This window comes from Cupressus sempervirens, chromosome 5 (genome assembly GCF_028749045.1).
Source record: "Cupressus sempervirens isolate cs-2001-9-10 chromosome 5, ASM2874904v1, whole genome shotgun sequence".
Taxonomy (NCBI): Eukaryota; Viridiplantae; Streptophyta; class Pinopsida; order Cupressales; family Cupressaceae; genus Cupressus; species Cupressus sempervirens.
The window spans coordinates 811622409-811910766 of NC_143122.1; the positions used below are offsets into that span (position 1 = coordinate 811622409).

A 288358-nucleotide genomic window follows, 5' to 3' on the forward strand; every position below is an offset into this window, starting at 1 on the left:
TCTAATGGTTTTCCTACCTATATCTATCTATTTCATCTCCTTATCTCCACATTCACCTCATTTTCTATATGTATCTTTGTCTTTAAATGTATCTTCCTCTTTATCTCTATTCATGTGGTCCATCTCCCTCTTGATCTTCCCCTTGTATCTTGAGATATCTTTCAATTCTTATCTTTCCCTTCTCCCTATCACAAACATAATGTGAGCTTGCTCATAATGGAGATAATTATCCTTTTGGTTAGAGATTTCTTGTTCATTATTGGATCATTGTATGTACATAAAACCTATCACTTATCTATTGAGACCTTTGTTGCATAAACAAAAACATTTTCTAAATGGCCTTTCAATGGACCTCATGCACTACATAAATTTATGTAATAGAAAAACCAAAATATTTCCTAATTGACCTTTCAGATCTCTTCAATGTACTCATTACACACTAATGTGTTTTATCAAAATAAATAAGGAATCTAATAGAGGTAAATATATTCGACTAATAATGATACTATACTTTATGTTTCAAAAAAAATTAAATAAATAATGATACTTAGCTCTAGAGCCAATGTTGAGTTTACCAGTAGATGTTTCATTATCCCCAAAATAATGAAGCTCGTTAAATGACAACCTTGTGACTAAGGAAATTATTGTTTGATACTTTGGTTCACTTTTTTATTGTGAAACTAATCATTGTGCTTGTGGGTATAAATCTCACGTCAAATTATATATAATAGAACTATCTTACAAAATATATAACACTATTATTTAATTAATTATAATAATATGCTATCAAACTATAATTGTATATATGCTACTTTTTTAAGTCAATGGTTCCAATTTGAGAAGGGTGCAAACATAACTTAAGCCCGTTGGTAATAGAGCTTGATTATGCTCTCCAATTAGAAGTTTTGTTTTAGTCATTCTTATATCATTGCAAGTAGATACATGGTTGATTTACAAAAAATCAATACTTTAATTGCACAAAAAAACATCATTTTCTTTATCTTCATATTTCATTTCAACCGAGGTTCAAAAAAAAGTTAAACAATGTCATTCTCATTTGTGTCCATTGTGTAATGCCCTACCTAGAGATCCTTGGAACAAGAATTCAATACAAGCCAAGATATATTTTTTTAGCAAGTATGAATGCACATGACAACATCACACAGGGATCAAAAAGATCATAAAGGAAGAATTCACCAACAATCCTAGCAACCAATGGATTTCCAAACACCACAACCTAACTGACACAACCAAACTGAAGAATGAAAGCCAAAGACAACATCAGAACACAAAATCTCTAATTTTTTGAATCATGGAACCACAAGAAATCCTAAAGCATACTCAAAATTCCAAATTACATTCTCCAAGAAACAACAGAGAGGCCCCCTATTTTTTGCACTAGCGAATAACAATTCATAGTCTCGAATAAGGAAGTACCTCTTCTCATGAGAAAGTACACTGAGCCATACAAGGAAACACCATCTTGTGTGAGGACATGCTTGGCCCAGCAAACAAAACACCCAAAACTAGTGTGGTGTTTCACACGAGGATTCACCACAAGTCATGTGAGGAAACCTAGCACACCACACAAACATTTGCATTCTTGTGTGAGAAAGTACAATTTCATGTGAGGATACAAATCAGTAGGCTAGAAAACATAAAGTTAAAAAGCTAGAAAATAAATTTCCTCCACATTGAGGAGTATTAGATCTATGTAGATCGAGGAACAAATACTCGAGTGCGTAAACAAAAAAATTCCATGAAACAAGAAATAGGAACATCTATCCATCTAAACCATAGTAGTAAAAGAATGCACTAAAAGCAACATTGCAGTGTATAGAAGCAACATTGCAATGTACAAGAATAACAAAACTCATGTGCATTTCCTCCCAACCATAATAGCATCATGAGACCTCGAAGGTCCTAGCCAACCCCCACATTTAACATTCCAAACTACTGACTAGATCATCGGAGCTATCTTATGAGGATGTCACTACTAAAATGTACTACAACATAAGAATAAGGAAATCTAACATGCTAAAAGTAAAGCATTATAAAATCCAATAAATCCCCAACCACACCATCTATCATATGCTAACATCATATGAATAGGAAATCTAACATGCTAAACCAATAAGCAATAAATACACCAATGAAGCAATTCATGTCATCTAATCATATGCTAAACATCATAATATAGGAATGCATCAAATGAACAGTATCATCTAAACATGATATCTAAGCATTCCAATGAAAGCATAAATCACAAGAAAGCATTCTCTAGAACCCATAGTACCAAGTGAAAACATCCAACAATAGTCGCACTAGGACAATAGATTGTCTATGTACATTGGTCCCCAATAGTAGTGAAGGTAGCTACACTTCCCAACCATATGGAACCCATAGGCCCACTCCCATCATGCTGATGAAGATAATGATCCAACCACAAACACACATAAAGCAAATGTCCATAGCTAACACTCATTCTAGATAGTAATGATGATTGAAACCAAGATTAGAGGCAATGCATAAACTACAAGTCCTAGTCAGACACTCAATGGGCTACTATGTAGGGGTTGACATCATGAAGAGTCACTTGGCATCCAAAAGCCCAAGCTTAGGCCGTGAAGATTCAAATCCTCGATGGAAGGCTCTAGCACTCCACATTTTTTGTATCTTAAGTTTTATTACCACTCACACATTTTATTTAGGTATCACTTGATTAAAGCTCCCTCTGCCAACCTATGGCACCATGACCGTTAGGTTGCAAGATATAAGCCCCCTCCATATGCTACCCTACCCTACCCATGCTCATCCAACAATGAGTGCCCTTAGGCATGCATATTCCCAACCCAACCCCAATGATCATAACTTTTGGAAGTACCATGGAAGATTGAGCCTCGCAAGCCACCTAACAAATGCACATGCACAGAATCATGTGTGGTGCACCACCATCATGAAGATCATAACACAAGGACTAGATGAGAACACAAACAAAATATCATTCAACCAAAAACAATCTCGAGAGGACAGATTCTACACGAATCCTAAGAAATAATAAAACAATGCATCATAAAACTCACTCAACCGGCCTCAGTCTGGGAGTATGGATTCTACATGAATCCCAATGAAAAAATAAAACCAAACATCATGAACTCACTCAACTGGCCTCAATCTGAGAGGATGGATTCTACACTAATCCTAGTGTCCACAAAATAACAAGGGTCCAAAAGAAATAATAACACTAGGTATAAAATCACTCAACCGAATACAAAGTTGAGAGTGCGGATGTGGCATGCATCCCAATGCAAACATAAAAGTGCAACAATGGGCTGACTAACATCCTATGGATAATCCAAGTCCACGACCAACATCATGCCAAGAAAACCTAAGAAAATTGGATGACATGCAAACCAAGGTGAAAAACCTCAAAACTTAAGAACTTCAAAATTAAAACCCATTTGGTCTTAGGGAACACAAGCCACAAAAATCTAATAAAATATGGTTTTGGAGTCTGTATGCAAAAATGGCCAACATAACAATGCAAAACCCCAAACCCTCATCCTGAAAAATAGGGAAATGCTCATACCCGCCCAACCGGGTAGAGCTAGCATATAGAAATGGAGGGGAACACTATTTCTTAGCCTTCTAACAAACGGCTATCAAAAATAGAAGTAGAAAGAAAGCCAAAAAAATAAAACAAGAGAGCCCTACCTTGTAGCCAAAAGGGCAAAATGAGAATCTAAACCGTAAAATAAAAATCTCATAGAAGTAGTCGAAAATCATAGCAATCCAAGGTCTCCCCAAGTTGGATCCAACGAGATCAATCTCATGACAATCCCACGCCTGTAGCTCCCACAAAAAAAAAATAGTAAATCCTCATGAAGAGGATTTTAGGTTTTAGCCTTAAACTTTCTAATTCAAAAGTGAGAAGTGAGGACTTAAATTCCTTTTTTGATACTTATTCACTTTTCAAGTGAATAATCGATCATGGAAAATAACCAGTCAACCTAGTTAAACCTCAAATCAACCCTAACGAAAATAGGATATTCTTAGTAATAGGAATCCATCTATGGCAAAGCTGCCAAAAATTAAATTCAATAAAATTTTAAGCCTAAAAACCCAAAATCAACAAAATTTCCTCAACAAATTTCGTGACAATGTGAAACTCTAAATGTACAAACACGCTTACCATTCTCATCACATAATGTAGATAAGTCTATATTTATCAAATCACCAAAAGGTTTAATTAAACAATTAAATAAGACACATCGACCATCAAGGAATGACATTGGTAAAATATGAGTAGCTAAATCACTAACTCCATGTGTCACTACTAGAGATATAAATCCTATACTCTAAAACACACGATCAAGTGCAATTGCATATAATAACATAGTCGAAGCAATAAATGTATTAAATGCCTAATTCAACCATTTATTCAATTATACCAAAATAATCTATTTACATCAATCACGTTCACATATAGAATAATTAAGTAAGAATGAAGTATATAATCATGGCATTAAATCCATCTCATAACATAATCAAAGATATGTCCAAAAATCGAATAACCAGATATCATCATAAGGCATACTGCCATCTCAAAATGGCATCATCATGCAATTATGATCAACTAAATAACATAATAGTCTAACATCTATGATACTAAAATCAAAGTATAACATCTAACCCTCAGGTCATCTCAAACGTAAACATAACATGACTAACAAGTATCTCTCAAATCAAAATATAACAAGATAAATATTCGCAACACATAACCAAGGAATCCAACATGGACAATACATTTCTAATTATTTAAGCATGTAATGATGGTTGTTTAAACAACATGAAAAGGCACTTAAAACACATAAGTGAACATAGTCATAAACATGACTAACCACTGCTACAGGGACCTAGTCTAGTGTAGCGCAATAATAGTACGCAGTGGAATCTCTACACACATCTCAGGGTAATCATGAAACAACATCATGATACCACATCAATCCTGGTAACCACTAGCACAAACCTTAGTGAACCATGAATCACATCATAAACTCATAAATCGTCCATAAACATAATCAAAACAACTAATACAGTAACATAAATCTAATCACCTCAAGGGTGTAGACCACTCATGGTCCCAAACACGATTCCTTCTCAAGGAGAGATCAACAAGGTTGCATCCATCGGGATGACTTATAGAAGTAAAATGGGAGAGGCACTACACATTGGCATGCTAATAGGTGTTCTTGTCCAAGAATAAAAATTGAACTCGAAAGCTTTGTACTTGTTGGAACAACTACTTTTCTATCGAGCCCTATTTTTGTGCATACTCTAATAGGCTTTCCTCTCACCATTTCTGATGGGTTGTGTGGGGCTCACCCTACACTCTTTTTTGAGGTCATTGTCCACTCCACACCCTACTTCTGGTGATTCAAGAGCTATGGTTACTGTTGAAAGGGTTCCATAGACTTCTTTTGGTGGATGATTGTTTTCTTGCACTATCAAATCTACTACAAATATTCCTTCGAAGTAGAAATGTGGATCTCTTGCTTATGCCATGACATCCCCTATGGTGGTGTAAGATTTTTATGTGGTGGAGAATGTGGATTTATAATAACATTCTGGGTTGATCTATGATATGCATCCATATATGCATAGTTGAGTTTATGATCCTAAGTTTTTCCCTTGTGTAAAGCAAACTTTTCATGCTCTTTTTATTTCTTCTGAAGACCATGATTTGGTGGTGTTGAGCAAGTTGTGGAACTAAGAGAATCTTGGCCAAGCCCTAGACAATCTCCTTTAACCCTCTTACTGAATTGCTCAATGTGATTCCAAAGTGGGTTTGTCTCACAAATCTTCCCCTTCATTTTTGAATAAACTTCATGTTTTGAGGCCATTAAAAATTATGCTATTGTTTTTTGAAGATGGATGTGACTGTAGTAACAATGTACATCTCTACCTCACATTTTGATGGACATGGACATCTTTACATCCCTTTCAAAAAATGTGGTTCTCATAGTTGAAGATGGACTCTATCAAAAACATCATTTTCTTTATAGAAAGCTAAATTATGGAGAAAAAAAATAGACCATTGTTTTCCCCTTATCAACCTTAATATAATGGCATTCCATTTCTCTTCACTTTAAAATATAATATTATGTCAATCCATTTCTCTTTACTTGAAAACATAAAACATGTTTTTATACACCTATCTTATTTAGAGCATTATTTGACTAAAGTTTGTTCCTCACTTTATCTTGGAGATGGGGTCAAAATCAGTTGGTGCTACAGGTAAGGGTTCTTTTCTTTTCGGTGGGTGAATGTGCAGAGGGGTAAAGACAAAAGAGGACAAGTTTTGGCAGGCGAATGTGTAGAGGGCAGCTTTTGGTAGGTAAAGACAAAGGTTTCGACATCCAATAGACAATAGGGCAGAAAAGACAAGTTTCCAGGACCACATATAAGCACAAGAAAGGAGACAAATCGGGTCCATAGGGAGTAGCAGTAGGAGAACCAAAATTTTAATATTATTTTATCAAATATCGAGATTAGAGGTTAGACTCTACAAACTATCTTTGCTTTCTTTTCTTTCCCACTGTATTTGTTTATGAACAGATTGGAACCCAAAAACTATATTCATCTTTTCTCTCACAACAAAACAAGCATCACACATAAACACATAGTGAACACAAACACATAGAGATTATACACCTGGGTTAATGATGCAAAATATTGTGAGGTTAAGAATAGGATGCCCTACACTGAATACTTAGGATCAGGATAGGCAGCATTATGGGAACCTAATCCTGTATTTGAACACTATTAGGATAGCACAATGGTTGCCCTACAGTCCTCAAATGCAATCACAACCAAGGGCTCTTGCATATCGTCAATATATCTATCCTAAAAAGTAGCAGGAACATCATGACATAAACACCAAATTCATTTTTGTCAATGAAAAACAATACCTAGGGATACTTAAATGGAGACAGATCCAAAAGAAGAAAAGACAACTATAGAAGAAGAAACTTATCATGATTTTACCAAGGACAACTAAAAACTTCCTAATAACTAACATAAAGGATCAAGCAAAAGATGTTTCACCAATTCAAGAGGAATCTCAGGTGATAGGGATTCCTACAATAAAAGATGGAGCAAATAAAGGAACGTACTGCAAGAACCTTACAACCCCACCTCCTCTCCTTTACTTTGGTCTTCAAAAATATATGTAAATGACCTTATGGACATGAAAAGAAGGGTAGAAGACCTGGATGAAAAAGGAAAGCAGGAAAGAGAAAGGTTACAGGAGGTCACAATAACCAATTGGGAACTCAAAAGAGAAAATAAATGGTTAAAAAAGTAGGTCTTAAATCTTCAAGATGACATCGAGAGAGGGCAGCAAGAAATAATAACTATCAAACAGGCTTTGAATGAAGGAAAAGTGACAATAGAAAATAACTTGGATAAAATAAATAAATCAGATACCACCACAAAACTAGAGAAAGTTCAAGCAACATTAGTAGGCATGGTGCTAAGAGAAAATGAATTAAAAGAACAAATAAAGGAAGCAAACTCATGGGCACACATAGTCAAGGAACCATCCATGGAATAGAAGGAAGTCATTCAAAACAAGTGGGAGACAAATTAGAGAGGAGAAGGAAATACAAGAAAGGGTTGTAAACATCATTATCAAAGGCTTAAAAGATTATGGGGAATGTGAGAAAATAGAGATTTTGACACATGACTTCCTTAGGGACAAACTGAAGTGGACAGGTAAAATCCAGCAAGCAAACAGAATCGGGAGAAGTATGGAAATGAGGAAAAATAGACATGTGAGAGTTACTTTCGGCAACATAGAAGATAAGAGTGCAATCTTGATGAACAAGGGGTTACTCAAAGACACCCAAATATATTTAGACGAGGATTTAACCATCAACCAGCAAGAGGAAAGGAGGAAAGAATGGGAGAAAGGAAAATCAACAAGGGCTGTCGGCAAATGGGCTTGGATGAAAAATGGTAAAGCACAGATTGCCAACAAATCAACGAATCAAAAATAGGAACTTAGGGCCCCACAAGAGTATCTAAACATGGTAAGTTGGAATTGTAGAGGATATGCATTGAGAAGAGGACCAGGGTTGGGGCCCATAGTAGAGGGACAAGACATTATTTGTCTCATAGAAACACATGAACATGATGGATGTAGGATTTTGAATTTCAAAGGGTACAATAAAATCTTTGTGTGGAATGAAGAAACAAAGACAGGTAAAGGTCATGGGGGGATTACAATCTTGATAAAAGATACATGGAACAAAATCATAAAATTGGAGAAAGAGGATCCAAATAAACAATTTATATGGTTGAAGATTGAAGATGATGAAGAGATCGCATGGCTAGCAGCATGCTATTTTGCACCAAAAAGCTCTAAATTCTACAAAAAGAGACATCTAGACAACAAAGATCCATTTGCAGCTTTAAAGAAAGATGTGCTTTCCTTTAATCAAACTAGTAACACAATCCTTCTAGGAGATTTTAATGTTAGGATAGTGAGTAACCAGGCTATTTAGTTGGGCAATGATCTAACAGAGGACAGTAACCCCTTGTGGCTAAAAGAAGATAGTGACAATATCAACAAATGAACTTCATAGGATGAAAAAGGTGGTGTGTCTCACTTTGGGGCTGAACTCTTAGGACTATGCAGCCTACATGGGTTAGTTGTGTGTAATGGTATGGAGATGTGGCCTATATCAAAGAAATTTACTTGCAAAATGCATAATGGACAAAGTGTGGTAGACTATCTAATATGCTCGCAATCAACCATCACCAAAGTAGTTGATTTCAGAATTAAACAATGTCCCATAGAACTAAATTTAGACCATATGCCTCTTTGTATTAAATACAATATGCATGTCAAAAGATTGAAAAGTGATCAGGTTCTAGATGCAAGCACAAAAGGACATAAAGAGGGCAAGATTCTTATAAAAAATGATAATAAGATATTTTGCACCGCTCTTGAACAACAACTCCAAATACATCTTGACATCATGAATATCAAGGAAACAACGATAAGAAAAGTCATTGATAAGTAGGAGATGATTTCCACAGCTAGTCAAATTGTGATGTGAATATCAAGATTTAACTGTGTGATTTTTGAGTCAAACTCGATGACCCATGTTTCATGAGTAGACATGGGTCATCGAGTTTGACTCAAAAATCACACAGTTAAATCCTGATATTCACATCACAAGAAAACTCATGTCAGCAACAGTTCTCTAATCCTACTAATTAAGGAAGCATTAAAGGGTTGCAAGAGAACAAGGATAAAGAAGAGCATCTCGAACACCTTCCCGACTAAGCCATGGTATGATGAAGAATGCAAGGCTACAAAAAGGAAATGTAAAGGGAAAAAGGAAAACAAAACAATCATAAGAGAGTTCAAGCAGTTGATCAAATCCAAAAAAGAAAAGTATGTAATTAATTGAAGGAAGAAGCTAATAATGTTAGGAAAGCACAATCCTAAAGATTTTTGGAGGAAGCTACAAGAAGTTAGGAAACATGTTGAAAATAAAATTATGAATTCTCAATGGTTAGAGTATGCAAAGACTCTTTATGAGAGACCGGAGGACGAAGTTTCACTTCCCACAACCACCAATTCGGATGAACTTTTTTTAGATGAAGACATTACTCTAGGGATAAAGAGATTAGCAAGTGGAAAAGCTCAAGATATTGATGGGCTACAAGCTGAATTTCTAAAGTAGGGGACAGATCTACTGACTCTACACATCAAAATTTTATTTAACATGGTCACACAAGGCTTCTTTCCCACAGAGTGGACCACCAGTGTTGTTATTTCTCTCCATAAGAGTAGGGATGTCAACAACCCCTCCAACTACCACACCATCATGATAAACCCACTATAAAGAAAACTCTACGGGAGTATGGTAAAATAGAGAACTAGTGGATGGGCCGAAAAAGGAGGGAAAAGAGCTATGGGACAAGCGGGTTTCAGACCAAAACACTCCACCATTGATCACTACATTACCCTAAGGTTCCTCATAGAAAAAATGTGGGATACACAAGGGGACAAGGCTTTTTGCTGCTTTGTTGACTTTAGGAAGGCTTTCGAAACTATCCCTAGGGATAAGTTATGGAATAGGATGGAAGAATTAGAGGTCCCAACAGAATATAGAGTTATTGTTTATAAGCTTTATGAATAGGTTAAAGAAAAAATCAGAACCAAAGAGGGCATGTCAGAATGCTTTGGCAATGACATAGGGGTCAAACAGGGATGTTCGGTGTCACCTACATTGTTTGGCCTCTATATTGACAAGTTAGAAGAGTGGATAAATAAAACCAATGGAGAGGGAATTCAACTGGTTGATTATGTGATCAGATTGCTTTTATATGTCGATGACCTCATTCTCATTGCTAAAACAGCACAAGGGCTGAGATAACATTTGAAGAACTTAGAAACCTTTTGCATAGAGGTAGGGATGGAGGTCAACACTTCTAAGACCAAGATCATGGTCTTCTCCTTGAGGAAGAGAAAACAACAATGCATTTTCATATTTAATGACAAAACACTAGAAATTTTCAAAGAATACAAATACTTGGGGATAGATTTTCATTACCAGCTCAGTTGAAAAACATGCAGATCAAAAAGGATACAAGGGGGATGGAAGGCATCTTATCTTCTTCAAAATAGGTGTAGGACAATAGAGTTGTGGGACTGGAAGACTAAGAAAACCCTCTTTGGGTCATCGGTGATACCAGTTATTTTATATGGCAGCAAGGTATGGGAGAGCAGTGTATCAAATCATAAGTGGCGACAAATTGAAACGATTTAGAAACACTTCATTACAACTTATCTCAGAATCAAATCCACAATCCCATATGAGATTATTTTAGCAGAGGCGGGCATGTTCCCGATGGAGGCCTCGGTAATTGTTAGATTGTTGAGCTATCTAAAGAAGGTGAATAAAATGGATGAACACTGCTGGCCTAGTAGGGTGGTTGATGGAGAATTGACTCGTCGAAAGAAGACATGGAAGAAACAAAACGATAAATGGTTCAATAAGTGGAACATTGACTACCAAGAATGCTCGAAAAATAATTCTGAAATAAAAAAGTGGGTGTCAGGAAAATTCAGATCTGTCATGTGGGCAAATCGGTTACATAGAAAAAAAAAGTCTATTATGTCAAAGAATTTAACCCCATATGCGAACATGATGACAAAGAATATTTAGGAGCAAAGATTAAAGGAAAGGCAAGAATCCTAATCGCTCAATTGAGATCTGGTTCCCATCATTTAAGATGTGAAACTGGTAGATGGAAGGTCCCTAAGGAAGAATGGGAAGACAGAATTTGTAAATTTTGCAACAAGGGTGTTGTGGAAACAGAGTGGCACTATCTAAAGGATTGTATGGCATACGAAGATATTCGCAACCAACACAAAAAAACGTTAAAATTAAATAGCATAAAAGACCTTTTTGAAGGACTAAGACTCCTCAAGGGGGCCATTTTACTTATGCAGATTCACAACAAAAGAGACGGGCACATCAGACTGACTAGGAGTTCTATGTGGGTCCTTTAGGCTTATGGCCTCGTAGACATCATTAAAAATCTTTCATTCATTCATTCAAGAAACACGTCCTTGAATAAAATTTCATCATCTCCTTTCTATCTGTCCACGACATCCTCACAATTTGCCAACATTCTCAGCTTGCAATTCATCGATTTTTAGAAACTCTAAAATATTACAGTTTGCTTGCATCTTCAAATCAGAACTCATCGACAGAAACCCTCACATTTGTGTGTTTTTTTTAAATGGAAGTAGGAACACCATTATTTCCTGATCTAGGTAAGCACTACAATGGAAAAACATGTTGGTAACTCAATTTCCTACCCTTTCACTGCGACGCCTACAACGGCATCTTCTGCGCGGAGCACAATAGCTTTGCGCAGCACAGCTGCCCTAATTCAAAGATGCACGACCATGTCGTGGTAATCTGCCTTGCTTGTAAAATTTTGGTGGAGAAAGCATTTAAAGAGGATGATTCCATGGCACTGCGAAGACACAGCTGCGGTCTGGCTAAAATGAAGAAGGCAGCGGCCTGCCCTGTCAAACGCTGCAAAGAAATAATGTCGTTCCAGAACACATTTTTGTGTAAATCGTGCAGACAGAAGACTTGTATGAAGCACCATTTTCCTTCTACTCACGCCTATCGCAGAGGCGGATTGCTTGCGAGAATGAGGAGTTACTGCAGAGCTGATGCGCCATCCAAGGCTGCGAAGGCCTCTCCCATTGCTGTTCGTTGATGTTAAAATAATTATTTGCTAAAGTTATTTTATGAATAGTAAATTGTTTTGTTGTACTATTATTTTTCTCTCCTCTTTTCATTCTAATAATGGAATACAATCAAATCCATAAATAATTTTTTAAACTCGTATTCGCTGAATTGCAAGGGGACACCCTACCAGATGTCCTCATTATTTTAATATTTTTTCAGTTTTACAATTGCAAGCTGTATTTGGCGGGATTCGAACTCGGCTTGTATCATTTACTAACCAGATCCCTTGATTAGTATTATTGTTTTAGTAGCAGGCAAGATTCAAACTAGTCCTTTTATTGCTTCCAACTCGTGGTTTCAGAATGAAAATGTCTTCCGCTTAAATTCAAATGTTTGTTTAAATGTCGATTATTATCTTTAATGTTTATCTTTAATGAACTTCGACCATTGACCATTTTTATCAAGTACCTCAATAATAAAATGTCAACCAAATAAAACTGTTTTTAAATTAAGTTGAATAAATATAATAAGAAATATGTTTTAATTGATTCCATGAAAAGTTGCTAGAAATAGATTTGAAATTTTCATTATTAATTGGTGATTACTACTTAGTAAACTCTACAAATTTTAAATGAATGGGCCATACATGATTAAAAGTCATCAATGTTTGCCTTATGTGTTCTGGACTTCTTATTATTTCTATTTAAAGCTCTATTGAAGGTTGTAAAGGCTTCCATTGAATGGCTTGGTATTTAAGTTGTGCGCTTATGTTAGTTGTCTACTTTTGTGTCCATTATGTGGCTTGTGACTTGGGTTGCCAACTTGCCCACATCACAAATTTAAAGGTTACGTTTTGCTCGCTCGAAAGTTAAATGAGCTAATTTTTTTATGCTCTTTATATACAAGAAATATTTTAAGATCATGATTTTTTTGGTTTGTTATTAAAAGTGTTTGGAAATTCAGCAAGTTATAAAATTTTGTTTTAGGATGTTGAAATAATTTTGGAAATAGTCTTTTTATAAATTATCAATTTATTTTGTTTCTTTAATTTCTTTTATCAATGGTATTGATGAAAGTGTTTGTGATTCATTTCTTAAAATTTTAGAAATGTGTTCATTGTTATTAAATTTCATCAATAAAACTACAAAGAATTTTTTTGTAATTCAAACTTGGCAATAAAAGTAGAGAAAATTTTTAAGATCTATAGTTGTTTCTTTCCTAAGCTACTTGATAAAATCAGGGATAAATATGTTATTTTTCATAATTTATTTCATTAAAATAGAATTATTGGTGGAATGATGAGATATGTTTTCAAGATACACTCTTTTTTTTTTTCCAATTTTAAGCCTTGTAAAGGTTTTATTTTTTAGCGTACACACATCTTATGGTGGATCAACTAAACCAAGAATAGTATTTCTAATCATCTATTGGGATTTTTCATTGTTAACTGTTGTTGGTACTTTTGGAGTACTTTTTGTTGGTTTTGTTTGATACGTTCTTTGTTAGTACCTTTCATTTAGGTGTTATTAATCCCTCTTGTCCATTTTGTGATTAATTGAAGAATACTAAGCATTTTTTTTTTTCAGTCTAGATATCAAGAAGCTTAGATTTGGAATCACAATCTCTTTAGGTCCTTTAAACATGTTCATTTTGCTTGGTCTATGATTTTCCTTGAAGATTGGTTTATATCTTACTAAGTACACTTGTACTTGGTATGCTTGTGAATTTCTCTTTAATATTTGGAAACACCAAATATTGTTGACCCTAAAGGTTATTGTATAGACTTAATCATTTGTTAGGTAGGGTTGGTCAGTCATCACTATGACTGACCCACTATACAGCTCAAGCTATAACATGCAAAAGTAAATAAGTTATGTGTGTGTTGAGGAAGATATAGTTGTCGAGTATACATAAGCACCGCCAAGAAATCTAGTTGTTACCGAATAGTATGGTCATAAGGCACAAGATTGAAGATCTAATGCAAAATATATTTGGACACCTAAAGGTCAAGGCAATGCAACTAGGCAAGGCAATACTATAAATTTAGATTACAATAATTGGGCAATTGTTAGTTATGTGGAAAGTATGGACATATTGTAGCAAATTGTGCAAGAATACACCTCAGAGGAGGATTAACAAATGGGAGAAACCTTGGTCCAGTGTGTATTAATTGTCAGAAGGTCGGTAACCTAAGAAAAGACTATATGAATTGAGCACTGACATCCAATAGTGAAGAGAATAATGGAAAGGAAAAAGTTAATGTTGAAGAAGTGAGAAGCTAGATGAATCAAACCTATAAGAAGAAATCTCATGGAGGCAACAATACAAATGATGAAGTTGTGATGACCCAATCTAATGGATTCAGTGATTCCCCCATCACAAAATAAATAAAGAGGTATGTATGGAACTGCATTTTGAATTGTTGAATCATACATTTGTTCCTAAGATTGAATGCATGAAAGTCCAAATTTGCATATGATTAGATGTATAAGGGTAGATTTGAAGTTGGAACTGAGCAATTTGTCTGGGTGTCGAGTTGCTAAGGTAGTGATAATTGAGCGCCAATATTGAAGGATGAAAAGTTTTAAGCAGTTGAGTGAAATTGTCAATACAGACTGAGTTGTGGTACTAGCCAAGTTGAAGGGGTGTGAAGTGTTATTACTGAGCTTTATAGTATTGGCCAAGATGATTGTTATACAAAATTGTATTTTTGAACTATACAGTGAATTTTACTATTCATTTTGAGCACCTTGCATTAGAGTTTTCAAGAGTTGGTAGAGTTTGAGTGATTCCTTAGCATAGTGGAGCAAATTTGTGAAGATCTAAATGTGTTGTTATTGAGAGTGATTTGGAGTAGTTGTGTTGATACTAAGTGAAGAAGAGTTACAAGATCAAACCCTAATCATGAAATAGTCCTTTCAGACAGTGGTCGTTTAGTCCATGGTCCATTGGATGTTCGGTGCAAGGCCAAAAATTGGAATGCACTGCCACCCACGTTCTTGTCCTTTTCTTTAGGGCCTCTCCCTCAGTGTGGTCAGTACTCAATACTTTCAGGCAAGCGGAAAATCTTACACCTGTTAACCAATTGCATTCACTAGGGCCTCGTTCCCCTTCCCTTTTATGCTCACTTGTGCATGAATTGCCAAAGGTTTTAAGAGTAAACTAAGCATCTTAGCCATTGGCGGGAATTTTGCCCGCATCCAATCCCTAGTTCTTGTTCACCCTGACCCTTCTTTTTTATTGTGGGTGCCTTGTACGATCATGTTGGGTGAGTAACAGCCACTTTGTCACATTACTTATGGGCTAACGTATTACACTTTGGCCAAGTATCCTACAAAAAGACTCCCAAAAGCCAAAGTGATTAAAGGAATGGGCACATCATGACATCATAAGATGTCTCACCCGAATGGATTAGTTGGTGCTAAAAATGTAAGAAAAAGAAAATGAAAAGAGTAGTGAGAAGTGGAAAAGACAGAGACACTTCCCAACCAGAAAGAAAAGTTCCCACTGATGGTATATTTGGTGTAAGCGAGCTCTAAGATCACATCTTTGGAAATCCAATGAGAAAAGGAAATCCAATTGGGGATGGGCTGCCTGTGAGCATCATGGCATAGGTCAAGGGTAATAAGGAAGCAAGCCCCCCATCTTGTGCATATCTTGCTCATCCAACATGGCATGAATCATCAAACCTACACTCAAGGATGGTAATGCCTTGGAAAATGCATGATTCATTAAGTGAAAGATGCTAACTGAATAGTTGGGAATGCTGCATGCAAAGATCATATACCTTAATTGACTACGGGTTGAATAAGCTACGACCCTCTTCAGATCATTCTGAGTTTGGATATTGTAGAGAAAGGTGAAGAATAAAAGGTTAGTAATGTGCAATTAATTTGAAATGAAGTTGTTAGTCCAATGAATTTTAAGGCATATCAAGAGATTGTAATGAAAGGTGAGTTATCAAGTGCCCTATCTTTGATCCCACCGAGGGTAATTATGATCCATGGTGTGAGATTTGTTATACATGTAATATTGGTGAAGTTGGTAATTTTTAGTTAAGGAATGCTTATGAGAGGTTGCGCATCGATGAGAAATTAAAGGAAGAGCCTAGGTATATTGCCAAGGCAAAACTTACATGTGCCCTAGATTTTCAAAGGGTTTTCAAAATAGAATGGATAAAGATCATTATGAGTTTAGTAAATGAGATAAAATTATGGCTAGAAGGTGGACCAACTGAGATCAGTAAATAGATCATTCACTTATTTATCGAGTACCCTGTTACAGATAAAGTGAAGGCAATAAAAAGTGAAGACAATTTATTGCTAGAGAAAAGTTGGGATAGAAGCAAACACATTAGCAGTATGGAACAAGCGTGGAATGACTATTTCAACCATCAAAGATGAAAATATAGAATTTGTAGTAAAGGTTATTGCTTGCAAGGTTTATTAGTAAATTTGACCAGATAGCATCCCTTGTATGGTTGTTGATGTTACATGGAAGATTGTGAAGACAAGTGATTCTCTGAGTTCCACAACTAGTTCAACACCAAATCAGAAAAGCGAAGAACACAATGTGTACATTTGGTTCACTATTAGTTTGTATATCCTTTTATGTGAAAAATTACTTTCCTACCAAAGGTAGTATCACATGGAGAAAGAAGAAGTCAGCAGAACAATTGATTAATGAGATTATTAGTCAATTAGGAGACAACTTTGAGATAGTAATGGATGGTTACTTTGAGGAATTCAAACAGAAGATGAAGAACAGGTTAAGGATACCTAAATCACTGGTTCATAAATGTTATAAGAACATTTATTTTTTAGTGGATACAAATAGGACCCATATTTAGGCACTCATCCTTAGAATTGCATGGCTAAAGTCATCGAGATATGAGATTAATATTAATGAAGCCATAACATCTATTACAACATTGCTACATGAGCTTACTGAAAAGGGCATCGAGCCATTCGGCACAAATGAGATTGCTAAAGTAAAAATTATGGTGGAGACAAAATTTCCTAAGTTACAATGAAAAAGAAAAGGGATGATAGAGAATTAGGAGACAGTTTTGGAAGAATGTGTCGAGTAAGAGGTACCACTACAAATCATAGAAGGTAAAGGTAAATATTTGTCAAGTGATGATGAAGATGAAGAAGAAGGTAATGCAGAAGAGGAAGTTGTGGGAAAATGAAAAGAGATAGTTCTAGCCGAGGCATGGAGTAGAAAATGGATGAAGAAAGATGATAAGTAGTAGCCATAGAAGAAGGAAGTGGTTAATGTTACATAACAAACTACAAGGCAAGAGTTCAACTAAGAGAAAGAATACTCCAAATGAAGTTGAGATGAGAAAACCTATGAAGAACCTGAGGAGAAGGCTCATAATTTTAAAGGATGATGATGATGAAGAAAGAACTAAATCAGAGAACACAAGTCAGTTTAGGGTTGTTGTGCACAAGAAACCCCATAATATTGATGAGGTATGTGAAATCATTAAGGGGAGTGCAGGATTATCAAGATTTCATTTTATAAAGTTTGACAAATTCAGTAAGGTTGATAAGAATAAATTAAAAGAAACATAAATAAACAAGATGGAAAACTTTAAATATACTCCATTAGAGTTAGGAAATATGATATACCTAATAAGATATATGGAAGAATAGATGAAAAATGAAAGTTTATATTAATGATTGAAAGGAAAATAATGGAAGGCACACTTTCTCAAGTGATGCCAGAATTATATAAGAAACTATTTTTTAAAGCCATGAAGGACTACAATGATAGATTTTTTCCTAAGAACAGAGCTTTCCTAATTTTGAAGAGCAATGTAAAAAATGTTGTAGAGGAAATAAAAGTAATATGAAAGAAGATATTTGTTTTAATGCCTAATGATGAAATAAAGATGAGGAAGAAAAAGATAAGTAGAAACAAATTGAATTGGACAAAAAATAAGATGTGTGTGTGTGTGTGTGTGTGTGTACACTTGTGGATACAAGTCACAATATGGTAAAATAGAGTAAAGGGAAAATAGAAATAGTGGTGATAGATGATGAACTTGAAATGAGCCCAGACATAAATATGTTGAATGAGGAGAATGTAACAGCTAAGCCATAGAAATAGAGTTAGAAACATGTGTAGAATGAGTCAGTACAAATGCCAGCTCATGAAGCATTGATGGACCCAAATCATATGATAGTGCAAGTAAGAGATTACCCAAAGACAAGTGCATAATAGTCCATACAATAGGTAGAATCTACACCTATTACCTCTACTATTATTGTTGTTACAGTTAGTCTAGATCAAGAACAAGGTGAAGGAAACGATGGTCATGCCAAGCAACAGAGTGTTTTGTCCAATGAAGAAGAAAATACACAAGTGTCTGAACAAAAAAATGATTCCATATAGGGAAATATTGATGTACATAATGAAGGTGAGAAGGAAGAAAAGAGCCTAAGTGATAAAGTAGACTAGTATACTACCAATGAGAAACCAAGTGCCTTAGGGCCTCAGATTTGGGGAATTATGGAGGTTGGACAACCAAGTTCCATTGGTGAACTCCAAAATGATGGTGACAAGAAGAAGTAGAATGAGTTTGTACAAAAAATTGTTGGTAAAGAAGATAATGACATTGTTGATACTAAGGAGGCTAGCTCATTAAGCATGAGTCAATACAAATGCCAGCTCATGAAGCATTGATGGACTCAAATCCTATGATAGTGCAAGTAATAGATTACCCAAAGACTAGCAAGAAAAAATATGTAGCATACTTAGGTCGAGGAAACTAGAGTATAAACTCAAAGACCAAGTCTAGAGGTCTCAATACAAGAACATTAAACTGTGTCAAGCTCTAGTAAACCAGACTCCAAGGGAAAGAGAATGAAGAGCAAGGTGAAGCATTTACCTTAAGGCATAATAGGTAAACTTGTTACTGTAGATGAAGAGATTGTGATTCCTATTGTGGATCCAACAAATTTAAGCATTGAGAAAATGAGGGAACTTAGTGACTTGCTAGATAAAAGGTCCAAGAAAGAACATATGAGAAAATCTCATCAACATAGGTGAGTACTACATGACATCAAAGATATATTTCTTGATACATTTGTTGTTCATAACCTAGATGAAAATTTTTGCATCATTGATCAGTTGGTGAAGATTGTTGAGCAAGTTAATAACCTTGATAGTAATACTCAAGAAAAACTCATATAATGGTCAGAGAGGAATTCTGAGAACAAGGTGATGGAGAAATTTGCAATAGAAATTGTAGTTAAATAGGTTGAACTTTCTAATCTTGTATTTTTTTTTTTTGAAAATATAGTTTAGAATGTAAATATATTGTTTATGAAGTTGTGTCATGTCCCATCATTTCCAAAAGACATAAGGGGAAAAATGGATAAGATTGATGTCGATTTACAATAGACTATAAGATTGATGCTAATTTACAATAGAGTGGGAACATACTGACCTTAGATGCAAGTCCAAGTTCAGTACATTTTTCAAAGTTAAGATTTTTGCAACGAAAATAGTTTAAGTTGATACAAGAATAAAGTAGAATAGGGGAAGAGATCACAATAACAAAAGATTTGTTGACACCTCATTTGGAGGTAATGCAAAGACATTTGAAGACTGCCAAGGATCTAATTCAAAGTAATCAATATTTTTCTATTGTAGATAATATGCTTAATTTAGCTATTAGATTAGAGATTCAACACCAAGTTCTTGAGACACTTAAGAACAATTGGGATAATACAATGTCTATTATTGTGAAATGGCACCACCCATTTTTGGCTAAGTTTGGTATAGTCCTTGGTCCCCAGCTTAATGTTACTATGCGATAATCATGAAAAAAAAAAGAGGAAAATATTGTACAAAGAAACACAAGGGAGATTTTTTATATATATATATCGAGAAATGAAGCAATGTATATAGTGACCAAGCTAAGGTATGGAGCACTCCCAAAGGAGGAGATATAGTTTTGAGGAGTTTTTTTTATGTATGCATCTTTAACAATGATAAGCTTTTTCCTAGTGATGCCAAAGGAGGAGAGTGTTGACCCTAAAGGTTATTTTCTATTAATGCAAAACACTTAGACATTTACTAGGTAGGGTTGGTTAGTCATCACTACAATCGAGCCACCATAGAGGCCAAGCTACAAAGTTCAAAAGTAAATAAGTGTAATATGTGTCAAGGAAGATATATTTTCTGAGTGTATATAAGCATCACCGAGAAATCTAGTTGTTGTCGAGAAGCTTAGATGGAAACGCACAAGTCGAGTTATCCATAAGGAAAGAATAGTGAATGTTGAGTGATCTAGTAGATGAGCAAAGCAGGGATATAGAGTATATGTTAAGTGAAGTTCATGCTAAGGGAAAACATGAAGAACAAGCTAAGATGAGCGTTAGGAACCATATATGCCAACTTATACAATTTTTTTATTTGAAATTTAAATGGCACAAACTCAAATGTAAGCCATTTTTGTCAAGCTAGAAATATGTTTCTATGTTCGAAGAGAGAATCAAGGAGGTAATTATGCCTCTGATTGTTGATCATTAATCCCTATGTTGTATGATCAACAAAAATAGGAATGACTAAGTGGAAAAATGGATAAATCCTAATCATTGATCAAGATTTAGAAGTTTCTTAGATGGTTATAAAAGAAGGGTTTAAGATATGATTTCATATTGTTAAAGTTTTTTGCAAGAGGATTGTGCAGTTGAAGGTGAATTAAAGGTTGAAGGACTAAGGCGACCAAGCAGTGCAAAGATGAGATATTTCATATTAGTCACATTGAGGCGATTACATATTGGAAAGAGAAGACATATAATCAAGAATCTGAAGGATCATGGTATTTGTTACATTCTAACCAACGTATCAGGTGAATCTCTTAATAGAGTTGTCTAATGGGTCTATTGTAAATCTCCTAAAAAAGTGCTCACTTTATTTTGATATATAAAACCTTTAATCAAGGTAAACTTAATGGTATTGTAATGTTTTAATAGAGCATACCCCTCACATGATAGATCATTGGAAGTGATCAAAATTGTAGTCCTTATAGGCACACTTTATTGCTACAGTAGTGAAGATCTTGTGGGTGTCATCCCCACCACAGTTTTACCTTCTTATTGGAGGGTTTTTGCATTACCACATATTGTGTTATGTGTGTTATTCATGTTATTAGATGCTATATTTGATATTAGATGTTATTATGTGATGATAAATGGTCAAGGTTAACAGCGAGATGTGTGGTGAATATGTTTTATGTTTGCAGTGGTAAATGTTCTAAAGATTTTGATTCACAGCCCCCCCCCCCCCCCCCACCCCCCACTCAGCATATTACTTTCCCAATAGATTTCCAACAATTGGTATCAGATTATAGTTCTCTAAGCAATAATTCTAACCACTTGAGAGTCAAAGATATTGTATATGGAAGCCTACAAACTAGGAAAGGTGATTGAGGATCAAAATCTTGATTTGCAGCTTGCATATGAGCAAGTTAAGGCTACAAAGGAGGAACTGAAAAATACTTGAAAAGAAGGAAAGAGATGGTAATCCAATAAAATGACACTCAATACAAGGAAGAAAGAATTGAGGACATATGTGATGAAGGTAGATCTAGTGAAATAGAAAAGAAGTTTTATTAAGTATTTGGGAATAATTGATTCAACCTCCTCTCAATTATTTAGTCTATTTAACATGTGTATTTCATCTTGACCTCATAATTAATTTCTCTTTAGAATCATAATTTCTTACTACCTTTCTAACTTCATAGTTAAATTTCATCCATTTATGGTGGGAAGAGGGTGATTAAGGTGTCATCTTCCTTTATATTTTCCCTTAAATCTAAAATAGGGACCCATCTTGTGGATTTTTCAAAAAATGTTATTTTATGTCAACCACATTTGAGTTTTAAGCTTTGAAATGTTGTGAGAGGTATAAAATAAACCTATCTCTATTTATTTTGATATACCATGATCAATATTTCAAGAGCTCTCCTATAATTTTGCGTCAAAGCATGTCTTTTATGATTTGCTTTTGGGTTTTTATGATGTCAAATCTATTTCATTGAAACTTTTGATTATGTCCAAATAATCATTGCATCATCATGGTATAAGGTAATTTATGATTCAAGAGTATATTGTGTTGTTGTCAATTATATTTCCACCATGTTGAACTAGAAATTCAATAATTTAATGATACATGGGAATGTTATCAAGATTTGGGTAATCTAGTGAATCTGGAAAGAAGGCATGGTTCCTTAGTACTCACCTAAACTATATATTTTTTGGGAGAAAGAGTAAGAAGAAAACTTGAAAAATGAAAGATATTATTAAAGGTCATGCATAAAAATAATTTCTCAAGACTAGTGTTAAGGTGATGAAGGGTTTTCTCCTTAATAATGCAACAAAAAATTGAAACATAGAACAACACAAATTGAGAGAACAAAAATGGGCTTCTTATTATTGCTACAAATGCATAATTACAAAATTACAATGTGAAAACCCATATGGGTGTCTTCCTTACAACAGTATGCTAGACAGAGTTGTGACTATCACCTAGAACTTCCCTAGATAACCTACAGGACTTCCTTATATAGGCACTTTTAACCACCTGAGAAGTTTCTAAACACTAAGCCCTAACCCTTGAGGTTGACCAACCCCATATTATATTATTCCATTACACTTTATTACATATGATTGACTCAAGACAATTTACAAATTATAGTTTTGGATGAGTCCACTTATGTAGACCATAACTCAAAAATTGTTGACCCGATGGGCTATTATAACTCCATTATGGAATCCTTGGCTAGTGATCTACAACCAAAATTCTTATCAAAAATTTGTAATGACCACACCAATACACTCAATTGGTAGCTTGATATGTCTAAGATGAATGTCCACATATGGTATTAGAACAATCTAAGCACATAATACCAACTTACTAAAATTAGCAAGCTCCCTCAAATAGCAACTTTATACAGGAATGTCCCTTATTAAAAACACAAAAATTGGAAAACTAGAAATAGAAATATTTTTGGGTGATGCAAGATTTCCCTTACACCCAAGATGCTCCAGCATCAGACACCTAAGGTAATGTGAGAAGTGATTATGTCATGTCCTACGTAGTTAGAGGAAAACCAAGATGGTCAACCTCCTCCCATGCTAGCCATGATGAATCCTCCACTGGCCTCCCTTTTCATTTGACCAGATACTCCTCATATGTTATGTTCCTTGTACTTCTTCCCACGCAATTGTCCAATATCTCCTCAATCTCTTATGTAGCAAAAGTAGATGTTAGAATACTCTATTGTTCTTCTTCAACTTTATCTCCATCACCTCCCTCATAATATTCTATCAAATCTAAAATGTTAAAAACTAGTGAAATATTTAGTTCAACAAGAAACTCTACTTCATAATCATTTCTTGAATCATGTTTTTCACTATCTTACATGGTCCAAACTTTTTTATTTTTAGCTAATTATATGTACCCATTGGAAATATCTCATTTCTCAAATGAATCATGACTTTATCACCAATCTAAAATTCCTTATACCTCCTTTTCACATATGCCTTAGCCTTCTACTATGTATTCATCTTTGTAATGTGCTTCATCACCTCCTCATGGATGTTCTTCAAATATTCAACAAAATGTTATGCTTTAGAATTACTTGTTTCTCCTTTATACAACTGTCTCAATCCATAAATATTTCTAGGACTTCTCCCATATACAATAGGGAATGGTGATTTACCAATACTCCTATTTATAGAATTATTGTATGCAAATTCTTCTTGTGGTAAAATTAGATTCCAACATTTTGGCTTATCTCTAACCAGACATCTCATCTAACTCCCTAAACTGTAGTTCACAAATTTTGTCTCTCCATCAATCTGTGGATGATGGAATGAACTAAACTTCAAATCTTTTTGCAATTTCTTCCACAATGTACGCTAAAAATACCCAAAAAAACTTGGTATCTCAATCATAAACTATACTCTTTAGCAGACCATGTAGTCTCACCACTTCTCTTAAAAAACTCTGCTACATGAACAAGAACACTTCTCTTCTTGTAGGGAATGAAATATCTCAATTTTGAAAAAAAATCAACCACCACAAATATCAAATCATGCCCTCATTTTGTCCTTGGTAAACCAAGAACAAAATCCATGCTAACATCTCCTCATGGTTTCTCAGGTACAGGTAATGGCTGACATTGGAATTCAGACTGTCAAGAGTGGATTACAACCTGCACATGATGAAGGTCATGGTGTACATCCTTATACTAGAGGTATTCATTTGATATACATTTTTTAATGTAATTATTAATACAACTAAACATTTTAAATTTTAATTAGTGTAGTTATTAATGTAACCTTTACTATTTCTACTTTGGAGCATGCAGAGCATGATGAATGGATTGAGGATAACCAGGCTAGGAAACTACATGAGGAACGTGATGTGCCCCCACTAGGTAAAGATGAACAATATTATTGTATTAAATGAATTTTATTGCAAATAGTGTATTGATTAATGTAAACTTATGTGTTTCAGATTCACAGTATTTAGATGGTGTTCATCTTATTAAGGATGAGGTTACACAAGATGATCAAGAAGTTGTTGTGGGCCCATCAGGTAAAGAGTACCCCTATAATGTTCTTTTAATAAATAAAATACTTGGAACAATAATTTAAAAACTAATCAATTTAACCCATTTCTTTGTTATTGTGGCAAACCCCTCTTTACCTAGGCCTTCTCCACATTGTATTACTAGGAACACATTAAGAACAAGAGCAGGGAAACAAAAATAAAGAGGAGAAAGATGATGAAGAATGTGATATGCCCATTCTTCTTTTCATTAATTCAAAAAAATACCCAAAAAAGAAGTGATCTATATTAACTTAATTTTATTTGTTAATGAATGAATGTTATGTGTTAATGATTGGTATGCAATAATGAATGAATGATGTATGATCACAGGGGGAATTTAGAGTGATGTTAGTGTTGGGAGGTGTAAATGAGCTTCCACCTTCATGTGATTGGCCCTATTAAATGGAGGATATTAAATTATTCTTGAAGTAAAGAGAAGTTGAATAAGGTAACACACTTATTTTTCTCATGTGTGGTCAACATATTATGTTTTTAAATTACATGCTTTATGTTTTTTCAAATAATATAGTCTCTCTCATTTTTTTGCCATACTTATTCTATTTTGTAAAGCCATAATGTTGAAATTCTCATTTTAAACTCCATTGTTATTTTCTCATCCATATAAATAAGACTCTTTCAATTGGTTTGAACAAAATTACCTCTATTCTTAGTAATATAACTCTAGCTATTCACTAGTTTTAATACTACAAGGTGTGTGGGAATCGCAATGGAAACTTTACAAGGTATGCATATATATTTTTATGGAGGTATTAGTTTTCTTTTTATGCGAAAGGCTTTATCTCTATTTGCTTGTTTTGTTTGTCTTTGTATTTTTTTGGGAAGTCACAACTTGAATAATTTTATTCTTATTTAGTAGAACAGTAAATACCATAAAAGATTTCTTAGCATTTACATTTTTCATCTATAGCTCACACTATGAGCAACATTTTCTTTCTTCTTATTTATCTTGGGACACTCATCTGAAATTCTACCTCTTTATTGTTTCACAACTTCATGGACTAGTTCAAAATCAAAGTTAAAGTTAAATAGCTATATTCCTACTTATTATAATTAGATTTTGTTTCCTCTTTTTATAATCCATGTTCCTTAATCATAACATAATCAAATCATTAAAGTAAGTATTAAAGAAAACATTAAATCATAGATTAAAGCAATGAAAATTATCTTACAAATATAGATTAACATTTGACAAATGAGTCTTATAGTACTTATTATTTAAAATATACATGTGCTCCGTTGAGAGCTCCATAGAAAACTCCTATGGACACATTTTTTTGGTTATCATTGACATGTGAGTGGCAAGGTCTTCCCTCATCTTCAACTCTAGCAACCTAACTAATAAAAATTCTATAAATAGATACTTCCATTTTCCTAGCAACTTTGGTAAACAATCCTAGAGCAAAAAAGGCAACACAGCCATGATATCATACATAAGTCTTATCATGTCCCATTCTAATTTTATGCCTCATTCCTAGTGTGCACTTACTAAAATATTTCCAATTTTGAGGTGTTCTATATTCTTTGAATCAATTTTGGTCATGCTCTCTATCAGTCTGGCATCAAACATCTCTTTCTTCTCCAAAGCTTTAAAAGTACTAGACTAGAATACCCAATACTTCTCAACCATTTTCATCAATTTTTGACATCTATTTTCAATAATTATCATTTCCAAGTCATCCGAATCCCCACCTTTATTCTTTAATTTCTCCTCCAATTTTTCTACTTTTAATTTTCAAAAACTGACATCCTACATCACAACCAATACTCTTTTCTCTGCATCACAATCAAATATCTAGAAATCATAACTAGTGAAACATCCATCTCTTAATCTTAAGGCTTCCTCCTTCCATGCCTCCTTTTCCTATTCACTCTTTTGTAACAATGTCTTATAACTAATCATTTCCTTAAATAAATCATCCACTTCAGATTAATTTAACATTGTGGCATTTACATTCACTTGAGTTGACTCTTGTGCATTTGTTCTACTAACTTGGTGAATGATCAGTTTTCTAAATGCTTCATCAATATCTACAAGCAAGGGTCTCTTTAAAAAATCTCTCTAGTAAGGATCATATCTTGATCTAGTGACAATACTATGCAAATCTTCTAATATGAATTTAGGGTAAACTTAAAGAAAACCACCTCTAGAAAAAGATATAAAATATTGGTAAATATTTCATTATTTTGAAAAAAAAAAGTTCTATTGGAAAATCTCTCAATTTATAATTTTAAATATTATTTATATTGGGATTATTTTAGAATCATAATGTTTGTGTAGAAAATATTGGCAAATCTCAATAATAATAGGAAGTTCATTAATCACCATGGAATATTACAAATCAAAATTGAACATTTTTTACCTCATAAAATATTATGAGGATCATTACATTATATTTTAAATCAATAGTGAAAACTAAATATTGGTGATATATCCCTAAAGTAACTAATAATTATGGTAATTATTGGTGAATAAGTTTTTATTTGTCCAATAATATACAATATTTAGTGAATCAAATCTAATCATATATTGAATATTGTGGCAAATCTTTGAGTTTAAATTTTTTAATAAAATAAATTATTGAGCAATTTTAAATATTTTAGAACTAAATTTTATAAAAATGTGGTGATTCAAGTTGTATTAAATCCTAAATTATTAGCCAAATTACTAGCCAAAAAGTTCTAAAATTAGCCAATTTACAAATATTAGCCACTAAAAAATACCTTGAGTTTGATCCCTAGACTAAGGCGCGCTCTCCTTACAAAATTATCAAAAATCAAGGAAAATTGCATATATAATCCTTGATATAAGATAACTTTGGCCTCTTTAACTACTTGTTTGCCCCTCTCTAGAGTAATCTCCTAAAGTTCATTTTGTACTTGCTCCTCTAACCTTTTCTCAAAAACTTTAGCCTCTAAGTTCTTTGAAAACTCCCTTAATTGGCTTCCCCTACACTGGTATAAGAAACAATTGAACTCTTTAGAAGAAATAAATTCATTATCCAATATGATCTCCTCATGCTCAATTTTCTTTACATTCCATGACTTTGCATAAAGAGGCCCCAAATCATTTTCTTTAGTATTGGATGAAGAATTCTCAACTTCTACAGTTGGTTGGGATTCTTCTCTAACACTTGGTAGTGGCTCCTTGAATACTCGCAAGGGAACATTATCCTCAATTTCTCCATTATACTCAAGAAACTTCATGGCCCTAGCTAGTGGATCTATGATACCTTGTATAACCTACATATCAATTTTAACCCCACTCAACTTCCTTCAAAAGGCTTTCTCTACATCCTCATATACTCATTTCCTAATAATAGCTCAATTCATTTCCAAATTTTTAATTAAATCATCAATTAGCAATGACCTATGACCAAATGAATGGAGATTTTGAGATTCCCTATCCCTAGTTATGTGCCCCTGAGGATCAAAGTTTTTCGTGTTTCCCCATGACATAAGTCATATATGTTGAGCTTTTCATTGATCAAATCATAGCATTCCATACTTTTTGCAAAGAATTCACCCAATGACAATGTACCTAGAAAAAATAATTGCTTATTGTTGAAGTTAAGTATTGTACATTTAAAATTGTCATCTACCTCACAATCCCAGATGCACAATTCAATCAAGCACTATGATTGGGAGCTCATTAAGGAAACCCTCAAAACAATAGACCCTAATCCTTGTAAAATCCTCAAAGGAATACCAGTCACCCCAATTATGGTCTACATGAATTTTCTCCATGAGATTCTTAGGCCTAAGAAACCTTTTTATCTCTAGTGATAGTGTGTGATTGCATTCTCCTCTTAGAAGTTTCATTAATGACTTGATAAAGTGTTCTTTAAAACAAAAGTAGTGAGAAAAAATGGACCTTCTGATTATTTGAAACTCATTACCCTAGGCATTGTTTTCTTATCCAAAAAATAAAAATATATGAATCAAAAAAGGGTAATTCTTAAAGTTTAATTTGGATTAGTTATTTTGTAGCTTCTCTAATTTTTTGTTTATTTTGTCTACAATATATGTAGCAAAATCAAAATACCCTAGGTCCTTACATTGCATATCAGTTGCAATCACCATTAAGGATATGTTCGTTTAAGGAAAGTTTTATATTCCAACTACCTAACTTGTGGTCAAGTATGTATACTATAGTATGGATGAAACAACTTCACGTCAAAAGGAAGGTGGTCATTTCTTCTAAAGATTACTCTTGTATTTTCCTCCTTAGGGTGATGAAGAGGCAACACCCAACTCGTGTACAATCTCTCAAGGCTCATGTACTCCTGCATTATTTTTGGTATGCTCAAACTAGCTTGATAACCTAGTTCTAGTTAGATGACCTTTTCAATTCAAATTTTTGTAATGAAGTCAAAGGTTCACCCCAAGATACCTACATAGTTTTGGTTGTTGGGTCATATCTCCTTCTAATCATGTATAAAAATTCTATATTAAAAAAAACATTTGGAACAACCAATCTCCCTATATTGGTCTCATGGATCGCATACCAAGCTTCTTCCTAGCCTTCTATAATATTGAAACATGAATAATTCATAGCCCTTATGTATTGTTCATACATCTCCTACTCCCTCACACCTATCTTCAACCCCTTCCTCTCCTTGCTTTAATTTCTTTAACTATTGAGTAGACAACAAAAAATGGTCTAGTAGATCCTATTTTAGATGCCTCTCTTCTTCCTTATGCCTCTTGTCCTCTAGGCTTATCAGTTGGGACATATTTTTGGTTATTTCCCTAGGTTTCTTTGAAGATGGCAGTTCCATACCTTTTCTTCAAAATCAAATTTCACTCTGCAACTATAGGAAAATCTATGTAGTTGACATTTGAGATTAATTTTGATGAATTCAAATCATTTGAAATCATAGAGTAATCTCATACAACTTTCTTCAAATCAATGTCTATTATTCCATCACATTTGTCTTTAGTTAATGCCTTAATTTATCAAGAGAAGGTTTCAAATTATATCATTCATCTTTCATGAAAAAATAGTTATTTGTGACAAAATGAAAGGGTTAAGTTCATGGTTAGGTGTGTAATCATGGGTATGTAAGCTACTAAAATATTAAGTTGTGATCATTTGATTGTCTTACATTAATTAATAAAAATGAAACCCTTACATGATGCATTTAATTCTCTTCAAATAATTATAATTATGCATATAATTCAAGCTAGATAAGTAAATTTGAGTTGTAGGCATGCAATTGGCTCATTTGGCACATTTTTGACATTCAACAATGTTTAAAATGTTATGGTTTAGTCATACCACAAGGTCACAATTTAATTAGTTCTAAGAATTTTTAACTTGTAAACCTATGGTCTAAGCCACATGCAAGGTCGTATTGGTTAGAAATCCTAACTGTTAGAGGTTGCAAGCATGCAAAAGGGTTAATTTTACAATTAGGTGCATAATCATGGGTATGTAAGCTACATAAAATAGTAAGTTTTGATCATACGGTTAGCTTGAGTTAGAAATTTATCCTATTCAAAATAGTTTTTTATAGATTTTATCAATTTAAAAGGCTATAACAAAATGGGTCCCACTACCTTGTCTCTATTTTTCTTCTTGGTAATAGTTTTTAAATAAAATTTATTAATAACAATGCATCACCTCATATTCATTTTCTTGGGGAACAATTTTTTCAATTAACATTCAAAAAAAGAATATCCGACGACACAAAAATTATTGCACCATGCATTTACAACCAACCATAACAAACTGAATTAAGAAACCTATTTTTTATTATAATGAAATAGGAAACTACATTGCATCACCTCATATTCATTATCTTGAGGATCATTTTAAAAACTTTTTTTGGTCAATAAAAGGCAAATGCCCATTTTTATTAATATCAAATTTATTTGCATTTTTTCTCCATTCAAAGTGCGAGCATTGAGGGAAAAAGTAGGGAAAAAAACCCCCGATGTAGTCCAGGACCAAAGTCCTGATTTAGATATACAACTCTCCATTAAGGGACTTGAAGAAGTCATGCCTTCGTGTACATCTCATAATAGACCTTAATACACAGAATGAAAGGGGCTTATCCTCTATTAAAATACATAACCAACCCATTTATACAAATTGAAGAAGCATATCTTATTTTTCAAAGCATGATTGACCTTTTTAAACAAATTATAATCCAAAAGAGAAGCTCTTATCCCTTCTGCATATCGAAGTGGAAGCCTATGAAGCTAATTCTAAATAGGAATGAAGGATGCCCTTAGGAGAATAAACTAAAATCTAACAAAGCATCAGTAATAATGCTTCATAAAACACATAATAGAACTTGAATAGAAAGAGGTTCAAAAAATCCAAGAATCATTAATTTAGAGAAGAAAAGGCCTTTTGCCCCAAAATAGCTAAAACTAGCATATTGATTCTGAGATCTAACAATTACGAAAAAAGAGTTAAGTCAACATACTTAAGTTAACTAGATTTTACTTGCCTGCTCATATTATGAAAATTAAAGATAGTAAACAAAGTACGATCGATGTTTAAAATAAATCTTCCCAAGATAACACATGTGGAGCCTTCCACATTCAGAAGACTAAAGTATAAATAAGGTACTTAAGTACCCATCATAAATGTAAATAAAACCAATAGTCCCAAAATGCTACAAAAAACCATATGTCTAATAACATTTACTATCTAGCTTCAATGGAATCAAAGAGAAAGAACATAAACATTTATTCCTTGTGTGATTCCCTAAAATCTTCCCTTCAAGCCATACATGCCTTGTCAACTCAAATTCTTAGAACTACTAATGGAATATGGAAAATGTAGGATATGATTTGACATGAATAATATGTAAGATGACAAGTAGTCATTAGCATGACTAACCAATAAAATTGTATCAAGAGAACTCAAGAAGTGAAGTGTTGTCAATGATTGGCAACAGGTTAACAAGAGGATTAAAGTGTTACAAGTACAACCACTGGTAGAGTAACATATTGGTCTTGACAAAGGAAAAGAAGATGAGAATTATCTGACAAGCGAACCAAGCTAAAAGTCTACTAGTCATAGCCTAGTCACCATTGATGTGATAAAACCAAAACAAGGTCTAAAAGCAATGTGAAATTCATGCATACAAAAGCAATGAATGCAAAAAAAGTATAGAATAATTTAGCTCCATAAGTAGTCTTACAGATGGATAGATAGGCTTATATGAATGGGTACCTATTGTAGACACCTAAAAATCCTTTAGAAAATAAAGTATTTTTATTTTCTAAAAAAGTCCCTGATGACATCATCATTTATTAATTAATTATTTATTTAATTAATTTATTTATTTTTATGCCATTAAATCCCTTTATCTTAATTTAAAATATTTAATTAAGGAATCCCTCCCAAAAATGTTTAAATCTTATTTAAACATTATTTTCTTATTTATTAATTATTTAATTAATAAATTGACCAAAAATCCCAAAATAAATAATTAATTAATTTTTTGCCCAAAACTTGGCCGATTTCCTTAAGACCACTAACCTCTTCCAAAATCTTCTAATCCTTCTTTAATTTCGATTAAAGACTAATCCCATCATTTCCTTACCCTAATCCCAACTCAAAATATTTAATTAAGATTAAATATTAATCCTCATGTTTATTAAAAATGTTTTAATAAATATCTTCTCAACCCAAACCCTTGAAATAAATAAACTTTATTTATTTCCTAAAACCTTATTTATCCTCATCCTAGGAAGTTCTAGACTCTTCTAGAAAGTCTTCATCCTCATCCTAAACCATCTCTAATCCTACCCTTAATCATTTGCACAATCTTAAACAAGCTTAAGACTTTGCTAAGCCAAGCCCAAGTCTTCTCTCAAAATATTTCAACCACCAAGCCATAAATGCTCCCACAAAGCCATAAATGACTCTTACAAGCCCATTTATTTCTCTTACAAGCCATTATGAAGGTCTTTATGAGCTTTGAGCCTCCTTTGTTGACCCCTCAACCCCTCTTTCTCTAACCAATGACCTTGTGACATGTGTCACTCTCTGATTGGTTGTAAGGAAGCACAATCCATGTGCTCTCCTCTCATGCAATCTAAGCCTTCCATGAGCTTTTCCCCATCCTTGCATCTTAGCCCTCAATCCCTCAAGCCTCTTGCCTATAAATTGGATCCTTCCTTTTTGCAAAATCATCACAATCCATTAGCTAAAGTTACCATGCCATTTTGAGAACAAACTCCATAGCTTTTTACATACATCCACATCCAAATCCCAACATCCATTGAAGCAAATTTGAGCATACATACCAAATCCAATCAATTAGACAAATCCATCAACAAGGGAGAAAATTTCATTAGGAGAGTCCATTAATGGCTCACATTCCCATTTGAAAAGCTCACCTTTGTCTATCTTGAAGTTTATGAATTTTTTTTAGTTTGTAGAAGCTTTATTTAAATTTAGTTTCTATTAACATACTAACGTTGCTCGTAAACATTCTGGCACGCCCGGTGGGACCCCACTATGGGTCATTCATTCATCCATTTCAATCCATTTTTTGTTCTTACAAACTAACGATCTAACGTTTGTTGTTGTTTAAGTGGGTTGTAAGGTGTTTTTCTTATTTTTGCAGGTTGAAGGATGCATTTGGGAAGAAAACATATCCTCAAATATCAAAAAAACACCAAAAAAAAAATTTTGAAACAAAATCTGTGCCCATCAGTTTTGTTTACGGGCAGTGTCATCTCCGCAGTTTAGCGTCTCCGCCTTGTTAACTATCATCTTCACCTGATTAATTGTCATCTCCTTAGTTTAGCATCTCTGCCTGGTTAACTTTCGTCTCCGCCTGGTTAACTGTCGTCTTCGCTTGATTAATTGTTGTCTCTGCAGTTTAGCGTCTTCGCCTAGTTAACTGTCATTTCCGCAGTTTAGCATCTCCGCCTGGTTAACTATCATCTTTGCCTAGTTATTTTTGCCTCTCTGCACCATCATCATTTCTATTTTAGCATCTTTGTGGCTTAGTAATCCCTGCATTTTTTATTTTTATTTTTAAAAAAGTATAAATCAAATTTTGACTTTTGGTGGTTATATAGGATAGGGGTAATTCTGATCATTTTTATGCTCATGAAAATTTTAAAAAAAGTTTTAAAAAATTTTCCTATGGTTAAGCTTTGCTTTTGGGGATTTTTGAGTGACTAATCAAATTGATGTTTTGTAGGATTGTAGGTTGGAGCATCTTACAAACCTAATCATGTTTTTTGCAAGTTTTTCTTAGAATGAACTTGCATGTTTAAACACATTTCTCATTGAATGAATGTCGCTTAAATCAATCTTGAATGCCATGGATTAAGATCAAGTTTTTCTTGGAATGCATGCTTAAAACAACAAACACAATCTTGAATGCAAAGAATCAATTAATCATTACAATATCTCACACTTCAATTTTTGGGCATAAAAGGAACCTAAATCCACATTTTTGTAATTTTCTAAGTTAGAAAAACAAACAAAAAACACTTGAGTTGGTTTGTTGGACTCACCTTTTTTAATCACCCATCATTCAACCCTTTGGATGCAATCTTAGCACCATATTCAGGGGGATGGGTCTACCTAAAAAGGTGTTAAGTGTTCCACAAATCTGACCCCACTCACTTGTTCTTTGAGAGTTTTCCTAAATATAAAACTTCTTAAATGCATGATAGTTGAAGTCAACTCGATCAAACACTTCATTTTGGGACTGTAAAATTGAACAACTCAGTTGACGTGGAGGGCCTCCAGGGGCGCGCTTGACAATCGTATTTTACACATCTTTATTTTGGGCTTAAAACAAATTCACCCTCAATCTTGAATGCCTTAAAAAAAATCAATCGATACTTGACATGGAGGGCCTCCGGGCGCGTGGGTTTATTTTCTTGTTGACCCTAACTCTTCTTCTTGCTTGCATTCTTCGATCGATTTTACTTTTGTTGATGCTTCAAAATTGGAATAAACATTTTATCTTAAACATGAGTGCTTGCAAAGTCTAGATCAGCACACATAAGAATCAATTGGTAAAAGAACAAACGTGTTTTTTACCCCAAGGTCATCCAAATATTCTCTCCCCTTGTCGTCTTTTGAGACCATATTGGGTGCATAAGACTAGGATCCAAAACCTTGTTTTATAGTTTTAGGGGGCCTGCTTGGGGATTTCATCACCCCTTGGGATGACCTCAACTCCAGCATTCCGATAGAGTATAAAGATCGGGAGGTGAATCCAAAGACACCTCTCTTGGGATCAAGATTTTGTCACGTGAGCTAAGCCTCAAGGAACTTTATACCTTTGAGAAGTGAAAGAGGAGAAGTGGGTTACCGCTTCTCTTGACTTTGTGACATTGTTTTGGTTTCATCTACGGATTTGGGCCTCACGTACCTTGGGTATATCGAGGACTCCCTCGCTAAACCAATTGTCAGCCTTGTAGACAACCATCTAGGATGTTAATATTTTTTAAGTGACCGCTCGAAACATTTGTAAAACATACACACTCCACTGCGCAGTTACTATCTTCTGAGAATCAAAAACTTCTATTTGGTTGTTCCTATCTATTGCTTGATCTTTTACTTGTTGAATGAATGTTTGCCAAACTTGGTCAATTCTAGCTTAGGGCACACTTAGTGTAGTCACTGCCTGTTTCAAAAGTTGAACACGTTGAAGCAAAACAACCAAGATCTCTCAAAGCCAAGCAGATTCAAGAATTTATGTCAAAACAACCCAAACCCATACAAAAGTTTCACAAAGCCAAACTCAAGCCATCTCAAGCATACCAAAAAAATTTAGCCAAGAGAAAGGAAGTAACACCAAGCCCTCGAATTGCCAAACTCCACAAAGTAGAAGACAAAACTGTCGACAAAACCTATCAAGATGCCTGGTTAGATCACACTATCAGATTTAGCAAGCATCCAGGAGTTAACCCTGCTTATATCTTACCAACTAGGCATGATTTCTATAATTATGCCCCCTTGTTTCTCCACATCTTCTTGTATAAGTTTCACTTTAGAGTCATCTTTGTAGGAAAGCTAGCCATTCTAGGTTATCCCTTTAAGCATTTTAGCTCATCCATCTCATTTAGTTCTTTTCTTTAGAACCAAACCATCTAGTCAGCAATCAAAAAATTCACATCCAAGCCTTCAAAATTGTTGTCAACTTGCCAAAATTTTGCCATTCCTACCATCTTGCAAATCCACCAGTCTCACTGAGGTTATCCCTCTGATAGAGCTTTGTCTAGGGTAATCTAGCCTTGTCACTTGTCATCCCTCATCACCTTGAGCTAAAGGTTGGGATCCACAAGTGGTCAATCTCGTGTTTTTCCTAAAGGATCATCAATCTATCCTTAAGTTGACACAATCACCACCAAGCTTGCACATAGGAAAGTAGACCTTTCATGCTTTGGCAACATATCTTTGAAGTTAGAATCCCCAACCCAATCCTCCTTAGGTTTGTCATATAGCTTTGCCTCAACCTAGGAAATCATTTTCATAGAAAAGCCTTCCCCCTTTGCATCCATCAACATTGTTGCATCTCATCCCTAGGAACATTTTCATGCCACCCGTCACTCGCTTAGCCAAGAAGAAGAAGGAAAAAATGGAGCCCTATCATTTGGATCAAACAGCATCGCTCCCCTTGAGCACTCAACCATCCTTCAGCCTAGAGAAAGCTATACCATCACCTACTGACATTGAAGCTTTCATGAACCAACCAGGAAATGTAGTATTGGTGAACGCCATTATAGACAAGAACAAAAAAACAATCATGGCTAACTTTCAAAGGGACAATATAGGAGCCTTCGACTTTGGAAGGCCTCCTCCCTTATCAGATCCATCTCACCCATTGTTTGGGCAACTACCACTCCCAATCGGCTCTTATGATTCAAATTATCCTCAATATGTGCCAAAAGAAGAGCCTCAAACCAATCCTTTTGATCCAATAGACCCAAACATACCATCTTCCACCCAAGTTGAAATCTCCATTCCGCAAGCCAATCTAGCCACCACCACTCCATCCTTGGTTCATACCTCGCCACTCCAAACTATCTTTTCACAAAACACCTCACCATTAACTCCCTTCACTATTGTTGTTGCTGCTCTCCAACCCAGCCTTCCAAATCCACCCATCTCCCAAATCAGTGCTAGCATCTTTGGCCAACCTCAGCAATATACAACAGGGATGCCACCCATGGGGCCAAGTAATCAACCTTTCATCTCCCCTAGCTTATTCACCATAGCCCAAAGCACAATTCCATCATTTTCATTAGGTCCTTGGAGCTCAATGCCATCCGCCACAAATCCACAAGCTACTACCCTCAGTCCATCAAGCTATCAAACCCCATCAATTCCATTTCCAAACTTTCAAATCCCACCACCTCCACCACCAACTAATTCATTACCTCCTATTACCAATTACTTTTCAATGCGACTTTTAGGAGGTAATCCACCACCCCCGCCAACCACCAATTATTTGCAAATACCATCCCAAATGGGGGTGCAACCCACCTACATTGGTCAAACTCCTCAAATCCAAAATCAAGTTCCACAAGCTCCCCAATCCTTCCACCAAGCTTCATAACCATCTTACACTTTACCTCCACGAAGCAATCCATTTATCCAATAGCCAGCCTACATCCCTCAATCCCAATCCTAAATCCCATACCAACAACAAACCTTGTAGCACATGCAGCAATATATGCCATCTCAACCTCAGCACACTATCATCCATCATACAGCTACCCAAGCAATGTACAGTCCCTGTCAAAAAATCCCTCACAACCATCCATATTCAGTAGCCCCATCTAGCACATACCTACCTCAGGGCACTCCTACATTGGGGGCACCCCAGCCATCACCCATCAATTCAGAATGGGAAGAAATGAAGATAGCTCTGAAAGCCATCCAAGAAGGGAATGATCTAAAGACATTCAAGTTTGAGACTGTGTGTCCTTATCCATTTGATAGAGCCATTACTATGACTCCATTCCCCAAGCATTTTAAGAAACCCAAGTTTGACAAATTTAGATGAAAAGGAGATCCAGTCACCCACATCAAAGAATTCGATATGCACTGCCAAGAAGTGGCATACAGTGACGTCTTCCTCTTGCGCCTCTTTCCCAAAAGCTTGGTCGGACCAACTCTTGAATGGTTTTATAGAATCCCATATGGCACAATTAAAAACTTTTTTGAATTGTCTGAGGCATTTGTAGCCCAATATGCCCATCTTGTTGAAACAGAGCTATCAGTAGTTGATCTTGTCCACACTAAGCAAAAAGGTGGAGAAAGCCTTGCCGAATACCTGCAAAGATGGCAAACCCTTACCACCCGCATATCCTATACCTTACCAGAGCACCATTTAGTGAAAATGTTTATTGATAATGCCCATCCCAGCTTGGCTCACCACATGACCATGAACTGTTTGCAGACCTATAAGGATATCAAAGAGAAAGGAATGATCCTTGAGCAAGGACTCACTAAAGATGGTGTGGTCAAGATTTACAAGGAGGCCAACCAAAATCAATCACATTCAAATGACAAGTCTAGGTATTGGAACAAAAACAAGCACATTGCAACAGATGGGGTTATGAATACAAGACATGTGAATATTGTTGGTCCTTCCCAAAATCAGTCCAACCCACCGTATCAACCAAACAATCAACAAGCTATCAACTACCAACAACAGAATCACCAAAGCTATCAAAGCCACAATCTAGGACCCAACTTTCAAGGGTCTAGCAATCAAGCTAATGCCATCAATGTAGCTGCAGGACCAAAGCCTAAGTTCCAACCTACACCTAGAAACTATACACCCCTTGGTGAGCCATTGGATGTCATTTTTGAGAAATTGACTAAGGAAAACCTCATCAAATTTCCTCCTACCCAGCAAATTGACCTAGGCCAATCCAAAGCTGCATGGTACAAAGACAATGAGTACTACAAATTTTATAGGGTAAAAGGTCACACCACCCTCAGATGCATGAAACTGAAAGATTATGTGCAGGATCTCATTGATTGGAAAGAAATCACCGTTGGTGCCCAAACCTCTCCCAATGTAGGTTTATAGATCTATCAAAATTCTTTTCCTCCTCACAACAACCAAAATCCTGGAAAAAAACCTATCCAAACCAATAACAACAACACCAACACCCACCAGCCAAACCAACAGCATGAGAAGAACAATGACCACACTTCATCCTATGTAGACTATGGTAGCCTCATCGGTTGTATATCTGAAAAAGAGCCTTCTATCAATGTTATCAATATCCAAGGCCCAAACAATGAGTGTGCAATCACCACTAAAAGAGCGTGATTGAACATCATAGCCCCATCAGTCTCATCAGCACTATCAACCCCAGCAGTATCATCAGCTTCGTCCAAAAGCCAATACAATATCTTGGAACACCTTGGAAACATGCCAGCCCAAATCTCCATTTTAGACCTTCTCCGCACTAGTCCTCTGTATAAAGACATCCTTGACAGTGCTCTCATAGAATCCTGTGTCCCTTCGGATATTAATGTGACTGATTTTTGTAATCTTTTTGGACACCTTTAATCCTCATGTGTCGTATCATTCAAACCCACTGACATACCCATGGTCGAGCTAGATCACACCCTTTTGCTTCGCATAGCCATCATAGTATCAAACTTTGTTGTAAAAAGAGTAATGATAGATAATGGATCAGCCTTGAATATTTGCACCCTAAAATTCATAAAACAAGCTAGGTAGACTGAGGCAGATATCATCAGTGAGGTTATCACCATCAGAGCTTATGACAACTTGGAGCACACCACAGAGGGGACAATTTTGCTACCCATCAAGGTTGGGCCGGTCATTCAAGAGACAATTTACCATGTTGTTGATCTAAACCTACCATTTAACCTCCTCCTTGGACGCCCATGGATCCATGCCATGAAGGTTGTTCCATCCACATATCATCAGTGCCTCAAATTTTTGCATCAGGGCACTAAAGTGACCATCCATGTCGATCCAAAACCCTTTTCTTATTTCAATACGGTTGAAGCCTCATATACAAACCATTGCCTTGGCATTGAAATTGGCCAATCCATCGCCAGTTCATCCAACACCTGTAATGACCCAGAAACCATCCTCACCTCCACCCTATCTACCATGAAGATCAACAATAAAGGTTGTGGAGAATATAGCCTGTCTGATGCATTTGCAGTTGGTGCATTGCCACTTGATCCACACACCCATGGACAACCCACATATCATAAAGCCATGGAGACTCCACCTCCTTGATACACACAGCTTGGCCCAACAACATTTGTATCCCCGAGAATCCCTCTTCATGATGAGATCACTCCAGATATCAATAATTGGTTACATAAGGATGCACCTCCAAGAGATCAAGCACACCTTGATCACTTCAGCCAGAAGTATCCCCAAGAACATAAGCTCATCATTGAAAAATGGAACTATCAAGGTGGTGGTCTAGGACTAGAGGAAAGAGGCATGCAATGCCCCATCAAAGCACACAAACGGGAAAAGAAGTTAGGTCTGGGCTTTGGCATACCCACAACTGGGGGCACCAATACGGATGGTCATGCTTTTTTTAACATCCACCGTAACCTTGTAGAAATCGAAGACATTTCGGAGGAAGTTGAAAAGAGAGCCTACGATGATATCCCAGACCAAATCTTCCTGGGAGACTCCGTTCTCCAAGAACTATCCATCCATTTCATTGACCTGCCACTCGCTCACCCTGAACTCATAGATTGGGACCAACCAAGCATCATACACATTGATAAGTTCACATCAGAGGAAGTGCTTCTAAGATTCATAGGAGCCAAAACTCCTCGTAAGCAAACAAAGCCAGATTCTACCTATATCTATAAGCTAGATCCCAAGGGGTATTTTGGAGAAAATCCCCAACCTAGTTCCAATACACCCAAAACTGGAACTAAGGTGAATCCGAGACTAGCTAAGGCAGCAAAGAGAGCCCCTCAGCAAGAAAATCCAAAGTCACAAGCAGAACATGAGGATTTAGCATTGCCTCCTCAAGATAATCGACCAAACATATCTTCTATTCTAATTGAGGATACTAGAGAGGTCAACATTGGTTCTTCAGAGATCCCCAGACTTGTTCTCATTGTTGCATCCCTATTGCAAGACCAAGCTAACCTCCTCTTTGAGGTCTTAAGAGAGAACATTGGCTGATTTGCATGGTCATATAAAGACATGCCAGGACTTGATCCAAAGCTTGTAGTTCATCATCTTGTAGTTGATCCAAAGATCAAGCCCGTTAGACAAAAGCTTAGAAAAATGCACCCCAAGGTGGCATTACTGGTCAAAGCTAAGTTAGAAAGAATGTTAGCTACTAAGGTTATCCGACCTATCGACTACTCAGAGTGGATCTCCAACATGGTCCCCGTCACTAAGCCTTCTGGTGACATTAGAATCTGCACTGATTTTAGAGATCTTAACAAAGCTTGTCCAAAAGATGATTTTCCCTTGCCCAACATAGATATGATTACAGATCTTATAGCTGGACATGAAATTTTTTCCCTCATGGATGGATTTTCTGGGTATAATCAAATCAAGATTACAGCAGAAGATCAGAATAAGACAACATTCACTACCCCTTGGGGAACCTTTTGCTACAACATGATGCCTTTTGGCCTAAATAATGCTGGGGCTACCTATCAAAGAGCTATGACAGCCATTTTCCATGATCTTATCCATAGCATTTTGGAGGATTATGTGGATGATATCTTGGTCAAATCTCATACCTGCATGGATCATCTTGCTGACCTGGAGAAAGTCTTTGATAGGTTAGCTAAATATCATCTCATGTTGAATCCCAAGAAGTGTGTCTTTGGGGTCACATCTAGCAAACTTCTAGGCTTTATAGTTTCTAAACGAGGTATAGAGATTGACCCCAAGAAGGTCAAGGCTATCTTAGACATGCCTCCTCCCCAAACACTGTGACAGCTTTGCACTCTTCATGGAAAGCTTCAATCCGTCTAGCGCTTCATCTCCTAGCTTGCAAATAAGTGTATGCCATTTGTACATTTACTGAAGAAGGATGAAAACTTCAAGTGGGATCCTTTATGTCAATTCAGCTTCAATCATCTCAAGCAGTATCTCGCCAATCCCCCTATCTTGGTTCCACCAGTTCCTAGTCATCCCTTAATCTTTTACATATCAGCAACGCCTACTGCTCTAGGGGCACTCCTAGCATAGCATGATGACTACGACAGAGAAAGAGCCATCTACTATCTCAGTAGAACCCTTGTTGGTTATGAACTCAATTACACTCATATGAAAAAAGCTTGTTTGGCAGTTGTTCTCTCAACTCAAAAGCTTTGCCACTACATGCTAAGTCATACCATCCAGCTAGTATCCAAAATTGATCCTCTCAAGTATATGCTCTCTAGAATAGCACTTACAAGCCATTTGGCCAAATGGGTTATGCTCCTTAGTGAATTTGACATCCAATATGTGGATAGAAAGGAAATCAAAGGCCAAGCCATAGTAGATCATTTAGCTAATGCACTTTTAGTAGATGCATATCCTTTAATCACAAAAATTTTGGATGAGCATATCTGTCTAATTGAAGAACAACCCCCATGGAAACTTTATTTTGATGGCTCATACACATCTCATGGATCAGGGGCAGGAATATTGTTGGTCACACCTCAAGGAGATTACATTCCAAAAGCCTTCAAGCTACAATTCCCTAGCACCAACAATATAGCTGAATATGAGGCTCTCATAGCAGGATTAAAGATAGCCACAGAATGGAACATCACTGAGTTACAAATCTTTGGCGATTCTTAGCTCACCATCAAGCAAGTCCTAAATGAATATCAAACCAAAGACAAAAAGTTATTACCCTACAAAGAGCTAGTTGATCAGCTAACCCAACATTTTACAAAGCTTCAGTTTACACAAGTGCCTCGAATGCAGAACAAAGCAGCGAATGCTATGGTTACTATCGGCTCGCTCTTGGAAATTCTCCAAGAGGCTACGCAGTATGAGTTTTTAGTCGAGCAGCTCCTCACACCTGCCTATGCAAATGATGACTCAAACCGTGTTTGCATCTTGGTTGGTCCCCAATCCCCTTGGTACCATGAGATTCATGATTACCTTAAAGATGGTATCATCTCCCCTCACCTCACACGTACCCAATGCAAGAACCTTATCCAAAAGTCATCCCGCTATGTTATCATAGCCAATACCCTATATCATCGAGGTTATCACGATACTCTCTCTCGATGTTTAGATGAAAATGAGGCCGCAATGGCATTAAAAGAAGTACACTCTAAACTTTGCGGTGCCCACACGAGTGGTATTGTCCTTGCACAAAAAATCCTTAGAGTAGGCTACTATTGGCCTACCATTAAAGAAGACTCCTATGAGTTTGTCAGAAAATGTATCCCATGCCAGTAGCATGCCAATCTTGTGCATGCTCCAGCACAAGATCTATAGCCTATTGCACCACCTTGGCCTTTTGCTTGTTGGGGCCATGATCTAGTTGGAACTATCACACCTCTCTCATCTGATGGACATAAATGGATAATAACAGCTACAGACTATTTCACTAAGTGGGTGGAAGCAGTCCCCCTAGTCTCAGCTATAGAAGTTCAGGTCTCCAAGTTCATCTTGTACCACATTGTTTGTCGCTTCGGCATCCCATCCACCATCTTCACCGACTATGGCGGTAACTTTGAAAATCTCAATATGGAAGAATTATGCACTTCCGTCTACATCCATCACTGCTTTTCTAGCCCATATTTCCCACAAGGTAACGACCAAGCAGAGGCAACTAACAAAACCCTCCTCAAAATCCTAAAGAAAGTTGTCAATGATTCTAACCGCGATTGGAACCTACAAATAAATCCAACCCTATGGACCTATCGAACCTCCTTCTGTACATCCACAGGCACAACTCCATACTCCCTAGTCTATGGTGCCAAAGCGGTACTACCCATAGAGGTTGAACTTCCCTCCTTGCACATATCTTTGCGAGGGCAAATATCAGATGAAGAATACAAAGTAACTCGGCTCACCCAACTAGATCTCCTAGACAAGAAGCAACAACATGCCTATGATCACCTTACAGTCTATCAATCTCATCTCAAAAAGAACTTCAATAGGAAGGTGCTTCCCCGAAAATTTTAGCCAGGCGACATGGTCCTCAAAGAAAATATGAAAGTCCAAGCCGATCGAGAAAAGAAAGGCAAGTTTGAACCTACATGGCTTGGTCCTTATGTTGTCACTCCCTCCTTTGGCTCCGGAGCCTATTAGCTATCTACACCAGAAGGAGAACTCTTGAATGATCCTACTAACATCATTCATCTCAAGAAGTTCTATGCTTGAAGATCCTTGGTATACCCAGCTTTTTAAAAATACAAAAAAATAGTAAAGAGAAATAAGCGTCCAATGGTGAAAACTTGGCAATTCAAGTTCCTTGGATAGATACTTTGGTGAAAAACTGGTAATTTAGGCGCCTTGTGTACTAAGACTAATCCATTATTTATCACTATCCTATCCCTCATCCATCCACTCACCATCCCATAAAACACCTGCTTGTTCCCTTGGTGTTCCAACCAAATATCCAACATCTAATAAAGCTTGTAAATACCTCTTGTACTGCTTGTAAATCTTATACCTTAGCTTGTAAATCTTGTACCAAAGCTTGTATCATACCTTGTAAATCTTGTACCATACCTTGTACATCCAAATCTTGTCCAAAACTTGTACCATATTCCAGCTTGTATTATATGCCAAAGCTTATATCCTAGTCTGTATCCTATCACATGCACACAAAGAATCCCATTTTCCTTAAGCTTTTCACAAAACCCTCAAATTATCCAACTATCCATCCAATACACTCTCAAACATTTCCATCTCACAAAACCAAAACATGAAAAACCTTGTACATTTGTAACATATCTTGGTCTGTCAGCTTGTACATCCTCTTTAGCTTAGTACCATTGTATCTATCCAGCTTTCGTGTCAGTTCATCCTTGATCAGCATCTTGCACACATCGCACAACCCTTGGTTAGCTATTCCAATGCATCCTTTAGCTAGATCTCATGTCACCAAAGTGTTATCCTTCTTAGTTTAGCTTGCCAAGTGCATCAATAATCCAAATCCATCAGCTTAGGTGCTCTTCAATAGATCCTTGCAGGATATAACTTTCCTCATGTCTGATCTTGGTCCGTTAGTACCTCATCCTGCCCATCTCATTGGCAAATGGTTCTCTTTTAGATTTTCACTTTTTTTTGATTTGGAATCTTCCCTTTTGGGTCTTGAAGTATCTTTTCCAAGCAATCTCCTTGTTCCCTCCTCACGGTTGCCATGATCTTCCATATCATAGTATGTTGCGAATGAGGCAATCTGAGCATAAGGTATTGATTAGGTCTTTTGTTTGTTTTTCTTTTCTTTTTGTGGGTTACCCAGTGTCAGTTCCACACTGTTTCCTTGGGGTTTCATGTGTGCTACTGGGGCAATCCTTGCGTGTTTGTTTTGAGTCAGTCCGTCAGTCCTTTGGACAGTTGGTGAAAAGGCCTTGATGTTCTTGGTACCCTTAGCAATTAACCAACAGTCCTATAGCAAATCTAGTGATCAACTACATGGTGGTACTTCTCTTTGAAGTATCCCCCTACTCAAAAAATTTCAATGGATTCCCTTCATCTCCATTATTCCCCATCCATATCCAGCATTTGTCTCTCCTACCCCAGCTTGTGCAACCGTATCTCTCAGAATCAATCATCACTCTTAGCTTTAGGGATCCACAATCCTAGTCTTAGGGATCCACCTATCAAATCAATCCACCAAGCCTCATCTTTCAAGATCCACAATCCTAGTCCTAGGGATCTCCGACACCCATCTTCCATCAATCTGACTCTTTGAAATCCTGTTGCCTTAGCTTTATCTCATCCCATCATCCCTTCCCTTATCTTGGATTCCTTTTTATGGCGCTCTGCTCCTTCATCCTCCATCTCCCCTGAAGTCTTAAAGTTTATTTACTCTTGTGCCTCTGATTCTCCTTTTATCATTCTCCCGTAGTGAGAGTTTGAGCTAATTCAACCCCTTCTCTTTGCCAATCTGAGTCTCCTTGCTCATCCTGGATTCTTGTATTTTCCAAGAAACCATCAAGCCTTGTTTTCTCTCCCCACCACCTTCTTGAGGGGGCATCGTGCAGTCCATTCTCTCTCTTCTATCCGAGACTGGGGCAACTGTGTTGCTCCATAAAGTCATCTCCATGTCGTTTATATCTAAACTTCTTTGAAATAGTGTTGTTTCAACACTATGTCAAAGAGGGGCAAAATGTAGACACCTAAAAATCTTTTAGAAAATAAAGTATTTTTATTTTCTAAAAAAGTCCCTGATGACATCATCATTTATTAATTAATTAATTATTTAATTTATTTATTTATTTTTATGCCATTAAATCCCTTTATCTTAATTAAAAATATTTAATTAAGGAATCCCTCCCAAAAATGTTTAAATCTTATTTAAACATTATTTCCTTATTTATTAATTATTTATTTAATTAATAAATTGACCAAAAATTCCAAAATAATTAATTAATTAATTTTTTTCCCAAAACTTGGCCAAATTCCTTAAGACCACTAAACTCTTCCAAAATCTTCTAATCCTTCTTTAATTTCGATTAAAGGCTAATCCCATCATTTCCTTACCCTAATCCCAACTCAAAATATTTAATTAAGATTAAATATTAATCCTCATGTTTATTAAAAATGTTTTAATAAATATCTCCTCAAACCCAAACCCTTGAAATAAATAAACTTTATTTATTTCCTAGAACCTTATTTATCGTCATCCTAGGAAGTTCTAGACTCTTCTAGAAAGTCTTCATCCTCATCCTAAGCCTATCTCTAATCCCCCATTTAGCCTAATCCAGCCCATCCACCCATACTAACCAAGCTTAGCTACTAACTCACCCACCCTCATAAATGCCATCCACTTGCTCATCTCTAACATCCCTAATCTAATCCTAAACCATCTCTAATCCTACCCTTAATCATTTGCACAATCCTAAACAAGCTTAAGACTTTCCTAAGCCAAGCCAAAGTCTTCCCTCAAAATATCCCAACCACCAAGCCATAAATGCTCCCACAAAGCCATAAATGACTCTTACAAGCCCATTTATTGCTCTTACAAGCCATTATGAGGGTCTTTATGAGCTTTGAGCCTCCTTTATTGACCCCTCAACCCCTCTTGCTCTAACCAATGATCCTATGACATGTGTCACTCCCTGATTGGTTGTAAGGAAGCACAATCCATGTGCTCTCCTCTCATGCAATCTAAGCCCTCCGTGAGCACAATTCCTATTTGCATATCAACTAGCCATAGAGTTGAAGCCAATGCTGCCCTTTACACCATGAGACTGGCTATAGAAACTGGAAACAGGTACCTTTGGATGGAAGGTGATTCCCTAAACATTATAAATATGCTCAATGACAAAACCCCAAGTACATGGACTATAGAGGATAGTATAATGGAAATTAAAGCTCTAATGGCTAATTTTGAAAAAGTCACCTTTTCCCATTCTTACCGGGAAGGTAACACTATTCCCAATTGGCTTGCCAGCAGGGCTGTGTAAGGGGATAGTACGCTAAGGTGGCACAATGACCTCAGAAAAAATGAGGATTTAAAATCGCTCATTAAGTATGATGGTACATATGCGACGGAGGAAAAGATCCTCCAAGATAAGTAATTTAATGATAATTGAAAGAGGGTCTACAAAGGGTGTGTTACAATCCCTAGGATGTACTTCATTATTATTATTATATGGACGTGGCACAAAGGAAGATTAATGAAAACCTTGTTAACTCTTGTGAGTATTATGGCTTGCTTCATTTTGTCTCTTTTTCTAGGATTAGCTACTCTGTTCATTCTCAGAGACACACATTGTTTGAAATGAGGGGAGAGCCGAGGAAACAAGAGAAAATTGCAAAAATTAGAAGGACAAAGCTATTTTCTGGAAAATTCTTGAGAAACAAAATGTGACTCCTTACCTGGAGTGATTGCATGGTTTCAAACTGCACATTGCTAATGCTTTCTTTAAGAATTGGTTCGAGGATAGGGTAACTTTGCATGGCATCATGGTTCATCTCATAGAGGACTTCATTGCTGAAGTGACTGGTCCCCCAAAGGATGGACTGAAATACAACAAGGAAGTGACCATCTCTAATGCCACCTTCAAAAAGTTTCTAAAAACTAAGGAGGAAGAGCAAAAGTTGGAGAAGAATAGGGATTTTTACGAGCTTAACAAGATAAAGGTAATATGGCGGGATGTGTTGTCTTTGTGAATATTTTATTTTAGATGGAAGATCCAAAAGAGTTTACAAGTTCCATTTTGTTTTTCTGAACCATTTTCAATGTAAAGATAGGATTTCTTTTCCTTTCTACCTGAGGTTTTCATTATTACAAAGCCTCTAGGCCCATAGGAAGAAAGACTCTCGCCCTATCCTTCATGAAAGCCTCATTCTCTTAATTAAGAATTATTGCAAGACAAAGGCAATTATTATTTCCCCTATTTCAGAGAAGAAAAGGGGGTCGACGAGTGAATCCCAGTCTAGAAAGAGCAAAGGGGATGAAGGATAGAGTGTGAAGAAGAAATTAGTGATTAAGGATACTCCCCAAAAAAATGTTGAGGATATTACTGATTCCTCTAATAAAGATAAAGATAAAAATATGGAGACAAAGGAAGACACAGAGATGAGGGATATTAGTTCTAATTTAGAGGGTTATCTTAGCGGTAAAAATGAGACCGGGAAGAATGATGTGGAGAAAAGTCTGGATAAAAATGAAGGATTGGATAACATTGGTAATGAAGAAAACCAGGGTGGAGAAACCCAGAGATTTGGAGAGGAAAATTTGGAGGAGGAGATGGGAAGGGAGAAAGATTTAGGAAAAGAGGAAGAGAAGGGCGTGAAGATCCCTAGGGAGAAGGAGGAGGATGATCCAAGTTTGGGGATTTTGCTCTCCTTCCTTAATACTGCAGAGATTAAAGTTGACTCCTCTTTCCATGGAGATTCTTGGACTTACAATGAGATTATGAAACAAAACAAAAAAAATTGGGTAAAGTGTAGAAGAATCAAGAGAATGACTGGGCCAAAAATTGTGTTGTTGGAAACCCAAGTGGGAAATATACTTGAAAAACTGAAGGAATATGAACAAGGTCTTCAGCAAATGATTAAGGAAAGTGGCAATAATATGGAACATATAACTTCTAGTTTGTGTGCAGTTGTGGCAAGTTTGGGGAAGAAGACTAATGAGGATATTATGTCTCCTGGAGGACCAAGTAAAAGGACCAGATTGAGCTCGCGGAAGAAGGCTACTAAAGTTACCATTGGTACTGGCTTTTCCCCTACTGATACCACTCTTAATATAGCTAAAGTGGGGAAGGATGTTGCAAAGATGATCAAGGAGCTGTAGCAGTGGTCTGGTTTTTTTTGTTTTTGGTTTTAGTTTTCTATTTAATAGATTTGTAAAACTTGTAGGTTCCAGGTCCTTGTAAAACTTGGTTGCATTTTCTAGTTACATTCTATGGTTTTAGGTCCCTATAAAACCTGATTTTGTGTCTATTTTTTGGTCTTAGGATCTTGTTTCCTAGTTATGCTATGTTTGAACATCATTTTTACTATTGTTAGGGGTTTTGAGTCCCTTCGAAACCTATTTTTACCTTAATCTAAAACTTAACTCTATTCACCACTTAATCCATCTTGTATCTGTTAAAGAAAAAGGTTAATTTCATTAAATTAATTAAATTACCTTTTCTCCCTTCTTACGATTTCATTTTATGCACCTTTTGCATTCTCTATTTAATAATTAATTAGTAATTATTAAATACCTTTTACCTTTGAGGTTACCCTTTGCAACTTTTTAGGTTACTTTTCAAGTTTTGATCTCATTTTATAAGGATTGATCTTTTGTAATACTTTACATCTTTTCTTTACCTGAGAATACAATTTGCATATTTTCAGAGCAAACCCTTACCTCCTCTTTTCTTTTTCTTCTCTATGATAGGTTTTCTACATGCAACTATTCGAGGGCTTTGTGGATTTGTTTTGCATATTTGCTCAAATCCTTCATGGTATTAGAGCCAGATCTGTTGTAGCTTGTTCAGTATTTGGAGAAAAAGGAGAACAAGGGTTTGATAGATCAAATCTAGAGTTTTTTCAGATATTTCTTGAGAAAACATGGGGGTTACTGATTTTTTAAGTAGCTTGAGGCCAAATAGACCTCATGGATGGATTCAAAAGGCATCAAAACCAGTGTTTCCATATAAAGTTCATCTATTTTGGACAACATTGATCCAAGAGGCAAAAAAATTGCCCAACAAGGTCGTACGACCTTTACACGCACTCTGAGGCATGTTTTTCATCAAAAATCATAATTTTTTTAAGTGGTTTTTTAACCACTTAGTAGCTCTACCATAACAGCTCCTATCCTCCACCTCACCACCACCACTTTGAGTGGTGGGTTTTTTTAAAAAAATTTACTTTTAAAAAATATATATTTTTCTTGCTCATACGGGGGCCTTGTCATTTTTTTGTCGTATTTTGAGCATACTGGGGTCTTTTTTCGATCCAAAAAAGTTGCTGAAAAGATGGTTCCAAGATGGAGATGATGGATTAAGATTTTTTTGATTTTGATCTAGTTTGGTTTCCTGTTTGGGCAGTCAAAGCCTAATGTTCTATTTTTCACTCTAGAGAGCATATCTTGAGCATCCCAACTCCATTTTTTGAAAATGTTATATTTTTGAAATGTCGGTTCAGTACTCTTTTTAGAGATGCTAGTTTTTCTTCTAGATTCTACTTCATGCTCTTTCTATCATGTTTTTTCTTTATTGTACTATGGTGGATATCTTTGGTGTTTTAGGTTTGGGGATCATTTTTGTAGCATGGGATTTCTTTTTTTAGGTTGTACTATCTATTGTAATAGCTCTTTGCCCTTTCTAATCATTTTTGATATCATTTGTAAGCATGTTTATGCAAACACACTAAGATAAAGTACCACTCCTTGCATTTTCGGGATCTGTCTCATCATTGTGACTTATTGTACTCGCACTACATTATAAAGTCCCATGGGGGGATAATTTTTTGCCTTTTACTACCCTCTTCCTTTGTCAAGTGAGTATCCCTTGCATGAAATTAGCCTCATTATGTGTCAATGACACATGCCTTTATAGGTTTTTGTACCTCTTCCTCACTCTAGATGTTCTTGGTTCTTTTTGTTTTGTAGGAGTTATTGGCCCACTTTCTCAGTTGCCTATCACCTCACCCCTCTCTGCATTAGGGGGGGTTCTTTTTTTGTTTCTCATGCTTCCTTGGTTTGATTGATCAAATCTTTAGGCTTTGGTGTTTCATGTCATATTTATCTTTGAGTTTAGTTGTTTGCCTTTGTTTTCCTCCTAATTCGATGCAAATTATAGTCTTCTCTACCTGGTTAGGTTCTATTTCAGAGGAGGTTATATAGATCAAAAGTATCTTTTTGATAAAGTTTGTGACTTCTTCATGCTTCACTAATGTTTCTTCATGATCATTCTTTGTTCCTATTTTCTGGAACATTCCTTTAAAAAAGGTCAAAAAGGGTTTGGCACATCCAAAGAGAAGAGAAAAGAGCCAAGGGAACAACTAGAAGAGATCTCAAAACATAAGAAGAAAAAGAAGACGAAGATAATAGGACAATTTGTAAAACAACCTAAAGAGGAAGCAACACATGACAGTGAAGAGAGTCCACAACTAGACACCAAAGGTGTTGGAATGCTTTAGAATAACTAAGAGGAGGGCTAAATCAGTTATCCAAGGTCTAGATGTATAAATAAAAAAATTCAAAGCTTAGTGAACCCATAAAACATTATTCATCATGCATGCATCCATAAGATTATGCAATCACCTTAAAACTTTGTAAGTTACTATCAAATCAACTTGTAGAAATGTAAACATGAAACACAACAAAACCCAATTTGAAAAAAACCACCAATAACATTCTACTATTTTTCACTCTTTTGAAGCGATGCCCTATGAAAGGCCAACCCCGTTAAAGGTTACAATACACACTGTTAAATGTGACCCTATTAAAGGATTTTTAATCACCCTATTAAAAGTGAGCCTTGTTAGAGGACTTTAGACGATTCACTTGGAATCTCACTTGGTTAAAGGATTTACAAATGACTGTTAGGTCAAACTTAATCCAAAGGATTTACCCTAGATTGATACAATTGTTAGAGAGTAACAGTAAGGCTCGATCTAATACAAGTTACAACTTCATTTTCAAATTATAGATCACTATTTAGTCCTCCATTCTTCTTGGTCTTCATACATTGTATCTCTAAGAGCTTTTTCACCCTTCAAGCATTCATACTCTTAAGCCTTTTCCTTAACATGCCATTTTAGACTCTTCTCTTAGGTCACTTGATGAAGCAAAACTCTTGACTCCTTGTCTTCCTTAGGTTCTCACACATGACAACCTCACTTCATGACCAGCCATTCCCATAAATAGGAAATTAAGATCTTTTGTTGCTCATTCTCCATCATCCAATTTAGGGTTAGGATGGATTAGGTAGGATATAATGTATCTATCCCACATTCCATATCTCTTCTAGAAACTTCTCCTAGAATCCTCTTTGAATTCACCTAAAAATGGTTCATCTTGAATTTTGTGCCACCAGCTCATTAACCTTATCTTCCACCTGGCTCACAAAATCCAAGAAAACAAACTTGTCAGCTCATATCCATCGAATTCATGATCTTTCAAATAATGTAGCAGCTCAACATTATCTGGCTTCTAATGCTAGACATATATTGCATTGCTCGACATCCACTGTGAAATTACTCGACATGAACTAAAGTTTACTAGTGCTCAACGTCAACTAAACTTTACTCGGCATCCCCTATTCTACTTGGCATACACTAGAATGAACGTTTACTCAGCTCCAACTAATTTTTTGCTCGACTTGCATTGTCTTTGATCAAAACCTACTATCCACTCAGTCAAGCTTGGTAGACAAACTTTGTGTAACTTGTTCTTCTAAACTTTCTTAGTGTAACTAGCCTTTGTAACTTTAAGTAGATTATCAATTCATTATGTCATTATTATCTTAACTGATTCTTGTACTTCTTTACATAATCATAACTCAACCTTTCCTCTAGGTGCTATTGTTACATCTATTGATCAAATCCTCTTCATCAATCAAATAAGTGATAGTACTTGAATCATATAAGAATTTATCTTATCAGCAAATAGTAGGTTTGACATCAGCCACAAAACAATGATTGAAACAAATAATCTCCTTCAACAATCTTCTTATTTCAATCTAGTCACCACAATCTCCCTCAACAATAATCTTTTTAAATCTAAACTCAACAAAAAGGTGAGTCTTCACCTAAGCCTAAATTAGAAGAGGAAACATCCAACAAAAATAAACCTTCTAGTACCAAGCCACCAATTGTGAAAACATACAAGAGAAATATAATAGAGAAAAGCAAGAAGATACCTCCCACCCAGTCAGATGAAGAAGAATCTAAAGAAGATTGACACAAAAAGTCTCAAATTGAGAAAAGAAGGTAAGAAGTTTACCCTTAGAAACAATTTTGATGATATTTAAAATAATGGATATTATAATACTTTGAAAAGTATATTTACAAAATTTAATAAAAGAAAAATAAGAACAAGCTTGTGAAAGTTATACTTGTAATCTTAAGAATGTTCAACAGAACACCGAAAAAAATTAAAACATAGGTTTTGAGTGAATTATTTGAAATAATTAAGGAAATATGGTCAAAGGGAAATACTTGAATGGAAGAATATTCTAGATGATTCTCTAGCCAAGTTTAGACCTTACCTAAGCATAGAGAATGTCGAAGAGCTAGTGGAATCATGTAGACAAAATGCTAACATGCCAAACAATGTAGCTCATATAACTATAGGTATAAAGAAGGATGTCTTTGCAAAATCGAAGAAGTTTTGTTCATAACCATATGAATAGGAGAAAACCAGCTTAGAAAAGAATCAAGACCAAGGCCACGAGGCAAAGGACATGCCAAGATAAAAGGAACCACCCAAAACTACAGGACCAAGGAGTGTTAAGAAGAAGACAATAGAACAACCTATTGCACTGACTAAGAAAATGACTCATATGATTCAAGACCTAAATCAAGAACCCAAGGAGAGAGGAGAGTCTCAACCAGAAGAGGCCTCCACAACACCACCCAAAGAAGAATGACAATAAAAGATCACACATTGACAAGTGAGATACACCCAAGCGTCATCAATGTGACAATGATGGACTCTGGTCCAAAAGATATTGAAGAAGAAGGTCACAGTGCAATTAGTCACACTAAGGAAACCATATAAGGAGAGAAGGAAGGAGGAACCAAGGGAAAAGAGACAAATGATGGAATGGGTGATACACAGATGCCTGCAATGGAAATGTCTGTAGTTAATAGAAGAGAAGCAAATCAAGGGAAAGAATAGGCAAAAGACATTGAGCAAACACAAAGGTAAGAGGAATTTCAATCAACTCAATGGGAGAAGACTCCAAAAAATCCCTGGCCATCATTGACGCTACCTAAATGAAAAATGAGTGTCAAGAAACTAGAAAAGGGTAAAGACATGAGAAAAGAGATTTGGAAGAATCTGAAAGCAAGGAAAAGAGTAGAGGGAGACAAGAATCCCCATAATAAGTAGAGTCATCCATATTAAAGGATGAAGGTGAACTCTATGATGTTGATGCTAGGAAGCTACAAAAATGAAAGAACTCTATAAGAGAGTAGAAGAAATGGGTAAGCATGTCTGTCAACTGAACTCAAAAGAATTGAATAAATATGGACAACTGACATAAAGATATAAACTGATGAAACTAATTAGCAAGAGGTATGACCGAGCTAGTACACTAGTATATGCCTGTGACATACTTAAAGGACTTACATAAGGAACATCCTACAAGGAGGAGGATGATCTTATTAGTGAAATCAAATATATAGTAAGCATTTACATGAAAAAGAAGGGAAGATTCCAATAATCATGGAACAACAAGCTCCAATACAACACCTTGAAGAGGAGAAGAAGCTCATCACAAAGAAGAAAGAGGAGCAAATGACACTCGACGATGAGTTTTTTGATGCATTGAAAGAAATAACCCCAATAATCTAGAAACCTATTACATCACAAACCTTAAAAGGTGATTTGGAGAAAAAAGAAAACAAAAGCTTAGCAGGAACATGATGAAGCCACCTAGGCTTTTGATCCATTCTCTAGATAAGCCTTCGAGCATATTTTAAAAAACTTGGATATAATGTATCTGGTACATCAACTATGAGTGGAGGAAGAGAAGAGAGTTATCTAACTTATGAAGCTTCAATGTCTATTATCCCAATGATAGGGGTCATCAACAAATATCTTAAGGAAGCAAATGCTCATATAGACATTCCACTGGAAGAGACAAAATGACTTTAGAAGCAATTGGAAAATATTAAAAGTGGATTATTGGCACTAAAAACACATTAAAGAGTCATGGGAGAATCTACTAAACACAACCATAGCATGATACAAGGACATATTTAACAAGTTGTAAGCCCAACACAAGAAGGAGAAGACTAACATGGTCATCTCAACTATAGGTAACCCTGTAATACCCATTTTCATTGATGGAAAAAGGTGGAGAAGATACAAAATAAAAGGGAGAGAAAAAGGAGAAAGGTGGATAAGATAGAAGAAGGAGAAAAGAAGAGAAGATACAAACAATAAGGGGAGAAGAGTAAGACACCCAAGGGGGAGAAGATACAAAAAGGAGGAGTAGAATAATACATACAAAAGAGAGAACATAAAAAGAAGCCTATAGAAAGGAAGAGTAGAATCAAATAAAGTCTAAGGCCATAGACATGTATAAAAGAGGTAGATTAGCATAAACACATGAAGTAATGTACGTCTTATTAACCATTTATCAAGCTTCATCAAAAAGGGTTTTTTTTCCATCAATGCCAAAGAGGGATATTGTTAGTGAATAGAAAGAAATATGATGTGTAGGGGAGAATATGATATTAGGGGGAATATAGGATCTATCCTTAACCCAAATTCCCAAAAGGAATGATCCAAATTAATTAACCACAGGTGATCAATGCACAAAGGAACCAAACAATGGAGAATATGAAGAAAGGATAAAATCCTATAATTTATTATAGAAAGTAAACACTTGAAACATTGAATGGATGAAAGACATATACTAACCTAAAAGTAGGGAAAATCTAAAAAATGTTTATTTCTGATGTTTGTGCACAATTTTGGTGAATTTTGCAACTTGCTCCAGACTAGAAATGTCAAGACAAAAAAAACTAATAAATTTTTTTTCCTTCCAAGGGTAGGTCGATCTTCACCCAGATAGCGGGGTACAATCTTACCCTAGGGCACAATTGTACCCCAAAAATTCAACCTTGACATGCACAACTCCAATAAAAATTATGTTTGTGGATCTCGCAAGTTCAATGAAAAGGGTATCCAAATATACACTTTAATTTGTTGTCCTGTATGTGTACCTACAAGAAAAGTGGTTTTTTTGTTTGGATTGGGGGTTTGCCTTGGTCAAACCCTAGTTTGGAATGACCTTGAAATGTAATTGAAATTGCAATATTTATAATCAAAGTAAATGGAACTATTCACCTTGCTTATATTGAAATCCTTGTGGAGGATTTGAATCCTTGAATCCACAAGTACAAGTGCTCCAAATGAATGTAGGAATGAATATAGGATGTCTTGAATCAATGACATTATATCTTCAACACCAATCTTGAATAGATCTTTGCATAGGAAGAGGATTGGATGAATATGGATGGAGATATCTTCAACAAGAGGGCTCCATAGAGATTGAATCCTTCAATGGCTAATAATGGATCTCCTTGATAAATTGGATGCTTGAATGCTTGAATTCTTGAACACTTAATGGATAGTAAATATTCACTTCATGGAAAACTCATTCATCCTATATCTCTTGTGGTTGTTCTTAGGTTAGAGAAAATGAGAGGAGGAGGCTTCCTTCTATAGAGATCTAGGGCACAAACTTCTAGAGAAGGCCAAAATTGGAGAATTAAATCCCAATTAACCTTAACCCCTAGAAATGGACCTAGATTAAATGCAATTTAAGAGTTTACCATTTTAAAACCCAAAAAAGTTGACCTCGAAGCGGGAAAATGAAACTTTTTAAAGCTCGATATTTGGAAACCTGTAGAAATTGAAAATTGGACCTAGGGTTAAGGACAAGGTCAACCCTGCTCTAGGTCAGGGTCAAGGTCATCCTTGACCTAAGTCAGGGTTGAGGTCAACCATGACCCTTCAAGTCATCCTTGACCTAGAAATTCAAATTCCTCAGTTTCACAGAGAAAATTGTTTGAAAGACACTAGAAACAGGGAGAGAGAAGTAGATCAAGGGGAAACAACTACATCCATGCAAAGACCTATTCAAGGCACTTGACATGACCCCAAACTACTTACTCAGAGGGATAAATGCTCTTAACATGGAAGTGCTTCCATTTTAAGATGATACATTAAGCCCCCACTTTAGCAAGAGTATGGACTCAATGCAAACTCTTGGTAAAGTAGATCATAATGAAAAGATAATCTTATTAAAATCAAAGGGATAAAGAGATCCTTAAGCCCCCAGAGACTTAAGTCTTCATCAACTCCAAGACCATAATAAGAGAGACATCAATAGAAAAAGAGAAAAAAAGTGTGATTATCTTGCCCAATGAGACCTTATGTCCCATTGTAAACCACAAAAGGAAACAATGCAACGGAAAAAGATGGAACTGAACCACCTAGTGAATGTGGATACTCACTAGTCAACCCATCAAGGATTCACCCTCAAGAATATTCTATTCCATAAGATTAAAACCAAAAAGCAAAACAAATACAGTCTTAAGGACACCTTTGACCTTAAGGGATCAAAAATTTTGAAACTGGAGGGATCAAGAGATCCTAGTATATAAATCCATGCTTTAAGGATTAGTCACTAATCCAAAAGGGGAGAAAAGGTATCTAGAAAAATAATGTGTATTGAAAAGTGTGTGTTTGCAATAATTGAGAAAAGTGTATGCCCCCATGTTAAAGTCATTGCCAACACTTTAACAGGGGCAATGACTTTAACAAAAAAAAAACAACTCCACTGATTACATTTCCAAAGAAAGTAGAACTATAATCACAAAGGAGGAAAGATCACACAAGAGATACTAAGAAGAATCTTTTTGGACCATGACCTGGAGACCAAAAAGAATCAATGCTACCAAGTCATGAATCCAAGTAGATTACACAAGGAAACATGTGTGAACTATAGCACAAGTACAACATAACATAAAACAACATATGGGAGAATAGAGATACATATAGAGGAATAGTACAATAGGTTTGATTCCTTTATCACCTTGCACCAATAGAGCAACAAGGATTGTATAAAATAATATAACAACAAAACACATTACGAGAGAAATGCAATACAACAAACAAACACACAAAACGCTACCATGCAATAGCCAATCAAGCGCATTGCCTACTCTCCCCATCTCATTTTATATCATTTAGGGAAGGTGGGAACTTGCAAGAGGAGCTATATCCAACATAGTAGCAATGATAGTTAGTTCTGAACAAGGATCCTCTTGAGAATCATAATGTTCGATCCTAGGTGTAAGTGTCAATTGTGAGGAAAGCATATTAGGTAAATCAATATCAATGTCAATAGTTTCATATTCATCAGTATCATCAAGAGTATCTTCTTTATCTAAATTAATCAAAATAGGATCTAAGATACGAATGGAATCATCAAAATCATGTAGATCAACATCATTATTAGCAACAACTTCTTCTAATGCATCATGCATAGTTGTACCCAAAGAAGGTAAAGGTTTTTGAGGAACAAAATTATGAGCTTTAGCTTGAGCATGACACTTCTTACAAAATTTGTTAGTAGATCGATTACGATTTGTCTTGTTTGAAATGTGTTGAGAACTAGGAGGATAAATTACTAGATCCTTCATAGGTTCTATAGGAGGATTAATAGGATTATCAATAGACTAACAAACAATAGGAGGAGCTTGATTAACACATGTAGAAGCCATAGATAAAGGAGGTATGGATGGTGTAGGGAAAAGACCACGATTAAGATCCATAGGAGGTAAACATAACCTGAGATTATTACGATGCTTATAAGCTTGATATGAACAAAAAAGATGATCAAGTCAAGAAGGACATGAATTAGGTAATGAAGGCCAAAAGAAGTCAAGGGTAGCACAATCTCTAGGCCTAGAAGTGTGATATAAAATATGATTAATTGTCTTCACTTCTTCATCATGAACAAATTTAATACATTTATGGATAGGTGAAGCAACAACATGTATGGTGTTTAACCACAACAAACCAATTTTAACTTGAAACTGATCAGAAGTAGGAATAACAACAAAGGTAGTGTTCACAATTTTTCCACAAAGTTCAACCAATAAATTAATAGAAAAAATTTATGGATAAATAAAACCATTAGAAGTTTGAATCCACACATAAGATGTATCATAAAAATTGTATTGCAATCTTTTCATAAAATGATTTTCTTTAGTAATAACATTGACTAAGGATGTAGGATCAACAAGAAAACCACAAGCAGGTATCTAAGAAACCCTAGCAACAATATAAAGGGGACCATTAGGAACTTTAATAATCTCAGGATCATCGAAGGTAATCAAAAGTTCCTGAGGTCTTTTATTCTTAAGTTGTTGTCAAGATTTAGGTTGAGGCTTCAAATTAGACTTAAATTTTAGTTGAGATTGAGATGAAAATTTAGATTGAAGATGAGGTTGAAGCTAAGGTGGAGATACAAATTGAACAACATGATCCACTTGATTAACAATGTGATTAAGATCATCAATCTTTGAATCATACACAATATCCATAGAAGATGGTTGAACAATGGTATTAGTATCATGTGTAGGCAAAGGATTCATATAGATTTGAATATTTTGATTAGGAGGAGAAACATATTTTTTCCCACTACCATCAAAATTATAAAAAGATAAAGCATTAGAGTCAATTAAATCCTGAAACTTATTTTTTAAAGAACAACATTTCTCAGTATCATGACCATTCTAACAATGATATTGACAAAAAGCCTTAGGATCAAAAGATTTAGATGCAATCATAGTAGGTAAAAGAGGTCAAATAGGAGGTAAAGTAATCATATTAGTACTTAAAAACCTATTCATAATAGAATGTAAAGATTCAGAAAGAGGAATAAACATACGATTTAATCGAAAAATAGTGGATTTAGAAGTAGCATTGTGAGATACAACAACTTGATCAACAACTGCATTTGCTTGTTCGTTTATTTTGACATAGATGTTGAATGTTTAAAATTTATTTGTATTAGGAGTAGCATCACTTTTAGCAATGAGAATAGGAGCCATTGGAGCATTTCTCTCAAATTGACTCGCTTCTAATTGATAATGACAAAGCACTGCACAAAGTTGTTGAAAAGAGGTCAATTCAGTAAGCATAATCTTATCTCTAATGTCCTTTTGCAAATTTGAAATAAACATATGTTGAATATCAATATTAGGAACATGATAGGAAACTTGAGCATGTAAATGCTTAAATCTACCAATAAATTCAGTCAATTTTTGCTTAGAACTTTGTTTATAATGCATCAAATCAGTAAAAGATACTTGCAAGCCAATGTTGTTTTGAAATTGTTGAATAAAAGTATTGGCAAGTTGTGGAAAGGAATTAATAGAATAAGGAGGCAAGGAACAAAACCATTGTAAGGCCTTGTCATGAAAAGTTATTGCAAATAACTTAGCTAAAATCCTATGGTCATGAGCATAATCACTACAAAGGATTTGAAATGTTTTAGCTTGATGAAAAGGGTCTCTCTTACCATTGTAATTCTCAAGACAAGGCATATCGGCTTGTTGAGGAATGGGAGTATGAATGATATCTCAAGACAAATGACTTCCCATGTCACACAGTAGGAATACTAAACTTGTTTTGAGTCAAGGTAGAAAATTGTTGTTGTAAAGATGACACAGTTTGAGCCAAATTGATAATTGTTTAGTCATTAGAGGAAATAGGAGGAATAGCAACATTAGAAACACTAGGTAAAGTGTATGAAGCTACAAGAATGGAAGACACAACTAGAGAAACACTAGGAACTATAGTTGGCAAAGGATTAGAATAAGTAAAAGGAACATTATGATAAGATGGTTGTGATGTAAGAAGGGACATAGGAGGAACACTAATAGGAGTAGAGGGAACCGTCACAGTCACCAAAGAAGGATTATAGGTAGAAATACTAGGTAAAGGAACAAAAGAAGGTTCTACACTAGTGACAGGAGGAATTAACCCTAAATCTTGAGCTTATTGAGCTAAAGGTTTATCATTTGAATGCACAAGGTGAGTAATACCACGCAAGAGGTTAACACCTTGATCGCTATCACGAAGAACTTTCTTAAGAGCCTCTATAGCTTGAATAGAATCTTGATTATGGTTTTCTTGAATAAGCCAATACCCATTTTATCAAGTTCAGTTGAAATTTTTTGGATTTTCTCAGGAGGAACTCTTAAAGCATCATCCTCATCATGAGATGAGTGAGAAGAGTTTTGCTCCACAATAGGATCGAAATCACGATTAATCGAATTATCATCTGGAATCCTAAGGAAAGGAGAGGAAGACTCAGGATCAAAGGTACCCATAAGTCAACGACTTTGTCTCGCCTGAAGATTAGAAGTAGGACTAGAAGTAATAAAACTAATAAACCAATGCAATGCAAATGAACTAAACTAAGAAAACATGAAACATGAATATTTTTGTATTTTGAAAAAGATTTTGCAATTTTTTTTGTATTTTTGAAATATAAATGCAAAAAATCTAACTAGCATGCAATATTTAACATAAAAGACAAATCTAACACCAACAAGATAATATAAAAGGAAATCTAACACCACAAAACACAACAGGGCATCTAATTCCACAAAAGAAAAGAGGGTAAGCATGTCGGGTTCACCAAAATAAATAGAAAGAAATATGATGTGTAGGGGAGATCTATCCTTAACCCAAATTCCCAAAAGGAATTATCCAAATTGATTAACCACAAGGAAGTGATCAATGCACAAATGAACCAAACAATGGAGAATATGAAGAAAGGAGGAAATCCTATAATTTATTATAGAAAATAAATACTTGAAACCTTGAATGAATGAAAGAAAACTACTAACCTCAAAGTAGGGAAAATCTAGAAATGTTGATTTCTAATGTCTGTGCATAGTTTCAAGAAATTCTTCAACCTGCTTTGGACTAGAAATGTCAAGACAGAGAAAACCCAAAAAACTTTTGTCCTTCTGAGGGCAGGTCAACCTTGACCTAGATAGCGAGGCACAATCTTACCCCGAGGCACAATCTTACCTCGAGGCACAATTATACCTCAAAAATTTGACCTTGACCTGCATAGCTCTGACAAAAGTTATGTTCGCGAATCCCTCAAGTTTAGTGAAAAGGGTATCCAAATATGCACTTTAATTCATTGTCTTGTACATGTACTTGCAAGAAAAATAGTTTTTTGTTTGGATGGGGGGTATTCCTTGGTCAAAACCTAGTTTGGAATCAACCTTGAAATGTAATTGAAATTGTAATATGTATAAACAAAGTAAATGGAACTATTCACCTTACTTATATTGAAATCCTTGTGGAGGATTTGAATCCTTGAATCCACAAGTACGAATTCTCCAAATGAATGTAGGATGTCTTAAATCAATGAAATTTTCTTCAACGCCAATCTTGATTGGATCTTTGCATAGGAAGAGGCTTGAACAAATATGGATGGAGAAATCTTCAACAAGAGGGATCCATAGAGATTGAATCCTTCAATGGATAACAATGGATCTCCTTGATGAATTGGATGCTTGAATACTTTGAATGCTTGAATTCTTGAACACTTGATGGATAGTAAATCTTCACTTTATAGAAAAACCTCTTGTTTGATATCTCTTGTAGGTGTTCTTAGGTTAGAGAAAATGAGAGGAGGAGGCTTCCTTATATAGAGATCTAGGGCACAAACTTCTAGAGAAAGTCGACATTGGAGAATTAAATTCCAGTTAACCTTAACCCCTAGAAATGGACCTAGAATAAATGCAATTTAAGAGTTTACCATTTTGAAACTTGAAACAACCAACTCATAAGTAGGAAAATGAAACTTTCTAAAGCCCAATATCCTGAAACCTCCAGAAATTGAAAATTGGACCTAGGGTTAGGAACAAGGTTGACCTTGCCCTAGGTTAGGGTTGATGTCATCCTTGACCTAGGTCAAGGTCAAGGTTGACCTTGACCCTTCATGTCATCCTTGACCTATAAAGTCAAAGTCCTTAGTTTCACAAAGAAAGTTATTAGAAAGAGTCTGGAAACAGGGATAAAGAAGCAAAATAGAGAGGAAACAACCAGATCAATGCAAAGACATATTCAAGGCACTTGACATGACCCTAGACCACTTACTCAAAGGGCTAAACGCTCTTAACATGGAAGTGCTTCCATTTTAAGATGATACAATTAGATCTCAAGTAGTCTTGACATGATTGATTGGAAAAATGGTGTCAAGAGAACTCAAGCAATGAAGTGTTGTAATTGATTAGGAACTGATTAACAACAAGACTGAAGTGTTGCAAGTGTGACTACCCATAGATTGGAATACCAATTTTGACAAAGGAAAAGAAGATCATAAGCCTATGACATTCAAATAAATGTAAAAGTATAATGGTCACAACCTAGTCACCATTGATGTGATAAAACCAAAATAAGGTCTATAAGTGTTGTGACATACACGTAAAGAGAAGCAACAAATGCTAAAAAAATTACACAAGGACTTAGGTCTATAAGTAGACTTACAGATGGAAAGACATACCTACATGAATAAGCACCTATACTTGGTATTTTGTGACTATGATCATTATGTATCTCAAATTATGAATGTGATAATTTTAGGGTTTTCTACCCATGGAATGAATGAGGGATATAAGTTCACTTAGACTTCATTTTGAAGTTGGTGTAGTGTGGTTATTTTTGTAGCTATAATTAAAAAGAGATATGTGGAAAGTAGACCATAATAAAGGAACAATGTACTAATAGTAGACCGATGCTCAAGGAGTAAAAGGTGATAGTGAACAGAGAGCATTCACTGGATTAAGCCAAAAAAGAGGAAGAAGATCAAAGAATCTTTGTGGAGCATCTCAGAGGATCTACAATACAAGTTGTGCCACATCTTTGGAGCTAATATTTAGTTCACTTTCTTACCATTATAACTATTATAAGCCTTTGATAGGGAAGACTTGTAATAAGTCTTTGAAATTGTTTAGCTAGGTATCTCTCAGAAAGTGATCAAAATCCTAGACAAGGTAGCCTTAGTATGCGTAATCCTAATAGGTTATGTTCATTCCTAATAGGATGAGTTCTTGGGAGAAATAAATGTATGACTTTAATAGGACACCCTTTTACTTGCAAGGAAAGGCTAGCAGGTACATTAATTCCATCGTAGTTTTCACGCTCACATTGGCGGTGTCCATGTAAAAATACCCATGTCATTGACATATGCATCCTTGTGTAATCTTGTATGGTTTTACTACATTGCTTTTATCATTTCCTTGATTGCAAAAGAGTTAGCAATAAGGTGTGCATTTAAACTAGTTGCATTGACCAACATACTTTATAATATTAAACGTACTGATTCATCCCCCTTCTTAGTATTGGGTGGGACTAACATATCCCTACTACCAATATTTAACACAATATTAGTAAATTAATTTCTTAATAGACAACCTAACTTAACACCCACAACAATAAATTAACCTTGCCATATTGTAGGGCAAAAAATAGTACTCTTAGAAATAATTAGGCAAGTAAAAAGATTTAAGAATTATACTTATAGTCTAACCAAATAATATAAGTATAATTTATTATAGAAAAAGTTGTGATTTTTCAAAATTCTAAAATTTTATAACTATTTAAAGATGAGAGATCTTCCAACTCAAGCTAATTATCACACTGTTTCCAAAGAGGGGCCCTAAACTCCCTCTTCCCTAATAACATCCTTAAGATCACCAATGGCCACATGAAGTGACCATTCATGCAAAATACCCTCCTCTTTAATGTAGGACTCCAACCAATCATCCTCAATAGGGTCCAAAATAGAAAAGAAGAACACGAGGAAGCATAGATTTCTCTTATAAACATCCCTATCTTCCCAAAAAAACCTGCTAGGTCCTTCAAGAAAATGGTTGGATAGATGGGAATGGGCTTCCCCTAGCTATATAAGACACCATAATTACTAGCCAAAGGGATAGTAAGATCATCCCTTATATTGACCATAATTGTGTCAAAATCCCATAAAAAATTCTTCCTCAAACAATTTCCTACATAAACTAGTTATAAGATTTTTGTCTTCATAAGATAAGATAAGATAAGATAATTTTATTAATGTCCAACAAAAGACCACAACATGGGTCTATGGGACTGGAAACTTACACCAAGAAGAAAGCAGACAAACAGAGCACCAAACGGTGTCTAAAAAAGAACAAGTACAATAAAAGAAAAAGAAAGCAGGAGACATCATGGAAAAGAATAGGTATCTATCCTCACAGTGAAAAGTCCAACAACGATTGATCTGTGCGGCTACCATAGGCCGTATGATGAAGCTGAGTGCTATGAGAGGAGTGTCGTTGGTGAGGAGATCCCCTGCAGGATCACATAGATCTAGAATGGCTCGTGTTAGGGATCCAAGCTCAAAGAAAGAAAGAAAGAGAGAAAAAGGAGAAGAGAAAGAAAGAAGAAAGGAAAAGATGCTACCACCTAGGAAATGTCAGTAGTCTTTTAGGACCTATACCTAGGAAATATTATTAGAAATGGTGATAAAAATTTCTACTACATCAATATTCATCCATAACCTATTACCACAATTATTATATAGAATGCCAAGACAAAAAATTATTTCCCTCCATATAACCTTGTTCCTAGCAAGGACAAATTGTCAAATCATGTTCATGGTAATGGGGGTGTTGAAAGCCATAAGCTTGTAAGGGCAACTTAACTTAATATGAGTGTCCATGGCCAAAAACATGCCTACTACAACATCACCTCTCTTTAAACAAGGAGTCCATACCAACTTCAAGAAACCAAACTTAATAAAATGCATTAAATGAATCATAAAGGTAAAATGACAGTTTCACAAATCAATGAAATGCCATGTGTGAGAGGGAAAGATATTGACAAAAATATTAATGTTAAAAACTCAAGTTGGAGATATAAAATATTAATTAATAAGTAGTGGGATAATTATTGGGATTAGAAAAGGGATAGAGAAAGGAGAAATTATAAACAATGTTGGATTATGGAGGGCAAGGATGAAGTTCTAGACAATAGTTTTGTTAATACCGCCAGCCCCTTCATTGGCTAATTTACCAACAAGGCTATTATCTTCCCTAAAACTATGATTAATAACTAATTCCTTAAAGGATTTAGATGTCTCTAGGGCCTTAAAGAGTAGAGTTCCTAATTTCCAATTTGGCATACACTATTTCCTAAGGATATTAATAATGATGGCATAATCCCCTTATATTTCCAACTTTTCTATTTTTAAATTCGAGGAAAGTCATAATCCTTCTAGGAGGGCTCAGAACTCAACATCATTATTAGAAGCTATACCAACCAATTTAGGACATTTTTCTATAATGTATCCTTTATAATCTCTAATATATATCCAATACCCACTATTCATAGGTTTCCTCTGGAAGCCCCATCCAAATTTAGCTTCAACCTACAAATGGGGGGACGTTTCCAAATATACTCTAATCTTTTATTTTTTCTATTTTTTCTTACCACCCATAAGTGGGGTGGAACCTTTAACCCTGGCCATCTATTATATGTCTTACCATCCCATGGGATCATTGGATAGGAGACTCCATTTCTTTTGATTAGCTTGTTATTTTTAATAATCAAAGTTTCCATCTATAGGGTGAGTTGATCATGATTCATGCTCAGGTTTTTTTAAAGATTATTCTATTCCCTTCCTTCCATATTTCCCATAATATAATGGAAGGGGTAAGCCTTTAAAATACTATTAGACTTCAGTCTAGGCCATGACTAAAAAAAGATTTCTAATAGAATAGGGGCAAGCAGATTTCAAGCCCATCTTTTGAAAGAACCAATTCCATCAAGCATTCGCATAGCTATAATTAAGGATGATATGGCTTGGTTCTTCTTTTTAATTCTCATGAAGAGGGCATCAACTAGGACCTCCATAGCCCATCCTTTTAAATTTATTGTTAAAATTTTATTTTGGAGAGCTAACCATGGAAAGGCTCCTAGCTTAGGATTTCTACAAGTTTCTATCAATCAACTTACCAATAAGATCCCATTCAACATTGGATTTCTACAAGTTGCAACACTATAAGTAAATGTACATTTTCCAATAAATTGCATTTTTAGGTCCTTAGTGCAATGAAATTTACATTATTTTAGAATTCAAATAAAGAAAAAGCTTTCTATTATATGACCAGGAATGTAAAAATATAGGTTTTTAGGTGTTGGTGACTATTAAGATGACATTTATGATTTGGAGACTTGGTAATTCTTTATCTTTAAAATGTACATTCTCCATTGATCATAATATTGTTGGTCAATTCTTCTAGGTCACTACAAGGAAATAAGTTGACACAAAGGATCCCAAAAGTCCTTGGTCTAATGTAAGATCTCACTAATTTGTAAGTATTGCATTTAACCTTTATCGATTAGAGAAATTTATTTAATTTAATAACCACAAATAACAAAATTATTATAGATATCCATTGTAGATTGCCTGTGCTTCATATTAATGTACATGGTAACTGACTGACTTGAAAGATGCCTTTAAAATTTGAGAAGCTTTGAAGCCTTACTTATTTGTAAGTTCTAACCTATATTAAAAATATAAGAGTCCTTCTATGAACAATAGTTGTGTGTCTATAACTTAAACATGGCCTAGTCAAATTTAGCATGGCAATCATATGGTTTTAGTAAGAATCTAACCTCAAACAACACAAAGGGAGTAATTCCAATAGAGATGGGACATATCGTTAATCTGGATATGTTGTGAGTTGAAAAACATTATGAGATATGAGAGAATACTTCCTAAGGCTAGTTTATAGTTTTAGATGGCAAGTGAGTAAATTATGAGATAATGAAGCCTGCTCTACAATCTACCTACCTAGAGACCTACTCTCATAGAATCATAGAAACCCCAGGCTAGAGAGACTCAGGGGGGAATCAATTGCAGTCCTAAGCGGAGAATGAACATGAGCCTACCCGGGCGGATATGAGAGAATGCTATAAGAGAATGAATGTTAACTAAGTATTAAAGAGATAGATATCCCTATTCGTTCCTCACGAGAATTTCTTTAGCACATCTGCATGCAGGCTCACCCCCCTACAAGTATTTTCTATATGTAATAGACTACCTATTGCAACAATCCAAGGTATGAAATCATTTGTTTGGAACCCTAAAACCCTAGTTTAATAATGTTTATCTATAGGAAGGGAGGTTTTGAGATCAAGGGACCAAAAAAATTGCTTGCAGTATTTTGTTATTAATGTAACCACAAAAACTAGTAATACTTGTGTAACTCATCAATACTAAAAATAAACTTATTTAATACAACATTCACTTAAACATTTGAAAATAGAGGGAGATTCAATGTCAAGAATATTGAGATTCTAAGAAAAGGTATGAGCGTGATCTAACAAGTATCATATCATGTGTGAAAATGAACTAAATCTTTATGTTTTGAAGATTCAATTTATTTTCACACACAATATGATACTTGTCAGATCCAAGTCATACCTCTTCTTAGAATCTCAAGATTCCAGACATAAAGTCTCCCTCTTTGTTCAAATGTGTAAGTGAATACTATATTAAATACCTATATTTTCATTCTTGATGAGTTGCAAAAGTGTGACTAGTTTTTGCAAGATTCCAAGTAATTGTTTTGGTTCCTAAAACCTCCAATAGATATTTTGTCAAAAATTTTATGAAACTAAAAGAAACTTTTGACACCAGAATCATAATCTTGATAAAATCTGTCATTGGTAACATGTGCCTTTTGTTGAAGACAATTTTGTATGTCACCGGTATTGCGATGAAACATCTCAATCTATATGTCTATGAGAATGTTGTCTATTTGATGCCAAATTTATTGCGTTAAATGAATGTTTGTCATAAATCTAATGTTAGAATGTTAGACATGCGATCTAAAAGTGGGCAAGAGAAGTAATGAATTTTGTTGGACATACAATGCCTAGTTTTCATCATTGTTCTTGACAAAAAATTACCGACGAAAGATAGTTCGTGAGTTTTGTCATTTTGGTGATGGATTGACATCATAAAAACAATAAATGTTTGTCAAAAAATGGACTCAAATGTACTAGTGATACTTGGCATGTGTTTTTCTTTTCCATATGCTCACTTATGATCTTGAAATAGCTTTTTGAACATGATACTAGTGGTTGCAACATTTTCAATTGAAGTATCTTTGACTAGTTGATTTGGAGTTTTATTTTTAGTACTAATCCCCTTTTTTTGTATTTTGCATTTTATTGTTAGTTGAATTTTATCTTTTTGTTTTTTTTTCTTGTACATGGATCTAAGTTGAGATCCTCATTTGGGGGCTTGTGTCCTTGAACTTAATGATCTCTCTCTCTCTCTCTCTCTCTCTCTCTCTCTCTCTCTCTCTCTCTCTCTCTCTCTCTCTCTCTCTCTCTCTCTCTCTCTCTCTCTCTCTCTCCCATACACACATTTCCTTTATTGTGAGCATGAGGTTGTCTCATACTCTTGCTAAAGTGAAGGCTAAATGTATCATCATAAATTGTAAGTGATGTAGGAGCATCATGGGAGGAATGCTCGATAGTTGCATTGGAGAGTACTTGGAGTATCACTTGGTCAAAGAAGAGGTGCTCAATGATCCTAGAGGTGCTCGATCATTGAAGGCACTCAAGGTGATGCTTGGTTGTAGTGTTGATTGAGTAGCTCGGTCAATGAAGGAACTTAGTCACCAAAGGAGCAGAACTCAACATATACTAGGGAACTCGGCTTATATTGCATGGTTTGATTGTTGTGTTGATCGAGTAGCTCAGTAAATGAAGGGGTACAATTATGCTTGATGGAGTTTCTGATACTCATAAATGGTTTTCTGATACTCGGTCATGTCTTGGTTTTGGCTTTGTTAGAGTTGTCTGTGTTTGGTTTCTAGTGTGAGCAGACCGTGTCATTTAATTTGGATCTATTTAATTCTTGTTGTAAGCAGACTCATGGCTTAAATGTACATTTAATGTAAGGGTGTATTTAATTTGTAATCATATTAGGTCAACTTGTAGCTTAGTTGGGTATAAGTAGGGGGTATTGTAGAGTCTTGAGTCATTTTATTTAGTGTGGGATCCAATGTGGAGAAGATGGAGTAGTTGAGTGAACGAAGTTCTCCTAAGTGTGTGGACAAAGCACCGAATGTGAGGAAGTTTACACTTGGATCTTGGGTATAGTTTGAGAAGGGCTAGTAGTCAAGGCTTGGGAAACAAGGATATTACTTGGTGGGCTTGTGAGAACAAGCTTAGATCTTCCTTGGAGGTTTCTACCAGAGTGTGGATCTAGACTAACTATGTTTTGGGTTGGATCTTGTAGAACTACTTTTTTAATTGCTATTGTATTTTCCCAAAACCTGAAAGGCCTTACAACCGGGCACATTGCATGTAAACAGTTATTTTATGAATCAAGTGTTGTGAATTGGTATAAGATCTTGCATTGTTGTTTTGTTTCCACTATGTGGTTATTTGCTAGGGCTAGGACATCTTCTTAGGGGATTCTCTTGCCTTGCACTGCATCATATGGTATCAAAGAACAATTGTTCTTAACCATAAAGATAGAGTGTCGAGGTTGAGGCAATTTGCACAAGGACCTTGGGTTGAGAGAAGTTGATATGAGAAGATCTTGATCTGGTTAATATTGTGGTGGAATATTCTTTCTAGAGTCCTAGATATATTTGTTGTGAGGTGGCAGATCATGGTTTTGACTTACAATTGTAGAGGACTTGCAGATGGATTGATGGATGCAAAGATGGAAGGTTGATCTTGTTGGGACATGATTGTAGAGGGTTTGTGTAATGTGTATTGTAGAACCATGTTCTTGGACTTGTTATTTGTTCCTAGCTATTCGTGCAAGGTGGTGGGTTGCAATCTGACTTGCAACAATTTAGGTTTGTCACAAGGTGCGTGGGGAAGATTTGTTGTAGAGGGTTTAGGAAGATCTTGGAAGATGTCTCTAAGAAGATTAGACCACAGGATGATTGAGAATCTCCATGATGTGGTGGAGAAGAGGCTTTTAGAGATGTCATCTTAGTTGGAAGCTAGATTAACTGATCGAGTTAAGGAAGGAATGGTTGAGTTTTGTAGATGTTTATGGAGCTAGAGTATACAGATCCAGAAGAGAGTTGTCTGGCCAGTTAGGAGACTTGTCTGAGAAAGAAGATGGCATGGCAAGGTCAAGTTGGAAGTTGGTTTTGTTGATCAGTTTGAAGAGTCTAATGCAGAACCTACCTGGCAACTTAAGGTTGTTGCTAAGGATATTTCTAACCTTGTTGATGTTGGGTTGGAGATTGGTTTTCATGATCTGTTGGTTGTGTCTGACATGAAAATTGTAGAGCATCTTGTTCTGAGCAATGAGATCACTGGTGTTGTCACTTTGGCATATGTTAATGGAGATCTGCATATTGCTGCTGATGTAGAGTTTGATGTTACTAGTGTGGATTTGGTTTTGGATCTACATGGTACTGCAAATCTGTATGTTCTTGATTTGTTGATGGTTGACATGGATGAGGCTTTACCTATGAAGCATTATGTTTAGTTTATTCTTGGAAGTGAACATGTTGATTGAGTTGTTGAGATTTAGGAGATTCAAGTGTTTGATAGAATGATGTAGATGTGGGTGATTTATAGATTGGTTTTCCTATCCCTAATGGAGTGGAAACCTTTGATGAAGATGAAGATGGTTGCAAAACTTTCTTTCAGCATCAAAGTGTGGGACACACTTTTCTATAAACTTAGGGAGTCTGATGCAAGAGCATCATGGGTTTGCTTGGTGACTACTTTGGAGGTCTTGGAGGAATGCTCTGTAGTTGCTTTGGAGAATACTTGGAGTGTCATTGGGTCAAAGAAGAGGTGCTTGGTCATCAAAGGCACTCAACATGCATTGGGAGCTCAGTGATGCTTTGTTGTTGTTTTGACTGAGTAGCTTAGTCAATGAAGGGACTCAATCACCAAAGGAGTATAACTCGACATATACTAGGGAGCTCGATTATATTGCATGGTTTGGTTGCTATGTTGACCGAGTAGCTTGGTCAATGAAGGGGCTCAGTTATGCTTGGTGGAGTTGCTAATACTCGAAAGTGGTTTTTTGATACTTGACCATGTCTTGGTTCTAATTTTGCCTGAGTTGTCTGTGTTTGGTTTCTAGCGTGAGCCGACCTTTGCATTTAATTTGGATGTATTTAATTTCTATTGTAAGCTAACTTGTAGCTTAAATGTACATTTAACATAAGGGCATATTTAATTTGTAGTCATACTAGACTTGTGACTTTGTTGGGTATAAATAGGGGGTCTTGTGGAGTCTTGAAGCATTTTATTCAGTGTGGGATCTAGCATGGAGAAGACGAAGTAGCTAAGTGAGCGAAGTTCTCCTAAGTGTGTGGACAGAGTGTCGAATGTGAGGCAGTTTACACCTGTATCTTGGGTAAATTTTGAGAAGGGCTAGTAGTTGAGGCTTGAGAAACAAGGAGATTGCTTGGTGGGCTTGCAAGAACAAGTTTAGATCTTCCTTGGAGGTTTCTACTAGAGTGTGGATCTAGACTAGCTAGGTTTTGGGTTGGATCTTGAGGGATCTTGCAAAACTATTCTTGTAATTGCTATTGTATTTGGCCAAAACCCGGAAGGCCTTACAATGAGGCACATAGCACGTAAACAATTATTTTATGAATCAAGTGTTGTGAATTGGTATCAGATCTTGCACTGTTGTGTTGTTTCCGCTGTGTGGTTATTTGCTGGGGGCTAGGACATCTCCTTTAAGGATTCTTTTGCCTTTTATTGTGTTAGTAAGCATCTAACACATTTGCACAATATCATGATTATTTAGTACCCACCTTTTTGTATTTTTTAGCAAGACTGCATATGACACTTAATTAACACCTAAATTCAAAAACACTTCCTCTATCATTTCAATCTTGTTTAGAATCAAGATAAGCCCTTATTTCTAAGTATGCTTGTCTATTTTTTCTTTAATTGTATAATTTATTTCATCACCTAGGCCTTATTGTACCATTTGTAGCCTTCACGTTTCGTCTCCATCTCATAATCAACATCCCCTAATCATCCAAGACTTATGCTTTCGATTTGATATCTAATTGGGTGAAACATAATGCCTAGGGTATTATATTTTTGGGAATATAAAGCCTTGGGTATTTGCATTCAATCGTGTCTCCTTGGATAATATAGTTGAGCTCAAAGTGGAGGAGCTATTATCCAATTTCAACAATTAAAATTTAACCACTCATATTTTGCTAGTGAGTTCCTTCCCCTTCAAAATGATATTTGGTTGGCTTAAATTGGATTTTCTCTAGAGGTTAAGTAGCAATTTTGAGTATCTACAAGGTTTGGTGCTCTTGGTTTTATTGATTCAACAAGTTCTCTTCATGGAGGTTGAGTATTTATCTAGTGAGTATTTAGCAACGTTTAGAGAAGTGTACACTTTTTGGCTAGAAGCCAATTGATGACAATCCAATAGTGGGTGATAAATGGGGTATATCGATAAAACCCCCACCTATTGAAACTACTTTACCAACTTAAATTTTGGTGTTACTTTATTTGAACTTGATCTTGAAATTTATTAATATTTAGACTTGGTGATGTGAGAGTGTTTTTCTACTACTTGCTATTTTTATGAATGATATTGGTTATCTATTTATATAAATAAAAGTTAAAATAAGATTTATACATAAAAAAATTAAATAACTTTGAGATGAGAGAGCTTGATGTTCACATTTAAGACTTATGTTTGATAGTTGTAATTTTTTTCTCTCTCTAAATACAGTTAAAATTGAAAAAATCTTAAAAAATTGTAGAAAATTATAATTAGAGTTACACATATTGATTATGTGGAATGACGAAATATATATATAACACCACAAACATTTTCCTCTAAAAAATCTTATTTATTATAGTAATAAAAATTAGATTGTAGAAACATTCCATTTTAATAATAATAAATGTGCACATAACTTTTTTTTATTAAATTATACAAAATAGTAATTAAAACCATATTTGATTTGTTGAGGAAAAAATATCTCCATGTACTTTGCATATATTTTTTATTTTAATAGACAAGGTTAGTTGTCAAATATAATTTATGCTACCATAACAATAGCCTGTAAGAGTTATTAGATGTACACACGAGTTTCTTAATAACTACTAAACAGAGCCGTGCATGCACCTCACAATGCGTGTTTACCGTTTCAGGAGAAATACGTCAAGGATTGATCAGTTCACTATTTACCATTGGTAGCAAACGTTGACTGGTTGTCTTGTTTGAAGACGTCAACAATTGTTAGAGGAGACATTTCTATTTTGGGTCCTAGATTTCTGCTTGGAGTACAATCCAAGAAGGACCCGCTGGTCTTCTGAGGCCTCTTCATTTGTTAAAAACTGACATCCTCAATGAATTCGCAACACACTCATCGTCTTCTCTGATTGATACTGTGGAAATTTGTATAATATTTGGATGTAGGGGTCTCTGGCGAAGCCCACTTGAAGGATTTATCTCGGTCACTTTTAACAATGGGTTGTTGCATGAGCAAGAGGAGCGCTGCAAATTCTAGGAGTGCTGCAAGATGGCGCTCCACTGGCATTGTGGGTCTCAGGGATTCTAATTTGAAGGTAGCCACAATCTTAGTTGCATTCTCAATCCAATTTAATACTAATGATTATTATGATTCAGCCTCATTTGCCGAGATACCGTTCTGTGTTTCAATGATAGAATATATCTTGCAAAATTTTATGACGTCATATTAGCACGACCTAGTGCATCCCGCTCCATTGACTTCCGTGTCTGCATGTTGTTGTTATATTAATTTGGTGCTTCAATGGTCGTATGCCTGCATTTTGTAGAATAATTATGTGGTAGCTCTACCTATATTCGGAATCCTGTCATAATAAACAGAACATGGTTATTGTCTATCCTAATATACCGAAAATCAGTTCGGAGCCTCAGTATAGATTGACTCTTTGTTGCCAATTTACTTTAATTAACCCTCGAGACCGGCCTGTAGTGTTGCGGCCGTTGAGGAAACTTTTTGTTTTTCTTGTAACCAGATGGATTCTTTAGTAATAGAAGAATGAGTACCATGAAAAGTGGGAATCATTTCCTTGAATTGATTATAAATTTTGAAATTGTAAGGCTCTGGTCTCTAATCCATAACCCATGCAGTAGATATGGACTAGTTGCTCTTTATCATGTTTGGTGCCTGTGATGTTGTTTTCTGAGTTTTCTCCATCTGTAGTTTATGATCATTTTTTGCAATATTTACTTTTGGTTTTTTTTCCAACACCTAGCATGCTTTATAATATTACTTCGATTTCTGGAATGTCATGTACAGACATGTCTTAATTTTAATTTGCTTCCACATTTATTGAAATATAGTAGTATCCACGCGCGCAATATCTTACTTAGTTGATGCCAGAAAGGGTCAATGCACAGTGGACACGGGAAGAAAAATGAGGGGAAGCTTCTTCTAGCTTTGCATGTTTACACTGGGGATAGATTCAGTCAACACTGCGTAACACATTTCCCCCCAATACTGGTTTGATAAAATTCCTTTGCTTGACTGACATTCACCTGAGCAGGGTAGAGGGTTTCATTCAGTAGAAATCAAATTCTAGTTTCCATTTTAACTATATGTCTGACTATTATAAATGCAGATGATTTTGTGAGCTAGTTTGGAGTTCTTTGCCATATCTTTAACACAAGCTCAACACTAGAAGTACTAAATAAACTATCATTGAAAAAATTCCAAAGGAAAAGGTTTAAGGGTTAACCAATGTTTGTTTGTAGGAATGGAACATCTAAATCTATCAGTTAGTCATTAAAAAGGTTACAATTCCCTAATCTATTTTCTAAATGTTACTGTACAATCACAGGTAGAAGTGTTTTCAAACCAAGAGCTTGGGCTACCATATGCATAAGTGAAATGATAGGTCATTTAAAATGCAGAGCTATACTTATCTATATTCTCAAGATATGGAGAAGTTTGACACGATTCCGGAACAGACGATACTTAGCATATTACCTTGTAATAAAGTTTTAAAATTGACCAGAAAGAATTCTGCTGATATGCAACTGTCAGAATTATGGTACTTTTTAACAATTCTCCCGTCAAATTCATTTTTTATTACAAACTAAAATGCCAAGATCAACTGTTGAACTATAAGAAAAGAAAAAAACAACTCAACAAATTGAAATAAACTCATACTGAAACAAATGTTAAACAGTATTTTAGAAGGGAGAAAATTATTTTATGGACGAAAACCATGTGTATAATGAAGATGGAAGCCTGAAATAATATTCTATAATGCTTACACTCTTTTCACTGCATAAATTTATTGGAGTTTTTAAGATTGAGAATGTAACTCCAAGCCTCTATATTTACCATCTAGCTATAATGTGCACCTATTTGTCTTATTCCTCATGACAAGAGGTGTGCATACATACGTCTAAAAGAGAGTTCTAATATTCCTTGCAACAAATATAGAGACACCTAAGAAATGAGTTACGCTTCCAAGGAATCCTATTAACTAAAAGAGAAAGAGGTGTAGGATAAATTGAAGATAATCCTAATTACCTTACTAAGGATAAAAACCTACTAAATGTAGGATAAATTTATAATTTTATACACAGAAGAACAAAAGGTTATGATTCTTCCAGAAAATCAAAATAAATATATTCTATAGCTAGAGTGTCTACTAACTAGGACTCCAACGAACAAGGAATGATAAATATTAACACATTTAATCATAAATGAAGATTACTGATCAACTGCATCACTGTATTCCGATTTAAAGCAAATGTTCTGATTATTAGTACCAGGGACGGAATATTTTCATAAGTTGGTTCTGTCCTGGTCTCTTTCAGGATAGTGCCACATATTACAGTCCTTTTAACCTACCCAAAGAGGTGTTTGGAATATGTATTAAAACATAATATGGGATGTTACTGTACGTGTCACATTGCTCTTCCATATATTCTCCATGTTTTGAGTTTGTCAGAAACATGATCTTTGGAACATGCCAGCTTTTAGTTGACAAAGAAGAGAAATAAGTTAACTATATCAAGGTAAATAATAAATGGAGCTGGAACCTGCAGCTTGTTTGGTAACTCAAACTTTGATACTGTCATTGCAAGGTATAAATCTTATCAGCATATTAGAAAAGCACCTAATGATTATTAGGGACAGACTAATCCAACTCTGAACAGGAAATGCAGCCTATCTTTACTTTAGCAGCAAAGTTGAGGGAAATTATACGTTTAAATAACTGTGTTATATTTCTTTTCTATTGTTTTATTTTTTCTTTTCAAATAATGTCATGTTTTTCATGTACATTTTCATTTTTTTTTTTTTTTTGCTTTTAGTATGTCATGTTTCTCCATCTTGATATTTTTGCATCCCTTAGTGCTGCAAGTTTCAATATGTCACTGCGTTTCCTAGTCAGGGCTAGCATAAGTAAAAATTATCCCAATCCTAACAAACAGAATGCTGTTATGTATGTATTTAAAAACAAATGGTCATATAATAATATAACCATTGATGTTTATGCACTTCTATTTATTTTTATGGTGATATTTTGAGTGTTTTGGTTACAGCACTTTCCCTCCGAGGTTTTGCAACTTGAAAGATCTGTGCGCACTCTGGATATGACCCATAACAAGCTCGGTAATTTTATTACTTTTGGTCTTTAAGCTACTTTAAGTTACCATGTTAAATAAATACATTTGAATGGATGCTTAAGGAAAAACGCTGATTGCGAAAATATTCATCTTGTCTACTTAGGTTGTCTACGTATGATTTACCAAGTGATCTCATCCCATATGACAAAGTAGGATGGAACTTTCTACTAATAATCCTTTTCTTGTATATTCAGGCAAAGAAATAACTAAACTAACTGGAGTATGGACATGTTAATTGTTAGTGGCGAGGGAAAATTCCATTGCGTTTGTGGTGACATATTGTATCTTTTTTTTTGGGAAGACATTGTAGTCTATCTTAAATTCATAGCTGCTAATGCAACATGTTTCTTTCCTAGACCATAACTGGTACAAGGAGGAAATAAATAACTAGGGCCAAGGGCACACCTAGCTATACCAACCACCTTGCAGAGTAAACACAATGGAAGCAAACAACAAAGAACAACACCAAGGAGAAAAAACAAAATACTTTATTGATTCATCAAGTAATCAACATACATGCCCAACTGTAAGGCCTTCTGGGTTATGGCCAGATACAAAATACATTTAGGATCCATGATTCAGCTTCAAATTTGCATTTCCAGACACATATGCATTCCCCTTTTGAAACCCTCTAAGTTCTACTCCCACTTCTACTTCTAACCTAAGTCTAAACACCCTATTTATACCTGCCAAAACGGCTTACAGAAGATTCTAGAACATTATATAATAGATGGTCAACACTCATCTCTAAACAAGATCCTATCATTAAATTCACAATCGAAATTAAATATGCAAGTTGACTCCCACGGAGAACCAAAACACAGACAACTTGGTTAAAGAAGGCACCGAGCATCAGCAAATAATAGGCTCACTTGGCACATGAAGGAACACTCGGCCAATACTGGATAACTCGACACACACTGGATAGCTCGGCACACACTGGATAACTTGGTAGCAACTGGAACTCGACAGTAACTGGAAATTGGAACTCGATAGCAACTGGAACTCAACAGAAAGAACAAAAAGTGCAAGATTACAAGGCAACCCAGGATGCTTCTGCATCAATAACAATAAACATTCTTTGGATCCCTCATAACAATGTTGTAATAACTTTGCAAATTACTAAGTTAATTCCACAAGAACATTAGCCGTTTCAGGGTTTTGGAATTATTTTTATATTTAAAGGAAAAAAAGGAAAGATCCTTCTATAGTCCACGACACCTGCCATTTGTTTTTGGGTCTACATATAGTGACAATGATATGGGACTACCACGCAGTACTTCCTGGAGGCACTTAACTGAGCTACAAACAAGGCGTACGCACCCTACCCCCTTGTTGGATTTGACCTTGTGGCCTTTCTTTCAAGAGCACAAGTTCACCACTAACAAGTTAAGAAAAAAATTGTTGAAACCTATGAATTACTATGTGTTTCAATTGTTTCTCTTCATGTTTGGCAAAGCTCACAAAAATTGTATCAACTTGCTTGTAATCATATTAATTTTTGAGGAGTTTTAACAATCTACCTAACATACTTTTTGCAATATAAAGATGAATATGCAATATCTTCAACACTTTCTGATCACCCAAATCTCAGACTGGGCAAGTTGAGAACATAGGGTGCTTTTATCCACACAGCTATTCTAAATGAATACAATTACAAATGATATGGTAGCAAGCCGGCCATAATACACAGATGACGGAGTCAGCCTAATCAACACCTCATTAGCAGCTTACATAAAATGACATGCAGGCAGCTGAGCTGGCCTTTCAACACCTCTTTGGCAAACTGCACGAATGCATTGCAAGCTGCTAGCAGAATGTTTTAAGTTTGACTCAGACCAAAATGTTTGGTAATGCCATCTTGTACAATGCCAAAAGAGGATGAATGCAATGTTAGCGATTGGCAGTAAACTGCCCAATCCTACAAAATGAAATTATTACAAAAGAGCCCTTACCTATGCTACCATCCGGGGGTTACAAGGCTAACTTAAAATGCATTGCAAATGACAAGTGATCAAGTAAACAACTTCAACAAACTGACATAAAGTTTTAATTATACAATCAAACAGCTGCAATATCTAGAACAAAGCCAATAAACATTGATAAAAATTATAATCATGTACCCAACTAAAGAATATCTTATATGGGTGTTTTAAGGTGCTGATACAGGTCTTGAAACACCCAGATACTGCTGTTACACTTTCAAAACATGTTTGATGCACACTGGGAACACGTTGCAAGCTCCTTTCTATGCTGATACAACACCTTAAAATGAAGGAAACACCCCCTAAACTGAAATAACATTGTTAATGCTTTTCAAACTGCTACTGAACACCACACATTGAAATACATTTTATATCAGACTAATAGACATCTTCAGACATATAGGTCAGAAACAGAAACCAGAGCTGCTGGTGCAATAGGTAATGAAGCTGTGCAGACACCCAAAAAGCTCTAATAAGCTACAAAGTTCAGCACCTACGTTGGATGCCTCATAAACCCCCAAAAACATAATAAAATGGGTACCACTTAACTTTAACCATTCATACTCCCCTTCTAGGCTTGTATGGCCAGCAACTAAGTGGTACAACACATTAATAATAGCGCCAAAATTTGTATGAATAATTATAACAAAAGATAAACCTCTTCAAAAGGATCCAATGGTGTACTAACCAGTGCCATGGTCCGTTAATAGGAGTACAGCCTAGCTTGGAAGCCATAACCGGCAATGGAGAAAACGGTACAACCTTCCCAACTCCATGGAACCTCTGAGAATCACAGTCAAACAGCAATGTAAAATTTACCAATCTCAAAACATATCAAAAGGCAAATAATATTCTTTAACAACAAATCTATTCAGCTGTAGCACAATGACAACTTTGAGATGAATTCACCAAATATAGCTAGGTGGGTTTTCGTCATCAAGAAATAAGAAAACTCAAATCTCCTCTTAGAAAATAGTTAATATGAAAAATGAAACCCTTTTCTCGCCACAATTCCTTCCTTTCATAACTTTTTGTGGTGAATAAAATATTAATTGCTCTTTTTGGCTCCATATTCACTTTACTTTTTAAAAATATTTTAAAGTGTGCAAAAAGGTTACAGTTTTCCTTTTTTGTACAACTTAAAGTCAATTTAAAAAAAATAAAATGAGGTATTTATATAAAATCATTAAAAAGTTAACTTTTGGAAACTTGTATAACTATTTACATGTGAGAAGGGGACATTATAGATGTTTACTAACTCCTCGAGAGTTGAAATTAATGATTTTCTGGAATTTAATGTAACATAAAAAACAACTTTCTTGTCCAAATGAAAAGAGATACAGTTAAATCAGTTACTCTACTCTTTTACATGAAGGGAACTACAAGATAACTATATTCTACATTTCCAAATAATTAGAAACAACCATTTAACTACTAGATTCACATGACATTCAGTTTTTAACTACCATTTCACATGCAATACCATATCCAATTTCTTTACTTTAGGAAATATTCAAAAACATGAAAACATCGTAATTATCAAATGAAATGTGGAAATGAAAAAGGTTACCAGAGCATAAGCGATTGATGACACTAAGTCGTGCAAGCCTTGGCATCTGGAAGAGAGGAGAAGCATTGCCATGGGTTTAACCTCCCAACCACAAACCCTTAGTATCCCTACATAATCTCTATTGAGAAAGACTCTCCCTATGTTTGGAGTTGGCTTGGGACACCCTTATCCAGCCATTGAGCATCCTGGTGTTAGAGTGTTGGCTAGTTAGCTGACGAGGTTGTGGACACTTTCCAATCAGCCTATCTCACAACTGCCATCACTTTGACCTCAGGTGATCATAGTGGCAATCATGCCATTTACTACCTTGGCCAAGGATTTCGGATGGGCAACTTAGATGCTCGATCACCCACCGCTCAACTTGACAATTAGAAATATACAAAGATTTCCATAAGCTTATTTAGTTACTATTTCTTTTAATTTAATTAGTAATTACTGATTTTATATTGTTCTATCTTTGCAGGACTATCCCCATACTTTCTCAATCCTCATTTCGACCATATTGGTCCTCTTTACTTGGGAGATTCATAATATGATTTCTAATTCATGAATACTTATACATTTGCCATCTTTCATGCCAGTTCTGGCATATGGCATCATAAGTGGATTGTGCTTTCATTCTGATTGATATTTAATCATATGGAGCAATATCCTATCTCAGTGATATATTAATTATATCCCTATATGGGTCAGCACTCAAGACAAACATATGTAATTTGAATTCAAAGTTTATCATAGGCAGAGCATATCGGAAAAACAATAGAATGCTTCAAACAACTATTACATTTGACTTTGGACTTTTATTTAAATAAAAGGCCGGCTCTAAGTAGCATACGACAAGTTCAGAGTTCAACATAAGCATGATGAATTGGAAATAAACATAGAGTATGACCCGATTTAGTTGACATGGTTTGAGATATATAAATTTAGCATACGCCTGGGCTTCCAAGCTTCTAGTGGCATTCTAAGTGTAACCTTGATTTAATCCACAAGCTTCAACATAGACCGAACACAACTGCCGAATACAATCACCCTCTTGCTCAAGTTCGAGGACAAACAAAGTAGCTAAACAAGGAAGAAACTATGATACAAAAAATGTAGAGAGGAAAATGTGAACACCTAAGCGGTAGAGCAGAGACTATATAATGTAATAAGGAGAGCGACCAAGATAGCCAAAGATCACCCGCGACATGCTAAGTTACGCTGAGATTGAGGTGGCAAGGAAACGTTGCACAATCTTCTAATACATATTTTAATAAGAAAAACAAAAAAGAAATACTATAGACCGATGTCATAAAGGTTATGAAATATATGGGTGGCTGCCCAAAGAAATTAAATAAATGAGAAGAATCATAGCCAAGGTTCAAAAATAAAAGAACAAGGGCGACAACAACATTATCAAATAAGCCTTGGTATAATAATGTCGTATCTTTTATATCCAAGCTTGTAGGAGTAACTTTAATATGTAGGTATGTACGCACACACACATATATGTATATGGCAATAATTGGCATTACACACACACACATATATGTATATGGCAATAATTGGCATACATACATGTGTGTGTGTGTGTGTATGCATGTACAGATTTTATACCCACACAAGTATGAGTATAGACACGATATTATTATACTAAGACATGATTGCTTAACAAAGTACACTGAGATTCATCTATATAATGAAGGTAATATTTCTTATTTGAGTTTTTTATAATGTTTTAATTTAATTGGTTAGCTCATAGTCATGTTTGTACTTCTTGCTTGTACTTCCGGGTGGTTAGATTACATACCTAATGGTTAACAATGGATTTGGATATCCCCTTCCTAACTCCCATTTTGGCAACACTCCTCCCCTTCATTGTGCTTCTGCAAAAAATGGAAATGACTCTGGTAATAATATATTCCCATAATTTTGAAATAGTAATAAAATATCATGTAATCATTTTCAATTTCTAAGATATTCATTTTTCAATTCTCATCATAATGGCCAACTAACATGTCACACGAAGCAACAACTAATAACCAAATTTCCATTTCACAAGAATCAAAGTATCTCAATAGCATTATCGATAGATCAATTCCACATGAACAATGATTTTCAACAAATTTACCTATCATCTAACTTCACATGAATTTTCCAACGACTAGAAGTTTTTTTTAATGTAGCAAAATTTGGGATGTAACATTTAACATTGAGATTTGACAAGGTATCTTGGATGCAAATGAAAGGGTTGAAGATAGAAGTATTATATGATTAATAATATTGAGGTATATTTATTCCTATTGAAGGAATGTGTGGGTTCCAATCATGTCACCTGGTAATCCTTTGTATTGTTGTTATAAATGCTGACACACTATATAGTAAGTGCCCCTACCAAAGTTGCTTTGATCTCATCATTAGTATTGAAGGATGCATAGCTTGGAATGTAATGCCTCACTAAGGAACCCTCTGAACATAGGGTAATATGTGCACTATGTACTTGTTTTAAAAGCCTTAATATAAACATCTTTAGACAAGTGCATCAACATAAAAATCATTACATAAGTAGGAATGAAGTAAACGAACAACTACCAAATGGTTGTGCACAAGCGATAATCTCAGACAGTTCCGAGTGCTCCATAATAACTCGAGTACACACTCGGGACAAAATGCTCACGTTTGTGAGATCATCTAATAAGAACTCAGACAATGTCTAACGAGCCATAAGTGGCTAAGCTGACAATAATTCATGACTACCCATAGAGGAGACTAAACAATCCTCAAAATCTGTCTAAATAGAGATTCATTTTAAACTTCAAAAGGGAAGTGTTATAGAGATGCTAAGTCACAAGGTTTGAATTCGAATTCAAGTTTGGCTTCAAACGAAATTCACCAAGGACAAATATTCGAGATTTTTTTTGGATTTAATTTGCTTCATATAAATATAGATAATATATCCAATAGGTTATTCGAATATTTAACATTGCCAAATAGATTTGAAATCATTATAAACATTATTATTAAAAATTAAAGATCAATTCAATTTGTGAAAAATAATTTTATAAACATATATTATGTATGTCGATTGTTTATAAAATTTTATTTAATAAAAAAAAATTATAATGACATTTTTCTCATCTAACAATACGCACTAATCAAATATAACATTTTTAATGTTTAAGATCAATGTTTTTTCTTGGTTATCTCGTTTGATTGGAGCTTTCAACCAGTGAAGCCACATTTTTGAGGGACCTCATCCGCACATACGATCGGCATTACTATCCATTTTTGCCACCTATTTACAATCTCATACTACAGTTGAGGCCTTAACACTTTTTAATATTAGTCTTATCTTATAGTTACATGTTTCCTTTTACCTCCCTACACAATGACCACCTACCTGTTAATGGCATCCCCTTATCTCTTCAAAGTTGATGGTAGTATCCCTTATATCTCCCATGCTTTACGTCACCCACAATGGAATCCCTTATATCCCTTTGTTGGTGATAGCCCCCATATATATGATTCCCATCGGGTCCCACCTTATATATCCCAGCTGTTTTGTGACAAATATAAGCATTTGTCTGCATGCATCATGAAAAATTCTTCCATGCTAGGATCAACACATGTGAACAACCTTGAACTTTGTGAACCTTTTCCTCTGTCAATGCACTAAGCCTCCACTATGTTCACATTAGTTGCCCGGGGAATCAATCTTGAGATGTCCCTCTCAACAGGAGGATTGCAACACCATTACGCTACAAGCTCATGCCTAGTTTATAGATAATTTTTTATACAATTTTATCTATTTTTAAAACTTTATAACTTTTATAATAAATATTTACAAACGATAAGTTTGTAAAATATATCGAATTAAAAAAAACCTCGAAAACCAAAATAAAAACAAATCGAAAGCCATTGCAAAGGACTGGTCATGGCAACACACTTGGAGATAAAGTGCCCCTTCAGTCCACCCGCAAAACATAAAGTCTACCTTTGAGTTGACTACTTAGATAGAACAAACAAACACAAACTAGCTGAGTAAAAATTCAGATTTGAAATCGCCAAATCAACCTTTAGTTTTGAAATGGTCACATTAGCCTTCGGATTTTTCCGTCACTCAAAATTGGATTAATTTTTTCCTCACATAAAAAATGGTCGGGAAATCCTAAAATAATAGTTTTCCAATGTTTAATTTAATGGAAAAATCACTGCTTTTTAGTAGGAATTTTGGCAAACTTTATCATTTTACAAATTGAAATTTGGCCAAATCCAAATTTCATGGTTGATATTCGCCAAATGCTATAACATAGATTAAGCATACACATTCATTGCCTTATAACCATTAAGAAACCAATTAGAACCAACCTAAAAGTAGACTAGGAATACAAAGCAACTAAAGGAAACTACAAGGAATGAATAATGCAAGAAGTTGGGTGAAAATGCCAAAGGTAGCCAAAGACACTAGTACATGCAGACAATGATCTACAGTGCAAAATTTACTTCTTGCAATGTCTTAGTCCAATGACTTGGAGGTGCTGAATTGTTGGATCTTGACACCAAAGTGCATAACTGCTAGTTCGTGATACACAAATTCTGATTGAAGTGGTGAGAAGTCCAAGATGGAGAAGTCTCAAACCAAAGAGGTGGAGAGGCTACTTTGTAGGATGGAAACACCAATAAGCGCAAAAGATTGAGTGTAGATGCAAACGTCGATATCACAAGATTCTCCAAAACAGTTAGAAAATCTAAAGTAAATTCGTATGTCGACTCTTATGTATGGCTACAAAGCATGTAGCTCCACAATGGGGAGTACTGGATACAAATGATTGAGGCCATAATTACTTGATATTAGCATAATAAGCATAAAAGCATTATCATCTAGACATGATATCCAATGTAATATAAAGACCAAAATAAGGCATAAGGATAGAGAAGAGCGTATCATGCTCAGTAAGGTGGACTCTGAATCCAGTCTTCCACCTTTACACTTATACCCAACAATGGCATGTCATGCCACCTAATTTTGTGGTACCCTCAGACCTATCCCACCATGCTTGCAAAGATAGTCACAAAACCCAAGCACACATAATTCACATACAAGGAGTAGGCTCACACATGCCATACATGTGCAACAATTAGGGGATGGGAAAACAATCATAATGCAATCATTTAGACAACAAATACTAAGATGCAAGATCACCATGGTCATTGCTCAAACCTAGGCAAGGTATGGTGGCAAGACTCAAGGATTGAGTGTTATTGCATGACATATGGTGGCCTACACGGCTTCGAGTAGTCTTCTCATCAAGGAGGCTTTCCAATCTCGACTCAATCTCACGTAGATGACCACAATTATGCCAACTCAAAATCCATAGATGGCCATGGCTATGCCGACTCAACGTCACCCAGACGATTACGATTGTACCGACTCAATGCCGCTCTGTATAAGGAAATTTGCAAGAAAATAATAACCGTTTCCACATAACACATAATAGATCTGAAATAAACACGGAATTAAAATCCACATGCAAGAGAATAGACAACATACCCACAAAATTGTGACACAAGATATACCTTGAGAAACCCTCATTGAGGGAAAAACCCAGCCTCCAAAAGCATCCATCACCATGTATCATTCAACAAAAATACCATTGCAATACAACCATGGAAGCCTTCAAAGCCATAGCCACAACCGAGCAATCCATGTGAACAAGAATGAATCCACACATCCCATGCCATGCTTCCAACCTTCACAAATGCTCCGTTGGCTAACCTGTCAAGCCTTGTCTCGCTCGACTCTTTCCTTTTTGCCTTTCTCACTCATCAACAACTACCTTTGTGGTTGCATATATGGTAGCAAGTCCCACCAAACCACCAAGTGGTATTATATAAACCATGTGCTAAAACCATGCGCTACCTAACCCACTGACCCCACATTTAATATTGGCCATTTAATTCTTTTCCCCAATATTAAATAATTACATAAAATATTATCACAATGTTACAATACAACTCATCAAGTATATCTCATGGGAATCTTTATATGTTGCACGTCCATCTAGGTGCAACATTACATAATAAAATAAAATAATACAATCTAACAATATTATGCAATGTGTGCAACATCCATTATCTCAACAATCTCTCACTTGTTATATATATTGCATAGGGTCAATCTGTAGCCACATAAATGAACAAGGGAACAATCCCTCCCAACACATCCACCATCATGGATCAAAGTACACCAAGTGCTCCATCTTGGCACCCACAACAAAATCAAAGTCTCCAACATCTCAAACATGAATGATCTCGCCTCCTATTATGCCACTGCCACTGGACATACATAAAAGCCATTCAAAGAGAAAGCCACCCAACCTGTCGCATTAGAAGATCATAAAATCTTGTATCAACTGAAATGCCAAGCACAAAAACCTGATCCAAAGGTAATCACATGTATCTGTAGTTGTCAAAATATCCATAGCTGAAATAACACCCAAAGCAAGTGCCAAACCCATCCAACTATCCATACCTCCAAAGGTATATACCAAGTGAATCTCACATCATCAACATATCCAATCTATAACCTGTAATCACAAGCCTCAAGAGCAATACCTGCCACATATATACCAAGAAGCTCCCACTGCAAAAGATAATGTTAAATCTATAACCAATCCACTCACAAAAGAAATCCACAACACATACCAATAACTTGCAAGAACAACTCTCATAACAGGTCTCCAACACTCTCCCAAGTTCTCCACAACCAACAGAGGAAAGAGATAAAGGAATAACCATGTCATCTCTCACATGATACATGAGCACAAACCAGTGATCACAATCTCCAACCAATCTCAAATCCAATGTAAGCGAAACCGAACATTCAGGAGGATAACCAAGACCAAAGAGAAATCATGCAAATCATAACCTGTATCATGTCCTCCTACACACACCTCTAGATGTAAACTGTGCAAGTATGATCTCCTCCATAAAACCCCAACCAAGAAGCCTCAACAACACCCGAACCATACCATATAACTAATCATGGATGTAAGCCTCTCACAAGAAGATCAAACTCGTAAACCTTTCCTAAACCAAGGAATATGCCCAATATAAAACCATCTCCCAAACTCAACCAGCATAACAACATATGCAAATGGAGATAATCAATGTTAAACCATCTCTCAAATAAACACTCTAGAACTAACTCATGTACCATAACTCAAGATCCATATCCATGAACGACAAGCATAAACATAATGTATCTAAGAGAAAAAATAATGGGTTATACCTCTCAAGTAGCAAACTGCCGAGTAGACCAAGAGTGGGGAATGAGAATGCTCATCAAGATATTCAAGTCCCCAACCAAGACTCATCTAAGAACAATCTCCTCTTAAGTCCATATCAGGTGACTGCCCCTCGAACTTCCTGCTGAAACCATGAACCATCCCAACAAACACTTCTCTAATCCAAAAGAAATCAACATCACCACCATCTCTAAGTATCCATGAGCACCTTTAACCAATCAATTTATGCCAACTCCAAATGCAACATAGCAATATCATGAAATATCTAGCTTATGATCAGTGTACTCGATACTAAGAAACTAAACTAAGATCAATGTCAAAGTTCCAACTATGGCCTCAGAAACATAAACATGACAACATGATCTAACCATCTCAACCAAAGAGATAACATGCTCCATATGAACATATTATAACATGTCAAAACTCTAAATGCATATCAAGAGTATACCATGACATAATAATAAAACCATCTTCACACCAAGGACAACATGCCAAATGAAAAGCATAAACCACACCTTTACCAAGAACCATGTAAGTCTTCAAGATGCAACCATCTCCATACACCATGAAGAAAAAACCATCTCCACATACCATGAAGAACCATCTCCACACACCATGAAGATAACCAAGAACCCCATGAGTTCTCAAGATCTAACCATCTTCACACACCATGAAGGTAAGTGCACCATGCAAATGTTAAAGATGCTTCTACAGCAATAAGATCTAAGACAAACCTCCAACATTTGCAAACACTCAATAAATATATCAATGCCAAAAACTCCCATTCAACCGTGGTAGCAAGTCACCTATGACATCATAAAATCCATCTCCTACATGAAGATCCTTCAAGTCTACACTCACACAACCAAAGTGTCAATACCAAGTGAAACCAAGATCTCCAAAACCAAGAAGATACAAACCAAACTACTGTTACAAGCTCCCACTAAACCATGTATCCAAGTTATCAATGACATCATGATGAAAAATCCATCCTCTAACCATGAGAATCAACCAAGGCATTAAACCATCAAATAACTCAAAGTGCACATCATGAGCTCCTCAAAAGAAAATCAAATAAACATGATCCTCAACCAAGAAGATATACCACCATAACCAAATCAGGAATCCAAACCAATGAACATCAAGGATGTACCTGTATATCCAATCATGTCATGCCAAAATTCATGACACCATGATCACATCCATGATCCGAGCAACTGACTCACAATGTGTCCAACCTGTCAGCATAAAATAGTTAACCATAATCCTCCACCATGACTGTACTTGGTAACATCTCATCCCTTCTACATGAAGAAAAAATCAGCAAATCATGTGACTTAGGACATAGACAACCCAAATCCAAGCCACCAATCTGAATATGCATCAATAATGAAAGAGCAATGGACAAAGACAACCCATATCCAAGCCATAAATGCAACCTGTGAGTATACACTGCTTATAACACTGCACAACTTGTAGATCCAACAAGTCATGATACATATCCAAGCCAAATACTGATAACCATATCATCATGAGACCAATCTGAAATATGAACTGAGTATTCAATGACATCAAATTTTAAATTTCCAAAATATACAATGTCATAAACTCACAATGAACTGTTCAGATCAATATATCACCAAATAAATCATGTCAAACCTGCACCAAATCTGAGCCAATGTGTAGAGCTCTCCAAGAGCTTTCTATTGACTACTCGAAGTCCAAAATCCGACTCCGTATGCCTAAGTTATGCTCTAATCTATGCTCAAAATAAACACCATCTGACTTTAGGGCTCTTAGAACATGACAAAATTTCAAAATCACAAAATCAAACCTACACTAAGTTGTAATACTCTGAATTAGCTTTCCGACGCCTGTAAGAAGTCTGAAATCCGATATCCTAAGAGAAAGTTATGGCCGTTTTACTAAGATATTTTTTTTACTATTTCCCCTGCGATTTTTTATTTTTTTGGCGACGAAAATTCCGATGGGATTAAATTTGACAGCCATCACGGGTTGAAACTAAAAAACTCTTTTCATTTCCTCTGAGCATGGCCAAACTAGGACATATTATATATCAAAATTTATGGAAATGTCGACCCAGATCCAATGGTGAGGTCTTTTTTAACCCAGGAGGTCATTTCTGCCAGCTCCCCCTAAAACCCTCATTTAAATGAAACATCCAAAAAATCCTTTTGACCAAAAATTTTATATGCCCAAAATCTACTAACATCCCATCATAACAGCAAAGCCAAAACCCTCAGATCTACAATAAACCACTCATATATCTTGTCCTTTATTTTATTCTTTCATGCATTTCTATGGATTCAATCTAGGGTTACAATAATAAAACCATATCTCTGATACCACTTCTAAAGAAACTTGCAAGAAAATAATAATTGTTTCCACATAACCCATAATAGAGCTGAAATAAACACGAAATTAAAATCCACATGCAAGAGAATAGACAACATACCCACAAAATTGTGACACAAGATATACTTTGGGAAACCCTCATTGAGGGAAAAACCCAGCCTCCAAAAGCATCCATCACCATGTATTATTCAAGAAAAATACCGTTGCAATACAACTATGAAAGCCTTCAAAGCCATAGTTACAACTGAGCAATCCATGTGAACAAGCATGAATCCACACATCCCATGCCATGCTTCCAACCTTCACAAATGCTCCCTTGGCTAACCTGTTACGCCTTGTCTCACTCGACTTTTTCCTTTTTGCCTTTCTCACTCATCAACAACTATCCTTGTGGCTGCATATATGGTAGCAAGTCCCACAAAACCACCAAGTGATATTATATAAACCATGTGCTACCTAACCCACTGACCCTACATTTAATATTAGGCATTTAATTCTTTTCCCCAATAATAAATAATTACATAAAATATTATCACAATGTTACAGTACAACTCATCAAGTATATCCCATGAAAATCTTTACATGTTGCACGTCCATCTAGGTGCAACATTACATCATAAAATAAAATAATACAATATAAGAATGTTATGCAATGTGTGTAACACCCATTATCTCAACACTTGGATGACCACGATAATAATGTTAGTCATATTATTATATTTTACCTCATTTTTAAATTTAAAATATTAGTTTTTATTAAGAACTCTACTAAGGGTTACCTTGGAAACTCCTTTGTGTCATAGCCTACCTTAGAGAACCACTCCATTCCACTACTCTACACCAACCAGCCATCTCGTTACAACAATGAGGAACTACGTAACGCCCAAGCTACAAAAATACAATGAAATAAAAGACTCCATGCTATAAAACAAGGAGATAAGGTAAGTTCGATTGGTCTCAAACCAAGAGCAAAGGTCACTTAGACCCTGCCATAGGCATAGGCTCACTGAGCTTGAGGATTCGGTCTCAATACCATACATTCGCACAACCAAATGGTTTCAACATAACATAGGACGAAACAATGAACAATGCAAGTGCAAGGACAACAACCACAATGCCATGAAGAAATCAAGGTAATTTGCTTCACTTGAGAATTGAGGAGCACTAACATTCACAAAATCACAATTGTACACTTGAAATACAAAATGAGCCATAAAATAGAATTAGTCACATATGAATGGAAGCATGCTCATGTGGCTCAAATACCAAGGAGACAATGTCAATTCCTCTAAAACATAACATCTTATACTTAATCCATTACTTCACAACAAAAAATCATAGTGAAATCCCAAAATTCCATCTTGACAAAACACAATACCAACCACAATCTAGTACAACACCAAAACTGCCATTGAAGGCCATGGAAAAAGCCAAAACTTAAATTTGGAAAAATAGAAAATTTGAAGAGACCCGTTAGCTCTAAATGTGCTCAACACCACAAAAATACTAAATTCCTAATTTTATCTGTTCATGAAAATTTGAGCAGCATAACATTTAAAATGGATTTAAACTCACAGAAGCCCAACTAGGCATACAATTATTTTTAAACATGGGGAAATATTAATTCTCAGTCCACAAACTAATTGCAACAAACATGAAGCCAAGAAATGAAGGAATAAGAGGGTATGAGAGTTCTTACTCACCAACGATGAAATCTATTACGATAATAGATAGCTTCTATTATTATTTAATGGTTGTCTATTTGTAATCTATTGTAAATATTATAATGTTTCTAATATTTAGTTAGTTGTTAGTTAACTATTAGCTAGAATAGGATGTTTCTATTCTTTATAATTGTTTCCTAAGGAAACATCATTTAATCATTTGTATAGATTGATCTATTGATTTTGTTAATATCAAGCAAATATTTTACCAATTACTTTGTAATGAGATATTAGAGAAAATACTTTGTATTTTTTTTGAAAAATGTTATAATTTCTTGTTCGAAATTACAAGAGTAATATGTTTTGAAATAATTTTTTTGTGAAATCTGCTTCGAGCTAGGGTTTGTCTGCTACTCAAGGTCATTATTCTCCAATTGTTGTTAGTATCCCTACGATTTTTTGTTGCTCAGGTTTGAAAAATAATGCCGTTTTCTCGAGTCATTTTTTCTCTGGTCGGGACTATTGGGCGACATTTTTGGGTGCCATTCCTTTTGCAAATTATGTGACCCTTCATGTGGTTCATCTTTTGCAACTCCCATAGCATTTTTCCTACTCAAATTGTTGTTTTTGGAGCTCGTATAACCCATGTTTTGCAGCTCCCAAATTGCTATTTCTATACGCACGCCATTTCTTCCTTTTTGAAGCCACAAATCGCCATTGTTGGAGGCGTCAAAGTTTTTCAAACCTTCTACTGTTGGCTAACGCCTCTAACCCAACCCAATACTTATGTTTTTTTGCAAATCCGCCATGATTTTGGAGGTTTTTTGAAGCTAGGTCCATTTTTGTTGGAAACCCTAAGTTTTTGTACCAGATCCAGTTTTCTTTAAGAGATTCTTGGTGGGTTTTCCGAGAACTCAATTGGGTTGTCGTCCATTTCTCTGGGTCCCTTGATTTTTGTGCCTTAAATTTCGAGCCAATGGATCCAAAATCTTACAACATAATCCTTCTAGGTTTTTTTGTTCTCTCTTTTGGTTACCCCTTCATTTTTTCTAGGTCTTTTGATTTTTTGCTTTGAAGTACATGCCTTGATAGATTTTCATGTTTTCACTGAAAAACGTGCCATGACATCTCTAACAAATATTCTTCTCGAGGGAAATTCAAAATTTAGTGCTTGATATTATGGCACATGGAAGCAACGGATGTTAACAATCTTTGAATAGTGGAATACTGATTAGAATAATCGAGAGGCGGTGATGCAAAGGCTTGCTCTGATCCTTATTCTGATCTTATTGAGAGGTGGTGATGCTTCTTAAATTATTCGTAGCTGATGATCAACTCCCTCAGTTTCCATCCGAGACAACTGTCGAGATATGGGAGCATCTCAAGAAACTACAGGAGACTTCAAACAAAAGTAGGGCCTGCTTTATTAATAACTCTTTGTTTTCTATTGTGATGGATGAGCGAAAACCACTTTAGGGACACCTGAATAAGATTCAAGGTATTGTGATTAGTTGCTTGCCATTGGATGCAAGATGGAGGAAGAGGATATTGTGGTAATAACCCTCAAAAGTTTGCCCAAGTTATGTGAGCACTTTATCGAGACTCTCAACATCATTTGTATTGGTGTTGATTTGAAGTTCATAGATCTTTGCACATTTGTACTTTAACAAGATCGGTGGAAACAACAGTTCGGTAGGAGTTTCAGCTCCATCTACACAAAGCAAGCCTTTGCTGCTAAATCCTTTCAAAAAGATAAGGGCAAGTCTTATTTACAACAGTCTTCTCAGCAAAAATCCTCTAAGAAGGCTCCAAGAAAAAGAGCATTCAATGCAAGTACTGCCACAAGTATGGTCACATAAAGGTTGAATGTTGGAAACATTTAGCTCCGGAAGCTAAGCAATTTGGTTCCCAACCCAAAGCGAACAATGCAGAGCACATTAAGCAAACCAAATCTACCTTGTATGCCTTCATGGCTAAAAGACTTACAAATCATGTGAAGTCATCTGCCTGGTACATTGATTCAGGTACCTCTTGTCATTTCACCAATCGTAGAGACTAGTTTATTGACTACGAGCCTTTTTAAAATTTAGTAATTTTTGGTGGAGGGGAAGAATACACTATTGTCAGCAAGCACAACATTTAGATTCGGTCTGTTGGGATGAATCTCATTTCCCTTGATATGTACTATGTTCTAGGAATGGAACTCAATCTACTCTTAGTAAGTTAGATGCTGCAACACTCTGCACAGTTAGATGTCACCTTCAATTCACATCAGTGCACCATTACTAATAGGGCGACTTAGTCCGTTGTTGCAGTTCGTCTTGAGGATCATGGTCTTTTCAAACTTACTGATTTTGATGATTCTTGAGACTTAGCTATGACTGCTTAGCAGTCTTCTGTCATCTCACTTTGGTATCAACAGTATGAGCACATAAATGTGCATTATCTCTTAGCTTGCTTGGGAAGGCTTGTCCTTGGTTTGCCAGACATTCAAACTTAGTTTGGAGTTCGTGATGCATGTTAGGTTGGGAAGCAACATCACACACCTTTTCCTGTTGGCAATTCATGACAGGCTTCTCAGGCACTTCAGCTTGTTCACATCGATATTTGCAGCTCTATGTCTACTCCTTCTATTTTTGGGTCTAGGTATTTTTTGTTGTTTGTTGATGATTTTAGTAGAAGGATGTGGGTATATTTTCTTAAAAAGAAATCATATATGTTTACTATATTTCAGAAGTTTAAACCTTTAGTTGAAAAAGAGTTTGGGAAATCTATTATTGCTCTTAGGACAGAGAATGGGGGGGGAGAATTGATGCAGTATAAGGCAGGGGATGTCCTAGTCCCCAACAAATAACCACACAGCGGAATATAAACAATAACACAAAGATTTAGATCTGAAACAATGCCAATTTTCATAACAGAATCATTAGAGTTACATCCAACATGCTTGATTGTAAGGCCTTTCGGGTTATGGCCAGATACAAAGCAATTACAATAACAATTTTGCAAGACCTCACAAAAATCAACTCTTTAGCTAGCCCAGATCCACAATCTGGTAGAAACCCCAAGAAGAATCTAAACTTGTGCTCGCAAGCCACCAAACCATCTTCTTGTTTCCCAAGCCACACTTAGCTACTTGCTCTGCTAAACTCTGCTCTTCTTAGCTACTCCATGCTGAACTCATGCTGAATGAATGATTCTAGACACCACAAGACCCTCTATTGATACTAAACCAAGCCACGAGTTCGCTTAGCAAGCTACATTAAATAAACCCTCAAGCCACAAGTCGGCTTGGCAACAAACATTAAATAACTAAATAGCTAGGACAAGCCCCAAGTTTACAATGCATAACTAACTCATAAGACCAATTAAGAATACACGCTCTTAGATATAGATCCATGTGCCATCCAACAATCCAAATCCAAGAGCGCATAAGCCAATTCCCATGGCTCAAGCTCATGGAAACAATCTCTAAAGTTTGTCTAGGAAATCAGGAACACACTACTAGTAGCCACCGAAATGGCTTTATCTCCAACATGATTACTCCAAAATTTATGCAGACTTAGGACAAGGTTTCCAAATGTGTCTCAAACACATCCCCAATTGCGCAAACCATAAGTCAAAAAATCTGAGCCTGATGCCCCTACATACAAGATTGCTAACTACCCTAGGATGCTTCTACATAAAAAATTTTGTTCTATTGAATTCTTTAGCTTTTGTGATATTCATGGCATGAAGTGCCAATTAACAATGCACCACAACAAAATAGTCTAGTGGAATGTTGGAACAGAACAATCACCAAGATGGCTAGATCCATGCTTGAGCATCAACATGTTTTGAAGAAGTTTTGGGCAAAAGCAGTTAACATTGTAGTCTATCTTTTGAACCGATCACCCACAATGATGGTCAAATGTAAGACTTCGGAAGAGGCTTGGTCAACTCACAAATCCAAAATCAGTCACTTGAAGGTTTTTGGCTCTCTTGCCTATGTTTGGATCCTTGTGCACCAAGTTGGATGCCAAGAGTCAGAAATTCATGCTTGCTAGATACAGTAGTCTTCACAAAGCCTACTGCTTGATCAACATTGAGACATCTCATCTCCTGTACAGTCCTGATATAGTCTTTGATCAACAACGATGACTATTTGTGCCCGTTTCTCCTTTTCCTGATTTAGTAGATCAGCCTATGAAGGCTCATGATTTGGGAGTTTGGCTTCCATTAGGTCCACCTGATGGGAGGGCTTCAACAGCTCCAATTCTACTAGTGATTCTTGTATAGACATGTCATGCAATCAGAACACCAAAGCTTGCTGAAGAATCACACTTGGGTCCTTTCTAATCTTCCACTAGAGAATAAACCCATTGGCTGCAAATGGGTTTACAAAATAAAATACAAGTCTGATGGTACTTTGGATAAGCATGAAGTTCGTTTAGTTGCAAAGGGCTTTTCTTAGTGTTAGGGCATTGAGGAGACCTTTGGTCCTGCAACAAAGATGAGCACTATTAGATTAGTCCTAGCCATGGCAACTTAGTTTGGCTGGAAGGTCCATCTGATGGACATTAAGAGTGCTTTCGTGAATGGTGACCTACAAGAAGTCTATATGACATAGCCTCCAGATTCAAGCTTGTTGGTAAAGAACATCAGGTTCTCAAGTTAGTAAAAGCTCTCTATGGTTTGAAGTAGGCCCCTAGGGCATGGTACATGAAAATTGATAAGTACCTCAATGATCAAGGCTTCCAGAGGAGTTATTGAGACTCAAATTTGTACACCAAGACTACTGACAGTGATATCAATCTTTTGGTCATTTATGTGAATGATTTGATCGTCACTAGCAGTTTGACATCTTTGATTCAGGGAATCAACTAGAGTTTACGTCATTCTTTTTGATATGACTGATCTTGGGCTCATGCATTATTGCCTAGGTGTTGAGGTTTGGCAATAGTCTTTCGTTATATTCCTTTCTCAGTCCAAATATGCCAAGGCTTTGCTTGCATCTACGCCCATGGAGAAAGGTCTAAAGTTATCAGCCAAGTCTGATTCTCCTCCAAGTGATAATACTACATACACGCAACTAGTAGGCAACCTCATCTACCTCTCTGCTACTAGACCTGATATCAGCTTTGTAGTCAACTACATCTCACGTGTTATGACAGCTTCTAAAGCCGATCATTGAATGGAAGCAAAGCATGTGCTTCGTTATGTAAAGGGCACTATAGACTTCTTTATTCTTAGAGTTCTACTCCTAGACTCAATGGGTTCATAGATTTAGATTGGGCAGGTTATGTTGACGATAAAAAGTCAACTTTTGGATATGTGTTCAGTTTGGGATGTGGCGCCATCACATGGACCAGTAAGAAGTAATGAACAATTTTTTTTCTCCTTCACAGAGGCTGAATATATAGGGGCATTTAAGGCAGGTTGTGAAGTTGTTTGGCTTTATTGGATGCTTGGGGCTATGCAGATGTCACCAGTAGGACCGACCACTTTGTTGATAAGAAATGCATTATCAAATTAGCACAGAATTCAATCTTTCATGAATGAACCAAGTATGTGGATATTCTCTGTCACTACATACGACAACTGGTTGAAGATGAGACAATTGACTTGCAGTACGTTCTTACAACGGATTAGACTGTAGACATTCTCACCAGCGTCTTGGTCCTGATAAGTTTATCAAATTTAGAAGACAACTTGGTGTCATGGATAGATTAACATTAAGGGAGGGTATTACGATAATAGATAGCTTCTATTATTATTTAATGGCTATCTATATGTTATCTATTGTAAGTATTTGAATGTTTCTAATATTTAGTTGTTTGTTAACTATTAGCTAGAATAGAACATTTCTATTCTTTACGATCATTTCCTAAGGAAACATTGTGTAATCATTTATAAATATTGATCTATTGATCACTGTTAAATAACAAGCAAATATTTTACCAATTACTTTGTAATAAAAACTACCAATATGAACAAAATATAATTGAAAACTCCACGAAATCAATTGAAACACTTGGCAAAGTGAAGCAATTCTGATGCAGTTCTAATGAGCTGCTACTTACAAAAATATGATGAAGGAATTGCTCCCAACAAGCAAAAGATTAACTATGCCCAAGGAGGGTTTTAACAAATTTGAATTCTAAAATGTAGAAGTGTGGAAAAATGATTTCTATTTCTACATACAATGTTACTCTTTGCCCCAAAAGTGGAAAAGGCTAAAGAAAAGTCACTTAACTAATCATTAAAATCCGAAATGAAATAATCCAAACTCTCATGAATTAAGTTAAATCAATTCAATTTAATTGGAATGCCATTATGACAAAATTGTTGAAGAATATAAATGACCAGAAACAATTAAAATCATCCAATAAACTATAATTCATCGTGGCAACTGCAAAATCTCTACATGCACAAATACATGTCTATCACATTGATGCAGAAAGGTTTGGGCCTTTACCTAAATGGTAACAAAAGGTGCAATATAATTTTTTTTTGTATACATCATCTATACATGGGCAATATTGGCTAAAATCATGAATGACCAATGTAACTATCGTTTTGGCTATTTCTAGGGATAAGTCACGCTCAAACTTGTGGAACTAGGTGGAGTTGATGTTTGGTACCTGCTCACTAAAATTTGCACACATCATATTACAATAATAGATAAGTGGTCTATTATTAGTTAATGGTTATCTTGTAACTATCTTAAGCTTTAGTTTGTTTTCATTTTTTGTTTTCTCTACAATAGAATGTTTCTATTCTTTATGATCATTTCTTAAGGAAACATCGTCTCATTCTTTTGTATAAATTGACCTTTTGGTCTCTGTTAATAACAAACAAGTATTTACCAATTACCTCATAATATGGTATCAGAGCATGTACTTATAATTTTTTTGAAAAAATTATAATTTCTATTGAAATTATTAGAAAGTTTTTTCGAAATTACTTCTGGTTTTTAACAAACAACCCGGCTAGGGGTTTTGTTCGTACACATGGCTAGGGTTTCAGTTTTGGCATCCATTTTTTTGAAAAACGCGGATTTGCTGCTCTCGCATTTTGTTGAAGAAAATACTCGTGATTGTTTGGAGAAAACTCACAAGTTGCTGCTATCTAAACCCATGATTTGCTGAGAAAACTTCAGAGATCGCCTTTTTTTTTTCTGAACGTTTTTTTTATAGATGGATTTGTGAATGCTGATTCCATGTTTCATGGCTGAATTCGTCAACAATAGTTTACAAATTTGACGGAATTTGTGAAGCTGAAAAACGCTTGAAACAAAATTGGTTTTTTCTGCCACAAAACTAGTTTGCTGAAGGGTCGTTTTTGTCTATCCAACCCTCTCGACAATCTTTGCCAGCATTTCGGGTGTCCATTTATCCAATTTCGCCATTTTTTTTGTAAATTTGACCTTCCAAGCCGTCGACTAGGGTTTTGCCCAAAACCCTAATTTTTGAGGTCAAATTTTTTTGATTGTAGATTCTTGGTGGGTTTTTCGAGAGCTCAATTGGGTTGTCGTCCTTTTTTCTGGGTGCCTTGTTTTTCGTACCTCAATTTTTGAGCCAGTGGATCCAAAAAATGACAACATATTCCTTCTGGGTTTTTCGAGCTCTCTTTTGGGTCTTCCGTATTTTTGCCTCGAAGAATGTGCCTTCACAGATTTTCATAGTTTTTCATTGAAAAACGTGCCATGGCATCTCTGACAAATATTTTGCTTGAACATAATTCCAAATTCAATGGCCGCAATTATGGAACCTGGAAGCAGCGCATCATCGCAATTTTTGAATATCAAAACAATGATCAACTTGTGATGGGTGTTACGAAGCATCCGACTTCTCTGGGTCTTGATCAAGATACATGGGATCTAAATAATCGAGAGGTAGTGATGCTTCTCAAATTATCTATAGTTGATGATTAGCTTTCTTAGATTCCATCCGGCAAGATACTACCGAAATCTGGACACATCTGAAAGGTCTTCATGAGACTTCTAACAAGAGCAGAGCCTTCTTTCTGAAAAAACACTGTTTTCTATTGTCATGGACGAGCGCAAAGCTCCAGGCACACCTGAATGGGATTCAGGAAATCTGTGATTAACTACTTGCCATCGGTCGCAAGATGGAGGAAGAGGATATTGTGGTAATCACTCTTCAGAGTTTACCAAAATCCTATGAGCATTTTATTGAGACTCTCAACATCACATCTACTGGTGTTGATCTGAAGTTCATTGATCTCTGCACCCTACTACTTCAGCAAGATTGGTGGAAGCAACAGTTCAGTAGTAGCTCTAGTTCTACCTCCATAGAGCAAGCCTTTGCTGCGAAATCCTTTTAGAAGGATAAGGGCAAGTTTCAGCTGTTAAGAATGTTCGCTTGTGTAAAATTGAATCTATAATTTTTATGACTATCCTCAAATAAATTTTGCATAACTGATTACTGTAATTGTATATACATATATATACATATAATATTATATATATATATATATATATATATGTCTCATTATTACTATTATCATATATATATATATATATATATAATATTATATATACATATATATATACTCAAGATTAGATTAAGCATTTATATAATGTAATGTAATCAGTTTATACTACTGATAGCACATGATTATTTTATACTGCTAATAGCACAAGTTTATTATATTCTGCCGATAGCATATAATGCACACGTAGACCTTATTATCATATACTGCCGATAGCAAATATTACTCACGTAATGATTGGCAGATTATATTACGTGGTGCATGCTTACCACCATGAGTGGAAGTTTTAACAAGGAATATTAACTAATGTTGCCTTTGGTTACAAACCATTGTAACCCGATTCATGACCGTTGGGTTATATTGGTACGTGACCTTTCGCCACGTCCTCTCACTTATACGCCCTTACATATATATTATGATCTGCAGTGTGTAGTAGATTAATGACAGTGGAAATTGTACTCTCACATTGCAGATCATAATACATACAAATAAGAAATATTCTGTTTCAATAGATTATTTAAATTATCAATAAACTTCCAGAAATAAGAATTATAGTATCAATGTAATTTAACGTTTGCATTATCAAGACTTATAAAATTGAGATTTACACGAATCAAGATCACAGCTTAATAAAACTTTACATCAGCAACCATCTCAGTAGAAGTCTTCTGCTCTAGCATCTGATGGTTCCAGAAAGAAGAACATTCAATACAACTACTGCCTCAAGTTTGGTCACATGAAGGTTGAATGTCGGAAATGCTTAGCTGCCCAGTCTAAGCAATTAGGTTCGCAGTCCAAAGCGAATAGTGTAGAGCACACTGAGTAGGCTGAATCTGCCTTTTACGCCTTCATGGCTAAAAGACTTGTAGATCATGTGAAGTCATCTGCCTGGTATATTGATTCAGGTACCTCTCGTCATTTCACTCACCGTAGGGATTGGTTTACTGACTACCAGCCTTATTCAGTCTCGGTTATTTTTGGCGGCAGAGAAGAGTACATGGTTGTTGATAAAGGCAACATTCAGATTCAGTCTGTTGGGAGGAATTTCGTATTCCTTGATGTGTACTACGTTCCAGCGATGGAACTAAATCTACTTTCAGTTAGTTAGCTGCTACGACATTCTTCACACTTGGTAGTTACCTTCATTTCACATCAGTGCACCATCACTGATCAGGCGACTAAGTCTACTATTGCAGTAGGTCTTGAGGATCATGGTATTTTCAAACTTACTAATTCTGGTGATTCTCAGGACTTAGCTATGGCTGCTCGGTGATCTTCTGTCAGCACACTTTGGCACCAACGATATGGGCACTTAAATGTGCATTATCTCTCACAGCTTGCTCGGGATGAGCTTGTTCTTGGTTTGCCAGAGATTCAGACTCAACACTTTGGAATTTGTGACGTATGCCAGGCTAGGAAGCAACATCGCACACCTTTTGCCAGTGGCTATTCTTGGCGAGCTTCTCAAGTACTTCAGCTTGTTCATGCCGATATTTGCGGCCCTATGGCCACTCCTTTTGTTCTTGGGTCCAGTTATTTTCTATTGTTTGTAGATGATTTCAATAGAAAAATGTGGGTGTATTTCTTTAAAAATAAATTAGATGCATTTACTGTATTTCAGAAGTTTAAACCCTTAATTGAAAAAGAGTGGGAAATCTATTATTACTCTTAGATCAGACAATGGGGGGGAATTTTGTTCTAATGTTTTCTCCAGCTTCTTGGATACACATGGCATTAAACGCCAGTTAACCACACCCCATATGCCACAACAGAACAGTGCAGTTGAACATCAGAATAAGACAATCACTGAGATGGCTCGTTCCATGCTTGAACATAGACATGTTCTGAAGCAGTTTTGGGCAGAAGCAGTTAACACTGTAGTTTATCTGTTGAACCGGTCACCCACAGTGGCGGTCAAAGGTAAAACTCCGGAAGAGGCCTAGTCAGTTTGCAAGCCCAGAATTAGTCACCTGAAGGTTTTTGGCTCTCTTGCTTTTGTTTGGATCCCTGATGCTTCATGCACCTAGTTGGATGCCAAGAGTCAAAAACTGATGCTTGCTGGATATAGCAGTGTTCACAAAGCCTATTGCCCGATTGATGTTGAGACATCTCGTCTCATATACAACCATGATGTAGTGTTTGATGAGCAACAAGGACCATTCATGCCTGTTTCTCCTGTTCCTGATCCAGCAGACCAGCCTATGCAGGCTCATGTTTTGGGAGTTCGGCTTCCATTGGGTCCACCTGATGGGAGGGCTCCAGTAGCTCCTGCAGCTCCAGTTATTCCAGTGATACCTGTATGGACTCCTCTGGCTTCTCCTACAGGATCACCTCGCTTTCTAGATGCTTCACCTGAGTTTGATCCAGCTTCTTCTGATGAGGATCCTGCTGATCAAGCATCTCCTAGTACTACTGTTGGTCATTCTCCTATCTGGCCTAAGTGGTGGGCTAAGACACTTGCTGATCTTCGTGATGATGAGCTCATTGATGGGAGAACTGCTCGGAAAAAGAGCTAAACTATAGATTCTGTTAACTTTGCTCTTATGTACAACATTCATAGTGTGTTTGAACCTCAAACATATTCCGAGGCTAAAGGAATTCCAGAGTGGGAATAGGCTATGACATCTGAACATCAGAGCCTATTGAAGAACAACACCTGGGTCCTTTCTAATCTTCCACCAGGGAAGAAACCCATTGGCTGCAAATGGGTCTACAAAATCAAATATAAATCAGATGGTGCTTTGGATAAGTACAAAGCTCATTTAGTGGCGAAGGGCTTTTCTCAACTTCAAGGCATTGATTATGAGGAGACCTTTGCTCCCATTGCAAAGATGAGCACCATCAGATTAGTCCTAGCCATGGCAGCACAGTTTGGCTGGAATGTCCATCAAATAGACGTCAAGAGTGCTTTGCTGAATGATGATCTCCATGAAGAGGCCTACATGATACAACCTCCTGGTTTCAAGGTTGTTGGTAAAGACCATTAGGTTCTTAGATTGGTAAAAGCTTTCTATGGTTTGAAGCAGGCCCCTTGAGCATGGTACATCAAGATTGATAAGTACCTCAGTGATCAAGGCTTCGAGAGGAGTTCTTCAGATTCAAATCTGTACATCAAGAGTACTGACAGTGACATCATCCTTTTTGTTATCTATGTGGATGATTTGATCATCATTGGCAGTTCGACATCTTTGATTCGGGGAATCAAACAAAACTTATGCCAGTCTTTTGATATGATTGACCTTGGGCTCATGCATTATTGCCTAAGTGTTGAAGTTTGGCAACAGTCTTCTGGTATATTCATCTCTCAGTCCAAATATGCCAGCGCTCTGTTAGACAAATTTCGAATGCAAGATTGCAAACTTGCATCTACACCTATGGAGAAAGGTCTCAAGTTATCAGCAAAGTTTGATTCTCCTTCCGTTGATGATACTACATATAGGCAACTAGTAGGCAATCTCATCAACCTCTCTTCTACTAGGCCTGATATCAGCTTCGCAATCAGCTATATTTCACGCTTTATGACAGCTCCTAAGGCTGATCATTGGATGGCAGCAAAGCGTGTGCTTCATTCTGTGAAGGGCACTTCAGATTGTGGACTTCTGTACTCTTGGAGTTCTAATCCTAAACTTAGTGGGTTCACAGATTCAAATTGGGCAGGCTCTGTTGATGATAAAAGGTCAACATTTGGATATGTGTTCAGTTTGGGATCCGGTGCAGTCACATGGACTAGGATGAAGCAGCAGGCAATTTCTCTCTCTTCTACAGAGGCTGAATATAGAGGGACTGTTAAGGCAGAATGTGAAGCTGTTTGGCTTCGTCGGATGCTTGGGGATATGTAGATGTCACCAACAGGACCGACTACTCTGTTTGTTGATAATGAAGGCGTTATCAAGTTAGCACGGAATCCAGTCTTCCATGAACAAACCAAGCATGTGGATGTTCATTGTCATTACATACAACAGTTGGTTGAAGACGAGACTATAGATCTGCAGTATGTTCCTACCACAGATCAGGCCGTAGACATTTTCACCAAGCCTCTTGGTCCAGATAAGTTTGTCAAATTCAGAGGACAGCTTGGTGTGTTCAATAGATTAACCATTAAGGGAGGGTATTACAATAATAGATAAGTCGTCTATTATTAGTTAATGGTTATCTTGTAAATATCTTAAGCTTTAGTTTTCTTTCATTTTTTGCTTTCTCTAGAATAGAATTTTTCTATCCTTTACGATCATTTCCTAAGGAAACATTGTCTCATTCTTTTGTATAAATTGACCTTTCGGTCTCTGTTAATAACAAGCAAGTATTTACCAATTACCTCGTAATACATCAAATGTAATTGCTTATAGTATAAATGGTTGAAGCACATACATACATACATATAATTATCCAAAGTGTGTGGAATGAAAAGACATATTAGTGACAATCATTTGTATCTATTTGAATATTATGAAACCATTCTTTTCATATTTAATCCTTAATATGCATCATAAATAAAGATATCATTGGAATAAAGCATTTACAACAATTAAGAGCATATCTCAATTAAAATCACAAATCAAATAGCAACCAAACATGATAAGGCACAATATCCCAGTGAATAATAAATAACATCAAGATAACATAATCAATATCCTTTGATACAAAATAAACCGGATAATATCATATAGCATTATGTCACATCATAGTAGGGTCAGTGTGCATCTATGATATTCAATGAAAGCACAAGCATAATCTATCATCTATGCCACAATGATATCAATAGCAGCAAAATAATGTACTGTAATTAAAAGCATCTCAAAATGCCAATACAGATCACATCATACAAATAGTAATTAGAATGTGAATAACAGTCTAGTTGGATCCAAAATAAATAAGACAAAATGCAACTATGAGATGCATCACATGGAGGTCTTCAATTTGCTACTATGCTTCATCATAAGGAGGGTTCCTCCACTTGTTTAATTGTTTTGTGATTTGCTTTTAATTTTGTTATACATGATACTTTTTTATTCTAATACCATAATCTTTTGTCCAAGAACTTGCATTTTGATTTGGGTTGGAAAATATTCATCAATTTTCTTCTTTAGATGGTATACATGACTCGTATATGCATCCTTTATACAATACATCTCAAGATTACACAACTTGCCTTAATGTTTTGACGTCTTGTATGGTCCGTAAACAATATAAATATAATTCGTTGTTATTCATCTTTTATTTGTAACTCCAAAGCTTATGCCTATTAGATTCTTAAACTGTCATAAAAACCATAGAACTTACTGGTAAGCTTATATATGTTACTATTCTCTAATGATATCAGTAAACTTATTATTTTGTATCTCAAATAGATTGTAAAACAAAGATCCAATTGCTACCTCAGAATTCTCTTTCTAGTTGATTTAAGTGAAGTTTGTTCACTCAAAATTATCCAATGGTAAATTTTCTTTCAAAGACTATTATACTTAAATTCCTTTGGGATTTTCACATATAAAAATTTATTGTGGGACTGTAGTATTCCAGGTTAAATCTTGATGATTTACAATTGTAAGAGGATTGTTAAGGCTCTCATTTTCTGGAATGATTGATATGTATTATAATTTATAATATGGTTATTTTACAAGTTTAACCACTTATGTGATGAAAATATGGATGTATTTTCTAAGACGTTTGTTAGTAATTTCTATTTCATCTATTCCGATTAGATAAGTTGAACTTAGGGTTTAGTGTTGATTAGTTTGGTTAAAGTTTTCAATTAATTGGAAAAATAGAAATTCACCGATTCTCTTAATGTCAATACTATCTCTTTGTGTTTGAGCACATACAAAATATAGATTTTTCTGGTGCATTCTCAACACTCAATATTGTTAGGAATAGTGTTGGGTTTGGTGATTCTTGTTATGGAAAATAACTGTGAATCATGCACAAATTAATGAAAGTCATAAATCAAGAAAGGTTTATGTGGGTTATTGTGATGTCCCCAAATTATAAATACCCAATTTTTTCCCTAGATCACAATTTTTAATTTAAACATAGTAGAGTTATAGATACCTTTCACTTTGATTGAGACCTTGCAAACAACTAAGGAATCGTTTATAATCATAATTCATAAAACAGATACCTTTAATTAGAAATAAGCTTATATTTGAAGCATAGAGTTAATCACAAGATTGTCAAGATTAGTTTAAGAAGGCTCAATCATAGTAGAGCTAAGATAGGGTTGTTGTGATGGTGTGTTATTAGATGAAATGGTAAGATTTGTTGAGGAGAAATTGTTAGAGGATTGTTCAGAAGGATGTCTGTTTAAAGACGTGATTGAGAAGAAATGCGCTAACTCAAAGCAAAAGTTATCTAAACATATTTGTGAGACAAGAGAATGCATAAAGGAAATGTCTGATATTTATAGGTATTGTCTTAGGTGGGCTGTTGTTATTGACAATTTCAGAAGTAAGATTGAGAGCATTGAGACTGAATTCAATGTTATTGGTAAGAACTATGATTTCTTAAAGGATAAAAGTGGTAAACAGAGAATTAGCATTGGTGAGTTATTACATGTGCAGAGACAAAGGGAAGATTTGGTGAAGACTTTCTAGGTGATGAAGGACATGGTTGAAGTTCGGTTAGATCAGCTCTCCGGAATTCTTTTTGATGCAGAGGACTGCGAACGTTGGTATTAGGCTCCGAATCGGTCATCATAATTTGATCTACTGGTGCAACATGATAGTTTGTTTGCCTGGATGCATTCTTCTATGGATGGCTGGAAAAGGAAACATCCAATTATAAGAGCAAGGTACAAGAATTTCTTTTTGTGAAAATTGCTATTTTGGTCTGAGTTGTTGAATTATGTTAGTGGTTAGTGGCAAAAATGGGAGAGAAAATGGAGAAAAAAATTGTGAATGGAATTATTTAACTCTTGGGGAGCTTTTGTTTTTTGGGAGTTTTTGGATATTTTGGTTGTTTTATAGAATTTTTGTATTGTGTTGTTTTGCTATAAATGCCAAAGGGGGAGATTGTTGTGATGATGTTTTGGCCTTGATGTCAAAACCCTGGGCACAGGTTGGTTGTGCTCTTGTGATATACAAATCAAATTCATTATATTTTCTATGTATTATACCATAGTAATGAATTATGTGGTTGGATGTCCCTAATATGGTGATGGTGAATATCTTTTTGGTACATCTATGGTATTCGGTGGACCTAGAAAATAAAGTTTTGGATGGATATCGTTAGTTGCTTTATTTCAGAGTTCTTCTGGGTATATCTTCTATCTGGGTATTCATGCATGTTCATTGGAGGTTTTTGATAGGACAACTCTATTCTTGGTTGACATGGAATTTTTGTAGATCATGACATGGTCTTGGTTGTGGCATTCCCATCAGCCCCAGAATATAATTATCTTTCGATGTTTGTGATATGTAACTTGCTTATATGTGACCTATATTTGGGTCCTGTGATAGCGTGGTATGAAGTTCTCATATGTACAACCTATCTTTTAGGTCTGGTGCTATTCAAATTTTCTTTTGTATTTAAGCTGAGATGTTCTGCTAGTCCAACATATTGGTTGTGGTACAACGAATGTGTGTGGGTGTGTATATATATTTATAACATCTATTTGGATCCGAAGGTATGAGAGCGTAAGCAGGTTGATGGTGATATGATGCAAGCATGGTTATGAATACTCAGTGGTGAAGTGTGAGAAGCAAATTGAGTAGTGTGAAGGAATAATTGTGACAGCAGAAAAAAAAACTTGTAAGTAGAAAGGAGTATTCAATTTTGTAGAAGATTGGTGAATGCTGGTAGAAGATCTCTAATTGGATGTGTTGCAACCATTTACTGTTGTGCTACTAATTAGAACTGTTTCATGAATATACAGATGCAATATTATCAGTTCACATTCTGTCTATAAGATTATTTTATAATCAAATATTTTGCATTAGGGCAATCAGCCCAATCGACAGTCACCCCACTGGTAGTGAGCCTTCCCTGCAGTGAACTAACTGATAGTGAGCCCTTGTAAAAATGATCTTAATTGATGTCACCTTAACCTGTGCTTATATTCACGAGAATTAGTTTCTCTGTGGCTTTCCATATTAATTCTGGTGTTTGGTGTTTGCATACTTTCATGTTCTTATCTATTTTAAATATTTGAACAATTTTAAGTTTGTACCAGATAAATTAAGTTTGAGAAAAGTGCTTTGGAATAACTAATTCGCCCCCCCCCCCCCCCCCCCCCCTGGGCCAATTATTTGGCCTGTTCAACAAGGGTGACTTGACAGGGTGGCCTAGAGATCCTCCACCCTAGGCCCAAGAGCGAACATACCATCCCTCTTGGCCTCATGTGACCTGTGCCATCCATAGGAGATTGAGTGCCCTGTGAGGTGTCCTCTAAATATTCCCCATTCACAATAAGGTGCCTTAGAAGGCCATCCTTTCTAAGCCCAAAGGCTGCACCCTTTATACCCCTTTGACCTTGTGGGACTCCCCAGTATTAATACCATGAGGTTGCATACATAGAAGATGACCCTATCATCGCTTCCCTACTTGTAATTCCTCATTTCCCCAAATCTCAACTGACATTAAGAACCAATCAGTTCATATAAAGAATTCAATATTATGCATGCATTTTGTATATGCAATAATCAGCTATCAACACCATATCCTAATCAGAAATGAGCAGATATAGATAATTTATATTATGCTATGCTAAGCAAACATAACAACAGGGCAGCATCATCAGTCAGATATAAATGGTACTTATCATGTCATGTATAGGGAACTCCTACCAAAGATCACATTATATGTTTAAATATGCTCTGTAATATTGATTAGTAATGCCAAAATATCAGCTTACTTCCCTTTGTGATTTAATGCTGTTCTGGCAGTCCGAGTGATACTGGAAATTCGATCTGCCTTGTTGAATTGATGTATGCGGATTAAATGCCGATGTGCTGATCCAATACTTATGTTTCTGCATATGTGTTTTGGATGATTGATGATTGATTGAATGAATGTGCGTTTGACAGGGTAGCGTTTTAATGATTGATGTTTGAATTATAAATTGACTGATTTGATAGACCTTTGATGATTGGTTTCTGATTCCAAGTTGTGAATTGATTGGTGATGATTTGATTGCTTGTTTATTCCCTTTGTTGAATTAATCTTTGCTAATTGATAGATTGTTTGATTCAACCTTTTCTGATTCATAGATTTCTTGATTTCACGATGATGTATTGATGTTTGCTTGGAATGATCTCCCCTTTATATTTTAATTGTAAAAGTGTTACTACCTTTCATAAGATTTTAGTCACCACCTTTCATAAGTTTTTAAGTGAGTTTAATGTATATATTAGTGAGCAAATATAGTCACTTTATTATGTCTGTAAGCTCAAGTTCAAATTGAAAAGAGAGGGAAACCCTAAAAAGTGTGTAGAAGCTTCTCAGATGGTTATAAAGAGCAGCTTTTCAAAGTTTGAATCGTAGGAAAGAAAACCCTAAGGCATTGCTGGTTTCAGTAGTGAGAGTGTCTACCCTAGCAAGACTTTTAGATATCCTTGCAGTATTTCATAGTGTTTCCATTGTTGAGCTCATCAAATTTGTGAGGTTTCTTTCACAGACAAATTTGCTGGAATGTGGTTTTTTGCAAAATATCTTGTATTGAACACCTTGCCTGGTATTCTCATTTTTGAAGGATGAAAGGTTATATTCTTGAAGACATTTTTGGCGTGGAGATTGGTTTATGTTGGTTTCTTTATACCGTAAGCTTGGTGCAAGTATTCCTACTTGATGCAGCTCCTTTCTTCTTATATGAGCACTCTTTCTTGGTTGATAGACTGCCAATTCTGGGCATGACATCTAGCTCATTGAGCATGAGGTTTGCTTGGTGATCATATTTCCTTGGTAGGTGTTGTATTTTTGTAGCTTGTGTATTCTTATAGTGTCCATTTTGCCATGGTCTTCTAACTTGGGTGCAACATCTCATTTCCTGTGCATGGGGTTTATATTTCAAAATTTTCTTTTGGTTGTGAATGTTTCTTTGGATGGAGCTCTATATTCCTATATTTATGTATGCTCTTGATGAAAGATAAATATCATTTTAATGCTAGGAATTAGGCAAATGCTCCTTGTTAATGCTTTGGTGTATCAGTTATATTTAGGTGTTCGTGGTTTCAAAAACAAATTCTATTTAACATTGTTTCTGCTGCAAAAGGTTAGATCTTCATACTGATTTTCTGAAGTGTTTGGTTAGTTAATAATTTTGCAGTGAAGTGCGGGGACTCACATCCCTCCAAAAGCTTGAAGTGCCCATCCCTAGGACATCCCTACACCAGGTACTTGGAGTACCCCCACCTCCACCATTCCACAACCATGCCGCCACTGAGATGGCACTTGAATTTCTATTTGAATTTTGATTTTTGAATGTTACTATTGAGCGTGTACCATGTTCTTATGTTGAATGTTCAATAGTTTTGGTTAGTGTTGCAATGTTGCTATGTTACAAGTATTTCAATTTGGTATGTTATACCGAAACATCATTTCATAACTAGCATTTCAAGATTTATATGTATAGTATACACTATACAGCACCACCTACCATCCTCCCTCCATCCCACCACTGTCCCAAAATTGAGGCCTTTTGTCCCCTCATTCTGATGTCCTTAAGCGCCGGTGTTACACCGTAATTTTGTCAATTTACTATTCCTGTTTAATTATTTTTGCATCAGAAACCACATGTTAAACAAGCTAACTTATCAAACCTGCACATCTGAAACATTTTGGACAACAGTATTAATACTTTTGATAAGTTTGAAATTTAGGGGTATTCTGGAAAGAGGAATGTATAGTGGTTCCGAGCTGGTTTTTCTGTCAGCTTGTGTCTATGAGTGAAACAGGACAGAGTTATTATATCAGAGAGCTAAGGTGACCACAATGTAAGCCCTCGCAAGTTTTGAAAGGTGAGATTGTTTTTGGCATACTTTGGTTGCTATTAGAACTCAGCCTCAAGTAGTGATATGAGTGTTCAAATTCCATTACAGGTGGTGGTGTATATAGAGAAGTGAATATGGGTGATAAAGATGCAGGAAGGGATTGTACAGTGAATCTTTTAAATAACTTTATTGTGGAACAATGTACAAAAAGTCGGCACATGGCTTAATTGTTGAACATGATGGCTTAAACCATATTCAATGACAATAACAACAGCAACACTAATAATAATAATAGTAGATATTATGGAGGAAATAGTGGTCAGGGTGATAATTCAGTGAATAATAGGACAAGAATTCAGAATGTTAGAACAATTAATACCAGATCTTCGATACTAATCTTCCTACCTAGAGTCCAACAAGAAAAAACTGAGACTACGCTAAGATTTACAAGATCAGATCATGCAAGACTAGCAGGATGCAGATCCAAAGTTTCAGTATGATGTATCTCTTAGAGACTGTATGGACCTTATAATGACAAATAGACCTCACAAGGGAGGTTCAGCGCATAATAATGATTTGCAGAGAATGATCAGAAAGTTATCAGTTCCTCTCTATGACAGGTCTGATAAGATTATAACAAGAGCACAGATTAAAAATGTTGACATTTACTTCCAACTTAATCACATGCCTAAAGAATAAGCTATAAAATATGTGTCTATTCACCTAGATGGAGTTGCACATGATTGCCAATAACACAATTGGCCATGCTCAGATCACATCTTATGCTAAGTTTACTGAGAGTCTCGTTGACAAATTTGGTAAGAATAACCCTAAACTTCATTTTGTGGAGTTGGCTTAGTTGACAAAGTGGAGCTCACATTGTGTGGACACCTTATAGCCGATTTTCAGAGATTATCTCTGTTGGTTAATAACATATTAGATAGAAGGTTTCTTGTGTCATTAATGGATGGATTGATAGACCCTCCAAGGGGATGGATCAAAGCCCCTAGCCCTAACATTGTTTAGGAAGCCATCAAGAAGGCTAGAGATATGGATTCTGTAATTGCTGACAATAAATTTCCGTTCAATGGATTCTCTTTTCACAAAGACAAGGGTAAGAAGCCTTTTCACAAAGAGTGGCACAAGGAGGACAAACTAGATGATGAAGCTCAGAATGACTTATAGAGAAAGAAACTGTGTTTCAAATGCAAAGAACTAGGTCATAGGTGTCTTGAAAAAGGTGAGGTACGATATATGAGGTGGTTTCTAATAGCGAGGATGAATAAAGTTAGAAGACATCCAAGGCAACGGCACAATGATTCATATGATGAGCAGTTGGGAGACTAGAGCTCTTTATGTAAGGGGCTGAATGTTGTACAGTTGCCACTATATCTGGTACCCCTAAGTTCAACTTTTTAAGATAGTGCGGTCTTGTAGGGACAATGAGTGATATTACTAATTGATGATGGGGCTACTCACAATTTCATACTTTGCATTGGTTATAAGAAAAATATTTAGATTGTGGAGCATGAGTGATTTAATGTTATGCTGGTAGATGGATATCAAACTGCATGCTTACAGAAGGTTCCACAATTAAGTATTGCTCTAGAAAAATAAACTATCATTGATGATTTCTGTGTGGTTGACTTATGAGATACTAATGTGCTATTTTGGGCATTCAGTGGTTGCACTACTTTAGAAAATATTCTCAAACTTTCCAAACAATTGTATTTAAATTCGAGGTTGGTGGCAAAAAGATAGTCTTAAGAGGAATGCCCCAATGTGTGCCTAGGATCGTTTCAGCTAAGAGAACGGAAAACATTTTTAGATATGGTGATGCTGCTTAGGCAGCCCAGTGTTTGATATCTATTAAAGCTTCTAATGATAATCCTAAGCATTGTTAAGATGATGTTCAGACAGTACTAGATTGAGGCAATTTTGTTTTTAGTGAGATCCCTGTAGGGACCTTTTTGTTAAGTATATTAGCTTCATGGTAATTGAAGCAATATATATATATATATTCATTTCTTCATATTCTCTCATACACACACACATATATTTAAATAGTAAAACCTTGTTTACCTGCTGATCAAGCAATATGTATCAAATGAGATGATATGTATTGTATAAGACATGTAGTGGGTGCTAAGTATAAACTGAACTATGAATAGTCACCAGTCTTAGTTAAGGCTGAAAGTTTTTAGGTAAATCGGTTTCTCTAATCGGTGTTTGTTTGTTTGTTTGTTAAGTATGCATTGGGGTATGGTTATGTAGGCTCATACCCCTACGTAATCATATCTCAATGCACACATAGATATATTGCATGAATTCTGATTTCTAGATCAATCAGTTATAAAGGCAATTGCATCTCAGACATTCAGATCTGCACATATACATAAAACTGTTTCAGTACAAAGATAAAAGGAAATATATTATCATATAAGGATATTCATTCCAGTTCAGAATTACATATATATTAACAATACTTAAATTGAAGATTGATCAAGATACTACATAGACTAATTATTAGTCTAGTTAGTCTACACCAATAAACGATCTATAAATTGTACATGGTATTAGAGCCTAATTTGTAGAGAGACTTCTAAATTAAAATTTTGAAATAAAGTGACAACATGTCAAAAAATGTTAGAGTAGAGGATAGGCTTGAAGGAGCAGCAAACTTTTTCTCTTGGAAAATTCAAATTATAACCATTCTTTGAAGAACTAGAACTAGAATCATTCATTGAATTAGATATTTCAACACTTGAAGATGAGGCAGAAAAGGCCACTTGGAAGAGACGAAATAATAAAGTCAGGAAAATAATTGTTGATTCAGTAAAAGATCATATTTTTCGTTCCATCTCAAATCTCAAAAAGGCATTCGAAGTATTCAAGACAATTAAGGATACATTTGAAATCAACAATTCTAGCAGATTAATTACATTTAAAAATCATTTGATGAATACAAAAATGAGTAAATGAGAGTCAATTTCATCCTACTTTGGAAAAATTTCTGAAATAAAGAATCATCTATCTTCTATTGGAAGCAAAGTAGAAGACCAAGAACTATTCATAATAGCACTTAGAGGATTACCTATACCTTGGGAAGCATTTATTCAGGTTTTTAGCAGACCCTCAATACCAGCCTTTGATCAACTAAAAAATGATTGCACGTCAGAAGAATCAAGACTAATTTTTAGAGGAATCATTTCAAATCAAGAGGGAGTAAATCAAGCTCTTTTCTCAGTCTCCAACAACAAAGGAAAGAAATATGATAAAAGGAATGGAAATAATAATTACAAAAGAAATGACTTCTCCAAAGTTAAATGTTAGAAGTGTGAGAAATTCGGACATACTTTCAGAAATTGTCCAGAAAGGGAAAAATCCTAGCTTCCTTAGCCGAAACAAAAAAGGATGGAAACTTGTTATTTTATTCTACTCTATCAAGTGAGATGAAATCCAATGAAAATGTGCGGATAATTGATAGCGGTGCTTCCTGGCATATAATACGATTTAGAGATAAGTTTGAAACTTTTGGAAATTATCTAATTGAAGGAGTTACCATTGGAGATAATTCCACATATCCAGTAAAAGGAATCAGGACCTATTCTATATAGCTAAGAACTGAGGTCACACTAAAGTTGTAAGATGTTATTTTTGTGCCAGACATAAAAAGAAATCTAGTATCGATCTCTGGACTTGCTGATGAAGGGTTTCAAGTCACCTTCAATGAAGACGAGGTATTGTATTAGCCTAAAAACACTAATCTCAAGAATGCTATCACCATAGGGACTACTGACGTGACCCTATATAAACTATGCAACATTCAAAAGCAAGCTCTAAGCCACAAAGTGACAAATTCTAATGAAGTATGGCATAGAAGGCTCGGTCATATTGGATTTAGTTCACTTTCAAATATAGAAAAAATCACCACTAGAACACTTAGCTTAATTTCAAAACATATAGGCACTTGTAAAGGATGTGTTGTAGGAAAGAATATAAAAAGGCCTTTTCCTCGTAGTGAACACAAGTCTAAATCAGTTTTGGAACTAGTTCACTCTAATTTATGTGGACCTATGCCAACACTTTCTCTAGGAGGATTCTCTTATTACATAATATTCATTGATGATTTCTTTAGGAAAACCTGTATCTATTTTTAAAGGTCAAAGAATCAAATGAGGTCCTAACAAAATTTAAAGAGTTCAAATAAATAGTGGAAAATCAAACGTAAAAAATAATTAAAACATGAGAATATACCTCTGAAAATTTCAAAGCTTTTTGTACCTCTGTTGGGATTAAGAGAGAGTATACAATACCTTATAATCCTCAACAAAATGGCGTAGCAGAAAGGAAAAATAGAACCATTGTTGAAGTAGCAAAAGCCATACTTAATGATCAAAATTTACATTTCTCATTTTGGGTAGAGGCCACCAATACAATAGTATACATTCAAAACAAATGTCCACACTCTACACTAGAAAACATAACTCCTGAAGAAGTTTTTATAGGAACTAAACCATACTTAAGTCATCTTAGAATATTTGGTTGCCCTGTTTACATTCACATACCTAAAGAAAAAAGAACCAAGTTAGAACCATCTAGGAAGAAAGGAATATTTGTTGGGTATAGTGAGAACTCCAAAGGGTATAGAGTATATGTACTTGAATAAAGATCAGTTGAGGTGAGAAGAGATGTCATATTTGAAGAAAATACTACTGTAAAACTATCTACAAGTATAGAAGATGAGCCCATCACAGACTTAGAGGAAAATCTACAAACTGAAATTCAGAGGGAGAACATATTAGAAGAGAATGAATCATTACTAGATACAAATAATAGAGACATCACTAATATCAAGGAAAGACCATTATGGGAAAGAAAAATGATTGAAGTAAATAATGTTGAGCCAGATGAAATTTCCAAGGAAAGCAAGAAAGTTAGAAACAAATCTTGTTACACTGCAATAGTAACTGAGCTTACTAAATCTGAACTTTCAACTATTGAAGAAGCCCTATATTGTTAAGCTTGGAAAGATGCTATGGTTGAGGAATATCAATTCATATTACAAAATGATATTTGAGATATTTTACCTAGAACAAAAGGTAAATTAGTCGTTTCATCAAAATGGTTATACAAAATCAAATATGCTTTTGATGGCAGTATTGAAAAGCATAAAGAAAGGTTTGTTGCTTGGGGTTTTTCTCAGAAGGTAGGTATTGATTACGAGGAAACTTTTGGTCTAGTTTCTCTCTACACTTCCATAAGAACAATTATTGCAATCGTACCATCCAAAGGATGGGAAATATATCAAATGGATGTCAAGACCGCATTTATGAATGGTGTCATAAATGAAGAAGTATATATTGAACAACCTGAAGATTTTGCTATAAAAGATAAGGATAAATTTGTATGCGAACTCAAGAAAGCCCTCTATGGCCTCAAACAAGCACCACGAGCTTGCTAGGAAAGGATAGATAGTTACCTCACCAAACTAGGATACTCAAAGAATGAAGCTGATCCGAACATATACTTCAAAATTATTAATGATGACATGTTAATTCTTGTTTTATATGTTGATGATATATTGATAATAGGTAATGATCACTTGATTGAAAGATGCAAACGAGATCTTATAGCTGAATTTGAAATGAAGGATCTAGGTCTATTACACTATTTCTTGGGCCTAGGGGTCTATCAAAAGAAAGAACATATTTTTCTAGGTCAAGGGAAGTACACTTAGGACATCTTGACTAGATTTGGAATGATGAACAACAGACCTTTAACAACTCCAATGGAAACAAATCTACGCAAACTAAATGAAGAAGCTATGAATTCAGAGTCTATTGATCCCACTCTTTACAGACAGATCATCGGATCACTTATGTATCTTGTAAATACTAGACTTGATATATGCTATGTCAAAAATGTTTTAAGTTATTTTATGTGTGAACAAAAGACGATATATTTGATGGCCGCCAAACACATTTGAGATATCTACGTGGCACTATTGATCTTGGTTTGAAGTATAAAAATGCAGAGATCAAACTTGAAGGATATACTGATTTTGATTGGGCTGGTTGTTCCATAAACCGCAAAAGTACTACAGGTTGTTGCTTCAGTCTTGGATTAGCAATGATATCCTAGTTCAATAGAAAACAACCAACAGTTGCCTTGAGGTCCATCGAAACTGAGTACATGGCAGCCTCCATGGGAGCACGTGAAGCAGTATGGTTGAGAACGCTATTATTTGGACTTTTTGGAAGACAACTAAGTCCTATAGTGATTCATTGTGATAACTAGAGCTGCATCAAACTTTCTACAAATCCTGTTTTCCACAATCGATCAAAGCACATCGAGACTTCTTATCATTACATAAGAGACATGGTTGACAAAAATATTATCAAGTTGATTTATATCAGCACAAATGAGCGAAATGCTGACATTTTCACCAAGCCTCTGGCAAAGTTGAAAATAGTGTACTTCAGAGGTAAATTTGGTATGACAAATTTGTAAATGCATTTGTAAATTAATATATTCATGAATAAAATTAGATTTTTTGCAAACTTATGTTATGAAAGGTGACGATCTTTCTTGTGTAAGATCACTATCATGAGGTGACGACCTTATTTATAGTTGATCCATCTTCTAACACCAAAAGTGTTGAAGTAAGTGTTATCATTGTTCTTCGGGCTGAATTTTGCCGGACACATTGATAACCATCATGGTTCTTTGGGCCGGATTTTGCCGGACACCATGAAAATCTATTATGGTTCTTTGGGCCGGATTTTGCCGCACACCATAATTAACCACTTTTAAGTGGTGTATAACCTCGTGTTATAATTCCTTAAATTCCCTTCTTGCTAAAGAGGGAGTATTAAGTATATTAGCTTCATGGTAATTGAAGCAATATATGTATGTATGTATGTATGTATGAGTTATATCAATTCTGATTATTCATGCATATATATATATATATATATACAGATTTATATATTTGTGTCTTCATATTCTCTCTCACACACACACATATATAAAAACCTTGTTATACCTGCCGATCAAGCAATATGTATCAAATGAGATGATATGTATTGTATAAGACATGTATTGGGTGCTAAGTATAAACTGATACATGAACTGTCACCAGTCTTAGTTAGGACTGAAATTATATTAAGGCGAATTGGTTTTCCTGATTGGTGTTTGGTTGTTTGTTTGTTAAGTATGCATTGGGGTATGGTTATGTAGGGTCATACCCCTACGTAATCATATCTCAGTGCGCACACACACACAAATTGTGATTTCTAGATCTATCAATTACAAAGGCAATTGCATCTCAGACATTTAGATCTGCACATATACATAAAACTGTTTCAGTACAAAGATAAAAGGAAATATTTTATCATATAAGGATATTCATTCCAGTTCAGAATTGCATATATATTAACAATACATAAATTGAAGATTGATCAAGATACCACATAGACAATTTAATAGTCTAGTTAGTCTCCACCAATAAATGATCTATAAACTTTATGCTTTTAAACAAAGGATTTGAGCATATAATTGAGCTAAAGGAAGGGTCTAAGCCTATTATCATCACTCCTAGTAGACACCCCAAGAAGTTTAAAGATGAATTGGAGAAATCTTTAAACAAGTTACTAGATATGGGGCACATTAGACCTAGTTCAAGTCCCTTGGCTTCTTTGGTTGTCTTGATTGCATTTATGTGCATTAATTCTCATGCCTTGAATTATTAAAAATATAGACCCCATTTCTAGGATCAATGGGCTATTAGATTAACTTCATGGTGTAATCTATTTTTCTAAGATAGGTCTCAAATCCAGATATCATCTATCAATATGGGCAATTTGAGTTCCTAGCTTGAATAATGCTCTTTCCACTTTACAATCGCCCATGAATCAAATCTTCAATATGTGATTGTGGAAATTCTTGCCAGTGTTTTTATGACATCTCATATATACAAAACCATTAGAGGATCACTTGAAACACTTGGATGAGGTCTTGTGTATCATAGAGGTAGAACCGTTAAATGCTAAGGCTTCCTCAAGTGAGTTTGAACTGATAGAGATTCTTTTTTTGGGACTCGTCATTAGTAGTTCTCAAGGAGTTTAGGTGCATCAAGATACGATATAGGCAATCATTGATTGGAAACCTCCAAGGACTTTCATAGAGTTATGAGGCTTCTTTGGCTTATGCAATTACTATAGAAGATTTGTTAAGGGGTTTTTATAGCTTGGGCCACCTCTAGCAGATCTCTTTTAGAAAGGGTCTTTTAGGTGGATAGCTTAGGGTCAATCAACATTTATTAAATTCAAGGAGGTGATGAGTAATTGTCCAATGTTGTCACTACCTTATTTTACCCATCCCTTTGTGCTAGAATGTGATGTTTTAGGTGAGGGGATGAGAGCAAGACTTATGCATAATAGGCACCCCAACACTTATGAGAGTTGAAGCTAAGGGATGTAGAGAGGTTTTGTTCTATCCATGATAAGGAGATGTTTTCCATTATGCATAGATTAGTGAAGTTTGTATAGTGTACTTAGTAGGTGGAATATATGTGGTTAGGATAGACCATAATAGTTTGACACTCTTCTTGGAGTAGAAGGATCTTATGACCAACAAAAGAAATGGGTTAGAAAATATAGACATTTGAATTTGATATAGAGTATTCTAAGGAGCCAGAGGAAATAAGTCACTCAAATAGCCCAAAATAGTCCCTTCCCCTCTTTAAATCTGTTCTAGGCCACCTTTGACAAGGAATGACCATGATTTGACATTTTTTTGCTTTAAAACACTTTGAGATAGCATTGAATCCAATCTTGGATGATTTGTCTTGAGTAGGAGTTTCTTTCTTGTGCCTTTTCTTAGAACAAGGAAAAACTTTTAGGTCATTTTGCACTATTTAAAATGTTGGTCAGAAACTTTTAGATCACTTAGCTATCTTAAGAGTGGAACATTTGGCATGCTTTACTCATGCATCTTATTCATGTTGATCTTATAACTTTTGCTAGGTGCATTTTCATTATTGATGATTCGCTTAATTGTTGTGTTTTAAAGTGACTTTGCCATTCAAAATTGTTAAAATTATAGTTTTGTTGGATAAATTAAATTATATATATGAGATATATAAATAATTTATGGCAAATATTATATATATGCAATAATTGACTTGTGTTAAGAGTATATATAATACACACACACACACACATATCTATGTATGTATGTATGTATGCTATATATATATATATATATGATTGTTATATAATACATTGAGAAAATATTACTTGGTATATAACAATACCTAATGTGAGTTGATATATTAACAAGAGACATTTCTCTATAACAGCCGTCCCTCTTTATATCACATATATATTCATTAGAATAGTAACTTGAAACACACATAAAAATTAACAAGCGCTATTACAAGTTACAACAATGAGAAATTGATCCTACTTTATCATGGTATCAGAGTAGAGTTTGATCCTGTGCCTATTCTTTCATAAATCTAAATAACCTTGCTGGTTGATATATGATATCAAAGGTTGTTCATCTATGTTTGACTTTGAACAGATTTGGAGCATGGCCTCCATATTATACATAATCGAACAGTATGTTGCCATACCTCAAGCGCGATCTTGTTATTAGGCATCCCTCAATGGAGCCGTCAAAGCAAAGAGTATACACAGAAGCTAGCCAACTATCTATGGGAGAACTTTCTCGGAGGGGAGTCAATGTCCATGCCTCTTGAATACACCATGTTGGACAACATTGATTTTGGCATGTATCAAGCATCGACTCTCCCTTGGGACAATCTAATTAAGGCAATCATCTCCAAACTGAGCACTTTGTTGAATAAATTCTAAGTTGCTGGTTCGGATTTTGGTACAGATGCGGGTTCGAGATTCAGGTTCGAAATTCGTCTAATTTTTTTGGGCTTGGTTTCGGATTTGTTTTGGGTTCATCCGTACAAAAACATATGTTTTATTAAAAATGTGTGTGTGTGTGAGAGAGAGAGAGTGAATATATATGCCAAAAAAAAAAAAAATCCATACTTGAATCTGCTAATAGTAAAGAAACATAGCATAATACACCACGGAATCTATGTTTCAATTCGATAGGACGTTAATTGCATCATTTAGCACTAAATACAATTGGATACACTTGCTTGGTCACATGCATGGAACATATTTCCATATCATGGGGACAGCTTGAGAATGAAAGAAATCGTCAAAAGATAAATGCAGTTATCTGAATTTTTATTTTGTATTGGTTAGAGCATTTCTAACCAGGCTATGTCATAAGGTGATACAAATTTGAAGTCCCGGATTCAAACATATCATATCTTTTTAAAGACATTCCTCTATAATCATCAATTTAGATGTCACCTATTGTCAGTTTGGATTTCTTTATAAGCAAGTTTTCATTTTCATACACAAATGCATAAATGACATAAACATCTTTTTTGGTCTTTTTAGTGGTCATCATAGGATTGAGAGGTCAAAAAACACTTTAAAAAGTCTTAAAAAAATGTTCTGAGACCAAATTCAGCCCAGGTCTAGACAGCAAATTATTTAAAATTCACTGCAAATTCTGCCCAGGTTCCTCTGTGCGAATTTGCAGCAAATTCGCAGCTCTGCAAGAGAATTTGGAGAGAATTTGACAAGGACCAGACTTTGTACAGAATTGAACCAGACTCTAAGGGTTGCTGGAGAGAATCTGGTAACTTAGAATAAATTCTATCTAAGTGCTGCTCCACAGTGTCCCTATCCTGATGAGTATCTAGGCGTGGCCTTGCAGACATGATTTTTTGATGGCGTGTGAATCCAGTTCTTCAACAATCATGACTGTCAGTACATTAATGATGACACTTCCAAGCTGATGAAGTCATGGAACAGCTGGAAGGACAGCGACCTCCACGTTGGACTTTGCAATCTGCCTACCATGATCTTAATAGATTTGTTACCATATATATATGACTAAGAAATAGAAGGTTTGATCAAATGACATTGATCTATTCTCTTGAATGTGTAATCTAGGCGCTGAGTTTTGACAATGATAAAAAGTGATGGTGCCTCACAGGTTCTCACAAATAAAGACGAATTCAAGAGAGAAGAAATCACTCATAGAATGAAGAAACTCAACATATACTGGCTTCACATAAATCGGCCAATGAGATGAGAGGCCGCCTTACAACAATTAAGATAGTGCCCACTCAGAAGAACACTCTGCATAGAACTCCTTACAGAGAAAGCAAAGGGTGGGGAAGATATCATCTCCTATCGAGTTTCCTGAATTGGAGACATCTCAAATTCCAATGATATCATTTTATACCAATATATTACTCAACACTCAAAGGAGTCAACATTGAAGAGCAGAGTGTCTGTAGACTTGACTTGCTTCAATCAAGTACATACCTCAGGGAAGAATAGATTGTCTCTCACATGCAACGTGCACTACTTGTTATGTTTAATTCAGCTATTTTTAAAATGATATGGAAGTGATTGGGTATGTTGAGAGTGAACCGACACAACATCCTTCAATGACATTGGAAATTTACTCAAAATTTACTCCACCTATTCCAATATTTTTGCATGTACAAATTAAGAATATAATAAATATTGGGATGTCGATCTTTGTATTTGAATCGACAATCAATTTTTCTACAAATATGGGGGCTCATATATCTTCTAGACTTGCTGTCAACGGAGTGTATGATAAACAAATATCATATTTGGAGCATGTCAATGAAGTGTAAGATAAATAGATATTATGTTCGGAGCGTACCATCGACACGAAGACCTATATATTAATGTGTTTCAAGCCATTAAAATAGCGAGTGCTTAGGTGCAGGCGGTAGAAGCACTCTACTTGTCACTGTGGTGTTGGAAAATAAGAATATTGTATTTATCTAGAATATAACAGAGAAAAGTAACCATAGAAAGTACAAAGTTGGGCACTCAAGTGAATTGAGAACTATTGAAGGGTGTAATATGATTCAATGTACCAAAGAGTAGAATACATTCTCATGGATTATTGGTTGATAGCAGCATACACTTGCTTTCAAGAGATAATACCAAAGATGTCCCATGTTGAAAATACGAGTGTTGAAGACACTCATAAACCATCAATGGAAAACAAGTTTGATCCAGTGAGCAATATAATAATATAATATATTATACAAATCTAGGATACCAGTAGCACTTTCCCTAGGCAATGTATACATGGGGTTATGTATATGAAGAATATATGATATTTTTGAAGCTATACTTTCTTTTATAGCATTGACCTATATAAAGAAAAAGAGAACACTGCATATATATATATATATATATTCAACTCTAATTTAAAATGTAATCACACCAAGGAGATGCATTTAAAAGAGTGAAAGACTTAAGTTGACAATTAAATAAAGTCATTTCATATCAAGTAATCAAGCTAAAATCAATCTAGAAGGAGGGATAGAAAACCTTGTATGTTTATCATTGGTGTTTCCTTGTGGGATAGTTTTATGAACTAATTGAAATCTCTCTAAAATGCTTTCAAGATGGATCAAGAAGCATAAGAGATTGCATTAAAGAAAGAACTTGATGTTTTCTACCATGAGACTTGAGTTGATGACTAACAAAGCTAGAAGGTGATATCATTCATACATGATTGTCTCTCGTTGAACTTGAAAGCGACTGACAACTCTATAAATTGGAGAAAGTGGGAATTTTACTTTGTAGGGGGGAATAATAACCAATGTATCATTCCCATTGTTTGACAACTGCTTATATGAAGGCGTTTCTTATTGGAGAAACTTGTATCAAGGAAGTTGATCTGTAGATTTGTAGTTATATCCTTGAGTATTTCTTTAGTCTCTAGCTTATTTGTATTTCCATATGTACTATAAGAAGCTATTTGCCTTAATTTTTTCCATTTTCTTTGTTATGTTCTTGCAAGAAAAGAAGATTGAAACATTTGACATGCTACCAAACATCGTGCAGGACTCAATCTTATAAGAGTAGCTTCAAAGACGTTTTGATCTAGAATTCATTAGTCATTTGATGATCATTCTAGATAAAGTGAGGTCTCTTGAAGTGAACATCCTTGATGATTGGGATGGTGAGTGTCCTTCTATATCAAGAGGTAGCGGTTCATTAGAGGCAACCTTGGACAAAGAGAGGGAGTAGATAAAGGACATGTTCCAGTTGACTTTGGAAAATTTTGGTCTTTATAGTTTAGAAGGAGTAGACTTTGCTGGGATGGTCCTCTATTGATCAGAAGAATATCATAGTTAAAGGACAATGATTCATGGGATGAAGTTCCATGTGTGTAGGTTGGAAGGCCTAATGTGAATATCTAGACTTTGACATTTCTAAATGGATGGATACTTGTTAAACAAGGAAGCATGACACAACTTGCTGCTAGGATGTTAGAAGGATGATAACAGATTCAGAGGGAGTCTGACACTTCATCAGAGACAACCTTGTACTAAGAGGTCAGAAAAGTTCATATCAGACTCAGAGGTCAAAATTATAGTGTTTTTTTTGTAAAGAAGAATTTCTAGGTGTAACCCCTTGTAATACATTCTTGTCTGTGAGAGATAAGTGTGAGGTGAAAACCTATTCTCCGATATGTTTCATGGTGGATGTCATGACAACGCCACATGACAATATTTGTGGTGGCTTCATGTGAACTTTTGATGTCATGTATGGGCCTAACCCCTGTGTACATCATGAGGAAGTCGCGACTTCCAAATGATTACCACTTGTATTCGCAAAAGTTATTGGAAGTTGACGATCTTACAATAACTTAAATCATGATATACAATTTATGTAAATGTTGAAATAGATCATGAAAGGCTTTATCTTATAAATCAACAACTAAGTGTTAGATGTCATTTAATTGACAGCCTATAAGTTGTTTGTATAGATATATGATAGGTACTTGGTGAATATCTTGTCTTAATATTTTGATAGGCCATTACCGTATTGAGTACTTGGTGAATATCATTTACTTGATGTTCTGATAGGCCATTACTCTGAGTACTTGGTGAATATCATTTGATTGATGTTCTGATAGGCCAATGCTCATGTTACCTAATATGACATCAAATAGTAATTGGTGATTATCATATGTTGATATTTCGATAGGCCAATATTTATATGATATCATATACGGAAATCTTTTGATCAAAGATTTCCTGAATGTGTTATTTTTGATATATTACCAATGGTGTAATATCTGTGTTTTATCCTTCCTCATTAAGAGGGAGTGCTTATGTTATAATTCTGTAGGATAAATTAAATTATATATATGAGATATGTAAATAATTTATGGCAAATATTATATATACGCAATAATTAACTTATGTTAAGTATATATATATTATGAAATGCAAAGAAATGCCTGAAATATACAATATTAGGAGCAAAAATAATGTTAAAAATTGATATGTTGCAAATGTTTCAATGTGCTTTTAAGCTGTTTTTGGTCTAAAATTGAGTTTACTGGGCATTTTTGATGTATGAATGCCCTATGGATATGCCTAGGAAGCGCATCTAGATGCTCTGGATACGCTTCCTGTGTGCATTCATAGGGCATCCTGATGTGCTTCTGTGCCTGCATGTCCTCGCCTTTGCTTCCAAGACTGGTTGCCACGAATCGGTAACTGAGATTGAAAGGGTATGATTTCTATATATCTCTTTTGAACTACCACGCTGGTCGTGATTTCTTTAATATTTACCCTTGTTTTGCTGCACTTTTCTAATTGTTACACAACCTGATTTAGCACCCTAATTGGACATCTTTCATGAAATTTCCTGGGCTGCAGATCACTTAAAGACTTGCCACTTCATGGTTGCATATTTGCCTTGGCTTAGTTATTGAGAAAGTGTTCCCTTTTTGTTATTTATCCTAAGTTCTTTATTTGGCCGAGATCACTCTTGTACTTGCTGCATTTATCTTGTTTTGGTGATGGATGAGCCACTTGCAAGTTGCACTCCTTGCCTGCAAGAAGTCTGCAAACATTGCTATATGAAAACCAAGACCAACACCCAGTGACCTTTGATGACAAGGACAACCCAGTGAACCCATACAATATTGATTACATTAGAAGAATGACATGGCCTACAACTACAAATCTGACAGAAGACATAGTTTCATAAGGGTGCTAGCTTGTTGGAGGGTGATGGGCAGCCATATTGTATGGAAAAATTTCTGTACGTTTTGATGGGGTCCTACCTGCCACCACTGTGTTAGTTGGAGCTTCTTATGTTTTATTACTGTGTCATCATTATTTATGCTCTTTGAGGAGATGGCTGAAGGTTGAAACAACAATGAGTTGTTGCTGATATAACACGATTATAATGTGTTTGAAAGGTGTGTGGTTAGAGTCCACAACTTCAGGTAGTTTGTTTGATTGCACACCAGTGAAGGGAAATCAGAGAATGTTTTGATGGCCCAACAAGATGGGCTGTCAGTCATTAACACATGTTCAAGGGGTTTTCAGTTTACAAGCACAGGGGTGAGTGGGCATCATGTATGGGATTTTTCCATCCTAATCCACAAAGTAGGACCATGTGCTGGGGCTAGACTGAGCTTAGCTACAACTAAGGCACTCTTTGATCTTGACATTGAGTTTGTCGTATCGACATTGTAAGTAGATTTTTAAATCTTTATGGTAGTTTTGTTTATTACTTGATGCTATGTGGTGTTCTGAACTTAATTCCTGTTCTAGGTTGCAAATACATACATACATATATGTATGTATGTAAATATATATTGCATGAATACATACATATATATCTTTATATATTTTCTTACTTGCATGCCTCAACCCTGTACCTGAACTGATAATTTGTTTTTAAGCCTGTGATATTATTTATTATGAAGCCTCCTCTTATCTAGGTGAAACCAACTTGGAAAATATGAGGTACTCTATGATGGAGCATTTTGAAGGCGCGAGTCTTCTGGAGAATGCATTTATACTGTAATGTAGTTTGGACATATGCTTCAACAGATAAGCGTTATTGTGTTCCTTTTACTGGTGGAGCATATTTGAAGATGGAAAAACAGTCAGAATCTGAAAAGGTGGCAGATATTGGAAGCCACTATTCCCTGCGAAGATTTTAATACACACCTGTTTTCTTATGGCTTTAACTTGTTGATTTTCAATGTGTACTCTTATTAAATTTCCGGAATCAGGAAAGGCGATGTTTGGATGTTGTGATAAGAATGAGTCACACCATTCTGCAGACTAAGAGTCTCATTAGTTTAAACTCTAAAAGAAGACATTAAGGACTGCTATAACCATAGTTTGCAAACCAAAACTCAGAGAGTACTCAACAAGCCCAAAGTTTTTTGAATGGGCAAGAACTCGGGAAGAACCACTGTACTATCTTCTACCCTAACAATTTTATACACTCAAATTTAGTTAATTTCCATTTTTAGTTAAGCACAGTATCCTATAAAATTACATAGAGCATTCACTTAATAATGGATGGCTGTTGTGATTCTGTAGTCCACTATTCTTGTTTTCCTTCCATAAAGAGAAAGCCAGACAGGCTATTACAAATGCAGTTTTATAGTTTTCCTATCAATGCTTCTGAAAATGTATTGCTGCACTAGTGTCTAAATTTATGAGGTTTAATGGAATCTGCCAAGTCAAGACAATTAAGATTCGATCCTTATGAATTCGTTTGATTGTCCTTAAGAGTGGAGCACATTGATTTAATATTTCATATTTTCTAGATCTGTATTATTTCTGTCATTTTTCCAAAGAGAAAGCATGTGCATCTGCTGAAATGGCTATTATGAAACTAATTTAATAGTTTTCCCATTACTGACCATAAATGACTTCTGAACTCATGGCAATTTGTTTTCTACAGTGGAAATTCCTATGGAAATTGCAAGCCTGGCAAATCTTCAACGCTTGGTGAGATCAGGATGTTGATACTTAATATCATACTTATAGTAGCAGTAGTTATTCTTTATTAAAACTGTATGGGTAGTCTTTTTTCATGGCTCTGTAAAATTTGCATTTAATGACATTTTATCACAATCTTGATTTGTAAATGGACGAAAACTTGACTTTGGCACCAAATATTCCAACCATTCCATTTTCTGTAGTGTACTGACTGATATTTGGTTTTGCCAGATTTTATCTGAGAATCTTCTAGAGCGGCTTCCTATAACTTTGGGAAAGCTTCAGTCACTAAAGGTGCTTGCTCTTGATGATAACCGACTTACAACCATACCTGATGAATGTAGGTTTTGTTGTCTGGGTTAAGCTGCTCCAGAATTGATTGGAGAATGCAGTTTTAATCTTTTCACCCCTTCACCTTCTAGTAATTTTCTATTTCTACCATTTTAGTATTATAAAGGATGTAATTCTCTTGGTATCTGATATTCTGTTATTGCTTGATATTGTTTTTGAAAGTTGGATTACACCATTGTACTGATCTTTCCTCTGAAAATAAATAGAATATTTTATCTTCTGAATGAAGGTTACTGATTTTTGTGTTGAGAACTAGTTAAACTTAATGCCCCAGCTACTACACATTAGACATGTATGCTCTCTGTCTGATGTTTCTTTGTGGTTGTATGTTTTGTACAGTAGGATTACTTGTTCGGCTTGAGCGGTTATCTATTTCAAGCAACTCATTGATATCTTTGCCTGAGACTATAGGAAGCCTACGCAATGTAAGACTCCCTACTATGTAAAGAGAAAATATAGAGCAACTGTTGGAGCACTGTGCTCTCTCTGTTGTATTGAAAATTGGATTGTTGGTTTAATGCCTCTTTTGTTTATTTTAAAGAGTTAAGGTAGATTTTTTTAGCTTTGTTTGCTCTTACTTGTACTGGCTGGTTTTGACCTTCTCTCTTTTTCATTAATATGGAAGTTTTTTTTGTTCAAGTTAAAAAGAAATAAACCTATTAGTCAAAAAGTTTCAAGCTCTCTCATATGATATCTTTTCCATATTTCAGAATCTTTATGTCATAATCAGTTAATTGCAACAACAATTTCTTTTATGATTCCACTGATGGCTACTTTTTAACATATGGGCTTGTGTTTTAAATCTATTTAGGTAAATTCTTGGACAAATAAGTTTCACAAATAAAAGCCATTTAACATGTAGAGTGTCTTAGTATGTGGAAATTTGTCCTTGCATGGCGTCAGCTAGATTACATTTTTAGCCTCACATAGAAGTCTGTATACGTGAACTTTCGTCTGGTTTGTTCTTTGTAAGACATGGAAAAATGATAAATCTAAGTTTAACTCTGCTTGATGGGCTAGTACAACCTATGTTATGGTGTAGTAAATTTGAAATTATTAGACAGACTATAATGTCATTTTTATAGACACTACAAGAGACTTCCATTGATAAATAGCTAGCTAATATTTAGAATGAAATCTTACATGGACCTAGAACTCCATGTTGTGTTGCTTTGCTAAGCCCAATGTTACCAAATTTCTCTACATAACCATTAGATCCATATTTGAGTATGGAGAGGGTGTCATTCTGTGTGGGCACTTCTGGGAGCTGTGTTGAGGACTATGGGTTACTGAACTTGGGAGGTTCTTCTCAATCAAAAGTTCAAAACAAATCCCAAACCCTAAAATATGACTTGAATGCATCTTAACGACTAAAACTGGCTAGTTTTACCTCATGTGCATCCCAAACAAAAAAATCATTTGTTGTCGTTCGCCATTACATCATTAGGATAGAAGATTGATCAATGAAAGTTTTAAAGTGCTTGGACTGCTGCTTCTAAGTTCTATGTGTCTACAAAAGCCCTTTTACAATCACAATGATTGTAGAAGATTTTTTTTTAAAAGATAAGGTTTTTTAGGGTGTGTGTGTGTGGATGGGTGGGGTTTCTTGCATTTTTCGATTCACAAACAATTAACAAGCTCTCTTGTTTTTACTTTTTTTTTTCAACATTGTATTTTGTTTTCGTTTCGCTATGATTGTATCCTTAAAATATTAAATAAGTTAGGTTATATAAATCTTTTTTCAGTTTTCATTTGCTTCAAATGTGTTCATCAAACTTTTTGTCATAGGAATTATAATGAAAAATTGTTTTACCTCCATGGGTTGATTTTGCTTCTAAACAACATTACTGATATGAGATTGAATTTTAAGGGATCGGCAGTATATTTGGATTTGCATTGAGTGAGTTGTCAATTATTTAAGCTTGTAATGTCCCCTTTTTACTAATGCTCATATTTAATGGAGTTTGGCCTATAATTTGACCCTTGTAGGCCAAAGTGTTGAGGAGAGGGTCGTATGGGCAGTTTCTTATTGTTGCCACAGTCTTCCTGCAACCAGAGACTTTTGGCGGCTACAAGTTTCTTGTAGCCGCGGACTTCCTGTAGCCTATCTTATTACTTGCACTTTATATTAATTATATTTTAATATTATTTTAAAGCGTAACTAAATATTATAATGAGAAAAGGTGAATCATCTAGGAAATGAAATTTTATATATATATATATGTTTTCCTTCTAGTAGGAGGTCCACCTCTTGGAGGAAAAGAATAAATAAGGAGGGAAGCCTCATTGTTGTATATTGAATGTTTGCCATCTACCTTGCTTGATAACTTGTGGAGCCAAGGGTTTCCGCAGTTTTCTACATTGGTCATTGGGAACAAACACTCCCATTGATTTGCATAACGGAGGTGGTGAAAGATCCTCTAAAGGGTGGCAACTCTCGGAGAAGACAAATCCGTTTTTTCATTTTGCCAAATTTGTAGCCTAAGGCTAGATGCAGAGTAAGATTAAATAAACCTGATATTGTTTTTAGAGATATTGTAGTAGTGTTGGGATATTTGTATAATGATTTTGGAAGAGTTTGGAAGATTTTCTTATAGCTGAAGGTGAATAATGTTGTAGTGAGTAAATCATTGAAGTACTTAACTAGTTGTTAGGAAAAGTTGTACCAAGAGTCACGTCAATTGGTATTAGTAACCAACTCGTGCACTATATGTAGTGCGCACATGGAATAATATGGAATGATAATTTTAGACTATCTATGGTACATGTATGTAACTTGGCTTTGGTACAATCAATAGACATATTTTACTATTTGGTGCATTGTTCCAATTACTAGATAGATGTGAGAGCAATATTGTGATTTATATATATTCATATGTTAGTACTGTTCTAATATATTGACATATTGCCTAAGTAGAACCTAGGGTATGGAAGGCGGAAGGAAGATGGATGTATAGTGGGATGAACCTTTGACCAGCAAACAATAATAACATATAGTGATAATGAGGAAGACAAAGTGACCAGAGAGGATCAATTAACACAGGACCTTGTGCACGCATGGGACCTAGTGGTTGACAAGTATGTCCGACAAGAGGCAGAGCAGAGGACTCTCCCGACCACTATGGTAGGTGCCGAACTCACAATGAACGAGGCTATGTATGATCTTATGGGAATTCTTCCAAGACTCCTTGCTCGGAGGTTGATAGCAGTAGAGGAGCAAAGAGAGGCAGATCGGAGAGAGAAAAGGAGATAAGATAAGATAAGATAATAGTATTAATGTCCAACAAAAGACCACCAAAAGGTCTATGTGACTGGAAGGCTACAAACAGAAAGCTGAAAACAATGGGAACACCAAATGGTGTCCGAGAAAAGCATACAACAAAAACAAAGAAGAAGAAGAGAGACAGAACGAGACATAGAGAGAGAGGCCAAGACAAAGACTAGGAGTCCTTTCTTGGCAAAAAGAAATCAGTCACAGAAGGATACGACTGTGAGTGTATAGGAGCTCAAAACATTACAAAGGTTCTACCAAAGGACTCATAGAGAGGAGCCCAGAGATACTAGTAACCGAAGAACTACCCCTCGGTGGAGGAACCGAAGGACGCAAGCAATTGTAGAAGAAACCACAACCTCTGCATTTAATACCCCTCCTCCCCAACAAGGATAAACGAAGCAGGAAAGACACCCCATTGGAAATCACCAAGGAAGACGTAAGGAAGGCATTGTTGACAAACCAACAAAAGAGAGGAGGCGTAGACTACACGACCTTGCCCAACAAGTACGGGGACCAGAGTGTACTCTCTTTGAGGACGAGGAACAAAACTAAAAAGGAGAGGTAGCAGAGTTATTGGAAAATATGGTAAGAGGAATTGAAAGACTAGCTATCTTAGAGGCACCCATCATAGGGTACACTGAACTAGAAACCTCGAGAAGGTGGGAATCCCACTTCCACCAAGGCACAAGAAAAAACAAGCACGAGAATACAAAAATTCTGCAAAACCTAGGAGTAGGAGAGGAATGGGAGCAAAGGACCCTGGGAGGTCAAGAAGGAGAATCCTTGTAACAAATCAACAAGAGAAAAATGACGAACACACTGGATAAACAAAAACATTCTAAGTTCAAAGGGGAAGGATCAAAAGATCCCATAAAACACTGTAAGACATGTGAAACCATTTGGGAAGCAGGGGGGTAGGACGATGAAGATTATTGGTTGAAGGCCTTCCTTGCCACCCTTTGTGGAGTGGCAATCAACTAGAATACAGATTTGGCAGACACAAAAAAGGTCACATGGGACGCTCTAAGAAAAACCTTTGAGGTAGAATTCAAATTGTTAAGAGATGATGATGAGGTGGTCCCCGAAATATATAACACTCATCAAGGGAAAAATGAAAGTGTGTGGGTATACCATAAGAGATTAAAGGAACTGATGGGGAAGTTGGAAAACAAACTAGCGGATGAACTGAAAAAAAGGTGGTTCATTGAGGGATTAAGTCCCTTCATTAGAAAGAAAATGAAGGTGGTACCTCCATTCACCTATAAAAAGGCCTGCGACAGGGCTATGGATATTGAGAGCGAAGATAAAATCTCTAAAAGAAGAAAAATAGTGATGCTAGCAGTGAAGAATAAAAAACGATCCAACCCTCCGTAAAGACATGATGCAGATGATGAAGGAAATCAAAGGAGAGAAGGTAGTCAAAGGTAGCAAGGAAGTTTGGTGTATGGAATGTTGTGGCGAGGGGCACACAAAGGCCAATTGCCCAAAGAACTTGTTTTGCAACATTTTTCAAGTAGTGGGACATTCCCTTAATGAATGCACATACAACTTGAAGGTACAAAGTGCACAAGTACTCCTCACAGGAGAACAATCTACACCTCCCACTACAAGGAACACAAATTTTGATGCCTCCCCAGGGGGATATCAGAACACAAGACAAGGGGGCAATAGCAATACCAATACACCGTGTAATAGCATCCAGTATGATGAAAAAGGACACCCAATGATTTGATGCCAAAGGTGTAATGAATGGGGGCACTTCACTCTGTATTACCAAAATGATTGGAGGAGTAAGTTGTGCAGGTGGTGCGGGCCAGGGAACCATGAAGACATGGATTGTCCTAAAAGAAAAGCAGTCAACATGCTAGAAGTTGAAGATATAGAAGAACACATTATGGTAGTCACTAATCTACAGGCCAAAAAGCCTCCTTCCTAGATCCCCAAACATAGAAAGAGCAGCTCAAGGAGGCATGAATGGCACTGGAAAAGGAACAACACTAGGAGAAGGTGAAGCCTTCCATCCGATTGGTGTTCGAAACTAATATAATTAGACAGATGTTGCAAGCTATTGTACCGGCAAGGGTGGCCGACCTATGGAAACCCTACCACATTTAAAGGTAGCAATCTCTAAGACAGAACACCAAACAAGAAGAAAATACTGCGAAGGAAGGCGATAGTAGGAAGCAACAAGCATCAGGAGACAACACACAAGCATAACCAACACTCTTTGCCATAGGGATGGGAATAATTCTTGCTGTGGTAGAGATTGAAGTCATGGGTCATTGACTGACTAACACCACAGTGGATGGAGGAGCCGAGGTGAACTTTCTTCTTGAAGAGACTTGGAGAGCATTGGGTGAACCCACGTTTTGGTCACCTACCTTCCACTTGGAAGGAGTAGACCAATACAACATCAAATCGTTGGGTGCACTAATGAGCTAGAAGGTAGTTATTGGCACTCAACCATGTGTTGGATTTTGTGGTTATTACACTGGAGAAGAAAGGTTATGATGCCTTGTTAGGAAAGGAATTGTTGGTGCTAGCTAAAGCCAACCATAATTGGAAACAAAATATGTTGCCCATTGAAAGTGCAGGAAAGAAATATACAATCGACTTGCAAAACCAAGTGGTAAGCTAGGAGTTGGCATCCGATTCAAAATCAAAAGAAAGGTAATGCAAGGGAAAGGGAGAAACAAAACCAAATGAGGAATTCATTTTGAGGCTTGGAAATTGTTCGGAAGATGAGACAAATTCACTGAGTGGATTGTTCTATTGGCAAATGGGAGAGTATGAGGTGTTTAAACCAAGCTGCAATATGCTGGAAATTGTCAAAATAGAGGAAGATGAGGCCACGTACCCTAAGGAATATAAGGAGTACAAAGAAGGAATGGTATTGATAAATGATACACTAGCTAACCAATTTAAGAGAAGAAAAGATAAAGTGCGAAGAGCTAAGGGTATAGAGCTTAACTTGGGAGATCAAAAGGAACCAAAGACCATAATGATGGGGGATGACTGGGACCCAATTCTTAAAGGAGCAACACTTAAAATATTCTTGGAATACAAAGATGTCTTTGCATGGACGTACAAGGATCTTAAAGGAGTTCCACCAGAACTATGTATACACAAAATGCCACTTATGCCAGATGCCCAACCAGTACGGAAGTGGTTGTATCATATGAACAAGAATTACGCCACCAAGGTACAAGAAAAAATTGAAAAAATGTTGTAAGCTAGGATTATTCTCAAAGTACAAACTAGTGAATGGGTATTCCCAATAGTCATATCATTGAAAAAAGAACCAAATCAGATTAGAATATGTGTGGATTTTCGATGCTTGAATGTGGTAACAATAAAAGAACCTTTCCCTGTACCCATATTAGAGGAGGTAGCTAGACATGAGATGTACTCGTTCATGGTTGGAATCTCCAGGTATAATCAAATCAGCATAGCAAAGGAAGGCAAATTGAAGACTACCTTTATAGTAGAAGACATGTTATATGCATATAATAGAATGCCATTCGGATTATGTAATGCCCCTGCAACATTCCAGAGGATTATACCTATATATTTGATAGAATGGCAACAAGCAACTTCAAGGCATTTCTAGATGATTGATCTATATTCAGTGGGAAGGAAACCCATCTGCCAATACTACAAGAATGTATGGAACGGTGTAGGAGGGCACAACTAGCTCTAAATCCCAAGAATTGTCACTTCATAGTACCTTAAGGGAAATTGTTAGGGCATATTGTATGTAAAGAGGGACTAAAGCCAGATTTGGACAACATCAAAGTTGTTGTCGAGATGGAGAACTCCCAGGATGTGATTGGTGTAAAATCATTTTTGGTCCATGTAGGCTATTACAGAAGATTCAGTAAGGGGTTCGTTGAAATTTCTCTACTATTGGAAAAGGTTACGTGGAAGGGAGAATCCTTCACATGGGAAGCAAAGCAGAATGAGGCGTTAAAGGAACTTAAGGCATGGTTGGTAGGGGCACCAATACTAGTCTACTGTGATTGGAGAAAAACATTTCACATACATGTGGGTGCTTCAAACTTTGCCATCGTGCAACATTGGCCCAGGTAGGGGTGAAAGGACTAGATCACTTGGTCTACTTCACAAGCAGACTGCTCTCAAAAGCAGAAAGGAACTACAACACAATAGAGAGGGAGGAGTTGGGCATGGTGTACTCAGTGCAAAAGTTTTGTCACTACCTCATTGCTACGCCATTCATGTTCTTTGTAGATCACCAGACACTCCTTTCCCTAGTCAATAAACCAATGATTTAAGGAAAGGTAAGAAGATGGCTTCTACTGCTCCAGGAATTCACATCCAAAATTGTAGTACGATCAGGAAAAAGCCATGTTATGGCAGACCATCTTTTGAGAAAAAGGTCAGGAGAGCTTGTAGGTGGAGTACTTGAGGATTTTCTGGACACATCTTTTCCAAATTGCTGTACTTCCAAGCTAGTACAAACAAGGGAGATATCTATCCACGATAACCTTTCCCCCTGAAATGACAATCAGTAAAAGAAGGAAGGTGGCCTTGAAAAGTAAAACATTTCAACTTATAGAAGGGCTATTGTATAAAATGGGTCCTGATCAAGTACTTTGAAGATGTGTGATGGAAGAGGAGATATCAAGCATACTACGGGAGTCTCATGATGGATTGGCAGGTGGACACTTTGGGCCAAATGCTATGACAAGGAAGGTGCTTTTGGCCAGCCTATGGTGGCCAATTCTATACATGGATGCTAAGCAATGGGTAGCGGGATGTGATATGTGCCAATGAATAGGAAAACCAATAAAGAGGGACTTCATGCCATTATTTTCTTCCCAACCTCAGGAGTTGGTGGAGAGATGTGGACTCGACTTTGTAGGTCCATTAAAGACAAGTACAACCAGATATTGCTGGTACATTATAGTTGCCATAGAATACCTTACAAGATGGACGAAGGCAAGGGCCCTCCTCGACAACAGGACACTTAGCACAACCAAATTCCTATACGAGCAAATTGTTACAAGATTCGGGATACTGACTCCATTACAAGTGACAAGGGTGTTCATTTTGTGAACCGGGTGATATGGAACATGAAGCAGGAATTTCGCATTTTCCACAACTTGTCTAGCCCATATTACCCACATATAAATAGAGAAGCGAAGTCCACCAACAAAATCTTGGAGTAAATATTGTACAAGAGTTGCAGGGTATAGAACGATGTTTGGGAAGAAAGGCTACTAGCTACCCTATGGGCTTCTCGAACCTCATACAAGGTAACAATTGGAAGAAGGCCCTTCCAAATGATGTGTGACCAAGAAGTAGTGGTACTAGCGGAGTTCACTATACCAAGCCTTAGAGTGGTAGTAGAAAGTAGATGGGGGGAGGAGGACAGCTTAAAGGAGAGACTTGAAAAACTCATCAAACTGGAAGAGAGGAAACAACATCCATGGAAGATGAATCTAGCAAAGAGGAAGAATACCGAATTTCACAAATAGCATTGGTGGACAAAATTGAGGAAGTGGAAATGGTAGAAGTCATGGAGGGGTCAATTCTAGACACGCACAATGTAGAGGAGCCAAGGTGTATGGAAAGCAACAGTTGCACAACTACTCGACGTACATGTATAGATGCAGGCTGTACAATCTGTACAAAAACCAGCTATACAGGTCGCATAGAAGTCATCCATACGGATACAGGTCGTAGAGACTTGGAGGTAGCAGGTACAAGCATCTATATGGTTCGTACATACATTAGTCATATGAAACCTAAGAAGGAATGCGCAAGCAGTCGTATAGGTACATAAGGGGATGAAGTTACAACCAGTGGAACCACCTTTGTCAATTGGGGTGCTAAGAAGATAAATTTTGCACCACCAAGTTGTCTAAAATGACTCATCTTGTTCCTGGAGGTAGAATGTTGAATACTAAATTGGTAGATTTTAGATGCAATAAAGTAGATAGTCAAACTGTAGGATTGGCTATGCCCCAAGGGATTGAAACAAGACAATTGATTGCATTTTTGGTGACTCCTAAGGCACCATCCATCGAGGCATCAACAATAGCTCCTCCGACAACTTCGTAGTTAGGAGGGGAGCCACACCATCTAGAACAACCTCAAGAACATGGTCAACATGAGGACACTGGAGAATAGGAAGATATAGAGGCAGATGCTTTATTGGTCCAAAATGAGTTAGAACCAACAGCTATACCACCACCATCCCCACATTTGCTAGGAGGGACTGTTAGAGTGGGGTTGCCATTGCACCAAAAGACCGATCTGTTAATGCCCGATACAACCACTCAACCTATAGTACACAGGAGGCAGTTAAGCCCTTGTCACAAATCCTGAGGGGAGCGTTGATCAAATTTCCAACAATCTCCCCCTTAGCGTTACTCAAGGGTCTAAAGATTCAAACCTATGACCAAGCTCTGATACCACTTGTTAGAGTGGAGTTGTTGTTGCCCCAAAAATCGATCTGTCAATGCCAGATACAACCACTCAACTTATAGTACACAGGAGGTGGTTAAGCCTTTGTCACAAATCCCGAGGGGAGCACTGACCAAATTTCCAACAGGGACCACCCTTCCTCTATTGGAAGAACAAACCCACAAGGAAACCATGGACATTCAGGGGGAACAAACAACAAAAGGAAGCCAACCGGATGAAGGAGAGACCATGTCCACACCATGTGATGCACGCACCCAACAAATTGTAGTTGAGTTGGAAATCATAAACAAAGCCACACAGGAAATCCGACAGAGGGCCCTATAGGCTGATATGACTACTGTAGTTTCTCAAGCTAAGTCCCTGTTACACTTCATGAGAATAGGATGCCATGAAGATTTCAAGAGAACATTTGCCGACCAAGGTTAGCCTGTTGATGAGATGGAGGTCCAGGCTCAGCAATGGCAGGAGGCACATGTGATTCAGACAGGTGGGGCTTTGACTCTAGTTTTGTTTGAGATGGAGGGAACTTTTTGGGCTATGTTCCTTGATTTGCAAAAGGCTATGTGGGAGTTAGCTAGAATAGAGGGAGACCATGTAATTTTGATTGAGCAAGTTGAGAAGCTAGAAGTTGCACCTAAGGAGGAGCATACGACTCATGCTGAGCAGCTAGCAGTAGCAGACAAAGATAAAATGAATGCACTCCGGCTTTTACATAGTGCACACACTAAGCAACTTGTTGCAGAACGGGATGTACATTTACTCAAGCAACAACTCGCCCATCTCACGACATCAACCACTCCAGTGGCAGCATCACTTTCAGCTTCAGCTCCAAGGATGTCTTCTCACTCCTCTTCTTGAGCTGCTCGTTGTGTGGAAAGGACTCTTTTTTTTCTCAACGGGGGATAATGCAGCGAGTAAATCATTTAAGCACTTAACTAGTTGTTAGGAAAAGTTGTACCAAGAGTCATGTCGATTGGTATTAGTAATCAACTCATGCACTATATGTAGTACGTACATGGAATAGTATGGTATGGTAATTTTGGACTATCTATGGTACATGTATGTAATTTGGCTTTGGTACAATCAATAAAGACATATTTTACATTTGGTGTATTGTTCCAATTACTAGATGGATGTGAGCAATATTATGATTTATATATATTCATATGTTGTTAGTACCGTTCTACCATATTTGGCATAAACAAATGTCGTTGCTACAATGTTGTCGCTGCTATAGTATTGCCACTACAGTAAAATCTAGATATTTTGGGCAGTTTCCAAGTTCCCATCCATTTATATTTTGCATTGTTTTGAGGTTAGATTTGAATCTTATAGGGCATTTGTAGGGATTTAATAATCAGTTGTGGAAGCATTGTAATCTGATTTATATCAGCAAGCTGTCATTTTTAAAGGTATTAGAATAAATTATTGAATATGCATGGTGGGTGTTTGTCCTAATGTCATATTGTTGTAGATGCATATTTTCTAATCCGTAACCAATGCTTATATATGAAAAAACACAAAAACATTTGCGTCTTCATTGTTAGATATTTTGGAGTTTTTGCAAACATATCTATTAAAATTTGGGGTTTAGAAAGAATCAGAATTTAGATTAGCAATATATTCCTTGCGTGCAAAGTGTTTGTTAAAATTCTTAGGTTAAGCAACCAGAAACTTAAATTCAGAATTGCAAGGGATGTTATAGTGGTATTAGAGCCTTGATCATGTCGTCCTGGAGGGTTCAAGTTGTATATGCAACCACAATAACGTCACCATAGGTATTACACTCATAGGAGAGCGGAACTAGAAGAAATTTATTTTGAGAATGTAACCTTAGAAGAAATGGATGACAAGGGAGGAGAAGAATTGTCAAGAAGCAAAGGAAGAGATGGTGGAGACAATGAAGAAAGAGAAGCACGAGAGTTCTTTAGACATTTGGTAGTGGGGCACCAACAGGTAGCTGAAGCTCTATGAGCACTTACCACAACCATACGACAAATGAACCCACAGGATAGACAAAACCTAGTGCTAGATGTATGTCACAAAGAGCTCACACCTGTACCATTGATCGACCTACACACCCTACCTTTCTTAGGGATGAACTTGTAGATGATAATGCTAAAGAAGAGAGACAACATTTGCAAACCATCTTATGGCAGCAAATGTTGAATGGGAATCATTGACACTAGAAATTAGGGAACACCTGAGCTTTGACAGATTTTTAAGTCAAACGAGAGAGCATTACAAGACAAGGTGAAATTGAAGACTGAGAGACCAAAACAAAGATTTGAAGCATGCATCTAGCAAATTCACGTTACCTATGTTTGATGGTAGTGGGAAGGTTACAACTCAGTCTTGGGTTCACAAGCAAGACACTTTCCTAAATCTTTGACCCATGGCAAAGGAGGATGCAATAAAATATGCCACTTTACACTTAGAAGGTGCAACACATAAATGGTGGTATTATGGGATGACCACATTACAACATAACCACATAACTTCTTATCAGGAGTTTGTGGATAGGTTGATCAAGTGTTTTGATAAGAAGGATCCTAAGACATACTTTAGGGATTGGGCCCAACTTAAACAGATTGAGAGTATGGAGAGTTTTATTGGCGATTTTCAGAAGTTATCAGTGATTGTTTCCAACATATTAGAGAGGCAGTTAGTTGTGTTGTTTATCGAAGGCCTATCGGAACCTTTAAGGGGTCGGGTAAAAGCTTTTAATCCTCTGACACTAGAGGAAGCAATGAAAAAGACTAGAAGCATGGAATTTGCAGCTCCCCAAAGCAAGTTTACATCTAAGGGAACATCTTCACTCAAGGATAGTAGGACATTTCCCAAGTTAGATCCAAGGGGGACATCAACAACACCCCTAGATTGAGAAACACTTAATGATTTGTGTAGAAAGAAGTGTTTTTATTGCAAAGGGTCGAACGATGCAAGTCATGATTTTTCATTAAGGCCTAAGGGGAAGCCTTATTGTGTTATGTGGGCATTTTATGAGGATTCTGATTCTGAAAATTCAAATCAGCAATCTAAACAAGAAGAGTCTAGGGTTGCTGGATCAATACATGAGGAAGACTAGGCTGAAAAGGAAGAGACAGTTCAGCTACAATAAACATGTCTCGCTAGCATACAACATGAGGGGCCTTTAGAATGCGTTGAGTTTAAGCTGGGTAGAAGATCATTACTTTGCTTGACACAAGATCCATGCACAACTTCATTGATGCCTGGTTAATTGAGAGACGCAACATACATAGGACTTTGAGGGTATAAGAGTAAAGGTTGCACACAACAACGCTCTTAGGTGTGATAGGAAGATTTCAGATCTGCCCATGCATTTGAATAACTTTGATTTTAAGGAAGATTTTTATGTGGTGAACATGGGAGATACTGATATAATATTGGGAATGACATGGCTTCATAATGTAAGCGAGTTTACACTTAATCTTTTTGTCATGCAAATAAGATTTGAGATGGATGGGAAGACCCATGTGTTAAAGGCCCTTAGAGACACTAGCTTCAAAACTTTATCTTTTAGGAGGATGGAACTGCTCATGCCTTATGACATGCTTGAGTGGGCAGCGGAATGTGTTTTAATGCCAATACACGAGGAGCAGCAAAAAGTTGCTTATCATCTTGACATACTGTAATGTCCCTTGCTATATTTGCCCTAATTTTGTCCTTGAATCATAAATTTCATTGTTTTAATGCTAGGCCAATGCACCCCAGGACCCACGTGGTGGTGGGGTCCCTAGCCTGTTGCCGGTTGGGCTCCCAAACATGCTAACTAAATAAGTTGTAGGTCCATCAACAACTCTAACTGCTGGAGTTTTAGTGCTTGGATACATACTTGCTAACTTAAGGTCTTATGTTCTACTCTTGCCCCCTCCCCATGTGGTGTTAATGTTGGGCCAGTGCACCCCATGACCGATGTGGTGGTGGGGTCCCTAGTCTGTTGCAAGTTGGGCTCACAAACATGCTAACTGAATAAGCTGCAGGTCCATCACCAACTCCGGCCTCTGGAGTTTTGGTGTTTGGATACATAATTGCTAACTTGAAGTCTTATGTTCTACTCTTGCCCCTCTCCCCATGTGGTGTTAATGCTGGGCCAATGCACCTCAGAACCCACGTGGTGGTGGGGTCCCCAGCTTGTTGCCGGTTGGGCTCACAAACATGCTAACTGAATAAGCTATAGGCCCATCACCAACTTCGGCCTTTGGAGTTTTGGTGTTTGGATACTTACTTGCTAACTTGAGGTCTTATGTGTAAGGATTATAAGATGGATCAAATTATAACTGAATACATTGATTTTCTTTTTAACAAGATAAATCTTTCCAAATAGATAACTAATAATCTTTGTTCTTTTCATCCATTTTCTTAACCCCTTATTTCCATATGAATTATATTTAATTAGTACTAGTGTTACCCGGGCGTGGGGGTGGGGGGGGACGTCGGGACGAGTTTCGAGTGCTGGGAAAAGAAGGCCTCAATTTGGGGACGGCGGGGGTGCGGCGGTTGGGGATCAGAGGGGGGGTTGGGGGGGGGAGGGGAGGTGGGGAGTGGGGGGAGGGGGTTGCATAGTATATATATAATATTTATGACAGAAAATGCTAATTATGAAATGATACTTCAATATATTTATATTATATAACATTAACATACTAAATATAGTTAAATACAATGAATAGAGAAAATTGAAATACGATTCACAAACCATAAGTTCAAACATGAAACTTGAAACTTCATAACCATTACTAATGACCATCTAACAAATTAACTTAGTTCAAGATGCAAGATTCAAAATTCATTGTTCAAATATGATTCTATGAATATCATATATCATAAAGATGCTCATGATGACAATGAGCCGAATAGCATGAAACAGTGAAATAATAAGAATGTATCATAGCCATATCAAAGTGAGTACAATCAACAAAATGACAAAATGTTAATAATAAGAATGGAATCATCTCAAGTGCTCTCTAATCATCCCCTATACCGAAGTCCTCATCACTGGAACTACTAGGCTCCTCATGGGTAAGATCTTGATCCTCTAAAGGAACACCAACTAGCCCTACATTGGCTTCTGTTACATCGTCATCCTCATCAATCTGAGTTGGATCCTCTGGCTCCACATCCCATCGTGCTGTAGGGTTCTCCTTGTACTTGCATGTCTTGCGATCTTTGAGCCACAAGTAACCATGTATAGCAACCGATTTTTTTGCTCTCTTAGAGGTAAGTCTGTTCCTCTTAATAGAGTGAATGAAGCTATAGGTGGACCAATTCCTCTCTGCAGCTGAAGAGCTAGACACCTGAGGTAATAAAGTTGAAAGTTACAACTTACAACTTACAAATAAATGTTCATACAATTTGTAACAAATGATAAATGGTAAATCAATGATTAATAATTATTGAATCAATGAATCATAAATTAAAATCAGTAAAGTAAAACTCTTACAATTAGGATTATAAAGGGTTGGAATCAGTAATTAGTATTACAAACTGGAGAAAGCAGTGGGATGGCTAGTGAGGTGATCTTTGACTTCTGTGACCCATGACATTTCCACGACAAAATGGGATTCTTTTGTGCCATGGTTTTGAGATCCACCTTTACAATATCCGAGTATCCTACAAGTTACAAGTTTTAAAGTTTACAACATAATATTAAATAACTTAAATAAAGTAATGAGTAAAGTAACAATTAATTATTAAAAGAACTTATAATTATAAAGAGTTTAGAGCACTGAATCAAGATTAAATCTCACTAGCAGTCTCAATATCATACATTTTGGCAATGCATCAAAAGAACACATTCTTCACCTCATCATCCCAAAGTGGTGTGACTCTACCAGGCTCAAGTATGTACCACTTAGGGTTCAATGCATAGGCAGCCATGTGCAAAAGAGTGTTCAACTTCTCCTACTTGTGGTGAATGATAGGCTCAATGTGCTCCGTATAAAATGCTAGAGTGGGGTCTCCCTCATGCACAACAGTCCTCATCTGCCCAAGCATGGAATCAATGCACTCACAAACCTCTCCAAGGCTAGGTGAATCTTCATCTCCATATTTGATCACTTGAAACACTGGAGTAATGATGGAGACTGTGTATTTTGCGTCACTCTAAAACTGATCACTCTTTACTGTCTCCTTTACCCTCTTACCCTGCTCTATTCTGGACTCAGGCTATTGATTCCATTCTTGCGTCATAACCATGAGTTGCAATGGCTCTTGCAACTCAATCATTCTTCCAAGAGAATATAATGTGATGCGTACATGGTCTCAATTGGTTTTAGGAATTGCTTCTTTGTGAAGCTCCTAAAAAGTGCATATGATGTGTGGTGATTGCAGATAAACATCTGCACCTCTCTCCTGTCATTAACCACCTTCCTAATCCACTCTATTTTCCCCATGTCTTTGAGTGCATTGTTCATGGCATGCACACAACATGGAGTCCACGAAATATGCCTATAGGCTGCCTCAACAAGCCTCCCTGTAGCTTTGCACACATGTGTTGCATCTGTCACAATTTGGACCACATTTTGTGGCCCAACCTTCTCAATGGCTTCCCTAAGCACATGAACTTGAAAATCAGCATCTTTACGATGCCCTGAACAATCAACTGCCTTCAAAAAGTATGGGCCCTCGGTACATGAAACCATAATGTTGATGAGTGGACGATGAGTAATGTCCGTCCACCCATCTATGATAATGTTGCAGCCTGAATCCATCCAACATGCTTTCATCTGTTCCATCAAGATCCCAACCTTGTCATAGGCTCTATCCATCACTGTGGTCCTCAACTTGTGGTCACCTGGTGGCACATATGATGGCTCTCCCTCATTCATTGCCATGGACATCATCCTCACAAAATAGGGAGATTGAGCCACATGTGTAGAGATTCCATTGGCAAAGAAGAAATCACCAACAACATCATCTAACTGGTCCCTTGCGTGCATGTTAAATAAATGAGCAATGGGGTTACTACCACTACGACTTGTAGTTGCTTTCCGTTTCCCCTACCGCTATCCCCTGTTGAACTGTGTGTAGGTGAGGAAAATGATGGTGTAGGTGACATAGTCCTTGCTCTTTGATGCAAGATACAAGTAGATGTATTTCGCTGCTCCTGTAACTGCTGTATATTTTGTACCTGTTGCCTAGCAAACAAAGATCTAGGCACTAGAACATCACTATCATCAGAAATGTCCCATAGTTTGTTCACTTCAATTCTGTATTTGACATTCTTAGGATTTGACAAGAATATGCATGGGTTTACACCATAGCCACTTTAAAAAAGGTGTGAATTAACTCTTGTAATGCTGCCAAACCATTCTGCACCACATATATTGCACTTCTATTTACGTGTGCCACTACTTGAAGGGGTACGACGTGTAATTTTCGTAGCAAACTGTTTTAGAGAGGACTTTGGATCATAAGGACCCCTAGCATACTTTGTCAAAATCTTTGAAGGGAAATCAATAGAAGGCACCCCTGGTGCAACATAAGGAGGCTCTTCCTCAGGCTCAAATTGACCACCTACATCAGCCCCATGATCACTTCCTTCGGGCTCGGGCTCAGGCTCATAATCAGATGCACTTGCCTTATTAATTTCTATGTCTTCTGCACTTTGGCCGGATCTAGATGCCATTTATAAAAACCGCATTTCACAAAATGAAAATAAAATTATAAAAATGGTCATGATACATTTCAACCCAAGTAAAAATAAGTTATACAAACTAGTTTCAGCCTACATAAAACTTAAAACTTTATACGTTTCAGCATATGCCATATTGCTATATTTTTATTTTAAGAACAATGAAAAAAATTAAAAATTAATATAGATAATAAAAATCATAGAACTATTAACTATCAATAAGATTCAAGAATGAAACATTAAAAAATTTAAGTTGAAACTTGAAAGTAAAACTAAATACTAAATTTAAAAATTATAAATTGATTTCTAAAACCAAAAAAAGTTGTAAAATAAAAAAAAACCTACTTTGAACTTGAGGAGACACTTGCCAAATCAAATCTTCTTGCTCCTCTTGCTCCTCTTGATCTTGCAATCCCTTGCAAAATCACCCACTAAGCTTTCACAAACTCCTCCAAACTCTTTTGCTCACTTAGCTCCTTGTTGCTTTAAAACAATGAAATGAAATGATGAAATGAAAATGAGGTCTATTGGTTTTATTAAACCTTCAAATAGACCACATGGGACCCACACCCAATTATTAGCATGCCTAAAAAACAAAAACAAAAAAATGCAAAAACACTTTTTATTTTTAACTTTTTCTGCCATCTACCTAGGAGCACCCCGCGAGCACCTAGGAAGCAACCCCGCGAGCACCCGTGCACCCAAGCACCCGCCACACACCCGAGCACTACATCCCACCTGGGTGCTCAACTGGTGTGGCGGGGGTGTGGTAGCGAAAAATCTCCCGGCGGGGGTACTCGGGTGCATGATGGACCTGCACTAGGTGCGCCGGGGTTTTGACCTGGGTGCGCGCACCCGGCTTATGCTAATTAGTACTCTATCTCCTCTATAATGAATAAGTGACAATTTGTGTTCAGAACTAGATATATTATGATTTGGTTTTCTATCCATCCAATGTAATTCTTCTTTCTTCCTTATTACTCATGTTTCACATTTTGAACGGATATATTAATGTTAATCTATTCCATTATCTACACGTCCGACTTGTTCAGTACTCTATGGCAGGATTCCTTATTCCCTTATATTAAATCTAAGTTGCATATATATGTATACTGATCTATCCATTCCAAGATGTGTAAAGCTCTCTTATTGCTAAGTCACCGCTGACTGGATTTGAATTGTGTGCTGGTTAGATTCATATCTGTTGACTTGGTCTTTAGCAGTTGATTGACCATTCACTGGCAACTGATCTCAGATTCATTGGATGTAACGTTGGAGTTTTTTTCTTTGAAATTAATCACTAGATATAATGTTCACCATCGGTTCAATATTCATCTCTTGTATTATCTTCTATTATCACTTACACTGATATCACTGTGATATTAACTAAGACAGACCACAAGATTTAGGTAATTGTGACTTCCCTTTTTCCATATCGAAGCCTTTGATCACTGTACATATCCAATTGTTACCATCAAATCTCTACTTGCTGAATGTATACACTGCTCAGTTCTCCTCTTCCATCAATTATATACTATTCGATATCCGCTAATCTCAGTAATGTCCTCTTCTACATCTGGGTCTTCACTGTAAATCGTGCCACCTTTCTGAAGAATGGGGTAATTCCCATTTGCTTCTCAACTCTGTTCTAATCTGCTCCATAATTTATGAATCTACATTGTCCAGTCTGTAATAATATATTGTATTGCTTCTAACGCTGGCTATGTCTAAGATGCCAATGATTCTATTATAATGTTTGTTAATTTGAGCATTAGTATTGCTGACTGTATAAACTGGCACTAAGTGTAATTGCATATTAGTTTTTTCTGATCTGGTTTGATGATGACTGTCCTGCAGCTTCTCTGACTTAGTATATAAGCATTGAATCTATTAGTTTTTCCATCTTTGTGATCTCTTTCTTATATGATTCCCATATTTATCCTTCTACACAAAGCTTGAGACTCTTGCCTGCCGACTGAGAATTGTTTACAGTTTATGAATGTATGATCTTACTGGGTATATGAGCTGTCATGCACTACTGTAAGAATTTAATCGCAATGTCCTCTTATTACTACGCATATAGTTTTTCTCTCTATTGAATTCGCTAACGTAGTTGCTATGCTCTTGGATTCCTTGACTAGGTTAACCTTTGGTCTACACAACCCGATAATTCATTTATGGCTTGATGGTCTTTCAAATTTAATACAAGGTCTCCACAGATGCTTATATTATTTCTTCTCCACCCCGGTTTCTTTACTCTATGCCTTCCTTATTATATACATATTTCCTTTGAACAGATGTGACTATTCTTAAGGTAACATTAACTATCATTTAACTATTAACATATAATTATTATAATATTTAATATTTTGATTATTGATTACCATATTCAGGGATAATCATATATTTGATAACATTATTATAATATATTATATTATAATAATATAATATATTATTATATTGTTAATGACTTATGTAATAATATTGTTATGTTCATTATTTAAATATTATTTTATATCGTATCATGCCCTTATTATTCTTAATTATATAATCTATTGTCACTAATATTATTTTATCAACTTATTAGTTAAGTTCTATTGTACGAAAGTAGGGGACGTGACACATACAAGAGCTGAGGATTAAGCATATCGAGGTATTTAGTGAGACTCCACCTAGAGGACCTCCCAATAGAGGGATAAAGCATATTATAGAATAATTACTCTCTACAACATCCCATACGGCTTAAGGATGAGATAGAAAAAAAAATTAAGAAAAAACAATTAAGGAGCTGCCAGCTGTGAGACACATCAGACCCAGTAAGTCACCATTTGCTTCATCTATAGTTTTGGTAAAATAATAGGATGGCACCTTGCGGATGTGTATTTTTTATAGGTTGTTAAACAAGAAGACCATTAAAAACTGACATTCGATTCCTAGAATTGATGACTTAATAAATGAGTTACATGGTGCCCAATATTTTTCAAAAATTGGTTTAAGGTCTCGGTACCATCAAATGTGTTAGGGAGGATGATATTGAGAAGATAGCCTTTCGTTGTTATTGTGGGCATTTTGAATTTGTGGTTATGCCATTTGAGCTAACTAATGCACCTGCTACATTTTAGTCCACAATCAACATAGTATTTCATTCATAGTTGAGGCAGTTTGTGCTAGTTTTCTTTGATGACATTTTGGTGTAGAACAAATCGTGGAGGGAGCATATTGCACATCTTGATATAGTTTTGGGTATTCTTGACAAAGAATCCTTGTATGCGAAGGAATCCAAATGTGAATTAGGCCTGACAAAACTGTTGTATCTAGGCCACATCATTAGTGCACAAGGAGTATGTATGGATCTTGACAAGGTTGAGGTAATTATTGAATTGCCTACACCTGAGAATCTTACAAAATTTAGAGGATTTTTTGGCTTATGTGGTTTTTACCACATATTTCTTAAGTGGATATATCTCTATGAGTACTGCTATAATACCACCTACCATCTTTCTATTAAGATGACACCATTTATGGCCTTGTATATAAGGCACCTAACTTTCTTGATTTATTGATGAGTTATAGTAGAGTGCCTAGTGTTGGAACTATGCTATAGGAAAATCAAGATATAATGTGAGCTCTCAAGGAGAATATTCAGAGAGTGCAAAACCAATAGTAGTATGCAAATCATAGAAGATTTGAATGTTCATTCGAGGGAGAGAATATGATGTACTTGATGCTCTAGCCTTATAGATAGTCTACACTCGAGGAGAATGGTATAGAGAAGCTCAAGCCATGATACTACAAACCTTTTAGAATCATTAAACGTGTGGGTGAGGTAGCTTATGAATTGGAGTTACTAGCTGATAGTAAGGTCCATATGTTTTTCATGTGTCACGCCTCAAGAAGGCATTAGGACATTGTGTGGTTCCTTCCACAACTCTATTGCCCTTAGATGATGTGGGTAAGTTGATTTTGGTACCGGAGGCTATATTGGATATCAGGGAGAAACAACTGAGGAGACAAGTTTTTAAGGAATATTTGATCAAATAAAAGTTCTTGCTGGTTGAGGATGCTACTTGGGAAGGTGATGAGATTTTGCATCATCCAAAGCCGAGATTACTTGAGGACAAGCAATTTCAGGGAGGGCGGACTACAATAATGTCCCCTTCTCACTAGTGCTCGGATTTAATGTTGTTTGGCTTATAATCAGACCCTCGTGGGCCAAGGTCTTGAAGAGAGGGTCATGTGGGCAATTTCTTATTGTTGCCACAATCTTCCTGCAACCACAAACTTCTAGTGGCTACAAGCTTCCTACAACCACAAACTTCTTGTAGCCTATAATATTACTTGCTCTTTATATTAATTGTATTTTAATATTACTTTAAAGTGCAATTAAATATTATTATGAGAAAAGGTGAATTTTCTAGAAAGTGAAATTAAATATTATTATTTTTCCTTCTAGGAGGCTCACCTCTTGGAGGAAAAGAGTAAGTAGGGAGGGAAGTCTCATTGTTGGATATTGAATGTGTTGCCATCTACCTTTCTTGATAACTTGTGGAGCCAGTGGTTTCTGTGGTTTGCTACATTGGTCATTGGGAATAAACACTCCCATTGATTCGCATAACTAAGGTGGTGAAAGATCCTCCAAAGGGTTGTAGGTCTTGGAGAAGACAAATCAGCCGTTTCATAGTGCCAAATTTGTGGCCTAGGGCTAGATTTGTGGAGTAAGATTTGAAGAAATAAGTCTAATATTATTTTCAGAGATATTGTAGTAGTGCTGGGATATTTGGATAATGATTCTGGAAGAATTTGAAAGACTTTCTTATAGCAGAAGGTGAATAGTGTCGTCACTACAGTGTTGCTGCTATAGTGCCCTCGCTACTGCGGCTACAATGTTGTTGCTACATAACATCCAAATATTTTGGGCAATTTCCAGGTTTCAATCCATTTATATTTTACATTGTTTTGAGGCTAGATTTGAGTCTTTTAGGGCATTTGTAGGGATTTAGTAATCAGTTGTAGAAGCATTGTAATCTGATTTATATCAGCAAGCGGTCATTTTTAAAGGGATTAGAATATCACTGAAATATGCATGGCATTTGTTTGTCCTAATGTCATATTGTTGTAGATGCATATTTTCTCATTTGTAACCAATGCTTATACTTGAAAAAATACAAAACCATTTGCATCTTCATTTGTTAGATATTTCAGAGTTTTTGCAAGCGTATCTTTTAAAGTTTGACATTTAGAAAGAATTAGAATATAGATCAGCAATATAATCCTTGCATTCAAAGTGTTTGACGAAATTCTTATTCCAAGAAATCAAAAAATTAAATACAAAATTGTAAGGAATATTACAAAGCTCATATAATTTGATGAAGGCGTACTTTGTGTGGCATTCATATACACTGCATTAAAGCTTTTCTTGATAAGAATGGTGTATCTGTGCCCTTAGAGTAAATGATGACACGTATTAATGAGTAGGAGCAAGCAAGTGTAGTAGCAAGCCATTGAGATAATCATCCTTTGGCAAAAAGAGAATCTTGAGAAACAAAGATCCTTCTACTCCCATTCAATTTTTAAACCAACCATCATACGATTTTAAAAAGAATTTCTTTAAACAAGTATGGAAGAGAGATGGAACACAAGGACCACACCACCACATCTTATCTTCGTATTAGGACCAAAAGTGCTATAGTGCTAAGGTCCTCTCTATGCCAATAAGGAGTGCTCCACATATAGATTTTAAAATAGCTTAATGATACTTGGTAGCATTTTTGTAGACTCTTTTTATTGATTTTGCACACTTCAATAGTCGAAGTATTGAAGTTCTTCATGACAAGTTCAAGAAATATGTTCATAGTTAGTGGTACTAACAATAGCCAAATGACCACTTGGTATTTCAGGTTTATAATTGTTGGTTGTATATCCATGGTCAACTTTGTCTCAATGTAATAATGCCCATAAGGTGTTAGTTCAAATCTACAAGATTTTTTCTTGATCACTTGAATTCTAGCTCTTTTTGATCACTAAGTTCTCTGTGTGGGCAAGGTTAGAGCATTTGTTAGTCTACAATGAGGACAACGAAATTAAATTGAAAGATATTCGTGACTAGTTGATCAATCTACAATACAAGTAAATCATAGATGTGATCAAGCCAAAATGATTAATGGTGAAATGTGAATTTTGATTAAGGAAAGCTAGCTAAGTGCAAGTGGAATAATGTCAAAGCCAAAATTGTAGGCTAGATCACCCATGCATAAAGCATGGATAAAATATATTGAAAGTAAATTGATCTAGCAAAATACTAACCAGAATCCTTACAATGAAATACAAGGATCTAGCAATGAACCATCCAACATCTTAAATATTTTAAACAATTAGTGGTAGCGTACTATCCAATTATGACATTTTGTTATCTCTGAGAGAAAAATTGGAACTTCAATAAGTATTTTGCAAGCCAAATAATTGTAAACAATAGTTTTGGGAATTTACGAAAACAACTAAGCACTTGTAATCTCCCAACTAAAGCCTTGGGGCTTAACTATGCATTGGCAGTCCTTACTGAGGAAGACAGTGTAGAGCATTATTCAGTAAGTGTTAAGAGTCGTTGGCTTGTAGTCTATTCTATTCTTAAGTTGTAGACACTATTTGATTTTAAATTGTGGGAACATCTTTTTATGCAACTTAGGTACCTCTTGGCCTAAAGGCAACATTTTCCCCTTTTGAGTTGAATGATTAAACAAACATTTGCATTAAGTGATTTTTATTTAATGATCAATAGTCTCACATTTATTTCCCCAAAAATTTTGCTACTATAGTTTTCAATTTATTTTCTTTAAAAAAGCTTGTTTGTTTAACCAGAATTTTTAAATCCCCGTTATTTTGCAACTATGATAAATTGTTTGGACACTGTAGAACTAGGTTGCATTCTCTTTTAGATATTGGTTATCCAAATTCCAAACATTTTTTTGATCTTTAATTAATGTTGTATGTGATGCAGCTGGTTCAGTTGAATGTGTCCAGTAACCATTTGAAGTTCCTTCCAGAGTCGATTGGAAGCTGCTTCTCCTTGGAAGAGCTCCTAGCCAATGGTGCCGTGTAACCACTAAACTATTATAGCAAGGAATTTTTATATAATTATTAACTCACTAATATATTCACTAATTTTCTTCATTGTAAAAAAACATAAGTACAATTTCTTTTTCTTTTTCCTACCTACATCTCTGTTAAGTGTTATCTTTGTTTTAGCCTTATTTTTGTAGTGTGATTTACTAGATGTTTTTAGTCTTTTATAATGTTGGATGAATTCATTTCTGATTTTGGTTTGTTATTATTTATAGAGTCTATGGTGGTTTAGAGCAAAATATTGCGCATAAAAATTACATATAGAGTTTGATAATAATAATAACACGTAGGTTTTAATTGTTCGACCCATCATTAGGATGAAGTTTGAATTGTTAATTAAAGCTCCTAATATAGATAACTCTTTACAAACACATGGGGTACTTAAAAAGAATAATTAATTAATTTTTCTTGGCCTATGTCCGTACAATTGGAGTACCTTGTATATATAACTTGTGTGGATTTCCTGAAAGTGAATCAAAAAAATACTTCAATTCTCTGGTCAATTATGTAGTATCATCTTTGCTGTCTTCTAGGTTTGTTGATGATCGACACTTAATATTAACAGAATCCCAAGCTTCCATCCCTATCCAAATTGTTTGCATGACCCTTTTTGGTCTTCTAAATAATGTATTTGGTCCAGCCAATCATTTTTTCTGTGTAATAATCATTTTGGGTGTAATGTGCCTGTTCTATTGTTATTTTTCAATTAAATTTACTATGTTTTAATAAATGTTTTTATAACTCTTCAATATTTAATTTTATAAATGTTGGTTGGCAAAACTGGGGGAAAAATGCCTCAAGTTTGCAAAGACTTTCCCACCGAATCTTATGCTAGTCTTGTAGTTCATTTTGTTATGAATGCAATTGGAGCTTGTTTGAGATCATCCACACAAAGAAGAGGAACAAATTAGTGCAACAATGTCTTAATGATCGTGTCCTTGTGCAATATAACCTTTGATCGCACATAAAAAATGGAGAGAAAATATTGACTGGTCCACTTGATTTGGATGACATGGATCCTTACTTTGATTGGACATAATGGGAGCAACATCCATTTATTTTTTAGAGGATGAGATTTGTAATTTGAGAGGAACTATGGAGGAGGGTGGATTTAATGTGGGATTGGATGACATTCAAGAGGTTGAGGATGATCATGGTTAAAAATTACAGCGATATATCACCACAATGATGATATTTTTAGTCAAAGTCGTAGATTATTAACTCGCAGTATGTATCACCATCAAGTTAATGGTTAAAATTGTGCAACGTATATTTGAGAAAAATTCGCAAGATAATCGCTCGTTTGGCTATTAAACATTGGTGACCCGAATTAACAAAAAAGACAAATGAAAAAGATGCTTTCGAATTTCCATATTAGGTTTTCCATTTTTTTTCATAAAGCAACGATGCTTTCCGTTTCACTGCACGCAGGTCTGAGAAAATGCTGGTCGTTTTGCAAACACTTGTCTAGGATAAACACAATGGTTTTCTCGACTCTTGAGCATAGTTGTGTCTTTCTAACAAAAAGGTCAACTGCATAGTATTTTTTTGCATTCCGATTATTTTTTCTTGTCTTCGCAATTAAATTTTAATGTAAAAGTTAATAACTTAATAGTTAATAATAAATATATAACAAAATATATTAAAACCATCATTTTAATTACTTTTTAAAGTCTGCAATTAAATTTTAATGTAATAGTTAGTAGTGAATAATAAATACTCAAGTAACGTTAAGTTTTACAATAAATAGCTAATAGTTAATAACTTAATATTTAACACTAATAATTTTTCATAGCTTACTATATAGTGTAAATTTATCATTTTGTACATACATCAAATGTCAAAAATAACAATATTATTGTATAAAGTCAATTTTTTATTCTCATTTGCTTCATAGAGTTAGCTAACTTTTTATCTCAGACTTAGAAAAGTTCATTGTTCAAACTTCAACTATTAGGTGACATTTGATTGCCTTATTGAAAAGTCTGTTAACTAATATTTGATCTCAAACATAGAAAACTATCTGGTAACTGCCCTCTTTAAAAATCCTATGCAACTTGGGGATGTGTCCCTGTTGAAAAGCCAAAGTTTTAGAGATCGAGGGATTGGTATGGGACATCCCCCCACTGTCCCCATTTAGGCAAAAAATGTAGGGGATGTCCCTGGTACTTGGGGACTTCTGGGAGAAACCTGATATGGAAAGGGGATGTCTAGAAGTCCCCTTACTGTACAGGGGATGGCCGATCTGTTACAAGATTCAAGAAGAGTTGGTAGATTAACGGATTTCCGGATGATTGATTGATTAACAGAGGAACAAATTTGTTCCTTATAAAGAATTACAAGGACGTTGTTTCTTTTACGTAGACTGAAGACAGAATTAGAAACAAAACTAGAGACAAGATAGGAAACATTCCTATCTGGACTGAAGAAAAAAGAGACGGGATAGGAAACATTCCTATCTAGACTGAAAGACGGACTACAGACAAGTAGTTGACTATTATAGAAAGTATAAGATATTATCTTAATACCCTCCCTTAATGGTCAACGTACGAATGTCGGAACATTCTGTGATAACTGAGACCCTCCTTGGATCTACAGAATGCTGAAACCAAGAAGCTTTGCCAGAAGAGTGCTATGACTCAAAATAAGTTGCATTTACAAAACTTCGTTTTTTTGGAAAAAACGGCAAAACCCAGAATCTCACACAACCTTGCGTATTACAGACAACTTGAAATGATTTTTGAGGAGAAAATCAACAAACCCAGAATCTCACACAACCTTGCGTATTATGGACAACTTGAAATGATTTTTGAGGAGAAAATCAGAAAACCCAGAATCTCACGCAACCTTGCGTATTACAGACAACTTGAAATGATTTTTGAGGAGAAAATCAACAAACCCAGAATCTCACGCAACCTTGCGTATTACAGACAACTTGAAATGATTTTTGAGGAGAAAATCAACAAACCCAGAATCTCACGCAACCTTGCGTATTACAGACAACTTGAAATGATTTTTGAGGAGAAAATCAACAAACCCAGAATCTCACGCAACCTTGCGTATTACAGACAACTTGAAATGATTTTTGAGGAGAAAATCAACAAACCCAGAATCTCACGCAACCTTGCGTATTATAGACAACTTGAAATGATTTTTGACGAGAAAATCAACAAACCCAAGAAAAACAAAAACAAATTCAGAAGGCAAAAAATGCAGCTTCGCCTTGATCAGGACTCGGAGAAGTCGGACGTTGCTTAACACCCAGAACAAGTTGATCGGTGTTTCGATATTCGAAGATTGCGATGATGCGCTGCTTCCAGTTTCCATAATTGCGACTATTGAATTTGGAATTATGTTCGAGCAGAATATTTGTCAGAGATGCCATGGCACGTTTTCCAATGAAAACTGTGAAAATCTGTGAAGGCACGTTCTTCGAGGCAAAAATACGAAAGACCTAGAAGAGTTAGAGAATGATTCAAAAGAGAGCTTGAAAAACCCAGAAGGAATCTACTGTCGTTTTCTGGATCCGCTGGCTCGAAAATCGAGGCACAAAAATCGAGGCAACCAGAAAAACGGACGACAACCTAGTTGAGCTCTCGAAAAACCCACCAAGAATCTGCAAACAAAATATTTTTTCGACCCCAAAAATTAGGGTTTCGAAAAAAAATGGCCCTAGCTGAAAAAGCTTGAAAAAACTTCAGATTTCTTGATTAAAAATGGCAGATTTTTCTTCAAAGATCGATGTGCATGGACGAATGGGGCTAGAGTGTGCTGAACAAACATAGGCAGACCCGAGTTCGGGAATTTCTCTAGGCCGAAAACCCTAAGCGGGTTTTAGAGAAATTCAACAGAAATAATTTTGAAAAAATTTAAACAAATAATTTCACGAAGAAATTATAAATTTTTTCGAAAAAATTTAAGTAATAGCTCTGATACCATGTTACAAGATTCAAGAAGAGTTGGCAGATTAACGGATTTTCGGATGATTGATTGATTAACAGAGGAACAAATGTGTTCCTTATAAAGAATTACAAGGACGTTGTTTCTAAAAGAAACAACGTAGACTGAAGACGGAATTAGAAACAAAACTAGAGACAGGATAGGAAACATTCCTATTTGGACTGAAGAAAAAAGAGACGGGATAGGAAACATTCCTATCTAGACTGAAAGATGGACTACAGACAAGTAGTTGACTATTATAGAAAGTATAAGATATTATCTTAATACGACCGTCCTCATTTTTTGTGAAGCTTAAAAAATAATTTTAAAATAAAAAACTTTATTTTGTTTGTCCCTACTTGGTTGTCCAATAGGCTCCGCCCCTCCAAATGCCCTAAAAGGTCAAAAAAGACCATATTGTGGTTGTGTTGTCATTTTTTTAGTTTTTCCCATGATGTTGGAGTGTGTTGTAGTTGGCTGGGTTTTTGCTTCCAAGAGCTTGAGCAACAATCTGCTTCATTTTTCTATATTTTGTTTTCTATGTTGAACTTGAACACGATGATGAAACTTTATGGCAGCCTTCTATCCTTTGAGCATATTTAGATTTCCAGATTTCTATGATATTGTTCACTACTAAATTTATATTTAACTATTTATAAATATTTTGGTTCACATATATCAATGCATATAGACAATTAAGTACTGAAATCGGTTATTATTTCCTAGATGGAATTCAAATGGTGTATGTTAAGGTTCTATAATTTTTAAATGACATGCTTTGTTCTTAGTTTCATATGAATGACATGTATATTTGCAAATTTCAGTGTATATTTTAATATTTCTATATATATAGCATCCCCATTTGTTGTCCCCAAAATCACCAAAAAACTCACCATCCCAAAAACTCGTCACCCCGTCCCTGTCCCGGAAACTTAGGGGATCATGGTAAAAATTTGATTAATTTGATCTCAATTACTGCACTGACTTAGCTAATATTTGATCTTAGACTTAGACAATTATTTACTGACTGACCTCTTTAAAAACCTAATAAATTTTTATCTTAGTTACTATATGGTTCATAGACTTGGCTAATATTTGATCTCGACTTATCTAATAACTAATTCTGTATCTTTGGGTTTGTAGACTTGCAGTGCCAGCTGATAGTAATTATAGGTAATGGCTGGTGGCAGAACAAGGACCCTTTATGGAAACATGGGACACTAGAACCAAATCAAGGAGATTTCAAATGTATCCATTGTCTTAAGAACATGAGTGGGGGATAGGCCAACTAAAATATCACCTTGCAAAGATTCCATGTGATGTTGTTACGTTGTGTGATGACTATCCAAAAGAGGCTACAAGAGAGTCTTTGGTAGGCCTTGAAGCATATACACAAAATTAGGCAGCAAAGAAAAGGACATCAGAGGCCATGGAAGCCCCAATAGAGGATTTTAGTTCTACAAGGTCACAAACATGTGTAGAGGCTTCTTTAGTTGGGCCATGGATACAAGGATCAAGAGATGTAGGTGGGCATATATCAAAGTTTTGGTTCCACGTAACATTCCTAGTGCTCAACCTGGATTGCAAGGCTCTATATGTAATACAAAGATGCATGAGATGACAAGGGTGTAAGTTGGATGATTTTGGTACTATAATGATATTCCCTTCAATGCCTTATCCTATCCATATTGGGATCAATTGGTCACGTCAATGATCGTGTCTGATAAGGGGTTTAAACTCCCAACTCGTTATGAAGTGAGTGAATCTTTGTTACAGTGTGAGGTTCAAACCATTCATCGACTTGTGGAACAGAAAAGAGGAGTTTGGGAATAAAGGGGCTGCATTATTATATCTAATGTGTGGACAAATGGTAGGAAAAGGATGCTTATCAACTTTCTAGCCGTTTCAAGGGGGCAACTAGTATTTCTAATGTTGATGCCTCTAATTAAGTGAAAAATGTAGAGAATTTGTGCAACATGTTGGTTGAGGTGGTAGTGGAAGTAGGAGTGGGTAATGTCATCCAAATTGTGACTAATAATGCATCTGCTTATGTGGCAATTGATAGACTTTTGATGGAGAGGCATACCACATTATTTTGGATCCCTTGTGTTGGCCATTATCTTGACTTGCTTCTTGAGGTCCTAGGGAAACAAAGTTAGGTGGAGAAGGTGGTTGAAGATGGAAGGAATATCACAAAGTACATCTACAACGACACATGGGTCTTGTGTCTTATGAGAGAGCACACTGATGATAAGGATCTCATGTGATTGGGGGTTACATACTTTGTTAATTTTCTCACCTTACAAAGCATATTATCCACATTGCCCAATTTGAAGTGGATGCTTGTTAGCGAGAAATGGTTGGAGAGTCCTTATGCCAAGAAGCCTGAATTAGAGAAGGTTGTGAAGGTTGTGTTTGATGTTAGACATGACAAGCAAATGGAGGAGATCATCAAAGTAAGTTTTCAAACCTTGATGGGTGATTAATTATTTAATTATTAAATATTACACCTTGCCGATTTTTGTTAAGTTTTGTATGTCCAGGTGTCAAAACCATTAGTGAGGGTTCTACGAATTGTTGATGGGGATAAAAACTCCACGGGGTATCTTTATAAGGCCATGGATAGGGCCAAAGAGGCCATTCAACACTTTATAGGTCAAATGAGACCAAATACAGACCAATATGGAACATAATCGATCGTACTGGAACCAACAACTCTACCAACATATTCATGTTGTTGCCCACTACTTGAACCCCGAGTATTACTTCTCCAATGCTTTCAAGTAGATTGAAAAGTTCAAGTTGGCATCGACACATGTATTCGAAGACTAGTTGCTAATTTGGACCTTCGAGACCTCGTATTGGATGAGTTACAAAGCTACAAGAAGGAAGGGCCATTATTTTCTTCACCTTATTACAAATGTAGGAGATTCATCCTGCAACGAGGTAAAGAACATGTGTTTGGATTTATTATACCATTATTTCATCCATTAAGTTTATTTGAATCTTCACCATATTATAAATGACTTTTTGGGAAGATTATGGTGCCACAACACCTAATCTTCAGAAGATTGTCATCCGAATATTATCACGGCACTCTAGTGCTATTGGTTGCAAGCGAAACTCGACTACTTTATAGTTAGAGAACATACACATAAAGAAGCGCAATAGGTTGACTCTAATGCACTTGAATGACTTAGTTTATGTGTGGTACAACCTTCAGTTGCATGAAAAGAAGGTGCAAGGGCAAGCTTCATATGAAGCACTTGACATGGAGGAGATTGATCCATTTTTATCAAATTTGATCGCTCCTCTTGATGGTGATGATGTAGATGCATATGCAACTTCTTTATTGACTGATGATCAACTACTTGAGTTTGAAATGGAGGTAGATGACTGAGATGTAGAAGTGGTAGCATATGAGGAGTAACATGAGCTTGGTCATCCGTTAGAGGCTTCTATTGAGGTACCTATTCAAGTACTTGTTGAAGATGTTGTAACTACTTCAGCACCAACCATGCAACAATAACAATCTCTTTTGAGCTTTATCTATAAATGTAATTTATTATTTCTACTTCTAGTTTTCATTGATACTGAAACTCGAACTTAATTTGTATTCAGAAATTGATGTTTCATGGAGTTTGACTTCTATATGTATTGAGCTTATTTTTATTCAAATGCCATTTTTGTTTTTTGGTATACGATTCTTTGTTAATCTACTTACCACTAAGTTTTAATTGCTATGTATTTAACTCCAAACTTTGACTAATGTATGTTGGATATCTCAAATTAGTACGTGTTCTACAATTTTGGTGTATATGTGTGTGTTCTTAAGAATATTTTAAGAAATTGTATATTTACAAATTTTCGAAAAAAATACAAATTTTTTGCTGAGTTTTTGGCAATTTTGATATTTTCATTTTTTTTGGTTGGTTGAGATATTGCACAATAGTTTTTCATTTTTGAGGATTTTAATATGTCATTGCTAATGATAGCACCATCTACATCCAAGATTGAGGTCGAGTCACAACCAATTGTGCAGAGGGAGGGGACACATCCACAACGGACTTCCTTTTATCCATTAGCCTGAAGCCAACATACTAGGCTGATGGTTCACCCTATCAACTAGTTTAGAAGGGGACAATACAATCCACCCTTCCAAAGTTTCTTGTCATGCAATTTTAGCTTTGGATGATGTAACATCTACTCACTCTCCCACATTGCATTCTATAATGTTGAATCCTTCCATTTGATCATATACTCTATGATGATCCACTTTCAAAGAACTTGCTCTCTAAAGTCAATGATAGTCTCTGGTATCAAGATTAGCTTGCCCCCCTCATCCAATGCTGGTAACAATTTCGAGGGCACCAAAACATCTATAATTAATTGTTGGCTAGTTGCTCAAGCTCATAGACAACCTCCCCAACTTTCTTGTTCATTATGAAAGGTCCATAATATTTGAACATGTCCAACATATCTCTGAAGATTCATGACATGATCTGACCTCTTGTGAGACCCTAAATTGGGATGGTAGTAGTTTCTTGAGCAAATGTATCTCTTGGGAGATACAACCAGCTTAACTCAACATTGAAGAAGAGATAGATGGAACGTGTTTAGCATATCCCCCTCAGTGTTTAGCATATCCCCCTCATTTTTCATGACATGGTGTAACAACCTTCTATGAGATCCTTAATTGGGATGGGAGCAGTTTCTTGAATAGATGCATTGGTTTGAGCTTCTTTGCTCTTCTCTTCTTGAGAGTAGATTTTATATGGCTGCAATCTTAAATATACGATGATGCCAACCTCAAAATTGTATTCTATTCTCTGCTAATCAATATACAACTTCTATTGTTTTTGTGCCTGCTGCAGATTTTACTTCAATTTTTTAATGATGTCTTGATTCTGTTGTAACAAATCCTTTGTCTTAGGCACTCAGTTGTCTTAAAAAGGAAGATCTATAATTTGGGGCCTCATTTATACAAAGTCATGAAGGGTGTCATGTTGATAGACATGGTACGAAGTAATATAATATTACTTACCTAAATGCAACCACTTAATCCAACCATAGTTCGGAAACATAGTTCTAGAGCTACTCTTCCAGCTGTTTTCTAACTTGTTTTGTTTTTTCACTTGTTTGTGAGTGGTAGCTTTGTAATATCCCTTATTGAATTTGATTTCGATTTTTTTAATTTTTGATCTTTGTCATACACTTTCCACACAAAGGGATATCTTGTAGATTACTTCTAATATGCTTAACCTCAATTGGTAACAATAGAATTGTTTCCAAAGAATTCAAAACATCTAAACATTGTATTAGAATGAATTGCTTGATTACAAACATTGTGTAATGACCAAGACTCTTGGCTTATGAGGGAATGCACTTTAGAAGCTCTAGAACCATTGCCAAAATTTCCTTAGTAGAGCGATTGAATTATTGTGTGAAATCAATGTCCAAATGTTTATCAATAATGAACAATCTTCTTCATACTAAGTTGACCTCCATGAATTTGGAACAATATGATACTGGTGTGAACAATTGAATATCTCTCAACCAAACAGCGACAACTCTTCAGAAGATTTTTCACCAACTTAGTTATGCTCATCAATGGGAATGATCATTCCCAATGACCAATGGAATAACCTATTGAAACCCTTGGCTCTGCAAAATGAACATATCAAGGCAATTGTCAAGAATTGCATGATTAGAAGTTTAATTGAACCCCTATTTATACTTTTTCTCCTAGAAAGATGGATCCTTCAACAAGCTTCTAGGAACATGAGAGGTGAATACTTAAAGAAATTTCTAGGAACATGGGAGGTGGACCCTTCAAGAAATTTCTTGGAATATGGGAGGTGGATCCTTCTAGAAGCTTCTAGAAACATGAGGAGGTGGGTTTTTTCAAGAAGCTTCTAGAACTTGAGGTGATAGATCCTTCAAGAAGCTTCTAGAAACATGAGGAGGTGGTTCCTTCAAGAAGCTTCTAGAAATATGAGGAGTCAGATCCTTCAAGAAGCTTCTAGAAACATATTGTTTTATTTTAGTTACTTTATGATACAATATTTATTTAAGCCACTTTATTAAATTTATTAAATATAGGGCACCTCTTAATATTCATTATTTGTTAACCTTAATTAATATCTCCCTTATTCTCCACTTAGCCTTCAAGAGCATCAAATCTGAGATGATAATTGAGACGACTTCAAAAAAGGGGACATTTCTCCACTCCAAAATCTAGACCAAGGTGCTTCCCTAAGATAGGCACCCAAATAAGTGAAGGTGCTTCCCTAAAATAGGCTCCCAAATAAGTAAAGGAAAGAGTGTCAAAGCATTGACATTTTTCTCTAGATGCCTCAGTTTACAAGGGGTATGCCTACAATAGTTCTCAGATGGTATGACCTTGTGAAATGTGCCAAATAAAAATGACACCACTCTTCTAAACTTTTTTTTTTACAATATCTATTCAAAAGCCCTTAAATACTTTCTCCAATCCACTCAGACTTGATTCCTAGATGAAGGCAATTGTGAAGCAACTTCAGCTAATTGTCTCACAGTCTCAGAATGCATCTAAGGAAGAAGCTAGACTATCCGATAACGACAGCTTTGGATAATTGTAGAAACCCTTATTCCATTAATAATAATAATATTTTAGCCTTTAAGTGTCACTACAGTTTCATCACACGCAGATATAAAAAAACAATTTGACAAACATTAGGGTTTGATTCTCCTTCAAAATATAGAGCATCGCCAATGTGAGTATGTTGTAGGAAATTTTCAAGCCTAAAATGGGTGTTGGCCATGAACCTTGTATAAGTGGCCCTTAGATTTCATTGTATTTGCATATTTAAAATTGATTTAATAAACATTTGAGGTTTTAAGAAGCTTTTAGAAACATATTTTATTTTAGTGACTTTATGATACAATATTTATTTAAGTCACTTTATTAAATTAATTAAATATAGGGCACCTATTAATATTCATTTATTTGATAACCTTAATTAATTTCTCCCTTATTCTCCACTTAGCCTTTGAGAGCATAACATTTGAGATGATAACTGAGATGGCTTCAAGAAAGGGGACATTTCTCCACCCAAAGCTCCAGGCCAAGGTGCTTCCCTAAGATAGGCGCCCAAATAAGTGAAGGTGGTTCCCTAAAATAAGCTCCCAAACAAGTGAAGGAAAGAGTGTCAAAGCGTAGACATTTTGCTCTAGGTGCCTCACTTCACAAGGGGTATGCCTACAATAGTTCCCAAATGGTACGACCTTGTAAAATGTGCCAAATAAAGATCACACTGCTCTTCTGAACTTTGTTATTCATTACAATATCTATTCAAAACCCCTTAATTCTTTCTCCAATCCGCTTAGACTTGACTCCGAGATGAAGGCAATTGTGAAGCAGCTTCAACTAATAGTCTCACAGTTTCAATGCATCTAAGGAAGAAGCTACACTATCCGATAACGATAGCTTTGGATAATTGTAGAAACCCTTATTCCATTAATAATAATTATATTTTAGCCTTAAATAAGTGTCATTTCAGTTTCATCATACGCAAATATAAAAAATGATTTGACAAACATTTAGGGTTTGATTCTCCTTCAAAATACAGAGCATCGCCAATGTGAGTATGTTGTAGGAAATTTTCAAGCCTAAAATGGTTGTTGATCATGAACCTTGTGTAAGTGGCCCTTAGATTTCATTGTCTTTGCATATTTAAAATTGATTTAATAAACATTTGAGGTTTTAAGAAGCTTATAGAACTTGAGGTGGTAGATCCTTTAAGAAGCTCCTAGAGACATGAGGAGGTGTTTTCTTCAGGAAGCTTTGAGAAATATGATGAGTTGGATCCTTCGAGAAGCTTCTAGAAACATATTATTTTATTTTAGTGACTTTATGATACAATATTTATTTAAATCACTTTATTAAATTAATTAAATATAGGGTACTTATTATTATTCATTTATTTGATAACCTTAATTAATTTCTCTTTTATTCTCCACTTAGCCTTTGGGAGCATAAAATCTGAGATGATAACTAAGATGGCTTCAAGAAAGGGGACATTTCTTCACCCCAAAATCTAGGCCAAGGTGCTTCCCTAAGATAGGCGCCCAAATAAGGGAAGGTGCTTCCCTAAAATAGGCTCCCAAATAAATGAAGGAAAGAGTGTCAAAGCATAGACATTTTTCTCTAGGTGCCTCACTTCACAAGGGGTATGCCTACAATAGTTCCCAGATGGTACAACCTTGTGAAATGTACCAAATAAAGATGACACTGCTCTTCTAAACTTTGTTTTTCATTACAATATCTATTCAAAACCTCTTAAATACTTTCTCCAATCCGCTCAGACGCTCAGACTTGACTCCTAGATGAAGGCAATTGTGAAGCAACTTCAGCTAATAGTCTCACAATCTTAGAATGCATCTAAGGAAGAAGCTACATTATTCGATAATGATAGCTTTGGATAATTGTAGAAATCCTTATTCCATTAATAATAATTATATTTTAGCCTTAAATAAGTGTCACTTCAATTTCATCATACACAGCTATAAAAAAACGATTTGACAATTATTTTTCTCCTTCAAAATATAGAGCATTGCCAATGTGAGTATGTTGTAGGAAATTTTCAAGCCTAAAATGGGTGTTGGTCAAGAACCTTGTGTAAGTAGCCCTTAGATTTCATTGTATTTGCATATTTAAAATTGATTTAATAAACATTTGAGGTTTTAAGAAGCTTCTAGAACTTGAGGTGGTAGATCCTTTAAGAAGCTTCTAGAAATATGAGGAGTTGGATCTTTCAAGAAGCTTCTAAAAACATATTTGTTGTGAGGTTTTCACACCATCGCCCCAAAATTTTTGGGGACCCCCTTTTTTTTCAATTGCCTTAACAATTTTCAGTCCAGAGGTTTCAAATTTGAAGATTTCACGCCTTGGACACCTTCAGGGCTAGTGGGGAGAGGGTTAGATTTATTTTCACCCAGTTGGTTTCAACTTGATTTTCCAGAGCCACCAATTTCATCCTTAGGCCGAACAAATTTTAAAAGAGCAACACTTGGCAGGATAAAATTGTAAATTTTGTACTTAGACATTTTCTTTTGAAAATTTGGATATAATTGTATAAAATTGGATAATTTTCAAAAAATGAAAATTTTGTTAAATTTGGTCTTTTGGAAAATCTTGATTATTTTTGGTGAAAAGGATTAATTTTTGTGATGGTGAAATAAAATTGCAAAATCGATTTTAGGCTCTAGAGAAATAATTTTATGTGTTAAAAAGCAAAAATTGCTTAGCTAAATTGATTTGGAGAGAAATTGCAAAAAAATTGGTTTTAATAGATTAAAGTTGCCTTGAAAACTTTTTGCCTTTAATGAAATTGGTAATTTAATATTGAAAAAATGGCTTTTGGTTAGCCAAAATCCAAACCTAATGACGTATTAATTACTAAACCCCCATTAAATGGAAATATTTAACACCCTCAAGGCATTATTTAATTTCTTTTTGCAATTTAGAAGTAATTGACAATTTAGAAAGTTAATTTTCATCATGGCAAAATTAATTTTGGTTAAGTATTTAATTGTGGGCCATAATTTTGCATTAATTATTTGTTTTTCTTTCTCCCAGAGTCCAAGAAGAAAGTTGGGTATAAGAGGAGGCCTTTCTCCCATTTCTTCCTCGCTTCTCACTTCTCCTTCTCAAGTTGTTGGTGATTTTGCAAGAGTAGATCTGCACTCTTCTTGCTTGGTGAAATTTGTGGAAGGCGAAATTTGTGGGGGTCGGAATTTGTGGGAGCCGAAATTTGTGGGAGCCAAAATTTGTGGGAGATAAAATTCTGATTTTTGCAAGAGGCTGCAATTTTTTCCCTAGGTTGGGTAATTTTATTTGGAGGTGAATTGTATGATAAATTTCTGATTTGCAAGGGATTTGAAGTTCTTAAGGTCATATCCTAGGTTCCAAAAAGTTGCTGTAAGATTATTGGTTAAGGTGAATTTTCATCATCTAGAGTTGCAAGGGGTCCTTAAGTTGACATCCATCTTTCGTTCTAGTCTAAGGATTGCTCCTCTTGGTTCTTGCCTTCTGGTCCACCACTCTACCATCCCGTAATAGGGCGACGAGCATGGAGGATGGTAGTGCAAGTAAGAATCCTAAGCGAGCAAACACTAAGAAAGACAAAGAGGATATGATGCCCAAAAATCCCTTCTCGAAAATGAAGAGAATAACCGACACCGATATCGCTATAGTGGACATGATACGGATGAAGGACAGACTAAAGGAAGGAGAATCCCCCTTGGCTATAGGTAGAGGTAATTTCAAATCATTTAGAGTTGCAAAGGGTTCTTAAGCTGACATCCATCTTTCGCCCTAGTCTAAGGATTGCTCCTCTTGGTTCTTCTTGCCTTCTGGTCCACCACTCTACCATCCTGTAATAGGGCGATGAGCATGGAGGATGGTAGTGCAAGTAAGAATCCTAAGCGGGCAAATACTGAGAAAGATAAAGAGGATATGATGCCCAAAACACCCTTCTTGAAAATGAGGCGAATAACCAATACCAATGGTGGTACAATAAAAGGATATACAAAAGGTAGTTGCACATCACAACCCAAGCGTCGACACTTCCATTTAAACCATGATGAGCAACGTTGAGGTGGCACTTGATTTTGAGGATATCAGAGAAGAGGATGTCAATGAAACAGATTTTGGATCGAGGTTGGATGAGTTGGGGAAGGTTGCTATCAAGAAGAAGCATTTGGCACCCTTTCCTCTCTCAATGCTTTTATTGGATTTGAGAAAGAATATGAGAAGGATCATGAAAAGATACTACAAGTAGCAAGTAGCGTGGCGAAGTTAGCGGAACTCAGGGCGAAGCACACACCTTGTCCTCCTATGGAAGAAGTTAATGAAAGGCTAGCTAAGTTCATTGCCTTAGCTAAGAAAATGAAAGAAAAGGGAAGATTTATATTAGAAGATCATTTGATGTAAGCCCAAGTGGCAATTTCCCTTTCTTCTAGAATAGGACAAGTGTCTATTTCTGATTGGCCACCATTTTGGTGCCTTCTCATTGGTTGCCACTTTTTGCACTTTTTTCATTGGTCCATTGATGAGGTGGCATCTTCTCATTGGCCGATGGGGTGGCAACCCTAATTAGGGTTTTGAGGATCCAATCTAGATCGTTGATCTTGTTTTGATCTCCATTGTCCGTTGTATTTCTGGCCCCTATAAAAGGCCATTCGCTCTCATTTGTAAAGTGGGTTGGAGAAATTGTTGCGAAGATAATACCAAAGTTGCTCTCTTTTTCATTGTTGTGATTTGCATGTTGATTAAGAACATTGGGTATTATTGCATGTTTTCTACTCCCACTTAGTTATATTTCTTTCAAGTTGAAGTAAATTTCATTTCAAGTTGTTTAAGTTGTTTAAGTGAAAGTAAAGTAGATGGATAGTTGTATGGTAGCATTGGTAAATGTTTGATAGGGATCAATACTAGACCACTAGCATCCTAGCGGCTGGTTGGGAAGCTTTGTGTGGTAAGCTAGTTTATTATTCCTTTGAATCATTGCACCTGTGGAAGTGAGGCCGTTGGTCAGCTCTCATTAGGTTCGATCCCGGTCCATTTGCTAACCTTACATTCATAGGAGTAGGAGTACAATAGTGAGTAGCTGAGTAGTTGAAGTTTAAAGAGAAGGAAGTTAGAGTAGGTCGAGTATTAGAACACATCCACTCACCTTCCACCACCATCACTTTACCATCAACATCACCATTGGCAGACACTTCCATCGCCATCACTACCATCAACATTCTCTACCACTTGCATATTTCACAAACCCATCATCATCTCCATCATTCCACCAAAGTTCAAGTCATCCTCAAATGAATAGCGTAAGGTTGCCTATGTGATTACCAGCAAATCACATCAATGAGTGAGTATCCAATGGTCTAAGGAACATTGGAGCTATTGCTTATGTCTCCATGAGTAGTAACTTTCAAGAGAGGAGTTGCATGATTGATATCCCATATTGAATATTCGAATCCTAATATGTTATTTAAGTGATACAAAACTCGCATCAATATTATTATTTTATTTTAGTGACTTTATGATACAATATTTATTTAAGTCACTTTATTAAATTAATTAAATATAGGGCACCTATTAATATTCATTTATTTGATAACCTTAATTAATTTCTCCCTTATTCTCCACTTAGCCTTCGGGAGCATAAAATCTTGAGATGATAACTGAGATGAAAGGGGACATTTCTCCAACCCAAATTCCAGGCCAAGGTACTTTCCTAAGATTGGTGCCCAAATAAGTGAAGGAAAGAGTGTCAAAGCATAGATATTTTCCTCTAGGTACCTCACTTCACAAGGGGTATGCCTGCAATAATTCCCAAATGGTACGACCTTGTAAATGTGCTTGATAAATATGACACCAGTGTTCTAGACTTTATTTTTCATTACAATATCTATTCAAGACCCCTTAAATTATTTCTCCAATCTGCTCAAAGTTGACTCCCAGATGAAGCCAATTGTCAAGCAACTTTAGCTAATAGTCTCACAATCTCAAAATGCATCTAAGGAAGAAGCTACACTATTCGATAACGATAGTTTTGGATAATTGTAGAAACCCTTATTCCATTAATAATAATTATATGTTAGCCTTAAACAAGTGTCACTTTAGTTTCATCATATCCAGATATTAAAAAACGATTTGACAAATATTTAGGGTTTGATTCTCTTTCAAAATACGGAGTATCACCAATGTGAGTATGTTGTAGGAAATTTTCAAGCCTAAAATTGGTGTTGGCCATGAACCTTGTGTAAGTGGCCTAAGATTTCATTGTATTTGCATATTTAAAATTGATTTAATAAACATTTGAGGTTTGAATCTCCTTCAAATATAGGGTTATCTTTGGAATGTGAGCATTTTAAAGGAAAATGTCAAGCTTAACGTGGGTGTTTTTGTGAACCTTGGGTAAGTAGCACTTCATTCCATCACATGCATGTATTTAACATTGATTGACAAACATTTAAGGTTTGAATCTCCTTCCAATATATGGTCATTCCCAATGTGAGCATGCGACAAGAAAATGTCAATTTAGGGCAACAAACTTGCCGATCCTTCTATAATGATGATTGTGGATACTAAGTGAATAGGACTTCAATAATTCACTTCAAGTAATCTATCAAGCAAAGGAAGAAAACTATTAGATGCATCATTCTTCACCATGCAATTGGTATCTTTTGACGCAAGAGTTAGAATGGGAACATGATCCTTAACATTACTTCTTCTAACGTCATCAATTCTTCTGTTATAGTGAATTTTGTGGCATATAGTGTTGACAATCAATACGTGTTCAAAACCTTGTTCTATATTGATAGTTATGCAAGATGAGGATGAGACAAAATGAAGAGAACTGATGACTCGCTCACAACATGTTGTAGAAGAATGTTCATATCCAACAATGAATTCTTTAGACACACTTCTACCTTTATACATGCCTCTTGATCTGAATTGTTTTCAAGAAGATCTTGTTCTTCTATTAATTGTGTTTTAAAACTTTTTTCTTATCCTTGAACAATTTTCAAAAATAGAGAAAAATTCTTTTGATGTGCTCTAATCAATTGTAATATTGTTGTCTTCTTGTTTAATGGAAACACGTGGATGATCACTTTACTCTAGAAACACATGGGGAACTTTGACTTCCTCAAAAAACTTATGTTAAATGATCACTTTTCTTGAGACAGCTTGGAAACATTGACTTCCTCAAAAAGTTGTGAAATTCCTTCTATGTACAACATCAAAGCTTTTTCTATATCTTAGAAATTCAATGAAAGATCCCCAATCCTGGGGACCTTGGAAATTGATGTTTGTTTCAACATTGGAGACTTTGACTAGAATTTTATACCTCTAAATAGACTTTATAGAATTCTGATTTCTTTCTGGTTTTTTCTCATTTTCAAGTTTTTAGGTGTTTTTGAAGATATTTGCAAGTAAATGACAAATAACAAATAACTTTGAACTAAGAATGATGAGCAACATTCATATAGTGAAAACACTTAACAATCTGGAAATGATTCAAATCATACAGGCATAATATTCAGATTTTTGCAGTCGAAGAACTAAATATATCAAATGGATTTGTTGCTGCCTACAATGAACCTAATGCCAGCTGTAAAAAGGTTTTACAATTACAAAAGATGGAGAGCTTGTTGTCGCAATCCCTTTTATGATCGCTAAACTGCAAAACGTGACTGGTAATAAGGAATGACGCCCACAATACAAGCCCGAGTTGCCTTTGGAAGAAACACCCAAGCTAGAATAGGCTGGCCGCCTAGCTGAATGCAACGTTTCCTTCTGATAAATGGTGCTATGAAGAATGTCGATCCTTCCCATAGAGAATAGTACCTTCCAACTCCAATACTAAGTCACCAAATCCTTGTTGTGGTTTGCGTCCCAAAACTCCAAACTTAGGGTTTTCTTCCCGAGCCTCTAAATCGCTCCACTAGAGCAACTTCCAATCTCACAAGTTTCAAATGTCAAAAGATACTCCACAATTAGGTCTCATCTCGTTATAACTCCTCCCAAGTGCAAATCGAACCCTAAATGAGAATTACACTTTGTACTTTATAATAAAATAATATTTTCCCAAATAAAGGCATCCAGGCTATAGGAAAAACATTACTTTATTAAAATGTCATAACTCAAAGCGCCAAAAAGTCTTCGGATAGTGAAAATAGTTTATAATAGTTCAAGACCTTTCCAACGAGCTATAACACAAGGGCACATCTGATGAAACGAAGCCATATTCCCCTTATTACTCTGAAATGGCTATATAAATAGCCTTATTATAAATTATTTAAATGCTAACTTAGGAAATAATTAAATATATTAAGATATTCCCCATTTTGCCTCTGAAAGCCCAAACTGACCAAATAAACGTGAAACTGACCATGTCACCTATCTGTGATTGATATTGGATGAGATGGGTCAACTAGCAGTCCCTTCCCTATAATCTAGGGATGCTCCTAGAAACTAGGGAACACACCCTATCATCCTGAAACTAAAACCATGGAATGGTCTTGTTGACATCGCATCTAAAAACTATCACGTCCCCCTAAAATGTAGAGATACTCCCTAAAATCAAGGAACTGCACCCAACTAGCTCCCAACTACCTGTAAAGTCAAGCCCAATCATTGAATATCCTGTATGAGTCTCTATCCACAATTGCTAGTCTATGAGACCCCCCCTGATAGGCTAACTCACACAACTCTGCTAGTGAGACTAAAGGGGGGACATGACAATCCTCCCTTCTCGGAGATGCTTGCCTACAAGCAATTGCAATGCTAGGTGCTGCAAAATGGGCTCACCTACCCAAGTGGTATCCTCTATGGGTAGAACTTTCCAGTGTACCAAATACTCCCTAATCACACTACTTCTCAATCGTCATTCCCTCACCTTAAGAATCTCCTCAAGAACCAAGGTCAACTTACCTTCCTCATCCAAGGGAGGTAAATCAGGTGATGCTATAATATGCTGCCCCAGTGCCTTCTTCAGGCATGATAGGTGGAACACATTATGAATCTTACTATTAGGTGGTAACTCAACCTCATAAGCAACCTCTCCAACTCATCTGAGAACTCTGTAAGGTCTATAAAAATGAGGTTTGAGCTTCTCAGCTCCCCCCTTTAAGGGTACTTTGTTGATAGGGCTATAAGCGTAGGAAAATCATGCCATCCACTTCAAATTCCCTTTCGGTCCTATGTCGATCATTGTACGTGCTGATTTTGTGCATGCTGTAACTTCTTGAGAGAACTCATGATATCCTAGTTCTCCTGTAACCAATCCTATGCCAAAAAAACTCTGTTGTCACTCAAAGCCAGATCGAAAAAAGATAATGGATCGTAGCCATAAAGAGCTCTGAAAGGAGACATATCAATGGATGTAGTATGTAAAAATACTCACCCAGATATAACCAACGCGCCCTTGCCTTTTGCTGCCCCGACACATAGTTATGCAGATACCCCTCAATCCACTTTTTAACTATCTTCGTTTGTCCATCCCTTTGAGGGTGGTAAGTAGTACTAGGTGCCAATTTTGTGCCTTCGAGACTGAAAAGTTCCCTGACACTCAAGTATCTGTCATCCCTGTCACTCACTATGGTTTGAGGGATACCATGGAGTTTGAACACTTCCCTAAAGAATAGCTTAGCTACTTGGGATGCCGTGATATCAATTGCAATCGGAAAGTAGGCATATTTAGTCAACCCGTCCACGACAACGTAAATACAATCCTTCCCCTGCACTCGAGGAAGACCTATAATGAAGTCCATAGAGAGTCCCGTCCCCTTCTGTTCTGGTATAGGCAAGGGCTGGAGCAAACCAACTGGGAAAATATGCTTTGTCTTGTGCTGCTGGCAAGTCAAGTATTCACGAACATGGCGTAAGACATCATCCTTGAGACCCTTCCAAGAGAATCTCTCACATACCGCTCTATATGTCTTACCCTAATTGCGGTGCCCTGCTGTAGGAGTATCATGGAGGGCATGCAAAATCTATCCCTTTAACATGTGATTCAAGAATAAGGTAAACTTTGTTTTTCTAGTAGATGACATCATCAATCACCCTGTATTTATTATCCTGTACCAATCTATCCATGATCTCACAAGCATGCTGATTTTTGGAATACTTAACTAAAAGTTGAGCCTTCCAATCTACCGAAATCTCACTCAATGAACATAGGGCAACAAATGATGGTTTCCTAGAAAGTGCATCAGCAACAGTATCCTTCTTCCCCTTAATAAACTCATGTCAAAATTATAAGCTTGAATCTTGCTTATCCACTTTTCTTAACGATCATTGAGCTCTTTTTGATCAAGGAAATATTTTAGACTATTGTGGTCAGTTCTTACCACGAATTTGTTGCCAACAAGATATTGTTTGGATTTGAGTAATGCATGCATAATAGCCAACATTTTCTTATCACAAGTATAACACAACCTCTCATTATCACGCAGCTTCCTATTCTCGTAGGCAATGGGATGTTTGTTTTGCATCAAAACAACCCCTATACCCTAACCTGAAGCATCACACTCAAGTACAAAAGGCTGTGAGAAATTAGAGAATGCTAAAACCGGACATGTGCTCATAACCTCCTTGAGTCTGTCAAAGACTCCCTGTGCCTGCTCTGTCCATCTAAAGGCTCCCTTCTCCGTGAGATTTGTCAAGGGTGCTGCTAACTAAGAGAATCCCCTCACAAAAATATGCACATAAATGAAGTAATCTCATAACTCAGTTCTTGGGATAGGGCCAATCTCGAATTGCTTGGATTTTCTTTTGATGCACCTTCACTCTATCAGTACTGATCACATGGCCCAAATATAAAGTCTCACTAAGTCCAAACTCACATTTGGACAGCTTAGCAAATAGAGACCGACTCTCCATGATGCTAAGTACCTCCTCTAGGTGTCTGAGATGATCCTCCCAAATACAACTATAAATCAAGATATCATTGAAAAACACCAGAACCAATTTCCTCAACTGCTTGTTGAAGATATGGTTCATACAGGACTGGAAAGTGGCCAACACATTTGTGAGACCAAAAGGCATTACCAAGAACTCATAATGCCCATAGTGACAATAGAGCAGTCCTATGCACGTCCTCATCCTACACATGTATCTAATGATAGCCTAAATGAAGATCAATCTTAGAGAAGTAGATAGCTCCATGAAGCTCATCCAACAACTCATCAATGCGTGGAATGGGATATCTATTTTTATCATCTTCTTGTTCAATGCCCTATAATCTATACACATTTAGAGTCTCATCCTTCTTCTTAACCAATACCACAGAAGAAGCAAAAGGACTAGAGCTAGGGCGAATGAACCCCATGTCTAACAACTCATGAATGGTCTTCTCAATCTTATCCTTGTATGCTCTAGGATGATGATATGGATTGGTGATTACTGGCTTAGCTCCATCCTCCATCTCTATCCCATGCTCAAATCCTCTATCAGGAGGTACACCTTGGGTATATCACCAAACACTTGACCATGCCGATCCATCATTGACTATATATCAACATGAAATGCCTTTCCATCCCTAGGTGTAGGTGTCTTGGGTTTCACATAATGATGTGTAGCCCAAATCACGTCATCATGTCTAATGGTAGTCTCCATCCTATGAGAAGACACCTTCCTAGATCCACCATCTGATGTTGCCCTCAAGATAGTCTTCTTCCCTCCAGAAAGGACTCTAATTGCATAGGGCGGTGGTCAATAATGTACCGTCCAATGCCCTGTAACCACTACATGCCCAAAACCACATCATAATCCTCTAGCAAGAGTACATAGAAATCATTTGTCAAGGTATAATCCCCCCTCTGAATGCTAAGTTGAGGAATCCTCCCAATACAACCCAATACTGCAGCATTTGCAACCTTCACTTTAAAACCAGCAAACACCTCATACTGCAAGCCACGCCTATCCACTACTTTCTAATCAATAAAATTGTGTGTGGCGCCTGTGTCTACCAAGCTTATAACCCACTGGCCCTGAAGTGTTCCTTTCAAACGAAAGGCATGAAATTTGGAATAACTGGATAGAGTAGCTATAGTCACTTTAGCTGATGCCAAGGGCTTAGAAGTGTCCAACTCTAACTGCAAATGCTCTTGCTCAATCTCCTCTAGACTATCCCCAGTATCAATGTCAGGAATCTCCTCATCTCCTCATCTTCCATCTCGGATGTCACCTCAATCAAATGAACTTTGCCTTTACCAAGGTAACGATGTTCAGGTTCGCATGGCTCCTTACAGGAGAAGCATAGCTTTCTTCTTCTCAAATCGTTCCTCGTCTCCTAGTCCATCCTGGGAGGTCGAGGTGATGGTCCACCTCTACCTTGGGAAGTGTTGGCCTTTTGTAGAGGCCGAGAATCCCTGAATGGCTTCTTATCTGTCTGATAAGAAGTAGGGGTGGTGTCCAGTCTCAATGTCACATCAATGACATCCTTAAGAGTGATCGGCATGAAAGCACATACCAATCCCTTAAGCCTATCCTACAGTCCCTCAATAAATAACATCATGCTACGCCTCTAAGGCATATCAAGTACCATAGTGCAATACACTGGAACTTATTAACATACGCCTCCGCATGTCCAGTCTGTCTAAGATGCGCTAACTCCCTACAATAGAGTCTTCTGTCCTTATGATCAAATCGGGTAATGAGACACTCAGTGAACTCTTCATAGGAGTGAACCATGGCGTGATCCTAGGTGACCAAACCATGGTGCCACTAGTCATAGGCAACCCCGTCTAAATACAAGACAACAAATTGAATAGCATCACGCTCAGGCATGGACCTCAATAATAGATATATGTCTAGCTTGTGCACCCAAGCTCGTGCACTCGTACCACTAGTACCATCATATGTAGCCAATATGATCTTCCCAGTAGCTCTACTGAGGTCATTGTTTTGTTGTGGCCTATGGCCACTATCTCCTTTAAACCTGGCAGCATCTCTCTATTGTGCACAATACTGGTGAAGAGGAAAAGCGTCCCTAACCTCTGGAGGTAGGTCTCTCCACTCATCTATGGCCGCCATAACTGAATCCTGGAATCCCACCTCGGGTGGCTCTACCTGTGTCAACTGCTCACCCCATACAAACTGCGGAAGTAGGGTCTATCCCTAACTGGTGTACGAGGGCGTGTGTGTCTGTTGGAATCAAGGGAACTCCCAACTAATGTGTGGGATCTATGACTATGCTGACTTCCTGAGACTGAAACTGATCTGCTCCACCCCTATCTCTCATGCTTGCCTCCATGATTATCCAACTCCATCCGTTCCAAGGTACCCTGTAAACTTTGAAAGGTCTGAACTATCTTGGATTGTGTAGTGATGAGAGTTCGCATCATCTCCCTCTCTTCCTCCTTTGTTTGGTTCTATCTGGCACCTCTCTGTTCATCTGCCATAATAGTTTCTTGTTCAATTCCAAACCCTTGCTTGAATTGAGCTCTCCTGCGTGTGTAAAATTTGTTTATCTCAGCTTTACCTGGATGCATAGAAGTGTCAATAAAATTCAGAGGTTGGCAAGATCAAAGCTCTAATACCAGTGAAAGATCCCCATTCTCGGTGACCTTGGAAATTGATGTTTGTCTCAAAATTCGAGACTTTGACCAGAATTTTGTACCTTTGAATAGACTTTATAGAATTCTGATTTCTTTCTAGTTTTTTCTCGTTTCCTCGTTTTTAGTTGTTTTTGAAGATATATGCAAATAAATGACAAATAATAACTAACTTTGAACTAAGAATGATGAGCAACATTCATAAATTGAAAACACTTAACTATCTGGAAATGATTGAAATTGTTTCAGGCATGATATTCAGATTTTTGCAGTCAAAGAACTAAGTATATCAAATGGATTTGTTGCTATCTACAATGAACCTAATGCTAGCTGTAGAAGGGTTTTGCAATCACAAAAGATGGAGAGCTTGCTGTCACAAACCCCTGAATGATCTCCAAATTGTAAAACGTGGTTGCTAATAAGGAATGACAGCCACAATACAAGCTTGATCTGCCTTTGGAAGAAACACCTAAGCTGGAATAGGCTGGCCATCTAGCTAAATGAGATGTTTCCTTTTGATAAATGGTGCTATTATTACCTAGTCTTTGTGGTGAGTGAAATGATGAGAGGCACCTGAATCAATGTACTAGGCAGATGACTTCACATGATTTGTAGGTCTTTTAGCCATGAAGGCGTAAAAGGAAGATTCTGCCTGCTCAGTGTGCTCTGCACTGTTCTCTTTGGGCTACGAATCTGATTGCTTAGACTATGTAGCTAAGCACTTCCGACATTCAACCCTCATGTGTCCAAACTTGTGGTAGTAGTTGCATTGAATATTCTTCTTTCTGGAACCATTTGTTGTTGGAGCAGAGGACTTCTACTAAGATGGCTGCTGAAACTTGCCCTTATACTTCTGAAAGAATTTCGCAGCAAAGGCTTGCTTGGTGGAGGTGGAACTAAAACTACTACCAAACTGTTGTTTCCACTGATCTTGCTGAAGCAATAGTGTGCAGAGATCAATGAACTTCAAATCAACACCAGAGGATGTGACGTTGAGAGTCTCGATAAAATGCTCATAGGATTTTGGTAAACTTCGAAGAGTGATAACCACAATATCCTCTTCCTCCATCTTGCAACCGATGGCAAGTAATTGATCACAGATTTCCTGAATCCGATTCAGGTGTGACTGGAGCGAGGTGCGTTCATCCATGATAATAGAAAACAGAGTATTTTTCAGAAAGAAGGCTCTACTTTTGTCAGAAGTTTCATGAAGACCTTTGAGATGTGTCCAGATCTCAGCAGCTGTCTTGCTGGATGGAATCTAGGAAAGCTGATCATCAGCCACGGATAATTTGAAAAGCATCACTGCCTCGCGATTATTCAAATCCCATGTATCTTGATTAGGAACTAGAGAAGTCGAACGCTTCATAACACCCAGAACAAGTTGATCGGTGTTCCAATATTCAAAAATTGCGATGATCCGCTACTTTTAGGTGCCATAATTATGACCATGGAGTTATGCTCGAGCAAAATATTTGTCAGAGATGTCATGGCACGTTTCTCAATGAAAAACTGTGAAAATTTGTGAAGGCACATTCTTCGAGGCGAAAATATGGAAGACCTAGAAGATTTGAAGAATGACCCAGAAGAGAGCTTGAAAAACCCAGAAGGAATATGCTGCCGTTTTCTAGATGTGCTGGCTTGAAAATCAAGGCACGAAAATCAAGGCACCCCAAAAAACGGATGACAACCCAATTGAGCTCTCGAAAAGCCCACCAAGAATTTGAAATCAAAAAAAAGTTTGAAGACCCAAAAATTAGGGTTTCAAGCAAAACCCTAGCTGGTAACAAAACAAGCTCCAAATAATGGCAGAATTGAGAAGAAACATTACAGAACCAGACCAAGAACCAGTTGGATTTGAAAGGTGACAAAGGCTGTGTAAAGGGTGCAACTTTATTTGGGAAAACACTGGAGAAATGCGGAAGTATGCTCGAGTCGAATATTTGTCAGAGATGTCATGGCACGTTTCTCAATGAAAAAATGTGAAAATTTGTGGAGGCACGTTCTTCGAGGCAAAAATATGGAAGACCTAGAAGATTCGAAGAATGACCCAGAAGAGAGCTTGAAAAACCCAGAAGGAATATGCTATATTTTTTGTATCTGCTGGCTTGAAAATCAAGACGCAAAAATCGAGGCACCCAAAAAAAACGATGACAACCCAATTGAGCTCTCGAAAAACCCACCAAGAATCTAAAACCAAAAAAAGTTTTAAGACCCAAAAATTAGGGTTTCGGGCAAAACCCTAGCCAGCAACAAAACAAGCTCCAAATAATGGCAGAATTGAGAAGAAACATTGTAGAACTAGACCAATAACCAGTTGGATTTGAAAGGTGACAAAGGATGTGTAAAAGGTGCAACTTTATTTGGGAAAACATTGGAGAAATGCAGAGTCGCAAGCTGCCATATATCACCAAAATACGGCGCCAAAAAACCAAACATGATTTGTGGTGCAGGAGCACCCAAGCTACATGAGGTTAAGATTCATTAGATCAGACATGAAAATATATTTGATTCATTTGTGAGATATTTTAGTTAATATGTAAGGCTATGTGAAGCCATTTGTATGACATTGTTAATATTGTTAGGTTAAGGTCCTAGTTTTGTCAAGAAGATCAAAATATGAAAGAATGTCTAATAAAGGCTAAAATTGATGTAAAATGTCTATTAAGTCCATTTTAGGGTGATTCAAGTGTCCATTCAAATAATTGTTAAGTTTGGAGTTAAAATTGTGAAGTTGTCACAATGACATAAAAAGTTGTAAACTACCGCAGATGCTATAAAAGCATTGTATTGGTCGTTCCAAATCAGATTTCAATGAATGAGAAGAGGAAGATCATTTTGAAACAATTGGTATCTTCATAACTTGCAGTTTTGATTGGTGTTAACTATTTTTATGTGGTTTCCAGGTCTTGTACGAACCTGTACAACCTAGAAATGGTGTAAAAAGTGTAGTTTATTTAAAGTAGGATGAATAAAGCTTTTGTTTGGTTCTGGTTTGGAGTGATTATGTTGAGAAATGAATAAGTTATGGCAGATTTGGAAAAAGTTGTTATTTGCAGATTTGAGACTGCTTGACCACAACCTGAATGAAATGTTTGGTATAGACACATTTTGGAGAATGAGGACCTCTAATAATATTTAGTGTAAAGATATGTGAACTAACTTTCATTCCCTTTTGGTTGGAGTCATTTTTGTGTATATTTGTGAAAGTTATATACATTTGCGTGGAAATTGGTTTTTAAAGATCTCCATTGGAATTGCAGGCAGTGATTTGTGCTTGTAAAATGATTTATGAATGGGAAAAATAATTGGCTTACAGATCATGAAAATATAATCACAAAGGATGAATTAGAAATTGATTTGGTTTCATTTGGATTTGTTTTGAAAAATATGTTAGATGCCCTAGGCAAGATTTTGGGTTTTACTTCTGGTTTTTGACAGCGAAATTGGGTCTTGATAAAGAGATCATAACTTGTAACTGGGTTGTTGTATTGGGTTCAGATTTGGATATATTTTAGGACTAATTTTAAATAATTCCTCCAAAGGGTTTGGCAAGAAAATATTAGAAAAGAAAGTTATGAATGATATTCTATGGAATGGAAATTAGACTATGCAAATGGTGAAGTATTGGTAGACTTGTGTTGGAAAGTGTTTTGTTTTGCCTCTTGAGATGTATAATAATGGAATTATGAAATGAATTTTGAAAGGATTAGCATGGATCCTACAGATTGTTTGGTTTTGTATGATGCTCTGCATCAATTTGGAAAAATCACACCAAAAAATAGACACGATTTGGAAAAAATCACGTAGATGCAGTCAAATGGCCGAATCTTTGCATCAACGAACCATGAACCAGGGAGCATTCGAGTTGCAGACAAATTTGGTGATGTTTCTCTAAAAACCCTAGTCAAATCTATTCCAGGTGTTATTTTTGGTTACAAATCTCCATGATTCGAACAGATGATACAAAAAACAGAAACCCTAGACAGGTTTTCGTGAAAGATCAGAAATAATTTCGGAAAATCTTAACAAATAATTTCAATAGAAATTATAATTTTTTTGAAAAAATTTGAAGCATTGGCTCTGATACCATATTATAGAAGTAATTGGTAAATACTTGCTTGATATTAATAGAGACCGAAAGGTCAATTTATACAAAAGAATGAGACGATGTTTCCTTAGGAAACGATTGTAAAGAATAGAAACATTTTATTCTAGAGAAAGCAAAAAAACTAAAACAAACTAAAGCTTATTAGATATTTACAATAGATAACCATTAACTAATAATAGACGACTTATCTATTATTGTAATAGCTATGAAGAATGTCGATCCTTGCCATAGAGAATAGTACCTTCCAACTCCAATACATCTCAAAGACTGTTTTTTTGGGACAAAACAATTCAAGGTGAAAGACTGCCATGAACCTCTTTGATCCCATAGAAAATAACAATTGTTATATTCAACTGTGGGTCAGCAGGCACATTAACATCTTTTTGTTTTGTCAGATGCACTTTCTAGGAAATGCTTATTGGACCCTTTTTATTTCTTTCTTCTAGGTTGGAACTTGGTACTCTCTCTGATGCAAAAAAAGGAGAACTTGAATGGGAAGTGAATATAAATGGGCATTAGGTTTAGAGTCTAGACAAACCCATTTTTATCTAAGGTCATGTTTTGGAGCTTTGTCTTTTTGGCAATTTGAAGGTCTAACCATTCCAGCTGACTACGATGCCCATATTACTCCTACAGGAGACTTGGCTTGGCATATACTATTTTCAGGAATAAATTTGTTACTTCGTGCTCTATGTGAACTGTTTTCCACTAATAATATTATTATGTCCAATTTCTAGCTTTATTAACACTGTAAAAAAACAGAAATCAAGTTCTAGAGTTTGCGGCAATCCATATTTTAGGTTCTGCAATTTGTTTCATATCTGGAGACCATAGTTTTTTTTTCAGTTTTTAGTAGTTTGCAATATTTTGAAAGTTCAGCACCTTCAGAATTTATTGCAGGTTTATTTTAAATTTTCCATCTGATCAAGTGAATTTAGTTCAAATTACCATGGATTCCTATAGCCACTCAAAAGAGATTAGAGCTATAGATTTTTTTTTTGATATTTTCAAATATTAGAAATAAGGTGGACAATTAATCTCTGCTACATACGGTCAACCTCATGAACAAGGGATGATATATACCCAGCTGATCTGTTTCAAAGAAAACTTATGCCCTTTTCTGACTGATGTATTTCCTTTGGAGTGTTCCAAGAAAAATTGAAAACTTTACACTTTCTTTTCAGATTTTGGGAAACTTAGTTAAAATCTCGTCATTTAATTGTTGTATTGCATAAGCATAATTACAAGATTACAAGTAGCTAATGATTAAGATCTAATTTAACTGCATGTGTTTGGAAACATTCAAATAGCTTATGGTTATTCATCACCACAAATTTGAAAGATCTGGATTTTGAGCAGTTCTAAATTTACCTGATCTGAGTTGTCTATCCTTTCACTCAATTATGTTACTTTATAATACCTACATGATCAGATTAAATCTTCTGCAAAACAATGGACCCACAGAGTGCCAGTATACAAAATTGCCCTAGATCAGGGGGACTCAAAATTACATAAGCAAATAGGGAGATTTAAAGAGGACTCCAGTTATAGAAAGGGGGCCATTAAAAAATTTATGCAAAACATAGAAAGTTATTGTACCTTATAAGAGAGAGGTAAGCCCTAGACAGGCCACTACATATAAAGATGCATGGTGTAAAACAATCTTCTGAAAGAAGTCCTGTGTCAAAAAGAACCACTAGAAGAGCCAACAGAAGGGAGCTAATTAAAAGCTCCATTCTGCATCAAAGTCTTAGAAATTGAAAGGCCAAAATCCTCGTGATCATCAATAACCATGAAAAGGCCAATATAGAGTTGGATGTTTTTATCAGGAGAATAGCCCAGATTGAAGATCTGGATTCAGTTTGAAGCTTTCATGCAACAAATATATGACATTTCAATTTGTGTAGATAATCTTCAAAGTTAATGTTTGACATTAAACTTTATCACCATTCTTGTTTCGAAAACTCAATGTCATTATCTTTTCAGATTTTCTATAAATTATTAAATTATAAAAAAAAATTGATGTACCCAAAGTACCCCCCATCTCTCATTTTGAAAAAATAACTGTCTCCATGCAACCTTTCTAAATATGTATGGGTTTAAAAAAAGGTATCTTCCAAGGCTATTGATTCTCTGAGAAAATCATAGAGGAAGAGTAAGTTCCATTAACCTGCAAAACTGAACAATAGCATAATTCTATACAGAAGAGATAAACAAACATGATGGATTCCTGAAAAAAGACATCTATTTGGTATAATGCCTATTTTAATATTGACCGCGAATGTGAAAAAGATTGAATTTGAGTACTTTTACTTACCATAAGATGTTGTAGTTGCCATAAAAATTGACAATCTTGCAAAAGCAGAAACCTGGGTACCAGTTAGTTCCTTATTCAATTTGTTCTCTAAAGAGAAACAGTTTCTTTCATGTCAACTATTAATGCAAGGTTACATGACCATTCAACAGTTACTTTCATGTTACTTATTAATGCAAGGCTACATGACCATTCAACAAAAGAGCATTGTTGCAGATTATTCTTATTGCTAAGCATTGCCAAATCAAGGCACTGTAAAAGCAGATTTTAGTATTTATTACCAAATGTGATTAATTTTTACAATATTAAGGTGCAAACAAGATGAATCCCTCATCTCTAGCTCCTTCCACCTTCAAGTTCAGAAAAACATTGCATCCTCATATATACAAATAACTTTAAAACTGTAGCTTGAGAAATATCAAAGAGATAGTCGAAATGGTTGATAAATCAACAGCAAGTTCTTAACTGTGGACACGTATAAGCATAGGATACAGGTTAGACAAAACAGGGCACCATTCTCAATTAGGAGGTACAGAATGAACTAACTCTGTAGGGGGGATGGGGCAGGGTGTCGTCTCTACTGTTAATTTTCGTGATCAGAAATAAATGTAAATTAAAACAAAGAGAGAAACACAATAACACAACACAGTTACCCCGGGAAAACCTCCAAATTGGAGGGAAAAACTCAGCACCAAATTAGATCATCAATTATTGCCCTTTTATGAATCAAATTACATAACATACAGTTATTGATTTGCTGAAGATCACTAATCAATGAAGCATAGTGCCAAGTAGAGATGAATTGACACTGTTTAATTGGCAGCCTTGATCTGTAGTAATTATATTTCAATCGCTGTCACAATCAGACTGGGTCACTTCATTATGGAATTCGCTTCCAATAGTATATATAACGCTGCCTTACAGGATTCGCTTCCCTGAGTTACAGGTAAGAATAAATGTCGCAGGTATTCATGTGTATATTTGCACTAAAACGCTTCATACATATATGAGGACTTTCACAATTTTAATTAGCAAGTCAGCCCTTTTTTAGCGCCACTATTTTACAATTACAATTTTTAACACTTTCTCCAGCCAGGTCGATCCTCTTTAGTGCCAATAATTTTACAAATTAAATTTATCTTTCAGCATATTACACAAGGTGATATACAATGTAATTGATTGATAAGAGGGCACAATGATCTAATCTAGCTGGAATCCAAATTAGCTATAATCAACACCTACACTTGAGTTTTCCTAAATTATGTTGTGCATTGTAACTATTAAATCAATCTGCAAGTATCTCATGAATGCAAAGAAGCTTACTTTTTGAAATCAACGATCATCTAAAATCAGACATTAAATAGTAAACTTACAGAGATAAGTTATACATTACTGTCTACTGGTCTAGAAACCAAATATTTTCTTTCAACATAAGATCTAGGTGACTAACTATGTTGTCAATTTCATTGAAATCAAGGGAATGGAAAAGGTACCTGTTGTCACTTAGGTTTGCACCCTTGTCCAAGGCCTAAGCGCGAGAACAACCTAGTGAAACATGGAAACAACCTCCAAGCTGTGGGACTTGAACTACGAGGTTGAGTCTCCGGAGAAGGCCGGCTTCCTCTTACTGTCAAGGCGCACCTATCTATTCTCAGAAGGGAAAGGGAGAAAGAGAGCGTTAAAGCAAATCTACCTAGTCTAATCTAAGGCGGTGATGCACCAAAACAGAGTGTTCAGACTCATTCCTGCCCATATATGCACTACAAAACTAGGGTAATATACAAAAGTCATACACGTCCAGACTTATATCGATCAATAGTCACATACAGATCAGAAAACCAACTGAATGACACCAGGAAAAGGAGATTTCACTTGTGTATTATCCAATAGGCCAAAGATAGATACAGTATGCAGATCACTGATCTCAACAATACACCAATGGGAGGCAAAGTGATGCACATGCACACTGATGGCTGAAAGAGATGATACAGGATATTACATGGCTCAGAGACAAAGGGATTTTACACTGCAAGTCTGCAAGCAGTAGCAGAGAAAATCAGGAAGAGTCGACCCCCAGAAAAGAATTACCGAATTGCCTTTATAGTTTAGGCATAACTGGGATTTTGCTTCTACATTTACTGCTCAACCACTGGCATTAATCCCCATACTGAAAATCTGATCAAAGATCATACTTGAGCATGGTGTAGGTACAAGACAATCTGATATTCCTCTGAAAGAGAACCTCGAGAAGATAGAAATGGCACCATGAAAATCTCTCTGACCAGGTAGATGGATCGACAATGAGTGGAAAGTCCCTTCGTTACTTTAGCATTCATTCTGGAGTGGGTGGCATTGATCGCAGAATCAGATTGTGGAAAAAATCACGAATTTTTTATCATTCTGAGTCGTGAGATAGCAAGGTCAAATGGGTCAACCAAATTCCAACAACCAGCTGGGCTACGCGGGCCAATCACTCCCCATTACTTTGCCACCTATGATCATCTTAATTCGTTTGACCATCATTTACTTGACTGGGCGCTATGTCGCTATGGAGGACTTATCCTAAAATTCCATTAGCGCCATAGCGCTCAGTGGTTAGATTTTAATTTACTAACCGCGCCAACCCCAAACTGTCATGTTTAACTGCGAAGTGTCCAACCTTAACCACAACACAAACTGCCAGCCATCCCCTGAACTGTTAATACTTTCTGTGCCTCCTCTCTGGGCCCACGAGGACACGTGTCCTCCAGTCGCTATGTCGCCATCGTAAACAGCTCGCAACTTTCTCATAGCGCGATGGCGGCTATCGTGGATTTCCCTTTGATCGTGTGGCCTGTGTTTGATGCACTATCCTTAAGAACATGGTGGGTCCCCTGGGCGCTATGTCGCTATGGCATTTTTCGTGCAACTTCTTGATAGCGACATAACGCCCACCATTGATTCAGTCTCATCTGACGATCAGAAACCTCGCCGTACTCTGCACATTCTTCCTTGGGACCTCTGAACTCATGATCCACCTGGCAACCTGACCTGACGTGGCACCTAGGTGCTATGTCGCTATGCGAGAATCGAGGGGAACCTCCCATAGCGCCATAGCGCCCACTGTGAATTTCTCTTGTCTGATGCGGATGTGGCTCCAAGGTGTACTGAAAACTTTCCGGCTCCGCTAACTGTGATGAAGCATAACCATCTGGGACCCGCCCTGCCTGAGGATCCTGCTGCGACCTTCACTTTCCGTTTAGGCGCCATGTCGCTAACGGAAAACCCGCCATAGCACCTACTGTCCTTGCTACCTTTCTCGGCCCGTGAAACACTGCTGGCGTTGACTGCGCTAGCCGCGTTGAAGATCCAGTGCCACCTCATGTCTGCATTCTGACCCAGCACACGTGGCTGTTCTTGATTCACCGTAACACTAACCGCCGCCGGTAAACCTTTTCGACGACGCAGTCTGCCCGCTGTGAGACTTCCGACCTGCCGCGAACTTTCCAATTTGCGACTGGGCCCATTCCACTTGGCACCACTTAGCGATGCATCCTGGCGAGACTTGGCCCTACCGACATGTGGCGAAAGGGCGCCATGTCGTTATACTAAAATCCTACAACTTCGCCATGGCGAGATGGCGCCTGCCGCCGATCCCTTCTAATCTGACGGTCGCGAAACCTGACCTCCCGCGACCCTCCCTCCTTTATGATTCGCCGGGCCCGCCGAAACGTGGCGTCAGTTCGTTGGTTTGTCGGTCATCCAACTCTAACTGCATCTGGCGGCATGAAATGCGGCCCCGCCAGGACACGTGATGTCGCCATGTTAAAACCCGTGCATCTCCGCCATAGCGAGATGGCGCTGACCGTCGATGCAACCAAATTTGACGATCGTGAAGACTCGTCGTACCTCGTGTTTCCGTCCTCCATGTCGGCACACCTGGCATCGCCTTGTGACATGGCCCCACCTAACACGTGTCACCAGGGCGCGATGTCGCTGTCATAACTCTCGCGCAACTCCGCCATAGCGCGATGGCTCTTACCGTCGATCCAAGCCGATTTGACGGTGGAGATCATAAACCTTGACTGTGTTAGCCGTGCTGACAGAGACTCCGGCCTGGTTACACGCGGCTACTTTTGATTCATCGCCGTGACGCCGGGCTGACAAACTATACATGCGGAGTACCGTCGGGACCCACCTGTTTGGTCATTCTTTGCCGTGATGAACTTTCCATTTGGGCGCTATGTCGCCATCGAAAAACGCATTGGTTTTCTGTTGGCGCCATGGTGCCTCACCGGTCTTTGGAACTTCCGGCCCGTGAAAACCCGTTGCCCGCCGACGTGAGCATCTCCGCCGGGCGCTATGTCGCCATGGAGGTTTTCTGGTCGGCGTGCGATAGCGCCATAGCGCCTGCGGCGCCGGAAAGCTTTCCCAACCCGCCCTCCGTTGTAGCCCGCTCGCCGGGTCCACCAGACACGTGTCAATTGGGCGCGATGTCGCTGATACTATCTCTCGTGCAACTTCCAATGACGAGATCGCGCCGACCGTCGATCCTTCTGAAATCTGACAGAAGAGAAACTTTGGCGGGTGAATGAATGATAATAGTACCAAATCATTGTTCCCAGTGAAGCAAATCAATGGATTAATAGAATGTCAAGCCTGCTGACTGATTGAGTGGAGGAAAAAAATTTGACTGACAATCTGATAATACAAGTAACATGCAATGATTAATTTTTACTTTGGGAAGCAATCACTGACTAGGATTTCTGATTTTTTCACAGTATGACATTTTCGGAAGTTCGGTGAAAGAGTGAGGATTTGAGCAGCTCTATGTATAATTTTAGATCAAGAAGTTATGCAACATCCACCTATCAACAATGTCTACAAATTTTCCTGCCAGTAGGGACAAATGAAAGAAGAATCCATGTTGATGTTCCCCATTGTGGTTGACTTGAATTCAAATTCCTGCTCACCAGTGAAGCTCTCAATTGGGAGACAGAGAAAAGGACTACAAACCAGGGCAATGCCAAATAAACATTAACATGTGTAGAAGAAACAACTAATGGATTATAGTGCACCACATAAACTGAGGAGATAGGGAATTACAAAATCAGTTTGTTTTCACACAATGTCAAGCTCAGAACACATCAGTACTAATTAAGTGTCTAGCAAGAGTCAAATAATCAAAAATTTAATAATCTGTGGTTGAATCTGATTGCATGACAGGTAAAACCAATTTTGTAGTTGCAATCCACTAGCAAGTTTGGGACTGATTTGAAAGCAAGAGAGAGGTGAAGAAATGTCAGTTTCTGAAGATTTGGTAGTTGTGGCACTACCACTGTAAGCTATGCAAGTGGTAAAATATGAGAAAAATTAATGGGAGGCTGACACAACCTATAATTTTTTATGACGTGAGAAGTGAAAGATGTCCCATACGTAAAAATAAATATTCACATTTGTGGAAGATCAATGATTTTTCTTCTCGTGAACTGGACAAGTAGGGAACTGAGGAGTTTGTTTCAGCTTTTTTCTTTAACTGCAAAACACATTGCCACAAAATGATAGTATTCAGCATGCATTAAATAATCATAATCACAACAATCTGCTGTTGAATCCAATTGAATGGACTGGTACAAACAGTGTTGTAGCTGCAACTTGCCAGCAATTACTGGACTGTTTAGAACCGCGCCTAAAAATGTGAACTGACACCATTCTATGAAGAAAGAATGATATAATTCATGCAACTGGTACAAGTAGAATATGCACGGTGAGAGGGAAAAGTGGCATAGAAACTTTCATGATTTGATAAATTGAGGACATTTCATCAGGCTTTTGACACAGAAGTTGCTAAAGAAATTCAGGAGTAAATTAATAAGAAACAACTGTATTACAGAAGTATTCAGATCCTCAAACATAGCTCTCATGGACCTCAAGATCATGGCAGTGGAGATGCAAGAATACTTAAGGTGTTTTAGTTTTTTAAGGATAGATCATAAGGTAATAATCTGCAGAGAATCAACATTTGCCAGATTTTGCGGTGGGGAAAGGGAGCCAATTGGTAGAAGGTATAATGCTGCAATAATGACCTTTTTGTGAAATACATTGAGCTGGTGAAGGCCAATAGAATATATAGAAGGCTTTGTTGTTATAAAAAAAAAAAAAAGGAGATTTGTTTAAAGGAAAACATGGATTCAAGACATTTTAAAGCCCTCGGGTTGGACAAGCTACAAGTACAAGATAAGATAAGATAATAATATTAATGTCCATGAAAAACCAACAAGGTTTATGGGATTGAGCATACAAACAGAAGAGCCGGCCAAAGCAGAAGCACCAAACGATGATAGAGAAGAAACAAAAGCCATAAACAAAACAAGAAAGAAGACAAGGTAAGGACTAAGGGTCCTTCCTTGTCACAAAGAAATCAGTAATAGAGGGGTAAACCCATGAACGATCCATAGTCTTAGAATGCCGTGTAGAGCCGTTGTAGAATTGTTGCTACCTGGAGAGACTGGTGCAATGTCTACCTGATCTGGAATGAGAAGTACTGGAAGGCCTTTTCAAACCCCATGGAGGAGACAAGGGAGAGAAAAAGGCAGTAATGAGCTGGTTTGAAGTACGCCCTTGAGGTATAAAAGGCTGTAGGGTAATCTCTCGAAGATGGGTGGCCTCCTGAAGATAAAGTGCAAGACACTACTGATCAATACGGCTGAAGAACATCAAAAGAGAAGAACAGTATCTGAAAAGACAGTAAAATCTCCCTCTGATCTCATAGTAAAGAAGACATCGAAAAATGAAGTGGATCTTAGTCTCAACCTCTGCCAAAGTACACAACTGACATATCCGATTAGCCCAATCCATATGGTGATCGGTTCGAGCCCTAAGGCGGTGAGAACCAACCCTAAATGAGCTTAAAGAAAAACGTAAGGCATGATTCTAGCGCCAATGGAGATAAGCAGGGCGAACAATAATACCATCCTGAATCTCAAGAAAATGCTTAGCATAGAAGGCCATCCTAGGTCGTAGACCTCCCGGGGGATTACTCCAAGTAGTGGTAATATACTGTCTGACATGCTCGTTCAACTCCTTACGTGAGGGGAGAAGAGGAGTAGGAGCATCAAGTGAAAACTGGTAAGAAGGAAGACAATCTATCTCAATACCAATCGAATCCAATAAAGAGGTAGCCTGGGCGTACCAACAACGAGACCTAGCAGAGGTGTCAGATCTCATAATCGCAACAGAAGAGCAATATGCAGATGAGAGTATCTATGCCGGTCAACACCCGACTCTATAAAACCACGAAGCCGATGAAGAAACCAAATCAAGTAAAAAATGGCAGCAAGTTTGAGAGGATGAGCTCCAAACTCAGCTAAGACAATGCTATGAGGGGTGAGTCTGTGACATCTTATGATATGCTGTAACATCAACGTCTAAACCCTCTATAGAAGTCCAATCAAAAGCAATTAGCGAAGGCCCCCAAACCATCGAGCCATAGAGAACTGTTAGACGAACCAAGGAGTCCAAAAGGGACAACTTGGACGAAATATCCTGGAAATGATACCTGAAGCACTGTCTTTCCAGAAAAGCCAGGGAACCCATGCCCTTACTTTGGACTGAATAGCTGGTCTCAAGCTAAATCGCGACCCCGAGAACTTCACACTGAGATACATATAAGAGGAAGTAATCTCAACCTCCTGACCTTGAAAGAAGAAATGAAGATGAAAGGTCTTTAAATAGTTAAAGACTATAACCCGAGTCTTAGACGAATTGACCACAAGCTGCTACTAGTCACAAAAAGAAGCCAGACCATCAAGGAGACTCTACAAGTTGTCGAGAGAAGAGGCCAAGAGAACCACATCATCAGCAAAAAGGAGAATGGAGATCAAAACCTGATGCAAATAGCACCCATCTCCCAGTTGAGAGGAGTTCACAAGGAAATCCTCCAACTCATCAATATATAAACCAAATAGTGTAGGAGAAAGGGAACAACCCTGCTTTACCCCAATGGTGCTTTGAATCGAAACAGAAAAGCCCTCCAGAGTCCTGAGCCTACCGATTACCCTCTCATAAAGCCTCATAATAGTAGTCTGCAACAAATCTGAGATCCCAATCTCTTGAAGTCTTTGAAATAAGGCCAACCTAGGAACAAAATCGAAAGCCTTACAGAAGTCCACAAAACAACAATAGACCTTCTAAGAGTGATGCCTAGCCTCCTCAGTAATAGCACGTAGCGTGAATACATGATCCATACTTTGATAGTTTGCTTGAAAATCAGCCTGCCCTTTAGCCCTACAGCCTCTTCTATCAAGCTCACTAGATAACATGGTATTCAGAGCAGTGGCATAAAGTTTGGCAAAAGTATGTCCGATCATAATAGTTCTCTAGTTACCCGGATCGGAAGTAGGCCCAGACTTGTGAATAGGGTAAACCACATGTCTAGACCAGGACTCAGGAAACCCAGTGCAAACCACTCTATTAAAGAGTGTAAGAAGATGAGATCCAAGAACCAAAGCACCAAATTTGAAAAGTTTTGCCTGGAAACCCTCTTCATCTGCTGCTTTGCTACATCTCAAAGATCTGATGGCCTCAATAATACTGAAGTAGGTGAACAAATGGCAGTATGGAGGTGAGTGGAGTGAAGAGGTGGCTGCCCAGGAATGTCGTAAAGCGTAATGATATGAGAGGTCAGAGAGTGGTAGTCGAGAGTGGAGGATGGGGGGGAGCACCAAGGAAAAGGGTACGCCAAAAGAGCTGAGGATTCTGAATAAGCATGGAGCAAAGGGTTCTGTACTAAAAAGAGGCAAGAGAACGTTTCTTGTGGCGAAGAAAATGGAGGTACAAAAGGCGCAAATGGGTGAAGGCAGGAGACTGAGTCTCAAGGGCGACGCAAACAAAGCGATGGAAAGCTTTGCAATCGGTATCAAACCATTTATTCATAGGACAAGTATTTCAACGCTTAGCTTTGAGAGAGGGAGGGGAACAGTGAGGAATAGAAAGAAGAGTAGAATCCCAAATGGCAGAGGCAAGTGAATTAAACATGTCACAGGCAACAAGCGACTCACTAAAACTAGCAGGTGTCAGAAGTCTCCTAAGGTGGTAAGTAAAAAGCTCACCATCGCTCTTGGGGTAATGAAAGCAAGTAGGAAAGGAGAGGGTATTAGCCAGGTAGTGAGAAGACTGGAAGGAGTGCGATGGGTGGAGTGAAACGCAAAAAGAAATGCTAAGAAGAGCATGATCAGCCAAGGGGAGATGCGAAATTGTGAAACTGCGAATGGAAGAAATGAAGGAATGAGAGGAAATGACATAGTCAACAACAAAATCGCACCACCACAGTGCGACCAGTAGGTAAAGAGGTTTGAACCAGGAAGGAAGGATAAACCGTTCAGAATCAACAACCCAAAAGACTCACAAAGCTGGAGGAGCTAACGGCCATAACCTGAGAGCGGTCCAAGAACATCCTCTGAGGTGTGCTGAAGTCCCATACTAGTCAGGTCTAACTCAGAAGTGCAGTTCGAATCAGAACCACGATCATGCAAAGGAGTCTGAAGGTCTCTAGTTTGAGCGTTGAAGTCTCCAAGAATAATAATATCACCCAAAGCCTCAAACTGTGAAATGTTCTCCTAAAGGTCACATAAAGGATCTCCATTCTCTGGGTCATGAATGGCTTAAGGAGAGGTCAAAAGAAAATAACAAACAACAATAAAAATATCTCTGTTGGTATTTCTGCCGACCAATTCGGACCCACATAAATCTAGCAAAGGCATCAGAGTGAACAACTAAAGTGAAGCTGAAAATATCATCACGAACCAAGCAAGCAACACCCCCAGACCCATGGACCCCACCAGAAGTCCGGACCTCATCTCTGCAAACTGACAGCCACTGATAACTAGGATAACCTGGAAGAGGGCGCATAGGGCTCTCATGAGTCTCACTAATGGCCAAAATATCTGAGGTCCCCAACGCATCCTGAAAAAGTCTAGGTAATGACCATAAAGAGGCATTACCATCAGTCATAGAGGATTATATACTAAATGGATCAGTCACAGGGAATATGGGATTGGGAAACTATCTCTATGCTAAACTTCTGTATTATCATCCTTCAGACAAGGCACTAGTGCAGTAGTGAGATGTGCTTGGGGTAACAGAGTCCATGGGCAAAAGATAGCTGGATTTGGCAATAGTAGGAATATTCTTGGAGATTGTTGTACTTCTAATGATACTTACAAAAATACTAATAGGGATTGACTTATGCTAGCCCAACCTATGACTGGTAATCTTAACATGGTGGCCTACATATATTTAAGTTGTACTTTTCTCATCAAACATTACATTTTATTTGATATTCTTACCTCATATTTCTGTTCAACATGGATGGGTATAGTATATAGCCTTTTCCTGTACTCTTTGCTGTTAAACATTTGACTTAGAAGGAGATTTTGTAAAGTGCCTTGACAATTTTTTAAGTTTTATCCCTGTTTTTCTGCCTAAGGAATTTTGTCAAACACTTCCCTTGCAGCCTCAGTTTGCTGATGTTTGTTGTTTTGCTATGATTTTTGAATGCCAATGATATTAATGAATACAAATGATTGCAAAATAACTAATTGGAAATCAAAGTGATATGCAACTTCTTTTTATTATTTTTCAAATGCAAGTACATCAAATTCTGATGTAAAATGTACACCTACAGCTAAGAGGTATTTTCACAAACACTTCCTATGACTATGCAATGAGACGTTTTTACAAACATTTGGCTTACAAACTGAACAGCTGAATTAAGTTGATTTCCCTTCAATACTTCAATGTTTACAATGACTGAATACTTTGGTAACAAAAAGACATATTATTTGTCAAATGTATCCATCTACAATTGCCAAATGTAAATACCAAAAGAACCTGGAATAAGTAGCTGAGATGACATGTTTTTTGGCTTTGCTTTTTTCGGATTTGCTTTTTTGGACTGTTTTTTCGCTTTGCTTTTTTGGACTGCTTTTTCGGACTGCTTTTTCGGCTCTACTTTTTCGGATCTGCTGCGAAAACTGAAACCTTTCTCCTTGCCAACTGATGTCAAAAATTAGATGCACGGGCTGAACAAAAATCACTTAATATTATCTCCCAATTAATCACAAATGAATTGGCTGAATACCAATTCCTCCACTTCCAACTAGGGTTGATATCTCATAACTGAAATTGGCACCTTAGAGTCTTCAAACCCTCAGGCAAGTATCCAAGCACTAAGGCTCTTAGCACAATAGATGAATATGCAACTCAAGATATGTAAAATGACCCCCCAAAGGCTCCTTATAAAGATTTCACAAGCAACTCCAAGAAGCTTCTAGAGGAATCCAACACTTTATTCTTTTAAGTGACTTTTGATATTTTATTATGTTAGTCACTTTAATATTAAATCAATTAAATATAAAGTTACTTTTTAATATTTCATTGTTTAGTAACCTTATAAGTAATTAATTTAATATATCTTTTCCCCCTTATTTCTTCCTTTTTAGCCTTCGGGGAAAATAAATGCTAAAATAAAATAAGTAGCTGGTGCCTGTCAAAAAAGGGACATTACTGTCCTCCCTTCCTGAAATTGCTTATCCTCAAGCAATTGCAAACTCGGGTGTTGTAAAATCTGCTCATTCTCCCATGTGGCGTCCTCTACAGGCAGATCCTTCCATCTCAACAAGTACTCCTTAATCACTCTGTTCCGCAATTTCCTTTCTCTGACATCAATGATCTCTTCAGGCACCAAGACCAAATGTCCCTCCTCATCAAGTGGTGGAAGATCCGTGGAAGAGATAACTTGCTGACCTAATGCCTTCTTGAGGCATGAAACATGAAATACATTATGAATCTTGTTGCTCGCAGTCAGCTCTAACTCATATGCTACCTCCCCAATCCTCCTGGTAACCCTGTATGGACTGTAGAACCTTGGTCTTAGTTTTTTTGCTCCACTCTTTTTAAGAGAGGACTGTCTATAGGGCTGCAATCGTAGATATACCATATCGCCAATCTCAAAGCTGCACTCAACTCTGTGTTTATCTGCATAAGTCTTTTGCTGATTCTGTGCCATTACTAGATTATCCTTGAGTGCCTTCAATATATCTTGGCTTTCCTGAATCCAATCTTTTGCTTTAGGTGCCCTACTCTCACCAAAAGCCATCTCCACGAATGAAGGTGCATCATACCCGTACAAGGCTCTGAAAGGACTCATTCCAATGGACATATGGTGTGTGGTATTGTAACAATACTCTCCTAAATGCAACCATCTGATCCAAGCCCGCTATTGTCCTGCCACATAATTACGCAAGTACCCCTCAACCCACTTATTAACAATTTCTGTTTGCCCATCAGTTTGAGGGTGATAACTGGTACTGGGTGTCAACTCAGTACCTGTCAGTCTAAACAGCTCTTGCCAAAAAGCACTCATAAACCTGCTATCCCTGTCACTGATTATGTTCTTAGGTAGCCCATGCAATCTAAAGATCTCCCTGAAAAATAGCTCAGCCACCTGTGAAGCCGTGTACTCTGTCGGAATAGCAAAGAAATGTGCGTATTTTGTGAGCCGGTCTACCACAACAAAGATGTCGTCTCCCCCCTGTACCTTGGGTAGGCCTGTGATGAAGTCTATCGAAATGCTAGCAAAGGCTGAAGTAACCCAGTTGGATGTGTATGTTCGAACTTATTCTGTTGGCAAGTCACACACTCCTTCACATGCTTCAACACATCATCTTTGAGGCCTTTCCATGAAAACCTCTCTCTAATCTGTCAATAAGTTTTGAAGTAGCCCTGATGGCCTACTAGGGGTGTATCATGGCAAAGATTGTAGTATTTTCTCGTTCAATTTTGATTCTGGTACCAGGTAGATCCTATCCTTGTAGTAAATCACATCATCAACTATCTTGTACTTGTCATCCCGAATCAATCCATCCATCAACTCACAAGCAAATGTATTCTTGGAGTACTCCACTAGTAAGATGGATTTCCAATCTACCGAAATCTCAGAGAGTGAGCAAGCTGAAGGCCTCCTGGAGAGGGCATCTGCAACAATTTTCTTCTTCCCCTTAACATACTCTATGTCGAAATCATATGCCTGTATCCTGCTAACGCACTTCTATTGTCTTTCGTTCAACCTTCTACTCTAAGAAGTATCTGAGACTGTTATGATCTGTCCTCACCACAAATTTTCCCCCAACTAGATATTGTCTAAACTTCGCCAAGACATGCATAATGGCGAGCATCTCCTTATCATAGATGGAGTATAGTCTCTCAGCTCCCCTCAACTTACGGCTCTCAAAGGCGATAGGGTGTCGATTCTGCATCAATACTGCACCAATACCTTCCCTTGAAGCATCACACTCTAGAATGAAAGGCTGCGTGAAGTCAGGAAGTGTCAACATTGGACAACTGCTTATCACCTCCTTGAGCTTATCAAAAGCTCGTTGCGCCTCTGCTATCCAACAAAATGCACCCTTCTTGGTCAAATCTGTCAAAGGTGCCCCCAACTGTGAGAACCCCTTAACAAAACGCCTGTAGTAACTGCACAGTCCGAAGAAGCCTCGTAGCTCTGTAAGTGACTGTGGTGTGGGCCAATCTAGAATAGCCTGTATTTTCTCTTGGTGCACTTGGACACCCTTTGCATTGATCACCTGTCCCAAATAAAGAATCTCTCTAAGGCCGAACTCACATTTCGAAGCCTTAGCATACAAGGATTGCTCCTCCATGATGGTAAGGATCTCATCAAGCTGCTGCAAGTGTTCTTCCCAAGTTTTACTGTATATGAGCAAATCATTAAAGAATACTAAGAGGAAATTACGCAACTTTTTGTTGAAGATATGATTCATACAAGACTGGAATGTGGCAGGTGCGTTAGTTAATCCAAATGGCATCACCAAGAACTCATAGTGCCCATAGTGGCATCAGAAAGCAGTCTTGTGCACATCTTGTTCCCTCACTCTAATTTGATGGTAACCCGATCAAAGATCAATCTTTGAAAAATATACTGCCCCATGTAACTCATCCAATAACTCATCGATTCTGGGTATCGGGTACCTGTTCTTGATTGTTTTCTTATTGAGGGCTCAGTAATCTATACACATTCTCATGGTCCCATCTTTCTTCTTCACCAGGACCATTGAAAAAGCGAAAGTGCTGGAGCTAGGACGAATGTGTCCCATATCAAGCAATTCCTTGATTGCTTTCTCGATCTCATCCTTAAATTTAGGATGGCGATAAGGGGTAGTAATCATTGACTTGGCCCCTTCTTCCAACTCAATAGTATGCTCGAAGCCTCTGTCCGGTGGCCTCCCTGGGGGTATCTCACCAAAAACCTTGTCATGTTTGCCCAATAGCTCCTTGATGTCAATGTGGACTGGCTGTCCTGAATCTGTAGATTCCTTAGGAGTGATCACACACTCTGCTGCCCAAACTATGTCATCATGCCTGAAAATACTCTCCATACATCTAGTTGAAACAATCTTAGGTGCTTTAGATGCCATACCTCTAAGCACCACTCTACGCCCATCAACATCTGTGAACTTGAGCTCCATAGTTTGGAAGTTCTGTGAGTACTTCCCTAATGACTGCAACCATTGGACCCCAAGTATGGCATGGATATCACCCAAGTCAACCACATAGAGATCATTTGTAACTGTGTGGTTGCCCATTATAATAGACAACTGTGGAATCCACTAAGTACAAGCTATCTTACGCCCATCAGCCACCATCACACTGAATCCCTCAAAATCCTCTAGAGGAATTTGTCGCTTGTTCACCAATGATGCATCAATGAAGTTATGAGTAGCTCCACTGTCAATCAATACTACTATTTGATGACCTTGTAGGAACCCACGAACTCTGAAAGAGTTGAACTTAGGAGCACTGGAGATAGAAGCAATGATCTCATCATGATTTTCCCCATCGGAATTGTTATTGTCTTCCCTTTGAGGTTCCTCTTCCTCAGAACTGCTCTCATCACCTGATATTACCTCAATTAAGTGAGCCTTGCCTTTCCCTAGGCAACGGTGTCCACTAGACCATTTCTCCTTGCAATGATAGCAAATTCCCTTAAGCCAACACTCCTGTCTATAGGCTTCATCAAAGTTCTCCTTATTACTTTTTTTCTGGAATGGCTTCTTCCCCTTATCCTTATGGGATGTGAAAGGCTTGCTAGGAGCCCTAATGCTAGATGTAGAATATTCCATGTCTCTAGTCTTTATGATAGCATCTTGGAGAGAATCTGGTTTGAAGGCCTTAACCCAACCATGAAGAGGCTCTGTCAATCCCTTAATGAAGAGCATAACCAACCGCTGTTCTGAAATATCTGTCACCATAACTGCCAATTGTTGGAACTTTGTGATGTAAGCATCCACTAAATTAGTCTGCCTGAGTTGTGCTAACTCCCTAAAGTGGAGTTTAGGATCCTTACAATCAAACCTGTCAATGAGCTTCTGGGTGAATTCCAAATATGAAGTAATGTTGGCATGCCCCAAGGTGACAAGTCCATGGTACCACCATTCATGTGCTTCACCTTCCAAATGGAGTGTGGCGTACTGGATAGCCTCTGTTTCCAACATAGGATTGAGCTGCAAATATGTGTTGAGCTTTTGAACCCAAGCTCTAGCTATACCTTTGTTACTTCCATCAAATGATGGTAAGGTTAGTTTTCCCACCTTACGCTGCAAGTCTTGATTTTGCACTCCCCGTTGATTGTTTCTGTAATGCCCCGCCAAGGGATCCAAAGAATTTCACTAAGTTTACCAAACAATTTTTTTTTTTTAAACATGAAATTTAAACCATTCACAACTTACACATAGTAACGGAAGCATTAACATCAATTCAACATAACATATATACATAACAGATTACATTCTTTAAAGATCCCTTAACGTTGAATCACATCTAAATTAACTATTCATTTAACATCACATTCTTATGAAATAACAATGATACATCCAACATTCTTAAACCATATACAAGTGTCTTTTTTTTTTTAATTACATTTTAGCTCAATCATCCACTGTACATGTTACAAGGTATGAAAAACTTAAAAGAATAAACATCCATGTAAATAAAGTACAACATCTCCAATATTAATCCATGATGCAATTAAAGTAAATGAAACCACAAACCATACATGATACATCATCATCATAAAGATATAAACATCCATCATAAAAGATAACCATAAATCACAAACATGAATAACTAAGTGCACGGTTCCTCCCAACCGTAAATAGCATCATTAGACCATCATGGATCCTAGCCATCCCTCCGTGCGTAACATTCCAAAGCACCGAAGAGATCATCGGTATTATCATAGTAGGAATGTCACTCCTAAAACATCCTACTAACATGCAAAGTAAAGCATAGGATACCATCATCTAACATATGCAAATCATCAATATAAGAAACACACCAGTAAATACATCCATCATAAGGTATATCATCTATCATAATGTTCCAAGAACAGAATGAAGATAAATACAAACCAAAAATACTCTAGCCACGATATCTCAATGGATCTCAAATGATAAGAGTGGAAAATACACTACCACCCGACCGCGTGGAACCTAAGTGGTTCACTCCCACCGTGCTGAGGAGATAATCTCAAGTCCCAAACAGGCTATCCAAATCACAAAGCACAAATCTCTATAAGTCCAGGAATCCTAAAAGTATACTACTCAAAGGTTCCAACACACACAAAATCGACATCTAATTCCCAGAGGCACAACAATGACATGTAGGAAACTTACTCTGCAAGCGGAAAAGTGTCATCGCAATTATCACGTACAAGTTACCCTGGCAGTTAGCTAAACTCCACGGGTCCATACTGATCTCATGCGGCCACTAGTATCCTCTCATACTGACGAGGCATACTATGGAATGCACGGTCGCAACCATGCGTTCTCACTACTCCCATCTTAGCCTGTACAAGCGCTCAAGGCATGGGCGAGAACCAAAACAATTATCTTTTTAGGTTCATTTAATCCTCATTTAGTGTGTAAATGTTATCACTTATTAACCAAACTTACAATGAGTTACCCTGGCAGCCACTTAGGGCCCCGGCCCCCATTGCAAGCCACTTCCCGACACTACAAGTAGATTACCTAGCCTAAGCTCATGGAATCATAAAATCACCACAGTCCTGTACAAGCGACTGTAAAGAAAATCTAAAAGATAATCCATAAAAGGAATCATCAAATCTCCATGAGCATCTGGAAAAACATCCATAGAAAATCATGACCACAACAGTTCTCTATTGGCAACTGAAGGCATCACTGATAATCATAAGTATCCATTGGTTCTCAACAAAGCAACCAAGAATATCTCAAAATCATACTGATCGAAGACTCCAAAATGGTTGAGTCAAACATGTCACAACATGACATCATCAAGAAATAAATCCACATTTCAGTCCCATCATGGCGACTAGAAAATAATCCAAGGATAACTGATCGATGACTCAAAAATGATTAGCTCAAGTGTCTCATACACATACATCTTAGCTTCACACATGAAGACTGATGAACAATAACAATCAGTAAATACAAACATTTCATAGAGCATACGATCACATTACCATGGTTGGGCTTATAAAGATCGAGACCAAATAAGATCAACATGCCATCACATCTCATAACCCCCGAGCCTCTGGTAACAACTTAGGACTGGTCAACACTAGTCAACTCAAAACCCAAAACAAGAAGCATATAGAATACACGATGCAAACACATGTTTTGGTTTACTACATTCACATTGTTGAATAATGTTTTGGCGTTGTTTTTTGCATCTCTTGCTATTCATCCTGATGATGGATCACGTAGTGTGATTCGAAACGTTGATGCTAAAAATCTTAACACAATCGAATCCAGAAACATATCAGTACAATGTCTAGGGGTTTTTCCAGTTTTCGTTTCAAGTATACTTCAAGTGTCTAAGTTTCATCATTTGATCTACAAATCAACCCATTTATTCCCCGATAGCATTATCCTTTCATTAATAAGAATTACATTCTAAGAATAACTTAAGGATAAATATTTACTCATTAAATCATTTGTCTCTTATTAAAATCATTCACTTTATTTTACTGAGATTACTAGTTGAATAACTCTTCCTTAATGTTACTTCAACTTTCAACGTAATCAAAGAATCATTATTCGTTTAAATTATAAGAGAACCAATTATCAACCTTTGAATAAGAAGATCATAACTTTATTAAAATGATCAATTAAATCAATTAACATAGGTACATCATCCATGACCTATTAACATTCTTATAGTTTTTAATTAAAAACTTAAGTATTACTAAAGTTTGAGTCTTTTAATTTAATCGTTATCATCGTTGACAACCATAGTTACACCACCCTGGGGGACGGGGGGACGGCGAAACGGGGGCACAAGTTTCCGGGACGGGGGGACAGAGGGGCCTTAATTTGGGGACGGCGGGGGGACGGTGGGGGGACGGCGGCAGGGGACAAGAGGGGTGTATATATCTATGCATATGGTATTTAAAAATGTTAGTTATGAAAATATGTATTGCAATATAGGATGTAAAGATGTAAAAGAGTGAATACTTGAAACATTGCATTGAATTGGAACATCAAACATTAAACATAAATAGTTGAATTTGCAAATAGTGAATGGCAGGATGTCTCCCATCCTCGGTGGAGGTGGTGGAATCTAGTGGCACCGCTGGGGACGGGGAGACGGAGTCCCCAAGTCTCCGGTGCGTTGAAGTCTCCGAGATGTCGGGCAAAAAGGGGGGGGACGCGTCCCCGTGTTACTATGTTGACAACCAAATAATATCTAAAGTCATAATTCAGGTCATAAGACTTATCAACTTCAATATAGATAATCTACAATCTCGTTAAAAGAATTATATCAAATAAATCTCTATTACATAACTTAATTATTAATTAAATCCTCTCGTTAATTGATTTAATTAATAATTGCATAACCATACCATCAACCCAATGATTATCAGTTGACTAACATTAGTTTGTACGTAAAAAGTCAACTTCAATCTAAATATTAATATTTCAATAAAACTAATAATAACAAGTTATTTTGGAAATCTTATCCATAATGACCACATTCGTCATACTAATATTTTCTTAACAATTCATATTAATGATAATCATGCTACCGCATAATATAATTCAATGAATATCAATTGATTAAAAATCAATTATACTCCAAATTTAAAAATTAATATTTTTAAATCATAAAACAATCTCCCCTAGATTAACTCAAATCAAATTAACCATTTATACTATTATTTATTAATAGTTTGTTAGACCCAACAAGCATTAATAAATAATAAACTCATCAAAACTATTATTAATCGATCTAGAGAATCTTTACATAAACTTCATTAGTTAATATTTGGCTAACTCTTAACACCATTAAGGTATATCAATAAGCTATTTAATAATTCAAACATATTAACATAATAATTCAATCTTAATCCGATAACATCTTAAATCAACTTAATTTAGATTATCATCTCACAATTATTTAATATATATTAAATAGTATTTAATATACATTAAATAAAATCAATATTAAAAGTCAACCATTAGACTCCAACTCGATAATACTCATACTGATAGTGCAATAAAAATTTGCATTAGTCTTCTTAATGAAAGTTCTATTATACTAGATTCATTACTATGAATACTAGTGTCTTTATTCTAATTTTAATTAACAGATTATTATTAACAATCCATATTTAGCACCATTGTGATAATAATAATCAATATAACCTTTTAAGCATAACATTTAATATCTCAATGCCAATATATATATATACACACACATATACATATACATATATATATATATATATATATATATATATATATATATATATATATATATATATATATATATATATAATAACTCACATTATAAAAGCTATGTAATATATACATATTACAAATTCGAATACACCATTGAGTGACAAAATCGCATATATATCATATTGTAAAATGATGCGCAGGTTTTAAAGTTGTTGCCGCCGTCAAGTATGGCGATACAGTGCGCTGACAGCCGTGCAATAAATGAGGCCTGTTGATCGCTGCGTACTCTGCGATCACGCAGAGCCTGCATTCGATGCCGCCGCCGGTAAGGGAATGGAGGGGGGGGGGGGGGGGGGGGGGTGCGGTGGTTAAAACCCCGCCCACCCAAATGTATATAATTTCATTTTATAAAACGTTTGTAATAACGTTTACTATTATGCGCTATGACATGCGATTCGGGTATAATAAATAAAGTTTCTCATTTCACTTACACAAATATATACATATATGTATATATGTATATATATATGTATATACGTATATGTATGTAAGTATATATATACAACATTTGTTATCAAATTATTACTGCATTTAAAGTATATATATATAATTATTTATATATATATGGAGATTTATAAAGGAGAATATATATTTAGATTTAGAGGCTTTTCTAAACAAGAAATTTTCCCTTTTAAATAATTGTTTTCTAAACATATCCATTAATCCATCTAATGGGTTTAACTATAAATTTGAAATCACTTTTCTCAATTTGATTCTAATTCGAACCCAAACCCGTTTAGATCTAATTTCTCTTTAATTGGATCTAGGGTTTTCTAATGTTTTCTTCTCAACCAAATAGCATAACTAGATTCCAATTTCAAATTGCAGATTCAATCACAAAGAGTATTCAGACACATATAACAAAAACGATGAAGACAGGAAGAGAAAGAGTGCAAATAAATTATGTGATTATCATGAGTGCACCTGGACACTGATGCTAATTTGCCATGCCTCAGAAGTCCATAAAGAATCCCTTCCTTCTCCAACATTCGCAAGTCCTCTAAGATCCAAGCCAACCGAATCCTCCAAGTGACTAGAAGTGCTAGAAGAAGCATGGAAGCATATAGAAGCATATGAGCATGTAAAAATATATGAGCATGTAAGCTTGAAGCTTCCATTTTGAAGCTTGTAGCTTGTAGCTTCCATTAAGCTTGTCCAAACACACTAGGAGAGCTTCTATTTAAAGGCTTCTAAAATGCATCTAGAGTGTCTTTAGATACAACTAGAAGATAAGCATGACAACCAAGCATAAGTCTTCTCCAACCTTCTAGATAAGTCTTAAGGTTGTAGACACCATGTGCTCAAATAAAATGCTAACTTCTAAGTGTAGACAACTTGTGCATTGTTAGAGTGCAAACTCCTGTGTTGTCTACATGACAACTCTCGAGAATTTGCCAACTCCTATGTGAGCAAATACTAAAATAATGCACATTAATTAATTTTATGTTTACATTTACTCTTTTCAATTTAATTTATTTATTTATTAAATCTCATGCACTAACTTTGATAATTCCACTTTTCAATCTTAATATATTTATATTTTAATCACATGAGATTTAGAATCTTTTAATAATTTTAATATATTTTTTACTTTTAAATTTCATTTTCCAAAACTTAATTGCTAAAATATTTATTAGCTTTAATAATAATATTATTTAGTCATTTATTTAAAAATGAACTCTAAATATATTATTATTAAAATAAATATTGTCACATTCCAAATTTAAACTTTAAACTTTTATTTTCAAATTTAATTATTTAATTTAATTAATTTTTCAATTAATTAAATAAAATAAATATTAAAATACCATATTAATTCTTCATTAAATTAAACAATTAATTAAATCTTTTAATTAGGCTTAATTAATAGAAAATACATCAAAGACTCATAAGGTAAAAATATGAAAACCCATCATAGCCAAGATACATGCAAAATCAAACCAAGGGTTTAAATCACGAATTACATCATCCAACGTATTCGGAGGGTACTCAACTTAGATACTTGTCCTAATTTTCCAATTAAAGCAAATGGCTTAAAGGGTTGGGATTTGAACTTGAGAATTTATCTCCCCTCTCTTATCATTGAGATAATATGATAGGGTACGCTCATCCTGGCAATTCAGGGAAGTCGATACCTGGTACCTGCAACCTGCATAAAAACCACGCATGTACAAGTACAATATATACTAAACTAAACATGCAATGGCAGGAAGTGGTGCATCTTGTAGATCCCGACTAGTAGGTGACTACGACTCCCTTCCTTAACCACATCAAACACGCTATACAAAAACAACCACGCAAAGCAAACACGCACACCATACACATGCAAGTATGGGGTAAGTATCCATAAGAAAACACATATGATAATAAATCATCTTACTAATCATCATTAATAACTGCAAACACTGAAAATAATCATCATGCATACATGGAATGCAAAATCTAAGTAATCTTATCACATAATAAACTGAATCCATAGCACAATATCTGATAGTCTCAAAACAATGTTGCTAATCATCAACATAAAACTAGCTCTAAAAGAGTTCAGCAACGATAACAAAATGCGAACCAAGGGCAGGCACTACAGTTTTTTGGTCTATTTCTCAATTTAAGACCACAAAAGTCTACTAGTGACATGGCAGCCTTGAAATCATCACCTAGAGAGTTGTACTCCCTCAAGTAATCACCATATCCCTCTTCTCTTACTTGCTGGTCTTGATTTGCAGCACCTTGTTCTCTAAAAATGTAGGCATAAGAGGCTTAGGAGTAGCTCTACTTGTTGTTCTAGCACTGCTTTGAGCTGTGTCATTGTTTTTTTGACCCCCATTGTGTCCATTCTGCCCATTAGTCCTGTTATGGTTCCTATCATTTCCATTGTTTCTTTTATCTACCAGCTGTCTAAGGATAAGTGATAGTTCTTCTCTTCCTCTTGCCATTTCATCTCTCAACTCCTATTGCCCTCTTGCAAGAGCATTAAGCATTTGCTGGGTACTACTTTCTTCCATGAGTTCTAAAGGACTTAAGCTCTTTCTTGCCCTGTTATAGAATTTATCCAAAGGATTTATGAATGGAACATTTGGAAACTCTTCACTCATAACCCGTACAGGATGGCAGGAACTTTAGCTATGATACCACTGTAAAGTGCCTTGACAATTTTTGAAGTTTTATCCCTATTTTTTTGCCTTAGGAATTTTGTCAAACACTTCCCTTGCAGCCTCAGTTTGCTGATGTTTGTTGTTTTGCAATGATTTTTGAATGCCAATGATATTGATGAATACAAATGATTGCAAAATAGCTAATTGGAAATCAAAGTGATATGCAATTTTTTTTTTTTTTTTCCAAATGCAAGTACATGAAATTCTGATGTAAAATGCACACCTACAGCCAAGAGGTATTTTCACAAACACTTGGTATGCATCCTATGACTATGCAATGAGAGGTTTTTGCAAACATTTGGCATACAAACTGAACAACTGAATTAAGTTGGTTTCCCTTCAATACTTCAATGTTTACAATGGCTGAATACTTTGGTAACAAAAAGACATATATTATTTGTCAAATGTATCCATCTACAATTGCCAAATGTAAATACCAAAAGAACCTGGAATAAGTAACTGAGGTGACATGCTTTTTGGCTTTGCTTTTTTCGGATTTGCTTTTTCGGATTGCTTTTTTGATTCCATTGTGAAAACTGAAACCTTTCTCCTTGCCAACTGATGTCAAAAATTAGATGCACGGGCTGAACAAAAATCATTGAATATTATCTCCCAATTAATCACAAATGAATTGGCTGAATACCAATTCCTCCACTCCCAACTAGGGTTGATATCTCACAACCGAAATTGGCCCCTTAGAGTCTTCAAACCCTCAGGCAAGTATGCAAGCACTAAGGCTCTCAGCGCAATAGATGAATATGCAACTCAAGATGTGTAAAATGACCCCCCAAAGGCTCCTTATAAAGATTTCACAAGCAACTCCAAGAAGCTTCTAGAGGAATCCAACACTTTATTCTTTTAAGTGACTTTTGATATTTTATTATGTTAGTCACTTTAATATTAAATCAATTAAATATAAAATTACTTTTTAATATTTCATTGTTTAGTAACCTTATAAGTAATCAATTTAATATATCTTTTCCCCCTTGTTTCTTCCTTTTTAGCCTCCGGGGAAAATAAAGGCTAAAATAAAATAAGTAGCTGGTGCCTATCAAAAAGGGGACATTACAGATTTAAACTAATTTAAAACCGAGCATGCACAATGTCATTATATTACATAACTTTTGCTATCACTCTATAGGGTAGAGAATAACATTTCCAGTCAATGCATGTTGCAAAATATCTCTTCGACAGTATTCACAAGAATTTCTACATGTTTGGTCCTTGGCTCAAGTTGACCATAGCTGTTTCAATTCACATCTTTATTTGTTTATTTAGTAAAGAATGATCATTATATGGTTTTGACTTCTATCATGTGCTCATATAAATGTTTCCAAATTTTCAGGCTTTGCATCTTCTTTTTGTAGCTGTGTAGATCTTAATTTTAAATCTTGTCACCTAATATGTTGGGTGGCCTGTCATATTTTGATTTCTAGGTAATTCTATCGAGGATCTGCCATTGTCACTTTGTAGACTTGCTAGCCTGAAGTCTCTTTCATTGAGCAACAATCATATTAGTCAGGTAATTTATTCAACATAATTTGGAGCGTATATGTGCATTCTATGTATATGCATGTCACTTCATAATATAACTCTATGCTAAAGCAGTGTTTCATAGATTGGAAATAATTAATATAATATGATTGTGTCTGCCATTTCCAATTGTTGGCCCATTATTGCTGCTTTATGGTGCAATTTTCTGTGATTTATGGTATATCAGATATCCAGTTTAAAACATCCTTATATATTCCGTGATTAAAACATGCAAAATTCAAATAATAAACTATGGAAGATCCTGAACTTGAGTGATGTTGTCAAAGTTAATTTACTTCCTTGGAAGTTCTTGGACATGCCGTTCCATTGTCATAATTGATCATGAAACACACACTGAACAACCAAATGATGGAGTAGGTTTGAGTTTTTCTGAGACATTTGTCTTTATTGTTGATGTACCCTAGAGTGTGGTGAAAGCACGTTTTAGAATATAATTTTAAAAATAAAAACTCTCTCATTAGAAGATTAGATTGTGAATATTTTTTTATAAATTTGATGACATAGAAGTATCCCACTTTTCTTGAATACAGATTCACAATTCAGGGTTACACTGAATTTTGATTTATTGCTTTTCCATATCAATTTTGTGCAACATCAAGAAATATTTTAACAGAAGCTGGCTTTGACAATAGTTGATGCAGCAAAATTTTCATGTGTGCCTGAGCACAAAATGTTTTAAAGTCGCTTTGTTCTCCAAACCCTGGAAACAAGCAGCAACGGTTATAGCAGCCAAGTTGAACTCAAATGCACACGTGCAGACACCAAAACATTTTATAACTTGCATAGGAAAGTTAATATCCCGTAGAAACTTCTCGACTCCTTACTAGTCAGGATGTTTTAAGCCAACTCTTTTCAATTAATATTTTCTATAGGTGCAACTGTCAATGAGCATCTTCTCTTAATGTTTCCCTTTTATGGCTTTACTGAATAATATAACGAAATTTATTACTTAAAATGTTTTCAGGTCCATTAGCCAAAAACAATAGGTTTTAGCAGTGCATATTTGTTATGTACAATTTTTCTGGATTAACTGCATCAATGCTTTTAACTATGAAATTTTCAGGGACATCATCGGGATATATAACTCCATATTATTAGTAAATTCAGATTGCCAAAGCTGTGCCTACTTTACTCTTATACTAAAAATGTGTCTCTTTTCTTTAATTGATGAAGAGTAATAGCATATTGGATTCAAAAGATTAACTAATTATAAAACTTATGCTTATGAGATGTTTTACAATATAGTGTATTAGATTTATCAACATCTCCTAAACGAATTCCAACACAACTTTAATGTTGATTACAGCTTCCACCAAACTTGCTCAGTGACTGCACTTTATTGCAGAGTATCTTGCTTCATGAGAATCCAATATCTATGGAACAATTCCAGAAGGTAACAACTTGGTTATTCATCAAATTTTGCACACACCCTGTTGATTTTATCTTTAACGTCTTGACTAGAAATTTGACTAGAAATTTTGTTTCTTCTTATTTACTCTTTCTTGCTTTCTGAACTTGTAAGAAGATGGTGGGGTATCAAGAGTTTGAATCTAGAAGGAAGAGAAAATTCGACAAACAGATAGATTCAAATGTATTAATGAACTCCAAAGGCCTTGATGAAGGTCTTGATCTATAAGTTATCAAGTCAGATGTTCCTGTGGTATTTAACGATTGTGTGAACAATTCATTTAATGTTCAAGATGTTTGATAAAATAGTCATGTGTCATTAGGTTTCGTCATAATTTCCATTAGAGCAATAAATTTTCCAGCTTTCAGTTTCAATACAAAGTTGCTATTCCCTCTGTATAATTTTCAAGCCCAGAGCATTCAAACGAAATGTGACAGAATTAAAAACATCAAGCGTAATAAATGAATCCGTGAGTGTGATCTGAATTGTTGATCAAATAAATCAACACAGTTTAATCCTAAAGCCTGTTTTTTATATCAAGCATAATATTCAAATTTATTACAAACGATATTATGAGTCAGATAAGATGAGATTTGCACTTCTGTAATCATAATTTCTTTTTATATTTAATCAGCAGTCCAGTTTGAGTACCAAAGTACATGTCTGAATGAATAATTTTCATCTGGTTAAAGTCATAGCAAATGGAACATTCACAGCCATGCATCATCTGCAAAACAGCTGATGTTTGAACCTATGAAAGCACATTTATGTACGATGTTTGCATTATCACTGTAATGGGAGGCATGCATGGCAATTTCTCTGCTCTTTATATTGATTCTTTCATGCAGAATCATGGATAAGCAAAAATTTGGCTGGCATGCTTTGTTTATGGTTTTTACTGTGTGAGATCTTTTCATAATGTTTGAGATCAAACTCTGCGATCCATCATCAGGAAGAAGAAACCAGGAGAAGGGAAATGATGGATAATGGAGTTGTGATTCAAAATGTCGAGGGAAAAGTGAAAACATTTGCAGCAGAGTCAAGACCAGAAACAATGCATACCAATATAATGAACTCTTCAAATTACATGTCTGCAAGAGTTTAGCTAATAATAATTCAAAATTGCTCATCAAATAAGATTAGTCCAAGCATTTAGAGGCTGTGCACCATTGATGCCTCGGTGCTAGGAAACAGAAAATCCAAATCAAGGTCTATACACAATAGGGAGAATTGTGGAAGGAATTTAATCAATTATCTATTCAAGTTTAAATTTGGAGATGACCTCATTGATAAGCCAAACTAATAAAGGGATGGGGAACGAGAGCTTAGGAGATAACTCTAATAACAGGGTACTCAACAAATGATTTATACGACAGTTCTAGTTCAAACTCTCCCTTTAACATGCAAACGCCCTACGTTATTTGTGTATAGGAGTTTTACTTTGTCTGTAATTTAAGGCCAGTGGTAGATTTTGGTAGTTTGTGTGGGGTTTGTGGGCTAATACAATAACCCTCTCAAATATGATCAACATTTGAATTCTCTAGAAAATATTTCAAGGGCTATCCTTTTTGTACGTACAAGATTCGTTGTTTTAGCCTTCAATGAGTGCCAAAATTTAAGGTATCATAAAAAGTTTCAGTAAATCAAGTCAATGGATATGCAAAGATTTGATTGTAAAATTTCTAGTGGAGTCCTAATGTATTTAGTTAAATGTAAAAGTCTGGCAAAGAGTATAAATGCATCAATGGTAGCAAGCTATTTCTTTTTTGTAGTTTTATAATAACTTCCCAAAAAAAAATGTTTATTACACTAATTTATAACTCGTGTTGTTATAAGGAAGTGTAAGACATAGTTAGGTGCATTCACAAAGCATTAAAATAATACAAACTCATAATTAATAAAATAAATCTTGTGAAGCAATAAAGTTCCAATTTTGATCAAGAATGTATTTTCTATTTTTTTCCTTATCATGTAGTTCAATATATAATGATTTGAAAATTATAGAAAATAGTTAAAAATTTTGACTCTCTTTTATTTAAAGAAGAGAGATTGATTAGAATTGATTTAATGATAAAATTTTGATCAAGATCTGATATTTTATTGTGAAATCACGTATAAAAATGCATAATATATTGAAATTTGTAAAGAGTTTGACCTATCAATTCTCCTAGATTTAGAAGAAAAAATTGTATGGAGAAAAATTTGATTAGCAAACTCTCTTGTACTAAGGAAAAAATATTTTAGTAGATTGATGAACTATAGGTTATATTCCTTTAACACAATCATACAATTAAAATGAGCTATTTTTCTATAAAGAAATAAAAGAATCCTATGAAAACTAATCATGGACCAATAAAACAAAAGAAAATTGACGTTATTATGTTCCAAATGCAACATTTCTATTTCTTCTCCGCAAGGGCACTTTTGAAAAGTATTTTAAAAAAGAAAAAGAAAACTATGCCTACTAAGCCCTGCATAAAAAGAAAGAATGATAAGCAAGTTAGGATGTTTTTTTATAGATGCATTTTTTAAAGCTTTGGTAAAAGATGATAAACATTTATTTGATGGCAAAGAGCTTGATATTAGCTCTTAGGATGAAGCTGCCTTCTTGGATAATTGTTTCTTCATTCTTATTGTTTGAAGATGTTAACTATTTTATAATTTCTTTAATCTAATTATAGTAGAAAGCATTTTTTCTTTTATTAATTTTATAGTTTTTAATTATTCTGTATTTTATGCGCTTTTTTTAATCTCATTCAATCACTTATAATGTGTTTTATTTAAATTTTTTTTTTTTTTGTTTATTTGAATTTTTTGTTTAATATTCTTTATCAAGGTAAGTATAGATTGTGCAAAGATAGACTTTTGAATTGTTAATTTATATAGCTAAGGTTCAAATTAACTATTCAACAAATTACATAGAATAGAAATAAAAATATTGTGTGCATCAAGTAATACTCTAGGTTAATTAACAACAATAAGCAAGAAAAGTAACCTCTCAAGAAACAAATAAGGAATAACACTGATGTTACTTAAATTTAACTCATTAAAATTCAACTCTGAAAATTCAAATTTGTTTTTGCTGAAAAACACTTTTCATTTGATATTTGCAAAAGAATAGAAATGTCCTTATATTATTCATTTTTCGAATATACATTTGATATTTACAAAAAAATGAAATGAATTGAAATGCTGAAAGTGAAAGATCTCACACAAGTTGTGAGTTTAACTACTACCTTTCATACATATTCGGTATATGAAAAAATAATACATATGAAGGTAGGGTTAGAGGTAACTAGTCATTGTTTTTTCAACTTTTGATTGGTTAAGTGATCCTTGATGCTGCTCTTGGTCTAGCTTTACATCTATGGAGTTTTGGTCTTCATTTTCTTGCATGAAGGAGGAGAGTGGACTTAGATCTTGAAAGATCTAAGCAATGATTGAATACTTGTAACTAGTCATCTCGCATATGTAACTATCTTTCTTGATTATGAATAGATATCAAAGATAGTATAGTTAGAGACTACAAGATCAAATAGAAAAATATAATGTTAAAGGGGCATATTATTTTTGATACGAAACCTTTCATTGTAATCAAATACAAGCATGCTAATTTCTCAAGTAATGGGTACTGAAAAATTATGGATGCAAAGGCACATAAAGTGGTTTATGGGTGTCACAAGCCCATGCTCGAACCTCATAAATAATTCTTATTTGCTAGGGTTGCATCTATTTTATGATACAAGAAATAACTTAACAATAATTCAAGATGGTCAAAGGAAGATTACAAAAGATATGGACAACAAGATCTTGCAAGCAGAGAAGCCATGAATCTTAAAAGAGGAGGTAGGCAGTATCATACATCACAAAAAAATGTTGCTCATTCAAAAGATTAATAACAAAAGTTTGTATATGTATGTACAACCATTATTGAAAATTTAAAAGAGTAGAGATATTATTGTGATATCAATCAGACACATATAAAAGTTACGATCATGCCTATAGTTTAACCTTAATTACAATGCATGCTACCATTATTTCTAGAATCAGACGGACATCAAGGCTACAATATTTGTTCATTTGTGAGAAACTGTTAATAAAAAATGCAAATCAAGAAAACAAATGGTAGAATAAATGAAAAGCATTTACATTCAGGTATCAGATTATTGAAACAAGGTGGAGAAGTGAATAGTATTTCTTCAAATTCAGCCATGAAGCTGACTTCATATTAGGAAAACAAGAAAATGTTTACAGTAGACAGAAAAGAACCAAAAGTTAATTCTATTATAGCACCTTCAATACCCATAAAACTATTGTGGAGTCTCAAACAATCTCAAAAGAGATAAAAAAATGGTGACTAAAGTAAACAATAGATCAAGGTGATAGAAAAAAAAAGGGACTTTCTTCAACAAATTTGAAAAAATAACTGCCATAAATTAGAATGCTTCAGATGCAAATTTTAAAACAAAACATGCCTAGAAATATAGAAGATGCTTATGTCAGATTCAAATAAGAAAACGTGTCTACAACAAATTGACAAACAAGTAAAAATGTTCTATATTTTTCTAGCAAATGAACTCAAAGGAAAAAAAATTCATGATTCTATCAGCAATAATGGTCATGTTCTTGTAAAGGGTAGTAAAAATTGACAAGAGTCAATAGTTTGTAGCAAGTTACTTATAGGTGCAAGGAAATACCTTGTTGCAACTGCATAATGAAGACTTTCAAACAGCCGAAAGAAGAAATCACACCAAAAACAATATAGATTTGTTATGACACCTATATACAAAGCTTTAAGCAATGGCGGCTCAAAGACATGTGTCTCAAAGACATAGTCATTCCAGTCATATAATGTAGAGGGTTTCTACGAAAGCTATATATATAATGGAGGCTTGAATAAATATGCCCAATCAAAGAGGAAAGCAATCACATAGCTGCCAAACAATACGACAACATTACCTAAAACAACGGCTTCAAGGTTCCTTAAATCCAGTCAAGGCTTCAAATGGTGACTGGAAGACATAAAAATTCAGACACGACAAGACAAAAGCATGGCAGCTCCAACAAGAAGAGATCATTCCAGTATAGTTCGAATGGTGGCTTCTAGTTTACAATGTCAACTTCAAAAGATAACTACAGTTGAACAAGTCATATCAACTATGGTGGCTCAAAGTAAGTATGCCAACAGCTTCTAAAAATGTCGGTTTCAAAAAGGAAGTAAGAGAAACTAGATACATTACCTTCGATCATGGCGGCTTCTAGTCACGGCTTCAAATAGAAATGCAGAAAAACTATGCAATCCAGTCACACAATGACAACAACAGGAAAACTAAAAATGGTGGCTTCAACTTTAAAATCATTCCAATCACAGCTTGCACATGGCAAGAAACTTAGAAGAATCATGGCTCCAGTTGTCGGAAATGAAATCACAAATGATAGATATCCTCTAAACACCATGGCAACTGCAAGTAAAATTGAAAACCTGCAAACCCTAGCCGCAAGCTCTCCAAACAATTTGACATACAAATGAATAAGCTTAGGGTTGCAAAGTGATATTATGCCCTTTCTTTTTTTCATAAATTTTGGAATTTGCAGGAGTGTGAGAAGTTTTTGAGTTTTCATTTCTCAAGTATAATGTAATATGTTGTTGGGGGGAGAGGGGGGGTGGTGGGGAGTATAATGTAATAGGTGCTAGAACTTATGAGTTTAGTTGTTGCATAAGGATTGAGTCAAATATGTTAAATGACTTTTAAGTTATTTAAGTATTTGATTTTAAATGCAAATAAGGAATATTGAATATTTCCTTAGGTGGTTATGTGTTTACCACTAACCTTGGTCTTCAGAGTTATCCAAATATACAAGGAGGACCTACTCTTATGATTGATTGAGATTTTGAGGAGATTTTTTAGGAGCTAAGTATAAGGTTGGACTTGTATTTTGACCAGGTATTTAATGGTTTTTATGAACTATTAGAGCATTTTTAGGGTAGTTAAACATGAGTCATTGGTTGCTTTATGACCTAGTGGAGTTCATGGGGCAGTGAATCATCATTTTCAGTGGTTATGATTCCTATTTCAGAGGCACTTTTCATGGATTTGACCCTAAGGTGTTTGTATTTACTTTTTTGAACTCTAATTTTGGAGGGAGTTCTAAATATGCAAAAAAGGGATTTTGTGACATATTTTCTTGTGTCCTTAAGATTTTTTATTTATTTTTTGTGTCATTTGTAACCCTATTTTTCTGAACAAGATATATAAATTGAAGTATTTTGGAGTAATTTTCTTTGGATTGATTACAAGTCTGTTCTTTTCTCTGCAGTTTTCTGTAAAAGTCTAATTGGTAAGATAAATCTGTGAGTTTTAGGACTCCTTTGTTTCTGTCTCAACCCTTACCAAATTGTAGGAGTGTAAGTTTGTTTTTAGGTTACATTGTGTGTCATTTCCTAAGACTGTTAAGTGAGATAATATTGTTTCCTTAGCTTTTCTTTCAAAAAAACCTCATTGTGAAATATTTATGCAAACCTTTACAAAGTACAAGTGTTTAATTCATGGAGAGAATATTCTAAAGTGGAGTTGTTCATGCATTTTGTATCCATATTTGGGTGTATCACCTGGTTCTCTAGTTTAGAGTTTAAGATCTTAGGTTCATTTCAGTAACTTCTATCTCTTTTCCCATAAGTTCAAGTTAGTTTTGTGGAGTTATCAATGATTATCCAATAGGAACTGGCCTAGAATCCAAAGGTTTCATTTCTATTTATACATTTCCCACATGCAGATGAATCCCATGTTAGGCAAGGTTGTTAAACTTGTTTAGTTTAATAGGGTGCAAATTTTAGCCTTTACAACAGACACACATGAAATTTGAAGTGGGAAAACTTGCAATTCCACTTTTATTCAGTTGCAAGACAATAACTCATACAATAGATTACAAGATTGTCACAACAATCATTTCACTCTCCCAATCTACTCTATTTTAACTCTCACTCTTCCTCTCAATGTGCCAAGGAACTCTCTTCCTCACAATATGCCAAGAAACTCTCTTCTCAATATGCCAAGGAATTTCTCTTTCTCTCATTTTTTTTTGGGAAATCTCTTCCTCTTAATGTTCTCTTAGAAACACTTGCCTCACAATTGTCTTGCAAATCTCTTCCCCACAAATTGTCTTCGAGAGCTCTTCCTCACGATTGTATCAAGGAACTCTCATCCTCTCAATATTTCAAGGAACTCATTCCTTACAATTGTATCAAGAAACTCTCTTCCTCTGAACATTTCCATGAAATCTCTTCCTCTTGGTGTCAAGGAGCTCTATTCCTTTCAATATTTGTAAGAAATCTCTTCCTTTTTGATGTAGAAGCATCAAGCTTGGATTTTGTGGACCCACGGTTTGCACAGTTGGGGATGTGTTTGAGGCATATTAGGGAACCTTGTTTTGAGTGCGCATAAAGTTTGGAGTAATCGTATTGGAGTTAGAGCTGATTTGGTGATTGCTGGTAGCATGTTCCTAATTTACTAGCAAACTTTGGAGATTGTATTCATGAGCTTCAATCCAAGGGAGTTGGCATTTGCACTCTTGAATTTGGATTGTTGGATGTATTTAATGTTTGTTGCCAAGCTCACTTGTGGCTTGTGGTTGTATTTAATGTGAGTGTTTATTTAATGTCTATTATGCTAGGGGGACTTGTGGCTTGGTTTAGTATAAGAAGGGGGTCTTGTCTTGTCTTGAGACATCGATGGATCAGAGTGGATTCAGTTTAGCATGGAGTAGCTGTGAGGAATGAAGTTTGAGCAGAGCTAGTAGCTAAGTGTGGACTTGGGAAACAAGAAGGTTGTTTGGTGGCTTGTGAGCACAAGTTTAGATTCTTCTTGGAGTTCTCTACCAGATTGAGAGTCTAGGCTAGCTAGAGTTTGGATCTTGCGAGGTCTTACAAAACTATTATTGTAATTGCTTTGTATTTGGTTATAACCTGGAAGGCTTTATAATTGGGCATGTTGAATGTAAGTTTTATGATTCTATTATGAGAATTACCATCATTTTGGATCTAAACCTCTCTGTTATTGTTATTCTTTTGTTGTATGGTTAATTGCTTGGGGCTAGGACACCTCTTTTGGGCATTCTCTTGCCTTACACTGCATCAAGTTGTATTAGAGTTGGTTGATCTTGTGGTGGTTTGTTCTTTCTAGAGTCCTAGATATCTTGGTTGTGAGGTGGCACACCGTAGTTCTATCTTACAATTGCAGGGGACTTGCAAATGGATCTTGGTATGAAGAGATGGCTACGAAGATGGAAGGTTGATCTTGTTGAGTGAAGATTGGATCTGGTTGGAGAGGGTTTGCAAAGATCTTGGAAGATGCCCCCCAAAAGATTGGACCCTAGGATGATTATAGGTCTCTGTGACGTGGTCGAGATGAAGATAACTGAGAAGTTTGCTTAGTTGGAAGCTGATTTAATTGATTGAATTAAGGAAATGATAGTCGAGTTTTATAGAGATTACTAGAGTTGGAGTCTACCAATTAGAAAGAGAGTTGTCCATCTTGTTAAGAAGATTGTTCAGAGAAGAAGACACTTTGTTTTTGTGGAAGAGGTAAAGGATCACTTAGTTGAAGTTAAAGAGGTATGTGTAGTTGGTTTTGTTGATCACTTTGTGGAGTTCGATATGAAACTTGCAGAGAAACTTGCAGTTGTTGGTGAGATACCTGATCTTACCAAAGAAGTTCCTAACCTTGTTGACACTAGAAAGGAGATTTTAGAGTTGGTTGTGTTTGAAGTTGGAAGTTGTAGAGTATTTTATAATGGACAATGAGATTGTTGATTATAGGGATTTACCTATGGATGAGGATTTGCATATGGTTGTTGATATGAATTTGAATTCATATGTTGTTGCTAAGATGATTGAGGATGTACTAATTACTGTTGATATGGTTGTTTTAATTTCCATATTGTTGTTGATGCGGATATGGTTTTGGATTCACATGTTGCTTCTTATATGGTTGATGATATGCGTGTTGCTATTAATGTGAAGTTGGATGTTGTTGGCATAGATTCACTAGTTGTTCATGTGTTTGAGGATCTACACGATACTGCTGATTTGGATCTATATATTCTTGATGTGAACATGCTTGTGATTGACACTCTTATTTTGGATTTGAGCTTACATGTTGTTGATTTGGTTTTGGAGTACAATGATGTCGCTGAAATGGATTTCAAGTTTGAGGATGTTACTATTGCTGGTTGTGAATAGTTGCAGGATCTATTGGTGAAGCTATATGTTCAATTTGTTCTTGAGAGTGAGCATGTTGATTGGGTTGTTAGGATTCTAGGGATTACTTTAGCAACGAATCTTCGCCTTTTGGCGATCCCATCTAAAGGGCAATCATCATTTGGCGAATATTTATCATATTTGGGTCCAACCTCGTCGCCGGATATTTATCATATTTGGGTCCAATGCCCGAGGTGGTCACCCATTAGTTATCACATGATTGGTCAAAAATATCGGTGCAATTGCCAATGCGATATACAGTTTGGATACATTTATTTTAAACATATCGCCAGCCTTTGCATGTTGTTTCTTATTGGCCGACGTTATTTCGCCATTACTACAACCATATAAATTTTCCCTTGGGTTGGGTGTCACCAACCATTTTACCGACATGTGTCGATCACTCGCCCCATTTAGCCAACTGTTTCCTACTATAGGCTTGCATCAGAAGGTGCATTTTTCCTGCATTTGACATTCCCGCTTGTTAATCCCGCCTAATTTGCCAACCTAGATTGGACTATAAGAAATTATTATTCTACACAATTTGCTATTTTCTGGTCTAGAGACTGGCATTTCTTATTGCTGTTGAACTTTCAGAGTGCTGAGTGCATTGGCCATTGACTCGTGGACCTTGGTTTTTGTAAAAGGCAAGTGATTTTTAAATTATTTTGTAAGTGGTACTGGTTATTTTTTTAGTTTCACTGTCTAGTGTCTGCTGGTGACTGGATATCTCACATGCTAAGATAGCTTATAGGTATTAGGTTTGTGAATTATAATGAGTAGTACCGTAGATTGTAGTACTGTAGTAGTAGTACCCTTTTTTTGAGAATGAATCATATTATTGTTATTATATGTAGTCTAAGTAGTTAAGTCTTCTATTCAACAACTAAGTTGATATTTTTTTGTAGCCTTTATCGGTTTGCCATGTCAAACAAGAGGGGTCCGATCCCTGAAATCCAAGAGAGGCCACCATTACCAAAATGCAGAACCATAGCGACATATTTTGGTGGTGGAAATGTTGGCAACCTACAAGATTCACAAGTTAGATCTCCATTGGTTACTGAAAAAGGAGATTCATCACAAGTTGGACCCTCAGACAGTATTGAAGTTCAAGTTGGTGAACTTGATATCTCAGTCGAGGACAAACTTGAACAAGATTTGGAGGAACTTCCCCCGAATAGGGAGTCACAAACTAAGATTATAGAGTTGGAGTCAGTCTCGGACCAGTCGGTTGAGAAAACCAAAATTGATTCCATAAATCAGGTTCATGAAAAAAAGGGGAAAAAAAAATTGGAATCGAAGAAAGATCGATTTCACTGGGATCTTTCCAAAAGGAATTTTCAGTTAGAATGGAAGGAAAAGTACTGGTTCATTGAACCAGTGCCCAATCCAAATGATGGTGAGCCTCCTACAGAATGCATATGTAATATTTGTACAGAGATAACAAAGAAGGAGAAGAGGCTGCAACTTAAAATTGATACCATAGAAAAGCATGTCGGTAAAGTTTACAAGAAGGAAATTATAGATGGAGTCAAAAAATCTATGCTAACTTGGAAAACAAAGGAGAACTGTCTGCATATTAGAAATTCTGAAATATATGAGTTACACTAGCAAATATAGGAGAAGCGTTCTACAGTAAAAGGTTCATTGAAGATTTCATTGGGAAAGCAACGAAAGTGCAAAATATGGGAAAACTAGTTCAATTAGGTGTGGTCTTTTATATATTGAGTAGAGGATGCCCTATGATGGACTACCCTACAATGACTGCATTATTGCATTTTTTGAAAACTCTAAACTATCGTAACAGTCATTGGTCAATAAACAGTGGGTGGGAATGAGCTAAATGTCTTGCACAGGTTGAAATATAAGATATGAAGGAATCTATAAAAAACTCAGATTTTATTGCATTGTCTCTAGATGAAGTTACAACAATTGATAATACTTCTTGGGTGTGCATGCATGTTTATACTGTAAACAATCTTTGTCATTAACCATTTCTACTATCTGTTGCTAAATTGAATCGTAGTGCGACATCTAAAAACTTATATGAATTATTAAAAACTACTCTAATTGAATTTGGAGGTTTGCATAGCATGGAGATTGCCAAAAAGTTGGTGTGTGTTGGAGCGGATGGTGCTTTGGTTATGCAAGGTTATAAAGGCGGTCTTTGCAAAAAGATCAAGAATGAATTTGCACCCTACACTATTCCCATTCATTGCATGGCCCATCGAATGAATCTAGCTTTTGGAATTGTCAACAATTTTAGTTGTATAAGTAAAATGGAATCTCTGATCAAAGAGATTTACCAATACTTTTGTCGAAGTTCAAAACAAGTCCAAGAATTTCAACACTTTGCTGTAGGACTTATTGATGGGAGGAAGCTTCTTAAAGACAATGATACTAGATGGATCTCTTTGGATGGACCAGTGCATCGAGTAATGTCTGAATACCCGTCATTGCTTGGACTAATCCACTCTGTGTGAGACAGATTCCCTCAGCTATATTCAAGCCTAACTAATGTTAAGGTACTCTTAACTTTAGCAACTATTCTCCCCATGCTACAAGACATGAGAAATATTATAAAAAAGGTTCAACAAAGAGCTATGTACATTGCAAAATATAATAAGCTGTGTAAAATGACATGTAGTAGCCTGGATACTCTGTATAGATTATTACCATTAGATGAAACAAAGTTTGCAAAGTGGTTAAAAATATTAGATTTGAACAATCTTGGAAACTTTTTACATATTGGTGCAAACGATGAGGTATATGCCAAGGTACGTGGAGTTGACATACCAATGCAGTACTATGCCCGTGTCAACCTTGACTCCAACCCCAATGAAGCAGGAAGCGAAGTTGAATCAGAACCAGAGAAGGTACTTTCACATGTTACAAGTGAAGCCTTCAAGAAGATCAAAGACTCTGTGCTTGACTCTGTCAAGCAAGTTTGCTACAATCTATCATCAGAAATCAGATTCAGATTCCCTCCAGAGGAACTGTTGGAAGCAATGTTAATTATTTTTCCACAATATTGTTCTCTAAACAGTCCAACTAATTTTCAAAGAAGGATGATGACTCTGATTCAACATTTTTGCACACCTAAAGTAATCAATGGAGTCACCATAAATGAAATTTTAGATGAAACTCTACTGAGAGATCAATCATACTCTTTTGCAAACATAATGAGGGAACAATATGCTGTTATGGAGAACCCAAATGAAGAGGGAGCGGTAACAAAGCTTTGGAAAAACCTTGGTGAGAGCAATCAGTTGAGAGAGGCAATACCAGAATATTTCAAGCTTACCAATTTATGTTTGACAATGATATTGGGTTCAGTGGAGGATGAGAGAGTTTTTAGTACTTTGGGCTTCCTTAAGTCAAAGGTTAGAAACAAATTAGACAAAAATTTGGATAATTGTCTGAGGCTCTATAATTCTAGGTATGAGGTAGAAAGTTTCCCTTATTAAAGGGCTATCAACATTTGGAGAAAGCGATGTCAAAGAAGAGGGATTGCCAACATTTCAAACACAAGTGGCAGTGGTAGTGGCGGTGGCAGTGGCAATGCCAGTGGTGGTGGCAGTGGTTCATATCGTGATATTGAAAGTCAAAGCAATGAAGATGATGTTGAATTTGGCATGCATAGTGAGTCTGACACTAACAATGAATCTAAAAAAAATACAAAAAAAATGAAATATTATATGTAATAAATGAGGAGGATTCTGATGATAGCGATGTTGAGCCGGTCTAGGCAAAATGGCAACTATAACAACTTCTCAACCTTCTGCGTGAGTCAAGTAGTAGGCCAATAGCTCTAATCTAAGACTCTACATACTAATTAATTATGTAACATGTTTGTAGAAGTTAATTTATAGCCTTCATTCACTATCCCTTTATAGATACTTTAATTTTTAAATTTATTTTTGAACATGTTGATGTTACAAACTTAGCACTTACATGTGGAGATTTTCATTGATTGTATTTTTTTAACATGTTGAGATTTTCATTGATTCTAGTTTCTTTAAGAAATTGTAACATAATGCATTTAACAAAATAAGCTCCATTTTAAAAAAATTGTATTATAATTTATAATTACAAGTCAGCTTGTAACATAATACATTTAACGATTGTCAATTACAAACAACTACAACCCTTTGCAAATGACTCAATGTCAAATTGCAATGACCGTGAATTTCCTTTTGCAGATACAAGGGAGCAACAATAGCTATAGGTCAGTTTGTAATTGTATATATGATCAGATATGCTGGCTCTTGATTCTTGATATGCGATAGTATGCTAGTGCCTGGCTGCCCAACTATCCTGATATGTTGGCTCTTGATTCCTATAACAATTAACATTAAACAAAGTTGAAATTAAATCCAAAATTTGAAATTAAAGAGCAACAAGTAAAAAAACAATTATAGTTCTATCACTTACTAAGTTGTTATAGTGTTACTACTTAGTGCTATCAGTTATGACTTCCACTGATAGCAACAGTAACAGTTTGAGAAGATGACCCAGCTTCACTGAATTTCTTTAGGGTGCTCCATTCTGCATCATTTGGAAGCTCCATTTTTTTGAGGTTGTAGCTACTTAGTTATAGTCTTGTCAACAAAAAATACTTTTGAGAGATAGAATCATATGATAGGAGGAATCTATCTATAGCATCACTCATTGTTGACAGTGGTTTGATGCAACTTGCAATTCCCTCCGGAGTGAATTCCTCAAGCAATTTCCCTAAATCAAAATTCATCTTGACCTGCAAATTTTTCATGTAATTTTTGTTTCTATTGAATGTGCTTTCTGAGTTAGTTGGATTTGGTAATCCAACATTCAGCAAGTTCACTATGGTGTTATTCATCTTCATCAACTCTTTGGAAGCAAAATCGAGCGATTCACCAATTCGTGTTACTTCTTCACAATGTTGAGAGACATTAATGGCCATTACACAAGCATCCAAGGGATTGTTTATTCCATGGTTTGCCAAATCCCTATCACTGGATCTCTTTAGTTTATTGAGAAATTGGTTAGAAAGATCTTTTAAGGAGCTGGTGAAGATTTGTCTTTTAGCCTAAAAATCAATTTTTACATTTTCAAAGACAACTCTGAGATTGCTATTTAAATCAAGCCATTCAACCAAACCATCACTGATCGTCATTATTTTGTCCCAAATTTCTTGTTTGATAAGCTTAACTATGTTTATTATAGTATCCTTCACATGATGGTCTTCGGAAGAGGTCGTTATATTTTCTGCCATTACATTCTCCACCTTTTTCTTCATTTCAGACATCTCTTTTTCACTCTTTTAATGCATTTCCTCTAGTTTCCTTTGCCAATCAGTAGCTTTCTTCCTCTCATCCTCCAATTTCTTTTTCAAATCTTGGATTTTATTTGCAGTAGTTACCTCTTTTTTCCTCTTTTCCTTGAGTTCCCTTTTCAAATCATGGATTGTCTTTGAAGTGGACTCCTCCTTTTTCTTCACACTGTCCAATTCCTTCTTCAAATCATGGAGACTTTGAGTAGACTCCTCTTTCTTCACGTTCTCCAATTCCTTTCTCAAATCAAAGTTTTGCTTTGCAGTTGACTCTTTTTTCTTTGCATTCTCCAATTCCCTCCTCAATTTGTAGATTGTGTTAGTGCTTGCAATAACACTAGACTCAATTTTCTTTGCATTCTCTAATTCCTCCTTCAAATAGTTGATAGTTTTTGCAGTTGACAACTCTTTTTGTTTCATATTCTCCAATTTCTTATTCAAATTGTGGATTGTGTCTACAGTAGACTCCTCTTCTTTCTTCTCATTCCCCAATTCCTTTTGCAAATTAAAAATCATACTTTCCCTAGACTCCACTTTTTTCTTTTCCTTCTCTCATTCATCTTTCAAAATTTTATTTTCCTTGGCAAAAGACTCCAGCTCAGTTTTCAATTGATTGATGACTTGTACACTACTCTCTACAGACTTGAACAACTGTGCAGTAGACGCTTGTTCATTCTTAAGTCTTTTTTGGCACTCATCCAATTTTTTAGTTAAATGTTGCACTTGTTCATTCATCTTTTCTTGTTGGACAATTGGCCTCTGTAGGAGAAGATTTCTTTATCCTATTTTGCAATTCTTTGAACCTATTGCCTGCTACTTTCTCCTTCGCCTTCACATTATCAAGGTTTGCCTGTAACTTTTCTATTTGTTTTGTAAGCCTTTTGTTTTCCCTCTCTTCTTTCAGAACTATAGAGTAGACCATTTTGTTGCTCTCTTTTGATATATTGATTTTGTCAATATTTTTCACTTTTGACAAATCCATTTGAAGACTGGTAACTTGTATATCGTTACGATTTATTACATTTTGTGGTAGATTATTATCTCTACCCATGGGCATAACAGCCATGAAGTTCATCATTTCATTGTTTGGATCATATGTTGAAAATATTTTGTTAGTAGATCCCTGACATTCGACAACTGCATCACTTTTCAAAGTCTTCATAATTTGCCAATTTCTTTCGTTTGTCTGTTCAAACTTTGATGCAAACTCGTTCAAACTAAAATTTGAGTTTTCTGACACAATCGAGTGTTTGAAAGGTGAATTATCAACTATATCATTGAATGTTGATGCTCCTCCATCTCTAGCTAAACTTACTCCACCTACAATTGTATTTTGAGGATTGCCAACATACTAAAGATGGCCCATTCCAAATCCTGACATTTTAGGACTATTTTCAGGATTTTGTACTGAAGCCATTGGTGCATACATCGCTGAAGTAACCGTTGACATTTCTTGCGGTGTAATTGTCATAAGTTTTTTCTTTTTTGCACAAGGTTCATCCATGCTAGTGCCAATGTCAGTGTCAATGCCAATGGGATCAACTACAACTGGATTTGAAGATTTAACAAATAATGTGTTGGGATGACCTTCAGAAGCAGAAGTATAATATTTACTGCCCTTTTTAGATGAATCATCTTCAATCTCGGAGCTTCCAATGATTGGTTTACTTCCTCTTTTGGGTGGGTCTGGTACTAGAACTAGATTCCAAATCCCATCACCACTTGCAATAATGGGCCCTATACCTGCATAACCCATTTTTTGTATCATAGTTGCTCCTTTACCATATGTTTGTTTAGTAGAATCACTCATTTGAAGTTTAATAATATCTCTACCCTTGGTTGACCCAGAATCCTCAATACCTTGAATGTCAGCATCAGACTAGAGGTCCTTCTATCTTTGAATATCAATATCATTGCCACTGCAACTGCCAGGTTGATATAGTACAGTTGGATGCTCTTTATCCCAATAAGTGTTGAAAAGGTCATCCTCATCAATTTCCTCAAAATCTGTTGATGTCTTTGGTTCACCCAAATTTTACCTCATTTTCCAAAACTCAGTTATCTTGGTTTGACATCACATTTCAGATATCCATGCCTCTTTAATTGCTTTCGGCATAGACTTCTTAGAAGGTTCAGATGCTTTCTCATAGAAATTTAAATATGTCAAAGGCCTTGATTTGTGTGACTCCGCTATGTGCAATGTCATAATTTGGGATGACAGTTGTTGCATTGAAATATTATTCTCTGCTGCATGTTTCTCCATCTCTTTCTTAAGCTCATCCCATGAATCCTTGTTTTTAAACTTTTCTATCAATGGCATCTCCTGGTGTTGATATTTGCTCGTAGAGTTCCCATTGGCAATAAGTCTTGTTTTTATTATGTTCAGTGGATCGTAATTCCAGTGACTAACAAAATAAAAGCCAAAAAATGTTAACAATTCATTTGTCACTTTGAAAGGCTTTCTCTCAAATGTGAGGCCTCCAATTGTGAAAGGCAAGGAAGGAAATATCATTTTCTTTTGTTGTCAGCTAAAAAGTTCATCTGCACTCTCCATCCGCCTTACATATTCCAGTGCAAAAACCCTTTCTGTAACATGCATTAGAAGTTTGCAAGGTTCAACCGCTGAACTATAAAACCTTAAGACAGTGTACTCTTCCATGAAGAACCAGTCAGCCAATTGAATTTAACTTCCCAGTTGAATGTAATATTTACAAGACACAGGCAATCTAGGCATTGTAGTGCTTGTGATTTTTTGGTAAATAGGTGCCAAAAATAAGTCTACAAAATGGTTGTAGTTTTTATTGTTAGCAGTCATCCTCATCTTATGTGTTGACTCATATAATGGACTTGGTGTCTCTGATTTCTTCTAGGTTTTCTCATCAAGCTTATAGACCTCAATATCAAGCTTGTTGTTCTCTATCTCAAATATTGGGTGATGCTTTGCTAAAAGAAGGTAGCACAAGTAACTTGTGAACCTAAATGTCTTCGTCTTGCCTATAGTTGTACTTTGTTTAATCATTAGTAATTTTTGTTGCATAGATTCAACAATGTACCAAAAAAAAATCATATCTTACTGCTACATTGTCAACTGACTGACCTTTAACAATGGATATTATAAATCATTTCAAGAACACTGGCCCCCACTTCCTTGTTACTGTCCAATATCAGGCAAAATGATAACAAAGAAATAGTATTCTGAACCCATGGCACAAAAATATCATATTGATAAGAAGGCTTATGGTCTTCGTCTAGTGTAACACTAGTAGTGGACTCTGAGGGTATTAAACCCTTAATATATGAATCTTGAAAACTTATTTCGAGCTTGTCATAAGCCTCAGCTAGTTTATCCAAGTCAATGCGCTCCTTATAGCTTTCTATTCTAAACCCTAACCCTAGGTCTAACAGAGTGAAAATTCACTCTCATTTATTGATAAAATTTCTTCCTGAGTGTTTTGGTTTACAATTGCCTTTCTATTTTCATCATAATTCTAAGCACATAACATTACAATTTTAGGGCAAGGGAATACTTCAGGTCCAGCGAGGTTTGCTAATCTAGTAACGAAAGCAGCTAGTTTATTTGTATATGCACCAATACTGTTGTTATATTTGTAATAAATTCTCCCCTTCTAGGGATCTTTCCACTTACTAAACAATGAATCTAATTGCCATGATTCCAGAATCTCCATGGATAATTGGAACAAAAATATCATGACATTCATCGGTGAAACCTGGGGTTTGTAGCACTTGTCTGAGTTCTATAATGGTATTCTTTTTCTTTATGGGTGTAGTTGTTTGGGAGGTTTTTGACTTTGTTTTTCCCATGCCTGGTTGCTACTGGTTATTAGACTTCAGGCCCTATTCAAAATAATTGTAAAGTGTAAACCTAACACAATTAAAATCAAGATTTCTATTGCTGCAAATTGCAATGGATTTTTTTTGAAAAAAATTAAATACCTAGAATTGAGATTGGATAATTGGTGTTGTTGTTTGATACCCAAGTTTCACACTTTTTAGTCTTCAGAAATCATAACACAAAATGGAATTCTACCAGTCTTTAAAAATTTAAAATTTGAAAACCCTATGGCTATCATATCGGACTCTCATCTTAAAGTTCCAGAACTCTCAACTTCATACTCTAAAAAGGTAATACTTGAAGTTTAATAGTTAAAATGAAAGTAATAAGTAATTAATGGTTTTAACTTTTATGTACAATGTACATCTAACCGTAATAAATTGTCAAGACTCAATATTAAATAATGTAGTGATGTACATAAGTTACACATGTCACGATTTCAGATGAATCTTGGCAGATGGGAAAGCATTCTCCAAATCGGCCCAAAATTTATCTCAAGTCGTCAATCTATAGACTATCAAATGGTTATTAAATTTATTATTATTATATTATATTATTTAATATAAATAATATTAAATAATATAATATAATAATAATAATGAGTCATGACCATCTCAATCTAATAACGGGATGAATTTCGGGCCGATCTGGAGAATCTTTTCCCATCTGCCTAGATTCATCCAGAATCGTGACACATGTCACAATTCCAGATGAATCTGGGCAGATGGGAAAAGATTCCCTAGATTGGCCCGAAATTCATCCCGGACCGTCGATGACTCGATAGTCATTATTACTATTATTATATTATATAAATATTATATGGTTATAATTATATTATATTATATGGTTATGATTATATCATATGGTTGTAATTATATTATATTATATTATAGTATAAATAATTATATCATATGTTCTATTATTTTTAATTAAATTATTAAATTATTATTGTTGTTAAATATTTTAATTTTTTTTAATGTAAGTGCATTGGTTTATATTTTATATTTTAATAATGTATTTTTTTAATAAATTATAATATGTTTTTTGGCATTCAATTAAAAATAATATTACTTATATTATGTAATCATTTAAGATTTATTATTATTATAAAAATAATATTATTTTTATTTATAATTATTTATTATAAAATAGAACATATAATATAATTATTTATACTATAATTTAATATAATAAATTTAATAAAATATATAATAAGCATCTCAATCTGATAGATCGACAGCTCGGGATGAATTTCAGGCCAATTTGGAGAATCTTTTTCCATCTGCGTAGACATTATATTATATGGTTATAAATTATAATTATATTATATTATATTATATGGTTATGACTATTATTATATCATATCGTTATGAATATAATTATATTATATTATATGGTTATGATTATATCATATGGTTGTAATTATATTATATTATATTATAGTATAAATAATTATATTATATGTATATGATATGGTTATAATTACAATTTAAAAATATAATTGTAAATGCTCTATTTTTATTCATATTTATTATTTAGTTTTAAAATTAAAATATAATATAGTTATAATATCTATAAATTATTAAAATTTAACATATATTGAAAATTATGATAATTGTTTATAAACTATTCTTCACCATTTAAAAGATCTCATAATGAAAAAAAGTTAGGAATAGGTGATAAGATAGGTATGAAATAAAAATTTGACACATAAATTATCAACATTATATTTAACTTTGTTAAGGTTATAATCTATTAATCTTTAGTTTTCCTTGAAGCTCCATTTGTTAACTTTTAACCAATCAGATTAAAGGAAAATAGTTAATTATTAACAGTTTACTATTTTTAACTAAGTTGTAGACTAACAGTAACATTTCAACAGTGGATAATTTGAGAAACAATATGTCAAAAACAAACTTACAAAGTCGTAAACTAAGAAGAACAACAATTTGAGAAGCCAAAAACTATTATTTTCATTGATAATATTTTAGATTGTACAATGTACATGATACTGATTCATAGCTTACATATTCAAAATAACTAATGAAATTACTAATCAGCTTGGTTTTACTATTTCATAATTTACAAAAAAGGGCAGGGTCCAATCCAAAGAAAAATATAGATATCTTGAAAATATTTTTTTGGCAAACTTTTGCCCTAATCAAAACATTTTTTTTCCCTAAAGGGCCAAGGGAATAGGGAACTAGGAAACCAGGGAGGTTGGAAGCATGAGCGGGTTGAGGGGTCGAGGGATTGAAGTCTTTAATCAGAAAGGTCTTCAATTCTATCTGCGAGAAATCTATTGGAGAAGATGATGTCATTGAACTCGTCCAGCCATGTGAAGTCTGTCTCACTAACGTCATCGTCCAACAACAACCATTTATGCAAAAATCCCTTTCGAGCCGCATCCACTTTCAATGGCGAGTTAGTTATCGTTCGTTCATGCCAAGTAAGAAAGGATGCTTATGTATAATGCACCCAACGCCTTCCTCCAAGCACTTGTCTGCTACATCTACAAAAGGGATGCCAATACCTGGCCCCGATACCTGCTTGGCCAATACAATAATTTTAACATCATCTTCCAAAAATGTTTCCTTAAAAATGTTACGCAGAAGCATCAACATGTCTATTTGCCTGCCTCCAAGGTCGAGAAGAGAAGCGAGGAAACAGGAGGTAATATCCGTGGACACACGGTACCTCTTATCATTTCTCAAGAATTCATGGCCGAGTACCATGCATATAGCATGGTGGATAAAAGAACTTCAGACATCTACCTTGCAAACCGTGGCAAGGACATCATCAAAAAAAAATTTCAAAAAGGACTTTTGCAGAGCCATATTAGTGCATTTCAGGTGAATTGGCGTATCCATAACTACGATTCAAGAAACTAAAAACTCTGCAATGTGCAACTACAAACCAAATTCATATTGAAGAAATTAGAATATGAGAAATGATAATTGAAAGAGGAATTGAAGAGCCTATTTAATGGTAGACTGCAGTTGTATCTAATTCTTTGGCATTCGCGATCTTCCATATCTTATTTTGTCATATTCTTATTAATTTTCAAGTGTGTGAAATGCCAAAATGTGCTAACATTAATGTCAGACAGTCAATAGTGCCTGACATGATTAATGATTTCCATGCAAACTTTTCCACACGTCCCCATTCTGAAAAATTACGTGCGACTCCAAGTCTTTTCAAGTGAGTGGCCCTGAGATGCATCTACTATTGTTGATCTCTAACTAATTAATGGTCAATAAAACTATTGTATTTACTATTAATGTAACAAAAGTGATGATAGTTGACATGGTAATTGTGACACTGACGTAACGATGTTATGACATTATTAATAATACACCTAAGATAGTACACAAGTTGAAACTTGAAAGTGACTACTCAACAGTTAGTATAGTCACTAACCAATACATGTGCAAATTTTGTTTTCAGATAAACAATTTTTCAGTTTACCACTGAAGATTAGCCAAGACCATTATTATTCATTTTCCTACAAAACAAGTAATTTGCTTCTAACATTATTAATTCATTTTTGGCAAGGAAAAAAATAGCCATCATTTATATATCCGTCAGTGAAAAAAAAAATTTAATTCACCACATTTAAAATGATTTTTGCTAAGGCAAGAAAAAAATTGCCAACATATAATATTTTATTTCCCTATATGGAACAAAAAAATTGCCCTCGATATTAAAATTTTCTTACCCCCAAGATGTTAGATTCGCCAACATTTTAGGCTTTTTTTTTTCAGGAGGGGATTCTTAAAGTTATCCCTATACAATTCTTTTGATTATGATGTTTGAATGGATGAAGCAAAGATGGTTGATGTGCAAATTTTTTCTTTTGTCTAAAATGAATTGGAAGCCTTTGGTGAAGATGAAGTTGGATGCAAAAAAATTGTTGCCCATCAAAATATGGGACATACTTTTCTATCTACCTGGGGAGTCTAATGCAGAAGCGTCGAGCTTAGATTTTGTGGAACTATGGTTTGCATGGTTGAGGATGTGTTTGAGGCACATCAGGGAACCTCATTCTAAGTGCACATAAAGTTTGGAGTAATCGTGTTGGAGTTAGAGCCATTTATGTGACTGTTGGTAGTGTGTTCCTGATTTACTGACAAACTTTGGAGATTGTATTTGTGAGCTTCAATCTAAGGGGGTTGGCATGTGTGCTCTTGGATTTAGATCATTGGATGTCACATGGACCTATGCCTAAGGACACATACTCTTATGGTTTCATTTGAGTTAGTCATTCTTTATAAACTTAGGGGCTTGTCCTAAGTATTTAGTTATTTCATGTATTTAATGTATGTTGCCAAGATGACTTGTGGCTAGAAGGTGTATTTAATGTGAGTTTATTTAATGTCTATTATGATAGGTCAACTTGTGGCTTGGTTTAGTATAAGTAGGGGGTCTTTTCTAGTCTTGAGACATTGATGGATCAGAATAGATTCAGTTCAGGATGGAGTAGTTGAGAGGAGTGAAGTTTGAGCAAAGCTAGTAGCTAAGTGTGGGCTTAGGAAAAAAGAAGGTCTCTTGGTCGCTTGTGAGCACAAGTTGAGATTCTTCTTGAAATTTTCTCCTAGATTGAGAGTAATTTGGGATAGCTAGAGTTTGGATCTTGCGAGGTCTTGCAAAACTGTTATTGTAATTGCTTTATATTTGGTTGTAAATCAAAAGGCCTTATAATTAGACATGTTGGATGTAATTATTATGACTTTATTATGGTAATTGGCATCATTTTGGATCTTGATCTCTGCGTTATTGTTATTCTTCTGTTGTGTGGTTAATTTTTGTGGGCTAGGGCATCTGCTTTGGGGATTCTTGTGCCTTGCATTGCATCACTCTTACTATTAACGAACTATATTCTTCTTGATATGTTCAAGAAACATCTTCCTCTTAGTGTCAAGGAGCTGTCTACCTCACAATACTAGCAAGGAACTTCGTCTCAATATGTCAAGAAACTTTCTTCCTCACAATTGTATCAAATAACTCTCTTCCTTTCAATATGTGAAGGAACTCTCTTACACAGAACTTTATCTTAGAAATATCTTCCTCTCAATGTGCCAAGGAACTCTATTTTACACAAATTATCTTGGAAATATCTTTGAACTCTCTTTCTTACATTTTTCTTGGAAATATCTTCCTCATAAACTGTCATGGAAATCTCTTCCTCGCACAATTGTATCAAGGAACTTGCATCCTCTCAATATCTTCGAGAACTTGGTGTCGAGGAACTCTATTCCTCACCATTGTCTAGCCTCAATGCATGGCCTATATTAATAATTTTTTGACTCAAATAGAACACTTCTATATTTAGGTCACTTTTACAAATTTAGATAACTTTTCAATATTTGAACATATTGCATAAACTATGCCCACTACAAAGAAGTTATGTCATCTACATAAAATTAGGGAAAAGTAAACTAAAGTTTGAACTTCTTCATGCATTATAAAAATAAGAGAACACTCTTAAAAGAGAACTCAGTATGCAAGTAACATGCAAACACATTTCAAGCTACAAAAATCAACATGAACAAATAAAAATATAAGAATTAAGCACAATAAGGTGACAAAAAATTACTAAGAAAAATAATAAAGAACCCACTCAAACTAGCCATTACAAACAACCCATCCAAATTCAAGATGGTTTAAAGAAAAGTTATTCCAATAATATTTACATTAATAGTAAGTCAAGTTGATGCATCCTTAGGGGATGACCCCATAGCACAACAAATGTTGAGAGTTGTATTAAGACAATCATCCTAGGTACAAAACCCCCTAGTCCACCACATGAAGGACAAATGAAGGAAGTTTGTGAGTATGGCATAGGACATGGATACAATTTGAATGTACATGGCTAGACACATAGGATGTTAATCAAGCACTAAAGTACAGGAAGTTACCAGTGGTAGCAAAGAATAAATTTTCTCAATTCAATGGAGCAATAAGGTCAGAAAATCATTGAGAGAGTTATAAGGCAATGGTGATGGGGACATAGGGGAGCAAAAAGGAACGAGGTGTGAATTAGTGAAGAGATGGTGATGAAGAGGAGTTGGCAAGGACTATGGGGAATGAGTGATTAGGGGTATAATGAAAGAAGAAATAAAGAGTAAGGAGAGATAAGGGGAGGAATTACAGAGTCATAAGAAGAATTAATAGATATAAAGAGGGAGTAATAAGGAGAATTAAGAGATAAGGATAAGGGAGGAGGAGGGATGTTAGGGGAAGTGGACAAGAGAAAAAAGGAAATTAGATAGTATGAATATCAACTAGAGACAAACCAAAGAGATGTTAATGTTTGAGAAAAAAGATACCATGAGGATGGGGTCTGCTATTGTGACCCCACTAGTGCATAGCTCTAGTCAAAATTATTCACCAGTAAAAAAAAAAAAGTTGACCCATTCTTCAAACCTAAACTAGGTGTTAACAATATAATGTTATGTAATTACTTTCTTCATACTTAGAAGAGGAAGACTCAATCTTCCTATATATATGATAGTGGTATTCCATAACCAAGGGACACTCCTTTATATAATCAACATACAATATTAAATATATTTTCAATCTCATAATATATATATATATATATTATATAATTATTGTTAATCTAATAATTATATTATCATGACCTTTATATTATCTATGTCGGTCTGAAAATATCCAGCCATAGCTACAATAACATCAACATTTTGGGCTTGTCCCTTTGGTGAAATGGCGGGGCTTCTTGCTTGTAGGGCCTACAACCAAGGTTCAAGTCCCCACAAGGCCATTCTCTACTGTGGATCTTAATTGAGAATGTTTTCCATTGACCCTCGGTGAAATAGTGGGGCTTCTTGCATGTAGTGTTTAAAACCAAGGGTTACATTTTTTTTTTTAAAATTAGGTTTAAAATCTTATCGGTGAAAATATGGCACCCACGTCCATTTTTCTGCCCACATCCACTTTGTTGCCCTTGCCTGCATGCACGACCCTGTCTGCTTTTGGTCCTATTTTGGCTTCCTCTGTGATTGTTGTTTCGGCTAGGGGACCTGGGTCTGTTTTTTCCCAAGACTTTGACTTCCGTGACTCTAACCTTGCAGGGGTCCATTCCAACCTTCCTAACTCATCCATTGGGGATGGGTTATGGTCAGTTGGTGGTCTCTCCACAGTGTCTCCTCCTCGTGGTGCCAACAGATCTGCAATATATTACACCAATGTTTTCACTTATGAGGCAGGCATTAGAGGGCAACTTGTGTGTTCAGGGTTCTGTGATGCTATGCTAGTTGCAATAAGTAACCTAATAATGATATATTTAGAGCTAAATATTGTTGATGAGGTCTCTGTTTATGTGGATCATCTCTCCTCCAATGCTACCATCTTTTGTTTTAAGGGTTTTTGGCCCTCTCTGCTAGAGCTGCACGCCTAGATCACCTGTGTTTGGAAGCCATTCATTTCAGGTACAACTCAGATATAACCTATTATGAGGGGTTTTTCATTGTTAAATTTGAAACTATTGAAGATAGAAATGCCATCCTGTGTTGTGGTTTCTAATGGGAGGAGAAGTTTCTCTTGATGGCTAAACCTTGGTATAAGGAGTTTGACCCATCGACATAATCTTTTAATAAGATCCCTCTATGGGTCAAGTTGTCAAATCTCCCCCTTCACCTTTGGGTGGATTCTATTTTTGAGGTGATGGGGGAAGCCCTTGGGGAATTCTTGTTGGTAGATACTACATCTTCCAATGTGTTTAGGATGACGTATGCCCGTATCCTAGTTGAGATCGACGTCTCCAAGGGACTCCTTAAAATGATTAAGTTGAAATCTCTACATGGCCCTTGGAACTATCCTCTTGGTTATGAAGGCATTCCTTTTTGATCCAGGATATGCCACAAGACCGGCCACCTTGTTGCCCGTTGCTCTTCTAATAAATCTAGACCGAGGAAGTCTCCTTCTTGGTGGAAGGGGGTTTCAAATGATCACTACACAGTTTAGAAAGGTTCTTCTATTGGGAATGGTGACTCTTCTCAGGACACTTTGGTGGTGGACTTGACTGTTGTTTCTATTAGCACAACTATCCCTTCGGTGGTGACATCTTCTATCTCTGGTGATTCGACTATTGTCCCACCTACAGCTTCATCTTTGGATATTGTTGCCCCCATCTCTGGAGGTTATTGATCATTCTTCTGTTGTGGTCTATTCCCTAGCTATGGGGGTTTTAGGGGATGGTTGTGGCGTTGTTGAATTTGCTTGGCATAAGGTAGCTAGTTTGGTGGAGGATGGACGTGTTGGTCTAATTTTTTACGTATTAGTTTTTCTCAGAATCATGGTGAAAAAATCAAATGTGAGTTCCTTTGTTAGGTCCTAGGGTTTTAGGGTTCTGGTCTTGTATTTCTGATATCTTTTAAAAACTATGTTAAACCCTAGGTCTTTCATTTTAAATCTTATTTTGGCACGAAATTCAGCAGTTGAGTATCCTTTCCTGCCTACGTCGAGTTCATTATTCAGTCCTTTTGAAAATCTTATCCTGTCATTGGATCTGGTTTGGATCTACAATTGTCACGTACTCACTATAGCAAGATGCTCGAAGATTACACATAGCGAGGTAGCGACCGTTTGAGAATTATGTCCCAGTGCTGAAAAGTGAAGTCTAGCACTAGAAAAAGGGGGTGCATTAAGGTCACGTGCTATCTCCCAAGATTGTTAGCGTCAAAAAGGATGCACGTGGAAAAACTCGCAGATGGTGTCACCAGAGTTCCAATTTCTCTGGCAATTCACTAAGTCGCTATCAAAAAATCCATGTGACTTGCCAGTGGTGACATGGCGAGTGCCCAGATTCTAAGGACAACATGGATCTTGATTGATAGTGATGTGCCAACATGTTAGGCTAACTCAGCGATGACAGTATCTCAGACCCACCCCATGCATAGAACATATAAGGGATTCTGACTGTCAGATCAAGCTAGAATCGACAGCCGTCACTATCTTGCCATGAAGAGTTGCTTGGAGGATATGTATAATGAGGTAGTGACCTGTTGACACGTGTCTTCAGTCACAAGTGGGCCCAAATGGAAATTCCATCAAGGAAGGAGCTGTGTACATGGGTAGTTTTCATTAGATCGATTGGCCAGCTTGTCAGGAGGAACGCTAAGTTGTTTTTCTCCATATCCCATGATCGTAGGATTTTTATCAATCAACGATACTTGCTATGGAAAGATGTGTGAAAGATATGTATAGCAAGGTAGCGAGTGAGGGACCCACCATTGTTCTCATTGGGTTGTATCAAATGTCATCCATAGGATCAAAGCTAAAATCAATGGCCATCGCTAGCTCACTATAGAAAGGTGCTTGAAAGTTATGTACAACAAGGTAGCAAGTTGATGACACATGTCCCCAGTCATCAATGGGCCTAGACTGAAATGCCATCATTAGAGGAAATGTACAAATGGAGTTGTTTTATTGGGTTGACTACTAGTGTGTTAAGAAGACATATGGGTCAGTCCAATTTTCATCCGCAAACGTTGATCTTGTCTTGATCAACGATTGGCGCTTACCCGCAATTTTAAAGTGCAAGAAATTTAAGGAATGTGAGTAAGTGGTAATGCGACATGTAGCCCCAATCTTAAAGGTATAAAGTTCGTTTCTTTTTGAATTAGAACTGCCCGATGTGGTGAGGATCTACGAATAAAATTTAAAGCTGATTACAATTTGGAGGTAATAGTTACTGAGAGTTAAATATGTCACGAAGCTTAAAGCCAGGACACAGGAATTTCATCCGACGATCCGAAGAGTTGCGGTGGGAATTATATAGAGAGGAGGCTCGAATTTAATGTTCCAGATGAAATTGCAATCAGATTTAGATGCATTTTCATCTAATTTAGCTTCTTCAGCCATTGTAAGGATGAATTGAATGTTTTGGAGGTGGTTGAAGCAATTGTTTTTTTTTGGAAACTGCACATGTTGATCTTCACGGAAAAGCAGATAGGACAAGTAAAGATCAAATTTTTGGAGCCTCAATATAGATTGTGATGATTTTTTGATATTCCTTCATGAGATATTTGCATATTTTAAGTGGGGATATATCAAATATTTTGGCATCATTTATGGTTTTCAAGGTGCAGGTAGATGAGGAAGTTCAGTTTCAACAACTCTAGATTGAAGACTCTTTTAGTGGGACACATGTCAAATTTAGATGAGAGACGTAGAAAGATCTTCTCTCCTATATATATTCCTTTTCTACTTATTGTAAGGGTTCCAATTTTTAGGACTTGTGAGACCACAAGGTTGGCTCTAGTTTTTAGAGTTGTGATACCAATTTTCTTAGTGTTATCTTGTTTTGAACATCATATTGTATTCATTGTGAGGCATTCCATATTACACAGTAATTCTTTGTGTATTTTCTGAGTTTTGATATGCAGATGATGTATTGGTTTCAAGGAAATTAATGCAAAGAGTTTAACCTTCTTAGTTTCATTGGGATTCTCATCTCCTTCTTTTGTTATCTGTAATATTTTGTGTTTGAGAACAAAGAGATTGAACTCAGTTGAAATCCCTTAAGGTTGTATATCATAATAGATTTTCTATTGGAACAAAGAGCCAAGTAAGTGCTTGTTTATACTGATAGGGTTACAGGTTACACTAGGAGGATATTATCATAAGTACGAGAGTTGTTGTGAAGATTGATGTCTATTTTCAAGTCAAATAGATAGATCAGATGCCTGAATATATGAGTATACTTTAGGTATCCATCTGCATGTTAAGGTTTAGTTGATGCCCAATGGATAAGGGACTAGCTAGCTTGAAGGATGCATGTTCTTTGTTGTTGCATACCTGGGTTATGCTAAGATACAAATCTTAATCAAGTATCTTTCTTTTGTGTTTAAGGGTTGAAAGAGTTTTCCCTCACTTGGTTTATCAGGTTCACGTGCTCTGTTATTAGATATTTCATCCATGAATTCTTGCATAAATATAGAAGATTAAGGGATTTTATCTATTTTCTAGATTCAGTTGTATGCTTTTACACTGGTACCACATAAATAATCTGAGGTCCACCTGCCTAGGTCTAACAGAGCCTAAAGAAGAAGAAAGATTTATCCTTATAGTTGGCCCAAGATTGCAGTCAAGTACATCCATCATAGGAATTTGCTAACCTTAGATGTATTGGTCTAGTTTCTTGGTTATTTTCAAAACTGTTAAATCAGAAGCCAACAAGATGGACCACAGTTAAAGGAAAAAAGGTCAAGTCCTCCACTCCTTTTGATATGGCTTTACGTTATCAAAAGTTGGGACTGAAAGGGAAAGATTGAGTTGTGGTTGTCCCTTTCATTGGTTTTCTTGACCCTTTTGGCCTATTATTTCTTTTTTGTCTAACATGGTAAGGAGCTTATTGTCTATTCCTCTTTTTTACCATAGGGGTTCAGGTGCCTGTTCAAAACCTATTTGTGTGGCTGATGAGTATTGTATTATCTATGATGCCACCCTGGTCATTATGTCTTGTTGGGTGACATGTTTCACATTTGGTCTGTAGTTTTGTTTGTTTTGGTCTTCATTGAAAATTTTATGATTTGTAAAGGGTTTCAGGATCCCTTAAAAAACCTACTTTCCTTAATCAAAAACATCAACACTCCCTCTTAGCTAGGGAGGAATCATTTTTTATAACTTCTAGTTCATTTTTCTAATGCTATAAATAAGTCAATAAAATTAACTAACGTCTTGAATTAATACTTCACATTACTTGACAAATTATTGTGAATAAGATGTGTAAGCCTCTTGAAGCTAACTTTAACACTCCCTCTTATCTAGGGAACCTTCCATATTAGGTTAAATCATAATGAACATATCATTAAGGTTAATCATAAATATCACAATGAATTTGGGATATCTCTTTATGACATGTCCTTGGATATCACTTCATGCAATACCTACCATTTAAGGTATATGTCATTATGTCTTTGGATAGTACTATATGCACTATCCTCCATAATGGTTTTATGATATCCATCATTATGGTATATGCTTAGGTAGTACCGTATGCACTTTGCTACCTTCATGTCATGTCCACCAATATCACCATATGGGTTATCCACCATGAAGGATTTAAAAACATCTGCGATTATGGTATTTCCTTGGGTAGCACCACTTTTCCCTCATAATAGATTTAAAATATCTACCATTATGGTATTTCCTTGAGTAGTTGTGCTTCCCCCCCATTATGGTATTTCCTTGGGTAGAATTGTATGTGCTTTCCTGTATAATGGATTTACAATCTTGATTATCAATGTGAGATCATCACCTAACAAGGATATTCATATCACAAGTACAAAGAAAATCACCATCAATTCTCTCGTGTAACGTTGTTGTTGTTTCATACACATGGAATCCACCATGAACCATATTAATGGGTAGAATAAAAGGGTTTTCACCTCAAACCTCTCTCTTACAAAGAAGAATGCATTAAGTAGATATCAACCTTTTGACCTCATCGTTCAAGATCTAAAAATTGGTCATGATCCTCCATAGCCAAATCTTCTAGATCTACTCCCTCTATCACGAAAATGTACCCTTATTATATGATTCCAATCATAGAAGATGTCTTGCTCCAAGAGACTTGTCATCTAGTATGACTCACATGTGATTGAAGGTGCTAGATTAACGACCACCTGGAATCTATTGTCATAAGATTAGATAGGAATATGACTATCCTAGGATTAGAACAAGATCCCCTCACAATTCTACCCCTCTCACTAGGAGATCCCTAGATTTTCTTGACCATCATAGATGCCTTGGCATCATTCCTAATGCATCATTCTTCCTTTCCTACATAAACATCCTCAAGGACTAAAGAACAAGAACAAGGAAACTAGCTTTATAGTACATATATGACTATAAATAAGAGGTTTAATACTCAAATATAATAACAATAAAATAATTATCTCACTAATTAGAAGAAAATGCTCATCAACATAATCTTCTTATTTCTTCCACTTAATTCTTTGATATACGTACAATTGTTTTACACTTTATCAATCACTTATTATAATAGCATCTCCTACTATTGCTAGAACAATATCTTTATCATATTCATCAATAGTAAGAAAAGAATATATCCTCTCCCTTGATTCAATCATGTTCAACATACCCTCCAATCATTGCAATCCAGGAAATTTCATTTCATTTAGGTATTATATCAAAGACTTCATAAGAATGTTTGAATTATGTCTTCAATGTAACCTAGTGTTTGAAAAGATTTTTCCAAGATATGAGATCTCCTCATTATAATGTCCAATATATCTATAAAAATATTTGGTTATTTTTCTATAAATGTATTTTTCATCATTCACAACACCAACTATGTGTAATGCTCATCATATGATTATTACCTTTACAGAAACTTGCCTCCACAATATAGGGCTCAAATCCAATCTTAGTTACATAATTATGGATCCATTGGCCTTGTTACAGACCAGGAAAACACATGAAGGAAACACTTTTTTTAATGATGAGAAGGTCTAGTTTCATAAATCCCAATATCATATTTTGTACAACTAGAAAGTAACTTGAAAGCATGTGTAACTACTAGGACTCTTGGTCAAGCCCTCCACTCCAGCTTTTGATATGGCATTATGTTCTCAAAAGACAAGATCAAAAGGTAAATGTTGAGGCCCGACCTATTTGTGGCCATCTCATTTTTGGTTCTTCTGGCTCTTTTGGCCTGTTGTTCTTTGTAGTTTGAATTGGTTAGGGACCTATTGTCTATTTCTTTTGTAACCATGGGGTTTTAGGTGCCTGTTCAAAACCAGTTTTGGTGGTTGAACGATACTGTGTTATATGTGATGCCACCCTGGTCACCTTGTTTTGATTGGTGACCTATTTTACCTATGGGCTATTGTATTTTTTAGTTTAAGCTTCATTGAAAATATTTCTATTTGTAAAGGGTTTCATGCACCCTTCAAAACCTGTTATCATTAATCAAAAACTACCAAGACTCTTACTATGAAATATAACATTCTCTAGACTCAGGAAGAATTTCCATATAAACCCTCTTGTGTGTGCTATAAAGAAGATCATGCAATAAATAGAATAATAAATCAATGAGTGATGAATATGGATTTATGAAGAATCTTGTTCAATTTGAAATCCTCAAAGATTGGTTACAACTAAGAATTGAGAACTTTCCTTGAAATAACCAGTCATAATTTATTTCATGTGACTACTGTCTTTGCACAATAGCGTAATCTTCCACTGTACATATTGGGATTTTGTCTTGCACTACACCATTTACAATCATCACCTCAACAACTTATAATCTTTGATGTGGTTTGCTATAATAGTCTTCATTGACTCTAAAGAAAGTCACACCATAATACTACTTACATTTCTTTATTTTTTTTCAATATATTTAATATATATGCATCCACCTTAATTATTCTCGAAGAATAGTTAGAATAATATTGTGATGAGAGGCAATCATATAACCTAAGTCTCCAAGGTAGTTTCAAATAATGTCGAACATATATTCTCCCACAAGATTTATATATTTGTTATAATAAATCATTGTTGATAAATATTAATCTTGGGTGGTTCAAGTTTATTATTTTTAGACTGATAAAACTATCATAAAGTATTTATAAATGGTCTTCAGGAATAAGAGTGACCCTACACAAAGGTCACCCTTACATATCAGGTACTAAAGAAGAAATTAATATTGAAAAAATTAGTTAATGTTGACTATTTGACACTTTTAGCCTAAGAATCAAACCTTAGTGTGTTATGTTTAAGTCATCTACCACACCAAATGTTATAATAGTTTGGTGTTAGTGTTAAGTCACCCAATATATTTAAGGTGCAATAAATTATATTTAATATCTTTGGTGTATAAGAAATTACTAGTGTATAAAGACACTTGAATGGTTGAATGCAGACTTTGAATTCCTTATGTTGGTGAAAGTTATTCATTCTTCTGAAGGGTTTGTGGTTCTATGCTAACAAAATGGACATTTCCTTCAAGTAGCACTTAATTAGCCTTGAGAATGAGAAACAAAAGGTTTTTGTAGTGGATTGATATGTGAGATAGGGATTGTGGCCTAAAGCAAAGTATAAGCTTACTTCTCCTCCAACATTGGCTTTAACCTAGTACATCGACGAAGAGTGGGTTCAGATAGTGATAACATCTACAGTTGTCTTCTTCCTCTATTTCATTGTGGTGTCTTTTATCTTATTCAACTACTTAAGATTGTGGTGGTTCAAGCGGAACCTGCCTGAAGCAATTTTTCAGTTCTTGCTTGTCTTCCTATTTTTCCTAGGGGAAATCATCAAGAACTGGTTTGGTGCCAATATCTTCAACTATTTGATGGATTGTGAATCACATGGCTATCTATAAACTATTTTACACAATTCTTTTATAAGCTATGGCACCCTTTTTTGATCCAATTACACAACAACAACTCACTAATTGCTTGGCTACCATGAGTCTACTAATGTTGTCCTTCAAAGTGTTGTTGCTCAGTCAAATTCAATCTATGTTAAAATTGTAGAATAGTTGGCTTTTTTGGAATCTGAGAACCACACTCTATGAGATATTGTGCAATCTCTAGTTGATGAAAATACAACCCTCAATGCTAATCTAGAATCTGCTACCATGTAGCTCAGGGAGTTAGACACTATCAAGGAGAAACAATTGGAGGTAGTTGATAGACATTCTTCACTATTAATAGAGACTGAATTAAAGGTGAAGTATTGGGCTTCTTTATGTAGTTCTATGATTGAAGCTCCCCTTTCAAGCATTGAGAAGTTAGTACAAGGGAATATGGATGATGAGTGGGTTAGGTGGACCCGTGAACTAAACTTACAAGTCTGTGGTCTCTCCTCCATTGATGATCCTTCAATTTTTGGATACTCTTTCCTCAAGGATTAGTTGGACATTTCAAACATCAATCTTAACAAGTGTTGGTTAGGCCCTGATGGTACTCTCTTCTTCTGGTTCTTCTCCCTCTCTAATAGGTTGCAGGCTCTTAGAATAAAGAAAAACTTATTCTCTTTCCCCTAAGATCTACCTAGATGAGGACCTCACACAATCACAGGTTGCTGAACTTAAACAAGCTCTTGTCTTCATTGTGGTAGCAAGACAAGAGGGTAAATATGCGATCATCAAAAACCTTAAAGAAGTAATTCGTGATACCTTTACTACAGGCTAGATTTTGACTAAGGCCAAATGAATGCCTCAGTGGTAGTTAAGCACAGGCTCTTTGTGTCTCAACTATTGGAATGGTAATGGTATCCTTTGGTCTATGCCTAGCTTACTTAATGATGCTATTGGTTTCGCTGACCTTCTTTTTATTATAGAGACACATGAGAGACCCATGCGTCCTCTTCCTAGTATTTCTTGCTATCAATGGCTCTCTTCTTTTAGAGATGAAGTTAGGTGCTCTGGTGGGGTTACAGGCTCTAGTGGGGTCATTTTTCTTATTCGGGACCACCTTTTGAGTAACATTTCCTTGGTTCACTTTGACAACTATGCTAGATTCATGTGGATTCATATTGATTGAGGAACCTTGCTCTATAGAGATACCTATATTCATTTTCTGTTACTTCCTACCAACATCTTCCTACTATGCAGTTCATAGCACTGAGAGTGGGGACCCCTATGATGACCTTCTTGAGTACATAACTGCATTATTTTCCATGGGGGACATCATTATTCTAGGATACTTTAACACATTGACCAGAGACCTACAACCTCCTCTCCATGATTGTAGGTCTGATCCTCATTTTGTAGGTCTACTTCATCTCTCTAAGGATTGTCAGGGGCCCTTCACCAGGTATGGTCATAATTTGTTATAGCTATGTGATTCTTCTAACTTAGTGATTTTGAATGGGATCTCTTGTTTTCCTGAATTTGTACTCTTCACTTGTTGGCCACATGGTGGTGGTGCTAGTGTTGTTGACTATGTTCTCTCTACTACCTCCTTCATCCCTCTCATTTTTCGCTTTACCATATCTTGTCTTCCTCTAGCTGACCATGCCCTCCTTAGCGTCACCCTTTAGGGACCCCTAACATCTTCTCCCCTTTGTTTGTCTACTTCTTCTTGCCCCCTCTTCACTCCCCCCATGCTCGCAACTCTATTTTCTTCTTCGATGGGGATGAGAGCTCTTCATCCACCACCTCGGATGACTTCTCCCCTAGGACCCCTTCCCCGACTCTGGGGACATCACCTCCATGTTTCACTCACTTGCGTCTACCTTGTGGGAGTCTACCCTTCTCTCCATTCCCCACTGCACCTCCTCACTCACCCCTCACACCATCCACAAGTCTTTCCCCATGAACCAATAGTTTGATGAGGACTACAAATCCTTTTTTTGCATGCTCCACTCTACTCTATCCACTACTTCAGTCTCCTCTCCCTCTCAATTGAAGTTCGACTACCACCACTTTCTTTTCCATAAGAAATGAAAGTTCACTTTACTACAATGTATGTCTCTTTGTGCCATGTTCTTCCAGTCTCCAAAGCTCTTTTGGCACACCATGTTTCCTCGCCACCACCCCCCCGCCCCCCCCTCTACTGTGGACCTTCACTCCCTTGCCTCCCACACCTCCACTCTCTATGATATTCTTGGATAGCCCCCTTTCCATCTCATCCTCTCCCCACCCATTGTCACCTCTTCTTTTCCCACATTTGTGAGGCAGTTATTGTTATAAACAGTAGAAGAACTCCAGATGAGGAAGGATTTCAAGAAAAAAAATTCAAGTTGGGTATCTCTATCGTAGGTCCCTTTCTTACAGTGCTCTTTAATCGAGTGATTTGTGTTGGTTTCCTCGACTCTTGGTCATGACATATTATCTATCTTATCCATAAATTTGGGCCAACTTCAAACCCCAAAAACTACAGGACCATCATGGTTGGGCATACATTCACCAAACTCTATGTGACTGTGATGAATGATATCATGTCTAATGAGCTCAATCAACGACATTGTTGGCCTAGAGGTTAGGTTGGGTTTTCTTTTGACTTTCAGACCACTAATCACATTTTGACTTTACGGGCCATTATTGAGGAGGCTCACCACTGCTTGGAAAAAGTTTATTGCTACTTTTTTTACTTTCATAAAGCCTTTGACTCTGTTTGTTAGGTGGCTCTCTTTTAGCATCTTAGGGATATTGAGATTTTAGAGATTCTTCTTATAGCTATTATGAGGTTATACAAGCATATCAAAGGAAAATTCAAGACTCCACAGGGCTTCTCTAATCCTGTCTAGAGAAATATTGGGGTGGAATATGACTATCTTCTCTTCCCCACTCTTTTTGGCATCTACATCGATAAAATTGATGCATTTCTCTGTGATTTCTTGCTCCTTGGTGATGGTTGTTATCTGAATTAGGTATTGATCTCTATTCTCTTATTTACTGATGATGTGATTCTCCTAGCATCTTCTCTCAATGGTCTTCAACAACTCCTTGAGGGCTTGGCCTCTTTTTGTGACTCATGTGAGCTACTTGAAAATCTATGCAAGACTTGGGTTATGGTCTTCAATTGTTTGAGGACATCTCATCTCCATTTTTACTTCCAGGGTACTGAGATCGAGATTGCATCTTCATATACTTACTTGGGGGTTAAGTTTTATGGAGCTTGATTTAGCTTAAGACCAGCCATGCAACCCAAAGTCAACAAGGGGCTCGACTCCCTTGCTATTCTTGAGTGATAGTGTTTTAAACACCACTTCTAGGACACCATGACTAATATGTCTCTTCTTGACTCCCTGGTTAAGTTGATTGTCCTCTATGGCTCAATTGTTTGGGGCCCCTCCCTCTTGGAGTCTATCTGGGCCTCTGTTGAGAGAGTCCAAACTATTTTCCTTTGATGCATTATGAAATGCCACTGGTTCACACCACACAACATTTTTCTGTCTTTTCAGATTGGGGGCCATCTTTGATTTAGTTTGGCTTCTTCACCAGCTTTGAAGATTTGTTGATTCCTCCAATGATCATCACATATATTCCTACTTGGCTTATTTTTCTTCTATGAAGGTTACGGATTTAGACTCTAGTCACAGGTCTTGTTGTTGGTACACCCAGGTCTCTGCTCTCTTGGGCTCGATTGGTACCAGCTTGGATCATGTTCGCCCCTTCCAATTTTCTCAGAACTCTCCAGCCCATCACACTCTTTGCATCTACTTGGGATCTTTTAGGGTGGGACCTCACCGGCTACATATTCAAACTGATCACCAAAATATTGGTAGGGAGGACAGGATTTGTCAGCTTTGTCACCTTAGGGAGGATGAGACTAAGTCTCACTTAATTTTTTGTTGTCCCATTTACTATGAGCTTCGAGGGAGATTATACTATTTGTTCAAAGAGTTTCGGTCTCTTCCCTTATTCTTCAGGTATATTGACCAGTACTATCTTGTAGTCTACCTTTAGGAGACCATGCAGTTTTGTGAGCATACTATACAGCTCCATCTTTGCTTGAATTTGAACCCTATGCAGCTCATCACCTCTTTCTTCAATCCTATAGTTTCTCTACAAGGATCAAAGTGGCCTCTTTGAACTATCTCAATTCACACCAAATCTATGAGACCCCGTAGAGATTATACTTGGCAACGTCCCCCTAGTGGATGTCAGAGGTGACCTTCTAGAGTGTTTGATTTCCCTAATGTCCACCTTTCCATTCTAGACTACTTCTCATCTGTGAGAAGTTCTTAGCTATTGTTATTTCCTTTTCTTAGTTCTTTTGTTGTTTTGCTTTCACGTTCTTTCTGTAGACACCATTTGGTGCTCTCCCTGATGGTGTTTTCCTTTTGTACTGTTTATAATCTCTTAGACCCTCATTGGTCTCTTGGTGGACATTAATAAATTTATTTTATCATATCTTATCTTATCTATCTATAGCTCCCTTGACTATTCATCACATGATGCATCAATTTATGCTCATGTCAAAGATAGATTGGGTATCTTTTGTGGTCTTATAACACTCAAAATAAAACTCTCTTATTTCTAGTTTATTATACATACATATATCTTTGTAACTGATGGCAATGTTAATCAATGCTAGTTGTTAACCTTTGTCCATTGTGAGTCATGGATTATAAGATTTTTCTAATATTACAAACATTTGATTACTATATATAGTTTGAAAGTATTATTATAAGTGATATTTTGGTTGTTAATTATTAACATAATAATATTTTTCTCAACCTTATTTGTTTTTAGGTGCATACAAAGAGGATGTCATGATATTGGAGAAAAATATGTTTGCCATTTTTCATTGCCACCAAAAGATAAATTAGCATTGCAACTTTATGAGTGGATTGGCAATGCTTTCACACAAGCATTGGTATGATTCTAAGCCTATTTCATTCTTTTGTTTGAAAGAGAAAATATTAATTTTCAAGTTCATTTCATCACCAGTGGAATTCTATGGCTAGGAAGATGAACTTAGTAGAAATATTTTTTCATTATAGATCTTATTTGACAAATTTAAATACCTTTAACACCTAGCACCTATAGTTGAAAACCCACAACATGGAGAAGGAACTTTTTAATTTGCATCATGATTGCATTTTCTTATAAATATAACAAAAAGTGTCACAATTGTAGTATAACTAATTCATAAAGTAACTTAGATCCCAAATGAGAACACTAGTCCAAATTCATATATGTAAAGAAATTTTCATGTCTAACAACCATAGGGTGGAGTGAAATTGAAAAATCTTAACCTTGTAAGAAAAATAGTGTGTTAGCATATATGTTAGAAAATTATAAATAGTTGCAAACAACTAACATATATTAATACAATTAGCTAACATGTATGCTAAGATGGCATTATTTGTTAGCAAGACATTTTTTTATTAAGGTACAAATATCTTTTTGAGTAGACATAACCACACAGTTATTTGTGGCAACCAAAAAAGGAAATCACGAACTTTCTCAAAATTGACTTGTACCATTTTATCAAAAGTTAATTAGTATAGGTTAGTGCAGAAGAAAGGACTACTTGATTGGCCATTTCATATGGTATCTCAATGATCTCTAAATATTTATAAGATGGAGAATGCAAAGGTCCTTTCAAGATTCAATTTAGTACAATTGCATAGTATTCAAGTATGACACATTTTTCTTACCAAAAATACTGAGATCGAAACCCGGGGAAGGTGGAAGTGAAGATTTTAAAGAAATATTTATGTAGCCAACCCAAGCAATCATTGGGAAAATTTGTGTGCTCATCATCTAAAATATTTTTCACTGGAACCTGATGCAAAAAATTTCTAATCTCATATATGCTAATTAATTTAGGCAACTCCATTTTTTTCAAACATAGAATTAAAGTCGTCAACTTTAACTCGGGGGATCACACCTACACCATCTTTGTCATTAGAATATGTACAAATATTTTATCTCATAATTGTGTCTACCATGTGGAGGGGTGTCTTCACTCCACCCATAACTCCACACTTTCTATAGAGCCCACACAACCCCCTTCTACAGTAGAATTCAAACAATTCCCTTAATTAGGATGTTTTACCCATGGAACAACATGATAAAATATATTTAGGTTTTAAGATTAGACATATTTTGGCCACTTTCAAACCTCCATTTCTAAGGCAAAGTGCAACATCCAACCATTCACTAGGAGACTTATCCTGTGATAACTGATACTCCTAACAATGCTCATCTTGGGTTTCTTAGTACTCCACCCTAACTTGTCCTTTGAAACCTAAGAAGATCATTTTCATGAGTACCAGTTATCAAAGGATAAGTCTTTTAGTAACTAGTTAGATGTTGAATTCTACCTAAGAAATGAAGATTTCAAAGTGGTCAAAAAGGTGTCTAATATAAACCTAGTATATTTTCTCATGTTGTTCCATGGGCAAAGCATCTTAACAAAAATTTTCAAATTACACCATAGAAGGGGGGCATGTGGATTCGGTAGAAAGAGTGGAGTTGTGGATGGAATAAAGACACTCCTCCACATGATGCACAAAATTATGAAATGGTAGAGATTTCAATATACTTGATGATGGAGATGTTGTAGGTGTGACTCCATTGGTCAAAGTTGATGGCTTCAAGTTTATGTTTCAAAAAATAGAGTTATCAAAATTAATAAGAAAGGATGAGATTGGGAGATTTTTGCGTGAGGTCGGACAGCCAAAAATATTTTAGGTGATGAGCACACAAATTTTCCCAAAGATGTTTGGGAGCTTGAACCTACCACTACTTCTAGAGGCAAAGGCATGCCAATTGCATAAATATTTCTTCTTCAAAATCTTCACATTCACCTTCCCTAGGGTTTGGGTATGAATATTTTAGGTAAGAAAAATGTATCATACTCTACTGTTATTTAGTTGTATTGAATTGAATCTTGATAGAATCACTTTGCATTCTTCATCTAATAAATGTTTAGCCCTCATCAGGATACCATATAAAATGGCCAACCAAGTAGCCCTTAGTTTTTTACTAACCTATACTAACCATTGCTAAAGTGGTATGAGTTAAATCTAAGAATGTTAGTATTTTCCTATTTTGGTTGCCACAAACAAGTAATGATAATTGTGTTGTAGGATCTTTGCTAATTTCCTTAGAAGGTTAAAGTTTCTTAATTTCACTCTACCCTATGATAGTTATCCTTGTCATGACATTTTTATGTTTTTTTGTTGTTTTTTAAGGTTGCTAAAAACATGAAGAAAACAACAAAGAAAATTGAGAAGGGTACAAACAAATTTTGTAGCTAAGATTGCGCTTCTTTGGGTTTTGTAAAATAGTTGTAGAATTTTAAAAAGTACGACCTTAATCTTTGGGTTGATATCTTCAGGAAGAAAAAGATTCAAAATGGTGCTCATGCATTTTTGTGTTCATTTGGAAATCTTGGACAAATATCTCACAATATTGTTTTGGTGTTCAAATATTTATGTATCTATACTAATAATATATGGTAGACAATTCAATGTATAAACGTTTGTGTTCAATCCTTTTGGCATCATTTCCTCCATTATCTATAAGACTATTATAAACAACTACATTAGAAACTATACCTTTAATTTTGCTTCTCTAAAGACCATATATGCTTCTTCTAGCCTATCAATCTTTGTGAGTCCATCAATAACAACTCCATAATAAATTAATGTAAGAGGGTAACCCTTTAGCTTAATTTCTTTGAATACTTGATAAGCATAAATAAGGTCAACATTTGACCTAGGCAAATGAATCATTTCGATCTTGGTCCTGGTACGATGTTGATTCTTCATTGAGTACACCTAGAGTACTCTTAAGCATCTAGACAAAACCAAAGGATTTGATGCAAGAGCATTTTGCATGGGAAAATTAAATTATGAGAAAAAAAAAAGAAATTTTTTTTTTTTTTTTGTGAAGGAGAGAGAAAGTGACAAAAATGGAAGGAAAATAATAAAAAATAGAAAAATAGGAAAAATGGAGAAAAGAGGAATTTCTATTTTCAAGGTGCATGGGTGGCATAAATAGAAAATAATAAAAAATAGTTGTCATTCCATTAATCGAGGTGTGTAGGTGGAAATTTAGAAGTTTGTGGAAAGATCCTTAAATCATGCATTTAATATTTGTTGCGTGCTTAGTTGTATTTGGGTGGGAATTTAATATTTAAAGGTAGTTGTATTTACCTTTTATCCCACATTGGTTGTGTTTGTAATGTCTTGGGTTAGAAGTGCCTATTTAAGCAAGGCTTATTATCATTTGTAATCAAGTTGAAGAAATGGAAGCTCTTTTAAAGGAAGTTCGGAAATAGAAGCTCTTCGAATGTAATCTCTTGTAAGAAAGCTTGAGAAGTAGAAGCTCTTAGTGAGGAATCTCTCTTATATTGTAAGAATTTGGAGTCCTTTCATTTGGAGAATATTGTAATGAATTTCAAGTATTAACGGATCCTTTATGAAGCATTTTGTCATCTCTCTATCTCCATATTGTTGCATTTTTGGTTGTGAGTTGGTATGGGTGGTGTTGGCCCGTCATCAGTGGTATCAGAGCAGGAGTTCCTGAGCGTGCAGACAAATCGCCGAACGTGAGGCAGTTTGCACCAAGACCTTGAGTTGGGTGAAGTTTGCGAAGAAGTTCTTGATTGTGTAGACAGATCGCCGACTGTGAGGCAGTTGGCACAAGGTTCTTGTTTTCGACGAGATTTGTCTTCTAAAGACTTGCTTATGGAGAAGAGAAAGAAGAAGATGACTTTTGTGATTGGATGGATTCTAAGGATTCCTCGACTTGAGAAATTTAGAGCAAGAAATCAGTAGTCATTGCTAGTTGATTTGCAAAAGCAAGTGAATGAATTAGAAGTTGAGTTGCGGAAACGAAGAGCATGTCACCAGAAAAAAGATGTTGATAATTCCTTGGATGTGGAAAAGGAAGATGATCCAGTGGAAGAGCAAGCGGATGAAGAGAAAATTATTTGCGAACCAGAAGTTGAAGAAGATGAAAGAGAAGAGGAAGAGCATGAAGATAACAAGATTTGTATGCCAAAAGTAGATGAAGGTGATTGGAAGACTAAAACAATGGAGGAAGAGTATAGTGCCTTAGTTGGAGATCAAGCAAGTGGAGTAGTTACGTGCATTGTTGATGACATAAAAGATTCAAGCGAAGATGAAGATGTCAAAGAGGTAAATTTTTATGAATCATGGGATGTTATCTTTGATATGAGTTTAAAAGATATTAATGATGGTTTGCATGAGGATCTTGTTCGTGATGTATGGTATGCAAAGGAAGATTGGTATGGTGTTGCTGGATTTATTACAGGTGTGATTAATTCAACAAGATTAGATAAGGATGAGATTTATACTTGGATAGAGTTCATTGCAAAGGAGAAATTTCAGCATCGGATACTTGTTCTAGCTATGTGTTGGAGGAAGAGGAAAAAAATCTGTCAACAGTGGCTACTTCATTTTGTGAATCCATATTCACAAAATTTTTCCTACCAAGGGAGTCGGATGCAGGAGCATCATGCATCAGCAAAAAAAAATGTAGAAGATTTGCATGATGGTTTTCTTGTCCCTATTGAGGTGGAAGCTTGTGGTGAAGATGAGAATGGTTCTATATCTCTCTTTTGACATCAAAGTGTGGGACACACTTTTCTATCTACCAAGGGAGTTTGATGCAAGAGCATCTTGCATGGGAAAATTAAATTATGAGAAAAAAAAAAAGAAAAAAAAAATTGTGGAGGAGAGAGAAAGTGACAAAAATGGAAGGAAAATAATAAAAAATAGAAAAATAGGAAAAATGGAGAAAAGAGGAATTTCTATTTTCAAGGTGCATGGGTGGCATAAATAGAAAATAATAAAAAATAGTTGTCATTCCATTAATCGAGGTGTGTAGGTGGCAATTTAGAAGTTTGTGGAAAGATCCTTAAATCATGCATTTAATATTTGTTGGGTACTTAGTTGTATTTGGGTGGGAATTTAATATTTAAAGGTAGTTGTATTTACCTTTTATCCCACATTGGTTGTGTTTGTAATGTCTTGGGTTAGAAGTGCCTATTTAAGCAAGACTTATTATCATTTGTAATCAAGTTGAAGAAATGGAAGCTCTTCTAAAGGAAGTTCGAAAATAGAAGCTCTTCGAATTTAATCTCTTGTAAGAAAGCTTGAGAAGTAGAAGTTTGAGAAGTAGAAGCTCTTAGTGAGGAATCCTCTTATATTGTAAGAATTTGGAGTCCTTTCATTTGGAGAATATTGTAATGAATTTCAAGTATTAATCGATGCTTTATGAAGCATTTTGTCATCTCTCTATCTCCATATTGTTGCATTTTTGGTTGTGAGTTGGTATGGGTGGTGTTGGCCCGTCATCAGGATTACCTAGCATGAGGGAAGCATCTACCCAACCGACATAATGGGAATTAATTTATTATATAATTTTAAATTAAAATTATAAATTGACTATTTTGTAAATTTCAAAGAATTAATAATAAATTATAATATACATCCATTTTGTCTGCTGCATAGCCATTTCGTAGTAGGAGCCCCAGGGCTTGCACTCTAAAAGCATCCATTGATTATTATTTTTATAAACTGATATTGTCATTAGAATTCTAATGCTAGGTCAAGGATGCACCAATAGGGATGTCGAATGTCCAACGAGCATTCTATCATCCGATCAGGGATGCACTAATAGGGATGTTGTATGTTTGACAAGAATTTTTATGTTCGACTAGGGGATGCGTCCAACAGGGTTATTGTGTATTTGATGAGACTTCCAGCATTTGGTTAAGGGATGCATCTAACGGGGTTGTTGTATGTGCATGGCCTTAGATTAACTTCCTCCCTTGGGGTAGTCATGAATTCTTCAAAGGGTATCTATTGGCAATTAGTCTTCATATCTAAGTGTTTTTTTATAGGTAATGAGTTGAAGCTTAGATTAATTATTATTGTTTATTAAAAATTATTATTATTATCCATTAAGCTCAAGTAGACTCGAACCCCACACACCCCACATGAGGCCCCGAGACATCCCACATGAGAGACTCACAAATTGTTGTTGTGTTGTAGGCTCTTTTACTTGTTTATATCTAGATGTTATGAATATTACAATGTAAAAAATTATTTGTTGTCATAATATTAAGTTGTTAATAAACAACTTAACGTTATTAATAGTCACAAAAATTATTCAATAAGCTATTTTATTAGTGGTACGTATATTGAATTATTAAAATAACTCATCGTACTAATAAATGTAATTCAAAGAGGTTTCCTTTAAAGTAGAATATTGAACTCATATATAAAGGCATTGAACAAAAATAATGAGAAGTGTGTATTATATTACATTTACTTATTGATCTTCTCTTCTTTGTTATATCTTCTAATATGGTATCAAAGCAAGGCATGGTTAGAGGGATTGCGGAGAATTTGATTTCTAAAATTTTGTAATTTTTAATTGTTCATGTTTTTCTTGAATTTTGAGAGCACTCATATGAAAAGGGTTTAAAAATCATATACTAAGATTTGATTTTTAAATTAGGCAAGACGCTATAACGCAACGGTAAATTGTGAGCTTCTCATCGGGAGGGTCTTGGCTTTGAATCTACTCGAGATGATTAACACATAATAATAATTGATCTTTGCAATAATAATATAACACATGAATAATAAATAATCCAGACTTCAGCCCATTACCTATAAAAAAGAGATTTAATTTCTAGATTAGAAATATTAAATAATAAAAAATAACTTTTTCCTTTTTTTAACTTAATTTTTATATGGTCTAATACTATCTCTCATACAGCATAGAAAGTAGTCACAAATGTATAATTGGTTGTTATTAATTCAGTACGTGACTAATCCCTAACTAGCATGTCATTGTTCGTGTAATTCCTTATTGAGCCAAACTCGAGTAAATCGACATGGTAGCCATGGTCTGCACATGGTGAGGAAAAACATCCATTTCATGGCAAATTCTCTGTATTAGCTTGGTCGATGCGGCTCACAGAGTAATTAGCTTCCATCAAATCTGATCAGAAAATTTTCAAAGATAGATTTTAGTTAGCTTACTGCATAAGGAAATATTTTCTTGGGCGGCTCACCTGAATAGCTTTCATTTGCATGATTGGATTTGTGTTCTTTAAACAAATAAAAAATTTCCTCTTGATTCCGAACTTTCCAATCTATTGGTCGTTCATTGTTTATTCTGCTGGGATTTATTTGTGTGTTGGTTGATCTGTATCAAGCGGTAACCTTCCTTATCAATGAAAGAAATCATTTTAGATCCATTAGTTGTGGATGAAGCAGAGCTTTGCATGGGGTCGATTCGCTTTGCATGAGCATATTTGCTGGGTTATAACTGTGGATGTCCCTGGTCTTTACCTTCATTGCTCTCTTGTGGTTAGTTCTAAAAAGATCTCCTAATGTGTGGCCCAACTTTACTGATGGTTTTTTCTTAAAGTATCGGCTATATTTATTGAGGACTTAAATATCATATATTAAGGTTTGATTTTTATGCTAAATATGTTTAAAAATCAAAGTTGACTTACTTTTTTTAAGCTTTATTTTTTTACATACTTTGATGTTTAAGTTTATATTACCACTGGTATTAATAATTAGAACTTGAAGGGGAATATGTCATTTCTTCACAACTGAAAAAACAAAATTAGAAAATCTATTATAGGTTGGAGGCACACGAGGTTGAAAGAAATGTGGCAACCTCCTATTAGCCACCAATAACAAGGCCTCTTTTTGGAATTTTATTTTCTATTTTTTCAGTATGAGTGGAAATTTCAAATTGCCCAAGGGAATAAAAATCAATGTTTTATACTCATTTTGTGCCAAAAAGACTAAAGGCAAGATCAATTTCTAGGTGGCCATGGTAATCGTATAATGTTTGTGATCAGAGTGACAATGATCACTGGTGGTGATTGCATACACATCAGCAAGGACATGGTTCTCAAACCTTTTATATTGTGGTTGGATGTGTTTGTCACCAATTATTGTTGTTGGTTGTTTGTGAATGAATATGCTTCTCCCTATTTTCAAGATTATGTATGTGATTCGAAGTGTTTGCCTCAATCCTACGATTTGGAAATTGTGATTGGATGTGTATGTCCCTATCATAATTTATGTGAATAGAAGTGTGTCTCCCTATTCATAACCTTATTTTTGGATAGATTTGTCTGTCCCTATTTCAAATTTGATGTACAAGACCTTGGATATATGTGTTAGTCCTTATCTTTGGTTCCATGAGTAGATGTGTGTGTCCCCACTCTTACCTTATAGTGTTTGGTGAGTTACTATGCTTTTGGTCATCACTCTGATGTACAATCTCTCCATGTACACACTAAGGGGGGTGTTGGGAATTAGTGTTCACATGTAGATGTTTATAGGAACATTAAACTCATAAATTAATGTGGTGTCATAGTATTAAATTGTTAATAAACAAGTTAATATTTTCAATACTCACAAGGTTTATTCATTACGTAATTTGATTAGTGTTGTATATGTTGAGTTGATAAAATAACTCAACATAATATCAAAAATAGTTGAGGAGGTTTCATCTAAAATAGGATTTGGAGCTCATGTAGATCCGTAAAGGTATTGAAAACTAATGATGAGGAGAACATTACTATATTGTATTTACTTATTGAGCTTATCTTCTTTTTCATATTGTATCAAGAAATCATAAGATGTCTAAGGAGAGGATATGGTTTGGGAAACAATCTCACAAGACCTAGTATGGTGTCTATAATAGTGATCACAATCACAAGGGTTATGTTTGATTTTCTATGAAATTTGGGATAGTTTAAAATCAATCAAGATCATATCCTTTTATTCTTTAAGAGAATGACTAGAAGGAACTCCACAAGGTTAAGAGATAGAATATGCAAGGCACTTCTAAGATATATGTGGGACAAGAGCATAAATAGGAGGAATGGAAGGTGTAGGAAGGATTGTAGGTATGAGATGATAAGATGGGTCATCCTTAGTATTGCTTATTAATTCAAAATTATTTTGGCAAGATAAGAAGATATTTTATTGGAAACTTTATAATGGTTAAGGTGTAGAAGGCTAAAAGAAGTTAAGTTCAAAGTTCCCTCAACTTGCTAGAGGTTGATAAAGACTGATTAATCGTGATGATTTATCTATTATGGAAAAATTTAAAACACTTATTGATACGAAAAAAAATATCTTTCATATAAGTAAGCCAAGAAAGATGATGTAGGTGCATCTAGGTTGTAAAGGCAATATCACATCACCCAAAAATATTGTCTAGTTTTTCAATAAGGGCTATATTTATGCAAAATTACTACTTCTAGAAAATTTACTATTTTTAATAAGTTTTCATTTGAGCACTGAATGTACTAATTTCTTCCTTGGAGGTTTACTTTGGTTGTACAAGATTTCCAGTGAAATTTCAGTGCAAGATCAAGTCTGTTAAATTGAAGATATTGAAAAAATTAATTTTGGAAAGGGGTATAAAAATTCTGAACTCCATTTTAAATTCTTTAGAGGTTCTAAAGGTGGTGAAATATTTTCTAACTAGTGCTTCACTAATTAAGCATTCTAGAGAACTTCAAGATGTTTTTGAAAAGTGGTTATACTAGCCAATTGGGTCATCAAGTATGGCCTCTAGAAGTTGCACTACATTGGAAAGAACAAAAATAGAATTCCTTTGAACACTCATTTGAGTTCTAAAAACCATTTGGGAAATAGTCCTTGCATATTCTAATGTAAAGAAAATTAATTTAAGGATGGGTGGCCTCAAAATTAGGGCTTGGAATTTCTCGACCCTTCTAGGGTAGTAAAAATCCCCATGTACAAAAAAGACACGTAGGGCTATCTAGGAATTTTTGTTGGTGTATGTATTGGCTCTATCTTATGGATCTTACTAAATAAAATGTCCATGTTTCTATAGGATATCATATTCCTAAATCTTGTGTTGATATTTCATTAAAGATAATAGAAATTAAGTGTTCATATTATAGTGATTATTTGATCCCTACAATTTGTTCTTTCTTTCTCTATTCTATTGTATGTGTTTGTGTTATTAAGGGGAGTACCTTTATCAAGTGGTATTAGAGTAGAATTTATTAAGTATGTAGATAAATAATCAAATGTGAGGCAATTTGTACTAGGATTGTAGTTATGGATCTAAGTGATAACTAGAAAAAATGTCTCCATGAAAAAATCAAGGTGGAAGAGTTGTAGGTGTGACAAAATAGGGTTTTAGAGCCCTTCGAAGATAAGTGCAAGCAATGTAAGAGGAGATGTATAGAGGAGTTGATATTATGGAAAGAGACAAAAGTGTTGATGAATTTGTATAAGGGGGGATTTTCAAGAAGGTCAACTGAAAGTGGAAAGAGACCCAAAGGAAGATAGCTTTTTGAGGGTTATTTATAGATTATGAAAGAGATCTAAAATTAATGTTTCCACATTTTTTAGACATCTAAATCCATAAAAATTGATCAATTAGATTATTGATATAGAATATTATTTTAAGTATTAAAAATTAGAGGATCATGAGAGGGTTAAATTTACAAAGGCCAAGATGAAAGGTCATGTCAAAATTTGGTGGAAAGAGGTTTAGTTAGAAAGAAATATAAGGGTGAAGAGGAAGATTAAAAAAAGTGTATCCGATGGTGGAAAAATTAAAGATAAAATTCATTCCTAATGACTATGAGCTTGATTTATTGAATAAAATGGAAGGTTTTAAGCAAGCAACAAGATCTATCTAGGAAAACATTGAAGAGCTCTATCGAGTCCTTATTTGAATGAGTCATTCCAAGACAAAATAAGAAGGTTGTTTGTTACATAAATGGGTTACAAAAAATTATTCAAGAAGAGTTTACAATTGTAATACCCCTCATTTACTATCATTGTAGACTTCGTTATTAAAGTTCTATTTGTCTATTTTGTTTATATGTTAGTCCTTAACTGCTATTTGGAATATGATACTTTGATATATAGGATAATTGATCATACAAGATAGTAATGGTTGTAATGATTATACTTTCATGTGTCTAGTTGATGATTATGATTACCATTATAATGATGATGTTTTAATTACTCTTAGTGAGTAAATGTGATTACTTCCATAATGATGTCATATGATATGCCTTCAAATGATGATGATGACTTGTTTATATTAGAATATAATACTACTTATTCTCATGATTTATTGATTATACTTACCTCATACTTACATGTGTATGGTGTGCATATCTATTTTATATTTATGTATAACGTACCTGATGTGATTAAGGTCGAAGGGAGTCACATTCACCTGCAAGTTAGGATCTTTATGACGTACCATTCCCTATCATTTCTTGTTCAGCTTAGATATGTATGCACATGTGCATGTTCATCTTTTACACATGTTTACAGGTATTGGGCATTGACTTCCCTGAATTACCAGGATGAGTGTGCCTATCACAATAACTCAATGGTAAGAATGGGGAGATAATGTTCAAGTCCAATCCAAGCCTTAGCCTAATTACTAGTACTAAGGAGGACATGTATTTCACTACCTACCCTCATTAAACCGAATAGTGTATCTTTATACATGTTGTTTGATTTTGGTTTTGATTGGTTGTGCTTATGTTGCCTTTATGTGATTTTGGTTGTGTGATTTACGTGGCAAATAATTTAATTATGACTATTGGATTAATCTTAAGATACCAAAATTATTAAGTATTATTTGTTTTAAAAAATACTAAAATGTGATGATATTTAATTAATTAGAAAATAATTAAATATGTGCTCTAATTTAAAAGATTTTATTTAAAATTCTAATTTGAGAAATTGGATAAAATGAATTAAAATATGATTCATTGTAATTATTTAATTAATAATAATTAAATTAGAGTTACGTTTAAGTAATGAACTTTAATTATTATTAATTAAAATAATAAATTATGCTTTTAAAAGTGTTTTACATTAATAATTAAATGGAGAAAAGATGATTTTAAAAATATATATATCTAAAAAGGACTTTAAGTGCACATGAAGGAATTAAACAATTAAAATATTTATATTTAAATAGAGAAAATGACATTTAAAAAATTAGGGAATAGAAACCCTACTTAGGGTTATGACTCTTTATTAGAGGGTTTGTTGTTCATTTTTGGACACAGGATTTTGGGAGAGAAATTTGGGAATCAAAGTTAAAGAATTATTGAAAGCTTAAGAGTATTTAGATTGCATGTATTCACCATATTCTCCAAAATTTCAGTTGCCATATTATTGAGGTAGGGTTTGACAACTTCTTTGTAGAATTTATTTATGAATATATGTCTACCTTATGTCTGTCATATGCTAAAATTTATTTGTTAAAATTAATAGAATGAAATATGTAAAAAAACTATGATTTGCAATTAAAAAATAGAATTTAATGCATGCATTGTTTAGAAATAGCTATTGAATATAAACTATAGAATTATGTTGCTGAAAATCGATTTAGAAAACCAAGATCTTAGCAACCAATGAAAATTAAATATTAAATTTTAGAGGAAAAATGATTATTATCAGATTGGGTTTGAAAAAAAATTATTTGAAAACTTCAAAACAAACCCTCCTAAAGATTCATCAAACAAAACATATATTTATCTTAGATTTAAACAGAATTATTGGTTGAAAACTGGTTTGAAAATTAAATAAATTCAAGATAGAAAACTAAGTACACTATGTTTGCATGTCTCAAAAGATCATAGACATGTGAAAATAATAATTGCAGGGTTATTATTACTTTAAAAATATATAATTTAATCTTTAGACTATTAAAATATATTTTTAATTATTATTTATTAATTTCAAAATTATACACACACACATATACATACACATATGTATGTATCTATATGTATGTGTGTGTGTGTGTGTGTGTGTGTGTGTGTGTGTGTGTGTGTATACATACATACATACATACATAGATATATATATGTATGTATGTATGTATGTATGTATCTATCTATCTATCTATATATATGAAAAATTTATATTATTTATTAATTTATAAAAGTAAATAAATATTTTTCATTTATTCGTAAATTGGATGTTAATATTAATGATTTCTTAAGTCTAGTTAAACTATTAGTTGCATACAAGTGATTGTATATTTATTAATACAAGTGGGAAGTTAATAAATATATATTTATGATTTAATTATATTTTAAGAGCATGTTCTCATGTCATTGCTTAGCTTATTTTGGCTAGCAATGGTTGCTCTACTTTTATAGGAAATAAATGTGGAGGTAGTGGCCCCATGAATATAGATTTTGCTATTTATTTTTAAGTAGGAAATTTGAAATGTAAATTAATTAATTGAATAATAACTTTACAGACAAAAAATAGAAATCAAATTTTTAAAAATAAGAGTGAAAAGAGTTTGTGGAGCCACGTGACATTTTTGACAATAAGCAATTATTGCTTATTTTTAGCCCCTCCTCTTTTCCTCTAGCTTAATTTCAATCGCTAAATAATAGTTGCTCCACCAAAATAGCTAAAGATTTTAAATTATCCTTTTTAGACAATTCAAAATGTCCACAAGAAGACTTAACTGCTTAAATTTAAGCACAAAACCCACTTAAGCAACTACATGGGAACACAAGGTAAGAGAAGTTATGGTGGAGTTCACTATGTAATCACCTAGTTATAATTATTTGATTATTATGAGAGAAATTATAAATAAATAAATTATAATTATAATTCCAAGTTTGAGTTATTTGTAATTACATTATGAATTAAAGGAAAAGTAAATTTTAATATTAGATTTAAATAGAGGTCTAGTTAATATTTTAAAAATGAAATTGATATCAAAATTTAATCTAACAATATAAGTCATTTATTATTTAAGATTATTTAAATAATAACATGATAGTATTGGATGACATTTTATAGGCACAAAGAGATTTGACATTTAAATAATTATTCATTTATATAAGTGTATTAGCTTAACAATTAATGTAAACATGTATATTCTTACTTTATCGCTAGACACATCCTTATGACTTGATCTAAACATAGCAAATGATGAAATTAAACCATATGGCAAAAAACTATGTGTTTCTTCTATTTTGTATGAAGTCTCGTAATATTTATTTCGTGATGATTTAATGTGACCTGTATGGTTGGGCAAACTAGGATGTGCACCAGAGGCTTTTGTGATTTCTTTTACAATGATGATTTGACTAGATGTCATAATGTATTTTATGATTCAAATGGAGATTTATGTTTATGGGTTTTGTCTTTGATAAGAATTTATATTAACTTGGGTTTTGAGAGCCAATTATTTTATTGGTTTGCCTAATAAGGAACCCAATTTGATCATTATGTTTTTGTGGTATGCGACACAATTGTGGGTTGTGAACTTTGAAAGGTTGTCTACATGCATTTCTAGGGGAGTGTCTTGCAATGGGGGTTGGGGCCCAAAGTGTCTGTCAGGTAACTCATTATAATTTGTGTAATAAGTGATAACACGGTAATTAAAATATTTAGGCACACATTAAAAAGATAAGAGATATTGTTGTCTTGCCCATACCTTGAGTGCGTCTATAGGCTAATGATGAGAATGGGATGATACCTAGTGAGAAGTATGAATATTTCTCCTCATTCTCATGAGAGGGTATTCTAGTTCCCTATGTGTCATGTTGAGGGTCTAGGATCCAAAGTAACTAGTCCAAGGTAACTCAATAATTAAAGGCATGAAATCTAGTGAGAGACTAGTCCAGGGTAAGTCAAGTAGTTTGACCATATGATGACACTCCCTAGTATGTAGCTTGAGTCTCCTTTATGGTTTGTATTTACTTCTGGTGATGTACTTGTTGAATGTATTTATTTTGAGTTGATACTCATTGTTGGATCTTTTGTTTTTTGATTAGTAAATGACCAAGGCCTTGATTATATTTATTAAATCAAATTACTAATTTATATACATGTTTCTCTGTTCAAATGGGCACTGGTAGGAAAGAACGGAGAATAAAACCTCCAGTCTAGCTTGGGATTGACGTCCTTTATTATTATAGTGTAAAAGGGGCATACACCAATTCAAAAATTCATTATATCCAATAGTATACAATCCAAAAGAATATATTTGTCATTAATCCTTGAATCCAATTGTGATGTTTGTGGAATGAATTTAATCCTCTATTCTTTTGTATCCCTGTGTGACTGTGCATAGACCTGAACCTTGCCTTCTTGACTTAATCATCAAAATTGTCAGTAATAAAACTGCATGATCATATATTAAAAAATAGATACCTTGGGAAATAATTAGCAAGCAACATTAATTTATATGGACTATTCATTTAACAAAATAATTGATGTCAATCCTTTTTTGGATCACAAAACATGTTGAAGTTTGATAATGAACCTATCAAATTCTATCATTGAAGCAACCAATCTATCCTTTTAATCAAATAGCCAACCCTATGCCAATCTTCATAGGGAGCATCAGTAAATAGCCAAAAATGCTACGCATAAGTGCTCAATATCAAACAATAACTCCAGTTTTATCATTTTAAATCTTGATTCCAAACATTAAGCATTAGATAGAAACCTAACTAAAATGTGTAGCATATATCCCTATTTAGAGAAGATTAGAACATAAATTAACTTCCTTAAAACTGGATCTTAAGAGTATTGTCCTAATTATCATGGAATATGTTGTCTATTTTAAATTTCCAAACAAAGGGATGAAGAATCAAACTATCACTAATCTTAACTCCACCTATCAAAAAACTACACTAAAGAAATAGATCCATCCTAACAACTGGGTGTTTAGCAACATAGCATTTCTCCTGATCATATAAATGGAGAATGAAGAACTAGGGTCAAAACCTAAAACTACTCTAAATTGGGGCTAGAAATTAGCTTTCTTAAGTAAATATGAGATAGATTATATCTACCAATCCAAAACATTTACTAACGAGACGAAAATACCAATATTACTAGTTGGGATATAGAAACAACCTCTACTATCCATCAAACCATGCAAATTGGAAAGAAGAATTGAAATAAAGAGAGCCAAGCCCTCTAGTATAATTATTTAGATTATCAATGCAAAGAACCCAACAGAAAGAAATTCAATTCTATACTAATTCTAGATACCCTATCTAACATCCAGTAGCTCTGATATAAACATAAATATCCATGTTTATACTAATTGAAACAAGCATTTAAAACACTTTAAGATCAATATTGCCAAAACCATACAGCCTTTTTATAAAATCGTATCATATGTGAGTTCTAAATACATATAAAAACCTGAGGATCATATGTAGTTGGATCCCTCAGAGTAATAACAATTAAGTCTGAAGAAAATATATCAAATAGAGTATGAATATACAATATGCCTCTGTTACTCCCTAAATCCCCTTATGTTGGACAAAAACCCCCATATTAGGTAACAAAGACATATTTTTTATAGAAAAATGAAAATACATGAGCCTATTATCTTTTTACATATTGAAAATCAAACCCTTCTACAAAAAAGGACCAAATGACATAGTCTATAATCCAAAATGTTCACCCTATTTGAGAGACGAACCTAATATAGAACCTAACAGAAGCCTTCCAAATTACTTTTCCCAATATACCATAATAACTTCTAAATAATAAGAATGCCATCTAGAATAGATCTACCTAGAACAAAACCTGTTTGCTCCTCGAAAATAATCTTCAAGAGAATGAACTTAATCCTATTGGATAGAATCTTAGAAGATATTTTGTAAATGATATTACAAAGCACACTAGGCCTAAAATCACCTGGAGTCTCTGGCCCTACTTTCTTTGGAATCAGTGCGATAAATGTATAATTGATTTTCGATAAAAGGGATCCTCCTTTCCTCAAGGCTTCAATGGCATTCTAGAGATCTATGCCATTGATATCCCAACATTTCTGATAAAAGAAAGCCTAAAAACCATCTGGACTTGGTGATTTGTCCAGGTTCAAGTTAAAAATGACCGATCTGACTTCTTCTAGAGTGATTGGTTTGTTTAGTGCTTTATTATCCTTTACTATAACCATTTTAGGTATCACTCCTAGTAGACTAGTTTGAGCCTCCAGGTTAGATCCTTCAAAGTTAATTAATGTTTTCTAAAAATGTTCTACAAAGATTTCTAAAATCTCGTTTGGTTTATCTGTAAAACATCCCATTTGATTTTTGATGGTTGTTGTTTTGCTATTAGCTCTATTATAAAGAGTTGAGTTGTGAAAGAATTTAGTGTTCCTATCTCCCTCTTCTAGTTATCTTTCCCGAGACTTTTGTCTCCAAAAGATTTCTTCTTTAGAAAGTATATCCTCTTGTTTTGCAAGCAGTTCCTTTTCTAAAAGATAACTTGCATTATTCATTCCTTTTTTAATGACTTCTAGATTTAATTCCTTTAATTTATTTTCGATGTCCAATTTTTCTTTGAAGATATTGTTGAAATGTTCTTTATTCCACCTAAGAATTTTCTCTTTTAGCATTTTCATTTTAGATACAAAAATAAAATTTTTTGATCCTTTACAATCATTTTGTGACCACCATACCTTGATGTTTTTAGGAAATTGAAGTCTAAAAACCACATTTTCTCGCATTTAAATGAACTCCTGGAAAGTTTATGAGGATCAAAAAATTCAATTCTAAACAGAAAATGATCTGAAATTGCTATTGGTAAAATGGTGGTTTGAATATTTAAATTGTCTTCATCTAGGTTTCCTTTGATGAAAAACCTGTCTAATTTTTCTGCTATATATGTGAAATCTTTTTTTTTATTATTCCATGTAAAATTTCCATTTTTGAATGGAATTTCTAACAAATTATGATAGTCACACCATTTTTAAAAATCTTTAGAAGATTAAGGGATCAGTTGAGAGCCCCCTATCTTTTCTTCTAAGTTTAAAATCGTATTAAAGTCACCTTCTAACAAGATTAGATTATTTTGATATAAATTCATGAAATAGCTAATTTCATCCCATACTAATTTTTTTCTATATTATTTGTTGGCCCATAAATATTTATAAGAATAAAATTGAGATTGGATTTTAGATTTTTAACTATACCCCTGATCCAGTTATTATTTGTGCTTAAGACATCTAAAGTAACTTTCCTGTGATTCCATATGAACCCTAATCCTCCGGATACCCCTAAAGATTCTTGCATGATTATGCTCCAATTGCCTAGCTTCTTACCTAATTTGATTCCTTCTTATAACTTAGTTTAGTTTCTTAAAGTAAAATTATTTCAAAGTCAAATAATTTAATGTTTTGTTTTAGTAGTCTTTTTTTGCTAGAGGTATTTAAACCCCTAACATTCCATGTGGTGATCTTCATTGGGCCTTGGGAAGGATCTTCCCCTTCCATGTGTTAAAGATTTGACTAATTTTTGGTTGCTCACAAGCCTATCCTTCTGCTTCTCTGAGTTCCTTATGAGATTTCCTTCCTCTTTTGGATTTTGTTTTGCCATAGTTAGATACTTTACAACCTTCCTGATTCATGCTTGTACCCAATTGTTCCAAATTATGTTGTGTTGTTGTAGTTATTTTTGAATGATTGCTTTCCTTGTTTTCATTTTCAAGTACTAGCTCATCAAGAATTTGCTATGTGATGTATTCCTATCCTATCTTGCATTTGTCCTCAATTTCCTTGACTTGATAGCTTCCAAGTTATCCATCTTTTTGTTTGACTTCTTTTCTTCTTCAAAGTGAAGAAGGTCTCTTCTTAAATCATCAAAGGTATAGTTCTCACGTCCCAGCTGTAGTACTTGTTGCATAAATTCTTCTTTTTGTGATATGTTGTTGTTTTCACTATTTTTGTGATCAAAAATTTGGATTAGATCTTTTGAAAGCCTTTCAATCATGTCCTTATCTCCCATTTCTAAAGTTCCTGCCTTAGTGATTTCAGTCTCCTCTACTTCTTTGTTTAAGAAATCCTAAAATTTAGCCACTAGGATGACACTAGACTTATTCCTTTCTGAAATTTCAAATCTATCTTTAGGATTCTCATTCTTGGCAATTGGCGTCTACCAAAATTTAGAGTACCTCTTTGGAGACTTATTGATGGAAGCAGAATTTCCCACTAGAAGTTCTTCATAGTGCTGCTATTGCACTTTTGAATTATCTTTAATGAATTTGGATTTAGCATTGTCAAGATTTTCTCCATATAAGACTGCTTGTTCCAAATCTTCAATATTTCTGATCTAGTTCTCTGGACTCTGCTTGGCCTTCGTGATCTCTTCTCTATTCAAATGCCTCTAATAATTGATTTCCTCTATAGGAATTTTCAACTCTCTCTCTCTCTCTCTCTCTCTCTCTCTCTCTCTCTCTCTCTCTCTCTCTATCATTTTAGAATCTTTGCTATTGACCACCATCCTTTGTGATGTAGGCTACTTTTCTAGCTCAAAATTCTTCTACGAATTTTGACTGCTAACTGTAATGGACACCTAGGAATGCCCAAAAGCTGAACCAAGGCTGAAATTATATTAATGCTGAGAATGTTGCAATCAATTACAAAGAGATGTATTCCAAAGGCCAAACCCTAAGGGAATGATGTCTAGAATGTTACAACAGAGAATGAACGTCCTCTATTGCCAAAAGAAAGGAGTGTGATTCACACATCCAAGCTCTTATCAAATGCAAGTCATAATCATCCGATACAATAATTTGATGATCAACAATGAGACTTTCAGCCCTATTTATCCTTTTCTTCATCCTTCTAGAAGGAACTAAAACATTAATTAATTGCAAGAGCTAGAAGCTTCCTCCTTCCAATAATTAATGTGTTCTCTAGAAATTTCTCCCTGTGGCAATCATTAATTAAATCACGAGAGGCTTCCGTCCTTCCAATAATTAATACATACCCTAGAAGCTACTTCCTTGTAATTAATAATTAAATTAATTAAATACAAAGTCACCTTTTAATTTTAATTGAATGACTTTATAAGAAATTAATTTAATTTCTTCTTATCCTCCACTTAGACTTTGGAGAACGTGAAGGCCAAAAGATGGGATCATTACAAATCCGCCCTCCTTGAAATTGCTTGTCCTCAAGCAATTCAGCAAAACAATGAACTTCAACCTCCACCCGGATCCCAATTGAAGTAGCATGCAACATCCTTGTAGACATTAAACCAACTATAAATCAACATCATCAGGACCAACCACATGTTCTGCAGCCTAGCTCCCAAAACTTGTGCTAACGATGTAGAAATTAGAATGTCACTAGAAGGCAACTCCATAGAAGATCTATGAAATCTCTTCTTCCCAACTGCTGCAACACAAAACTGAATCTTTATAGATGGTGAAAACAAAGCCCAACTCCACTCAGGAGAGTGATCAATATCAACCGCAAATATCAAATTGTCATAAGACAATGTGGCATCCATGTTGAACATAGTACTATCGTAGAAGTGAACATCAACACTTTTTTTATCAATAGTATAATATGAATATGTCACTATATCACTCACCTCATTAGCAATAACAGGTGTACTATCATCAAAGCACACATCTACAATTGCATGCATACTACTAAACTCCTTGTTGGATGGTTCAATTAACATAGAAGTGGCTGTTGATATGACAGTATCCTCACATTCTCCTAATCCCATTATTGCTGCATCGCCATCCTCTGAAAAAGCTTCATATGTGGACTCCTGACTATCACCAACAACATAGCCCGGTGGTGTCTCGATCCCATCCGAAGAATCAACTACCTTCTGCTCTAGAGCAACATACAAATCGTCAATGTTGATGCCCATCTTTTTAGCCATAAGTTGCAACATCATATCCATTCGCCTATTCTGCTCCTGTTGCATCCTATTCTGCTCTTGTTGCATACGTCGCCCCTTCTCTAATGTACCCAGTAATCTAAATATTACATTTTCTTGGTCGAAACTGGTATTTCTATCATCTCGGTCACCCATGTTGATGTCTTGTTCAAAGAATGTCTCCTCTATGTCTGTATGACTGGATTAAATGCTTAAGATCTCCATAGGATGGAGGACTTATGGCTCTGATACCACTGTAATGGACACCTAGGAATGCCCAAAAGCTGAACCAAGGCTGAAATTATATTAATGCTGAGAATGTTGCAATCAATTACAAAGAGATGTATTCCAAAGGCCAAACCCTAAGGGAATGACGTCTAGAATGTTACAACAGAGAATGAACGTCCTCTATTGCCAAAAGAAAGGAGTGTGATTCACACATCCAAGCTCTTATCAAATGCAAGTCATAATCATCCGATACAATAATTTGATGATCAACAATGAGACTTTCAGCCCTATTTATCCTTTTCTTCATCCTTCTAGAAGGAACTAAAACATTAATTAATTGCAAGAGCTAGAAGCTTCCTCCTTCCAATAATTAATGTGTTCTCTAGAAATTTCTCCCTGTGGCAATCATTAATTAAATCACGAGAGGCTTCCGTCCTTCCAATAATTAATACATACCCTAGAAGCTACTTCCTTGTAATTAATAATTAAATTAATTAAATACAAAGTCACCTTTTAATTTTAATTGAATGACTTTATAAGAAATTAATTTAATTTCTTCTTATCCTCCACTTAGACTTTGGAGAACGTGAAGGCCAAAAGATGGGATCATTACACTAACTTTCTCCTCCAATACCTTTAATGTATTTGGCTTGTTCTTGTCTGTACTGATGGAATTTTCCAATAGAAGCTTTCCTCTGTTGTTTTTTAGAGAGTTCCTGACATTTTCCTTCTAATTTTTGTTGGTTTGGATTGTTGGACTTTTGTGATATTTCCTCGTATCCTTCTTTGGCTCTGTTGGGACTGAAAATTGCATGCTTCATTTTTAGTCACATTTTGCAAATTTTGGAAAATCATGTCCTAAAGTGCCTTTTATGCATGTGGTCAGTTGGTAGCTTGAGGCCTAGATGGTGTTTGAGTGGCTTAACACCTTTCATTTGACATATGCATATGATCCACAATGTTATTTTGCCATCCCAAATCATTCTGTGAAGTCCCATTTTGAGCTAGTGTCAAAATTTGCAATTCTGCCAAAGTGTCAAATAGCGATCAGAGGCCCAGTTTGCATCTAAATATTTTTTACCTAGGAATGTATCATGACTAGCCACTTTGGGGATGTTTAGTGTCCATAATAGAGAACCTATGTTTCAATTTTCAAGTCATTTCAAATCCTTTTGACTAGGTTTTGCACCCCGCAAAGTTGGTCATTTACTTTTTTGTGCATTTAAGTAGTTGTTCACAATTCTGGGAAGCCCTGTTCGACCAATCATATCTTCAACCCAGTTGACCCAAATGAAAAAATTCTTTTTGCATTGTGTTCTAGGGGTAAGACACTTCATATGTTCCAATTTTGAGATCATGTCAAATCCATTTGATTAGTTTGCTAACATGATCAAAAACCCAGTTTGCATTGTTTTGTTACGGCTAAGGTATCCAGATTGATCCGTACCCCTGTTCGGCATGTTATAACTTTGATCCTGTGATTGGCTAGCCTAAATGGATTGTACCATTGTGTTGTGTCCTAGAAATCCTTGAAGTATGCCAGTTCTTAAGTCATGATGAATCCATTTGCATACTTTCTTATGTCCGTACATTTGCCAAAAATCACTTTTTGACACATTTGCCTGTTTTTGGATATTCGCCAAATGTGCCCTGTGATTCTTCATGAGCCCAAAACATGGAATTATATCCTCTTCATGGCAAAGAACTTATATCCTAGTTTTCAAAACCCCAAGTGATCAATAACCCAATTTATAATGCCAAACCCGAGCCCAGTTTATGTTTTTTAACATTGTTTGCCTGCAGAGTAATTGAAGTATGGATGTTCGGCAATTAAAATATTTTCACTAGGAATCCATCATGGGTTGAAAATTTGCAGTGTGATAGAGTATGCAGGATTGAACACTCATGCCGATTTTCATGGCCTCGTTACTTGATTGAGTTAGTTTTTACGGCCACCTGGCAGGCCTCCAGACACAATTTTCACACTAGTGCGGAAATGATTAAAGTAGAATTTTAAAGTGATGTTTCAATGATTGTTTTTAATTCCAATCATTACAGTGGGCTCATGTGATAAATATGAGGTTGCTCATGTTGTAATTGATGAAAACAAGGGATTCCTATCCTCATGATTATAATTGTGGATATTACTTGGTTTACTTCTTCCTCAATAAAGAAAAACAAGTCTATTATTTTAAACAAAACTGATCTGCAAAGAGATCATCCAAGCCACAGGTATTTGGGCATCTATGCAAAAAGGAGAGAAAGTGTAAAGAATTGTGAAGCAGAATCAGTTATTACAGCAAGTCCAATGCTACGTGCACCCCAATTTGGGCATTGCAATAATGTTTAGAGGCAGATTTTCAATAAGCACACCCATCCATGTTTAAATTGTTGTCTTAAACATTCTCAATTTGAAAGGGAATGAACATCTTCTTTGTTTTTAATATCTCTCATGTGCTGCACAACAATAACACAGAAAAATGAGCACATTGTTTCAAACGTTTTTCACAGGGAAATCCACAGAGCCAAGCAAGTATGAAGGCAGCAATTTATGTATGAAGTAGCAACAATGTAATATGGAAGAATGAAACCCACAGGCATAGAGGAAGGTGTCCACGGCTGCTCCAGAAGTCTCCTGTGTAAAACAAAAGAATAAAATGGGGGCAGATCATGTTTTTAACAAGGGGCATGTAATGTACAGCCCAAGGCACAATTCAAAAGAGAAAACAATGCATTAAAAGAAGGGCCAAAGCATCCAGCTAAGGAGGAATGTGAAGATGGCATCAAAAAACTGCAGTAAAAGGAAAAACTCAAAACGTTTTATCCCACATTGGGTGGGTGACGAAATATTTTATAGTTTAAATACTAATGCACTCAATAAGTTTAATGTCAATAAGACAGTGGCTTTTGAAGCCAAGTGCATGTGTAGGTGGGTCCAGCCGGCCAGTTAGGCAATGACATAATAAATTTTAAATAAATACGCATAACAAAGAGGATGACGTCAGCAAGTTGCAGGTGGCCGAAAAAGTCAAAAATCCGGCAGGTCGCTATGTCGCTTGCCGAAAAATCTTGGAAAATCCGGCTAGCGACATAGCGAGGTCGTCGAAAAATTATGAAAATTTGGCAAGATTCAAAATGCAACGTGGGTCCCGCCTAGAGATAACAGCCAATCAGAAAGTGACACGTGGCATTGGTCAAACCTAGAGTTGACTCGAATTTGGAAGGGCTAGGAAAAATAAAATGATTTTAAAATTTTCATTTTAAAATTATTTTGCCAAGAAATTGACATGCAGGCACCTAGTTTTCAAACGAAGATTTCAGGTGTTTCTCAGAGGCTAGATATGCCTTATCATATACCGTTGGAATCGTGAGAATCCAAATTTTCCATTTTTGAAGTCAATTTTTGCACAGGTGCTTCCTGGTTTGAGCTATAGCCAGAAACGTGAATTTTGGGGCTTCCTCAATGGAATGGGTAAAAAATTGAAAATCCAGTTAGGGGATCAGTAAAACTTGGTAAGAATGCGGCTGGAGTTCACGTTTCCCACATTCACTCAATTCAACCAAATTTTTGCCAAGCTTTTCAATGTGTAAATCAGATATTGTGGTGACTCAGCAATGTTTCATCATTTCAACAGAGATATTGTGCAAATCAGTTGCAAAAAATGATGAAACAAAATCAGATCAAGATGGGATGGAAGAAAGAAGTTTTTCAGTTGCCAGAAGATTGATTTTCAAGTGGACACTTGCCATTTTCAAATTCAGATCCGGGAGTTCATCTGGGTTATATCATTCTTTCTTTCTGTCATTGTAAGGGTTCCAGTTTCTGGGAAGAAAAAAGTTCATTGCTGTGATACCATTTGGGATCCCAGTTTTTGCACTATGAGACCATTGGTTCCAGTATTTTGACATTGTTTCCATGACTGTGACACCATTTTCTTCAGCAGAACTCTCATGTGAACAGCATTGTAGAGATAATATAGATAGTTATGAGATATTAGGTTGTTTCATGTTTTAATCTTATGCATCTGAATGTATAGTTTCAAGGAAATGAATACATATGAGCAATAATTTCACTAGTTTTGTTCTGGTTCTTGTCTCCTGTCTCAGCAATCTGTAAGTCTTATGTGGTTTTGGAACAAAGATTTGAGACCCATTTGCATCCCTTTCAGGTTGTATGTTTGATGTATTTTGCTGTTGGACCAAAGGGCCAAGTAAATGCTCAATATGTTTAAACAAGGTTATTGGTTGTTTGAGAAGGATATTTTGTGAGAATGAGACCTAAATGAACACTGATGTTTGAATCACAAGGTGGTTGGATAGATCTGATGTCTGGGTATATAAGATACACCCTGATGTCACAGATGTATGTTTTAAATTCATGGAATTGCCCAATGGATTAGGCACTGATCATTTATAGGATCACTGGTTATACTGTTGCATTTTTTAGGTTTTGTTGAATCAACATCTTTAATCAAATGAATTTTCCTTTCATGTTGAAGAGCTATAAATAGAATGCCCTCACTCAGCTTATGAATTTCATTGTTTTGCATTTAGCTATTGCAGATATACGTTATTTCATAAGTTATTAGGAGAAATAAGGGTTTCTATCTGCTTTGTATTAGATTCAGTGTATGCTTTGACAACTGGTACCATATAAGGAATCTAGAGGTTCACCCGCCTAGGTTTTGCAGAGCCTGAAGTGCAGAAGGAGTATAGCCTTATAGTTGGCTTGGTGTCTGAATGGATGTGTTGATAATGGGAGTTAGCTGCCCCTAGATGCATCTTGTTCTCATTAGGGTAATTGGAAATGGGTAACGTTTTCAAACACCAACAGGCTCATCTATCCCCTTAACATCCAAGTTATCTCTATTTTTTATTAAGGGTTCTTCCACTAGCAAATGTTCCTTGCTCATTAATTCTTGATACCCTCTTCTGATCATAGGAAAGAGAGTAGTTATGTCTGATGTAGCTTGCTGAATTTTGTATGAGCGACTCCTTTCATCATTTAACCTGATGACTTCTATAATTCAGCCTTCATATCTCTAGAATTTTAAACTATACATCAATCTATTGGTGATAATTTTAAGAGTTTGAGATTTATGTTTTTTGTCTTATAGTTGATTAGTAATTTAATGTTATTGCAACACTCAAGCGAAGCATCTAATCCTATCAAATCTCCCAGAGATTGCCCTATCCTTTTGATCATGTCTATTTGTTTTAGTTCTAGAGGAATAGGGTTTAAAGAAAACCAAGATGGGATAAAAAAACTCTAAGCTATCTTCCTTGCAAATAGGTACCCACTCAAAGAATTTGATTGCATGACCTTTAAATAATAGACAGAGTTGGAAAGAAAATCTTGCTTTACATCCTCATCACTACAATGAATAAACATTAGTTTACTGGTATAGTGAGTTGATATACCTACCTAGTAGGCACAAAAATCCTCCAACCAGCATATTAAATTGTGCAATTCCATTTTAGGGCTGTTCTAGAAGGTGAATACATCCACCTCTTGGCATTCCTGCTAGCAATCTTCACTGAATTGGTCGTTAATGATCAGATCGTCCTCACAATTGTCTAATGGGGAAAACTTATCAAACACGAGAGGAGACAAAGATGGCTGAAGGGGATGACAATTCCTCCGATGAGAAGGTACATATAGATTTGGTGAATTAGGTATAAGAGTAGACAAGGTCATAGTGGGTTTTAATGTGAAATTAGTCTGCTAGATGAAGAAAGGGTTAAGATTGAGGCCATCATATTTTGTTTGATTAAAAAAGTAGATCTACCTATCTAGGTTGAAAGTGGAGTGAATCTGGTGGGAAAACTAAGAAATCCCTTCATACTAAATGTTGCTAACCTCTGACTCTTGCTCGCTGGCTAATGAAGAAAATGAATTTGACAATTTGACAATAGAGGAGTAAAGTGTTTGACCATTATCAACCCGAGGATCTGCAGCCCGATTACTGCATCCATCATTTGTGATCTTGTCTAGATGTGAATCTGGGCCAAATTTTAAAAACCCTAGTTTATTGGACCTTCCATATGCTCAAAAATGTCTAGATTCTATTTTTGCAGGTAAATATCTCGCTGATTTCACAAGTTTTCTTTTCGCTTTTTTGTTCGCAATTTTTGTTGCAAATGCGTATGCTCATTGTTGGATCTTAATTATTGTGGCTGGTGGAAATTTATTGATGACATTTATTTATTTGTTAGTTATTATATTTTTGGCACTTGATATTTGATTTGGAAGTGGTTGTCTTTCAATATTGTATTTCTTTGTTTTCAATATTTGATTTATACTTGGTATCTTTTTTTTGACTTTGGTATGTGGTGTTGGAGTTGGTTGAGTGTTTCTTCAACTTTGGTTATCTTTTTTTACCAATAATTTGTGTAACCTTAAGGTAGATTTAGCTATTGGGATTCCTTACCTAGGATTGATTATGTGTGTGTGTGTGTGTGTGTGTGTGTGTGTGTGTGTGGATCATACATTATCTCCCCTGCATGGTGAGAGTGGGATCCTAATTAGGTGACCACGCGGTCGGGAGGTAGTGACTTCTTACCATTTGGGTTCCCCATGGATTGTCACCGATGTTGGATGTTTGTTAATGTGATTGTAATTTTATCATTCTTGTTCTCATCTTGGGGACTTCTATTTAGTTTATGTATATATATATCATGTATCTTGTATTTTCAAAACATAAGAGATGTAGTATTGTATTTTGATGGATTTGTGTTTGTTATTGCATACTCGGTGACATGCATAGTGGATGTTGTTGTCTAGATGTTCTTTATCATATATGTTTTATTTATGTATTTATTATTTGTTTATGATTGTGGACATTGTTCTTAAGATTAAAACTAATTAATAAATTTTTCTTAAAGGTGACTCAATGTGAAGGAACCCTTAAGGAAAGGAAATTGTATTCATAATTACTTATGTGTACTTGGTGTCTATGCATATATTGCTTCCACATTGTTATCTTATGTTGTAAAAACTTTATTAAAAAAATATTGAGTAAAATATTGTAACATAGTAGGTTAATTTCTCTTGGGTTCTCGAGTGGGGCATTACATCTAGTATCAGAGCCCAAGTTTCTACACTAGGAACTATAAGAATATTGTGAGCCACTAGATTATAAGTAGTAAAACTTGCAACAAAATTAAATAATAAGATTTATCAATAGAAAATATAGACAATAAAATTTAGATTTGTAATACTCAACTTTTTAGACTCTTGTCTTTGGTTGTACATTTTATCTTTATTATATGTTAGCTTACTTGGAGTTTTCTTATTAAGATAGTATGATACATTATTGTTTATGCACATGTTTATGTGATGTTGATTTCTAGTCAATGCTTAGACTCATATGTATAATTGATTTAATCTTACTAAGCATTGTAATATGCACTACATGATTATTAGTAAACTAAGGATCATAATTGCATGGAATGACAAGAAATATAATTATAATTATTGTCTACTAGGATTATGCCTTTAGCAAGATGAAATTCCTAGCTATCTTGTTCAAACATGGAAACTCTCTTGGGTGGTGGGTTTTCCTAAAATAAGAGATGAATCTCTGGATCTAGTCGGTTCCTAAATAGTGATCACCTAAAAAACTTAATTGTATATGAGAAAAGGGATAAGAAGATGAATGATAAAACAAAAACTAAACCTAAATGAGGTGATATACTAGTATTTTGTATGAAACTTCAATTAACTCAAAACAAATTACTTACAACATGAATGATTCACAATACCCAAACAAGCATACAATTACAAAAATTATTTCTATGCAAGGACCTAGGATCTTGTTCGTTGAAAGGAGACTTGGTATTTACTAATTTTATGCAAAAAGAACAAGGACACAAACAAAGACTTGTAATTATAAGTATCAAGATTCAATCATACAATAAGGATTATAGCTTTAATGAAGGATAAACACAACCTAAAAGTAAAGCATCCACAATATTGCACAAGAATCAATGAGAAGGAACTATTGGATCTATATAATCAATGTTGAGAAATCTCTACTACAAAGTGCTCCCTCAATCCACTCCAAAATTTGTAATGTGCAAGAAATTTGAGCAAGAAAGAAGAAACCTCTAAATGAGGTGAGAATACAATAAAACAAGCTCAAAACCCTTACTCAAATATAAGAAAATGCATGAAAAATAATTCTCAAAATTGCTTTGATCTATGAAGGAACCCATCAAATCTACCCTCAAGTATTTGTCCAACTGATAGCCAATTGAAATCTACCTCTATCTTCTCAAAAAACATGTAAAAACCCCTAGCTTGGATCTCATAATCAACCCAAAAATATGGCATGTCAAACTGCTAAAAAATATGTAAGAATCTACTCAATAAGGATCCCCAAGTGATTTTCATGCATAATTGGCCCTAATTGCATATTATATCACCAAAAATAGCACTCAAATTCTCAATAAGCATACATGAGAAAATCAAACTACCCCTTGAGTTATTTGTACTCTCAGTCTAAAACTGTCAGCCTCCAACCACTAAAAATAGAACTCCAAGTGCAAATTACAACACCATAAGTTATCTACTCTTTAATAATTATTTTCATTAAAAATAATAATAATTAATTAATATCAAATGCATCATAATTTTAGCACTTTGATGAAATTAATTTTACAATTATATTATGCAAAGAATTATTCAATTTAATAGTTTATTTATCAATATTTTATTATTATCATCTATTAATTAATAAGATATTATTTAATGTATATTAAAAAATATATATTAATAAATAAAATATTAAACTTATAGACATATTAAATTGTATATATAATTCCTAAACCTTGCAAGAACATATTACATATCTAAGATAATGGAAGTCTTAAAATTATGGAAAACTTAAGAATTGCACTCCTTATGTGAGTGGACCCGATAATTTTTATCAATTGGTTTTAATAAAAATAGGGCTCCAGTGTAAATGGGAAAAAAACCTATCTTTCTTTATTTCATTTTCATTTTGATTAATTTGGAATCTTTTGCACTTGGTGGCCAATTAGGGTTTTGAGCACAAAAATTGGGGATCTTTGCCACTTCAACTGATACTCTTTCATCATGCTTCTGAAGGTAAGCTTGATCAATAAACGTAATGGGCTTTTGATTTTATAATCTTTTTTTTTTTAATGTTAGCGACATATTTTTGTGGCTCTATGTGTTTTTGATATATTTTTGAAAAATTGGAAATCTCTATGCAGGTTGTTCTATTTCAATCTAATTGTACATATTTTTCAATATCTATCTCTCAATGTTCATTGGGCATAATTGAAAATACATAAACAACATGTTTTCAAGTTTTATAGCTACAACTGGCTATCAATAATCTAAGACCTCCTTCATTTATTTTACCACTGATTTAAGTTAGCCCAAGAAATATTTACCTCTATTATATTCATTCTTTTCTCTACATAGACTTCATGGACTTCCTGTTGTGCACGCAAAGTGTGGTATCTCTGTTGAGTATGGATTTTATGAACGTCCACTATTGTTGAACATATGTTGTAACTTTGTTACTAATGTGAATACCATTGTGCACTTCATGCTTTTAATACCATGATTTTCAACTTTGTTGTTTCATTCTGAAGCTTTGGTTGTTAATTGTGAACTTGTGAACTCGTTTCATAAGCCAAACATTGTCAATCTTGGGATGCCATAGCTATGCTTTCTTGGAAAATGAATCAGCTATAATGATTTGCATAAAAAATACCTTTTTTAACGTTATCTTTTAACATGGTACATATTTTCATTGATAGAAATTTATATATCAAAATCTAGACACAACATTATGTTCATCATTCCTCTTATTATCTTGTTTGGCTGCTTTGTTCATTTTTGTCATTATTAGCTTATATCTGGACAATACAACCTCTATCACAGAGCCTAAAAAATGGAACAACAACCTCTATATGACATATGATTTCATCATTCTTTGTGATCATATGAAAATTTGTATACTATTTAGACATCATATATCGTTTGTATGTTCTAAGATGGGTATATTACTTGATATTCTTGTAAAACTATATGTATGCCTTCATTACCATTATTTCCTAGAGATAATGTTCATTTGATTGATTCTTCTTGACAAGGTACCTCTACAAGTAAATTTTGTATTCATGTTTCTTCATGCTAGTTGTGCATTTTATATGGTCTACATATGACTTTATTATTTATTTGCAAATTTGATCTCTCCCTCTAGATATATGATATTTTTAATATCATGAGCTGAAAACTTGTCTTAAATTGGAGCAATGCAAAACATTTAACAAATCAAAAGAAGCTTTAATTATATCTTTAGTTTCATATAACTCCATTAAAGCCCTCTAACTTTGATGACACCATCCATTGTTGTTGGTTGTCATGTCTTATTGATAATGTGGTCTTTTGTGCATTATATACTTAGCAAAAGTTTTTTGTTATTTTTCTTGTTTCAAAGGAACTGTGTAAGTTCTATAGTTATGCTATAATGAATAACTACAACCTCATTTATTATGTTGAGTTATGAATCTTAGATTGTTTGCAAGATTTTTTGTGATCTTTATCTTGACTTTGGTATATATTAACTAGTTGTAACTATTCTTCTTACTATGATAGAATTTGTTGATTATGTAGAGAATAATTTTATTAATACAACCAACCCTCTTTTAACTAGAATTATTAATATTTAGAGAACACTAACTCTAGTAACTTTCAATTATCAAACAGAGATTGTCCTTTCCTTTGATCTGATCCCTATTTTGCATAAAGTTTTGTAATGCCCACCCGTAGCTTTCTTTTATGTTCTGATTGCCAAAATCTTTTAGGCCAATTTTATGCATTGATTAGTTTTAGAGATTTTGGATATACAGTTGTATGATATCATTTCATGACTTGGATTAGAGATATATCAATGATGATTACTTGGTTGACTATATTTCATGTGTTATTTAATGATTGTGGTTACTAATGCATTAATGATTCTTTAATGATTTGTAGTTAATGAATGAGATTTCTTTCATAACGATGTGAGATGATGTTGTTAATGATGACTATTTCATATTCATAATGATACATTATTATACCTAAGCATTTGATGTTTGACTTGTGATTATTATGATACTTACCCCATACTTGCATGTGTATGATGTGCATGTTTATTTTATCTTTTTATTTGATGTATTTGATGTGGTTAAGAGAGGGAGTCGTAGTCACCTACTAGTCAGGATTTACATGATGTACCACTCCCTTCCATTGTTTGTTTAGTTTAGATATATTTATATACATGTACATGCTCATCTTTTATGTAGAATATAGGTACTAGGCATCGACTTCCCTAAATTGCCAGGATGAGCATGCTCTATCACAATAACTCAATAGTAAGAATGGGGAGATAATGTTCAGGTCCAATCCCAACCACAACCTAATTACTTGTATTGAGAAGGAGGACATGTATTTGACTTTCCACCCTTCTTAAACTCGTGAATTTATCTTTGTCTATGTTGTTTGATTTTGAACTTTGGTATGTTTTGGTAATGTTACTTCTAAATGGATTTTGCTATGTGATTTATTTGGTAAATGATTAATTATAATATTTTGGTTAATCATATAATATTGAGAATTATTAAATATTATTTGATTAAAAAGAAAATATCAAAGCACGAGAATATTTAATTAATTAAAAAACTAATTAAATATGTGTTAAAATTTAGAAGTCTAAATTTAGAAAATTGGTTAAAAAGAAATTAGAATATGATGATATTTAATTAATAATTAATTAATTAAATATGTACTTCAGCTTAAAAGATTTAATTTAAAAGTCTAATTTAAGAAGTTGGGTAAAAAAAGAATTAGACTTTCCTATTAGACTAAGAATGAGACATTAGACCCTTCATTCCATCAAAGAACATAATATTTCATTATAATTAAGAATGAGACAAAAGTCTAATCCATGAGACCATTCCTGAAACTTAATATTTCATTATAACTTATGTTTATAATTAGAATGAGGGTCTCATTATTACTAAGAGATGCAGATTATGAGACTATAAGGAAAAGAATTCATTGAAACCAAGTATTTCAGCTTAAAAGATTGTCTCAGATTTTAGTTGTGATTTTGAGGTAGGGTTTGAAAACTCATTGTAAAATTTTACTGAAAGATCTGTCTACTTCGTGTCTTCCTAGGTGTTTGCATATTGCTTATTAATTTACTGTATTGATTGTTGAATAAAGAATTATTGTGAGGCCTCGCCCCAACCCTCCGTAGCCCTAGTTGTTATTTTATCATTTTGATACTCACGACTTGAGATGGTCGAGACACTATCAGATACTTGAACATATCATATTTTTTCATGTTGTGTGATGTTGTTTTCAGATATTGATGTCCGTCATTTAATGCTTTATGTATATGTATGTGATGAATTAAGTAAAATGTAGGATTAACACATTGATTTTGGAATCTTTATGATTAAAGATATAAGTAGGATGCAAGAAACCCTGATTTATGTATGTTTCAATTTATGTAAATTTCTGATACGTATGTATGTACATGTGATTTTTCAGGACTACTGATGTGTGCAATGAGTGTGCAGATATTTTAGTCAAGGAAATCGACGGAGGAACAGAATTGATCTCCATGTGCTAATTTTGGAAACCTTATTGTTCATAATTGAAGTATTGTATTGTGAGATGTATGTATGTATCTCTTTGTATTCAGTAAATGTTAATGTTTGTAACTATGTTCTTTCAGTGTCGCTTGACACTCGTGAATTGTTTGTGCTCTTCAGCGTGTTGATTAAGGTTAGTTGTGTACCCTTTGGACCAAGTTGGTCTAAGTTAGTGTCAGATTACTATTAGGTTCTTAATTGAGGTTAGTCATCCCTAATCCGGATTAGTGCTTATTTGCATGTTAGAGTAGTTAGAAGGTGCTATTTTATTCCTAGATTTTATTTGGCTCTAACCATTTTTCCTAAGACTTAAAATATGAAATTATTCTACCCAAAGGGTATGGGTATCGGTTAGGGGTCTTTTCCAACCACTAAGCCCCTTTTATTGACTTTTGAGGTCACTTGTGCAAAAATTGACCATGGATATCTTGTGTTACCTCACCTCATCTCCACTTAGGGTTTAACCATAGTGTAGGTTGAGTTAGGAGTTTCTAGAATTGTAAGTGGGTGGGAGTAGTTATTGATCCCTTTGGTGGTTGAGTTTGAGGCTTATTTAGAGGCCCTTCTTGGTCTAGTTGGGGTGGTTACCCAATCTCTAGTTTTAGAGAAGGTTTGGAAGATAGTTTGGGGATTGAAGGAAGGAAAGGGATAAGCTCTTTTCAAATTTCCATTTACCATCACTCTTGGTGAAGGTAGGAGTTTTGGCTCTTGTATTTTGTTCTCCATGTTGATCATGCTTGATTCTTGCATATAGTGTTGAGTTGTTATTTGTTTTCTTTCTTATGTGTTGGGTTTGATTTGGAGGGGTTTTGTGTTTGTTCTTGATGCTTCTTTTATTTATCTTGATGAATGGTTTTGAAGGGATTTCATGGGGATTGTTTTGGCATTACTCACCTTTGGATAGGGAAGAAGTGGTCATGTACGAGGGTAAGGCTTTAGTTGGACCTCAATGGTGTAGAGTCTCCTTTCATGGTGAGAGGAGGGAAAAAGGGTAGGGTGTATGGGCCCCTACCGGTCATCACATACCTTGTTGATATTGTGAAATTTTGAGTATGGAAAGGAAAGAAAATCTTTGTTGGATTGGCCCCAAAATGGCATTTGTGGAACAAAGAAAGTTCCTGAGATATTAGCCCCGAAAGGGCTATGTTAAGGTATGGTGATTGACATCTCCCATTGGAAAAATCCACCACCCCCCTAGTCAGGTCCTATGTTTGGATCTATTGTGCAAAATTGGATATGGGTGTATGCTTGAATTGCTTGATGTTGTGATGTTACCCCGGGTCAGCTCTGGTTTCTCCTTGTATTTCTTGAAGTTTGAAGGCATTGGAAGAAAGCATTTGTGAAGGATTTGAAAGTGTTTTCATTTGAAATGTAATCCTATGTAATTGTATTTTGAGTGTGGATGTATTGGCAATGACATTGGGTTTTCTTATTGGTTCTTTCCCGATGGAGCCTTGAACCAGGATGCATAATAGAAAAAAAGGAAAAAAAAAAAAGACTATGAAAACTTCCTTGTATTGCTCCCATGTGATGTTGTTGTCTTATTATTGTTTAAATTTTGGAATGAGCTGAAGAGGGAAATTTGTATAATGTTACCTTGGAAGAAAAGATTGAATATTATCCCTTGATATTTGTATCTCCTCAATCATATGAGAATGGAAGAGTTGCTTGGTGTTTAGTGCTGAAACATTTTAGTTGTAAGATATGAAAAGTGTTATCATACTACGAAAATTCCACCAACTTGTGAGTATAGTAAGAATTATTGTAGAAGCATGTATTGTGTTGGAAATTAAGTCATCTTGATTCTTAAAGATATTGAGTCTGTTTATTCCTATGCAGATTATAAGTTAGAATTCAATTACTATGGATGAATATCCATGTTAAGAGAATTGGTTTTATGGAATATTATCATCAATTCAAATCTCTAGAACAATAAAAGTATATGCATCAATGAAATGGATTCTTGCATGTAAAGGGTTACTAAATTTCATTATTTGCAAGATATGAATAATCTTTTGTCCTTATAAGAATCATGTCATGCTTCCTATATGTGCTTTTGTATGGATATATTGCCCAAATGAAACAATAAATTTATTGGTATAGGCTATCTCAACATATTTAGTAATCTCTAAAGTATCATGGTAATAATTTATTATGAGAATCCTAGCCTATAGAAGAAGAGAACTGAATAGATGATATTGGGGGTATAAGGTGTAAATATTATGGTTGTAGGTGCACATTTTGTTCTCTGGAAATTATATGAGATCAAGAATTTAATATTCTTTCTATTACAGAAAAATATAATAATAAAAGAATATGCACAAGTATCTCTAGCTAAATAAATAATACTAATAATAAGATACTAGCATAGAATGGCATAGTACAATAAAATATCTCATTAATTTACCACTAGGTACGTATCACCATCTTTCAATTGGGTAGTCACGAAATTGACCACTAAGGCAAGTCTCATTTGGAAGTCGATAAGACATTAAATAATAAATGACAATAGAATAAGCTTAGCCTATTGACTTCCCTCAACTTGCATCCAATCATCATAATTTTGGCAACCTTAAATCATAGGCAAATCCACAGGCGTTACCTTCCATGGGATTTTGCTAGTATTTGATAGGTCTTTGGATCTGACATGTGTCAGATTTTTCTTCCCCATTCCTTAACTAGCGCTTGGGATCTTCTTGCAAAGAAATTGCATTTAATTCATCCTCTCTTACCTTGCAGCACGCCTACCAAGTACTGGTCTGCAAAACATTATGGCAAGAGGAAGTCGACTCCTTCTGGGAATGGGAGCAATTAAGGACATGAGCATTAAGTACCTTGCAATAAGTACCATGTTTGACTTATGAAGGATACGTGGGTTTGCAAGTTTAAACTAAAAGTTAAAAAGACCTCCTTAACCATGTAAGGAGCTAGGAATCGCATGCATACGGATTAGTCTTGAATCACGTAATGTTAAAAAGGATGAAAAGAAAGTTTAAAGTAAGACATATGGAAAAATCGATGGATCAATGACAATAACATGTCATGAAGTAAGCCATGCAAATTAATTTAGCCCTAGGTAGGTAGTCTCCTAGGAAGTAGTAATAGTTAAATTGCTATTATCATGATAAGAATTTAATAGAATTATAGGAATTGTATAGTTAGAGTGTAGATTATTTTGTCTTTAATTAATATGGATTAGATTGTATTTTTAGGAGGTGTTAGACATTATTTTAAATGTTACTTTGTTAGTAGTGGTTAAGTTTACTTTTTTATTATTAAATGTTATTTGTTATATTTTTGTTTAGTATGCTATTGATATATATTAGTTAGATTTTATTATGTTTAATTTTAATTCAATTGGCTTTTAATTCTATAATTAGCATTAGTAGTTAATATTTGCTTTAGGCATTAAAAGTGGTATAACATTATAAGTTATGTTCATGCTAGCATGGAATGACAATTTTGGTTTTTAGGATGTTAAAATGGTTCTAATTCAAGAGGATAAATTTCAAATCTGAATATTCTAATATAAAGGAGATTTAATGTTTTTTTTATAAAACAATTGATGATATCAAAATTAGTTAGATTTATTGTAATATTGTCATGTAAATATTGGGCTTTAAACTATAATAGGTTTGAATGAGGATTAGGTTTACTTGTAGATTTATTGTAGTGACTCAAGTCTTTTTTTCTTTTATTGTAAATGAATAATTAATGAATTTAGATTGTAATGTCGTTTATGATAATAAGTTAATAGGAGGCTCTAGCCTTTTAGTTCATCTGCAGGGTTAGTGGTTTAACTCTCATGATTAAATTATATCATTAAAACAATTGATGGATTATGACTTCATTAAATGGATTAATTAGTTAACTTAAACTAATTCCTTGAACCTTTGGGTTAATTATTTTCGAGCTACTCAAACAACAAGTCTCATCAGGGTTTATTCATCGTAATCCTTGTAGAGCATGTTATTCTAATTATTTTTACACAAAAAAAAAATTGTGTGTTTTTGCCCTCATAGTTTGGGCATGACAATTATGTTGTAGATTTTGGAAAGGAAAACTTATTAATCAAGAAAACTTGATTGAGGGGAAATTATGGAAAAACTGTAGAAAATTATTATGATTGTATTCTTTTAAAACCCTTTTAGATAATATAGGAAATATTTGATTATGAAAATTTGGAAGAAAATAATAAATTGAATAGTTAGGGTTTCAACTTTAAATTTGTCATTAGAACCATGATATTATCATGAATTTTCTAAATATAGATAAATATTATTCTTATATCTAAAATAATTTAATTGCAAAATTTATTGAAAAAAAGAAAAAGATTAATTGAGAGGAAAGCATGTTATAACTAAGCTTATGCATTCATGTGAAAACAATTATGCTAAAAATAGAAGCTTAGTATGGTTACATGCATGTGAAAATAATTATACTAAAAACAAAAGGCTAAATATAGTAGGGTTACATGCATGCAAAAATAATTATACTAAAAATAGAAAGCTAAGCATAGTAGGGTTACGTGTATGTGAAAATAAATATGCTAAAAATAAAAAACTAAGTATAGTATAGTTGCATGATTTGAGAGATCAAAGACATGCGAAAATACTAGTTGCATGTGTATTTTTATTTTATATAGTTTAAATTTTAGATTTATTTATTTAAAATGATGATAATAATAATTTATTAATTTCTAAAATGAAATAAATATTATCCATTTAGTTATAAAGTGAATTTTAGTATTAATGATTATTTAAGTTTAATTAAACTCTTAGTTGCATATAAATGATTTTATATTATTATTGCAAGAGGGAAGTTAATAAACATTTATTTATAATTTTATTATATTTAAGAGAATTTGCAGTAGAGTTCACTTTGTAATCATTTAGTTAATAACTATTTGACTTTATGAGAGAAATTATAAATAATTAAATTAAATTTATAATTTTATCTCTATTTGCATTATGAATTAAAGAAAAATTAAATGTTAATATTGAACTAAAATAGAAGTCCAACTAATATTTTAGAAATGAAATTGATAATAGTATTTAATCTAATAATATACATTTATGTTATTAATTAAATCATTTATGGTTTAAAATTATTTAAATTAATAACATGATAATATTGCATGTTATTTTATATGCAAAAAGATTAGATATTTAAATACTTATTGATTTAAATAAGTATATTAGCATAACAATCTATATTAACATGTATATTCTTACCTTATTTCTAAACACATTCTTGTGATCCAATTTAAACAAGAGAAATTGATAGAATTAAATCATGTGGCTAAAAACTATGTGTTTTCTAATATTTTATTTATAGTGTTGTGATGTTTATT

General features: G+C 35.5%; 1 protein-coding gene, 1 long non-coding RNA gene and 1 pseudogene across 2 annotated transcripts; all 3 read left to right on the plus strand.

The window, feature by feature from the left end:
• Positions 1-11826: 11826 nt before the first annotated feature.
• On the plus strand, positions 11827-12377 carry LOC149558365 (zinc finger AN1 domain-containing stress-associated protein 12-like; annotated as a pseudogene).
• A 62066-nt stretch (positions 12378-74443) lies between these two features.
• LOC149558366 (Leucine-rich repeat (LRR) family protein) lies at positions 74444-211079 on the plus strand. Its single transcript, XM_089832631.1, has 9 exons — positions 74444-74942; positions 77923-77992; positions 129198-129244; positions 129467-129575; positions 129926-130011; positions 153962-154052; positions 208986-209071; positions 210410-210496; positions 210629-211079. The coding sequence occupies exons 1-9, from the start codon at positions 74844-74846 to the stop codon at positions 210737-210739; spliced, it is 786 nt and encodes a 261-aa protein (XP_089688757.1). The 5' UTR covers positions 74444-74843; the 3' UTR covers positions 210740-211079.
• A 68249-nt stretch (positions 211080-279328) lies between these two features.
• Positions 279329-279917, plus strand: LOC149558367 (uncharacterized). The gene is made up of 2 exons (XR_016352462.1): positions 279329-279433; positions 279562-279917. It is a non-coding gene; the product is annotated as an uncharacterized LOC149558367 (long non-coding RNA).
• Positions 279918-288358: the final 8441 nt, after the last annotated feature.

Coding starts and splice junctions, on each gene's coding strand:
- LOC149558366 (XM_089832631.1), top strand. CDS start 74,844: ATGGGTTGTTGCATGAGCAAGAGGAGCGCTGCAAATTCTAGGAGTGCT. Junction 130,012..153,961: donor CTATAGGAAGCCTACGCAAT/GTAAGACTCCCT, acceptor TATGTGATGCAG/CTGGTTCAGTTGAATGTGTC. Junction 154,053..208,985: donor GGAAGAGCTCCTAGCCAATG/GTGCCGTGTAAC, acceptor TTTGATTTCTAG/GTAATTCTATCGAGGATCTG.